At 41.8% G+C, this 219,451-nt stretch overlaps 1 protein-coding gene and 1 long non-coding RNA gene across 6 annotated transcripts; one reads left to right on the forward strand and one right to left on the reverse strand.

Annotated features, from left to right (window-relative positions):
• Positions 1–5,087: 5,087 nt before the first annotated feature.
• On the reverse strand, positions 5,088–213,097 carry DCLK1 (doublecortin like kinase 1). 5 transcript variants are annotated; one of them, XM_081860336.1, is made up of 18 exons: positions 212,691–213,095; positions 204,434–204,823; positions 192,473–192,819; positions 113,410–113,509; positions 83,262–83,378; positions 75,553–75,647; positions 51,192–51,276; positions 49,339–49,447; positions 44,447–44,504; positions 43,169–43,288; positions 36,178–36,324; positions 30,109–30,242; positions 29,543–29,620; positions 28,890–28,986; positions 27,490–27,570; positions 26,065–26,178; positions 16,164–16,237; positions 5,088–5,314 (listed from the first exon to the last, which is right to left on the reverse strand). In XM_081860336.1, the coding sequence occupies exons 2-18, from the start codon at positions 204,807–204,809 to the stop codon at positions 5,257–5,259; spliced, it is 2,190 nt and encodes a 729-aa protein (XP_081716462.1). In that variant the 5' UTR covers positions 204,810–204,823; positions 212,691–213,095; the 3' UTR covers positions 5,088–5,256. The 5 variants fall into 5 exon arrangements, with proteins under 5 accessions (XP_081716462.1, XP_081716461.1, XP_081716460.1 ...); XM_081860335.1 differs by lacking the exon at positions 16,164–16,237 and having other exon boundaries at positions 49,339–49,444; positions 212,691–213,096; XM_081860334.1 differs by lacking the exon at positions 16,164–16,237.
• LOC309341380 lies at positions 142,073–154,045 on the forward strand. The gene is made up of 3 exons (XR_014156283.1): positions 142,073–142,236; positions 142,665–142,710; positions 150,410–154,045. It is a non-coding gene; the product is annotated as an uncharacterized lncRNA (long non-coding RNA).
• Positions 213,098–219,451: the final 6,354 nt, after the last annotated feature.

Raw genomic sequence — 219,451 nt, forward strand, 5'->3', positions numbered from 1 at the left:
TGTTAAGGGTGCTGAAAATTGTTAGGAGACCCCTATTCACTCCCATAGTTGCCATTCCCAGAGTGCCTTGTGAAGAGTCATTGCTAAATCACTCTGGGAACTGTGGCTCTGGGAAGGGACTGGGGTCACCTCTCAGCACCCTCAGAACATAAAAGAGCCTGCTGGATCAGGCCAATGGACCATCTTGTCCAGCATCCTGTTCTCACAATGCCTGTAGGAAACCAGCAAGCAGGATTGGAGCACAAGAGCATTTCCTCCTCCTGTGGTTTCCTTAACAAGCAACAGTTTGCAGAATTCTTAGGAGGAAGCCATGATTGGTCAAAGTGGCATCACAGTGCTTTACAAGTATGGTGTGAATGCGGCCTTAGTTGGATACAACTTGTGTTTGGCAGAACTGGGATACTGAGACCATCAGCTTCAAAGATGAAACTCATCGCCAACACTGATGCTGCAATTTAAGAAGGATCCTTTTCCTGTTTCCATCTCACCACTCTAGATTAAAACAAGGCTTTTGTCTCATTTGAATAAAAGCATATGCTGATATCTCAATGCAAAACATAAAAGGGACAGAACCAGAACACAGATCCTGCCCCCGCTTCTGTGTTTGAAACCAGCCTCCTTTAAGTGGGGAGCAAAGAGGAAAGGCCAATGAAATTGACAAGTGTGTACACTACCCTGAAATTATGATATTTTTTTCTTGGACCAATTATTTGCTGGTGAGTGAGGAAAGTTTCAAGCTTTTCATAGCTGCTGGTTTCTCATTTCTCACAAGAACTTGTATAAAGTGCACACTGCATACGGAATTCTCCTATTTTAGGAAAGGTTTCACCATCTCTTTTTTAATAGCTATATAGAAAGAACCCTGATGATAATTATTTGCAAGATTGTGCAAGAAGGTTAATAAACTGGTGCTGGATGCATTTTAAACATGCATTTAGGTACTTCCATGTACCTGGCTTTAGTTTATAATAGCTTGTAAAGAGGTAATGTGACATGGAAATCCCAATCAATCCATTATGGGCATACCCACCACTTTTTAAACTGCTACACATCCTCATTATGTGCAACGTAATAGTGCAACATCAGTTGTTTATGGATCTTTGAGCTATGCCATCCCTGTTTAATCTCAGATTCACCTTTTATAGCCAGTTGCTATGAGCCACTGTGGCAATCTAAAACAGGGGTCGGCAACCTAAGGCCCATGGGCCACAAGCAGCCCATGGGGGTTGTTTAACCGGCCCATGGACCCCTGCCGCCCGCTCGGTCGGCTCCTGTGCACCGTGCTAAACTGGCATGGAGTAGAGCGGGGACCGCCTTCCACGACGCTGGCCGGCTTCCCATTGGCTGCAGGAAGCTCCTCCAGCCAATGGGAAGCTGTGCACGCCTCCTCCGCGCTGGAAGGAGCACCAGAAACAGCGTTTGCACATGTGTATGTGCATGCACGCACCCTCCGGCCCACCGCAGCGTCTGCGGGACCGTGAACTGGCCCAAGCCACAAAAACTTTGCCGACCCCTGATCTAGAAGATCACAGGATCTGCTACAGTGGACCATCACAAGAGTCCATCAGATAGGCTTATGGGCAGTACTACCCTGTATCATCCTCTTTATACTTGCCTCCTCCGTGAGGATTTCCAGATTCCCACAAGGAGCAGAATTTCCTTTGCCTTGCCTTAGGGCTCAGAGGAGTCATGGAGACTGGCACAAAGCTGTGCCATTCTTTACAGTAGGACTGGGGATTACCAGTATAGTGTAGGGTTGCCATATTTCAAAAAGTGAAAAGCAGGACCGGAATTTTTAAGGAAAATCGCCATATGTCTGGATTTTTCCGGACATTTTTTCGATTTCCGCCCAGACACTTCTTCTGATTGCAGTATTCTGAATATGTCTGGGAAATTCCGGAAGTATGGCAACCCTATTATAGTGGCGGCTGAGGAGCTTTGAATTGGCTCAACAGTGTGGATTGTTGCAGCCAAATATGGTGAGTGGGATTATGCTGTCCACCCATCAAAATTATGGGGGAAATTCTACTTGTTGAAAACACACGAAGCCCAGTTAAAATAATAATTAAAAAAATACAGATCTCCAAAAAGATGAGAGCATCCTAGATGGCTGGTTTGTAGCTGTCCAAATGAGTAATCACCTCCCATCAAGAGTTCTGTAGTTTGTTCAGTGCTTGATAATGTGAACAAGTGTAATAAAGACGTAATATAAGCAAGACATCAGAGTGGCTTTTTCCATACATTATCGAAACAATAATGTTTTTGCTATAACGACTGCCCTATGGGGAAAATGTATAAGCTACAGAACTTGGGGCTGGTCCTGGCACAAAGGTGAGCCATGCATTGAGGAAGGAGATGAACCTCAGTCCATTCACAAAAATGATAGTGAATGAATACTGAGCTTATATGCCTTTGTGATTGGCCCTGCTTATTGGCCCTTCATTGGTTTTGTTGGATGTCTAGCATTGGCACTTATTCTGAAAAGCACTGAATCTTATTAGAGGTCATGCAATGGAGGACCAGGCAAGTACTGTCCTGAGGCTAAATTATATATCGGTACCCTACCAGGTACATAACCTATGTGCTCAGGCCATGAATAAATTGCTATCAGTGATGATACTAAGAAGCAACTTGGCAGAGATGGCTCCAGTTGGTTTTATATCAATTATGCTTTTATAATGAACAAAATGTGTTCAGTCAAGTACCTTTTATTCCACTGGTTGAAATCCTTTCTCCACTTAAGCTGCTTAAATGACATTACCTTTGTCAGTATTTAAATAGCCCAAGTGAACAGGATTGCTGATCTCCCCATCTCAGGTGTTTTGTATCTCAAAGCAAAATTTCTATAACCTCTAGATATGAATTTTACCATCTTGCATTTCTTCTAAAGCCTCCTCAATAACACTTTGAGAATCATGCCTTAAAAACCAAGGTTTTTTTAAATTCAACTAGAGTGACTGGTGAATGAACAGAGACCATTTTTACAAACATTATTACATTTTGGAACCAACGTTATTTTAAAAACCAAATGATTCTTGTAGGTTAATTATGTTTTCAAAGCACTGATGAAACATTTACTTTTTGGATGATTGGCAAAGAATATGGAATGAAAACCTGAAGTTTACAGCATGTGTCACATTGAAAGAAAATGTTATGAAGATGGTATATAGGTGGTATATGACACCAGTAAAATTAGCAAAAATGTACAAAACTTGTAACAAATGTTGGAGATGTAAGGAGAAAGAAGGTACATTCATGCATATGTGGTGGGATTGTAAGAAAGTAAGGGGGTTCTGGGAGATGATATATAATGAACTAAAGAAAATGCTAAAATATAGCTTTGTTAAGAAACCAGAAACCTTTCTGCTGGGAATAACAAGAATGGACATAAATAGGAGAGACTGTAAACTTTTTCAGTATGCAATCACCGCAGCAAGAACACTGTTGGCCCAAAAATGGAAACAAGAAGAAGTACCGACTTTGGAAGAATGGAGGACAAAATTAACAGACTATGCAGAACTGGATAAATTAACTGGGAAAATCAGATTCCAAAAGGATCACAGGTTTTTTGAGGACTGGGGAAAATTTACGGAGTATTTGAAAACTGTATGTGAGGACTGTACAATGCTAGTGTGCTTTAAAGAAGCTTTGTGAAAATACAAGGAATATTGTTAGAAAGCAAATAAGGACAGAAATATAGTATTTAATGGCAATATTAAAATTAAGGAATGTGAAGATAGGATTTGAACTACGAATGATTGTCAGAGAAGTTGAGGGAGGTCCAATAAGCTAAAATATGTGATGTGTAAATGGATATGATTGGAGTTTTTCATGGAAAAAAATTTAATAAAAAAATTTATATATATATAAAAAGAAACATTTACTTTTGGAATTTTTGTCCCATTTGCTGTCTGTCTCCATCTCACACACTCACAGACTAAATTCTGGTAAATATATTTGTACAAAGACATTAGGTGAGTAAGTGCTAGCCACTTTATTTTTAAAACAAAGGTTATTTATGTTTGGAATTTCAAATCTCTTCTTTAATTTACATTGTCTGTAGAATAATTTCCTCTGTTAAACATCCCCCCATCCAGTCATTGTAAATAGCACCCCTCACCATATAAATAACACCACAATAACGCCCAGAGGAACAATCCATGGCATAAAAAAACCAAAACTGATTGTGTTTATTGCCTGCTCCCAAACATGCCTTCTGCATGTACCTGTGTCTTTAAAAAGAATGTACAGAAAGGAGGACTTTGTGCACAGCAGAGTATGGATGATGGGGAATTCATTCCACTATAGACTCCCATGAAACTGTGTTGCAGCCAGCAACCAGGGAACTACAAACAGCACCCTAAACAGATTGTTCTTAGACAGCTCTACTGCCTGTGACGTTATTTCAACAAGTAATCATGGCAGAACACACCTAGAAATGGTTAGAATTTCTAGGTTCAATGTACTAAAAGGAGGGTGCTTTGTTCAGCAAAACACGAGAACAAACAAAACTATCATTGATCTCTCCAACAACTCAGATGCCCAGTGGTTTGCTTTGTAAAGATCCCAGTAGCTGCTGGGTGACTATTTGTACCCCTGGCATAAGAGCATAAAAACCAGACTCTACAAAAATCACAATCCAGATCCTGTAATTACGTAGCACTTCGGCTAAACCACCAATTTGAGTGCTGCAGGAAAATGTGTTGATGATAAAGCCCTCTTTGGGGCAAATCAAGATTATTTAGGATTATGCACTCAGAGGGTTAACATATAGTTAAGTCATATACTGTAGCTTGACTGATGAAAACATTCATTGCTTCTATCCCCTTTGAAAATTATATATATATATATTTATATATATATATGTATTAGAAAAAAGCAAAATAGTCTTAACCCTTTGAGGATCATATTTAGCAGCAAGTCACAATCTAGACAGAGAACAAAGATGATTTCAGTCATTTAGGAAATTATTATTACAAAGATACTGTAAGCACCCTTTCTGTGGTTCCTTCTTTAAGCAACTGATACAGACAAAAAAAGAAGGAGAAGAAATCAAATGAAACAGTTGCACACAGGTTTGGAGGATATTTGTTTGTTTGTTTTCAGAATCTCAAAGGGTTAAGCCAAGACTTTCAGCAAAAGTGTTTTATTAAAAGGGTGAATTAGGTGAGCGAACAGTCTCAGATGAACTGGGTGAATAGTCTTCCGATTCGGAGTTGAGATCAGGTGGTGCTTGTTGTGCCTTGCAGCGCCCCCTCACATCCGGGTTGCGTCTTCGTCGGAAAACCTGCCCCTCCTTATCAAGAGCGGTGGTCTGGCAGGGGCATAAAATGAGAATAAATGAAATTAGGCTGTGTATGAAATGCCATATCTGGCTACCATATGTTCTCCATCCCACCCTTTCTTTTCCCCAGGACTGGGGCTAAAATCAGTCCGGGTCAAATCAAAAACTCTTCCTCCATCCACCCTTCTGTTTCAGCCAGTTTTTGCTGGATTTAACTCATAACACAGATAAATTCACACAAAAGGGCATGACCCAAACTATTAAGAGGCAGCGTGACATCGTCAAGCATATACAGTGTGTGTGTGTGTGTGTGTGTGTGTGTGCACATGCCATATGTTAAACTTCTGGATGCTATTAATTTCTTGGAGTAAAGGGTTCAGGTTTCAAGGAGAATGTGGACTGACCCTACAATTATTCCTTTTCCAAAGTAAGCCTCTATCCTGACAGGAAAGGTTAAAAGGTGATTTGATTTGTACAAAGGGGGCAAATATTTGCCAACATTAAAAAACAGTGAAGGTGTCAAAAAAAAACCCCAGTCAAACCCAACCCTACATTCTTACAAAACTGTCAGACTAAAGTCAAAGAAAGGGAGAGGAAAGCCAACTTCTAAACAGAATAACCACACACTCTTTAGCAAGAAGAGATGTTATTCTACACGTCCAGGGAGCTGGTGTTACCTATATTTATAGTATGTACATCTGTGTCTATATTGCATATTCCCAAATATATCTATATGCAAAGCTGGATTTCCCCTAAACTATGAAGGGCAGAATAGTCAGTGCTCTGCCCAGTTGTTATTAATCCTTAGATCAACCTGTGGGTCCCCAGATGTTGTTGAACTACAACTCCCATCACCCCTAGCCAGCAAGGCCAGAGCTCAGGGATGATGGGAGTTGTAGTCCAACAACATCTGGGGACCCACAGGTTGAGAACCGCTGCCTTAGATGAAAACGAGAACACCACAACCAGAAGAAGTATGAGGTATACATGGAGACAGAACCTAGCCTGGGGAGAACCATCCTGCAGATTGGTTTGATCTATTGCTAAAGAGAGAAACAATGTTCACAAAGTGACAAAGTGGTTTGTCTCTTTGGCAACAGGGAAGGCTGCAAGAGAAGTGTCAAGCCAACCCTGAAAGCCATGCACATTTATTGCCACCAGCTCCGCAAATACATTTTGGGTGTATTTATCCAACTAAACAGTTCCTCTAGCACAAATACTTTTGGCTCCCTCTCCCCATCCCTCCCCCCCATAAGTCTGGGGCTTCCTCCAACTACCCAGAAGAGATTTAGGTGGCACACAGGGAGAGGAAGTTGTGCAGCCCAAAGTGCTTGAGCTGGTGGAACTGTTTTCTTGGATGCCACCCACTGCTTCTGGGATTTCCAAGTTGGCATTAATTGTCCAATTTAACACAAAACATAAATATGGTGCTTAATTTTCAGAGAGCCTCTAAGTTTTGTTGATTTGGGACGAACTGTCTACGGTGAATTGGCTGCACATGCCAAAAGGATAAAAACTTGGCCTCTAAACTGCAGATATATCCCCTTGGGAGCACGGGAGGCTAAAAACTACCGGATTGTCTAGAAACCAAATGAATGCAAGTGTTAAGTAGGAAATGTTGGAACGACTTCTCTTTATCATGATGGGCTCTTTTAAAAAATAATGCAATCAAGAGGTTATTCTACTTCAAAGGATGTATCATTTTCTCTTGGGACGTGCATAACTGTTTTTCTTCTGGAAAATTTACCAGTTAACTGTAATCCTGGTTAGAGAACGGAGATATATTTATAGACTGGGCATTTCTGAGAACAAGATGAAAACTAAATCCATCAGGTTAGGGCAGAATAGCATTATAGCAATCCATGCTCTAAAATAATGCAATCAGGGCTTGAAAATGATGTAATAAAGGCAGAAGACCGAGAAGGTTTCTATAGCAAATGGATTCAGTTAGGCTGAATTGTTCCACTAATAGTTTCATAGTTAGAATCTTTAGAGCAGTAATACAAAGTGGAGGAAAAATCATATTTGGGTTTTAAACAACAGCAATAATTTTAAATAAGAATGCTAAAATTCAATTGCGATGGTTTGCCAAAGGTTCTTTGTTTACTGCTGATCCTTTGGTAAAGGTCTGACCAGTTTTCAAGGCCCTGTGAGATGCTTGGCCTTAAAACCAACTTTATTATTATATTTTAATATGAAGCAGAAGACAATCCAGATCATATTCATGTTACAAATATAGCATTTACAGTATATAGTTCTCCGAAAGCAATGGAGGGAATGGCATATATTACCATTCAATGACATACAGATTTGCATTTTAAAGTATTTTTTATGCTCCAAAGACGTTTATTTAAAGGTTTGACCCACATCACATAATTTTTATATTAATCCCAGACTCAAGATGAAATTCTTCCCTTGGTATTCAAGTCTGATTTAAAATATGAAGGCTGCAATTTAGCCTCCAGCGGCGTTCTGCAAGTCTTACTAAAGTCAGTTGCCCTGATCTAGGTAGGGCCATGCAGAAAAACAGATGCAGACTTCTGCAGATGTATCTAGCTGTCTGTCGAAGTTAGGAAGTTGTCTTATACTGAATTATAGCATTCATTCATCTAGCTCATCTAGTCTACACTGACTGTCAGTCACTCTCCAGTGTTCGATCCTAACCTTGCCTATCGCTGCCAGGAAGTGAACCTGGGACTTACCGGAATACAACGCATGTGCTCTGCAACTGAGCTATGGCCCTTTCCTATAGTATAGCACAAATAGGCGCTCTGTTTGTAGCCTCCAAACAGCTACATCTACCCAAACCACACCACCTCTCAGAGGTCACGTGCATTATGCACACAAGTTTAAATGTGCCTAAGTTGTGGGCTTACTGTATATAAGCGTTTGGAACAATACAATAAACCTCAGGCGTTCATGAGCACACTATGATGGGAATGACATTTCTCAGCTGGAGGGAAGTAGCATTCTGAGTTCCAAGGGAAAAGTCTATATTGGTAGCAACCTAGTAAAACTGCATGATTCTTACAGAGGATAGATAGGCAGCTACCTACTGCGTATTTGATTAGCAGATTGTCTTTAACAGGTCGGTGCTAATGAACTCTGAAGCATCCTTCAGGAAGCACCAAGGTCTGCAACACCATGCAGACATTATGCTGGCCATGGTAGACTTTGCCATAACCAACGTCATTCTGAAAGTTTCCATTGGAGCCCACAACTTGGCCTGCTGCCCTGGCTCTGGAAGACACACCCTCCACCCCCAATTGTAGCAACTGTGAAATACATGGCACATTTTAGCTGTTGCGTAATTATTTGTCTTGGGGACACGGGTGGCGCTGTGGGTAAAACCTCAGTGCCTAGGACTTGCAGATCGCAAGGTCAGCGGTTCGAATCCCCGCGGCGGGGTGAGCTCCCGTCGTTCGGTCCCTGCTCCTGCCCACCTAGCAGTTCGAAAGCACCCCTAAGTGCAAGTAGATAAATAGGTACCGCTTTATAGCGGGAAGGTAAATGGCGTTTCCATGTGCTGCGCTGGTGTTGGCCTTTACCTTTAATGATTTGTCTACTAGCTCAGTAATCACTGGAGGGAAAATACTCACTTTTTATGGGCACGGTGACTCCCCCCCCTACCTTTCCGTTGCTTTTGTTTTACTGCTAGCCATGCACATACAAACATATTCGTTTCATTAATAAAAGAATACGTGCGTATGTTTTCCCTCTTAGTGCATGCATTATTCATATTAGCTACAGGGCTGCAGTGAGGGCAGTGCCAGCGAGATATGCAGCTGTTCGTGCATTAATCTAAGAAAGGTTCCCCTGCCACTTCTCTCCCTCTTTTATTCTGTAGGATGCCTTTACAGTTTGCTTGCCATTTTGGATATGTTCTGTTCACTTTGCCGAACTAGGCCTATATTATGTACTGTTGCAACATTTGCTCAGAATACTTTAAAAGCTCCCACAATCACACCATTCTATTCCACTTCCATTAGCACCCAATGGACAATGCTTAACAGTAAAGGTAAAGGTAAAGGACCCCTGACCATTAGGTCCAGTCGTGACCGACTCTGGGGTTGCGGCGCTCATCTCGCTTTATTGGCCGAGGGAGCCGGCGTACAGCTTCCAGGTCATGTGGTCAGCATGACTAAGCCACTTCTGGTGAACCAGAAACGGAAACGCCGTTTACCTTCCTGCCGGAGTGGTTCCTATTTATCTACCTGCACTTTGACGTGCTTTCGAACTGCTAGGTGGGCAGGAGCTGGGACAGAGCAATGGGAGCTCACCCCGTCATGGGGATTTGAACCGCTGACCTTCTGATCGGCAAGTCCTAGGGAGAGTAGGCAGAGACTTGGTGTCAAAGAGCTTCTTTGCTGGAAGAAGTTCAAGAAACGCCCACTGACGGATTCTGCCAGTGACTGAGACAGCCACGGGTGAGTGGCTGTCTGGACAGAAAAGGTTCACTCAGGCAACCCAGCCAGGTGTGGCGCCGATTTACGCACGGGCAACCCCTAGAACCATTACACCGTCTGACCTGTGTGAAGAGCAAGTAGCTCTCCCAAGAGATGCCTTGTGGGTGGCAATGAGAGAATGGGGAAAGGCAGGTTTTATTCCTAGCATCTTTAGGTAGGGCTGGGAAGTGTAGACAATACTGAGCTAGATGGATCAATGATCTGATTCAGCATAAGGCACATTCCCCACATTCCTAGTGGTCCTTTTCTGTGGTTGTCCTCCAACTATAGACTATTCGCTCACCAACACTGCCATCTTTTTTGGCTCCAGGAGATGTGTTTCTTTCTTCAGGCATTTGGAACATGGCCTGGCTATGGGTGAATATTAAGTACTCATTCTTTTTTGAAATGGTGGCAGGTCTTTTATGCTTTGGGATTATTATTATTATGAAAACATACTGCGGTATATTTGCATTATATTCTTTTAATTGATATTGCTTCCCCACCCGCCTTCCACTTTTTGCACTCCATCCGATACCGGATGGCAGGGTTGAGCGGCTATGCTGCTTACCTGACCTCCTGGCAAGTGCGTCATTCCTGATTAGTGAGAGGGAGAGTGGGAGGAATAAGGTAATAGGGAGGTTGGTGCTGTACAAAGATGACAGCTGGAGCACCGTAATGCCTCTGTCAGTGCCCGCCACCTTGCCCCTTCCACTCTTCCTCCTGGTAAGCAGCAGTGACCCATCTTCTGGGAGGTCAGGTAAGGGCTGCCATCTCACTCCATTGTCCACTACTGACTCCGTCTTAAGACTGTTACATAAAGCAGACTTTGGAACATCATAGAGAGTCTCTTCTCCCTCTCCATAACTCAGTTTGGCAAACCATTCTGTCCCAAAAAGAGTTATGAAGAACTCAAAATGTTGTTCACGGCTTTGTGATATTTTAGTAAGTTCTACAGTGGTACCTCGGGTTACATATGCTTCCGGTTACATATGCTTCAGGTTACAGACTTCGCTAACCCAGAAATAGTACCTCGGGTTAAGAACTTTGCTTCAGGATGAGAACAGAAATCGTGCGCCGGCGGCGCAGCGGTAGCGGGAGGCCCCATTAGATAAAGTGGTGCTTCAGGTTAAGAATAGTTTCAGGTTAAGAATGGACCTCCGGGACAAATTAAGTACGTAACCAGAGGTACCACTGTATTATTATTAACATTGTTATTAATATATCCCACCTTTTCCTCTAACAGGACCAGTGCTATTTTTCTAGAAAAAGAGGTGCCAGAACTCAGTATGAACTCTTCCCTCATTCTCTTCGAATGGCAATGGCGCCCATCTGAGAGGTGCCAGAACTGAGTTCCAGTGAGTTCTGACTGAAAAAAAGGCCTGAACAGGACTCAAGGAACCACTAAATTCTGTGTCATCTAGGCCCTTCTCTTGGTCCTGCCACCTTCACAGGCACACTTGGTGGGGATGTAGGAGAGGGCCTTCTCGGTGGCTGCTCCCAGACTCTGGAACTACCTCCATGGAGAAGCTAGACTGACTCCCTCCTTGTTGTCCTTCCACCAGCAAGTGAAAACTTTATCGTTTCAGCATGCTTTTGGGAATGGACAGCTTTTAATGAAAGAGCTGGTGCCATGCTGTTTTTATTGTAATTATTTGTATGGCTTTAATAGATTTTATAGGTTTTATATTGTTTTACTCCTAACAATGCTTAATTGTTTTTAAATTATTGTTTTTCCTATGCTTTTAGCACTTTTATATGTAAGCTGCCTTGAGTCCCATCAGGGGAAAACACGGCGGTATAAATAAATACATAATCATTAATATTACATTCCCTTGCTGACAAAATCACTTAGACTTTGCCAAACCTGCCCACTTCTGCCTTAGCAGATTGTGAGCCAGAACTGTCAGAAGTTCCAACTTGACCCAATTGCATTGGATCACTTTTGCCTTGGATCATATGAAGATGCAGCAATATCCTGTAATATTTGAATAAGGCAGTCGTCAGGTTTCTCCTCAACAGCCCCTCAGAGCAGGAATGACCTGGCAAACTTTAGAAAGTCTAAATACACAATGTCTACTGGAGAACTCTTATCCATATGCTTGTTGACACTCTCAAAGAACTCCAAAAGATTAGGTAGGGCTTACCCTTGTGGGAAACAGTGCCTCTTCAGCCAGACTTGTTCTTCTATATGCTTGATTATTAAAAAAAAATCTATCCACTAGTTCTCCTGGAACAGATATTGCTATAACTGGCTTGTATTTTCCTGGATCTCCCTGGGATCCCTGTTTAAAAATTGTTACTACTTTGGCCACTTTCAAGTTCTCAGGTACAGAAGTTGATCTTATGGGATAAGTTACATATTTTTGTCTGAAGGCCAGCAAATTCCACTTGGAAACTTGCTCTATGTGGGGATGCCCTAGAAGAGAACTCAGAAGCTCCTGTTGGTCTAATATTTAATTCCAGCTGCATAGGAGCATATACTACTATTTCCACATAAGAAGCTGCCTTATATTGAGTCAAGGCCATTGGTCCATCTGGCTCAGGAATGTCTAAACTCACTGGCTGTGGCTCTCGAGGATTCCAGACAGGGAGTTTCCCCCCAGTCCTACCTGCAGAATGAACCTGGGACCTCCTGCATGCAAAGCATCTGCCTGAACTGACTAATTAGCTTCAGAGCTCAATTAAAGGTGCTGTATCCTTAAGCTCTTGACAACCTGGGACCTGCATAATTACAGGACTGTCTTTCTTCATATGCACTCCCCAGCTAATTAACATTAGGCGACCTGCTCCACATTTCATCACTCTGCCAGGCCAAGTTGATCTCAGCAATATCCCCCCCCCCCTTTTTTTTGCAATGCAATGCGGCTAAAGTCATGGAATACCTTTGCTGAAACACATCCCTGTAGGACCTTCTTATTTAGAAAGGATATGGGGAACGGTTGTTATTATTTTATTCTTACATCCCCACCCTCCCCCGCTCCCCCCCAAAAGGAGCCCAGTTGAGCTAGACATTTAACTACAGAAATTTGGGTTGCTGAGGTGGCCTCTTGTGCCTTCAAACCATACCATGGAATGGATATGAGCTGTAGCCCAAAACATCAGGAGGGCAGCAAGCTGGGGAAAGCTGGTATAAATGATAAGCTTTCCTGAGTCAACTTAGCACCAACCCCATCGCCATTATTCACACGTGATGGGGGAACTCCAAAATACTGTTTAATGTTTAATTATGTTTTTGTAAATGCTGGAAGCTGTCCAGAGTGGCTGGGGCAACCTAGTTGGATGGGCAGGGTACAGATTATTATTATTATTATTATTATTATTATTATTATTATTATTATTAGTTGTAGTAGTAGTAATTTGAATAAGTTGTTTTTGGATTTCACAGGCCACATGCCATCCACTCAACAACTCTGGCTCCCATGAAAAGAATCTGCCGTAATTACCATTTGCAGTCTCAACGAAGGATTCATTATGAATTAATCAATGCAACTGCCATTGTCATTACAGGATGGAGATAGCTTTCTATACATTGCTTCCCATATTACGTTCATTAGACTTTAAGCAAGGTCAGTGAGCAGGACATACTGCAAGCTATCCAATCTTAAAGGGAAAAGTCACGGCTAGCCTGCAGTTGCCTCTCTTATTCTTGTCCACCAAAATCAAATCACTAGAAGGAGGCTATCGGAACCAGGTCAAAGTGTTTTTTAAAATTCAGATGTTAAATATGTTAAGAGTAAGGTTGTTCAAGGCTGGCTAAATATTGATAGAACTTGCTCAGTGAGGTGTGGGAAATACGATGGAAATGTGAAGGGTTACAAAAACCCTGTCAGTTCTTTCTCTCAAGAGGACAATGTTTTCCCTTTGTTGTCTCTCTTATTTTTCTTCGTGTTTAAGCTTTCTTACTTTTATCTTTCTGCATCCTGAAAAGGGCAATTGGGTGTCCCAGCAGAAAATCATTTCCACACCTGATAAAGTGTTACAAACACATGGTATGGCTCTCCCAACATTGAATCAGTTTAGACTGACATACCATGTTTAAATTCTCTCCACATTGAAAAACAACAAGAAATCAAGCACACAGGGGCAGGAGGAGGACATTAGCCAGGGGTAGCAAATGTAGTGCTCTCCATGTATTATGGAATACAAATCCCATTATCCCTTGGCTGGGGGGGGGGGTGCTAGTCCACAACATCTATGAAGAGTAGGGAATTTTTAATTCCTCCACCTGTATTCTGGTGTAATCCCGAGAGAGCATTTCTAGATGTGCAATTTAGCTTTGATTTTGATCTTCCAAGCAGTAGATGTGTATACATTCTGGTGCATATATCTAATTCCCCCTGGCACAGAGAACCATTTAAACAGGGGGAGTCACTCAAAATAAATAGGGGGAGGCCCTTAAGGCAGGAAATATTTTGCACCCAAAGCGGGTCACTGGACTGTAATGTGGGTTATGTTTGGGACTTAAGGGGTCCTTATAGCAGGATGTCAACAACATTTTTTAAATATTAACTATCAAGCACTTTGCCCATTTTATAGATGGACAATGTTTTGTTTGCACTACTTGAAAAGCAGCTATCACAGTCGTGTGCTGTAATCTTACCATGTCCTGTTTAACATATATTCACTGGTGTTTAATGCCCTGTTTAATATATACTTGTATGCAGAATGTGTATTTGCCTTTGTGTATTTGCACAGTTATGTCTTCCAGAATCCTAGGGGTAAAATGTTGCATTAATTATCAATATAGCTCCTACCTTCTTAAGTACTAGAATCTTTCCAAAATTTTATCCACTCTTAAAATGAGCTTATACCGATGCCTTATTAAGTCTTCATTTACTCTTTGACTTCATGCAAAAATTCAACCATGTTGTCCTTCATACTATAAAGCAGAGGTAAATCTGTCCATATAATACGAAGACATTTCGATGCTTATATTAGGATGTCATAGCAGTAGCCTGCATAGACAATGCTGGTATATACCTAATAATTTTATCTGGTATTAGCAGCAGTTCCTTGTAAACATGTGAACATTTGTTAGTCTTGGGTCGTCAGGAAAATGCGCATTATTTGTTTCTAACATTGTCCATCGGAAAGGTTAAAATACTGATCAAAGGCTTAGAATACTTAAACAAATATGCCATTTTAAACATCAATGGAATGGCTTTCAGTAAGAAAGACAACTGCGCATCTCCTCTACTGCAAAGTACCCACTCTGATGATTATTTAAGAAACAACATCTGTATATATATATTGAGAGAATACTATTTCTTCTGGCCCGGTCTGCTGTACTTTGATCCATGCATTTTAGTTAAATTCTAGAAAGGGGGATACTGAATGTATTGTAAATGCTTGCGATGACTGCCGCCACCATTATGATAATGAAGGTAAAATATCACACACACACACACACACACACGTGTGTGTGTGTGTAATATACAGTTTTGAAATCCTAGTCTTTTGAGGTAAAATGCATTTGACAATCCTCTGGCAATCCGCCACTGCATCTTAAAAAAAATAAATAAATAAAAATAATAATCACAAGCAGACCTGAGGAATATAAATATTAAAATCTAATAAACAGCCGCTGGATAGATGAAGAAGTGATTAATTTAGGAAAGGCATAGCATCTGTTTCTGTAGCAAGATTAGACGTTTTAAAAAGAAAACACATCGCAAGTAACTACCCCGTTCTCCATAGACATAATCACAATCCTATCAACTTTGTACATCACAGGATAGTACCGAAGAGGAGGGGGATCCATGCAGTATACTCTTTTTTTTAATCTGTTGTTTAAAAAAAAGTATAACAAAATGTGCATACTTTAAAACACAAGCTTACCAGCACATATACAATGCATTTTATTTCGTTGAACTGGGGGAAAAGCTTCTAAATACTATGTTATGTCAATGCATTGTTCAATCTATAAGGAAAAGGTAGTGGTTGGGGGTGGGTGGGTGGGATTTAAAATGACAGTATATAATTTCACATCTCATAGAGAAAAGGAATATAAATCTATACACGTAGGTACTGGTGTCCTGTTGCCATATCGTGGGTCTAAAACAGAAAGGAGCACAGGACAGTAGATGCCTTAAAACCATAAATGTGAAAGAAAACATCGCTTGAGCATATCCATTTTATTTTATTTTTTCTGTATACACTGTCCTTTTAACTATAGGGATAACTTGAATACTGAGCATGTGCAATGAAGAAAAAGCTTGCAATGTCAGTGTGAATAATGGGGTGAGGAAGGGGAATGAGGGGTGTGGCATCTCAATCAAAGGTTAAAATGAAACTGATAAAAGCAGCATATGGACTGGATAACGAATTAAAAATAAAATATAAAATGTTTATCCACTGAAGGAACTGGTTAATGGAGACTGCCAGCACGTTGCCATGGAAACACTGACTGTTGGAGCTGTACCATCTCATACCTTATCCAATACATTCCTGGTTGTTGGTAGTAGTCCAAAGAACCTGATCTCTTGATGGTAAAACCGTGGTCCAGCTGAGCAGAGAAAAACGGGGCAACTCAGTGGGTCGACATTGTGCTAGAGCATTAAGACCTCCAGACCAACACTGTCCCTTACTTAGTGCATATTTAATGTTCACTTTCACAAGATAGTACTCTAACATCCTTTAAAAAAATAAAAATCTATGCACTGGAAATGGGAAAATAAGAAAATGAAAAAAGAAATAAATGAAAGAAAGAAAAAAAGAAAAAAAGAAAAAAAGAAAAAAAATTAGCCCTAAAAAATCTACCTGGCTGACTTAAGACTCTCGTTTAAAGTGAGATAGGAGAATGCATTTATTTCAACTTCTGACAATTAGTCTGTTTATATAGCAACAAAAGTAGGCTGCCCCTTGGGTTTCACATACGTATATATCCCTCTCCCCACCCCCTGTCTGATGGCAAAGGGTGTGTGGTGTTGCTGCTTTTTAAAAAATAATAATAATAGCAAATCGTAGCCATTCCTAGCATCAGAAGAGACCAGACTACACAATGACCAAGTTATGCTTCTTCATATTTGTCGAAATGTGCAAAGATAAAAAAAACACATTTTGACATTCCCATCAATCTTTGTATGTCAGGCTTTTGTTTTGTTTTGTTTTTAAAAAAAGATCTTGTAGACAAGGGATACTCAGGAGTCCTGAATAACTGTATATTCCTGTACCATACACATGAGGCAAAAGGAGTAAATAAATGGTTGCACTGTCAAATCTTTACTAACTTGTACTGAAATCAAAGTTGTAAGCTTAATTTAATATTTTTGTAGGGCGAAGTATATTGGTACATGTGTAGGGGGTGGGGGGGAAGCACATGTTCCATTTATTTCTTCAGTTGTACAGAGGCTGGGTTAGCAAAAAAAAATAGAGGTGTTATTTTTCTAACTTTTCCACAGCGAATTGACACGTAAGTGGGTCACTACTTAACAGGTAATTAAATGTTATTTTAGTCCTTCAGAGAGAGAGATAAAGGCAGTTTAATACTGGAGAATGCTATAATGCTAGAATTGTTACATGGAAATCTATTAAATCTATATTTATTTTTGTTTCCCTCATTAGACGTATAATGTGGTGACATAATGCTGAATGTTTAGAATTCATATTACAAGAGGCAGTTTGAAACATTTCCAGATTTTTACTTACTTATTGAAGCACACACCCTGACTCTGAATCCACACAAGGCATAAATTAATATGTTGCTTTGTTTATTTTGTTTCATTAACCCATGCTTAGACTTATGCAAAATATTTTAAAACATCCAAAATGATTGAACATTTCCTGCTGAAAATAGGAGGCCCTTATTATGCGTGCGTTATATCCTAGACTGATCTATGATTGCCACCTACTGGCATACTTGTGTGATGCATTTGCCATACACAATAGCCAACCTTCCAGCGGGTTTCAAATCAAAATATTGCATTACTATTTGAATTTCTGAATTATTGTCATGGGGAGACACATTTGACCACACATCTCTTTCTCTCACTCACACACCCCTTTTCTCTGTTTGCTAAATACAGTGCTGCTGTTACTTTAAATAAAATAGGCTAAAGGAACAGATTGCAAATAGGAGCTGGAGGAAAGCTGAAAACCAAATAATATTTGAGGAGTGACACCTAAACAACAGCTTGTTCTCCATGCTGACCCCAGCTTCTAATGAGTGGTGCACCTACAAGCTGCCTCCACCCCCCCCCCCCATTTTATCTCTCTCAGCTGAACCCATGGAAATATATTTGCACAGAGAAATTTAAGGCAAATGGCCAGTGAACAGCTGGAAACACAAGGAAGTCCTGCAGATCCATCCACAATTAGAGACATTGGGATTTCTAAGCCAACCTTTGCTCGTCTGGAGACTTCCAGGCGTTTTGGACTACAATATCCATGAGCCTGACTGGTTGCCAAAGGCTGTTTTAAGCTGCCAAACTATCTACTTGCTCTCAGGTAATCATCTCGGAGGGAGTGCACCTGGGTAAAGCTGGTAAGAGGGTTTAACCTTCCAAGATTACTTGCAGGCCTCAGAAGAAGCCATGAAAAATGAAGAAGGACTGACAGTGCCTTTTGTCATTGGTGACTATGCCCTCGTGAATCCTGGCAACACATGATGCTGTCAGCATAGCTTTACTTACTTCTGTCCTAGTAGGAGAAGGGAGCCACCCACCACATGTGGCATCAACCTAATCCAAAAAATGAGGGTCCCACACCTTTTGCAGAGGTCATCGCAGGCACTGGGCCATTTAGCAATTTTTGGGTGGTGAAAAGAAACACTCAAAGGGCCCCCCCTGATTATCAGGGTAAAGGCTTGTACTCTTTGCCCATCACTAATATGCACAGCATCATTCTCTGCACAATTCTCTAGATGGGATTTTTTTTGGGGAACAGAGGTGGAATGTTATTTTTGTCTGCCGTTTTGACTAATGCACACTTTGTGCAAGCAATTTCTCCCAATATAATGCATGCTTGGACATTATTTTCACTAATATATTCATTTTTATCTACACTTTTCCCCTATTCATGCATTTTTTGTAAACATTCTTTGGCTGGATAAGCAGATTGCATAATCTGGATAAGTGTGAATTTCATAGGACGGCTGTGTTTTGGTTCTCACATTGTTTTGCATAGAATATGTGGATATGCTTGATTCAGCTTTAAATGTAAACTGAGTCAGATTCCTCCCCTATCCCTAGCTGGGATGGGCTGGGTGGACTGCTGAGGCTGGCTTTCATGTGTGCACTGGCTTAAGTGCCTGCAGGCTGATGTACACGTTAGAAAGCTCCAAAATAAATGGTTCTTGAAACACATTGATTTCATTTTGAGAATGAAGGATTGTAAGCTTTAATGGGTGAATTAATCAACTCAAGCTTGTTTGGCTAATTAACTAGAGAGGGTTAATTTAAATCAGCAGGGGCTCAGGGGATGTGTGTGCTCATTTTGGAGACCATGTTGGTTTTGGCAAATAGGAAAGAAATATTAAAGATAGCCTTTCTTTCCAAGAATGAATGAGTCTTAGTCCTTGCTTGTAACATTGTATGTTACTTTGGGCTACAATATCTCAGAAAAGAAAAAGAGAGCAACCTTTGAGGTTTCTGTAACATGTAAACTATTTAAATGTGATGAATTAATCAGTTAAAAGACAAATAGTCCACTAAAAATTCTTCACTTGCTGACAGCTGCACTAACAATTCATTAAGGCTGCAGACATGCCTCACTTAGACACAAGAACTTTTACTGAAGCTACTAAGTTGTTTCTGCATTGGTATATTTTAAGACTGACTTATAGCTTAAGATGAGGGAAGAGGGTGACACAGCAGCAAAACAAGCTAATGCTCTTCTACGCTGCATCAACAGAAATAGTGTCACAGTCAAGGGAAGGAATAGCAATAGAACCACTCCACTCTGCCTTGGTCAGACCACACCTGGAGTACTGTGTCCACAATTTAAGAAGGATGTTAACAAGATGGAACATGTGCAGAGGAGGGCAACCAGGATGATTAAGGGTCTGGAAACCAAACCTTATGAGGAACGGTTGAAGGAGCTGGGTATGTTTAGCCTTGAAAAGAGACTGAGAAGAGAGATGATAGCCATCTTCAAATATCTCAAGGGCTGTCACATGGAAGAGGGAACAAGCTTGTTTTCTCCTGCTCTGGAGGCTAGGACCCAAACCAATGGCTTCAACTACAATAAAGGAGAGTCTGATTAAACAACAGGAATAACTTTCTGAGAGCAGAAGCTCTCTGACAGTGGAACGGACTCCCTTGGAAGTTAGGGGACTCTCCTTCCTTGGAGGTTTTGAAGAAGAGGTTGGATGGCCATCTGCCATGGATGCTTTAGCTAGGATTCCTGCATTGCAGGGAGTTGGATTATATGAGCCCCCAGGGTCCCTTCCAACTCTACAATTCTATGATTCTATAGCATTCTCCTAAACATACTTGCCTCAAGCCACACTCAAGCCACAAACTCTCACAAGAGCCAGCAATAGGCATCAACTTGGATAGCTTTAAACCACGGAGCATGTCGATCATTGACTACTACCCATGATAGATATGCACTGCCCTTAGTATCAGAGGTGGCAGTTTTCTCAATATCAGTGCAAGAAATCACAGCTGTTTGCCCTTAGGTTCTGCTTATGGGTTTCCCACGGGCTTCTGGTTGACCACAGTGAGAAGAGGATGCTGAACGACATGGACCTTTGGTCTGATCCTGCAGGTTCTTCTGGTGCTCTTAGAGCTCTACACACTAAGAGGCTTCCTCATTCATGTCATACTAACTGATGTACCATGGGAGTATGTGTATGTGTAAAAACATTCATAGAGTAAGAGAAGGACATGCCCAATTTATGAAGATCTGCACATATCAGAGGCTGCCAGGGAACTAAGAATTCTTGGATCTTTGCACTGTTGCCTTGTGTGGCGAGCCACCACATGTGCAAACAGGTTGAAGGGTTCTCTGAGGAGGCTCCTGGAGGTGACTAGGCCCACCTGTCCATTGGCTTTCCCTAACCCTCTAATCATTTCAGGTCTGGCTGGAAATTTGTGGCTAGCTGAAGTACAAGGTATGGTTCCTGGGGCTTCCAATTCTTGGCATCTCTGGGCCTAGAACTGGCAGAACTTCCTCGGTGTTTCCACCAGGGGCTCTTGCAATGGGATTTAAATATGTCTAATGTAGTAGGTCCTATGGAACAAGCCTGTGTATCTTTACTGAGAAGGAAATACCCCCAAGTTCAAATAAGTGTACATAGGATTGCAGCCTTAGTCAAACAACAGGTTTTTTTTGAGAGGGGTGGTTCATAGTAGCATGATGCAACTTAAATATGGAAAGACAAATTCATGCAGTTTGCAGCTCATGCTCTGCAGAGAGTTCGGCCTTTCCAATTAGCCACTGTCAAAATGTCATTTACATTTTATTTGGTGTTCCTGGTAATACATTTGAAGCCATAATCCCCTCATACTTCCAATTTTACTGAATCAGTCTGCAGTCAGAGTAATTTTCCAGGCAGGACGCCATTTTTTTCACCCTACTTTCACCTTTCTCCCTCAGCACTGCTATATGCCTCTTGCAAAGCTCAAGCTGAGATTTGCTTCCACGGCTAAACCTAGGAGCTTTGTTAAACTAAGCAGAATGTTATCATTAGCCTATTTTCTTCTGCTTACTCAAGGATGACAACACACACACATACACACACACACACACACACACAACTGTGTCTCCACACACATACACACACGACTCAACATGTTAGCATTCATAACTTTAACTCAAATTGAATTATACTTGGCCAGTACATTAAATTGTGTGTTTATCTATTTAAAAATTAAAAATCACTTGTGTGTATTAATTTGCAAATGGAAAAGTGTTGCTAGTCAAATCTGTGGGGCAACACGATTTTACCACAACTTCTTCAAGACATCTGTATTCAGTTAAGCCATAATTGTCGGCTCTCCTCAGTGAACGGAGACTCTGGCAGGCAGCAGTGAAGCCACTAGTTTGAAACACTCAAAGAAAACAGTGACAAGTTGATAGAAAGCCTATTTATAGTCCTGAAGCAATTACTTGTATTTTTAAAAGCATTTTTCAGGCTTAGAAGGGTAAACAACATAGAGAAGAAAGGAGCATTCATTGACATAGCTTACTCTCTTGTGTAGCTATAAAATCACAACTACAACCCGCAGAGAGAATACTATATGTTTGTTTTACATAACGCTATCAATAACAAAAGATTAGCACTGCCGTGGCTGCAGGCCTCTTGTACAAAATTCATACTTCTCAGGTCTGAAAGACACTATTTGGCAACATATTTTATTTATAGGAGATTTTCTAACCAGACCTTCATCATACGATCCCAGGGCTGGCTACAACACACCAAATTAGGAAAACACTACAGTAAAACCAATTCAACACAACTTATGGAAGCAGACAAAAGGGCAGCATCATTTAAAAATGCATTCTAAAACTACCACTGATACCAAACATTTATTTGCACGAAAAAGCTAAGTGCCCTGCATATTAACACCGCAAGTTATCATCAGAGTTCATTGCCCTTTTTTTCTTTCAATGTTTCAAATGACAAATGGTAAAGATTGGGAACCTGTGGTCCTTCAGAGTTTGCTGGACTCCAGCTCCCACCAGTCCCAGCCATTGATCATGGAGGATGGGAGCTGTAATCCAGTTACATCTGGATGCCCCCTGGTTCATTAACCCTTGCGTATGGGTACAAGAGATACGTGACTACCACCACTTTGCAAGAAATATCAATTACCTCTCATTTTCAATGAGTTACTCTCACTGGGCAAAATGATTCTTGTTCTTCAAGGGGGAATTGAGAGTCATGATCAAAATGTGTCTTTACTAAAGCCACAAGGAAAGGCAGATTTAAACACTGTAACTAATATCCTTCATCGTGAACACCTGTTCACTTCTAGCTTATTTATTCTGGTTCACTGCAAGCAGTGCTGGCTGATGCCCATTGGGACTGATAGGGTTGAAGGCAGGAAGACCAACAGTAGGAGGTGCCCAAGCCAATATCAAATCCTGCTAATTCTAGTTTTGTCTCCATCATCTACCTCCTTGCCAAGCTCTCCAAGGGCAACTCTTGAATCCGACAGCCTGGGCCACACCCTTGACTGCATGAGTAAGAAGAAAAGGCTGGACCAGCCTCAACTGGTTTCAAGAGGAGCCCTCCTTTCAATAAGAGCAGAGGTGGGTTCTGTGCTACATATGCATCCAGCGCACAAGGATGATCCAATGTAAGCTACAGCCCTTCCCTGTAATCATATTCAGTTGCTTCACAAACCTTCCTGGTTTCCCCATTTAAAAGCCATCTAAGTCTGTGACATCACCACTTTCTGTATGCTTCACTGCAGCCAGTGCCTGTAAGGCTAAACTGGACACACGCGTACACAAACCTTGTAAGCATTTTCATGCTGTATTCATCCACTCATGTTTACTCTACATTCAAACTATTTTAACAAAAAAGGGAGTCAATTAACTTAAGATTTCTCAACACTAAATTCTGGTACTTGTAGAGTATCTAAGTTAAGAATTATACCAAATGCTATCTTATAATTGATTTAAAGCTTATCTGCCACTGCATTTTAATTTGAGCAGCTGGCCTTGCAAAAACTGGATTTAGGCAGCATGCCTGTACTTAGTTTCCTGGGAGGAAAGGTGACCTCAATGGGACTTACTTTTGAGTTGCAGGCAACTCTGATTTTATTGCTGCTGAGACTGTGCACTGGAACGTGTGGGTTTATTAGCATTATCTTGCCGGTTAGCTTTTAGAGGTGCCTCACACCACAGAAATCAAATCTCTCTATATTCAGAAGAGAGCATTCCACGAAGGACCCCCTATATTATGAAATACACTCCCAGAAGAGGCAAAGCACACAGTGTGCTGTGAAAACCTTTCTTATTCTGCAAGCATTTCTGGAATGTTGATTGTACCAGGTCACTTTTAACATTCTACTGTTTTATTTATGGTGTGTGTTATTCTGTATTTTATTTTGTTGCAAATTCTTTAGAGGTCTACTATTACAGGGGGAATCATAAATATTTTTAAAGAAGCAAACAAGCACACATTTATATATGCATGGTGGAAATTTGTTCTCTGCGTTTTTGGAAAAGTTAGATGAAGTGGCAGGGCTTGTGTGCACATTCATGATAAATCACAGTGGTGAATTACTAGCAGGAAAACACCAGTCTCCAGTACTAAACAGGCAGGGTGCCAATATTCAGATAATATAGCGCTAAAAACCGAAACAAAGATCTACATGTCATTCTATTTCTATGCCATTTTTGTTTTTCAGTGAGAAGCTGCACTGCAGTGTCTTTCCTCAATTAAAATATCAAAACTACTTAAAGCAATCAGTTTCCAGTGCAATTGGTGCAAATTAAACAAAAAATAAACATAAGCATAATAAAGGCGGCGAAGGATGGGTGAAAAAGGAGCTGGCAAAGCATTTTGAAAGAGCTTTTGAAAAGCTATGAAATCCCTCGTGTAGAGGACCTGAGCAAGTGCTTCTCATGGACAAGCGTGCTGGCAGCCCAATTGAAAAGGTTTTCAGCTGGGCAGTTGAGAACATACCTGATATTTCATATGATGAATGCACATAATGGGATGTTTTAGTTGTGGGAAACAGCTACTGTAGCTTTTGTTTTAATGGAACATTTAAAAAAAGCAAATGCTGACTGTATTTTTAGCCAATGAGATGAATAAAAACAGTGACCAAACCTAAGGAAAGCATGAGGGAAAGATTACCTTCCATTTTTGAGGCAGGGATTATTTATTCAATTTTAACAGCTAAAGAAATAAAATCATTGGTGGGGTGGGAGGCGATGAGGGGAAGGACAAACACTTGCAAAACCGAATAACTCTGGAGCAAGCATCCAGAAAAGATGGGCTGAGCCAAACGAGCTGAATTTAATTCATGCCGACTTAAAATCCACCCCAAAAGGGCCAAGCCAAAAAAAAACCTCCCCAAAACCATGAAAGTGGGAGAGCTACACAAAAAGGGGCTCCACCTGCACTTTATCCAAGCTGGGAACAAATGTCAATTAATCTGATATGGTCAATGGTTATTATGTTCGATGCATCATTCTGATGGCTCTTTCTGGAGCATGATTAGTAGGCACATTTATGAAAGGAAGCTTAAAAAGCACAAGCAGACGAAAAGAAAGAAGATGGGCATGTTAAAAAACAAACAAACCCAGTGACCGCTCAGTGATATTAATTTATGGAAACCCAATGACTTCTGTGCATGTTTGTGGGAAATAGATAAATGATAACCCTGTTAGCTACTGTTGGCCTTTCTGTATTTATGGTTGGAAGAAGAGGAAGCGAGGAAGCCTGGTACACTTTCATCTGTGCTATTATGTGCAATTGAGATTTTAAGAGGGCTTCTGCAGAGAATTGCAAAAAACCAAAACAAAAAAACCATGTGTGCTACTAGAAGCTTTGTACGGAGTTCTGTTTAAATCTCCAGCCAGTTTGATTCCTGTCTGGAGGGAAGCAGCTAGCCAGCTTGTGTCCAAAAAGTGATATGTACACTGAATAAAATCTATGGGCACATAGATTTGTATCTTATAATGAAAATGGAAGTTTCTTCTCTTGGGTGTCTTTAAAAAAATGAGAGATTCATTTAGGTTATTAAAATGCTCCTATAATTCTATCAGACTGTGATGGAAAAATTAGGGCCTAGTCCTAAAACCATATTAGGCATTCCAGTATCAGTATCTTGAGTTTTGGGGGTGCGGACATTGTACGGCTGCCAATCATGCACATAGAATGCTCCATGGATCAGCTGTATACATGCCACAGCATGCAGGGCTTTAGGAGCCAATGCAGTGGGCTGCATATTGCTAATCCGTGCAGTATTTCAGTGTCAGCTGGTGTAGGCAAAAATTGCTACTCCGGAAGCAGTTGTATTTCTGGACACTTAATGATTTCTATGTGCTTGGTGTAAGGAATTCCTGCTTCGAATCCGGGTTTTTTTGCTCTTGCTACAGGTAAGTATTATAACAGTCCAATCCAGGAAACAATTTTAAAGTAAATGATCACAAGCTTAAATGCCACATTTGTGAATGCACATTGGATTTTCTCCATCGAGGGATTGATTTTCAGAAATATATAGGATAGTGTGTGCTGCCTACTATTCTTGGGTGATGATATGGCTCTCAAGATGAAGAAATTGGAAGAAGATGGAATAATTGAAGTTTTATTTTATACTGCATTAAAGGCATAACTATCTGCTGAGTTTTGGGTGCCATCTCCTCAGCACAGACCCAATATACAGACGCTGAGGGAGAAAAGTTAAGCATTGTATTGCAGATGCTTACTGCTATAACGGAAACTCCAGCAGCTGTGCTGTTGGGCTTGGGGCCTGTGTTGAAATGCTTTTTGATCTTTCCAGCTACAGACAACTGGTGCTCATTCTCTGGAAGGCCATCATCCTGCAAAGCGAAAACAAGCATTTGTGAATTATGATCTACAAGGAGCTGAAGGACAATTGAGGAGACATTTTCTAGACCACTATCATATTGTATTTAACAATATATTAATTATTAGGACCTATTAATTTTAACTGTTTTATTTGGGAATCTGCAATTTACAAGATCTAAAAGTGCTTGGAGGCAGCTGATTAACTTTCTAATATCATGAAGTTATGTGCTGAAGGTTGCTCATTGTTACACCATTCTAGTTTTGTATGGTATTCATGGATTACCCAGTTGGCTAATTCAACATGCCTGAAGTTGACACAATAACAGTCTACATAGACTAGAGTTGGCCTAGAAGTAAGGCCTTAAAAGACCAACTTGCTGGGTACTTCCATGCACTAGTAAAATAGTTCTTAAGAATCCCCCAAAAGAATAATTTCAGGGTACAAAGACAGATTGCTCATGGTGGATTGCCATAGTCACTCTTCCAAATGGGTTGTATTTTTTTTGTCATCCACAAGTCAGTAATATTCATCCTTCCCCCTCAGTGTGCTATATGAAACATAGTCTCATATTCTCGTAAATAATGGCTGAAGTCTTTAAAAAAGCCCTTTAAAATAGATTTGCCCCACTCTTTCAGGTATTTTGGACATATGTACATCAACAACTGACCAGCATCTTGATACTTAAAGCTTTGCGCCAGTATCTCTGCAACATAGGAGTAACATCCTGTTTTGTAATCCGAAGAAGTTTGTGTGTCCTATGCTAAACAATAGCGTACTGATGCACTGAACTAGTTAAGGGTCATAAAGCACATCTCTAGCTTTTTTTTGGGGGGGGGGGGTAAATGGTTTGGGGGGGTAAGGGGGGAAAAGAGGGAGGGGAGGTCCTTGTGCTAATGGGACAACTTTGTTGTATAAAACCCTAGGTCTAGAGTAAAAGGTAAAGGACCCCTGGATGGTTAAGTCCAGTCAAAGGCGACTATGGGGTTGCGACACTCATCTCCCTTTCAGGCCGAGGGAGCCGGTGTTTGTCCACAGACAGCTTTCCGCGTTATGTGGCCAGCATGACTAAACCGCTCCTGGCACAACAGAACACCGTGACAGAAACCAGAGTGCCCAGAAGCACCATTTACCTTCCTGCCGCAGTAGTACCTATTTATCTACTTGCACTGGCGTGCTTTCGAACTGCGAGGTTGGCAGCTACTTGTGGCATGTGTCATATTTCTAAAACAGCAATTCAAAAGACTTCACAAGAAAATGATTTTTTTTTTAAAAAAAAGATAGCAATGTTAAAATAAAGCTGTTAGCCTTTAGATTTACTTACATTAACCCATGGGTGTTCAAGGACTTGCAAAGCCGAAAATCGCTGGTCTATATCTACCTGTAGCATCATAGTAATAAGTTCCTGTGAAATAGAAAGTTCCATAGTTTAACTATATGCTGTATGAAGAAGCACTCCTTTTACCTGTCCTATATATTTCAATATTCAGCTTTGTTGGGTGTGCATGGGTTCTAATGCTAGGAGACAGGGGAGGAAATTTTCTCCATGCCATGCATAATGCTATAAACTACTATCATGCTACCTCTCACTTGCCTTTTCTCTAAACTAAAACATTGCAAATACTGAAACCTTTCTTCATAGGGGAGTCAGTCTTTTCCCTCAATCATTTTGGTTGGCCATTTCTGAATGTTTTCCAAGTCTACGATACCCTTTTTGAGGTGAGGTGTACACAGTATTCCAAATGCGGCAGCACCATAGATTTGTATATTGTGTCCTCCCTAAAAGAGGGCACGTGTTACGGTGAGACCTGGAGACTGACCCCCTGTGTTGTGGGTGGGTTTGATTGGTCAGCCACAACACCCGATTGGTAGGTTCAATTTGACCAATGGAGCGCAGTCCAAATGGATTGCAGGACCTATATTTACCCATGCACGTGACCCAGAGCTTCCTCTTTCGGCTCATGCATTCGGAACACCCGCCCACCTCTCCCTATTTTTAGGGCATTGTGCTTTGACCTTGCTATGCTGTTGTGTGTTGTCTGTCGCTGGGACAGGGGCACGGCAGGAATTTCCCCACTTGGCTGATTGGCTGTTGCCATTTGGGTTTTGCCTGCCGCGTAGCAAATCATCACAACGGTTGTGGATAGGCTCTGGTTCAGGTGATAGGGATGGGAGAATGCTCTCGCCATCCCTATGTGAAGGGTATTCCATTAAAGGAATCCAGGGACTCGATGGTTTGGTCAACCCCTGAGAGGGGGTTGTGCCCATGCCTGAGTCCAGGGGGGCATCTGGGTGGTGAACAGTGTCTGTACCCGGCTTTTCACCTTCCCAGGTGTTCACCCTTGGCTGACCTATGCTGGTGCCCTGGGTCAGTGCTGCCTGCAAGAGTGCAGGGAACTAGCCGAACCAGAGCCTATGCAACCACTCACCTTCTGTAATCAATAAAGTTGTGGCCTAAATTCTGCCAAAAACCAAAACTAAAATTTGTGTCATGTGTGAATTTATTTAGGGGGGAGGTCTCTGGGTCTGAACACACAAAACAGCATAATGATATCGGCAGTTTTATTTTTCATTCCTTTCTGCAGCACATTGGGTTAGCATCTTCATCTGCACTAGTTAAAACTTTTTGATCTGCACCAGTTGAAACTTTACAATAGGCTCCTTGAGAAGGCTTGTAAAGAAGGCTGTCAGTAAGATATAAAAAAGCAAAGCAGCACAATTTACCTTTGCAGAGTCAGAAACATTATCCCAGTAGGGAGATGGAAAGTCTACTTGTCCCATCAAAATCTGATCAAAAAGGACCTCCTGATCTTCTCCACTTCTACACGGTAAGGAAACAAAAGTGTTAAGTTTCCACCACATGGAAAAAGATAAATACATGAAACAGCAAGACTCTGCTCTTAAAGCCCAGTGCTTGAGGAAAAATGTGTTTCTCTCATTTTGCAGAGTCTACCAAACAGCATGTATTCAAAATGTGAAAGAAAGAAAGCTCCTAAGAAACAGTTGCCTTTGTTAATTCATCAGACTATATCTGAAAATTGCAAGGCTCTGCACTTCTACTTTTAGTAAACATATATTTGATATACATTTTATACCATTCTAAAAGGGCACAGCATAATATTTAAATTCTGGGAAGAACATCATTTTTATCTTGTTTGTTTTTTACCAGCAATGAATTGCATAAATAAAAATAAACCTATGATATCATCATCTCACCTATCATGATACTGTTTAGGTAAATTACATTGCCTCACACAGCAGGGGAGGAGAAGGATGGGGAGAGCAATGAGCATTATACTCGGAGAGAAAAAACATTTGGGTTTCCAATAGCACAGAAGTGCATTGTTAAAAGGGAAATAGAACAACATTGCCCATACCCACGGAATGGAGGAAAACCACACAGCAGGATGTAAGTAATCACACCAGCTGCCCAAATGTCCACCTTCAGGCCATATCTACAAGTGACAAGAGATGATTAATATTATAAAGAATGTGTGATCAATAGTGCAAAATAAAAGCAAAGAGAAAATGATACCATGGCAAATACCATCATTAAATTACACAGCGTTGTCTTAGTAATAGCTATATTTTACATGGCATTTTAGAAAATGAAGTGCAAGAATTAAATCTAAAATATTAAAATTCAAGTACAGTGTGATTTATATTCAAATGGACATCCACTATTCACGAGAAGAATATGGATCTCTTTCACTAGATGACAGTCGCTCTGCACACCAGGCACTAACTGAAACAGGATATAAAATGAAGGAAGAGAGATTGTAAACAGCAGTAATCAGCAACTATCATTAATACTATCTTAGAAACTTGATAAATGTTTGATTGTTGCCTTGGCCCTAACCTGTCAATGTTCTTCTCAAGATTTAATTTACAAATTACTAATACATGTAATTGTTCATACCAAATGTGTTACAAACCATCTTACCCAGTTTCTGCAATGATTTCTGGAGCTACATAAGTAGGTGTCCCACAGACGGTGTAAAGAGGTCCATCGACGATAGTGGCCAGTCCAAAATCTCCCAGCTTCAGTGACTTGCTCCCATCTTGGTGCTCATAAACCTAAACAAACAGTCTTCTGATTCAGTGTGTTCCTTCTAGCAGGAATCTCCCTTTCCCTTAACAGTCAATCTTCTATTCCATTGTGCTTGTGGCAGTGAAGGCCCCTGTCCCCAAGCATGCCTGAACACAACAGATGTGGGGAGGTGAGAGCCAGAGGTGAACAGAGAGTGATAAAGAGGTTGGAGTGAATTTAGCTTTCACTTAATAAACATGAAACAGCCAGAAGCTTTAAACTGAACAAACAGCACAGTATCCTTACTGTAGGGATGTAAGACAGGTTGCTAGAGTTGCTATAAAAGGTAAAGGGACCTCTGACCATTAGGTCCAGTCGTGGCCGACTCTGGGGTTGCGGCGCTCATCTTGCTTTATTGGCTGAGGGAGCCGGCGTGGCCAGCATGACTAAGCCGCTTCTGTCGAACCAGAGCAGCACACGGAAACGGCGTTTACCTTCCCGCCGGAGTGGTACCTATTTATCTACTTGCACTTTGATGTGCTTTTGAACTGCTAGGTTGGCAGGAGCAGGGACCGAGCAACAAGAGCTCATCCCATCACGGGGATTCGAACCGCCGACCTTCTGATCAGCAAGTCCTAGGCTCTGTGGTTTAACCCACAGCGTATAGAGACAATCTTTTGCTTTGCAGGTGGTACAGTCCTCCAGTATTCATAATTAATATTAATTTAATTAGAGCAGATTGGACAGTTTAGTTCACTCTATGAGGCAGAAGGATCTTTGAAGGTCACTTCCAGCTTGGTCATCACTTTTCTATCAGAAATTGTCCATGGCTGAAAATGAAGTGTAGGCCAAGCAGGTTTCTCCCTACTACTTATGGAGATATCTCCTTTTGGCTGAGTATTGGATTTCATGCCATTAAGCACCTCCAGATCCATTATTCTACATTTCAATAGTCATTGACCACAGAGGGAATTTGTTTTTATTAATAAAATTGCCTCCTGTCTCAAATTTTCTACAACACTTCTTTATCCTTTAAATTGTGAGCTAGGCAGCCACCAAAGCCTATTGCAAGTTGCGTGGCAAAGAGAAAGAATGTTTTTCTTATTTGTGAAATGCAAACTACGTGTAAATTGCACAGCAATAGAAACACACCATAGCATCAAATACATATTCTGATAATATGTTTTGCATTCAGAGGCGTATTCCCCCCCCTTTCAATTGGGTTTCAGTGAGCTCATGAAACTGGAATTTTGTCTTCGAAAAGGAGCAGCAAACAGAAGTTCTCAGCACACACTGGCTGTGACAAAGCCAGAATGAATATGGGTAGGGAAGAAGGATATTTAAAAATGGAATTGCTCTGTTATTAAAAACGTGAGTTGCTAGGCACATCTGTTTTATGAATCTTTAAGAAAGTGTTTGCTGAAGTGGCAGAAATAAATTATATTTCAATGACATTTTTAATTAGGGATTGTGCACTAGGCTTTGTAAAGGCTTTGTGACTAGGACATAGAATGCAGAGCTACCTCAGTGTCTGAATTTATGCTAGGCAGAATACAACATTTATTTTTAATAAACAACCCCAGGCATATTTTTTCAGTGTTTCTATTGTGGGGCAGGGCAGGGGAAGTTATTTTGCAAAGTGTTCAGGAACTTAAAACATTAAGTTTGTTGAATGTCTATTAAAAGAACCAATTTATCATTTCACCAGGATTTTTTTAACTAAAAAAAATATCCAGGGATGCATTTTAATATATATATATATATATATATATATATATATATATATATATATATATATATATATAAACTTCTCCCTGGAGCTTTTTACAAGTAAGGGTTTAGTTTCTTTTTAAAAACCCAACCCTTCAGTTCATTTCTGAAAACAAGTCAACAAGCAGTGGGCACGGGGACATGCTCCCTCTGCCCTGGTAAGTAAGATTAAAGACAAAAATAAGGCTTCAATGTAAAGCGGTAATATTTTAATTGTCTGCCCTGCAAAGAGCAAAGAATGTAGATGATCATGTAAAGCTCATCTTACTAAGAAAGTAAGCTCTTTACAAGTTCTATTTTCCTTTAAGCCCTGAAGGGCAATTAAAGAGATGTGGATTAGTGCAAATTACCCACTATGTAGTGCTTTCACTGTTTTAACTAAGCAATAAAACTGTGTAATTGTACAACACTAATTGAATCCAGCCACACATAATTGTGCGCTACCATATGTATCCCATTACTCTAAAGACTGTCCATATTTCCTAAGCTGCTCTTGTGATCACTGCAGATGGCAACAGTCAGAGAAGTTGTTCTCCTGGGCTTATTATATGGCTATAAAGCTATCCCATGATTTGACAAAATAATCATGTTAAATAGGAGCAATTATGAAAAAATGCTCCAATTAAAATGGAAAAGGCATGCCTTCCAGATGAAGGGAATGTGGAGGTGAAGTATTACAGCCTTTTCATATGACTAAGGCTTTTAGCTTGGCTTGCTAAAATGGTAAAAGAGCCAGTTGATTAATAGCACATGTATTGGAACGGGATATGAATACCATGCATGGTAAAATCAGCAAAAGAGGTGTGGCCATAATTTAGTAACCCTTTTACACCCACAAGTGTCAACCTCTGCCTTCATCCAAATCAAAATCATCCATATTATGTGCGAGCAAGATGTTCAGGCATTATGTTGTTATGAGTTTGGGGTATTAAGATGGGTGCCAGACCCTTCTAACCCCTGGGTCCACCAAGTGTTAGAATAGGCTAAATGGGATGCATGTGGCATGTGGGTTAAACCACAGAGCCTAGGACTTGCCGATCAGAAGGCCCGGCAGTTCGAATCCCTGCGACAGGGTGAGCTCCCGTTGCTCGGTCCCTGCTCCTGCCAACCTAGCAGTTCGAAAGCACCTCAAGGTGCAAGTAGATAAATAGGTACCACCCTAGTGGGAAGGTAAACAGCATTTCCGTGTGCTGCTCTGGTTCGCCAGAAGCGGCTTAGTCATGCTGGCCACATGACCCGGAAGCTGTACGCCGGCTCCCTTGGCCAATAAAGCGAGATGAGCGCTGCAACCCCAGAGTCGGCCATGACTGGACCTAATGGTCAGGGGTCCCTTTACCTTTAAAGGCCAGGCTAGCCTCCTGGTGAGGTGATAACCTAGGTAATTTGCCATTAAGAAGGATTAAGGGGCTCAGTCCAAGATGTTAAATGGGTGATGCCACCTCCCCAAGCAGAAAAGGCAGAGTTTAAAGTAGAGATTTGGGGAGTGATGTGACCTAGATGTAAAGCAACAAGCTGGAGAGTGTGAGGGCAACGTTTGAGAAGCAATACCATCTTGGGGGGTTTATTCTGTGAATTGCAATAGGACTGAACTGGTGCAGATTAGCTCAGATTAAGCTATTTTCCCCAAAACCCAGTCATGTGCCAAGGACAGAATGTGCAGCCAACAATTTTGCCCATGTTTGGTACCTACCCCAATTCAGTGAAATGGGAGGGGACACACCACCAGGCCAAGATCAAGGTGTTACTATTAATATAGTACACATTTTTTGTAGGAAGTAAAGGCTTGGGATGAGATTTCATGGACATATGCGTGAACTAGTCCTATATCTAGATATAGATATCTAAATGTGTGATCCTAAGAGAACTTCTATGGAAGTTAAGTCTTAAATCAGTGTACCCAATTTCTATGCAATGTACTTAGGACTAGTGTGTGGCCACGGATATTATTTTAGCTAGTATCCATATTGCATCTGGATAGCACAATTCAGTTAGTGCAAAAAAGCATACTGGCATTTGGTATGCAATACTAAGAACAATATGCCCCAGGCATCACATATTGAAGCTGCAAAGGCAATCTTGCCAGTGATAGCTGCTTAGAAATAATCACATCTCAACAAACTCCCATGTGCTTTTGTGCAGTTTAAACTGAAGGAAGCAACATACACAGACATGTCCTTTGAGTGCAATTGTCTTAGTAGGAAAATGTATTGACTAGTAATCAGTGCAGGACTATTGTGAGTGCTCTGGACTGCAAAATACACGATAACATGGTTATAAAAAAAATACCCAGCATAATTGCTCATGGTAGGTCAGTCAATGCTATTTTAAGAGGGAAAACAACCAAGAGGGTGAGGGAGGACTTCGGTCTACTGCTGTCAAACTTGAGAAAAGTTTGAATACAAAAGCATTGTAAGCATTTCCCCATGAGACCATCTCTGGCGTTCTCAGAAACAAGAGTCTAATGAATCTTGACATGTGATTGCACTAGCTTACATACACAGCAGTGCACCAATACTAACATTCAGACTTCGATATGGCAAAGAATACACTGCATTGTTGAAAAGTGGTGTGTGTGTGAGAGAAATATTAGTTCCACAGTGCAACTGAGCCTAACGGCAATTATTCACAAGGAACAGGCCAGCAGGGCGAGTGGATGGTTGGGTTCTATTTGTTGTTAACGTTGGATCCAATACTATTATGCTGGGCCCTACACAATCAGGACAGATCTGTGTATAAAGATCTGCCACCCACACATTTGATTTGGCCCTCAGCCTCTCTCCTAAACAGTAACACACTTTCCTATCAGCCCAGGTAAACAAGAAAGGCAGCAGCAGCGAAATTATACAAAAGATAATTGTCACACTGTGGCACTGTGGGTTAAACCACAGAGCCTAGGACTTGCCGATCAGAAGGTCGGCAGTTCGAATGAGCTCCTGTTGCTCGGTCCCTGCTCCTGCCAACCTAGCAGGTCGAAAGCACTTCAAAGTGCAAGTAGATAAATAGGTACCGCTCCGGCGGGAAGGTAAACGGTGCTTCCATGCACTGCTCTGGTTTGCCAGAAGCAGCTTAGTCATGCTGGCCACATGACCCGGAAGCTGTACGCCGGCTCCCTCGGTCAATAAAGCGAGATGAGCGCCGCAACCCCAGAGTCGGTCACGACTGGACCTAATGGTCAGGGGTCCCTTTACCTTTACCTTACTTTTAATGTGCTGTGAACTCCTATTCCTATCCCAGAGCTACAGTTCTCAGAGTGGTTTAGCAATCAATCCCTCTTTGTGGTGAACTTTGGCAACTGAAACTCTGTGAGGGGAACAGGAACCTCCAAACATCACACAGAACCCTAGAGCAGATTGGAGTGGGTGGGTGCAAGGGGCTTCAAAGGGAAGGGTGAAACAGCAAACCCTGGCAATTCTCCCTTTCTCCTGCAGAAGACTCTGCTGGATCAAAGATCAGCAGACTGGGACACAACTAGTTACAACTCACAGATTCTATAGATGCAGCAATACTTTTCTCAGTCTCCTCACCAAAGGGTTCTAGTTTTCAGGAAGGTCCTACCATAGCTATTGGTATGAGGGTAGAGGAGAGACAAAGCTGGTAGAAGCAAGATGAAGTTGGTTTGCAGCCTAGTATACCTGGGTTCAGAGCATAGCTGATGCTTAGGGAATAAGAAATGTGCTTGTTTGTGTGGGTTCTGAGGTACAATGGACCAACTGGAGACAGTACCAAGGCTACCAAAGCAGTAGATGAGTTGCAAATGATTAAACAGCATGAACCATAGCACCCACAGCACAAAAGGTAGACAGGACACTGTGGCTTTTCATGTAATTCAAAGTCAGGGGGGGACCTCTTTTGGAGTCATAGAGAGAACAGCACTGGAGCATCATAACATTTCAAAGGTTTGTCTTTAGAATAATATTAACAATGTTTGTTGGACTACTTGACAGATTCAGAAGCTCAATTCTCCAATGGCATGATCCTGGCAATATTGCATATAGCCCAATCCCTGTATCTCTAAAATAGAAATAAACTATTTGGGTTCCACAAGTAAAGCATGAATCTTCTGTAGACAGTGCAATAATTGCTAGACTTGAAATGCTTCTTAGGGTGAGCATTTTTATCTAGAGATATGTATTTCATTGAAGCTGTGAGGCAGGCTACCAACATCAGCCATGTGAACAGAAATCTCTAGAACGTACCGGAGGTTGAACTTACCAGCAGATTCTCAGGTTTGATATCCCTGTGGACGATGTTCAAGCTATGAAGATATTTAATGGCACTGGCCAGATTGTACAGCATCCCACTAGCGTCCCGTTCTGTATATTTGTTTGTGGAAGTAATGGCATCAAAAAGGTCTCCGCCCTGGAATAAAGTAATTGTCATGTTTGAACACCATTCAAGAGAGGACTGAGATTCCAGAAACATACTATAATGAAAAGCATAATCATATTCTTTGAGAACAGAACAGAGGACCCATATAAAAAGAGAGGTCTAATATCTGTGGTGGAAATTTTGTCTATCAGTCTGCACATGATGGAAGAATTCAGTCTGATTGTAGCAGTAGATCATTGTCAGGATCCTGGGACTCAGCTTCCTCCTCCCCTTTGGCCATAGATAAGCAGGACAAAGCAAAAAGAGTCCCTTACCATTTAAAGAGTCTTTAATGATCACAGCAAAAGAACAACGCATCCATTCTTGGAAGGCAGGTGTTCCCAATTAAGGATTCCACCCACTTTCCCCCTAGTCACTTCCATCTTGCAACCTGATCTCGCAACCACCCTGCTTTTTGTGTAGCCACCTTATCTGCTCTATTTGACCTTGGACACTATCCAGCGAGAGAGAGAATCTGTTAGCTCTCTCTTTTCCAGTTATTCTTCACTTTGCTGTTCACCCCCCCAGTTCTTCCCAACTTTTGTCTTCAGAGCTATGCCCCTCTACAAACCACTGTTCCAAATCTATACTGCTCCACTGCTCCTGGGCAGCTTCAGGTCAGGAGCAGGGAGAGGGGAAAGGGGAGGGTCCCACCATTCCTCATCAGAGCTGTATTCCTCAGCCTGGTCTCTGACAATCATGTGCTTCAGCTGCTCCTGCACCTGACCACTTCAGGACTCCAGGTGGGGGAGACCATTGGACTAAGTGCTCTACTGCACACAGAAAACTAGATGCCAGGGAGACACACCCCTAGTTCACCCTCCTTGATAATCAGGATTCCCCCTTTATTTAGTTCGTTCACAAAATTTTAATTATTATTTTTTTAAAAACAGTGGTTTTCTGAACCTTTTCCATCTCTGCAATATTTTTCTTGAGATGTGGTGCCCAGAACTTGCACTGTATTCCAAATGTGGTTGCACTATAGATTTTGTAGAAGGGCATTATGATATCTGCATTTTTATTTTCAGCTCCTTTCCTAATGATCCCTAATGTGGATCTTTCCGCAACTTTTTCACAGCTGACACACACTGAGCTGACATCTTCACTACAACCCCAAAGCCTCATCCCTGCTCAATCACTGACAGTCCATACCACTTGAACATATATCATACCTTGCAAGTGCCCCAGAAAAACCAAGACATCCCGTTTTTATTGCAAGAGGGCATAAGCCATTTGGGGCACCGTGATCTTGCAATTTTTTCAGGGCCACAATCTCATGTGGTGCCCCAAAATGCACCAAGCCCAAAAAAGCAGCTTTCCAGGTAGAAATCATGGTGCAAAATCGCATGAAATCAGGATGCCCAAAATGGCCACCATCCTCTTGTGAGAAAAAAGAAAACAGGAAGATGGCATCCTAGCTTTTGCCTTTGGAGGGTATGACAAAAATGTGAAATAAAGAGTTTTCACCCTAACATGCATCACTTTACACTTACACTGAATTGCATTTGGCATTTTACTACTAATTCACTCACTTTGCAGAGGTCCTTTTAGAGCTTTTTGCAATCCCTTTTTGTTTTAATGACCCTGAACAATTTAGTATCAACAGCAAACCTGCCCACCTCACTGCTCCCCCCTAACTCTAGATTGTTTCTGAATGTAAGAAAAGCTTCACTGGATCAGGCTTTGAGTCCACCTATTCCCATGTCCTGCTTTTAACCTTCCTATTCCCATTACATATCTATATTTGTTTTATAGTGATTTAACTGCTGTGCTCTACCCAGAGAACCCTGGGAATTGTAGTTCCGTGAGGCTGTTGAGAATACTCCAGCAGAGGTCATTAGCAGCCTCACAGCACTACATTTCCTAGAACTCCCTCAAGAGAGAGAATACTATGAAACAAACTTGTAGTGGGGAAGAGAGAGGCCCCCTTATTGAGCACGAAAAGGCTTCATTTCATGACAGGCATATAATAAGTAAATTAGACCCTTGTCATACGGGCTGTACAAATTTAGAATGCATGTTTTGTTCCTTCGAGGCACTTCTCATATGTATACATTAATATCCTGGTTTAATCCATGGTGTGCATCACAGTCTAAGTACCTCCCCCCCCCCCATTGGCCTTCTCCTTTCTCTCCCTACCCCCCAAACAACAAAATCCTGCCTCTGCCTTGGAAAACACCCTAATCTGCTGTTTGTATGCAGAGGAAGGTCTGGATAGCTGCCTGCAGTTAATCAAGATAGGTGCTCATAGCACTTCCATCGGTTCTCTTCCTATTTGCAGAGCTGTGGGGATGGCTTTCTGCCAAAGTAATAAATAAAGGGACTGAGTTGTGTCAGCTTACACAAGGAAAATACATTTTCACTTCTGCACTTGAAGAAAGATTAAAACAAAGGAATAGTAATAGTAGTTCAGGGAGCTATGGTGTTAAACTCTTTCCTAAAACAAGAATGTTGAGTTGTTTTAAAATAAGTCTTATTTAATGTTGGAAATCTAGACCAAAACCCAATTTTTAATCAACACTTGCAATCTTAAATTACCAGTGCTTTAATGGTTTCATTCCATCTTATTTATGAGATCCTATCAAATAAGATACATCTTGTGGGTGTTTCACAATGAAGGGATATCACATACAAATGACTTCACCAAAACTCCCCAAAACTGCTTTAAAAAACCCACCAACAACCTCATGAAAACATTTTTTTTTTACAGATTATTTCTTCGTTTGAAGAAAATTTTGTGAAAAATGACAAACATTTATTTTATAATAAAACTACCATCATTTGATTATTAGCTGTCAGGAAGTACCACAGGGAAGTGGAACAGCACACACTTTGTATCCAAATGGTCACATGTTCAAACACCAATAAAAAAATACCTATCTCTCTAAGGCCTTGTTTAGAGCGTCACTGCTATTTGCAGCAGAAAATACTGGGCAAGTTGGCTCAAGAGCAAACTTTATGTTCACTGATGGTGGGAAATTTAAACCCCTCACCACTTTCTATTCTGGCCTCAGATAACCCAAACTCAGTGGCAAGTTAGTAAGGAAAGAGAGACTGTCATGGAACCAAATGATCATACTTTCTCTTTGGTTTTCCTCTGATGTCCATTACAACATACAGTTGACTCACAACTTTCATGCATTTAACTTTATGCGCTTGGCCAGAAAAGGGGGAAGGTGTCTGGGGAAAACTGTGGCAAGAATTGGAAGAATTTGAGGACACCCCTGCTTGTATGGTTGTAAGCAGAATTTAAGATTTGTACAGTGCACCTGAAGGAGGTCCCCATTTCAATTCTGCACACATTGTGCAGTCCAGGTGTAAGTATATGATAGATGTCCTTATGGTTCCTAAGGAATAATGTTGGTTGGGGCAAATGGTTAACACTATGGATAACCTTTGGGGCATGAGGAGTCGCCATGGTGATTTGTCCCCTGCCAAAAGCAGCTTGCTCTCAAACAGTCCTTCAAATTACATCTGAAGCTGGAGAGCAAAAGTCCATCCACTCAGGAGAACTTCATGCTCCAAGAGAATGACTCATAGGATGGGCTTCGCCCCTCACTAGCAACAGTAATTTCCCCAAGAGTAACTCTTCAAAGAGGAGGGAGGATTTGCGGGGGCGGGGGGGAGGGGAAAACATTTATTTTGAACACATGCAAAATATCTCAGGTTTTGCAAGTACTTGAATGAAATGCAAATATGTAATGTTTAAACTGAATGGGCGACCATCCCCCTTTTGGATAAAGACCTTAAATAATTAGCTTTACAGTCAACTTTCTTGGACAGCACAGAATTCCACCTTTTCCTTCATGTAAGGGATCATGCCAATTTCTGCTTTACTAACTGACATAACAGATCGCCTGCTGCAGTCAAGGCACTGTAGAAGATGGGCCCAGGATGCTTAATGTTTTATCACCCAACCCCCCCCCCCCCCGCATTTTCCTGGAATCAAGACAGACTAACAGAAGCATCTGAATGTATTTTTAAAAGAAAAAAAGAAGGAAAATTCAACCCTTATCACCTATGAACATAAGGCACTGAAATCCCGAAGTACGGTAACCAATTATTTATTTACTAGCTAGCAACATAAATGCTGTAACATTCCTTTTCTCATGTGAAATTGAAATTAGATCCTTGAACAGCAGGAGGAAACCCTATAATAAATCATGCTTGTTAAAATAGCTAAACCAGTGCTGGGCTTGAATAATAATTTGGTCTCACTATGTGCAATGGCAGCTCGCCAGCGACCACGTCCTTTCTCCTTTCCACAAGCGCTGCTTGCAACATGCTTTTATTTGTATTTATGAAGTGCTTTCCTCACACTCAAGGCCTTTTACGCAGCAGTGAGTGACGTGCCTGCCATGAAATGAAAACGTGTCTGCAGCAGCAGCCACCACTTATATCAAACTTGTGGCTGCCAATTAATGCAAAATGGTAGTAGCCAGAAACTGGCGCTCCACCACATCAAGCCTTTTCCTCCCAAATATCTTTCCCATCTGTGAACTTGATTTAAACTTGGGTCTTCAAAAGCCAATCCACAGCAGATGGTTACACAATTGTAAAGGGCATGCTGTGCAAGGGATAAGGCCAGCCGTTGTTGAATCAACAGCTCACATCTTCCCAAATGCGCTTGCTTCAGTACTTAGAGAATAAATCACAGCAAGGTTTGTTCAACTGTCAAACTTAATGAATAAGAGAAGGTGTCACACCTTATTTAGAATGAACTTGTCACACACAGTTTGCGACAGCTCTCACAATATCTTATTGTAGCAAAGATCCTATTGCATGGAGAAATTTCAGTTTCGTTTGCAGCTATGAAAACCTGCTACACCTAACCCCACACAAATTATTCAGTTATGAATCCAGCTTTTTCTATAGCAGGTATGTGGGAGAACTTTGCAGGCAAAACCCCTGGCATTTACAGCCTTGGGTAGCAAGTTCGGGAAAGATCCCTGCATAATTCAGGGTCATCCAATGAAGATCAAGAGTGGGAATGTGAGAATACAAAGGAACCACATCTTCAGAAGGTGCACGGTTAAACTATGGAATTCATTATCCCAAGGTTCTTGTAACCAACTTAGACTGCTTTAAAAGGGGATTAACCTTATGCTCCCTAGATTTGTCTATTGTTGGCTACTGATCACGATGGCTGTATACTACCTCCAGGATCAGAGGATCCATGACTCTAAATACCAGTCACTGGGGAGCAACAATGGGAAGGGGTTAATGCACTCATGTCCTGCTTGTGGACTTCCCATAAGCATCTGCTGGGTCACTGTGAAAACAGGATTCTGGATCAGAAACATTGTAAAATTAATATCTGTTAGAAGGATGTTGGAATAATATTATATGATTTTAGCAGGAATGATATAAAGGATTTGGGAATAACTGACTGTTAATTGGTGAAAGGAGGAAAAGTAAAGTTACATTATACATTAAGACAATTTACAGGACAAAAATTTTAAAAGAGGGAAAGGATTTGCTGAAATGGATAATTGACCTAGAACACAAAAAAGGGAGGTGGGAGGAGGTCAAGGAAATAAGCTAATGAAAGATTAGTAATGAGGAGATTTGATGCATTTTTCTTTGTGTTTTTGTCTTTGTTTAACGGGTTTTATTTCTCTGTTTTTTTCTTTTTTTATATTGTGATGTGTTGTTTTGCTTTTGTTTAATGTGGCATTTTTATTTTTTCTTTCTGTAATTTTTGAAACTTTAATAAATATTATTTTTAAAAAAAGAAAACAGGATTCTGGATCAGATAGATCTTTAGTATCTCTCCAGAATAGCATAACTCTTATGAGACACTTTGCTTCCAGTTGACAATCCTGGGCTTGATGGACCAGAGATCTCTTGAGAACAGCCCCAAATCAGACCTAAGATCTAACTAGCTCAGCAACTTGTTTCTCGCCGTATTTATTTATTTGACTCATAGATTCATCCCATCATGATCACCAAAGCTCAGTAACAAGGCTGGTTGACACACCTCCAAAGGGAAGGAGCTGCACAAATGGGATGCCACCACAGAGGAAGCCATGTGTCAAGTTACCACACAAAGGGCTGCATCCAGAGGGCCTCCTCTGCAGATCACAAATTTCAGGAGTTGAGCAGATGTCTCTATGAAACCCATAATCAGAGCATGAAGGCCACAGACTTCTCCTGTCAATGCTGCCCTGCAACTAATATTGATTAGCTTACTGCTTTTGAACATGCAGGTTCTCCATTTTCATCATGATGGATAGCCACTTGCCTTACTCTCCATAAATGGTCTAACCCCCTTTTAAAGCCAGGGGAAAGAAGTTCCATATGATTTTCCCATGCATGTCCATAAGAAGTGGGTTAGCTCTCTGTTCTTCCACCCCACCTCATCCAGATCAATCAATAATATGGAAGCAGGGATTCACTCACTGATCCCTATCAGAATCTGATCCCCATGCTTGGATATCCCTATCTATCTGTGGCATATGTCCTGCAAGTAAGGCTAACTCACAAATCCACCAGAAGTAACAAAGTTGGAAACCTGGTTTATCATGTTTATACAGTGAAAACTATGTATATATTTCAAAAACCTTAGAACAGAATAGCAAAAAAGACAAAAACCAAAACACTACGTTGCTGTCCAGAGAGCACCTCTAGTTCATTCCTCCATTCTGCCTACCTGTCTCTACAGGGCTAAACTCTTCTATAGATTCTTCCCTTTAACAGCTGCTGTGTTCAGGGGGTAAATAAAGGCATAGACCCTTCCTGTGCATCAGCAGCTATCCAGCCCTTTAATTTGAAGCCTAGTGAATGGTTGGTAATCTGTGAAATAGCAGGTGATCTTTCTCTCCTATATACATACCTTTACAAGCTCCATGACAAGGTACAACTCAGTGGGCATATCCATTTCCTCAATCAGAAGAACAATATTGGGATGCTTGACCCTTCTTAAAATGGCCACTTCATTCTGGATCATATGCTCCTGCCACAAAACAAAAGAAAACCACATGTAGAAAGACAACGGAAGAAATCCATCCATCTGCTTCAGTTCCCCACATTGTGTTTCATGCAGAACGTGTGGGATAAATATCAGCCTTATAAAACCAGAATGCTTAGCTCAACTTAATGCATGAAGGGGTTAAGACCATAGAGTAAGCAGTCCTCCCAGACTTAGTTAGGTCACACTCCCTCACATAGAAAGGGTTACAAAAAGCCTTTGTTCACTTCCCCCCTACTCACCATGAAACCAACCACAAAGGAAATCTGGGCTGATTGCTCCAAGTCATCTTGTGTTTCTATACAAATAATTTAGAAACATTTACCAATTTTGAAACTAAGTTTTTCTGTCTGTGTGTTCTTGCTGTGTCTTGTCCCTTGGCACACCCCTTAATCTGTTCTGGGGGTCCCTTGGACAGGACAGGACAACCATCGGCAGGATCAGAAGAGGGGGAAAGTTTCACTGACCAAGTGGAAATCCTTACAATGACAGGACATTAGTTGGATGCCACCCACAACAAATATAAAAGAAAACACATTTTTTATTATTTTTATATAGATTATTGTTGTTGTTATTTGCACTGTGTGTGTTCATTTGTCGGGGAGCTTATTTGGTTGTAAGCATTGACAATTTCAATTTTAAAAGAGGCAAAAATGAATAAATACATGAAAGTAAAACACAAAACCATAATATATAGATAAAATAGATACAGAAGGCAAGTGCCAATAAGACTACCAATATGGCACCAGGAAAGATTCTCTGTTCCATAATTGGATGCCACAACGGAAAAAGCCCTCTCCCTGGCAGGTTACCCACCTCACTTCATTCAGTGGGGACACCTGGAGCAGGGCTACTAAAAAGAGGGATACAGTGGTACTTCGGGTTACATACACTTCAGGTTACAGACTCCGCTAACCCAGAAATAGTACCTCAGGTTAAGAACTTTGCTTCAGGATGAGAACAGAAATCGTGCTCTGGCGGCGTGGCAGCAGCAGGAGGCCCCATTAGCTAAAGTGGTGCTTCAGGTTAAGAACAGTTTCAGGTTAAGAACGAATTAAGTACTTAACCTGAGGTACCACTGTACTAAAGTTAGAGTAGGTGAACATGGAAGAAAGAGAAACAATGGGGAGCTTCTGTACTTACTTTTCCTCTACATTTACTTTTTTTGATGATTTTCAGAGCGTATTCTCTACCAGTTGACCTAGAGAGAGACAGAAAGAGAAAGCAACAGAGAATAGGAAGATGAAATAATGGTTTCTGTTTTCAGTTCAAACTGCCTTCAACAAGTAAAGTACCAACTACTGCTCCTTTTTGTTTCCACTGAAAGCAGTGGAGAAAGAATACAGGAAGAAAGGGTTAAGCTCCATCTCCCAGAGGCTGCTCTCCTCCACCAGATCTCTTGCATCACATCTAACTTGGCCCTAAGGCTCTGCTGCAATAGTATTGGCTCTATTTTATGGCGGTGGTTATGTGTGTGCTCATTTCTGTGATACTATGTTTATGTGGAAAACACTTTTCCTCTCTCCAGATAAAATAAAAGAAAGGAAAGGAAATTATGAAGGACCTAAAATGCACGAGGTGCTGACTGGAAGGACAGATCCTGAAGCTGAGGCTCCAATACTTTGGCCACCTCATGAGAAGAGAAGACTCCCTGGAAAAGACCCTGATGTTGGGAAAGATGGAAGGCACAAGGAGAAGGGGACGACAGAGGACGAGATGGTTGGACAGTGTTCTCGAAGCTACCAGCATGAGTAAACTGCAGGAGGCAGTGGAAGACAGGAGTGCCTGGCGTGCTCTGGTCCATGGGTTCACGAAGAGTCGGACATGACTAAACGACTAAACAACAACAAAAATGCATGAGACAAATATGCATATGTAGCAGTGAGCAAAGAAGGAATCACCACTGGGAGGCAAGCAGAGAAATGAAATGTGGTGGTGCATCTGCAGCCGCACAACCAGATGCCAATTCTATGATTCTTTGGCTCTCCCACATTGGTCTCTATAGCCACAGATATGCTGCAAGCTTCCAACAGTTTTGCTTCACCCCCAAATGCACACTCCTCCACTGTCTCCCGAGACAGATGGATGCCAAGTATCCTTTATGAAAGCAAGGTATTCCCATATGTGGGAAACCAAGTATCCCCCCTAATGTAGAGTTTACATTCTCATGTTTTGTTTTGCTGCAAAAGGGCAGATGAAGAGGACAGATTATTAATATTAGAAGAGACAGATTATAGAGACAGCATGTAAAGAATGATGAACGATGTAGTCACATTATTTTGAAGTAACAGCCATATGGTGCTTTTTAGTTTTAACAAAAAATGGTTTTATACAGCACAAATACAGAAGCTCATATAGGGTGCTTACACTATTCACCATTCCTTGAGGCCTGCCTTTCCAGAGTACCACCTGCAGTTGAGGGTTGACTGATGGTGACATGAGATGAGCTATTTCAGTGGCTTCACCAGCACTGCAGCCCAGTTAACACCACACGAGAAGCCCAAAGTTGGCCTAACAGGCTGCCAGAAAGCAATTCCCAGTCTCTGATTTCTAATTTGTTCCTCCTAAATCCTGCTGTTGCTACTCAGAAGCGAAGCTAAAGTTTGGCTTAGCGTGTCTTCCAAACTAGGACTTGTGGTTCAGCTCCCTCTCTGTCTCCATGGGACATATGTGGTGCTCTCTCTCCCTGTTTGCCTTTTGCTGGTTGGTGAAGACATAATGGGCGCCAGGGAAATTCTCCTCCTTCTCCACTCCCTGCCTGCCTGCTGTGGCCTCCCCAAATCTGCTCCTGAGGGTTGTGGGAACCTCTAGAACAGATTTAGGAGGCATGCAGGGAGAAGATGGGGGGAGGACAAGTTCTTGCACTAGCGAGCCTATTTATTTGGACACTGTCCTTTTAATCCAGCAGGTTTCCCCCCCCCCACACCTCAGTACCCAATGTTTTATTTATTATCAGTTGACTTTCAATGAATATATTGTTTCATACAATACTGAGATTTTTAAACTGCTTTAAGGCACTAGAAGGGCAAGGCCAAAATTTTCACATAAACAAACAACAAAAACAAACAAACAAACAAACAAACAAACAATTAAGCTTGCAAAGCAACCCAAAAAGGGAAATATGACGAGCGAATGTTATAAAGCTACCATTTGATTGCTGTTAGAAGCCACCTTTAGGTTTGACAAGGTGAAGCAGAACGGTTTCATTGAATAAGAAACATACAGTATTCTGCCATCTAACAGGAGTGAAATGAAAACTTCAAAGTTGAAAACCTCAAAGATGAAATTGTGGATTTAAAGCGAAGGCTTGGCAACAAGCGAACAGATGTACTTTGCCCTATTCAGGTTGTTCAAAAACTGAAGCTGTTAGAAAATAGCTCATGTGTGTGTAATTAGCCATTCTTCTGTTTTCCCCACTAGAGGGCTTCTTAGCAGAGCTAGGAGAAATAAAGAAGCATTAATAAGCCATCTTTATATGCACGAACTTATTCTGAAGAGTTTCACATAAATATATGATAAAGGCTTTATTGCTTCAAGAAACATTTAAGGCCTATGAACCAAACACTGTGGTTGCCCCCCGTTCACAAAAAAAGCAACTTATTGAGCTTGGCTGAGCGTAACTTAACTACATGCTGGAAAGATTAGCTCTTATTATGAAGGGAATTTATATGTGATCAATCCAACAAGCTTGCGACAGCTTGACTGCTTTTAGGTTTGACTCACCTTTTACAACAGAACAGGAAAATAATAATAAACTGAGAGTTATAAAGTTTTAGCTTAACATGTTTTATCACCAACAGTGATGGAAAACCTAGGAAATGCTAGGAACACCCCACAGAATCAGGTATTCAATAAATAAAGCACAACTTGTCTACCATTTACAGTGAAAAATACAAGAAAGACTACAGTAGTATCAAGGTGCCAAAAACAGAAAAAGTTCCCTGAATAAGTTAGCTTCCCTTTTCCTTTTTTTTAAAAAAAAAGACTTTCTAGGTATAAGAAATAAGAAGCAAGCAGTATTACATGCTCACTAAGCAAGAATATAGTTAAATATGTTCATAAATATATTATGCTATCTGAATTTATGTACTGCCAGTTCTGCTATGATTCCATTCCCTCTTACGTCCCTCACCACAGATATTTGACTCTAGGCCTTATCATATTTATTACTAAACTGACCTAAGAGATTCCAAGCATGGTTGCTTTTTACCAAAGCACAAAACACACAATTTCGCATTTCAGATCAGGTGCATGACAAAAAAACAAAGAGACTTTTCTCCAGATCAGGCATAGGCATTTGTTTAATCTGAAAGAAAATAATTTGAAAGAAAAAAATAAATACAAAAGAGCCCTGATCGTATTTAAATCAGATTTAACGATTTCAAATAAAATTTCTCTTTTTTTCATTTGGAATTATCTTGCTTGAACATAAAGTTTTGCATTGCAATCTGTAGTCTCCATTGACTTGCATAAGAGGAAAGGAATGCTGTCCCCTTAAAAAATGGCTGGTGGCAAGACAAAACCCACCTTATGTTAAAGACCTTTGCTGGGGCTTTCTCCACACTAGATGCTTTTATAATTTTAAAATCAAATTAACTAAATCCAGATTAACAAAATACAAATGAAGGTTTTACAAAAGAAATAAATTAAGAATCTTTTTAAAATCTCCCCCCAAAAGAGATTTTTCCAGTGTACACCCTTTGTGTATATTTAACCTATTAATTACTGTGATTCTTCAACATCAACTTCGTTGGACTGGTCATGTTGTGCGGATGCCTGATTATCGTCTTTCAAAGCAACTACTCTATTCCAAACTTAAAAATGGAAAGGGTAATGCTGGTGGTCAACAAAAGAGGTTTAAAGACTCTCTCAAGGCAAATCTAAAAAAACAGTAGTATAAACACCAACAATTGGGAAACACTTTCCTGCGAGTGCTCCAGTTGGAGAACAGCCTTTACCAAAAGTGTTGTGGGCTTTGAAGACACTCAAACTCAGGACGCAAGGGAGAAACGTGCTAAGAGGAAGGCGCACCTGGCAAATCCACACCGTGATCAGCTCCTGCCCGGAAGCCAATGTCCCCACTGTGGAAGGATGTGTGGATCCAGAATTGGCCTCCACAGTCACTTATGGACTCATTGTTAAATCCATGTTTATGGAAGACAATCTTACTCGGCTAAGAGTGATCACCAAAGAAGAAAAAGAAGAAGCTGGGCTAGGACTATGCTCAAGATCAATCTCCTCCATGAAGCTTACTGGGTGACCTTGGGTCAGTCACTTGCTCTCAGTCTACCCTACAGGACCATTGTGAGGATAAAAATGGTTTATCATGCATGTTGCCTTGAGTTCCTCTTCTGCAGCTGCCTTAGTGATGCCTATGGGAGCTGTCCACGGTCCTGTTCCCATCCTTTCTGCTTCAACTGGGCACTGCCTGATTCCCCTATGAATTTCTGTGGGCCTCCCTCATAGGCAGTCGTGTACAATGAATGTGGAACTGGATACTGCTATCCTAGAAAGTGACCACCAGGCAGAGTCAACAGTGCTGGGCTAGATGTACAAAAAAATTTGACCAAGTATAAGAAAGTATCATAAGTTCCTGTGATTTGTGTACAGAACACTCTTTTAAGTTTGGGCGGAAAGAAGAATTGAGGCCTGTGGCTCCAGATCTAAATAATAAGAAACTCTCAGCTGAGCAGTCAGAAGAGAAAGCTGCAGGCATTTGTTTTCCAACTGCAAGGAAAATGATTTCTAATGTGTTATTTTAGTACAATGGGAAAAGTTTCACAATCTCCTAGAAGGAGTGTGTTGAGCACAGTCAAGGAAAAAGCCGCAGGGATGGGATAAATCAAAGCATTAAATTTATAGATTGTGCCTGCAAAACACTTATTTCCAGGCATAGCTGGCGTAATTTTCCCATTGTGTACACATGGATCTGAGACATTCCTTTGTTCCATATGTGCTGGAAATGAAGATGTGATCCAAGAGAAGCCTGACATTAGTGACTGCTTTAACAGTAATAGGTAGGAAATCTTTCTCACCTTTCTATACACTCCTTTACAATGGCAAAATTTCCATCTCCTATAGTCCGGCCAACTTTATATCTCTCTGCTATAGAGGCTGGAACCTGGAAGCCTTCTTCCAACACTTCTGAAAAGAATCAGTACATTTTTATTGGTAGTGAAGGTAACGCAGATATGACACACAATACATATTTTACCTTATGGTTTAAGACAACTGGAAACCATTCAGAATCAGCATTCTCATTTTGCTGATCAGAGAAACCGTGCCATTGATATTGCATACACTCAACAAGTTTCACCAGGCTAAGTATGAAAACTTGTAGGCACCAGACCCAGTTTTACACATTTACAAACAATTATTTGGCATGTATGACCCCTTTTAAAAAAATTATACAAAACAGATGTTTCAGTGATCTGCTCAGAAATAGTTCAATCTCAGGTGGAGACTGCATTAGTTCAACACATCACAATTAAATCTATCTACAAAAGAAGTCTAACACTCGAGCACTTCTTTTATTACATCCTGTAATCGGAGACTGCCATAAACTTGCTCATGTGATAAGTGCTATTTTCTCCTCTGTATTAAATATTTAGTTTTTAAATAAGTGTTCTCAATAATGTCACCAACATATACAACCTGGGCACCAGATGCTTTAAAATCAAAGTAAGTCAAAACAGTGAAGGAAAGGGTTTTCTAGTTATTGTATTTTAGTAGCCATTAGAGTGCCATTACTCTTCAAACAGTACTCAAAAGCACAGTTTGCAAGTGTCTAATAACGTTTTAAAAAGCTAGAGCCATAAACCTTCACTTACATGTAAAGTGTTTGGACCAGTTAAATACTGGCAATAGTTACGTATTTCAAATACTACCACTTCAGTTTCTAGCAACTACCAGAAAGAAAGAAAGAAAGGAAGGAAGGAAGGAAGAAAGAAAAGCACTTAAATACATGCATCTTAAAGCAATGAAAGCAGAGCTGACTCCAGGTTTGAAGCAGCCCTTGGCAGTGCCTGTTTCTGAGGCCCCTCCTCCAGCAGTGGACCTTGGTGAGTTTACCTGGCATTGGTAGCCATTTTAAGTTATCACAACGCCTCAGAAGAACTCTACATCAGGGACATTGTGGGAAATGAAAAAGGCAGCTAAACATAAAAGGAAGGGCAGGGCAGGCATCAGCAATGGGCTCTGCCTGGGGACTGGGCACCAGCAGCTGCCCAAGGATGCTGAGGGCTGATACTGGCCCTGAATGAAAGTGTGAGCAGCTTGCATAGCAAACATGCCCTTTTCTATTTTGGCTTAGAACTTACAACTTTAATGCATGTGTTTTATCCATAAAAAGTTTACAATAAATACCAAAGTAAGGGACGCGGGTGGCGCTGTGGATTAAACCACAGAGCCTAGGGCTTGCCGATAAGAAGGTTGGCGGTTCAAATCCCTACGACGGGGTGAGCTCCCGTTGCTTGGTCCCTGCTCCTGCCAACCTAGCAGTTAGAAAGCACGTCAAAGTGCAAGTAGATAAATAGGTACCGCTCCAGAAGGAAGGTAAACGGCGTTTCCGTGCACTGCTCTGGTTTGCCAGAAGCAGCTTAATCATGCTGACCACTTGACCTGGAAGCTGTATGCCGGCTCCCTCAGCCAATAAAGTGAGATGAGTGCCGCAAACCCAGAGTCGGCCACGACTGGACCTAATGGTCAGGGGTCCCTTTACCTTGAACTTTAAGTAACAAAATAACTGATAAAAACAAAGTAATCAGCTAGTATAAAATGCTGACAATGACTGTAAGATGGGAGGCATATTTTGTGTGCTGGTGTGGTATATTAACACACACACACAAAAAAAAAACCACACACACATACAAACACAAAAACACATTACCTTCACCAGGTCCATCATTTTCATCCATGGAGCTGCAGACTTTGGTAGATGCTAGTGAGGTAGAGGAGCCACTGTGCTGAGAGCTCTAGAAATATAGAATTGGGTTCAAGGGGAGACACATGGGTGGGAAAGGATTGTTAAATTGTGGTTTCAATGAAGCTAGCTAATACGACAAGATATCTAGGCTGTCTACCTGCAAAAAATGATTTTTTAAAAAAATAAATGTGTACCTTTTGTATCATGTTCTTTGAAGGAACAATCTGTTTCATTATTGACCGCTGAGCTTCCAAAAAAAAAAAAAAAAAGCCTTCTACTCAGAAAGCCTAGCCTAACTTCTAAAACGCGTACATTCTTTCATTAACTATGTTGGAAACTACTGAAAGCTCATCTCCCCCTTCCTGGCCTTCCCAACCTCTTCAAATAATTTAGAATATTTCTGCTAATATAATCACTCTTCCTCGCCATTTGCCTCATGCCACACCTGTAGCTCATTAGAGGTATCTGCACGGGGAAGCTTCTCAGTGGTCCAGGAAAATTTTGCTCAAAAGAGAAATGCAACAGAATTTTGTGTTAATTTTTGGAAACCCCTATTTCTAGACTAATTTGACCATGCTGGATTAAAAAAAAAAAACAAAACCTGCTCTTCCCAAACTGCTAACTCAAGCAGAAGCCCAGAATTTGAGGTGGCATCTGAGCTGTGGTCTTCAACAAATGCTTTCTGTTTCCATGGCTGTACAGAAGCTTGAAAGAAACTAGGGGTGTCAGGTACCTATTAAATCAATGGAATACATATCAAAAGCACCCCACAATATTAAGTCATGAAAATAATGCTGCAGTCCATATAGCAGTATTAAAAGATAATGCTTTGAAACTGTCTTGTTTTGTGAAATGTTCGGATAACTGGCATCCTAGAAACACAGAGGAACCTTTTAAATATTCCATGTGACTTACAAAGTGTTGTCTCGGCTGAAAGCATATGGCTAGCAATAATTTTTTTAAAAAATATATATTCATGGGTTTCTGGGCAATCATTTGTTTCTAATGAAAGAGTGGATGCAGCGGGAAGCTGTTTTGTTGGGGAGGCTTGGGAGCCAAAAAACCATCATTAGAGGGCTACCAAGCCTTCGTGGGGAGTGTCTAGAAATAGGGAAAGGGTGGGATGTTTAAACTGTGCTTCACTCAGAGGTCACAAATTCCTGAAGGGGTGATTGGTCATGTTCCCTGGGCCATTTATGCAGTCAGCCAATGAGAGGAGAACTGCTGATGCAAAAGTCTTCAGTATTTTAGACAAGGATTCAAAGCCTAGGCATGGGGTGGTAGTGTATGGAAAACAGACCAAAATAAACAAGAACTTGTTCAGATTCCTGAGCCCTATCCCCTGTTGCTATCCTTGGATGATTATATACAGATTTGCAATTTATGCAGCAAGGGCATATTTAGATTTGCGCAATGCTAAATGTGCTGGTTGGGGAGCGGGGAAACTTACCTCAAAGTGTCAAAGTGCAAAAAGGATGGAAAACCTACAGCAAAGCTCCATGACCCCATTCAGGAAAAATAACAAGTACTACAAAACAGTCTCTCAGTTGAAAAACATGAAGTGAAATCTTTGCCAGTATTTATTTTTTGTTGCTATTGCTCCCATATTTTTAAAAAAGATACCGCAATCCAATGCTCTAATTACATAGTGATCTCTGGCTGGGGGGAAAAAATGTAATATAGCCACAGCAATAATTTATTTAGGTCACCACTTTTTTTTAAAAAAAAAAAAGGATCTCATGTATTTTAATTGGAAGTTTTAATTGGAAGATTTCAGCAGATAAGCACCTCTCCAACATTTTGAATACCATTTCAGAATGATTTAACCCAATGCTCTGCATTCTGAGTAAAACATTAACATCTAAGCAATATTTCGTATGGTACTTTTAAATAATGGAATTTAATTATAAAGCTTATTATAAAGCTGCCTTGGTTCCAAAGCTGTGGGATTCTTATTTACATAGGTGAGTGCATTAATAACATGCAGAATGAGAATCAATTAAATTTAAGAAAATGTTTGAGTTTTTGAAGCCGGTGCCTATTACAGAAGAGGCAGGAGTTTTGTGAATAGTAGGGAGGAGCAGCCAAATAATGCTGCAAATTGGGGTGATTTGGGGATTGCCCCTCCTCTGAAATGAAACATGATGTCAATAAACCTGTCCCACCCCATCCTGGTTTGGACTGGGGCACTCCCCTCTAAGCCCTGTGTTACTTGGGAACTTTGTTTTTCTGCTTTTCTGTGATCCACCCAGTTCTATTTACTTATATAATATCCTTGTTCCTAAGGGCTTTGCAAAAAGTGAGACTGTCTAAAATGTTATATGTGGCGCACCAAAGAGATTTGGATTATTTTGCTTGTTAGAGCACATCAATGGAGGTGTGGGGTGTTTTTGTTTGGTTGTTGTTGTTGTTTTGCCAAAAAAATCATTACAGGTTTGTTTGTTTTTTAAATCCTATGTTGCTCTGCTTTAACAACAACAAAAAAGTTCCCTTCAGAGAACTTAGGTCTTAGGGCCTATCAGAGATCTGTAAGGGCCTATCAGGAGACTGGCAAATCCTACTGGAGAACACAAACTAACACCATGAACAAAAGTCAGTATGAAGCTGCAATTCTTTAGCAAGAATACACACCACTCAGTTACCTTTTAATTATTTTACCACTTCCCCTTCATAAAGGACTATGTTGGAAAGTCAATGCTTTCCCCCCCTCCCCAACAAAAATCCCTTTTATTTATTTGTCTGCAATTTGGCAGGCTTAATCTACTCTGGAGAGCCTCCTGTGCCTGAGAAAAATTCATCCACTTCAGTGAAAAGAGGTTAAAATTGTAGCCATTTTTAAATTCTTGATTATAGTCCATGGAGAACACGGAAGTTCATTTTACACAGAATGACTTGTAACACAGATTGAAGTGGACAAGGGTACACAGCAACTCAGAAATAGATCATAATTTTTATAAACTCACAGAAAGATACAAGGTGAATGAATGTTAGAGGCCGAGCACATCCATAGTAAACGACAAACTTTTTTTTAACCATTTCTATTCTTACTACCAATATTACTGGTACATATCTATAATATTACTACACTCTTACATATCCAATAAAACAGTCCTCAAGTTTTTAAAAGCAACAGTATTATACTAAATTAATAAAGGAAGATATGATATTAATAAAGATTTCATTGTTATATTATTAGACAAGTTTATGCATTTTCTAATTCGTTACTTGCCTTAATTTTTTTAAAAAAATATTTCAATGATTGCCTTACTCGTCTAATTTGAAGGCTACAGACATGAAAGTTATAAATAAGCAGGAAATCCCAAATCACCCTAATTATCTGAGAATATATTTTATTCTCTTTTTTGCCCCTGGTATTTTAACATTACAAAGAATCTTTGCTATGGAAGCATGATGGCTCTTATTAACATGATATTTTAGCACATCCTATATTATTATTTTGGGGGGCGGGATTCAATAAATTAACCGAATACTGTCAAACACTTTCTCTCAGTTAAGTCAAATTTTAAACACACTGCACCTAAATACACAGAAAATCTGGATTACATCTCACAATTTAAATTGGGAAATATGATTTTCTGTCCAGCATGTAATTAATGTGTTTTTAATATATTTTTATATATCATTAACTGAAGCACAATATCCTATCTTACATAATAATGGTTTATTGAATGGCGACTAATTGATCAAGGGCATTCAATCTAGCAAGAGGTATCAGCTAATGGAAGAAGAGGGATGAAATTTTGGCTGATTCCCTTCCTCCTCCAGAACAGATTTTCCAGGGAGTGTTGGGGGCTCTTCTTCCATTAGCAGATGCCTCATTCAGAGCAAAAACACAAGGAGTACCATGATCTATTAGTGTAGAGTTTTACTTATCTGTTCTCATATCCAAATTCATCAGATTATTTTATATATTCTGTATAGCAGCCCTTTCACTTTTTAATATTTGCACAATAAGACTTAATGACGAATAATCCATGTATTTTCCTTACACACAAAAACAAACAAGCTATAGGTTATTGGTGTACACAAAGTGATCCACATTTCATTTCCTGACAGCATAAGGCAGATAATGCCAGCTAAAATCCAACAGATATAGTTCAAGATAATCAAAGATTAGTTAAGGCTTCTAGTTGGAATGCATGGTAGTATTTGTTGTTTGATGCTGTAAGACAACCTCTAACAGGAAACTCCTGCAATTTTTATCCTAGCAGGCCTTTCTCCCATATAAATGGTTGAAATTTGGCTTGCACGTCACTCAAAAGTTGAGTTGAAACTGCTATCGAATGGGAAAGGAACAAAAATAAGCAATACAGACAAAAGATACATTTTAACAATATGATACTAATCTCCCAAGTCATCATTCAGCCAGATATGACAGTATTTAAAAAAAAAATTGATGACTTCTTACAGAGAAGTCTGGTATTTATTTTTTAAAAAACATTCCTTTGAATAAGACGCCAAATATACCAGTATTTGCAATATCTTACCTTCTTCTTGTTCCCAAGTAATGGACTAATATTTGTGGCCACATTGGAAAGATAAGTGGAAGTATTTATGACTATTATTTCATATCTATGTACAGTTAATTTGCATCCAAAAACCTCAATAATATTTAGAATCAATTTAACAATTTGTGTAAAAGATTGCATTTTGTGGGTTCATGAGATAGCATCATCTGCTTCTTATATCATTTACTGTGCAAATACCATGGATATCAAGACTTGATTGTACACATACAGCCAAAATTTAAGTTGAAGGAATAAAAAGTAGTGAAGACAAAAGACACCCTTGCCTCATTCCTCTAATTTCAATGATTTTGATAAATATTATTAGAAAAAGGTAATATTTTACGTTTTCTGCTTTCAGGTGACTTTTTTCTTATTTAATTCAACTCAGAATCCCTAAATTTTGTATGTGCCACAGCCTAGTTTTGTTTATGTAACCCTGAGTTATTTTTCCTGAACTTTCTCAGCTTTTTTTCCAAACAAGAATTTATTGCGTCATCAACATGTCAGTCAAATTTCTTCTACTGATACAATCATTTACATGAGCTGCTTAGTCTTAATGTTTAGAGCCACTGCTTAATTACAGGCATTCATTATTACTTCTACTTGTCTTTGGACTACTTGTTCGACCAATAAGTCTTTCATTAAAATGCTGTTTTGTGTATAAAAATCTTTAAATAACTTGGAAACATCACACACAATGTTAGGATTCCATCCAAGCTTTTAGAGCTTTGGTGTTGGTGCTAAAAAATTCATGGTCATCCAAAATTCTGCCCAGATTTCTGCTTTTGAGAGTTGCATTCTGGAGGCACCCAGATGCTGCCAACATGGCCATTCTTAGGGCCAAAGTGGATGTTATCTTGGTATTGGTGAAATACCAAAGAATGTGGTCATAGCACGGGGAATATTTGCAGTTTGAGTAGGAAACTTGACCCTATTTGTGAACATGGATTCTTCTGCTATTCCCCCATCTCCAACACCACCCCCTTTTTTCCAACCAGGTTCTCTTTAGTTTTAACAACTGACTGGGGACTATACATTTGAAAAATGAGAGGGGGGGCACTTATACAGCGAATGTACAGTTTGGGGGAGGAGTTAAGCACCTTCTCCCTCCTTCTAATTTCCCCTGAAAAATGCAAATCCCATCCTTCCATCATGTTATGGCTTATAATCAGTTTGCCTATCAGGATATATAAAGAGGAATCTTCATAGAATCTGTTGACTGCTGCTAGTTGTGTCACTTTGAGTAGCTTTTCTTGCTTGAGCACACCAAGTGAGGATTTCCTTTTCCTTTTCCTTTTTCGCCTTTTGGATTTTATTCCTTGAATAGAAAGCCCTACATTATATTGTAAACTGCTTCTCACAGAGAAAAAGAGAAAGAGGGAGAATATTTCTCTCTATTGGGATTTTTAGGTGTGTCTGTTTGCGGATTGGTCATTACGGACCCCAAAGCTTAGGAGATGCTGAACATCTAAAAAGATTTCAGTCAATGACTATTTTGGTCGAAATGCTTAAGAATCCTAAGTGATGCAGCTGCACTGTGCACCCTATGGCCAAGCACAGCTGTAGATCACATTAGGATCACTACAAAGAGAGAATTCCATACCAAAGAACCTCTATGGAACCTAAGGCGTTTAATACAAATGGCCTGTCTTAATTTTAATTCAGTCTGCACCATGTGAAATGTCATCACCCCTAAACAAATTTTAAGAGGGAACTCTTGCCTCAGTTTCTGGCCACCTGGCTGTTTTATGGCACACCTACATTAAAAGAAAGTGGCTGCATAAAAGCAGGATTGGGTCTTTAGTGTAATAAGCACTTCACGTCCAGCTCAGGTTCGTATAACAGATGGTCAACATACCACCATTTCTCTATGATGGGAAAGGGAAGATCAGTGCTATAAAGTTTCAACCACATCTTACTGGAAGATTTGTTCGGCAGCTCATTTGTAAACATTTAAAATGGGGGCGCTCAGTGACATTCCTCAAATTCAGGGAGCAAAGTATCACAATGCATACAAATGCTCAAAGCATGTGTATTATTTCATTCTGAAGATTTCCCCCTTCTACATATATTTGGGCTTTACTTGGACTTTTTAGGGAGGCATTTACAGTGGTTCCTTAGCATCAGGTAGCCAAGGAAGAAAAGTTGTAAAAATGAGGCTCTAGGAATCTGCCTTTTGCAGATTTCTCCATGATTTTTTGTAAGCAGGGCAGTAAAAATGAATGCTAGTTGATCTTTTCCAGTCTTTGAGCCATTTTATTTGTGCTTACGTGACCTAAAAAATTATATTACAATCAAAGCTGCAGAGGAAAGATACATGTAATTGTATCTCCTCTTTATTTTTCTTCTTTACCTGTTAAAATGTGTAGTGTCAGCTCTGATAGGGCAGCTGAAATCAGGAAAAGAGGGATAAAACTCACCTATGCCTCCATGCTGCTGGGGGAGATAAACTGATTCAGTTTGCATTTAAAGGCGAAGCAACCTACTTTGCAGTTTGCAAAACAATATGCAAACCAAAACACAACCATCCTTCAAAATTTGAACTTCTCTGAATTTTGCATATTGTGTAAGTTTATCACCCAACCTCTCCCCTATACTCTTTCCCCCTACCTCTGGATACCGTATTATCTTACAGTGAACGTAACCAAAATACTTTATAATCTGAACAAACAAAAAGAGACATTGCACATTCTTTTGTAATTCATTAAAATCTTTAATAATTTTTAAGCAATTTCTCCAGCCAGTGTGTACGTACAAAAATGCATATACCAGGGTAATGTGCATTTATTATTAGAAATAACTTATCAAAGTGTTGGTGCTGACCTCTAAAGCCCTAAACAGCCTCAGCCCAGTAACCCTGAAGGAGGGTCTTCACCCCCATTGTTCAGCCTGGACACTGAGGTCCTCCTCTGAGGGTCTTCTGGTGGTTCCCTCACTGCAAGAAGTGAAGTTACAGAGAACTAAGCAGAGGACCTTCTCAGTAGTGGTGTCCTTCCTGTGGAATGCCCTCCCATCAGTTTTCAGGGAGATGAAGAACTAAACAACTATAGAAGACATCTGAGGGCAGTCCTGTATTGGGAAGTTCTTAATGTTTGGCATTTTGTTATGTTTTAAAATGTGCTGTAAGCTGCCAAGAGTGACGGTGGAAACCCAGCCAGATGGGCAAGGTATAAACAAAAAAAAAAATATTATTATTCTTTCATTAAAGTTATAATTAGGCGAAATTGCTTTGCAAAAGTATGTATATTAGGCAAACTAGCATACAAAAATATGCATATTAGCAGAAATAAACCCTAAAATGCTAACAAGTCCTTATGACTTGGATGGTGCTTTAAAATGCACACTGATGTGGGCATGTGGAGAACTGAACTTAAGATGGGGGGGGGGGATGAGAAACTGAGAGAAACTGAAATTGCTAGATTTGCCAATCCCAACCTGTGTGTTCTTTGAAGTTAAAAATCATCATTATAATGAGACTCCTGTTTCACATCTCTTTTCCTCCCTCTTCAACATTTTAAGATGCATGCATATGACTAATGAGCTAAACTTTATTCTCATATATTGTCAGTGAGCCCCAGCAGCTATTGGTTGAGTTTCTTTGAACATTCTAAATGCTCAGGATGAAAAGGATCATCAACAGAATGCTAATAACAGTGCATTTCTGTGAAGGCAGTGGAATACCACTGAGGATGGCGGGGGGTGGGGCTTCATGAAGGCATGGGACAAGAAAACTGTTAAAGAGAGACAGAATGGGCAAGGGAAATGTAGACTAGGGAGCAATGAAGCTGAAGAAGTGGAGGGGCTGAATTTTATATTGAATTTAAAAAACTAGGCAAAGCTTTGGTTGAAAGTCTCTAACGCAGTTTTAGTTTGACAAAAGCACCCAGTACATGAATGAGCATGAAATAATTGCTATCCTATTACCAAACCTGGTCTGCACAAAGCAGAGACAACTCTAACTAGCAAGGGTTGATGATCGGCTGCTATGTTTTTACTGGAAAAACTAGGAAGTGCATGCAGCTCAAGTTATTCTGAAGAAGCATGTTGCCCATCACCACGAAATGCCTTTTTCAGATTTCAGTCTTTTTAGACTCAACAAGCATGTGAAAGGTAAAATAAAAAGAGAGCTTCTAAAGGCAAGCTGATTAGAGGGCTAGAACCTTTAAGTGTATACCAAACCAATTTCTCATTCCATACTTCCAAGTCCATACATTCCAAGTCTATTCATTGTCACATCTAAAAAATACATAGCTATGGCTTGGTGAATTTACTATCCAGGTAATCCATTAGAATTTTTCTCTTCTCTCAGCACCCACAATTTACATTTTTAAAAAGCCACTGCCTGCATTTATGTTTAGACGAACCCATTAAGCTCTATGGTTCCCACAGTTCAGTGACAACCGCCCCCCCCCCAATGTGTATGTTATAGCAGAGATTCTTTGTCTGGTTTCCCCATTTTCAAAAGAAGCTCACTGGATATTTAGAATAGATTTTCCCATTTATTTATTACATGACTTACAGCTTAAAATCCAGCAAAGGCAATCTGTATGGCAAGGTCAAATACAAAAACACACATACAATGCACTGCATTGATGGTACAAAATGAAGGCAGTTTACTTGATTTATTAGAAAACGAAAACTATTTTCTGCTGCAGCTACTTTAAAAACGTTTTACTGGTTTTGCTGATTATCAGGTACTTTGGAGAAAACAGAGGAAAAACAAACGAAACCAGAAAAGTATTTCCAAGAAAATAGTATAAAATTGTAAACTTATTTCATCAACTAGCATTTACAATACAGCAGTTTTCTTTCATTGGACAATATAAACCAAATAGAGATTATTATACAAGGTAAAGAACAATTATCCCTATATAATATCACAACACACCAGATGAGATGAGTACAGAATTGGTTCAGTACTTGCTTGTCCATACCTTGCTGCACAGCGATTATTTGCAAACAAAAATGCACAAATACATACACCAAAAGGCATACAAATATGCACATGCACAGTGTGTGTGTGTGTGTGTGTCTGTGTGCATGTGCAGAAAGAAAGAATACAATCCTGGATCACAAAGGGCTAGTTCTCATTAGTAAAGCCTTCCACATGATCATACACACAGGTATGCAACCACACTGAAAAAAAGAAATCATGAACCAGCTGTACACGTGGTAAACTGGCAGCCAACTCCTCAATTTCAGCAGCTGGGTAGGGGGAAGTATAGCTTAGATCATAAGGTTCATTATGGGCAATGCATGGTTCAGACTAATCTTTCTCCATGTAGTCAGATACCTGCTTTTGTTACTGTACATAAATCTGGCATATTTGGCATGTGAACCATACCACAGAAAGCACCAGTGTCGTGCACCCACTTTTTCTCATATGAGGCTGGATCTACAAGTGGCAAAGGTCTCTGGAAAGTACAGGCTTTGTATTGTAAACTGGGAGTCATCATTAAGATTCAGTATTACATGCACACATATATACAAGGCTTATTTATATTACCATTCATCTCTGTATTTGGTTTACAACTGTATATGCCATACCATACCAATAACAGAGGGTTGAAGTAATTTAAACTTTGAGATGCAACTTTTGACATTGTGATGTGGAATATAAGCTCACAGATCTATAATTCAATTATGTAGAATGTGATTTTAATTACAATGTGAACACTGCTGCCTTAGTATTGCTACTTGCTCATCCGTTGGTAGAAGGGGGTCTCTGGAAGTGGCTCCAATGTTCTCTCATACATACAAGCCCTTGAATGATTAGCTTAAACAAGGAAAAACAGTTGCCTGGCAGTTCAAAGCTTCTGTCCACATGCAGGAATGGAACAATAGATCTTCAGCTATTTATTTCCCAAAGCCAAAAGCCTATCATCTATTTTAACTATTCATCTTAAACACGGATTTTATTATATATATATAAAAAAACAGGAGTAAAGGCTTTCAAAAATAATTTGACTTAACTTTAATGTTTGAACTTCCTGTTCCCCATAAAACCTAAACTGAGAGATGGAGGAAATTTTGGGAAAACTAGCAAAACAAACCTCCAGTATCTGTGAAATATCCAGCTTAATTAATTGTTAGCATGTTACATTAACACACTTAACAATCTTGTGGTTTTGTAAAACAAACTACCAGATTCTGGTCATTGGAGCTGCAGCATGTGGACAGGACAGCCTTCCCTCCTTAGCCATGATCTTGGTAAAAACTGTGCCCCACATCCTGCAGGGCAAATAATATAATTGTTTCTGCATTTGCATTTTGGAATTTCTACCCACAGAAAACTGGACTTACAGGACTACTGTTAAATGGTAATACTTTCCAGGCACTGAGGAACTTTCATGTTACAAGTGAATAGAATCTCCCATGAACAATACTCAAATTACAATGTTGTGTGAAACTGGTAAGGTGAGGCCTGTCACATCCCTTAGAAGAGCTCATACAGGAAAACCTGCTATGGTACACACCGTCTAATAATTTTAAGAACATGTATCTGCCTCCACAGCCCAAACAAAGCTATGCAATATAAGGCTTGTGGCAATATTTTACAGTAATAGGAGAAACAATATTGAAATATTTCAAACACTCAACCCCCGAAAAAAACCCCCAGACTTATGTCATTACATTTCCTTCCTTCTAGATAAGTGGTGCCAACACATTAGGAACCTATTCTGATCTCCCATGAATTAAAGTACTAGAATATAACTGGAAAAGGAAACATACCCAGCTGATCTTATTCCCTTTGCCTGTTTCAGGTACAATATCTAATGGTTTGGAAAGTAGCTGACATTATAGGTTTCTTTTGAAATGAACAGACTCTAATACCCCCCCCCCCCCGTAAATATCAATATGTATCCCAAGTTTTCAGGGTGAAATGACTCCAATAGCACAAAGAAAGTACCTGTAGTACATCTTTTCCCCATAACCACATACTTAACATGTGATAGTGTTGCACTGTCCTTTGCATTGTGACATACAAAAACACAACTCATAGGGTTTTAACCACTGAAGTTGTTGCACTAATGCAAAAACTTCCACTTGCTCAATGGAACTTCCCCTCCCCCTGTCCATGAGCCCTCAATCTGCCCAAGGGGGGATCTCCAGAAAAGATTTGTGAGGGAGCTACGGGGAGAAGAGTGAAGAGAAATTCCATTGCACAATTCTAAGAGCTTGCACTGATGGAACAACTTTGGTGCACACAACCAATAATACCATACATCAGCATTGTTTGGTCATTTTTGTTGCATGTTTGAATAAAAAACCACTTAAGATATTTAAATGAAAAGACAGAAGCATGGCCCTTAAAACTTGAGCCTGCCTTCCTGTGTGTAGTACTAATGCATTTCCTTATGGTGCCCAGTGATTTGTAAGGTGATGCTGACTATGTTTCTAGAGGAATTAAAAAGCCAACATTAAATCATAAATTATTATGTGAAATGTTAAAGGTAGATGCCTCATTTAAAACGTTACCCAGTGTGTAAGCTACAGAATCTAGACGTAACAATCAGTAAATTAAAAGCAAGAAATCAGTGTCGCAAGACCATAATGATTTGCAATAAAAGCACTGAGTTCTTGCTCTCAAAACAAGGCAGTAGAGCATAAACAGTGTTGTAAATATCTGCTTAAGGGCCAATCCAGAAGAAATTTATCCTAAGAAATTTCAGGATCCCCTGCTAAAAGAGAGATAACACAAGCACAAAGGAACGCTTGTACTTCTCCCATTCTAATCAATGAGGCTTACATAGAAAAAACATCCCACTGGATCATGCCCATCATCATAATTAGTTTAACACATACATACATTCACACATACCATACATAATTTCACTGCTCTGAGTTCAGCATATGCATTTTTTTAACAAGTCCCCATAAAAAGGAAAATGAGAAATGGCTGATTAGACCCAAATACTTCAATAACCATAGAGATTTCTATTTTTAACTGAGGGGGGGAAAGCTGTGCTCACTTTTGTTAAGTGTCTTAAGCCTGCAAAACACGTTCCTATATTTACACCTAACAAACAGGCAAAAAGTCCAAAGCAAAAACAAAAACACATTTCCTAGTGAAAAAACTAAATTTGCAAAAAAGTTTGTGTAGTGTAAATGATATTATAAGCTGCTTAATCTCAAAGGTGGACTTATAGAAGATTGAGTGGAACTCTGTTTGGGTGCCCAAAATGCCACTCCTGAGGGCCAATGGACACCCCTGGAATGGTGTGGAATGGGGTCAGGGGTTTGGAGCAGGGCAAGGAAATGAAAGGAATTCAACAGGGCTCCCTTGCGCAGGATTCAACAAGTGAACGTTCCAAGCTATGACAACTCTTTCTTCTTCTTATACAGCACACATTTTTTTATAATGAGGGCGGATTTATTACAGAGCTACGAAAGCTGAAAAAGGACAAGCAGTATGAGCAAAGTGCATCTGGACTGCACTTTATTTTCATAACAATTTCTACCAGTTGCCGACAGCTCTACAGGCAAGGGCTCCTTTTCCAATAAAAACAGGAAACAAAGTTTTGAGCAGTAGTAAAGATAGGGGCTCGTATCTAGTGCTAATGTGAATGGAAAGGATGTGCATAAAAGTTCTTCTACTGATATCCGCTCCTCCAGCAACCCTCTTACCCACATCATAGGCATTTATTTACTGAGGGTTTCTTCAGCCTCAGGAGAAACTTTTCAGTGAGGAAGGAAGATGTATGTAGCAGTGAGAAGATGCTCAGGCTGCCCCTTGCATACGTATCCCTTCTGCTCTCTATCATGGTGAGTGTTTTGGAAAATAATAGCACCTTTGGACATTATATTTACCCTATCCAAGTTTCATCTCAAAATGTTTACACAATTTGTTATCACCTAGCCTAAGAGCCCTTGTACAGAAATCAAGTCGCACAAGCACATAACACCATTAAAGTTAATATATTATATATGTATATAGGGACAAACGCCGGTGTTTTAATATTAAAATACGCAAAACGCTTTTGTGCAATTCACTAATGTCGGTTAGCAGCTAACTACATTCTCAGGAAAGTGTTAAACCTTCACCCAATCACAAACCATTATGCACTGTTCCATTTTCTGGGGATTTTTTACACAGAGTCTCCTACTGAATCCAAATCATCCGAAGAGAGAGGGCGATACAGGTCCTGTAAGATGAAGTGCAGTATAGATTTGTTTACTGTGCTTGATTTGCTGCACTGCAACTTTACTTCTTAATTTTTTAAACTAGCGCCAGAGAGGAAGACCAAAATAAATAAATAAATAAATAAATAAATAAAATTCAGCATTCCTGTGATTTAAAACAGGCTTAAAAACAAACAAACTACAGCAGTAGATATATATATATATGTATATGTGTGTGTATATGTATATATATATATATATATATATATACACACACACACACACATATACATATATATATATGTATATGTATATGTATATGTATATGTATATGTATATGTATATGTATATGTATATGTATATATATATGAGAGATAATTTATATTCTGACATTTTACCCTTTGATAATTTTGACATCTACTTAGTGATGGTTTCTTTAAAGCATGACAGTATGCTGAGAATCCTGATAATGCCATCATGAATGCCTTTACATTCCTATTGTTTGTTTCATCTCGCAGTATGTGAGAGAACGGAAGCAGTTTGGTAGAATGGCAGCATAAGGGGGGCGGGGAATAGCTGTGCTTTTACTGACAGTCACCAAGCAACCAGTTCATATGAGCAAAGAGAAACAGAGCATGTGTATAAGTGAGCCTGTGTGCGTGTTAAGACTATCTCCATTCGTTTTCTACTCCTACTGCTAGGATCCTCTGACTGATCAAATAATCTACAAATGCCAGAGATGTGGGAGTATAATAGATGGCCTCGTTCAATCTACACAGCACAACACATGTCTCACAGATATACAGTACAGAAAAATAAAGAGAGGATGTTCAGGAAGAAGAAAGGGATAGAATGGTAGCAGCTTTGTTTCAAGGTGAATTACATGGAGGCGTTTGTTTAGTGGAGATGGAGATAATACAGTGTTAATATGACATGCCATGCCTCCCATGCAACACTGTAGATTGAACAACACTAGAGTGTGATAAAAGGCAATGTGCCAGTGGCATTGGAATGGGCACAAAGGAAGACTCCACAGGAAAATGACGAGAGAAAACTTAACACAACAGGTACAATACTGTAGAAGGACACATGAGGAAGCCTTAGACCAACTCTTGCCAACCTGGTGTCCTCCAGTTGTTGGACAACAGTGCTCATTAGCCCCAGCCAGAACGATGGGAGAGCACCAGGTTGGAAAAGGCTTCCTTAGACCAAGGGCTCACCAAGTCAAACATCCTGTTTCCACTGGTGGCCTGTTAGGGGACATTGCCAGTCTTACAATAAACAAGCACAAACAAACAGCAACAAATATAAAATGGTATAAAACTGATTCTGACTTCATCGATGAGGTTATATACAGGGGTAGCCAATATGTTGCTGGGCTGTAATTCCCATCAATCCTGCCCACTAGCAATGGTATCTGGGGCTGATGGGATTTGGAGTTCAACAACAACTGGAGAGCACAGTGGCATAGCACAGTTTGCTGGTGCCCAGGGTGGGGCAAGTTTTGTGCTGCCCTGGTAGACTGGGCAGCCTGGCAGGGGTGGGCCGTCACTGAGGAAGCTGCCTTTGCAGATCACTCATGCACCAGAGCCCAGGGGAGGAGAGGCGCAGTAATGCTGTTACTGCAGCTCCTCCTCTCTGCAGCTTCCGCCTCCAGGTCCGGACCCACAGTCTGGTGGTGATGGGCCAATGCCGAGCAAGCGGCCTCCACAATTCCCTAATGTGTGTTACACCCTTTCCCTCCCCCTTCAACTTGGCTGGCATGTGGGCGTCCCTTCAATGGCCATGAAGAGAAGGAGCTGCCGCCACCCCAGCCCCGAAGGTCTGGGCTGAGCACAGCGTACCTCCCTGCAGCTCTGGCCTCAATAAGGGAGCCTGTTAGGGGCACCTTGCTGTGCCCCCTCAAAACTTTGTGCCTTGGGCCACGGTCCTTCTGCTCCCCTTCTGCCCCTGAGAGAGCACCACACTGGCTATCCCTGGGAGATATATAAAGGAATGACTAACAACTTACCAAGGAAAAGGTTTGTGCTTATCTTCTTTCACTTTCTTTCCTATTTTCCTCTCACACCCTTTTATCATTTGATATCTTAATTTTTTTAGCCTGCACCAACTCTCCAGACAATGTTTTAAAACTATCATCCATAAAATTCTACTGCAAACTGCCACAGGCGATTAAAGAAGCAGATATGGGAAGGGGAAATAGAGGACAAAAGAAACTCCATACAAGATAACAGAGAATAAAAGGCCAAATCATGAAATAAGCTGAAGGCGCTGCCTCATGACATCAACATGAAGAAAGCTTTAGACAACCAGAGGAAAGAGCTAAGGTAATAAATCCCAGGGGGATGTGGACAAGTCCTGTAATCTTGTCATCTTGTCATATTCTTCCCCATGTCCCAAAGACTTATTTCGTTTTGATTGTTCTGGCAACAAATACTGGAGAGGGGAAATATTTTGGTGTAACAGCTGAAAATTTTCCTCAGGAATCTCTTTTATAACTTCCTCAGCCTCTCTGCTGTTTGGCTTTGTGAGCCTAACTTTATTCATTTATTATTTAATGTAAGCTGCTCAGAGAACTTTGTTACAGTGTGGGAGCATCTAATGCTCATGCACACATAGCAACTTATTGGAGAGCCATATTATGTATAAAGGGAAAGGTAAAGGGACCCCTGACCATTAGGTTCAGTCGTGGCCGACTCTGGGGTTGCGGCGCTCATCTCGCTATATTGGCCGAGGGAGCCGGCATAAAGCTTCCAGGTCATGTGGCCAGCATGACTAAGCCGCTTCTGGCGAACCAGAGCAGCACACGGAAACGCCGTTTACCTTCCCGCCAGAGCAGTACATATTTATCTACTTGCACTTTGACGTGCTTTCAAACTGCTAGGTGGGCAGGAGCAGGGACCGAGCAACGGGAGCTCACCCCATCACAGGGATTCGAACCGCCGACCTTCTGACCAACAAGTCCTACGCTCTGCGGTTTAACCCATAGCGCCACCCGCATCCCATAGTGCCACCCACGTCCCACTCAGCATTTCCCCCGATTAAGCAGTCTATAAATTTATCTTAATAAATAACTTGGCACCCTGTTACACTGCCCCACACTTCAAACTATTTAACTTCTGTGCCATAAGTTGATACCACACAAATAACTTATCTGGAAGGGATTGTTTCTCTACACAGCAGGTGCAAGCAAACTTAATTTATTTTAAGACTGAGCTTTGGAGTGGAATTTAGACAACAACAGAGGAGATGATAATGGAAGCTGCACAACACAGTAATAGTACTCCATTGTTATCTGCACTCCATCTGTACTCAGGGTCACCTTAAATTAGAGGAATTCATGGAAACCCAAGCTATATATAGGTCCCAGATCCCTCTTGAAGCTGGTCCAACCACTAGTTCATAATATAATTAGAATAGGTTCTTAAATCTAGTTGTGCTGGAGCCATCTCCTTCCTGATTCATTGAATTGACATAATGCAAGCCCAGACCAAGCAGAAGGAGTTGTCCTCACCACAGCTCTTCCAGACATCAGCACAAAGAAGCCACCACGTGAGCTTCTTATGTTACCTTGTAGTACAGGAAGGAGCAGAACTGCTGTGGCTTGCTGCCATGGTGATGATCAAGTGACCCCACGATGTCAAGTGCCTCACCCATAAATCACTGCAAACTTCATTTACCAGCAAGCACTTCCTGAACCCTAGGTCTGCCTGTACACATGCTCTACCTGCTATCTTGGACTGGCTAGATGCAGAGGAGTGGTGGGAGGCGCTAGCTGGGGAACCCCCAGGGCAAGAAGGCTCAGAGCCAGGGCATTGGTGGTTGGACGATGATGAGTGGTCAGAGGGAGATGAGGGAGCAGACAGGGAGGAGGAAGCTAAAAAGGCACCAGGGTTTAGTGAGCAGGAAGAGGTTGGGGCAGAGAACAGTCCATGCTCAGAGGCAGAAGAGGATGTTGGAGAGGAGGGGAGGCAGGAGGCAATGATGAGGCAGGCTGTTGAAGAAACCGGGGAGCCTCCCCCTCCTGCTGCTACCTGTTCCCTTCCCCCTAGTCTCCCTAAACACACAGAGAAATGAAGAGCAATGAGATACAAGGCGACAGGGCTGCTGGAGAAGGACCCAGGGGAGGAGCCTTAGAGACCTGTGGGAAGGCAAGGACCTTCAGTCCTTGCAACTGCCTCGTTGGGACAAGGCATACTGGGAAGAATTGCTGTGATCACTAGGCCTGCCCTGTTTTGGTTTCTTGAATAAAGAGTTAACTTCACTGACACTGGTGTTCTTATTGCCCTGCACTCTTCTAGAGCAAATCGCATGCCTTAAGAATTTTACTGTAATGCTTAATAAAAAATGGGGTATGGACCAAACGGAATGAAAAAAGAATGGAAGGCAAGTATGCTGACAATGGAATATTACAGATCTTTAAAAAATAATTTCAAATTGTTGCTAATGCCTCATACACTGAGTTGTATTTTGTTCATCGTTACAATACATTCATATTAGCCATATTAGCCACACACACAAAGTACCAAGGGCCCAATCCAATACCACCACACCCAGTGCTTCATCAGAAAAACAAAAGCTGTGTTCAGATGACAACAGTATAACATCAGTGGGCGGAAGGGAGAGTAGAATTGCACTTACAAGCTCCAGCCCTTCACACTGACCATGCCTTCTGAACAGAGCTGACATACATACAACCTGCATAAACACAAGCTCTGTTCAGGATCAATGTTTGAACACCAGAGATCAGATGCACTGGGAGCGATCTCCTTAAATTATCCTGATGCACACTGAATTGTCATTTGAAGATAGAAATGTGTGCCAAGTTTGCATCTACTCTGGTACTATTGCCTACATTAAATGGTTTAAAATAGGTGCATCATTGATGTGCACTTATCTAAAGATCTCTATTGTTAACAGCATTTTATTAGGTGCCTGGAGGTCACATCAATAAAAGAGATCCATCCAGTAAAACAGGGTGGGGATACTTTATTCTGTCAAGGACCACATTCCCCCAGGTGTAGTCAGCTAGCTCTGGACAGGGCCAGAGCCAAAAGTTGGCAGACACCCACTTTTCTGTCACTCTTTCTGATACCACCATTCCCCATTTCCCCCTCCTCGCCGCCCACGTGAAATTAGGCTGAGAGTCTCATGCAATAAAAGGGCAAATCAGTGTGCCTGAATTATATCAAGCAGCCCTTCTGGAAGTTCATAGGAAAAGAGAGAGTTCTCTAAAATTTAACTAGTTATCTTTTCCTTAGGCAATCAGACATGGATATCATTTATAGGAATAAAACCAATGTGGGGATGTTGGTGCTTTTGTTTTGGTTATGGATGGTACTCACTGGTCACCTCTTTATTTTTGCTGCCTGTGGCAGCCATTTTGTATTTGCACCCATGACATTTTTGTCAATATATAACTACCGGCACCTCATTCCCACCACAAAAAGTGAAAAAAAAACAACCCTATAGATCTGTGAGGATATAAGCAGGCTTTATTCATTCTAACAATATTTATGCCATTAATGATGAAAGTGCTTTACAAAGTAAGAACAAAAAGACAAGACCCTGCTCTGAAGACCATGTCACCTAAAATTCAACACAAAACGGGGGGCAGAAGGCGTGAAGAAAGAAAAGTTTAAAAGTGCATAACTTTGTGTTAATCATAGAATCATAGAGTTGGAAGAGACCACAAGGGCCATCGAGTCCAACCCCCTGCCAAGCAGCTACTCATACTTAGGTTTAGTTTCAGTATTGAATGAGGACTACGAGATCATGCTCTTTGGGACTGAAAGGAATATAGAAAGGGAGATAGAAAGGATAAATGTTTATGACAAGAAGTTTCAGATTTACCTCCACCTATCTGCCCAGCCACCAAATGTATCAAAGAGTTCCACCATCCATGTCCTGAAGCCAAAAAGGCCAGTTCAAATTTAAGGAAGGCGGTTAAAAAAACACCACTATCACAAAATGTTCATGTGAGCAGATGGGGGAAAGAACAAAAAGTTAGTTGAAGTCATTTCTGCTTTTATAATGGTACTTTATTGAACTCATTCTGATTCATTCTCTCTGATTCACTCTGATGTTTCTTTACGCTCCCCAGACTGTACAGAGAAGAAAGAGATAAAAGGGTGCTTCCATTTATGAGCTGGTCCAAAGATACCGCAAAGAGATTTACCCCTCCCGTTCACGAATAGCTAATTAATCAGTAATTGTCTTTAATTTTAGAGTGACAGCACCTTCCATCTTCTTTGAAAGAAGGAGTGCATCAAATATAAACATGTTGAAGAGGCAGGTCTAAAAGGAACAGCATAATTATTATACTAACTGTATCATTCCCCTCAAAATCATGGTAAATTTATTAGGTACTTCATCAAAAGCTAGAGTCTAGGAGATAAGTTGAAGCCAGTTCCCTGACTGAAAAGCCACAAACTATGATTGCAAACATTGAAGTCTATAAGATTATGGCCTCATTCAGATGTAATGGCTTAGTGATGTGTGAATCAGCCACAGACATCAGCTCCACTCCTCTCCTCTTGGCATCCCAATGAGGTGGAGATAAGAACATAAGAGGCGGCTTGCTGGATCCAACCAAAAGCTTATCTAGCCTAGCATTGTGTTCTCACATTCTGTTCTCCTTTTGGAGGTCTACATGCAGGGCATGAGATCAACAGCACATGACTTTTGTGATTCCCGGCAGTTGCTAATTCAGAGGCATATTGCCTTTGATACTCAAGGTGATATAGCCATTATGATTAGTAGCCTCCATGAATTATCCTCTATGAATCTATCTTACCCTCTTTTAAATCTATCCAAGTTGGTGGCCATTACTACCTCTTGGGGTGAAAAATTCCATTCTTTAAGTATGTGCTGTGTACTGCCTTTTGTCTGCCCTTAAACTGTTTTTTAATCAACAAGTTTGATTGTGGACAAGTTGTGGTTAGACTTAACTATTGTTAGGGAAGCAAACCAACATGAAACCGTGGTTCCCTAAACAATAGTTAAAATTAACAAACCCTGCATTGCAAGGGGCAGGGTTTGTTAATTTTAACTATTGTTTAGGGAACCACGGTTTCATGTTGGTTTGCTTCCCTAACAATAGTTAAGTCTAACCACAACTTGTCCACAATCAAACTTGTCAACTTGAATAAAATATTGTGGGGTCCCAGGTAAGCCCTGCCCCACATAATCGATCCCATGAAACAGTGTACACACACCATTTGAATGGGAATGCTCATCAACTTTGTGCAGGCCCAGACCCACAGCCCCTAAGAGTTGGCTCCTATGCCAAGGAATTGAACTGGATGACCCTCTTGGTCCCTTTCCAACTCTACGGTTCTATGATTCTATGATCCCACTTGCCATGGGTAGGCAAACTAAAGCCCGGGGGCCAGATCCGGCCCAATCGCCTTCTAAATCTGGCCTGCGGACGGTCCGGGAATCAACGTGTTTTTACATGACTAGAATGTGTCCTTTTATTTAGAATGCACCTCTGGGTTATTTTGGGGGCTTGCCTGGTGTTTTTACATGAGTAGAATGTGTGCTTTTATTTAAAATGCATCTCTGGGTTATTTGTGGGGCATAGGAATTCATTCATCCCCCCCCCCCCCGCAATATAGTCCAGCCCTCCAAAAGGTCTGAGGGACAGTGGACCAGCCCCCTGCTGAAAAAGTTTGCTGACCCCTGCTCTAGTCTATACTGTAGTTGAGTGCTGGTACCAGGCTCTTAGTGGGTTTTTTTATCTGAGAGTGCCCATTTTCTTTATCCTTGCCACAACTGCCACTGTCCATTCATTTGCCTCTTCTCCTGGCCCAATTCACATCACTTCCCAGAGGCTGCTGCTCCTTATTCCTCCCCCAGCGTATTTGTTCAACATTGATAAGTAAGTAGGCAGCAAGAAGACCGGCAAGGGACATGTTCATGAGGTTCCAAGGACTGGAACTGAGGCCCCCTACTGATGAACAGGCCTCAACAGGTGCCTGATTAAACCCCGATGCCTTCTCCAGCAGTTACTAATCATAGCTATATCATTCTCTCACAACCAACCTATAAGCTAAGCTATTTATTATATTTATTTCTCACCTTTTTGTCTAGGGAGCTCAAGGTGACCCACACAACATTGCCAAGTGATGTCCCATCTAGATATTGACCAGACCCAATCCTACTTAGCTTCAGCAAGATTTCTATATCATGTGCCTTCAAGACCATGCCCTGGATTATTAAATTAGTTCAGCCAAAACACAGAGAAATGATGGGCCTAACCATATTAGTAAACAGAAATGAGAGACATGAGTGTGCTGTCTTAAGGAATACTTTTTTAGGATTCAGAAAAGTAAAGGAGATACCTCTTCCAACTAGTTAGCGTCAATCGTTGAGATGCCCACAACTTTGACCTGCCCTATAATAATCAATATAATCAAAGGTGTTTTGTACTAATATGTTACAAGCATGAAAATAACTGCTACAATGATTTCAGAATGATTATTGGTTTATGCACATTGACATAGGAGACTAAATAGATTCTTCTAACGTCTAATAATGGTGATGTTCTCATGAGAAACATGGGAATGAGTATAAGCAAGCCTTGGGCTCAAATGCTCTCCCTCCTCTTTGTGACCAGGATAAGGGCTATGACCAGTGGTTCTCAATTAGCTAATTGCTGAGGAGCCCTTATTTTTCAGAAGCCAAACCACAGACCCCCTACTTTTGAAATTTTTGATAACTCTATGGTAGTTACCTCTGCAAAGCAATTTTTTGAACAAAATGTGGGGTAGACCCTAGTAAGCAAAGGATTTCAGGTATATTAAAGTATATTAAAAACAAAAAGACCATAAATTTGTGATATTACCATGCAAAAATGACAAAAAATAAGTCGGGGGCAGGAAAGGGATGAGGCCACAGACCCTCTGGGTGCGTTCAGCAGACCCCCAATTGGGAACCACTGGCTTTGACAGTAATAACTTTCTGTTTCTCTTGAACTCAGTTTCTCATTGAGTATGAAAGTTAGATTGTAGTTAATACTCCCTATGGTTAAGTTAAACAAGCCAGTTTCATAACCTGTGGTTTGAGGATGGCTAATTTTGAATCTGAGAAGAATTAGTGATTTAGGATAGTATTCAGCTTAGTCCTATTTAGAGTAGATGCCTTGAAATTAATGAACCCAAGTTAGTTGTGTCCAGGAACATCAATGGATCTACTCTGAGCAGAACAAGCACTGAATATCACCCTTAACAATGATCCTCACTTTGCATGCAAAGACAGACGAAGTTTAAGGGAGATGCTGCCAATTTTCCTCCTGACCAGATGAAAGGAAGTGAGGGAAGGGGAGAGCATGTAAGTCCAAGGCTCACTTGGGCTTGTTCCATTTCAGGTATGGTGTGCTAAACCATTGTTTAGTGTGTTGTGCAAATGCAACCAGAGTGTGCAGGTGTATTTTTTCGAATACTTTTTGTGCATTGATAAATTGTTCTTTCATTATTTTTCACTACTCTTGGCTTGAGGGGGACATACTTTTGTCTCTTTTTGCACCATAGAGTTCATTGTTTTGAAAGAAGGGTGGAAAGGGCATTATTCTTTCAACAGAGAAACGCTTTGCAATATATCATTAAAAATGTAACATCACAAAAGGAGTACATTTCCTTAGAGAGAGCTCTTCCACAAATGCCAGGAAGGGCAGTCGTTTCAGTTCAACTGTTGTTCCAGTTTATACAACAGCTTCTAAACAAGAACTGTAGACAAGCTATTTTAACCAGGCATGTTACACCTGTAAGAACAGTGGTTTTCAAACAGTCTTCCCACGAGCCCTGGTGTATCTTCTAAGCTTATCAGGGGAGGAGTAATGGACTGCCAAACACCCAAAAGACAGATTGCCCTTCATTACCCTGCAAAATTCAGCTACAAGAAACTGCTGGGTGTTTTCCAGATTGAATTCAGTTCACATGGGACAGCAGAGAGGCCCAACAGATTTGGCCAGAACACTGCAGAAACATGTTTTTCTGCAATGTCCCATGTATCTGTGATTTACCTGCAGGGGTTTCTGGGATGCTTACAAAATTTCACCTCCCCAAATTTCTCTCTAAGGTTCCAGGTCTTGGGTGTGTTTGTGATACCAATGCATTAGTTATCTGCGATTACTTAGGATTAGATTTCTGGACCTTGTAAAGACAACCACACATGTACAGCTCTTGCCCCAGCTTTCAGTTCCTTCCATTTTCCCCACAATACTGTTTTTTCTTACTGTTATGCTATGCACATGAACAATTGTACAAACTGAAATGATACTCTCAGAGTTCTGGGCAAGCATTCATATATATATGAGAGCATATGCTCAAAAATATTGCACCCAGTGTTTCAACGCACACAATTGTTTCTGCTTATCAGTGCAGGGTGGAGGAACAGTATTAATGGGAACAAATGGGAGGCTCCAAAATGAACAAGCTGTGTGTACATCAGGTCCTGAGACAATTAATGAAATTTTCCAGAGGATGGGATATGGAAATAGGGCAGAGCAGAAGGCCAAGCAAAGCATTGGGTTGGGGTGGGGAATTCCCTATCCCAAGGGATATCTCAGCAGATCCCTAAATGAATAAAGTTTGAAAACCACCGCAACAGATTAAGCTATTTAGTATCAAGGTATTCTCTTGGACCCTCTTAATAACCACAAGTTTCCTTACCCTCTGTTTCCGCAGGCTTCCTGGGCTGGTGGGAGAAGGGCTTGGAGACTTCCCAGAGCGGGGAGTAGAAAGCTGGCTACCAGGAGTTCCATTAACTAGAAGGACAAACAAATAGATAAGATATGTGCATCGTTGGAACAAAAAACTATGCAACGTGCAACAAACATGATTCATATTAACCAGTTATTTCTTATATTATAAGCATTAAATAAAGTAGCTCTCAAGCAAGCACTCTCCACATTACGATTCAATACTACATTGATACTGCCTTACATTGTGCTTAGACGAGTGATCAACTAATTGGTATTCATTGTGTGGCCTCAACACCGATGAAATTAAAATTATTGTACTCAACTGTGGAGTGCTTGAACATGCAAAAAGATGCAGAGCCATATGCTTTCCCCACCCTGCTGCTGCCTGCATAAAATCTCTTCCACTCCTTGCTTTATATATGTTTCTTAATCTATTAGAAATTTAAGATCACTGCTATATTATAGACAATATAAAAACAGTGTTGGTACTAACAGGTCACTACCTTGCAGAAGTGTCTACATAGCACCTTTGACCCAAGCAATATGGGTTCTGCCATTTCTAACAATGTTGCCCAATACACCTCAGCTACTCTCCTCTAAATATGAATGGCTCTTTTAAACGGTGGAAACACTTGTTACGAGTAGCCTTTTCTATTTCCATAAAATCTGCTGTAAAACGAAGAGCAAAAACTAGCAGAGACAGAAGGCACAGTACAGAGCACCTAAGCAAAGGATGCTAACGATGTAGTGAAAAATCACATAGAAAGAGAAATGCTACGGAATAAAATGTCTCCTCAGACACACCACTGCTAGGTTACAATCCATATTCATCAGCAACAGGAAAGGGGTTGGGTAGCGGCAACTACCAGACATCCGAACTCTCCACCTTGTATTAATATTTACATGTCAGGATAGTAATAAGGCATTTAACTTACCTTCTATGAGTTCTAACATGGACACAGACTTAGTGTTTAATCAGATAATGCCAAGCAGGAAAACGTTTGCCTTTGTACTACACCCAAGCAGCAGCAGAAATGGGAAGTGCTGGGATTAGTTAAGGATAGCCAAAGCTGCTCACAGTGAGAGCTGAATGAGATGCAGGATTCATAAGCCGAAGCCTTTTCTGCGTAAGGCTGACGTCTTCCGAGCAGCAGTGGGAGGTGCAGGTGCTGTCTTAGGGGCTACATCAAAGGTGTCAATTAAGCACAATGCCGCGACTTCAGAATGCTGAGCAACTGCAGCCCCCACTCTGATCGGCGAAGCCCCAAAGCCTTAACCATCTTACATGCTGCACACTGAATCATAATGAGGTGCCTTTGGGGGCAATATACTAAATGACTCATGCGAAAATCACAATGACAATAACTCTTGTAAAGCCACAGCTGACTGGCAGTCTTGCAACTGCTAAACCCATCAGAGAAAACTGGATTTTTAGAGGTTTGTGGGATGGAGAAGGTGTTCCCGCCCCCATCTGCCATATATTCAGAGTGATAAACACTGGTCCCGAGATGCTTGTGCGCGATGCGTTATTTCTTCAGCTGAGACAAGAAAAGGGATTGGCATGGTAACTAATGGTTACAAATTCTGCTATATGTTAGCGCTCATCCTTGAAAGCCTATTTCTTCCCATGCATTGGCTGTGGTATGGGAAAGGCAGGTAGTTAACAGACAATGTCAGCTAGAATGATGAGGAAAGGTTTAACCTGTGCTTTGGGAAGTCTCTTGTTTTTCACAAGCATGAAAACAGGATTTTGAGTGAATGGATGCCAAGGACAAAGGATTGTGAATCAGCACTCATTCATCAGTGGTATTAAATGGAGTGGAGGAGTACACCTACACGTGGATTTTTAAGAGGCAGGCTAGTCTAGTAAAGGATGAAAGATAGAAGCATTCCAGCCAGCAAAACATTACTACCAAGATTATAAACATCCTGGGCTCATACATAATTTCTCTTTCTTTAAGTTCATCTGGTGCCACACATACATGTGGCACATAGAAAACCTCTAACACTCCTTTGAGGATCCTGAATGAGACTACAATATGGCTTTGAAAACAGTTACAGTATCATGCCACCCAGGGTGCAACATAAGACCAATTCATACTATTACAGGTTCTTTCTTCATCATCTCCAGTTTCAAATATTCTCAGGTAGCAAGACTGGGAAACATCTTAGTGCCCAGAGAGTGTCACCAAATAACAATTTGGGGCTAGGTGGACTAAAGGTACCCATGTAGTATACTCCAGATTATATGGTGGATTCCCCTGCTTTCTCACTCAGGCTGATATCACCACTTTACTAAAAACCGATGGAAAGAGGTATTGGAAAATGAGTTTTATGGTCATCATTCCATCAGGAAAACTGGCACAGAGACCAATCCCTCATCTCCAGTTTTCAAGGACCTGTATGCTAAGGAAAGCCATATTTATTAGGTAATGCCAACACTCTCAGTGGTGCTCTGAGACAACTAAGAACTAGTACATGTCTTTTTCAAGAAGTATTTTAGCACTGCATCCTACAGAACCTTGTAGTTCCATAGTAGTTTGTAGGTGCAAAATGCACACAGATTTTGCATTCTGACAATGTTTTTGCATTCAGTTTCCTTCACAGATATTCCACTTGGATTAAAAGGTAGGGGTGTGTGTGTGTGTGTGTGTGTGTGTGTGTGTTGGAAGCAGGCATCAGCAATGGTCAGCCTTCAGGCGAAACACCCCACCGACTCCTCCACTATCAGATACTGATTGCCACTCCAGTTTCCAAACTGCAGGCAAAGAGAAGTGTAGAGAAAGTGGCATTTGTTGGAACTGAATTTGTTGGTAGTACACTTTCCCCAGCCTGGTGCCCCTAGATGTTATGGACTACAATCCAAGCCAGCATGGCACGATATGAAGGCTGCTTTAGGGGTGCATGTGAGGCCACATATCCACACTGACTTCTCAATGTAGTTATTTGGGATAGGTAGTTACTAGCCAGGAGACAAGGCCTTCTTGCTTGCCTTACCAGTTATGTTGAAGTCTTACTCACTGAGGATGACAGTAAATACTTAAAGCCAAAATAAAATCCTTTGTATTGATTTATGCTCATTCTGGGTCTCTGACATTTTCAGACCAAAGAGCAACTTAAATGGAGGATGTAGGAACATGACAGTCTGCTTACTAAATTTCCTTGTATTGTAGGGTTTTAATTTAAAGTTGTAACCATTTATGTCACAACACACTAAGTTGGAAACTATGGCTCTAAAACAGTGACACCTCAACCTTCACAGCAGGGCCCAACAATACATATTTAAAAGCACATATTTATTTTCTAGGATAATCTGCCAGTTTTCTTAGAAAAAAAGCAGCGGCAGCACATTGTACTAAAATTATATTGCTTTTTAACAACTGCTAGTTAGAGGGGAGAACATTTTGTACTTCTGCTAAAACATGCCTGTTCAGTTGCTGTTGCTTATTTACTAAAATGGGTTGCCAGACACAATAGAGACAAAAGGTGGGGGCCAAGATGCTAAGGGAAATAAAGTGAAATGTGTTTAAGCAAAATAATAATAATAATAATTCAAGAATTGTTTTTTTTTAAAAGTATAATAATGAAAGCGAAGTGCACAACAAGTGTTTACCACACCTATCAGCCAATGACCCATTCCCACCACCCTTCTGAGTAATACCCCTCCCCACCCTCTCACTATATGTAAGGGTCTGGTGGCTTCTATTTCAGTGTATCTGAAGAAGTGTGCATGCACACGAAAGCTCATACCAAGAACGAATTTAGTTGGTCTCTAAGGTGCTACTGGAAGGTTTTTTTTTATTTTGCACAACAACCATTACCTTAAATGACACAGACGACATCCTTGTACCTAGCTATGTATGCCAAGAGTATTCTGCAACATGTTTTGTTTTGTGTGTGATGTTACAGCAAAAGAACCACAAGACAGCTTGTGTAGCTCACAGCTAAGCCTATGTTCTGAGCTGATCAGGACCAATCTAGACATTCAGATTTTGTAACATGGCAGACAGGCTATGCATAGGCAGATTTAAGGGTGTCTGAATGGTTTGGTCACACTGTGCTCTGAGCCTCGGGGGGCACCACAGGAGATGCCGCAACTATGATTTAGAATGGAGCGTGAGAAGTGGGGGGGGGGCCTCTGAACTTTGGCATTGCACAGGGTGCCATTGAAATCTGAGACCCCCCAAGGTCCACCACTAGGTTATGGGAATGTACCATCTCAGAATACAGGTGATGGTGGAGGATGAATGTTTGAATGGTCCCCAACCGTAAAGTGCCCCTGATTTTAGAAAGCCGATATCTGGGCTCAGATCCATATAAAAATTGGGGAACCTGAGATGTCTCCATAGCCAGGGGTTGGTACAAAGTAGAGAATGTATGACGAGCTCGATGGACACACTGGTCTGACTCAGCCAGGAAGCTTCCTCTGCCGCAGATCAGACTAAATACCCATCTAATGCAGTATTGTTTACTGTCACTGGGAGTTGCCCTCAGAAGTCTTAGAAAAGGTGTTCACCATCACCTGCTAAGTCACCCTTTTAACTGGATATTATTATTTATTAAATTTGTTGTCACTTTTAACCCAGAGTGACTTTCAACAAACTAACCAAACAAAACCCGCACAGGTACATTTAAACCAAGGGGATTAAAAGGTAAAAGTACCCTAGAGTCGTGTCCGACTCTAGGGTTGCGTGCTCATCTCACTCTAGAGGCCGTGAGCTGGCGCCGTCCGAAGACAGTTCCAGGTCACGTGGCCAGCGTGACGAAGCTGCTCCAGCGAACCGGCACCAGAGCAGCACACGGAACGCCGTTTACCTTCCCGCTATAAAGCGGTACCTATTTATCTACTTGCACTTAGGGGTGCTTCGAACTGCTAGGTGGGCAGGAGCTGGGACCGAACGATGGGAGCTCACCCCGCCGCAGGGATTCGAACCGCCGACCATACGATCGGCAAGTCCTAGGCACTGAGGTTTTACCCACAGCGCCACCTGCGTCCCTTTTAAACCAAGGGGATAGGGAATACATTAAAAACATCCTGGCCACTTCTAAAAGGCCACAGATAGTTAAAGGGCAAAAGAGATGGTGGTGGTGATAATGCCTAGAACTGCAAAGCATGCATTCTTTCACTGAATAACGGTCTCTTCTTGGGGGACAGGCATCTGACAAACTCCCTCAGTAGAGATGGGAGTGGGCAACATGACTGATGCTGAGGAGATACAGCCTTGATCATTCCCTGTATAAATCAGATGTGAATTCAGGGATTCTTTATGAGGGGTAGCATATATCATGAATCTGCAGTGAGGATTCTTGATGTTGGGGTTCCTGAAGCAACTTATTCCCAGTTCTGGGTATAAATTAAAGCTGAGGCACAACTGGAAACAAAACTGTACTTTATTTAACTTTATCCCACTTAGTGAGGGGTAATCCCTTCACTAGCAAAGGCACAATACCATGGTGAAAAAAAATATATGGGTCCAGGTACAGCTCATGACAAAATTCAATTAAAAGCACCGGGATTGATTAGTTTATGTCATTGGTTTCACTGGGACTTGGCCATGATGATTTTTTGTGGGATCAAGGACAGAACGTGGAAACTGGTGGAAACAAACCACTATCAGGAGAAACAGCTGGAGATTCTGTTTTACAGATCAGCCAATCCACTGCAGCAGAAGGAAATCAACTGAGCAAACTAATAGTAGTTTTATAACCCTGTTTAAAATCTATGCTATACACTTGTTGTTGTTGTTTAGTCGTTTAGTCGTCTCCGACTCTTCGTGACCCCATGGACCAGAGTATGCCAGGCACTCCTGTCTTTCACTGCCTCCCACAGTTTGGTCAAAGCTATACACTTAGCCATATTTAAATTTAATCATCCACCCACATTAAAAATATGAAAACTATTGCAATCAGTTCAAGGTATTCCATGACAACTCACATCTTGCAATCATATAAACTAATGGCTATATGTTGTTATATACTGTAATAAATATTTCACAGTGATTACTTTTAAGACAATGCAGGATACCATTTAGAAATAAATCCATTTGGTTCTGGACTTACCATGAAGCTATCACACAAAGCAGTTGCTTTGCACAGAATTTCTTTCATATATCCCCTCCCTCTTTATACCATTAAAAATGGTCTCTAGTCCAGAGCCAGGAGGGAGAGAAGAGTACACCGTTTATTTATGGTATTTATATATCACCCAATTAATTATGTCCTCTAGACACAGTTCAAATTTTGACATGGTTCAGTTTTGACTGACGTGAAAATGTCCAAAAACAGCAGTGGTGAAAATTAATTTTGACATCTCTAGGACAGCTACTAGTATTGTATCAAGTGTCAGGGGACTACATTCCAGCCTATTCAAATATACAAGGAAGGTGTGGAAAGCTTTGTGATTTGTAGACCATTTGGCAACAAAACTGTAGTCAAGTAAATCGCTCAGCTTCCCAAGGAACTGCAGCCAATTGAACCTTGACTAATGAATTTGGCTCTACCTAGTGCCGTTTTTTTAAAAAAATAAATAAATAGAAAAATAGGTGCCGGAGCTCACCATGAACTTCTCCCTTGTTCTCTTAGAATGGCAATGGTGCCCCACCTGCAGGAAGACTTATACTAGGCTAAGGGAAGAGTCTGAATGGGAAGTTGATCTTAAGGCAATGGTGCACAGTTAACTCACTGTCCCAACCTATACACAAACACAAGCAGTGTATAAGGAGAAAATGGGGAAAACAGAGGGCTTTTTTTCTAGACTGTGTTTTGAGAAATGTGTTTAGCATGGCATGAAAATAAATGTATGCTTTTAAAAGAATAATCACAACTTAAATGCGAGGAGTGCCAGTTCTATGAAGATGTATATTTTGTTCATTTCTGTTTTCATGGTTACACACAGTTTTAAAACTGGTATGGCCAATAATAAAACATAAGAACATAAGAAGAGCTTGATGGATCATGCCAGTGGCCCATTTAGTCCAGCATCTTGTCAGTGCATAAAAATGACAGGTAAACAACAATAATCGTAACAAGCCCAGAAATCAATTACACAACAGAAATGACAGTCCATATAGCAGCAACAAAAATATATTATATTATGTAATATTCTGAATATGCAAGGAAATTACCTTCCCACACCAAAACCAGTCATATGTTAACAAAAATAGAGACACTGGTCTGGTTTGAGTGATGTTTTATGGCCTACATAGCCAGCAATGGGCAGCAGGACCAAGTACTTCCTTTTTGTCTTGCATTAAGCCTGAGTTCTCAGTTAGGTCCAAACCAGGGAACTCTAGTTAAATGCAGTTAAATACAAACAACCAACATAAAAACAATTCAGAAGTAAAACCTACATAACCAAAATAATTTGTTACAACTGAATAAAAAGTACATATAAATGAACACTGATATGAAATCCTTAACAGGCTGATTCTGATATTTTAAGTTACATTATTCCAGTTTTTAATATCAGTTAAATCCAAGTTCCCCACTTCAGATGTAACAAGAAACTGTGGTTTAATACAACCCAGAAATGAAGCGGTGTTCAAGGTGAGAAGGCGCACTGCCAATTCCCAGCTTTATGAACCACAGTTTATGAAGCCTGGAGCAACTATGCTAAGCAGGCCCTTGAAAGTTTGCCTTCAATAGTGTATTTATGTAAAGTTACATAGATTTCTTTACCTGAGCTGGTGGATGCTGGAGATTTGCTGCGTCTAGACGGACCAGGACTCTTGGTAGTGCTCCTACGTGGTGTTGAAGCTATTTTGGTATAGGAAGTGGATTTCACTACCCGACATTCTGAAAGACAAAGAAACACCATTCAATTAGCAAATTGTGGACAGAATGTGCATGCTTATTTGCCTTTAAATTCCTTCATAAAGAAATATACACAAGTATCCTAGTCTCCAGTGGATAATTAACTGTTAAATCAAGAATCGACAACAGGGTGACCTCCACATGTTCATGGACTCCAACTCCCTTCATTCTTGAACGCTGGCTATATTGGCTGGGTCTGATAGGAGTTGTAGTCCAGCGACTACTGGAGGGCAACATGATGGCTACCCATGTTAAACAATGACCACTTGTGCATCATATCATGGTGCAGCTTGCTTTTAAAATATACTCCCCCATTGCCAACACTCTGCATTGTAATCTTGTGTCAGTGGATGATACTAAATGTCTGTCATACCTAGATAATGTTGGGAATCTGAGGTGAGATACCCATGCAGTGGAAGTTGTCCCCAGTTCCAGTCACTACACCGAGGCAGCTTAAGTCCAAAAGGGCCTTATCTTCTGCTGCAGAAGATAAGGCTCAATAAAACAGTTCCTGATATTGTTACATCCAACTTGTAGACTTTTGCAGATATAAACATGCAAGTACAAAGTATCTCTGTTGTTCTGGCAATTCAAGATGGAACACAGACAGACTCACTCACTTCACAAGACTGACGCCGACATACACAGCACAAGACCCCAGACAGATGAGCTGACATGCCTTCATCACTTATATAGTCGGCACTGGGCCATTACCATAACAACTGGATCAGCTGACACTACACCTGTTGGCTTTGCTCATTCATGGAGTGATTTATGCTCATGAAGAAAATCATTTCCCTATGATGCCACTTTAAACAGTCATGGATTCCCCCAAAGAATTCATGGAACTGTGGTTTGTTAAAGGTGCTGAGAGTTGTTAGGAGACCCCTCTTCCACTCAGAGAGCTACAATTCCCAGCAGTCAGCTCTGATTTTTGAGAAAGTGTTTAGGCCACATAAGATGATGCAGGTTCCTATCTGCAAATCAGTCATGAGTGGCTTGAAGAAAAGTGAAACAGGTTTGCTGCCCTTACATAATTCTCTGGTGAACTGCAGCTTACAGCAAAGCACACAGAATTTATCACGGGCAGAAGGAAACACTCTAGTTCTTCCTAAGAGAAATCAGTAAAATCAATGTGTCTATGAAACTGCCATCCCATGCGAGACTAAGATGTTCAGGTTAGAATTTACGTATGCATACACAGCTCTGTGTTATGCCTGAAAATGGCTCTTGGACTGAGAATTTGAGAAATGAAGTGTCCATTAAGGCCAACATATTGCAGTCATGATGAAAATTAAAAATAAATCAGCAGACAAATCAGGTAAAACAGCAAGAAGAAAATGAAATATGGGTATTTGGCAAGATGGTATTTAAATGAAACGTTGTGTACTGCCAAGGGAACCTTAGGTTTGAAGGGTGGGTTTTAATAATACTGATGATGATGATATGGAAATATATATGTATGCTAGCCTTCAGGGGAGGATCTACCGGTCTGGGCTTACTAGGCACTCTGGTTGAAGTTTCACAAGTTCAATTTTTGAAAGCTCAACTCCATCTTGGAGGGCATCTCCAGCTTAACCACTGAAGGTTGCTGCTATGACTTATCATCTCCAACTGACCAGCACTCTCTGCTTTGATCAGGACACCTCCTGGATGAGAAAACCATCAAAGCTATCCACTCCTGGTGCTGAATCAAGGACCGCTTTATCTGTGACCTGTGCTCTGACTGACTGAAAGAGTGCCAGCCATTGCTCAGTCCAACATGGGTAGGAACCCCTTAAAAATGGGCTCTGGTATGAAGCCCTGTCTCCGTCACACCGCGGATTCCTTCACCTCAGGGTCCATCGTCCATCAACAATCATAAAACCCCCCTGCAATTTAGTAGCTATGCTATATTACTCATGAGGAGACCAGAAGACTGCCTGTAAGTAATTAAAGCAGCTAAAGAGCTCCTTTATTTTCCAGTCTGCTTTGTCCATTTGTGATACTCATATACTCTTCACCTGGATAAATCAGCACACAGCGGTCATGATCAGACCAAGATAGAGCTTTATTCCTATCCACAATTGCAGGCAACTGTATTATGACTTGATTGTGCAAAGCTGTATTTAAGTTGCACCTCAGCTCATGGAGAAATGGAGTTCCCTTTATGTATCAGAAGCACTAAATTCCGTACTGATTAGGAGACCCAGGCCTGTGTTCTAGAATCTAGATAATAAACAGATGCTGGCCTAAAATAATTGTGTGGCTTCCTGTCTCACCTACTCTTCTCTGCTCCTGTGGGGTGTACTTTGACACCACGCATGTGGTAGCTAGATCTCAAAGGCTCCAGAATGCCTTTGTTTTGCTAAGTGGCTTGTTAAACAAAATTACCTATAAAATTATGAGCAGATGGTGCGTCACTCCAGTGCATACTTGATGCATCTGCAAAAAGGATAAGTAGTTCTGTTTGAAAGGCATAACTTTGCTTGTAGAAGGGTCCTAACATTCCTCTGTTTGAGATACTGTTAATAAGGTGGATGGAAAGAAATAGGTTTCTGCAGTTGTGAATATATTTCAATTAGCATGTTATATTAGTAGCAAAGCTATCTGTGGCCAAAAACTAGAAAAACGCACAATAGCATATTGGACAAATAAACACTATGAGTCACAGAAATCAAGCAAACTATAGCTGAACAGCTCCAAAAAGTGTTTGGAAAGCTGACTTCCCTTTTTAAACTTTCTGACCAGTTATCTGTCAGTTTGCATTTTTTGGTGAAGAAAGTATTGCTCTGATGTGTAGAGATCTTTCCTATTCTAATTTATTCAAGAGGGTTCTGGAAGCTTCTTTGTGTGATGTAAGCTAGTGCAAGCTGGAAGTTTCCAGCCCACAAATTAAATTTCTATTCTGCCTAGAAAACAGGCAGGAGGTTCCTGATGTTTGGGTTATTCCTTCAGAGAAGCTGAACAGCTGGTTTGGACTGGTTCTGTTATCTTTTTCACTTAAGCTCATGCTGACTATAACAGGCCATAAGGAGCCTGAGTTTCACTTTCTGTCTTTCTTTCCTTCTGGTGTGGTGTTCTGTACAAAGTATACTTAGTGTTCAGGTTTTAGTCTTATTATAAGTTATTGTAAGTTTAGGTTAAGTCAGCTACAACTGGATTTCTTATGGGCAGTGCCAATTTGTGACCATTATGCTCATTTACCTTCAGTAACGGTAGTAAACTCTGCTGGAAGAAATACAATTGCCTCTGGCCTATTTTGGAGGGAATCCTGCAATGTGCTAAGTCTTTTACTCTGCAAACTATATGTTGGAGTTCTGCTCTGGATCAATATTGAGTAGAATTCTTAACATTATTTACTATATATTTTTGATAGTTGTTTGTCTTTTCACTATGCATTTGAACACCATGTGCATTTGGATATCATGACCAATTTTTGCATGATGGCTCCTGAAATCAAGGAACAGGCTTTCATCTACGTTTATTTAGATAAAGTGGCAATTTTTTTGATGAAGGTGGTGGACTGACCCTTTCAAAGCTGCACTGATTTCCTTGAGCTCCCAAGCAATGTTGGGCATGAAAGTGGTAGCAGACAATCAAGGTCAAGACTGGATAAACATTAAATAAGATATATGCTTAGATCCAATTTCTTGAGACTGCATAGCAAGTACAGTTATTATTGTGGGGAATTATACGCAGTGTTGTCAGGTGGTCTGTTTGGGAATCTGAACCTCAAGCAATAGTTCAGATAGCAGTTGTATCAGAGGAAAAGAAACTCTAACCTTAACTTCCTGCAGTCACCAACCAATCAGTTGGCCCTCACACATAAAATACGTTAAAAGGATGCAGGGTCCCCTCCTCTTCTCCTGAACCTCTTTTTTCAATAAACCACAGTTTCCAGTCTACTGCCCACCTGCCCCAGCAGCATTGCTGACAACGATGCATATAGACAAATTGAAGAGAGAAGGAAGTCTCCACCCCCACACTCTGATAAGGTGCACAGTGGTCAGGAATAGGGGAATGAGTAGAACACCCTTCCGCTCCAGATTGGAGCAACAATAGTTGAGCAAAGTTTAGACTGAAGGGGACAGGAAGTTTCATAGTAGTTGAAGAGCAAGATTTAATTACATGCTAGCGAAATTTACAATACAAAGGACTTACAGAAAAACTTGAAATAATACAGATGCTAAATAATAATCAGTCTATTGATTCAACCGCATGAAATAAAAAACAAATGAATCAGGCTGCAAAACAGTAATTTCCTGCATTATCTCATAATGCTAACCTTGTAAAGGACACAAGTTCAAACGTGTTAGATCACGGAAGGCTTTTCCCTATAAAATAAAGATGATAAAAAATACATAGCAAAGGCAACAGACAGAAAATATGTCAATATGGTGTCAGTGCTAGCAAAAAAATAATGAAAACAGAAGAAAAAGGAGAATGCACTCCAACACTGCAAAGTTTTTGAAAAAGCTTTAAAATGCAGAGTAATTTCTAAAATGCTTAAAATCCAACTAACCTTGCTCTCTGAATTGCCCTCATCTGAAATCTTTCAGTCCTGTAGTATCATCTGTCTAACAGACTATATAATGTAAAGTAAGCAGAATCAAACTATGGTGGAGGAAGTTAGAAGTGAACAGCCCTAGCAGATTTAGATCCCCCACCTTTCTAGAAGTGTTATCTGAGTTACCAGTGGAACCGAATGCTTATTTGTAAACCAGATCATACCTTGTCACAGAACATTTGCTCTGCTAAAGCCTAATCCTCAACCATCTTTTTTTCTTTCCTTTTTCTGTTTTGTGAAGTTGTTTGTGTGGCAGGGATTAATTTTTGGAATCTCCCCAAGGTTATTAAAAACCTATTTCTGAAAGATGGAGACTTTCTCTTGGTTCTGAAAATGTCTGTAGTACAAAGATAAGCCATACAGAGGATCAAAAATGTCTCTGGTTGCTGGAAAGTCATTTTATTCAAAGTATTGGGATGCCATCTCTGATATTGTTGAGATGGCATCAATATCAATTTTGCAGCATTTGCAGACCCTGAAGGGCAATAAAAATAAACTATTATGGCAACAACTTTTTACTTTTTAATTGTGAAGAGTAATTGGTTGGGAACAAAAGAGATCCCCACCATTCTAGGTTTTTTGTTTGTTTTTTAAGCATGCTTTTAATTAAAATAGGGTTTCTTAGCAAACTGTTGTTTAATTCTTTGTAATAAGGCTGTCAGCTTTTGACATAAAATATTCTTGGACATGAGAAAGGACCTGGAAGTCAAGGATGCCGGGTTAAAATTTGGAGCTCAGAACACTTCCAGGCTAGAATCCAACGTTAAAGTTCTTTACCCACCCATATTGTCCTGCTTTAAAACAACAACAACAACAACCTAAAGGGTGGGGGCGCTGGCCTTGTTCCTTGCTTTTCTGGGCATTGATCCACAAGCAAGAAAAAAAATCAGGCTGGTTTGCACTCCCCCCCCCCCCGCCTCAACTGTTGACGCCATACTATTGTTGTCCTTACTACCAACTTTCCAAAAGCAACATAAGACTTGAAAGAACACATTTTATTGACCTGCAAGAGGAACGGAAGCCATAAATGACTCACAGCCCAATTCTGTTCCTTTATTTCTGCAAATATTGCATTGAGGTTGGACTGCTGAGAGTAGAGAGGAAGCAGGGTCACTGCCACTTCACTTATATGAACCCTGTGTGCCATTTCCATGGGGGTTATCACTCAAATCAGGCCAACTCGGCTTCACTTGTCTCTCAAAGGATGCTGGCTTCCCCCCATTTAGCCAAACACACAACATTATGAGCCTGAATTCAGCAGTGTTTGTTTATTCCTATGGGCTTCAAATTATCTATCAGTGCTAGTGGAAGTGGTCAGTTCATGCACACATCTGTTCAGCTCATACTTGTTTCATTTTGTGGGTTCATTTTCTCTCTCCCACCCCCTCATAATGTAAGCCAGTAAGGTGAGGGAGAAAGCAGCAATTGCTACTTTACCTTGGCTGGATAGGGAGTCGGAAGTTCAGGCAAACAGAGCAAGGAAAAACCTAGGCAAGGCAGGGATTGAAGGACGACAAGGCTATCCATGGCTACTATACATAAAATGACTATACAGGAACCACCTGTAACATCGGGGCCCAGTACGGGCCACATGTTCTCCTGCAATGATTTTGCAAATTTTTTTGCAGATAAAATCGCTCAGATTCGGGAAGAAGTAGACTCCACCGTGGGAGCAGGGCCGGGGCGGGAGAGTGCTAGAGTCCTGTCTGGTCAAGTTGTGTGGGATCAATTTCAATCTGTTACCTCCGAGGATGTGGACAGGCTGCTTGGACGAGTGAAGCCAACCACCTGTCTCCTGGATCCTTGCCCATCCTGGCTTATAAAAGCTAGCCGGGAAGGACTGGGCGATGGGCTTCGTGGGGTGGTGAATGCTTCCCTCCGTGAGGGAGCCTTCCCAGACCCGCTGAAAGAGGCGGTTATTAAACCGTTTCTTAAAAAACCATCTTTAGATGCGGCCACGATGGCCAATTATCGCCCAGTCTCAAACCTCCCATTCTTGGGCAAGGTGATTGAGCGAGTGGTTGCTGAACAACTCCAGGCATGCCTGGAAGAAGCGGACCATTTGGATCCCTTCCAGTCGGGATTCAGGCCTCATCATGGGACTGAAACTGCCTTGGTCGCACTGGTGGATGATCTCCGGCGGGCTAGGGACAAAGGTGAGAGCTGTTTCCTAGTTCTGCTGGATCTCTCAGCGGCGTTTGATACCATCGACCATGACATCCTTCTGGACCGTCTTGAGGGGCTGGGAGCTGGGGGCACTGTCATACAGTGGTTCCGCTCCTTCCTCCTGGGCCGTGTTCAGAAAGTGGTGGTGGGGGATGAGTGTTCAGACCCCTGGCCGCTCACTTGTGGGGTGCCTCAGGGTTCTGTCCTCTCCCCCATGCTTTTCAACATCTACATGCAGCCGCTGGGAGGGATCATCAGGAGGTTTGGGCTGGGTGTTCATCAGTATGCAGATGATACCCAGCTCTACCTCTCTTTTAAATCAGAACCAGTGAAGGCGGTAAAGGTCCTGTGTGAGTGTCTGGAAGCGGTTGGAGGATGGATGGCGGCTAACAGATTGAGGTTGAATCCTGACAAGACAGAAGTACTGTTTTTGGGGGACAGGAGGCGGGCAGGTGTGGAGGATTCCCTGGTCCTGAATGGGGTAACTGTGCCCCTGAAGGACCAGGTGCGCAGCCTGGGAGTCTTTTTGGACTCACAGCTGTCCATGGAGGCACAGGTCAAATCTGTATCCAGGGCAGCTGTTTACCAGCTCCATCTGGTACGTAGGCTGAGACCCTATCTGCCTGCGGACTGTCTCGCCAGAGTGGTACATGCTCTGGTTATCTCCCGCTTGGACTACTGCAATGCGCTCTACGTGGGGCTACCTTTGAAGGTGACCCGGAAACTACAACTAATACAGAATGCGGCAGCTAGACTGGTGACTGGGAGCGGCCGCCGAGACCATATAACACCGGTCTTGAAAGACCTACATTGGCTCCCAGTACGTTTCCGAGCACAATTCAAAGTGTTGGTGCTGACCTTTAAAGCCCTAAATGGCCTCGGTCCAGTATATCTGAAGGAGCGTCTCCTCCCCCATCGTTCTGCCCGGACACTGAGGTCCAGCTCCGAGGGCCTTCTGGCGGTTCCCTCACTGCGAGAGGCCAAGTTGCAGGGAACCAGGCAGAGGGCCTTCTCGGTGGTGGCGCCCGCCCTGTGGAATGCCCTCCCATCGGATGTCAAGGCGATGGACAACTACCTGACATTCAGAAGACATCTGAAGGCAGCCCTGTTCAGGGAAGTTTTTAATATGTGACATTTTAGTGTATTTTTTATCTCTGCTGGAAGCCGCCCAGAGTGGCTGGGGAAACCCAGCCAGATGGGCGGGGTACAAATAATAAATTATTATTATTATTATTATTATTATTATTATTATTATTATTATTATACTAGCCAAAATAGCTATAGTCTACTTGGTGTTTCTGGGCGCTCTGGCTTCCATCACAGTGTCCTGTTGCGCTAGAAGCAGTTTAGTTATGCTGGCCACATGACCTGGAAAGCTGCATGTGGACAAACGCCAGCTCCCTTGGCCTGAAAGCGAGATGAGCACCACACGCCACAGTCACCTTTCACTGGACTTAACCATCCAGGGGTCTTTTACTTTTAAAAAACCCAAAAACCTTTAGTCTACCTTCATTGTCAGAGACATCATTTCCCCGAATATCAGTTGCTGGGAATCGCAGATGGGGAGAGTGCTGTTGCACTCATGTTCAGCGTGCAGACTTCCCACATGCATCTGGTCAGCCACTATGAGAACAGAATGCTCAACCTAGCTATATGAGTTTGGATTTGATATCCCGCCTTTCACTCCCCTTCAGGAGTCTCAAAGTGGCTTTAACATTCTCCTTTCCCTTCCTCCCCAACAACAAACACTCTGTGAGGTGAGTGGGGCTGAGAGACTTCAAAGAAGTGTGACTGGCCCAAGGTCACCCAGCAGCTGCATGTGGAGGAGCGGAGACGCAAACCCGGTTCCCCAGATTACGAGACTACCGCTCTTAACCACTACACCACACTGCCTATGCCAGTTACAGCAGGCTTGTCCTATGTTCTTAAGGATTTGGGATTCAAACAGCACCCTGGACAGCTGTGTAGAACTTGAGTGTTCTTTCAGCACCAGGCAGACTGAGTCCTAAATACAGTGGTACCTCTGGTTGTGAAAGGGATCCGTTCCGGAATGCAACCGGTGTCTGCGCATCTGCAGGCCGTGATTCACCGCTTCTGCGCATGCGCATGACATCCTTTTGCGTGTCTGCACATGCGTGAACAGCGAAACCCGGAAGTAACCCTTTTCGGTACTTCCGGGTTGCCACAGGACACAACCTGAAAACGCTCAACCTGAAGCAAATGTAACATGAGGTATGACTGTACAAGCGCAGTACCATTTTAGGGAGCTAGCTAGGTGTCTGTAGTTAAAGAGGCCTAGTTTTGACATTACTGACTCTGGAGGATATGGGGAGACTGTAATTCTGCTAGGGATGGAGATCTCCGTGTTGGAGGAGGGCAATGTGATCTTCTTGGGCTGAAAAGGTACTGGCAGAATGGATTCCTTGCACGCATGCATTCCTGGAGCTGGCTCTGCAGACAGCCCTCTATCCCAGTGCAGTCCCTGTTATGAATCCCTGGTCTCACCCCCTAAAAAGGTGGGGAGGCATGACAACTACTGAAGTAATCACAAGCAGCGCTCAGTTTAGGTTAGTGATGTCATTGGCCCACATCCACAAGTTGCACTGCTACCCACTCCCCAACAGGGCACCTAAAAGGTAAAGGTACCCTTGACTGTTAGGTCCAGTCGTGGAAGACTCTGGGGTTGCGGTGCTCATCTCGCTTTATTGGCCAAGTACAGCTTCCGGGTCATGTGGCCAGCATGACTAAGCCACTTCTGATGAACCAGAGCAGTGCACGGAAATGCCGTTTACCTTCCCCTATTTATTTACTTGCACTGCGTGCTTTTGAACTGCTAGGTTGGCAGGAGCAGCGGGAGCTCACCCCATCGCGGGGATTCGAACTGCCAACCTTCTGATCAGCAAGCCCCGTGGTTTAACCCACAGTGCCACCCGCGTCCCACACAGGGCACCTGCACAAATGCTATATGTATTCTTCCTTAATAAGTGCCAGGTCACACTGCACAGCAGCAGTGGCTATTTACGTATTATGGGTAAGCAAACACACACAAACAGTTATCAAATTCAGGAACAAAGGCTGGACATGATTCCTGATAACATGAGAACTACAACTATTTTATATACTGTGTTTGTGAAGGATCATGACTGCACAGCTCTATTGCATGTTAGTATGACCTGATGCGTAACAATGTGGATTTGTGCTATGGCAGGGAGCCATGCTACACACAGAAACCCACAGAGCCTCTGGGAAGGTGAACATCATAGCACTCAGCAAATAACACCCTGTGAATAGCTCAGTCAGTCAAGCATGAGACTCTCAATCTCAGGGTCATGGGTCCAAGCCAAATGATTCCTGCATTGCAGGGGGTTGGACTAGATGATCCTCAGGATTCCCTTCCAACTCTATGATGCTAGGATCTTGTGGATAGCAGTGCATAGTACTTGACAACAGGTGCTCCCTGCCCCACAGGGCTCCTGCAGTAACAGGCATTTCTTTCCTGAAGCTACGGCATAGCAGCAGGGAACCATGAGCAATCGTATATTATTATGTTATATATACGAAGTGCAACAATTAGTCATCGCACTAAAACATTTTTAGTCAGAAAGAACCTTACGTCCCAGTGTCTGCTTAATAGCTGCATGCTTCATACTTTAAGGATGATGAGAGGGGAAATGGCATGTCAAAATCCTAAACATACTCGTTAGGGTAAGTAATGAGGGTAAGAGTGCTTTCTATTGGATTATTTCAAATAGTTGTGCCTCATGTGTGTAGCCCATTTATTTCCATGGGTGTTTTCAGGAGAAGCTACTAAAGCAGGTTTCAGCAAACCACTCATCAATGCCAGACAGAAGATGCATTAGGTGAAAGCTTGTTCATATATCCCATCTGTGCTAATCAGCTAGAGCAAGCAGAAAAGTCCATGTTAAAACAAGGTTGAGGGAATGGATGGTGGAGACTGAGTTTCTCATTTGATCTGCAACCCTTGCAGGAACTGATAAATGTTAGAATGGAAAGTGTTTTTGCTATCACAAGGGACTAAATTCAAATAAAGATTTTTTTATTTTATTTTTAACAAAGAGGGACTGAGAAAATGAAACAGAGAGGAAGGATATTTCTCTTCTTTGCTTGCATGGGCTTCGTATTTCAGGCCACCAGTTTAACGAATAAAGTTTCTTTGTAAAACTGTTTGTATTGCGAACAGTCAGTGAACTATTGTTACTTTAAGCAACAGTAGGGTCTGCATAGTTGTGTTCACAATGCAGAACACCTTCTAATGCAGGAAGAGTCATAAGTTACAATATCAGCCATGATACTGAATGAGAAGACTCGCTTTTAAACAGTTGATGTCTTTCTGTAAGAAAAACTGGAGCTAAGCTTCAGGGGGGAAAGTTGGCAAAAGTCAGTGTTCCCTTTGAAGCTGGCGACCTTCCACAAAATGAGTCACTGCCATCAGCAAAGCATGTTATGCCTGGCAGAGTAGTTCACAAATTTACTAGCTACGCAAGATGTCTTTTTGTGAATTAAATGGATACTTTTGCAGCAAGAAGTGATGCTTGACCAAGAAAACTCTTGGCTCAATCCTTTTATTGTACTTTAAAGCTTAAAAAAAATCATAGGAATTATACTTAGGTTTCTATCCTTTATATTAAATGAGAGCAAGACTGTACTTTGGAAAGATAATATGAGTATGGATTTATGTTAGGTGAACTAATGAAAATTGTGATATTCCCCATCCTTTTTGCTATTCCAATGCCCTTGCCACAAGCATTATTCTAGAACTGAAACTAATTTGGGGGAATTCATTTCAAGCTTAATGCCCCCATGCCCACCTAGCCTTTTTAGTTACTCATATTGTTTGATGGATATTGTATGCTTTTGAACAGTTGCAGAATAATAAATAAGACAATGTCCCAAAATTCTACCAAGCTTAATTTCCCCTCTTCCTCCAAATAACAAAGGAAATTATGGGTTGTATCCAATTAAGTTCTACCCAAAGTAGATCCATTGACATTAATACACCTAAATGAGTCACGTTCCTTTATTTCAGTGGGTCTACTCTGAGCATAACTAGCACTGGATATATCTAGCTAGCTAGTGATATATCTGTTTTGCTACAGAATAACACTCCTTATTTTCCTTCTGTTTCTTTTTCCTTTCTATTTGTCCTTTAGTCATCATTCGTTCTTAAGCATTTCATTTTTGGTTCCTTTTCATTAGTGTGGCTTACTGGTATTAGATTAAATAATACAAATTGGCTTTGCCTACTTTATTTTTCTTTTGTCACAACTTTGGCAGAAGTAACAGTGTGAATCTGGAAAATGAAACCGTTAATTTGTGAGGATGGGAAGGTGTCCAGAAAGTTCATATCAGGTGAGCTTGGGGACAGTATGACACTCTTGGGGAAGCGTACACCCTACAGAGCCATAGATGCCTAAAATTTAGCTGGCCATTTCATGCCTGCCTCTTCAAGAAGAAAAAGTTATCTGCATCCATCAATTCCAGTTCTGATTTAACCTTGATGGTGCCAGGTGTGCCCTGAGGCTGGCAATCAGTTTCCCTTTCAGCTTTTTAATTCTTCAGTAGGTAGATTCAGGTAGCCATTTTTAACCCACTATGCAGGAATGGTCCATCGGTCCAAGGTGTTGCACTGCCTTAGGTGAAGGACAAGATGGTGCCCACTTCCCATTCCACGTACAAAAGCCAACATAACTGGAAGTTGAATCTCACTTCAACAGTAGTGATGGAAGAGCAACCTTCATTGCACCTAAGGCAGCAAACTAGTTTAGGAAGTTAGGACAGGCCGCATAACATACACAATTCTGTCCTCCAACTGAGAGGAAGAGCCTGGGGGATTAGGAAGAAAAGTGCAGAGGTTGCTACTGCTGCCCCTTAGCATCTGATGCCTGAGGCAGTTGCTTCACTTAGACAAACGGTTAGACAAACGGTAGGGTCAGCTCTGCCAGTATAAGGTGACTTTATTCAGTCCATTTGTATGCCGGTCTTCCAAAATGGTTCAATAAATAGTGATGGTGACTTCACCAGCATGAGCCTGGAATACTCAAATTAGATGTCTTCTTTTGAAATGGCATACCTTATAATTTGCATTGAGTGGTAATAATTTCCTTTTCAATATATGGTTCTTTTAAGTAGTTGTGGTTATAGTTAAGTATCTCACTAAAAGGGATAGATGTGATGTACATGTATTCAATTGTGAATGTATTGAAGAAGAAGAGGAGGAGGAGGAGGAGGAGGAGGAGGAGTTTGGATTTGATATCCCACTTTATCACTGCCCTTAAGGAGTCTCAAAGCAGCTCACAATCTCCTTTCCCTTCCTCCCCCACAACAAACACTTTGTGAGGTGAGTGGGGCTGAAAGACTTCAAAGAAGTGTGACTAGCCCAAGGTCACCCAGCAGCTGCATGTGGAGGAGCGGAGATGTGAACCCGGTTCACCAGATTACGAGTCTACCGCTCATAACCACTACACCACACTGCTGTTTATTATAATTATTATTACTATTAAAATTAAAATTTGTATACCACCATTCATCCATACATCTCGGGGTGGTTCACAGCATAAAAATGCAAGATTAAAAAAAAATACAAGAAAAACAAGAACAAAACAAAACAATAACAACCCTGCCATACTGTTAAAAGGCCATAGATTGTTTAATCAACCAAGGCCTTGTTGAAGAGGAACGTTTTCGCCTGGTGCCTAAAGGTGTGTGATGAAGGCGCCAGGAAAACCTTCCCTTGTGAGAGCATTCCACAAATGAGGAGCCACTACAGAAAGGCCCGTTCTTGTGTTGCCACCTGATGGACCTCCCATGGGGGAGACATGCGAAGAAGAGCCTCAGAGGATGATCACAGGGTCCAGGTAGGTTCATATGGAAAGAGGTACTCCTTGAGGTATTGCAGTCCTGTGCCATTTAAGGCTTTATAGATCAAAACCAGCACTTGGAACTGGGCTTGGATACTAATTGTCAGCCAGTGCAACTGGGTCAGGATTGGTGTAATATGCTTAAAACATCTTGCCCCAATAAGCAACCTGGCTGCCTAATTCTACACCAGCTGAAGTTTCCGAACTCTCTTCAGAGGCAGCCCTATGTATAACGCGTTGCAGTGATCTAACCTAGAGGTTACCAGGGCATAGACAACAATAGTTAGGCTGTCCCTGTCCAGATCGGGGCGCAATTGGGCCACCAGTGGAAGTTGATGGAAGGCACTCCACACCACTGAGGCCACCTGAAGCCTCAAGTGACAGCAAAGGATCTGACTTCTCAAACAGAAATGGAAACAAGAACAGCTCTAATGGCAAAATGTAATTATGCAACTACTTAACTCCAAAAGCAAAATTGATTCATATTAATTAAAATTAATTAATTAATTAATTAATGTTCAAAATGCAGCCAAACCTAGGGACAGCCACTGCTAAATGATTTTAGAAGACCTACATCTTTTTAAGAGTGTACAAGTTGTCTTTGTCTTGCTGCCAACAAATAGCCAGCGGGAAATTCCAGCCAGAAAGCTTCCACAGCTAATAACAGGCAGCCTAAAAGTAAGACATCACCACAATCCACAGTTTCCTCTAATCAATGCTTTAATATGATGGAAGATTGCTGCTTTGTTATCAGATGATGTTTTCATTTATTCGTTTTAATTACTTCATACCATAACTATCTCAAATTTTGCTGCAGTGCAGGAGGAAAGGAAGGAAAGGAACAAAGCTATAAAACAGACTGCTAATACATCTGTTTCCAGATGGGACTCATTGTGCTTCGGCACATAGTAAAAGTGGAGAAAGGCTTCTTCTGCAAATGAGTGACAAAAAATCCCCATGATCAAGGCAGCTTTGGGGGGGGGGGGGGTAAGCAGCAGGTCTTTAAAAAAAATCCATATTGTGAATACAAGGAGTTTGATTTATCTTCATTACATGCTGCAAATTTTTCAATCCAAAATCCTCATACGAGATGAGCTGCATGTACAGTGATGGAAGGGGGGGAAAGGAACTTGACAAATTAATGTAATCCAAAGCTCCCACCCCCAACCTCCAGGCCCCCCATGGGAAGGGAAGCCACAGGCCAAAAGGGTAAATTAATCTCCTTGTACCCCCATGGCTGCAATCTTACTCAGAATCAATCACAACATCCACAGGAGCAAAGGAGAGGCTTGGGTGCACAGAATGGATAGAGCAGGCGGTTGGGTTTTTGTTTTGCTTTGAAAGGAAGGACTTCACTTCGCCATAAAGGTGACATAACTCCATTTTCTCCTTAGTATGGAGGTTCGTGTTGATGTCGGAAATGTGTCCAGACTTCATCACGCTATACCTGGCTGCCACCCATTCCCAGCAGCGTTTTAAAGAAGAAGAAGAAGAGGAGGAGGAGTTTGGATTTGATATCCCGCTTTATCACTACCTGAAGGAGTCTCAAAGTGGCTAACATTCTCCTTTCCCTTCCTCCCCCACAACAAACACTCTGTGAGGTGAGTGGGGCTGAGAGACTTCAAAGAAGTGTGACCAGCCCAAGGTCACCCAGCAGCTGCATGTGGAGGAGTGGGGAAGCAAACCCGGTTCACCAGATTACGATTCTACCGCTCTTAACCACTACACCACACTGTTTTAGAGTAATTCAATAGAACATGCCTGCAGCTCATTCGCCCAACATTACAAATGAACAGACATAGTCAAGCTTCTGAAGATCTTGATGCAGTGTTTCAGAACTCTGGATCATAGTTACTGCTGTGACTTAAGATAACAGAAGTTATTTTTCTAAGGCCCCTAGACTGGCAGTTTTTCACTTGGTTGCTATGGGAGACAAAAAGCTTGAAGACTGTTGTTGTTGTTGTTTAGTCGTTTAGTCGTGTCCGACTCTTCGTGACCCCATGGACCAGAGCACGCCAGGCACTTCTGTCCTCCACTGCCTCCCGCAGTTTGATCAAACTCATGCTGGTATCTTCGAGAACACCATCCAACCATCTCATCCTCTGTTGTCCCCTTCTCCTTATGCCCTCCATCTTTCCCAACATCAGGGTCTTTTCCAGGGAGTCTTCTCTTCTCATGAGGTGGCCAAAGTATTGGAGCCTCAGCTTCATGATCTGTCCTTCCAGTGAGCACTCAGGGCTGATTTCCTTAAGAATAGATACATTTGATCTTCTTGCAGTCCATGGGACTCTCAAGAGTCTCCTCCAGCACCATAATTCAAAAGCATCAATTCTTCGGCGATCAGCCTTCTTTATGGTCCAGCTCTCACTTCCATACATCACTACTGGGAAAACCATAGCTTTTACTATACGGACCTTTGTTGGTAAGGTGATGTCTCAGCTTTTTAAGATGCTGTCTAGGTTTGTCGTTGCTTTTCTCCCAAGAAGCAGGCATCTTTTAATTTCGTGACTGCTGTCACTGTCTGCAGTGATCATGGAGCCCAAGAAAGTAAAATCTCTTACTGCCTCCATATCTTCCCCTTCTATTTGCCAGGAGGTGATGGGACCAGTGGCCATGATCTTCGTTTTTTTGATGTTGAGCTTCAGACCATATTTTGCGCTCTCCTCTTTCACCCTCAATAAAAGGTTCTTTAATTCCTCCTCACTTTCTGCCATCAAGGTTGTGTCATCTGCATATCTGAGGTTGTTGATATTTCTTCTGGCAATCTTAATTCCAGCTTCGGATTCATCCAGCCCAGCCTTCCGCATGATGAATTCTGCATATACGTTAAATAAGCAGGAAGACAATATACAGCCTTGCCGTACTCCTTTCCCAATTTTGAACCAATCAGTTGTTCCATATCCAGTTCTAACTGTAGCTTCTTGTCCCACATAGAGATTTCTCAGGAGACAGATGAGGCGATCAGGCACTCCCATTTCTTTAAGAACTTGCCATAGTTTGCTGTGGTCGACACAGTCAAAGGCTTTTGCATAGTCAATGAAGCAGAAGTAGATGTCTTTCTGGAACTCTCTAGCTTTCTCCATAATCCAGCGCATGTTTACAATTTGGTCTCTGGTTCCTCTGCCTCTTCTAAATCCAGCTTGCACTTCTGGGAGTTCTCGGTCCACATACTGCTTGAGCCTTCCTTGTAGAATTTTAAGCATAACCTTGCTAGCGTGTGAAATGAGTGCAATTGTGCGGTAGTTGGAGCATTCTTTGGCACTGCCCTTCTTTGGGATTGGGATGTAGACTGATCTTCTCCAATCCTCTGGCCACTGCTGAGTTTTCCAAACTTGCTGGCATATTGACTGTAGCACCTTAACAGCATCATCTTTTAAAATTTTAAATAGTTCAGCTGGAATACCATTACTTCCACTGGCCTTGTTATTTGCAGTGCTTTCTAAGGCCCATTTGACTTCACTCTCCAGGATGTCTGGCTCAAGGTCAGCAACCACACTACCTGGGGTGTACGAGACATCCATATCTTTCTGGTATAATTCCTCTGTGTATTCTTGCCACCTCTTCTTGATGTCTTCTGCTTCTGTTAGGTCCTTACCACTTTTGTCCTTTATTATGGTAATCTTTGTACGAAATGTTCCTTTCATATTTCTGATTTTCTTGAACAGATCTCTGGTTCTTCCCATTCTGTTGTTTTCCTCTATTTCTTTGCATTGCTCGTTTAAGAAGGCCTTCTTGTCTCTCCTTACTATTCTTTGGAAATCTGCATTCAATTTCCTGTATCTTTCACTATCTCCCTCGCATTTTGCTTGCCTTCTCTCCCCCGCTATTTCTAAGGCCTCGTTGGACAGCCACTTTGCTTTCTTGCATTTCTTTTTCATTGGGATGGTTTTAGTTGCTGCCTCCTGTATAATGTTGCGAGCCTCCATCCATAGTTCTTCAGGCACTCTGTCCAACAAATCTAAATCCTTGAACCTGTTCCTCACTTCCACTGTGTATTCATAAAGGATTTGGCTTAGATTGTATCTTACCAGCTCAGTGGTTTTTCCTACTTTCTTCAGTTTAAGCTTGAATTTTGCTATAAGAAGCTGATGATCTGAGCCACAGTCTGCTCCAGGTCTTGTTTTTGCTGACTGTATAGAGCTTCTCCATCTTTGGCTGCAGAGAATATAATCAATCTGATTTCGATGTTGCCCATCTGGTGATGTCCATGTGTAGAGTCGTCTCTTGCGTTGTTGGAAAAGCGTGTTTGTGATGACCAGCTTGTTCTCTTGACAGAACTCTATTAGCCTTTGCCCTGCTTCATTTTGATCTCCAAGGCCAAACTTGCCAGTTGTTCCTTTTATCTCTTGATTCCCTACTTTAGCATTCCAATCCCCTATAATGAGAAGAACATCCTTCTTTGGTGTCACTTCTATAAGGTCTTGTAAGTCTTCATAGAATTGGTCAATTTCAGTTTCTTCAGCACCAGTAGTTGGTGCATAAACTTGGATTATTGTGATGTTAAAAGGTCTGCCTTGGATTCGTATTGAGATCATTCTATCATTTTTGAGATTGCATCCCAGTACAGCTTTCGCCACTCTTTTGTTGACTATGAGGGCCACTCCATTTCTTTTACGGGTTTCTTGCCCACAGTAGTAGATATGATAGTCATCCAAACTGAATTCGCCCATTCCCGTCCATTTTAGTTCACTGATGCCCAGGATGTCAAAATTTATTCTTGCCATCTCATTTTTGACCACATCCAACTTACCCAGGTTCATGGTTCTTACATTCCAGGTTCCTATGCAATATTTTTCTTTACAACATTGGACTTTCCTTTCGCTTCCATGCATATCCGCAACTGAGCATCCTTTCGGCTTTGGCCCAGCCACTTCATCAGCTCTGGATCTACTTGTACTTGTCCTCCGCTCTTCCCCAGTAGCATGTTGGACACCTTCCGACCTGAGGGGCTCATCTTCCAGCATCATAACTTTTATATGCCAGTTGTCTTTGTCCATGGAGTTTTCTTGGCAGGAATACTGGAGTGGCTTGCCGGTTCCTCCTCCAGGTGGATCACGTTTGGTCAAAACTCTCCACTATGACCTGTTCATCTTGGGTGCCCTGCTCGGCATAGTTCATAGCTTCTCTGAGTTATTCAAGCCTCTTCACCACGGCAAGGCAGTGATCCATGAAGGGGGCTTGAAGATCAGCAACTGAATTAAAAGTGTTATAGTATCCAACCTTGTCTCCCCAACCCCTTTGCTGAGTTCAGCACAAAGAAAGCAAAAATGAAGTAAAAAATGTGTGTGAATTTAACCCAAGAACCCCCAATATGGCACCCATGGGTGCACCTGCACCTGCAAATGTCTTCACTGGTGCCCACAAGGTCCCTTTCCCTCTGTGAAAATAGCAATGAAAGAAGCAGTCTATTGAAGCCAATAGGACAGTGATATGAGCCGTTCCCATGACAGTTTCTCCAGTTTGAAAATGGAAGGGTCCCAATAGGCAGACAGAGATGCCTGGAGGGTCACATGTTGGAGCCCAGGCTTCAGGTCCACCAATTAGGACACAAAACGCTCTATATACCTCTTTCAGAATTTCAATCTTAAGTGGCAAAAAAGTGGTTTCTTCCTTTTCCTGGTGCCCTATGAGCAACAGGATAGTGCACACTTCAAAATCTAGAACAAGAAACATTCCAACCAAGTCTGAAAGCCAAGATCTTAGCCGAGGTAGGCAATGTTCAATTAACAAAATTGCTCTGCATGAGAAAAAAAAAAAAAGAACAGCATTGAGTTTATTTAATTCTAGCTTCATTAAGGAGAAAGGAGGCAAAAATCAATATAATTCTGATTTAAGAAGCATTTTTTTTTCTTGCAGAGTAGCACACATAAATTCTCAGGTGCAAGTCCTTGTCTTTTCTTAACTGCGGAAGAGTCATTCCTATTTAAGAGCATAAAACCTTTTAAAATATTCAGTGCTTTTGTTAATGGGAGCAGGGACTAGATTAGTACCGTAAAGGTTAACCTTTCCAATAAAATAAGCTGCAATACATAGTTTTAATTCTTCATTTTATTCACTTTTGAAACTGGGGTGGATAACCTGCAACTCCAGATGTTGTTAACCCCTGTCCGCATCACCATATTTTTTCAGAAATGATGGAGTAAAAGAACAGGGACATAAGACCTTAAGAGGAGCCTTCTGGATCAGGCCAAGGACCTATCTAGCTGAGCATTGTGTTCTCACAGTCACTGCCATTCAGGTGCATTCTGTCTCTGACAGTGGAGGCAGAGCACAGCCATAATGGCTAATAGCCATTGATAACCCTCTCCTCCACTAATTTTTCTATTCCTCCTTAACAGTCACCTTTTAAGTTGGAGCCATCATTGCTTCTTGTGAGAGCAAATTCCATAGTTTAGCTATGCATGTACAATTACTTTCCTTCGTCCTGAATCTTCCACAAGTTCTAGTGTTATGCGAGAGGGATGAAATCTTTACTTTCTTCACCTTCTTCACATCCTGCATATTTTTATACACCTCTATTATGTCTCCTCTTACTTGCCTTTTCTCTAAACTAAAAAGTCCCAAAAGTTGTAACCTTTCCTCATAGCGGAGTTGCTCCTTCTCCTTGATCATTCCGGCTGCCCTTTTCTGAACCTTTTCCGGCCCTAAAATATCCTTTTATGAGGTGAAGCAACCAGAACTGTTGTCCAAATGTGGTCACACTATAGATTAGTATAATGGCATTATGACATCTAGAACGCAAAAGTTTAGCCATCACCGGTTTAAAAGCATTCAAACCGTCACCCCAATCCATCAAGACAGGTGACATGCAAAAGTAGGCTTGATCATTCATATCGCCACTTAGGTCAGGAACTGAGCGCAAAAATGTTTCTGGAGTGGGATATGCACATTTAGCTTGACAGCACTGACGTCATGCACAGCATCAAACAAATAGTCAAGAAGGAAGTCCAGGGTCCTACTCAGCTGACAGAACAGGAGCAGGGCTGGCAAACCACATTTTGAAGTAAAGGGAAGGAATACACATTACCATCTAGAATAAGACTGTTATAGCCAGTGTCTAAAATTACGTAACTGCAGCACTCTTAGATGGTCTAATTTTTGACAATGATAGTCTGTGCCCAGAATGAGGAACTCCATTCTGGTCTTAGAAAGACAACGGGAGAAGCCTCTGTCAGATGAAGAATGTTCTATAAAACTCTATCTATGCAACACAAGATCATCACCCTCTGGTATGCATTTTGTCTCCAAATGTAATCCTTTGGTCAATTTTTTTTTTAAATAATTTTTATTAATTTTACAACATAAACAAAAAACAGACAAAACATAACACGACTTCCCCAAACCTCCCCTTCACTGCATCCTTATTTTAAAATTTTTTAGCAATCCTTCATCCCTTTTTATATTTAATTCTCTTTAAAGCTTTTTTTTAAATTTCAATTTTTACAGCTGTAATTCTTTATATCCAATCCCTTGACATCTTAACATTCCGAGATTTTACAACAATTTTTAAGATAGATTTTAAATTTTTTCCAGTCTTCTTCCACTGTCTCTCTCCTCTGGTCACGGATTCTGCCGGTCATCTCTGCCAGTCCCATAAATTCAGTCACCTTGGTCTGCCATTCTTCCAGAGTAGGTAATTCTTTAGTCTTCCAATACTTCGCCAAAAGAATTCTTGCTGCTGTTGTTGCGTACATAAAGAATGTTCTATCTTTCTTTGGAACCATTTGGCCTACCATGCCCAAGAGAAAAGCCTCTGGTTTCTTTACAAATGTCCACTTAAGGATTTTCTTAATTTCATTATAGATCATTTCCCAGTAGGGAAATCCTTTGGTCAATTGCTAACCTGGAAGATTATGCCCTTGGACTCCTGCTAGGGAAGGAGCTGACAGGAATTGCCTTCAGATGCACATTTTTATTTTTTATTTTTTGCTTTAAAAGTTAGGTAAAGTTCTTCCTAGTGCTTTGTTGAAATCCCCTTTCTTTAATTTGAACTTGTTGATTCTGGCCTTACCCTTAGTAAAGGTAAAGGGACCCCTGGCCATTAGATCCAGTCGTGGCCGACTCTGGGGTTTCGGTACTCATCTCGCTTTATTGGCCAAGGGAGCCGGCGTGCAGCTTCCGGGTCATGTGGCTAGCATGACTAAGCCGCTTCTGGCGAACCAGAGCAGTGCACAGAAACGCTGTTTACCTTCCTGCTGGAGCAGTACCTATTTATCTACTTGCACTTTGACATGCTTTTGAACTGCTAGGTTGGCAGGAGCAGGGACCGAGTAACGGGAGCTCACCCCGTTGCGGGGATGCAAACCGCCGACCTTCTGATCGGCAAGTCCTAGGATCTGTGGTTTAACCCACAGCGCCACCTGCTTTAAAAGTTAAACATGCATAATAACAGAACTATTACTGAAGAATGTTTAATCTTGTTGTACTGTTAGAATGTGGTAACATTATTATTGACAAGCACTGGGCTTTGAAAACATTCAGTGCGTTTTTTGTGCAGAGTGCCGGATGTTGTCATTCAAGTTCATCCAGTAAGTTGTGGGGTTTAATCTGCTGCAGGCTGAAGCTGGGACATTTAAGTTACCCAGTTAAGAATGATTACAGATTATCTGTTTAGTTTAATGCTAAACTGTAGTTAGTTAAAAATGGAAGCGAAAGCTTCCAACCCCTTTGCAGCTGCACCAGAGGAGGGGAGGAATGAGGGATAGCTGACGAGTCTCAGGCTCATTCACATAACTCTAAACCACAGTTTACTGTTACATTTGAATGAGGCCAGTGTGTGTGGTTACAGCGTTTCAGTTTTGAAAACCCTATTGCAGATGAAACCCAAGTTTCTTTTGGAAACAGCATTTTGAGGCCAGGGTGAGCTAAGGGTTCCTCTAGCGGCAGATTTCTGAAAAACATGTGTTTCTATTTCTAAATGTTATCACTGACTTTGAGCCAAATAAATATACAGCAATCAAAATGACTATAAAATTAAATTAGAGCCACATTAATTCTTGCCTAGGGAAGCCAACTTGTCAAGATATTACAGAGAAATGAAGTGGGTATAAAGTAGCCATAAAAGGTGGTTTCCCCTTAAATTCCATTGCTGATTAGTCAGCTACTAAAAGGAGTATCTGCTGTTTCTGCTTCACCTTCCCCAACTTTAAAGAACAGCTTTATGTATTATATATCTATATATTAGGATAATGCCTATTCTGTTCTGGCATAGGGAACCTTTTTCCCAGCTCAAGGGCCACATTCTGTCATAGACAAAATTCTGGGAGTCACATGTCAGTGGTGGGTGGAGCAAAAATGAGTGTCTTAGCTTACTGCATTCTGACCAACAAAAGTCAGATGTGCAACATATTTCATCCTCCATCTAGGCCTGAGGAATGGGAAGTGGCCTGAGGAGAGTCCTGGGGACTGGAGAGAGAACCCATGAACCAAATGAACCAAAGCTTGATCCATGAGCCTGAACCAGACTCATGCTCTTACCAGACCTGGGATGGTTGGCATACTAAGTATAAACATAAAAGAATACAACCAGTTATACTCATAGCAAAAGCCAATCAAATAGTGTGGTGCCCTTGGCCTCATCTCAACCCAAAAGTGTTGACCCCAAAGGGACCAATCTATTTGGCATCTCTTTCAGCTGGCCTTATAAAGTCTTTGGGCTGATCAAGGCACCACCCACCCAGCTCTTGGAACAGCCTCCTCTAAGCTACAGTTCTTATGAGTCAATGACTCAGCAACAAAGAGCTGAGAACAACTCCCCCAGTCCTGCAAGCAGCTACATCTACAAGTCCAACTGGGAAGGACTCATAGAGATATAGGGGCAGTCTATTTTATAAAAATTATATAAGTGTCCCTGCTTGCTCTTGTCCTCCATACTGAGATGTGTTAGTATTTTCTTGACAACAGGAGTTCAGGAATAAGGCAGGACTCCTTAACAAATTCAATCTAACAAATTATTATTATTATTATTATTATTATTATTATTATTATCTATTTTAATAGTCTTGCACGCCACCCTAATCTCTGAGCAGGGTGAGATTCCAGGGATTCCTGGTGTTGACCCAGGGTTCAGTTTCAATGGAATGAGGGACAGCGGAAACTGTGGTGTCTTTATTGTATATGGCTTATCTACACATATATACAACCTGAGCCTACAATGGAGTCCAGAAGAAATCAGGCATGGCTCTGCCGCATAGGCTTCAGTCTGCAGCCTGTGTCCAGCTTCTACCTGTCACACACCAACTCTGCCATTTTCTTTCTAAGTACCAACAAGTTCAGGGAGGTGGGCCCATCCATTTGCCATCTGGCACAGAGCCATACTTAAAGGGTCATTACATCAACAAGAAGCTAGTCTGGCTATTCCACAAATTGAATCCATGCTGGATCCAGAAATTAGAAAGGGGCTCAGCCATATAGCCTACCGCCGCCGCCCCCAACTCATAGCAATAGTTTTGGCAATGTTTTTCACTGTTTTACTGATCTTTTAAAACTAATTAATGTTGTTAGCTGCTTCAGGCATGATTCACAGACAGATGGAATATGAATTATTTTCTAAATACTGTCTTCAGGATATTTTTAAGAAACAAAAAACAAACCTGAAGTGTTTGCGGTTTTGCAAAATAGTAACAAGCGTGTCCTCAACCAAGCCAGCTCAGGCCGCCTTCAGAATCAGGTACATCATGTTTCCCCCTAGTGTGGTTTCCAGCTCATGAAATTAAGTACTTTTCTTATTACCAGCGCAGTGAGAGATTAGTCATCCTGGCAAAAGGTCAAGACAAAGATGGCATCCCAAGTGCCATTTCAAAACTAAAATGAGTACAATAAATCAAAATGAAGCATCGGGGTGGGGTGGAGTCGATGTGTTCAATTGGTAGTATGAAATTTTAATATGGTTGTGGTTTGTAAGTTATCCCAAGAATGACAGTCTTTCAATCCTGCCTCACAGTAAGGATCTTTTTCATTCTGTTATGCACAGATGTACAGTATGAGGCACACTGAAAGAGGCCTGCCAGGCATGAGGATGTCATCATTGGCAAAGGTTAAAAATATAAGTATCCCAAACACAAAGCAACTGCCAATTGCCTGCAGCAAGAGCCCAAGAAACAGCAAAACTATTGGGTAGCCATTCCAATTCACTTTGTTTTAAGGAAGATGCCAGGCCTCATAATTCAACTTGCTTCACACCAAAATCTCATCAGTGTGAACCATATAGGTAACTATGCAGTCCTTAAGAAGGGCTTGGGCGATTCAGAAAAGCCTTCCAGACTGAAAAGCTCTTAAGAATTATGGTGAGAGAAGATGACAGGGTGGGATCAGAAATATCTTCAGCACAGCTACATCATGAACTGCAATAAATCCACATTGTCTAGTTATTAAAAGTGCATGATTTGGCAGAGCATGGTGCAAAAATATAAGCCACAAGTGACATGACCGAAATGCAGTAGAGTAGACAGTGATAACAGGGGTGACCTTGTTTGTTTTGCAACCTGAGGTGAAATGCGAAGGTGCTGTTTCCCTCCCCAACCAAGCACCCCACACTCCCACTTCTACTGCCGCTGGAATGCCCCCCTCTCGCCAAACCTGGAGAGAGCCAGGGTGATCCACAAGGCATTGCTACTTGTCTTCTGCCCCGGGGCCTATCTAGTCTAGCTCTCCTCTTACTCAGTAGCCAATCAGATGCATATGGAAAGTCCTCCAGTAGGGCATGAAGGCATTCTTTTCCTTTGAGATTCCCACCAGCTGGTTTTCAGAGGCATACTGCCTCCAGCCTTGAAGATGGTATACATCTATCACTATCAGTCATTGATGGCCTTGTCCTCCGTCAAGGATCTAATAAGGAAGCCCTTAACAAAAGGAAAAATACTAACTACCTAATGGTGAGAATATTCAATAAAAGAGGTTAGAGATTTTAAACTTAGTTTAACCCCAGTTTTCTTCAGGCCACCTGGCATGTAAATGGGTACCTGACTTAGTGAGCTGGGGAGGGATGGGAAATCAGATACAGCTACATAGCCTCCACCTTGGGCATCTTGAATTAAAAAGGAGAGGTTTGGTCTGTCAAGTAACTTATTTTTACACCACACTTGAAGAAAGCCCATCCATTCAAAGGCTGTAGAGTACAGAACAGGTTTAGGAACAAGGTGGAGATGCACCGCAAGCTGTTCCCTCGTCTCTCAAAAGTAATTTAAGTGCCAATGTGGTGAGAGCATTCTGTCACAGGTTCCAGCTGTCTCATGTGGCCACTTCCATGTGGAAACATTTCCAGTAACTGCCACACAGCAGCTGCAATGTAAGAATTGTCCTTCAGCTTCCCTTTTCAAAGTGAGTAGTGGGGAAGAGAGTCTATAAGGTCAAACAAAGCTTAGCTGTATGATTGGAGTGATTCAGCACCTTTCTTTGTCTCCAAAACCCAGGCACCCCCAAACTCGGCCCTCCAGTTGTTTTGGGACTACAACTCCCATCATCCCTAGCTAACAGTGGTCAGGGATGATGGGAATTGTAGTCCCAAAACAGCTAGAGGGCCGAGTTTGGGGGTGCCTGCCCCAACCCCTTCTAAGTGGTCAAGACTCCTAAACTTCTTATCCTGACAGAATAGACAATAATGCTTTGAATTAAAAATAATAATTTTACCAAGTATGGACACCAAGAAAATGAACTGCTTTCCAATTACCCCCCCACTTTTTTGTCTCCTAACAAGCCTCCAGTAGATTTTCCTAGGACTAACTGCCACCTCTCTCATGTTAGCTGAAAGTCCACAGATATCGTTGAAGTTTTCTCTTTCTGCACAAAGGAGGTATTATACCTCATAACAAACTCACTAAGATCTAAGATATTGTTTTAATCACCACCCTATGACCTCATCCTCTTAGCACCATGGTAACAGGAAAAAATTACCAGTAATTAGTCAGCCTTAGATTATTCAAAGCATAATATCTGCTTTAAGAGTATCATGCAGTAAGCAGTTCCATGTAGGAAGGCTTTAGCTCATGGGCGGGGTGCAGATGTTGCCAGACTACAGCTTCCATAATCTCTGACCATCGGCTAAACTGTTTGGGGCTGATGGGATTAGCAGCCCAACAACACCTTGAGGGCCACTGGTTCCAAATCACTGCTCTAGATGGTTGCTAGAGACTCTTATTCTCCAGTGGTGACATGTTCCTGTATTTCTTAAGAGTTATTCTTAGCTGAACAGGGTACTAACTAAAGGGGTCCCCCCGTCCCCAGTTTCAGAGGTGGATGTGATTTTGGAGCCATGTAACCTGAAGCCTCCAGTACATTGTGTCAAGCTTTCCACCCTCTGAGCATTTTGCAGCAACATTAACATGTCCTTTCCTAACTTACTGATCTTCCTTTGTAGCCACTGGTATTCCTAGGCTCTAGGTACCAAGGGTGAAAGGTTTCCTTTTAACAGAGAAATCCAAGAGATTGTTGAGTGTTAGTGCTGTGGTCTGTGTCTATGGCAGAGCATTCAAGTTGGAATGAGACCCTTGTCCAACCCCCTACAACGCATTGTCTGTGGCCTCTGCAGTTCACAGCATTGTTTTTGCCTGATTTCTGTCTTTATCTGTTTTTACACTGCTTTGTTTAATTTTGAAACTGCAATTGTATTTTAATTGTTTTAAATCTGTGAACCAGAGGACATTGCTGATTGAGCAGGATACAAACTAAAGACAGGCAAAGCACAGCCATGCCACAAAACAGGGTAAAGATTTATCAGTAGTTTGATTGTACGCCATTGCATTGGAACACAATGCCATATCTTAGTTCAGAAAACAAAATCCTCTAGGTTCCACTCTTCCCTCCCTAAACCAATTCCATTAGTTCCTGGCTTTATGAAATGTTCATCAATTTATTTCAGGTTATTACACTATTTCAGAACTAATCAGTTTTGAAACATTTTTCCAATGAGGTTTTCTTCTCTCCTCTCAGCTGGCAGACTGTGACTTTTTTTTAATAAGATTTTTCCCCTTTTTAAAAAAGAACTTAATGAATATTAAGGGTGAATATATTATCCTCAAATGCCCCCAGGAAAGTTTGGCACTTTCTGAAAGCTAATGAATTATGGATTTTGAATAATTAGGTTTTATTTAGAAGAGATACCACCATTGTAACAAGATGTATGTGGACACTTTCAGGAAGAATAATATGTGCTTATCCAGAGCTTCTGGAACATAAAATGTATGTCTAAGTAAGTAGTAGGCTGAGCCACTTGCTTTTACATGACACACAAACACAAAAGGGGAGCCTCTTATTCAGGACAAAATTTCATTCATTTAATGGATTGCCCTATACACCCACATTTCAAACGAAAGACTGAAGCTGAGAGACGAGCTATTCATTTTCACAATAGAGTTCATAAACTCATGACAAGGACAAGATGGAATTTCAGTGAATGGGATCACTGAGACATGTCCCCATATGCAACTTGTTTGAACCCTGTTTTACCTCCAATGAAATCTGACAGCTCTTAATCACGGGGAGCACAATAAAGCAAAATATGATTAAGAAGAGACACGGAAAATGACCATAGCTCAGGAATAAAGCAAAAGGCTCCAGGTTCAGTCCCTGGCATCTCTAAGGTATGGCTGAGAAGGACCCCAGTTTGATACCCTCGAAAGTCACTGCCAGGGAAGAGGCAATTGCCGCCCCTCCCACACTGCTGCACTGTAATTCCCATCATTCCCAACCATTGGCTGTGCTGCGTTGGGCGGATGGCATTGGGAGTCAATCATCCCGTGGAGAGCCCAGGTTCGCCAGCACTGATGTAGACGACACAGAACAATAAGATTTATGTTCTTGTTGAGCAACAATAGCGTATTAAAAACTAAATTGTAACAACTGTTACAATACAGAAACCAGAAAAAGGAAACCTCCAACCATGCAAATTTCCAACAAAGCAAAAGGCAATTGATAAGAGTTCTTGGAACCTAAATGTTTCATTATGCCACCTTTGGGAGACGAATAGATATTTTCGTTTTGGATAGGTATCGCTATAGGTTGGGTGGGTCCCATCCAGGCCTGCAATCCTGTATCTGTGAGACAAAACCTGTGGAATGAGCCAAACCAATACTGCCATTTATATGTCTAAAGAGGTTGCACTGTTGCAGCAGAAACAAATGGATGGGCCTTTTCCTACCACACCTGGCTGGATGCCACTTAATTCTAGGAGGGAAAACAACAGGCCAAGGGGGAGACTGTGTGTGTGTGTGTGTGTGTGTGAGAGAGAGAGAGAGAGAGAGAGAGAGGGAGGGGTGGGGGTGTTTTGGCTCCTGCCAGAAGCTGGAAACACAGAGGCTTGCTTTGCTTTGTGCTAGACCCAAAGCTGTGGCTTGGGGTTTCCCTTGAAACCTAGTGGGGAGGCCAGATCTGTTGGAGTGTTAACGCCGAAAGCCTCTCCAGCCTAAGTTCAGGTTGTGTATATGTGTAAACAATACTATATGTCCAAGAGACACCACAGTTTCCATTGACCTCCAGCCCAAGGAAAGCAGACTCTGGTTAAGGGCTGGAACCCCTGGAATCTCTCTCCACTCAGAGACTGGGGGCATGTGCAGCAATACTAAGGGACTCATAGGCATCTGCCTGGCCAATGTGAGCAAATGGATGCTGCGCTAGATAAGCTTTTGGTCTGATCCAGCAAATCTTATAAGATACCAGTGTTTAGCTAACTTCCAGTGATGCTGTGAGGAAATGTTTTTCAGTCTAATACCTTCCCTCAGAATCTTTCAGAGCAGGAATTAACCACCCTCAGCACATCCCACCACCAAATTTCTATATGAGCTTCTACCCTTGATGTGTCTTGAGATGGGCGGGGGAGTATTGAGCAGTGACTCATGCCTAAGCTTATTCAGCATCAGCCTCTTCCTGGTTCATCATGTTCTCATTTGTTACACTCCACTCAGAACACAAGTTTTTGACACCTGAGATTATGACAGAACTCTTCAGACCTACTCCTTGAGGACAGGCACAATCTGAGAGATTTCCCAGATGCCCCACCACAGAAATTTCTCCACTGTGAAAGTGTCTTCTCCTGATGTGGGGAGAAGAACAAGCCAGCTGGCAGTGTCTGCTACTCAGAGCCCAGCCAAAAAGCTGCTTAACACATTGGCCAGTGTTCCATAAATCACAACAGATGGGAACTGTTACCATTTTCCCGTTCTCTGCCTCACTATTCAAGGTTACAGAAACCTGACAGTTAAACGTGACATTTCTAGCCTTAATAGGTTATATTTTGCAAAAGGAAAGGATTTTGAAAACATGAAGTGACTGCTTTTGTATCAAACTCTGGGTTAACAGTTTCATTTAGCCCACTTGGCCTAGATAATAAAAACCATTCACAAATGCACAACTTGGAAATTTAAAACATTTCTTAATTTTTTAAAAAATATAGATAGTGATGCATCTGTGAAAAATATTGTTTTCTTACCGCTTTCATCTAGCAAGAAGTCATCCTGATAACGAAACTTTTCAGGGCCACATGCAATGAATATGTCATCTTCGCCAAAAAAATCCTGAAGGCACATCACCTGCAATAAGAAAAAAGAAGAACAAAATTGACACCAGATATCTCACAAATGAGAACATCTAGTAAAATGGTTTAAATGCAGAAGAGATTTCATTGCGGGAGTACTCCAAATTATTGGCTAGGGGAACTTTTTAAAATATGAAAATTTTTATGGAAAACACTGGTATACTTTACCACGTTGCATGAAAATTTTGCCGTATAACTTTCATGTTTTGGCAATCTGTATACAGTATCTCTGGTAGGTTTCAGTTTACTTTGCTTTGCTGTTGGCAAAGATTATTGTGATAATTTTAACAAGATCTATTAGATAACCAGTAACTGGAGTTATGGGAAGCTTGTAGGACCCAAGCAAACAAACAGAAACAAAACCTGCTGTTTTTAGAAACAAGCTACCACTGCCACCTGACAAGCTTCTCCTCAAAATGTGCAGCTGAATAACTGTAATGTGCTTTTTGTGTGGCTACCTTGTGAAAAATGCAGCTACCTGGATGTTAACGTGAAACCGAAAGTCAGAATGTTTAACACTGTTACACTATTACTCCAAGCCAGGGGTCAGCAACCTTTTTCAGCCGTGGGCCGGCCCACCGTCCCTCAGACCATGTGGTGGGCCGGACTATATTTGGGGGCGGGCGGGGGAAATGAACAAATTCCTATGCCCCACAAATAACCCAGAGATGCATTCTAAATAAAAGCACACATTCTACTCATGTAAAAACACACTGATTCCCAGACCGTCCGTGGGCCGGATTTAGAATGCGATTGGGCCGCAACTGGTCCCCTAGCCTTAGGTTGCCTACCCCTGCTTCAGGCCCAATTCAAAATGCTGGGGCTGACCTTTGAAATTATTATTATTTTAATAAGGGACCTGGATACTACATAAGTCACATGCTCCTACCATAATGCCCAATGTGGAAAGATAGTTTCCTAAGGCACAACCTTGCCCATCCAAAATGGAAACAAATGGCTTGGTGAGTGCAGTTATATGCGACTGTGTCTGTTGTGATGGCTTCCCACCCCCCAATTGCTAAGTTTCTTTCCCTCTTTTTCTAATACTAATAGTAATGTTAATGTTTCTTTCGTATGGTATTTCACAACTGCCAGGTACGCAGAAGACAAGATCTCCTTTGGGCTTTTGATTCTGCTTTGACAGTTTGCCACAACAGATTAGAAATATGCTTCTGCTGAAACCAAAAATAACGAGAACACCTGAGTATGAAATGCAGATAAGATGTGCCATATGCAAACATGGAACAACCACAACCAGCAATTGTTTTATTTGATTCCCTTGCAAGCTACAACTATTTTCCCCTCATCATCTCCTCATTAGAGCAGTTAAACATTTATTTATTCATTTATTTAAAGCATATAGGAACTGCTCAATATTTCAAAAATGTAAGCGGTGTACAGTGCAACAACGCTAAATAATATAATTACAATAAAAATACAATGTAAAAAAACAGTAAAAGAGTAGTAGGTAAAGTCAGTGAACACAGAGCTTCGGGTTGTGGTCACTGGCTGATACACAAATAATAATGGCATTTGATTTTATTGATTTATAATATTTATAATATTTATCTTTTCCCTGAAGAGCTTAAGGTGCCATATATAGTCTCCACCCCCTTATTAATCTCACAAAAAACCCACTGTGGTAGGTTCGGCTGAGAATGAGTGACTAGCCCAGGGTCATGCAGAAGGCTGGAACAGACTATATCCTGTCCCTGCAGTCATTTAGCCTGTTCTGATAATCAAAAACGAAACCTTAGTTATTCAGAAGTATTTCCCCCTCATTTTAACTACTTCAACTTCAATATTTCTCACTGATTATGAACAGGCAGAAAATCGGAATGGATAAAAGGCTATACTAGGTCAGATTATTGTTACTGAAGCCCAGATTTGGGGGAAAGAATCTCTGTACAAAAAGCACCATGCGGACAGAATAACAAGTAGTAACCTGTTTCCACATCTTTCCCTGACATCCAATTTAAATGCTAAAGCAAGAATATTTAAGAATATCTCTCTATATGAGTGGTGTGCAAGTCAACAGTGATGATTTAAACACTGTTCAGTTGCATGCATTAAACTACATGGCGGGGGACAAACAGTCACAGCGTCCAGAAACACAGTATTTTACAGTCAACATAAGAGGAAAAAGAGCTAGTTTAATCTGGAATGTTAATGACTGCCTAAATGTGTGTGTGTGTGTGTGTGTGTGTGTGTGTGTAGGTTGGGGGGAGGGGTAATAAGTAAATCAATCTCACAGCAAAGCTTGCAAATCAAGTATTGCACTTGGGCAAAAAAAATGAGAGGCACAAATACAAGATGGGCGACACCTGGCTTGAGAGCAGTACATGTGAAAAGGATCTAGGAGTCTTGGTTGACCACAAACTTGACATGAGCCAACAGTGTGACGCGGCAGCTAAAAAAGCCAATGCAATTCTGGGCTGCATCAATAGGAGTATAGCATCTAGATCAAGGGAAGTAATAGTGCCACTGTATTCTGCTCTGGTCAGACCTCACCTGGAGTACTGTGTCCAGTTCTGGGCACCACAGTTCAAGAAGGACACTGACAAACTGGAACGTGTCCAGAGGAGGGCAACCAAAATGGTCAAAGCCCTGGAAACGATGCCTTATGAGGAACGGCTAAGGGAGCTGGGCACGTTTAGCCTGGAGAAGAGGAGGTTAAGGGGTGATATGATAGCCATGTTCAAATATATAAAAGGATGTCACATAGAGGAGGGAGAAAGGTTGTTTTCTGCTGCTCCAGAGAAGCGGACACGGAGCAATGGTTCCAAACTACAAGAAAGAAGATTCCACCTAAACATTAGGAAGAACTTCCTGACAGTAAGAGCTGTTCGACAGTGGAATTTGCTGCCAAGGAGTGTGGTGGAGTCTCCTTCTTTGGAGGTCTTTAAGCAGAGGCTTGACAACCATATGTCAGGAGTGCTCTGATGGTGTTTCCTGCTTGGCAGGGGGTTGGACTCGATGGCCCTTGGGGTCTCTTCCAACTCTATGATTCTATGATTCTATGATTCTATGAAATCTGTTATCTGGACTCAGTGTGAGTCCCCAATCCTCTTGAGCAGATTTGGAAGGTGTGCAGAAGGATGCAGGGAAAAGGGGAGGAGGAGTTCCTTTACACAAGTCTCTTGTGTGAGTGGAACAGTAGCACTGGATAATAATGCAGAATCAGCAAGAGCAGCCGTCACATCTACCAGTAGTATAGGAGTGCTTCTTCGGCCTCTTACCACTGGTGCTGAACAACTTTTGACTGGCAACTTCAAGCCGCCTCCTGCTCTCTCTTCTTAATGGTCCCTTATTAGCTTCCTCTTCCTCCGACAACAGAAACCCCAATCTCAGCAGAGGTCTTGGAGGAACAGGAGGCTGCGTAGCCTGCCTGCTATTTCAGGGCAGGCCTGTCATCTCCCCCAATTCCACAAACTTCTCTGGTCTGTGCCAGAATGCATGTTAGGCCACATACATCAATAGTTTTGACTTCACTTATAGTGACTGTTAAGTTGTGGGTGAACATATCGGACGACACAGCGATTCTTCAGACAGCTCTTGTTTATTCACAGGCCAGAACAGAACTGAACTGAAGGGTTCAGCCAACCTGCTTAAATAGTGCTCAACTACAATGCAACAGTAACCACTTTCTGTAACTATCCAATCACTGAACGTCACTTTCAATTCCTTATTTGCATATGCGGACCTGAGTGAAAACTATCTACAGTATCCCCCTGCTGGCCCAGGGTGAGAACTTCAGTATATAACAATGACTCTCTTCTTTTCATGGAAATGACTGATAAAAAGTTCCACAACTTCCTCTGATCTAGATCTCCTACTACATCTCCTGCTATATTCTTGAACATTTGCCAGCCTCTTAAAAGACCTAGGACAGAAACATCACCTACACTTGGATTAGCTTCAATATATATTTCGTAGCAATTTGTTTAATTCAGCCACAAGCAATATCATTTCATTGTGGAGCACCATCCTGCACAAAAGCCCTGGTGGCAACTGGGTTTTTTTTTTACATATCCAGAATGGTTTCTTATTCCTGAAGCTTTTCATTGAATATGACTCAAGGCAGCCAGATGTATTGACAGTGTCTTCAAAATGGAGTGCATGTTGTTTTTGAAACATTTCAAATGCACTTTTTAAAAACAATAGCTGGTTTAACTTTGATGGCAACAACCTTAAGATGAGCTGTGTGACGGTAAAAGTGATTAGCAAAATATTAACACTTGAAAAATTACAGAGTCAAGGGTTTGAATCATTCCCTCAAATTCAGCTAATTACACATCCCTCTCTTTATTGTCTTTGGCTCGAAGTCTTTCACTCACACCCATTTTGTTAATCTGTCATTACGCACACTGCATTCCATGGGGATTACAGAACATTTACAAGAATAAAATTAATGTGCCACAGACAAATATGTATGTCCTCTTTTCGTTTCCGGTCCAAGTTATGAGACAGGGATTTAATCAAAGGCATTAAAAGTTATCTGCTGTTTATACTTTTTTTGTTTGTTTGTTAAAAAATAATAATTCTGCAGAGAACTCATCCTTTTTTGTTGTTGGCAGGACATCTCCATGGTGACAGCTGCATCATCAAGCTAGGAGAGGTCTTTCATCAAAGCAAAGGTTTTTCATTTATAAAGGAGGGGAGGAAATGAGATTGTATTTACAAGAGTGCACTCTGCAAACGAACTGGAGGCTCCGTGCAGTTAAAAATTGACAGAAGCCCCATTGCACTTGTGGGCTCAATCAGATCCATGTGTCACTTCTGGGCCTAACCTCCCAGAAACAGCACACAGTTGTATAGCATGCACAATTCCGTTGCAGCATGAGGCAGACTCCAGCCAGCACTCTCCAAAGGCACGCTGTGAAGTGTGCTGGGCAGAGGGCAAACAAAATGGGGAATATAATGATGAACATCTAAAAGGCTTCCCTTGCTTCAGCTCAGCCTTCATAGCAGAGTGATCCCAGGCCAGGGTGCAATTGCATCAGGATTATTAAAAACAAAAAGCAAGGGCAGATTAAAGGATACAGACAATAAGCACCAAACCAAATGGGTACAGTGGCCTAGTTGCAATAATATATGTACCCTAAAAGGCATCTGAAGACCAGGTGTGTTCATGTGCGTTGCTGTATTTGTGCACTGTGTATTCATCTTGTTTATTGGTCTATGACTGCTTTTTATTAATATTTTGGAAGGGGTCCTAACATTTGCTACCTCTCTGAAAAACACGCATGATAGCCAAGCACTTCGGAAATGGAGAGGAAAATCTGTTCAGAAAGAGAACAAAACAGTTGCTACTGTAATTGGCTTCCTCCCCTCCCTAAAATGATGCCTATTAATGTAAATAGCACCATGCCAAATTATTAAAAAGAATGTAACTGTTGCATCAAAAAGTATTTACCAGCTATGCAAGGGAGGGGGGTGTTAAGGAAGGAAACCCCCAAATTCCCCAGAAAATTTCAGCTCCAACAAAGAACCATTCTTATTATTTTAATGTAATGTTACATACAAATTAAATTTGCATTTGAGTCCTGTGGATGAATTCAAGAGTTTGCAAATTCAGAGTTTGCTTGGTTCTTACGTTGGCTCATTGGCCTGTTCTTCAAGGAAAGGCAGGGCTACATAGCTGAACAGAAAATGCAAAGAAGAAGTCGTCTTGCTTTGTTTTAGAACAGGAAATGCATAACACGGGAGAATCAGAAGGTTTACAGAATCAAGAGTGGGAGTCAGAGAGGTCTATGCAATGCTGTGTGGATGGCTTTTCACTTATGCAACAGGAGTTTCCCTTCCTTACCTCACTTTCCCTGTGTGTTCCCAAAATCTGCTCCAGATGGTCCCCCAATCCTCTGGGGCAGATTTTGAGGGTGTCTGAGGGAAATTCTATGGCACAAGCAGAAGCCTGTTTCTCAAGCAGAACGGCAGTGTTGGGTACAATCTGGTGGTTCAGAAGCAGGACAATTATCTCTCTGCACAAGATACATATTGCAATCAAGTCTTCTCTTGTTTCCCTTTATTGCTGTTTTTTCTTCCTTTCTCCATCCTCCCTCTGTACCTTAGTTTGCAAGGGTCCCAAGGCAATTGCACCAATTCATCACACTCTTGGATAGTTTTTGTTTCATTTTAAAGTTCCTATGTTAGGTTTCCATCATTAATTTTTATTTATACATCCATGGTGCAAGCTTCTTGGGACCAGCACTGGTCCGTTTTGCATGTCTAGATTTTTCTTTGCCAGTATTACAAAGAGCAATGTGTTGCTGATGCTGGATGAGAACCAATACTTGCCTGGGACCACCTATTGAGTTTATGTCTGAGAGAAGATCTGAGCCAATGATTTCCCAGTGTACAGCTCACATTCCTAACCGCATCTTAAGCAATGTCATACTGCCAAATTCATTGTTTCGTTCGGCTAATTGTTTTGGCATGCGAAAAGACTAGATGTCATGTATCTAGGGATAACAGAGGGCCTAAAAGATCACACAGGGAGGATCATGCTAATGTCCCACTTCTCTGAAGGACGGATAAGTTATTTCTAGCACGTTCCAGCACAACTGGAACACACAGCGCACAGGCACAAATACTCTGTATGGGATAGGTCCACTTCATGAATGGAATTCTAATGTTTTCTCAGCTGTGATGTCTCGACTAACACAAATGATTTTGGGAGGTAGCCACAGAGCTAAGGCCTCATCTGCACTATATATTTAAAGCTGTATCATACCACTTTAAACAGTCATGGCTTTCCCCCAAAGAATCCTGGGAAGTGTAGTCCGTTAAGGGTGTCCAGCGTGGTTTCACAATCAATCCCTTTTCCTAAGGAACTCTGTGAATTGTAGCTATGTGAGGGGAACAGCAGTCTCCTATCACTTCTCAACATCCTTAACAAACTACACTTCCTATGATCCTTTGGGGGAAGCTGTTTAAAGTAGTATGATATTGCTTTAATTGTATAGTGCAGATGGGGGTCTAAGGGTTTTTAGGATATTAATTTATGCTTTAGTATATCCATACAGCAGAGACCTTTCTTTTCTCGTTCTCCTCTACCCTCAATAAATATTTTGCTAAGCCTAGGAGATACTGTTGACCCACAACCCCTATTCATTTCAACAGAATTGTACAAATTCTAGTGTGAACAGCAATAAAATAAATAAAGGCATGCTGCAAGAGAGGCACTTTGAGGATTGCTCCCACAAAAGATACTTCCTTTTATAATCCCACAGACATTGCTTAGGCTCTTTCTATCATCATTAAAGGGAAAGGCAAATAACCATCATAAAAATCTTACAATTAAACCGCTAAATGCTTCCTCCCAATTGCGAGCCATTTGGTCATGTCCATCACAAAGTTCCTCTGCATGATGGGGAAACTGAAACCAGGCTAAACACTATAAAGTATGCTCATTTTATTGCAATCCAATACCCAAGCAACCTGGCAATTCATCAGCATATGGCTGTGTGACTGAGATTTCACACACCTAAACAATAAAAGGGGAAGGAAGAACACAATACCGCACTGCTATGAGATGGTATTTCAATGCAATCTGTTCTTAAGAAGGGATTAGTTATAAGAGAGCAAAGCATCCTAGGCTGGGCTAGACTAATGTTTCTGAATAGGTGACATCAATAGTCTCTTGCATTTAGAAGGGTTTTCCTCTGCCAGATTTGCACTTTGCTTTGCTTTGAAGTACAGTGCAAGACTGCCATTTGGTGGCCAGACATTCAAAGTGATAAGGTATAGTAGTCTATTCAGAACATCAAATGTATCAGTAACTCTTAATAAAACAACTTCTATTCTCAGAATTGTGATGAACTAACAAAATACTTAAGCTAATATTTCAAAATAACCCTCATCCATAAGGTTTACATAAGACCCGCTTATTTGATGCCCTATAATAGTGTAGAAGTTCAAAAACATAATTACATCCACTCTCATTTGAAAAAGTATGAGAAGATCACACTAATTTCCGAGAACCACGGTCTTTTGCTTTTTTTTGTTTTGTAATGGCATTCCTAGAAACTTCCATTTTTTAGAAAAACAGTATTTAATCATTATAGCAACAAACACTACATCTTTTTGATGTACGCTATGGCTCAGTTTGCGCATAATGCTAAGCCAAATGATGGCTTAGCATAAACACATGTTTGTGCATGTTTTCCCAAAAGGAGATGGTAGCCATTTTGTTTGTTCTCCAGGATCCTGATCCTGCCACAGGACTGTGAACAACACTATAGTTTTGTTAACATGTCATCCAAACACAGGGTTGTGGTTGTCTCCACCAGAAAACCACGACTTGTAAACAAAGAACAAATCTTGATTAGAGCTCTTGGTTTGTATGGAGGAAGACAAACCATGAGCCCAGGTTCAGATGACACACTAACCCAAACCATGGCTTAGTATTGAGTAGTGTGGCGGCATCAACACAGTGCCCACACTGTCCTCTCCAGGAACCCATGCATTTACATTAAGGCATGATTTGGCTTAGCATTACAGTGGTACCTCAGGTTAAGTACTTAATTTGTTCTGGAGGTCTGTACTTAACCTGAAACTGTTCTTAACCTGAAGCACCACTTTAGCCAATGGGGCCTCCTGCTGCTGTCGTCGGAGCACGATTTCTGTTCTCATCCTGAAGCAAAGTTCTTAACCCAAGGTAATATTTCTGGGTTAGCGGAGTCTGTAACCTGAAGCGTATGTAACCCGAGGTACCACTGTACATGCAAATTGGATAGTCACATCAGTTAAGAGGCTCCATTTTGGAAGCAGATTCTTTTTTGTGTTTTTTTTACAAATGTTTATTGTAATCCAGATAGCTTGAGACAGTAGCCATTTTTCAGTTGTTAAAAGCATGTATGGGAAGCATTGGGGCAACAGGCTGTATCCAGAAAGAGACATGTTTCAAAGTCTGAAGTAATCAGACAAAAAGGAGGAGGAGGGAAGAAGAAGAAGAAGAAGAAGAAGAAGAAGAAGAAGAAGAAGAAGAAGAGAACTTCTGTCACAATTCCACTGAACTTGCATGTGTCATCTGCACTTCATGGTGGATGTGTGTATTTTAGTATTATTCCTCCTTATAGCAGAAACGCACTGAAATATTCAGCAAGGTGGCCTCCACAACATTTAATGGCAACTGATTATACAAAAGCTAGATTTCAGGCAAAAGCAGTTTCAAACATGGCCACCACTAGGTAGAAAACTCATGTGATATCTTAGATGCATGCAAATGCATTTCGAACGAAAATTAATCTTCTTCCCCTGAAATAAAATGTTAATTGCATAATATGAACCTCACTGCAAAAGCCAGGATCTGACATTTCAATATTAGTTAATTTTTAGGGAGAATATTATATTGCTAACGCTTTTGTAAATTTCATCTCTTTAAAGCTCAGGCAATAATGAAGAGTCTAACACACTGTCTGGAATTCTAACCATTCCAAAGTCTCTCTGTCCAAGTTCAGAATCAGAATACAACAATACCAAAGAGAAACGTGGGTGCATTAACAGAAATTGGGCAAGAAAACGGAACACAGATGTCAAGTTTCAACAAGTCATTCCACACCATCTACAGCTGGAACTAGTACAAAAGCAACACACATGTGGTGATAATGTAAGCATTTCATGGAATGATAAGGGCAGTAAAAGCAGCTTAAAGTGTAAACCCCTGAACCTTGAGACACCTTCAAATTCCAAAAGTGAATGTATAATAATAATTCAGGCCTTTTGTACTTTAGGAAAATGAAAACGGAGACATCTGCAATCTTGGGAAGGGTGAGGAAGGGAGAGGTCAGACATACTCCTTTACTGCTCTGTTTCCTGATCTAAACTGAGGCTGTGCTGCCCCCTTGTCAAAATGTCCAGCAGGAAGAAAAAAGCATAAAAACTCTCAGAGCTAACTGCACACTGCAAAATCTGACAGGGATTTCTCCAATGTTATATTCCACCTACATTTTCCTCAAGGCACCAAGAGTCATTTTACTTTATAAAATTTAGCAAGCCAAATCAGGTTTGCACACAATTGTACATCTCCCTCTTCCTTGATAGTAATAAAAAAAGTTATTTAAAACACACCATTTGAAGGCTCTGTTTACTATAAGTGCTGGAGTAGTTTGTCCCCACCCCCACCCCCAAAATGCACCCCAATGACAGCTTCAATAGTTGTTTTAGTTTTATAATGGATTCTGGATTCAATGGTGTCTCTATCCACCAATATTAAATAGATCTGCGAAAGGCTCTTGGTTGAGGTGCCAATAAATACAATGGGAGATGATGAGGGTGGCAGACAAGGCCCATTCAGGAGCAATGCAGTAATACCAGAGGCATCTCAGCTCTAATGAGTCCACTGGGCACCACTGAAGATGTGCAATGGCACCCTGAGTATTCTGATTGCAAGAAAGCAGATAATAAATCTTGAGAAATAAATACATTAAGGCTTTCCAAATTTGACATTATTAGTTTTATTAATACTGCTTGCATTCATCATCTTTGAAACTGTGAAGAGTGATAAGGTCCTGCTAACCTACAAGAGGGGGAGAAAAGGAGAGCTTCAGCGGTGTAAGTTACAAATGAAACATGTCTGCAACTGATACTTGATGTAATTACTTACAAAGCTTGAAGGCTGTTTTAGGAACAAGTTTGGTCAGACAGAAGCAATTTTATTTTTTTTACTTCTCTGTTGTAAAAATGGAGGGGGATACTACCACAAATTAACAGAAATTGAGTTTCAGTGATTCATTAATGTTCTCCCTATTGCTATAATGATGGAGACAGGGACAACCAGCACAATTTTAAAGAATTTGTCATTGCCTGGGCATGTTGTACTCAAAGAATACAAGAGGGATAAGAAAAATAAAATAACGGGGAGCGGGGGGAGCGGGAGAAAATAAATAATAATATTTGGATACAGTATATGTATGTTGAATGTAATGTTAAATTGCTAAAAGATGTTTATTTATTTTTGAACACATCATTGTAGTATTGTTGCACTGTAAGAACTAAATAAAATAAAATAAAAAGGCACATCCACAAAAAGAAGAGAGAGAGAGAGAAAATAACGGGAGGTTTAACATGGTGTCAACCTTGACCCAGAATTAAATTCAGTGGTGTTTTCAGCATCATTTTTATGGATTATTGTTTGAACAAGCCAGAATGAAAAGCATTACATGAGACTGCATCATGATCCAGAGATCATGAGATGCAATGGTACCACTCTATTCTTCTTTGGTCAGACATCACCTGAAGTACTTACTGTGCCCAGTTCTGGATATCACAGTTTAAAGAGCATATCAGTAAACTGGGGCATGTCCAAAAAAATAATAATGGCAAGAGTGGGAAAGGACCTGAAGATCAGGTCCTCTGGGGAAAGTTTCAATCAACTGAGCATTTTTAGCCTAGAGAAGAGATGATATGATGGCCATCTTCAAATTTTTGTTGCATAGATAGATTCTGTTTTATGCTGTTCCTAAGGGTAAGGCCTAAGGGACGCGGGTGGCGCTGTGGGTTAAACCACAGAGCCTCGGACTTGCCGATCAGAAGGTCAGGGGTTCGATTCCCCGCGACGGGGTGAGCTCCCGTTGCACGGTCCCTGCTCCTGCCCACCTAGCAGTTTGAAAGCACATCCAAGTGCAAGTAGATAAATAGGTACCGCTCCGGCGGGAAGGTAAACAGTGTTTCCGTGCGCTGCTCTGGTTCACCAGAAGCAGCTTAGTCATGCTGGCCACATGACCCGGAAGCTGAACGCCGGCTCCCTCGGCCAGTAAAGCGAGATGAGTGCCGCAACCCCAGAGTCGGCCACGACTGGACCTAATGGTCAGGGGTCCCTTTACCTTTACTAAGGGTAAGGCCAGAATCAACAAGTTCAAATTAGGAGATTTCAGCAAAGCACTAGGAAGAACTTCCTGCTGCCATGAGCTGTGAAATTTAGAAGGCGTGTCAAGGTGTTGGCAGTCTGACCAGAAGTGATGTCATGAGGACTGAGTGCTGAGGAAATAGCATCACAAGCCTGATAGGGGACAAAGATGATGTGTGGGTCTCAGTCACCAAGAAAGAGAAAGGTAAACAGGAGCTGATAAACTGACATACGGGAAAGGAAATGGGAGTGAACGAGGCAACAGCAGAGAGGATGAGGGTGAATGGAAGACTGTTAGAGATTATGGTGAAAGAAAGTAGGCCAGGAGCCTGGCATGAAGGACAGAGTGAACATGGGGGAAGCTGTAATGGAGGGCAGAAAGGGAGTATGACTCTGTATGAAGCAGAAGAGGAGGAGGAACAAGCAAACAACCAAGTAGCAACATGCAGAACCTGGTAAAGTAACAAGGTAAAGGTAAATGACCCTGGATGGTTAAGTCCTGTCAAAGGAGACTATGCGGTGTGGTGCTCATCTCGCTTTTCAGGTAGGGGTTGTCAGCATCGCCCTTGAGCCAGTGCACCAACTGGACTCATGCACTACAACCCCGACTGGGCTAGGCGAGCTGGGTAGCACTGCCAGCGACCACCTTTCTCACAGGGACAGGTCACCGTGCTGTGGACTCACAGCTTAGAGCTGAGAGCACCGGACCAATAATACAGTTGTTGCGCAGCAGAGTTTTGCAGAGTCTTGCAGAGTATAAACCACTCGGAGAGCAGCTCTGTAGAATATCTTCCTTTTATTCTATAGCTACAACTATGATACAAAACTATATACAGAGCTAAAAGATCTAAGCATAAATCAGTGCTACACTGAGAGTCTGCAGCTGCTCTTAGCAGCAACCTTATCTCTAGACATGATCTCTAACACTCTCTCTCTCTCCGATACACTGACTGACTCACTCGCTGACTGATTCACTCACTGACTAAGTAGAAAGCAGAACATTGCTCCTCCTCTCTGTAGAATCAGCAGGCTCCTCAGGAGATTCTTGGATATGGGAGGGGTGAAATCTCCTCAGGGGGAGCCGGCGTTTGTCCATAGACAACTTTCCTGGTCATGTGACTAAACCACTTCTGGTGCAATGGAGCACTGTGATAGAAGCCAGAGCGCACAGAAACGCTGTTTGCCTTCCTGCCACAGTGGCACCAATTTATCTACTTGCACTGGTATGCTTTCAAACTGCTAGGTCAGCAGAAGCTGGGACAGAGCAACAGGAGCTGACTCTGTCGTGCATATGAGACATTGTGGAGCTCTGAAGGCACTTGGGACTTGCACGGAAATAAGGTAGAATTATAAACCTGCTTTACTCTTATTTTCCTTTGGCCAGGGTAATGGAGAAAACTCTCCAAAGGTTAGCTCGACATTTATGCAACTCTTTGGAGATTTGTTCATCAGTATCTGTCAGGAAAGCACAAGTTTGGCACAAATACTGCAAAAAAATAAAATAAAAAATAAAAAATTAAACCCTATGACTGAACGTTTTCCTCTGTCATGTCACAGTATTCCACATATTACCTTTTTGGTGTTACAGTTTTGAAACTTTGTTAATTGCCAGGAAGAGAATAAGTGTGTATTGGGCGAGTGTCTGGCTGTACCTATATTCAATGCTGTCTTATGTAGCAAGGTGTAGGGATAGGTGAATCTGTCAAATCTCAGTTTCTTATTTTTTCAGTCATAAGTTCAGTTCTTCACATTTACATTAGTGTGATGTTCCCCGCCCCCAGTCATCCTGAAGATTCATCAGCATTCTAGTGTGAATTTCTCCTAATATATAAGTCTCTGGATGCATGTGGGCCTAATAGACACATTTTTGCAAAGCAACTTTCCCTGATATAATGCATTTTGTTATTTTCACTAACACATGCATTTTTAGACACCTTTTGCTTTGGCATGTACATTTTGTAGCCATTACTAGGCTAAAGGACCATACTGCAAAATTCAAAGAAGCGTGAAATTTGAAGTGTGGCTGTGTTTTAAGCTCATATATTGTTTCAGAAAGCAGAGATTCTGTTCGTGTGCCTTTAAATGCAAACCCAATCTAATTTTATCCCCCATCCTTAGTAAGGTGTCATGGTAAGCTTCAAAAGATAAGACAGGCACTGCCTCTGTGATATGATCTCATCGGCTCTTGGATGGTTTCCGAATCCCTTCCTTTAATCACAGTGTTATCAGTGCTCAAGTGGGAAGGCATAAATTTCTTGATGTGAATTTATTTTATGCCTAAAGAAGTCAATTTCATTTAGGACAGCTAATATTTTGTTTTATGCAAATCTGTTGTCACACAATTCCATGGAGAAATCTCAGCAGTGGTTATTTCAGGAGGCGGAGGCACGCCTATGAATGGCATTTCTGGCAAGTTGTGATATTCTATTTGCACACACGGTGGAGCTGCAAGCCAACAAAACAAAACCTGCTTTTAGCCAGCTACATGCAAGCAGAGAAATATTTTATCTCTCAAACGGAATACTTCTGCAAATGGGCAGTGCATTCCATTAAAATGTCCTCATACACCATTATTATTCATCTTTGACAGCAATGAAGCAAGAAGTCCAAGAATATTAACATCTACCAATACAATGCATACCGTCCACTATACATTTCAGGAAGTTGTTTGTCCTTTATGTGTTTGGACACTTGTTAGAATACTGTAATCAAATGTTGCACGATGGCTCCTGAGATGAAGCGGCAGGTTTTTGCCTATGTTTGGATATGACTGGATGCCATTTTGAATCAAGAAGCTGGACTGAACCTTTCAAAACTGCACAGATTTTAACCATGGATTTCAAAACTACATGCTAGGTACAAGGTAGCTAGTAAAATATATCTTTATCTAGATTGAGATTGATATAGATAGATGATAGATAAATAGATGATAGATAGATAGATAGATAGATGATAGCAATAGATGATAGATAGATAGATAGATAAATGATAGATAGATATAAAGATATAAATTCATTCACTAGCAAATAGAAAGGTATATAATCTGCAAGCATTTTACTGTCAAGGAATGGCACAAGAGTCCTCTAACTTTATCCTCCAGGGGAGAGCTAAACCTTTCTGTCAGCAATCTGCAGACTGCTGCTGATAACTGCTAAAACTATTTACGGTTTGCTATTAAACAGTGTACTGACAGGTTTTTGTATGAAGGCACACACAACCTCAGACGTGAGATGATGTTCAGGGCTGGCAAATGGAAATGGGTGAAATTCAAGCAAACTCCACAAACCAACAGAGTCAACTACTGTTGCATTTCTGCTTTCACTCTATGCTTCAGTCTTGTGTTGGGGTTCCCAACGTGGCATCTGTGGGCACCATGGCACCCTCAGACATACTCCTAAGCACATGCAAAGGCCTCTTGCCCCTCCATATTGGCTGATGGTTATTTTTTTGGTTGCTTGGTTGGGAGATAGTTGCCTGTTTGGAAGGGAGGGTTGCCTGCCTCTTTTACCTGTTTTCATCAGTTTTGGGAGGTGTAAGTGTAGGTTGTTGGTTGGGGAAGATTCTGAGCATCCCTTTTCCTCTGCAAAACCTGTGTTTTGAGGTATTTCCTAAACTTCTAATTGCATCCCTGCGCCCACAAAGATTATGGATCCCTTACATATTATAATAATAATGTCTAATCAAAACTAGACTCCATTTTTATTTATAAGAAATATGACTGCTTTGCAATTCAAGCGACACTACACGGTGCATATGCAATGTATTTAACACAGGAGTGCACAACCCCAATTACGAGAAGCCTACTTTGATGTTTTTTTACTAATTCAAGAAGGCTGTTGCTATGTTAATCACATATAAGTGCTGCCTTCCAGTTAACCCCTTTCTCTGTTATCAACCTTTATCTCTGTCCACTCCACCATATGCTCTCTTGCTCCTCTCTGCATCGTAAGAGCTCTCTCTGAAGCCCTGTTTTCTCTTTCCTCCAAGTGCACACTCTCTTCTCCATGAGCACTCCCACCTCTATTTGCCACCCTCTTTTTTGTTTCCTCGCCCGCTCTTCTTTCCACAGCCTTGCCTCTTTATCCCCCTTTGTCAACTCTGCATCCCACAATAACTTTTGGAGCATTTTGTGCTTATATGCTGCTCCTGTTTTGACCGCTCTTCTCAAAAACTGTCGTTGCTGTTGGGTTTCTTTTTAAAAAATTAAAAAAATAGTAACATTTAGGGTTGCTGCCGTTAATAAAGGCGGATGCAGCATATATTGCTTTTTAATATTGCATGTTGTTTTCTATCTCGAGTTCATTTTGAGGAAATAAAGGGCAGGGTATCATTAAAAATAAAGTAGTACCGCAAGGCGGTACTCAATATAGATGGGGTGTGATGCTTAGAGTTGCTCTGAATGGATGTCAAATCTTAAACAACAACAACAACAACAACAACATGGAACTGCTTGCCATCACTTCTCGACATCTAGCTCTTCCTCCCAAATGGACATGTCCCAAACTGACCAACCTATCTGGAACATCTCATCCCTTGCTTTTTCCTGTAAGACTAATTGCAGTCGTTAACAGTCGTCAACTGGTTTACCACACCTATCAGCCAATCACCCATTCCCACCACGCTTCTGAGTAATACCCCTCCCCACCCTCTCACTATATATAAGGGTCTGGTGACTTCTGTTTCAGTGTATCTGAAGAAGTGTGCATGCACACGAAAGCTCATACTGATAACAAACTTAGTTGGTCTCTAAGGTGCTACTGGAAGGAATTTTTTTATTTTGTTTTGACTATCTGGAACAGTGTAGTGTAGTGTTTAGAATGTCTGACTAGGACATGAGAGACCAGGGTTCAAATTCCCACTTGGCTATGAAGCTCATTGAGCGACCTTGAGCTAGGCATTGCCTCTTAGCCTAACCTACCTCACAGGGTTGCTGTGGGGATTAAATGAGAAGAGGGTGGACCATGTATGCCACCTTGAGCCCCTTGGAGAAAAAGGTAGGCTGTAAATGCAATCAGTCCATCAGCAATGAACTGCCTCACTTCTCCAGTTGGCAAGCCATTTCTCTCTTCACAAATCCCTTCTCCAAATCTATTATCTTCTTTAGCAGTGCCTTTTCTGGACCATCTGCCACTTTGTCTGCAACTGTGCTGCTTCCTGATCCTCCCTCATCCCATCTTTTACTGCTTCTTTATCAATCCTTGTTGTTCCTATCAAGTCAGGCAAATCTCATGTGGTCTGAAAGCCCAGTGGCAGGGAGACCGTTAGTCCTATGGACTTACAGTTGAGGCCAACACACAGTTGCTGCTGAATATCTAGTGTTTATTCACTACATTTCTATCCCTCTGCCCAAAGCTCTTAAAGAAGCTCGCAAAAATAGCAGATAAACTTTAGCAAATGCAGTTCCTTCAGTCAATAAAACCTATGCATGTTGTTGTTTAGTCGTGGCCGACTCTTCGTGACCCCATGGACCAGAGCATGCCAGGCACTCCTGTCTTCCACTGCCTCCCGCAGTTTGGTCAGACTAAAGCTGGTAGCTTCGAGAACACTGTTCAACCATCTCGTCCTCTGTCGTCCCCTTCTCCTTGTGCCCTCCATCTTTCCCAACATCAGGGTCTTTTCCAGGGAGTCTTCTCTTCTCATGAGGTGGCCAAAGTATTGGAGCCTCAGCTTCACGATCTGCTCTTCCAGTGAGCACTCAGGGCTCATAGCTTTATGTTATACAAAAATGGACTTGTCCGGGTCATGGCTTTAAAGGTAAAGGGTAAAGGGACCCCTGACCATTAGGTCCAGTCGTGGCCGACTCTGGGGTTGCGGCACTCATCTCGCTTTATTGGCCGAGGGAGCCGGCGTACAGCTTCTGGGTCATGTGACCAGCATGACTAAGCCGCTTCTGGCGAACCAGAGCAGTGCACGGAAACACTGTTTACCTTCCCGCCGGAACGGTACCTATTTATCTACTTGCACTTTGACGTGCTTTCGAACTGCTAGGTTGGCAGGAGCAGGGACCCAACAACAGGAGCTCACCCCATTGCAGGGATTCAAACCGCTGACCTTCTGATTGGCAAGTCCTAGGCTCTGTGGTTTAACCCACAGCGCTAGAGAGATTCTATTTTTCTGGTTTTCAATCCATGTTTCTGTTGTTTGATAGGCTTAAAGCAAAACATTAAGATGTGGGGAAACCCAATTCAAATCACTACTCAGCTATGAAGTCCACTGAAGCAGTATGGGGCAGCGAGGCTTGTGTACATCTCCCTCTTTCAGCCTAATTCCCCCTTTTCAAGACTCCTACAAGGCTAAATAGTTGGTGTGGGCTCCGTAGAGGAAGGATATTATAGGAATATGAAACTGTTATCTTCTGATATAGATATCTCTGTTTAAACTGTGGCTTGGGAATAACAATGCCATATATATATATATATATATATATGCAGGTTTTGGTGTCCTCGGGTGTCTTCCCGTGTAAAAGTTGGGGTGTCTAGGCGACGTTTCGACGAGGTCTCACTCGTCATCTTCAGGCTGGTGCTTTCGGCTTCTTGTTACTGGAACAGAGCAGGATCTCAGTGTTTGAGTTCCTATAAATACTGTAGAGGGGGTGTGGTGTATAGCATCCAATGTTCTGGGCAGAGAGGAAGTTCCCAGGCTAGTGTGCCTTTTCTTCTTTTGTTCCTTAATTACTTGAGAGATATCTTCCTCTCTGCCCAGAACATTGGAGGCTATACACCACACCCCCTCTACAGTATTTATAGGAACTCAAACACTGAGATCCTGCTCTGTTCCAGTAACAAGAAGCCGAAAGCACCAGCCTGAAGATGACGAGTGAGACCTCGTCGAAACGTCGCCTAGACACCCCAACTTTTACACGGGAAGACACCCGAGGACACCAAAACCTGCATTCCTGTACCCGTGAAAATCTACGAAAGCAAATATATATATATGTATATATATGTATATGTATATTACCTCAAAGCCATAATAATATTGTGTATTAGACAGAGATGCATTATTTGCATTTTAATACATTTTTATTTGCATTTTAATTTTAAAGTGTTGTAGCGTGTGTGGTGCATGGGCAGTAGAAGGATGGGAAAGAAATGTTTATGTGCATAAAAACACACACAAATAAATTAAGCTAACAGCTAAAATAAGAGAATCTAATGATAATTGGTTGTTTTGGGGGGTTTTTTTTTGAAGAATGGGAGCCTTTTTCAGATTATTTGAAGAAATATGATAATCCTCAAGCATGTTTTGAACTATGAGCAGCAGAACAATTAAAGATTATTGCGTTGTGACTATGTTAAGAAAGAAGGAGGGCAGAGTGTAGCAAAGGGGGGATAAGAAAAACATCATGGAAAATGGGAAGTTGGTAATATCAAAGCATGTTTTTAAATATGTATTGGAATTTTATGTGGAACTTTTGGAAACTTAATAAAAATGTGGGTTGGGGGGGGGGTTTAAACCCAAATAAATTAAAGAACCAGCCATCTCTAACCAATTGGGGAAAATATGAATTCTTCGTGTGCTTGTATGCCCATAAAACATTTAGTGCTGTAATTATTAATGTGTTACAGCTTTCCGTAACCAGATGCCCTCCAGATGTTGTTGGACGGGAACTTTTGTCATTGCTGATCACTGGCCATGCTAATTGTAGACCAAACAACATCTGAAGGGCAACAGGTTGAAGAAGACTGGCATATTGGATTATATTGATCAGGCCCTATTCAGTATCCTGCTCCATAGTTGCCTTCAGAATGCCTGGAAGAGTCAGCTGTTTCTTGATTACATGGGAAGGAAATATTTATGAGGGGTATGGAGTTATTTTGCACCCTCTTTCAAGTTGTAGAGAGAACACACACTCAGCCATCATCATCATCTTAGATTTATTAATTGCCTTCTAAACCTCTGTTTCAATGTGATTTCCAATGTGGCTTGCAAACCCACCTACTCCAACTCCAAAACAAACAATAATCAAATATAAATTTACTACACATTTGAATATGAAAGCCTAAATAAAGTACAAGCCACACCCATCTCCCATCATCCTTGCAAACTGATGTTGCTTTATCCATGACAAGTCTGTTGTTGTTGTTTAGTCATTTAGTCATGTCCGACTCTTCATGACCCCATGGACCAGAGCATGCCAGGCACTCCTGTCTTCCACTGCCTCTCGCAGTTTGGTCAGACTCATGTTTGTAGCTTCGAGAACACTGTCCAACCATCTCACCCTCGGCCGTTCCCTTCTCCTTGTGCCCTCAATCTTTCCCAACATCAGGGTCTTTTCCGGGGAGTCTTCTCTTCTCATGAGGTGGCCAAAGTACTGGAGCCTCAGCTTCACAATCTGTCCTTCCAGTGAGCACTCAGGGCTGATTTCCTTCAGAATGGATAGGTTTGATCTTCTTGCAGTCCATGGGACTCTCAAGAGTCTCCTCCAGCACCATAATTCAAAAGCATCAATTCTTCAGCAATCAGCCTTCTTTATGGTCCAGCTCTCACTTCCATACATCACTGCTGGGAAAACCATAGCTTCAACTATACGGACCTTTGTCGGCAAGATGCTGTCTAGGTTTGTCATAGAATCATAGAATCATAGAGTTGGAAGAGACCACAAGGGCCATCGAGTCCAAGCCCCTGCCAAGCAGGAAACACCATCAGAGCACTCCTGACATATGGTTGTCAAGCCTCTGCTTAAAGACCTCCAAAGAAGGAGACTCCACCACACTCCTTGGCAGCAAATTCCACTGTCAAACAGCTCTTACTGTCAGGAAGTTCTTCCTAATGTTTAGGTGGAATCTTCTTTCTTGTAGTTTGGAACCATTGCTCCGTGTCCGCTTCTCTGGAGCAGCAGAAAACAACCTTTCTCCCTCCTCTGTGTGACATCCTTTTATATATTTGAACATGGCTATCATATCACCCCTTAACCTCCTCTTCTCCAGGCTAAACATGCCCAGCTCCTTTAGCCGTTCCTCATAAGGCATCGTTTCCAGGGCTTTGACCATTTTGGTTGCCCTCCTCTGGACACGTTCCAGTTTGTCAGTGTCCTTCTTGAACTGTGGTGCCCAGAACTGGACACAGTACTCCAGGTGAGGTCTGACCAGAACAGAATACAGTGGCACTATTACTTCCCTTGATCTAGATGCTATACTCCTATTGATGCAGCCCAGAATTGCATTGGCTTTTTTAGCTGCCGCGTCACACTGTTGGCTCATGTCAAGTTTGTGGTCAACCAAGACTCCTAGATCCTTTTCACATGTACTGCTCTCAAGCCAGGTGTCACCCATCTTGTATTTGTGCCTCTCATTTTTTTTGCCCAAGTGCAATACTTTACATTTCTCCCTGTTAAAATTCATCTTGTTTGTTTTGGCCCAGTTCTCTAATCTGTCAAGGTCGTTTTGAAGTGTGATCCTGTCCTCTGGGGTGTTAGCCACCCCTCCCAGTTTGGTGTCATCTGCAAATTTGATCAGGATGCCCTTGAGTCCATCATCCAAGTCGTTGATAAAGATGTTGAATAAGACCGGGCCCAAGACAGAACCCTGTGGCACCCCACTAGTCACTCTTCTCCAGGATGAAGAGGAACCATTGATGAGCACCCTTTGGGTTTGGTCAGTCAGCCAGTTACAAATCCACTGAGTGGTAGCATAGTCAAGACCGCATTTTACCAGCTTCTTTACAAGAATATCATGGGGCACCTTGTCAAATGCCTTGCTGAAATCGAGGTAGGCTACATCCACTGCGTTCCCTTCATCTACCATTGTCATCGTTTTTCTCCCAAGAACCAGATGTCTTTTCATTTCGTGACTGCTGTCACCATCTGCAGTGATCATGGAGCCCAAGAAAGTAAAACCTCTCACTGCCTCCATTTCTTCCCCTTCTGTTTGCCTTCCCCTTCTATGACAAGTCTATGTTTGCTTAATTCTTTCTCCTATACTGAAGAGCCAAAAGGCACAGCAATTGGTTGCTTTCTTGCTACTGTGTTAAACTGCAGTATCTTAACAAATAGCTGTTTCCATGGAGATGGCAAACCCATGCTGCAATGAGCTACTGATTTCATCTTTAACCATTAGCTGTCAAGCCACAGCTCATTCATTATTCATTTGCTGTAAGGAAATGGCTAAAACCCAGAACACTGGAGCAGATTAAAATCTGTTCATGCAGGCTTGCAAGGGATGGGGGGTGGAACACACCACAAGTTAACTACTACGCAAGAGTCACCGAGTCTGAGTAATCCTTCTTTTTGAAGATTTTTCTAAGCCTCTTGTGCATCATCCGTTCAGTTTAAGGAAAGCGCACACAATGTTAAGTTGAACTGATCTGGATAGGCTGATTCTAAAAGAGCCTGTTTCTGAATGTCAATGTTCTTATACCACAATTAAAATTGGATGCATTTTAAAGGGTTTGGCACAATACAGGAACACAGTATATTTCTGACCTGTGAACAAGCCTCTAAGTATGTATCTTCACTTTGACTTCTTATTTTCAATATAAAATACCTATGGAACAGAAGTGTTCATCTGACAGGTGCTTTGGGACATGCTACAGATTTGGAAACAGAAACGCAGCAACAGAACATGTATTCAAAATGAATATGTCTACAAGTATTATCAGAACAGAAATGAATATATCCATTGATTTGTTTGTTTTATTTTTATTTATTTATTTGTAAAATTCCACTTCAGTTCTCTTCTGTCAAGTGAATAACTTCTGCCTCTCAGGTAAATCACCAGTTTTTAAGGCTTCAGAGTTTCATTTCCTGATACAGGTTTTAGTAAAACATCTCAATCTTGGGTTATGATATGTGTGTGATGTGCAAGAGAAGTCTTGTTTTGACTAAACTGACAGATTCTCATTTACCACTCATGTGTAGGTGGTGATAAGTTTAGTAAAGTGTCCAATTCCCTCCCCCCTGTTGGGATTTATAGTGCTTTCTTTTGGGAGTTACCATAGCCCTGGAAACTTTCACATCACCAAAGGGAACAGAAGGAACTTTATCAAAATGTTTTTGCATTTGGAAGAACCTATAAAAGTGGGAAGGGCAGCATGGATCCAATGAAGCAGTGGCCCTTGGGGGTTTGCAAGTCTCCCTTCCTCTCTCACTATGACAGTGAACTTCTGCAATGGAGAGCCTTTGCATTTGTGAAGGCTCCTTGCACAACTGAGAGCCCTGATCTTGCAAGGTTCTGAATGACTTGGGATTCATAAGGCTCTCTGCTGCAGATGTTAACTCTAATCATTTGATCTTAGGATGAAGGGCAGTATATAAATTTAAAAATCATGATGAGCCAGGAGAGTCATGTGACCTTGGGGTGGAGCTAAACGTATAGCTTCACAGCCCATGTTGCCTCTTCCCCTTTTCAAATGCCTGAATGAAGCTTTCTTCTCATTTGAAATAAATGTGTGCTCAGCCTTTATTTCTGCTAGGCTACACACCCAGACACACACCATTGCCACCACTAAATGAGATCATATTATGTACCTTCATTTGAATTATTGCCAATTAAGAAATGATCTGTGACACGCTTAATTGGTTCAATGCCGAGGTGGAAGGTTTTTGTCAGGTAATGAGGAGAAGAGGAATTACATAAGGTGACAACACAGTGGAGAATCATCTTGCCCTTCTCAGAAGCAGAAGCAATTTTATAGATTAAATTAAAGATTTCACGTATTTTGTACTTTCGTGGGAATTATTAGGAATGATTTGCCTTATGCTACGTAGCCTAAACACAGCCATTTATTCTTTAACTGAAGGATTTAAAGCCTTATAACCCAATGTCTAAGAGATCAAGGAAAGAGTGGGAGGTTTTTTGTGAATTACAATTCTTTTTTGTGAATTACAATTCTTTGCCAGCTCCCAGCTCCCTAGCCATCACAACACCTGTGATGCAATTATTGGCAAGTGAGATATTTATGCACCCTTGCCTTCCTTATGATTCAGTGCTTGACGCTGCACCTTATGCCCCTCTTGGTTATTAAAGGGAAGTAGCTATTACCTTTTCAGTCATTGTGATGACTGTAAAAGATGAAACAGCCAGCTTTGAATGAAGAAATGTGCAGCTGTTCCCAACAAAACCAATGCTACATATGCTACAATGATTACACTAGTTCAAGTACCGTTAGCTATTCTGCTCATGCAAGAACTCTGCCCATTGACCCCAAAGCACTAGGCTTAATAAAAATGGCAAGGAGCACAATGGGAAATACAGCCAGGACATATTGAAATTTCACTGCTACAATGGGTTCAGCTGCCCAAAGGTTTTCTATGCAATACCTACAAACAGAGGCCAGGGGTCCCCCTTCTTCCTCCTAGCTGTGGAATTAAGCTTAGCTTCTTTCCAAATTCACTCCTCAAATGACACACACATGCCCTTTGAATTCAGGACCAAATTCCTCTTCTACTTTCTTATTTAAAGCACCTTGAAGCTGAATTTGATTAAACATTTGTTTGGTACTTAAAAAAAAACTGTTTCAAGGGTGGGGAGGAGGTGGCTTCATGGTGGTTGCAAGACTTTAGGTGCCAACAGGATGGAAGGATTCAGAATTCAGTATTAAAAGACTACACTGATCAAAATAAGGCGAGTGCATTTCTACACTTGCCACTCAAATTATGAATATCTGAGCATGCCCTCGAGTACATTGTATTCTTTATATTTAACATTCAAAAAATCAAAGTCTTCCCACACGTACTTTCTCTGCCACTGCACTAAATATAATGAACTGGATCTCACTGCTTCAGTTGACTTCCCTGTGTAGAATGCTTCTATACCAGCCTTTACTTACCTGGTGTCCTCCTGAAGCTTTGAGTTATAGCTCTCATCATCCCTCACCATTGACTGTGCTGGCTGGGACTGATGGGGAGTTGCAGTCCAAGACTTCTGAAGGCTTACCAGGTTGGTGAAAGCTATATGATACCATCACTTCTTACAGTATGGAATAGCTTATGTATAAGATAGCTTGGAAACAGTCCTGGAATTTGTTGAAGAGAGATGAATGCATGTGAGTTCTTACTACTCTGACCAGGTGAGTGACAAGCGAGACATACTGCCTTGTGCTCATGATGCCCTTCAATGCATGATAAACTGCCTGTTCTCAAAACCATTAGTGATCACCATCCTGAAACATATCTGGTTACCAGAGAAGTGAATAAAAGGTTAGAGTAATGCCCAAAAACTGTTGACATTTTTTCAGTAATTCTTGTGAGCTCTGGGTGTTCCAACAGGAAGCTTTTCTTTTTTAAAAATAAATAAATCATTTTTATTAATTTTCCAATAAAAAACATCCAATTAATATATCCAATCATAATCGGCTGGGGTCTGATCGTATGGGAGCCAGCCATTTCCCACCGCCAGAAACAGGAAGCACTTTTCAAAACATTTTACACAATCAATATCTTTCACCATGGTGGAAATGCAGGATAAAGTTTGGGGTTCACTGGTAATTATCAAAAATTTCTAAGTACAGTGGTAGCTCGGGTTACATACGCTTCAGGTTACATACGCTTCAGGTTACAGACTCCACTAACCCACAAATAGTACCTTGGGTTAAGAACTTTGCTTCAGGATACAAACAGAAATTGTGCTCCGGGGGCGCAGCGGCAGCAGGAGGCCCCATTAGCTAAAGTGGTGCTTCAGGTTAAGAACAGTTTCAGGTTAAGAACAGACCTCCGGAACGAATTAAGTACTTAACCCGAGGTACCACTGTATAACATGATGTTATGCACAGGGGATTCGTGTGAAGAAAATGGTGTGTGAAGGATAGTCTATTATATGATCGTGAGAAAAATGAAGTACCTTAACGCCTTGGAGAAGAAATGGAAGGACTTTCAGAGTATGTAAACTGCTGCATACCCTAACCTGCCAAGTTAAAAATAAAGGCTATTGCATATTCCTGTCTAATAGAATCCTATTAGACAGGAAATGCCACGGATGTCCTGAACAGTGTGTCAGCAACTAAGAGTTTCCCAGATTGCCCCCTCCCTTACACCACCAAGTGAAAGAAGCAACTGTGGTTAAGCATACAGAAGGTGGGGTGGGAATCAACCAAGTGCAGCTGACAGCACTCAGCACAATCCCTGCAGAGTATGGCTCAGCAAGGGAGACATTAACAGCAGAGTGCATCCTGTCACTGGCAAGACTTTGCCAGTTCTTCAGCCGCAGCAAAGCAAAATTTGCCAAAGCATTGCTTTTACAGGCCTTGCAACCAGGGTTCCTTGGTTTAAAGAACTGAGGACAGAGAGAAACTTTTTAAATTATGGACTGAGTCACACATTTGGGCCCCGTGAGAGCCAAGGATGGTGTGCAGCATCATAAAAATGCAATAATCACAGAACATTAATTGAAACCTTTTCAAAATTACATTTCTGAAAACCTTAACGTACTGACACTGCCGATCCCCAGGGCATTCACATCCCAATGCCCTGTGTAAATAAATATATCCCATTTGTGTCCCTTTTGTGAGATTTACCCTATTTCTGGATTACTTTGTGAATAGCTTCCCCACAAAACCCATGCAGAAATTGGCAGTTAAATTAGCATTCTCCCTCAAAATTAGCGGTGGGGAGAAATTCAACTCAGTTCACATTTAAAGGTCAGCTTATCTGATTCACACTTCTACGTGGCAGGAGCTGAATCCCTAGTGTTTTCTCTCTTCGGTCACAAGACCAGCACATCAATATTATTTCATTCTTATGTCATGAGCCGATAGAAAAGGAAGAATAAACAGATATTGGGGGGGGGGGCTAAATTGTGGGAGCCTGGGTTGGAGGAGGTGGGGGGAATCTTCTCTTTCCACCAGCTGTTGTGGAAGGGGAAGCAGAGCTTTGATCAGTTGGGATGGGAGGCTGACCAGGAGATGGTCGAGACTGAACAGGATGGTCTTGTCACCTATAATCAGGTGCTGCCTTCATTGATGGGAGCAGAGCCACCTGTACCAAAGGAGTGAGGACTTGCAATCTCAATATTCCCAAAAAGCTATGACGTCTCATGAATGAGCGTACCATGCCTTATCTTTAAAAGTTTGGTGGGAGATGTGTTGAAACTGGCTGGGGCATCTTCACAATTTCCATCCAGTTCTGAACTTCTTGCCCTACTCCTGAATCGTAACTCCTGAGTGCTGTGTCTGCCGCTGCTGAGCCTGTATGGTTACTTGTGGTGAATAAAGATCTATTCTTCACTTCCAAGTAAGAAGAGCCTCTATCTGCATGTGCTGGGAGGGAGCTAGGACATTAGGTTTTAAACATATACATCCAGCCAGGGCTGGATTTAGGTTTGATGAGGCCCTAAACTACTGAAGCTAATGGGGCTCATTATATGGCCAGCTGTCCTTTGTCAACAACAAACTGTTCTTGTTTTTTGTGTTGAATACATGCTATATGGTAATTTATGGACCTAATTGGTATCTAAAGCCATTAGTACATAACAAAATGTATATTTTATCAAAGTAATTGTTGAACTGAAATACAATTAAGAAGAAGTATGTTAAAAACACTTATCTGAAGAATAATCTGAAGAGTTATCTGAAGAAGTGTGCATGCACACGAAAGCTCATACCAAGAACTGACTTAGTTGGTCTTTAAGGTGCTACTGGAAGGAATTTGTTTTGTTAAAAACACTGTTGCTGTATGTAGGTTTTATTTTATTTGTTTCTTATCTTATATTTTGGAAATGTACATCCCCTTTTTTTCTTTTAAATACGTAAATCTGGCACTGCATCCAGCCACTGCATAAACACTGTCGGGTAAAACAAGGAAAGGCCAAGATAGGTCCTGTCAAGAAGATGTCTAACATTACCAAACTATACAGACTAATAATAAATAATAATTAAATGATGGCATTTGGTGGAGGGAGGAAATTCAGAGATTATGAGAATCCACTGTTTCGGACCAAAACTCCAGATGTAGTATTAATAGCTGGCCAAAAGCACAACTCAACAGAGGTTGTTGTTGGAATAAGGCGTTCATTGTTTCTCAAACTGCATTGTTTTTCAAACCCACCCTACAACATTTCCCAGAAGCTAACAGGTTGTAAATGGAAGAACAAAACATACTGCCTGTTATTGGCTGATGTCACACCAGGAGCAGAACCACTGAGTAAAGTGGATTTTCGTGATGGGCCCATTCCTTCAAGGTCACCACATGAATTTACTTTAAAGAGTACTGGACTAGGATCAGGGACTGCATTCAAATCCCCACTCAGTCACGAAGCTCACTGGGTGATCTTGGGTCAATCAACAAAACCTACCTCACAGGGCTGTTGTCTGGATAAAAATGACGAAGAGGAGAACTGTGTGCACTGGCCTTGAGCTCCTTACAGGCAGGATTACAAACAATGTAATAAATAAATAAAATGCATCCCACTGTAAGCCACTTAATCAATTTTAGTCCTATAGTAAGTTTAAACACATGGGACAAAGATGAAAGTCCTCCATAATAGCATGATATCATGGTTTTATTTTTGTATTTTTATTTCATTGAGAACTGACAGACTCCATGTTCTTTCATTCTGCCACATCTCCTCCTCAGCGCCCAGTATCTGCTGTCATTTAAAAAGAGGTGCAGAGAGGCAGAAGACCTGCTGTTCGTTGTCTTGCAGCAGTGCATTTTCTTGGACTGTCACAGGACCCACTTTATCAGTGGTTTATATATAGCCCACCCTCCCCATTCCATTCCTCCCCTCCTTCCCACATATCCTCCTTGTCAGAAAGACAGTTGGAAGCAACAGTCTGCAACAATGGCAGGTGTTCTTCCCACACATTCTCTCCAGAAAAGATTTCCCTGACTACTGCAGCAGCCTTCATTAGCGATTTATAAGTAGTAACTGCATATAGGAGATAGTTATCTGAGTCTGATTAAAGCAGGCAGGACGTCATGTCTTCCGAGGCAGCACAGGGTAAGATTAGGGGAGCTTATTTCAAACAGGAGCTTATTTCACTTCAGTTCTGAGCAATCTTCTGTGCTTCTGTTCTGAGGTGAAGGCTCTTGAACCGTGTCTCCCAATTAGCTAAGTACTCCAGAACCCCTCTTTTTCAAATGCCAATCTATGGACTCCCTACTTTTGAAAATTTTGATCTCTATATGGTAGTTTTTGTTATGTGTGTGGTGCCACAGACCCCCAATTGGGGACCACTGCTCTGGAACATAAAGCCAAGGAATATTTCAGATATTATGAGGAGTGAGTAAAAAGAAATGTGAATGTCGCTTCCGATCTTGCAACATGCATACATACAGGAACATAGGAAGCTGCCTTATACAGAGCTTTGATCCATCTAGCTCAGTATTGTCTACACTGACTGACAAAGGCTCTCTCCAGGATTTCAGAGAGGAATCATTCCCAGCCTTCCTCATCGAAGGGGAGAATACAAAGGTCAGTAAGAGCACCTCTGTACATTGTTACTCCTACATTCAAAACTGCCGTACAAAATCAGATCATTGGGTCTGCCTTACCAAGGATTCTGGATCATAGCTGTCAACTTTTCCCTTTTCTTGCAAGGAAGCCTATTCGGAATAAGGGGATTTCCCTTAAAAAAAGGGAAACATTGACAGCTATGTTCTGGATAGGCAGCAACTCTTGCACACACAGGCAATGTTCTCCAGCCCATGACTTGTGGTCCTTTTAAACCAAAGGTGAAAGATAGGAGTTCCTGAAGTAAAGCATGTGCTCAGTTCATTATCATAAACCTGTAACCTTCTCCTTAAAAGCGTGTTTTTGCTCTCCAGTACTTATACGGGGTGCTACTGAATCATGGGATTCTATTGGTTAGTGGGTGAACTGATTCAAATAAAGCTTAGCAAAAATGGCAAGAAGAAATCTTTGTTGGAGTCAGCTGTTTCTTTCCCATGCTACATCCCAAAACAGATATGCCCAATTCCAGGAATGAACTCAACTATGCGAAAGTTGCCTTCCACTCTGCAGTTGTTCCAGAAATTCTTGAGGCTTAAAGAGCAACTGGGGGGAAATTATCTACCAGGTAGAACAATTTGTGTGTGTACGTGTGAAAGAGAGACTATTAGCAAGATTAAATAAGTATCTCTAGATTAACTGCTAACTGTGTATTGATGAGAGTGGGAAACCTCATTGTAGTCATGCAGAGTAGCTGTCATCACCCACAGCTGGGGACATAATTATAAGAGAATTTCCAATATGAAAACAAAATGCAAGTACAACATAAAAGGAAAGCATACAACTGAACACAAAAGGCCAATCCAGTTGGTCCCTTATGTAATATGCAGCTGTCTCTTGGGAGTGCAACTCTCTGCTCACAGGAGGGTTGCTGACAGAGAGAGGGGGGTCAACAACAGGGAATTTGTCTAAGCAAAGAAGTTCCTCTAAGCACAGTTCGAAAAGAAATAATGCAAAGTATGGCTGGGTCAGGAGGGACGCGGGTGGTGCTGTGGGTTAAACCACAGAGTCTAGGACTTGCCAATCAGAAGGTCGGCGGTTCGAATCCCCGTTATGGGGTGAGCTCCCGTTGCTCGGTCCCTGCTCCTGCCAACCTAGCAGTTCAAAAGCACGTTAAAGTGCAAGTAGATAAATAGGTACCGCTCTGGCGGGAAGGTAAACGGTGTTTCTGTGCGCTGCTCTGGTTTGCCAGAAGCAGCTTAGTCATGCTGGCCACATGACCCGGAAGCTATACGCCGGCTTCCTTGGCTAATAAAGTGAGATGAGCGCCGCAACCCTGGAATCAGCCACGACTGGACCTAATGTTCAGGGGTCCCTTTATGTATGGCTGGGTCAGGGTGCCAGCAAATGTAAAAATTGTTGCAGTATAGGTTTATTTTCCAAGTTCAGCCTGCAACTTTATTCTTATGAAGCACTTAGTTTCTAAAGCATTGTACATAGGAATATTTTATTTATTGTAACAGTCTGTTGATGGGCACAAAAGCTTTAGATCACAATCAAGTCAAATGGAGGCAGCTATCTGCAGCTTCCAAGTTTCCTACATCATGTCACATTCAATTACACTCCGCCATCAAGGGAAAACCATTATAGAACAAGCTCAGCAGGCAAAAGAAGCTCACTCTGATGATAATTGGGATAGAACTTTGCAGGCATTTTCTTTTCAAAACTTCCCCAGGTTCCAGCAGTGCCAATTACTATGCAGAGAAAGTTTCCAGTGGCAATTAGAAGTGTCATATGAAAGTGCCTTGTATTGAGGTCAGGCCATTGGCTCTCCTGGCCTTGTGCTGTGTGCTCTGAAATAGCCACTGCCAGCAAGGTCTTCCTGGTGTTTTGCATTTCCTCCTAGCTGGTCCTTTGGCCTGAGAGAGTGGATTGAACGTGGGTCCTTCTACATGCCAGGTCTGTGTTCTACCACTAAGCTGTGGCCCCTCACATGAAAGGATAGCCTCTTGGCTCTCCCCCATGCAGAGGAGGCCTTGGACAGCTAAGCACGTCCAGAGGCAGCTGCCACATCCACATGAAGCATTTTGAACTCTTAAAAAAGTACTATTTAAATGTGAATTATTATTGTCCCATGATAAGCTGTAATATGGCCTTCTTGGCCAATCAAGTGCCAGCATAACAGAACCCTAGACTGGTTCCCAAATACAGAAGTACCTCCACAGCTGGGATTCTTAGCACCTTCTGCACAAAAGGCATTTAAACCAATACTCCTCTTTGACCCTGTGCTTGCTTCTGGACCTTACAAAGAGGTAGCTGAGATCCCTGAACAACGAAATGGGAAAAGGGTGATTGCACGCATTTCAACAGCCATCACGTCTACTTTTGTAATGGAAAGTGTACAAAAAAGGGACAAATCAACAAAGAAAGAGTCACCACATAAAGAAAGAGTCTGATTAAAAAATGGTGTAGCATCTGCAACACAGAGAAGTATGTTACCTGCTTGGTAATAAAATGGGTAGGGGGAGAACCATCTATGCCACATTAAGGAGGAAAAGGGGGGTGATAATGCTAGACCTCATTTAAAATAAAAATAAAAATGAATGGTATTACAGTGGTACCTCGGGTTACATACGCTTCAGGTTACATATGCTTCAGGTTACAGAGTCCGCTAACCCAGAAATAGTACCTCAGGTTAAGAACTTTGCTTCAGGATGAGAACAGAAATCGCGCGGTGGCAGCAGGAGGCCCCATTAGCTAAAGTGGTGCTTCAGGTTAAGAACAGTTGCAGGTTAAGAACGGACCTCCGGAACGAATTAAGTTCTTAACCTGAGGTACCACTGTAGTAGCATTCTGTTCTATAGAAGATGTGTTTGCAACTGTTATATATTTGTAGTTCCCCACCTATGATAGCCATCAAAGTGGATGGCTTTAAAAGAGGGCTAAACAAATGCATGGAGGGAGAGTTATTATGGCTATGTAGCATCTCCAGGACTGAAGGCAGGATGTCTCTGAAAAGCAGGTGCTGGGAACCACAAGTGAGGAGAGTGTTGTTTTGCCTGTGAGCTTCCCATAGGCATCTGTTGACCTTTGGTCTTATCCAGCAGACTCTTCTGACATTAAGGAGAGGGTGAAAAATAATAATCCAAAAACAGAATACCGTACTAATTGTCTTCACATAAGCAGCATTCCTCTACCCACTTACTCAGGAGCAAAGCCCCATTGAACTCAATGGGACTTGCTTCTGAATACACATGTATAGGATCATGCTATCTGGAAGTGAATGTTTACATGGCTCTCCCCTGCCTGAATGTAGTCTGGGCAGTGATCAGGGAGAGAGTTTTTCCCAAGCAAGTGAAATCACTTTTTAAGGTGATGCCTTATTTCATTGTTAACTGCTAGAGGCAGACACATAAAAAGCAGATGATCAAAAATGTGGAAAATGTGAGATGAATTAATTAGACACTATGAACACTCATCCAAGAGCTTTTTTGAGAATCTGTTTCCTTCTCATTCCTTATCCTGCTTCCACCATTTCATTCAGACTACAGCAAATGAAATGCATTTATTTTTAGACCAGCATTTTCATGATGGCTGTGACATTTCAGCGTGCATTGCACTCGTTTGCCCTTTTGGTTGTCTGGCTTGCCAGTCACCTCAGAGCACAGACTCCTTGGGGAATCTCTTCAGAATCAGGCCATGTCTCAACTGCTATTTTTTTCAAATCCCACCTTCCACTACACTGAACAATGTTCTCTTCCATCCTCTCCCAAGGACTCAGCTTCTACTTTCTTTGCTTGACTAAGTTCCTGAAAGAATTTTTGGGCCAGTGAACACATAGCTAAGCAGCTAACATCCAAAAAGAGATGAACCATGCATGGAAGGAAATTGAGCTCTGAACGCAACTCATTTTAATCTCTAATCCCCTATCACTGAGCATCATGTTCAACTGTTGCATTATGAGGAAACATTTTATCTGGTTTTTTTAGCACTATGGATTCTTCCATTGTTGCAGGCCATGATTCCTCTGTGTGCCCCACACTGTGCCCCCTTGGAAGACTGATTAAATACAATATTTCAGAATAAAAAAGTGGGTTTTTTTTTTTTAGTTTAGAGAAAGATGTCATATATCATAATGCATGATGTGAATATATACAAATCATAAAATGCATCTATAGTTTTGAAAAAAAAAACAATGAAAATTATCAAGTGGATGGAGCAACTCCCTTATGAAGAAAGGTTTGGGGCATTTTAGTTTAGAAAAAAAGTCAAGTAAACAGTTGTATAAAACTATGCAGTGTGTGGAGAAAGTTTTCCTCCCTCCCTCTACTGAAACTCACAAACATTCAATGTAGCTGAATGTTAAAAGATTCAGGACAAACAAAAGTACTTCTTCACGTGGTACATCACAGCCACTAACTTGGGTGGCTTTAAAAGAGACTTAGATCATTTCTTGGACAATAAGGCTTTCAATGGCTATTTGCTGCAATACCTATATTCCACCTCCACCTCCCTATATTCAGAAGTAATGCAGTTCAAATGCAGGAGGGGCTTGCTTACTTGCTGACTTCCCATACGAATTTGGTTGGCCACTGTGAAAACAGGGTGCTGGACTGGATGGACCACTGTTCTGACCTAGAAGGCTCTTATGTTCTTAAAACAACTTGGGCTTTTAGATAATACAATTTCTCCCTTTTCCTCCACATTTGCTTGTGCCTCAGTAGAGGCAATCATATGGTCCAAGCGTCTGAACCTTTCCATCTTTGTTGCTCAATAATACAACATTCAAGCAAGTGTTTATGTGGAACTCTTAGTTTAATTCTCCTGTGCTTGGGGGCTGTTGTGTGGAAACAACAACAGCTTGCTTTGCAAATCTGCTATGCAAGAGCTATAATTCAATATATATTCTCTCTCTTTCCTCTCATCCTCCCACAACCGTACTATCTGTGGAGGAAGTCCTGCTCAGAGACCCATCTGGAAAAGAACAATAGATGGAGTCTGCAGAATGATCGGCCAGTGGAGGGTCACCAAGTGAGCATTGCTTGTAGCTTTTCACAAGCGACACAAGGCACATCTGCTCTGCCACGTATTTTGAAACAGAGGTTTTTTATGGCAGATGGTTTATGTGTCCTGTGCCATTTTCACTGCCAGGATTTACAACTGCGTTAGTGTTTTTAGACTTTTATGTAAAGCTCTATGTCTCTTGAACTTGGAAAGGGAAAGGCGGGATTAAAAAATTAAGCACAATATTAAATAATGTTTGCTCAGTCGCTTCCCCATCTTACACTTTAATAATCATTGTGAAGGAGGAGTTGTGGAGGAGGAAGTGTTGCCTCTAACATTCAAGCAATGGCATGCTTCTCTGCAACTGCAGCCACATAAGCTTTCTATTTAAGGATTGTACAGTTGCCCTTGTGGGAGACCCAAACTCGTACACTATGGCCAGAATACTTATACACATCTATTAGCAAGAAAGAGCTTATGCACCCATTGCATATTTCAGCTCTGACTCTGAAGTCAAAACTAGTAGACCCCCTGAGGTCAAGTGGAATAAGAGTAGGTTTGTCTGCAAAACAGCCAGCAATCTTGTCACAGTGGGCAGACAGAGCCTCATAACATCAAAGCAAAGATTAGCCTGGATCCACCTGGCTAGTTGCCAGACAGAATACTTCTCCCAAATTGCAATTTGCAGAGGCATCAGCTGGGCGGGGGGAGGGGAGATATATATATATTTTCTCCCACCTGCGGTCATGGTAAAAAAAAAAAAAAGATGACATTTTTTAAAAAGATAAACCATCCAACACTTTGATTCAGCATCTTAGTTAAAGGCCAGAAATAAAAGTTGCCGTGTAGGAAGCACATTCCTTGGCTGCTTATATCTTCCCATTACCCATTCCATCGTATTCTCATGGTCATTCTGTAGACAGCTTCTGCTAAAGACAGGAACATAGGAAGATGCCTTACGCCGGGTCAAACCATTGTTCTATCTAGATCTCTATTGATGCGTGTCTGATTCCTGCCACTGTTTGTACCATCAAGAGAACTGTATGTGTGATATTAGGTAGCTTAAATACTTTTAAGGGCTGTGTACACAGGCTAAAAAAAATTAGCAAAGTTCTCCGTAAGTGATCCGTTCATATCTCTGGCAAGAGTAATCTGTCCCTTCCTAACTCAGCCTGCTGTGTAGGGAGGGAGAAGAGAGGGAGGCAGGCCATTGCTGTCATATGGGCCCCGACAGATTCCTCAAAGGGGATGCAGCCCCCAACATTAAAAACATCCCCACTCCTGCACTGAACGATAGTCTTGTTGTTTGAATGAGTCAGACCAAGCCATTCACAGTGAATCATGATTTCAAGTTGGCTTACCATTTGGACAACACAACAAGCTGGAGTTAGGCAAACACTTCTTAACTTATCCTAATAGCCTCACAAGGTGTGGGGGGAGGAATTTCACAAGCCCAACATTTTCTGAGGCTTACTAGATTTGTTCCCACTATACAATGGTTAAATATAGGGCTGCCATACATCTGGAATTTCCTGGACATACCCTGAATACTGCAGTCAGAAGCAGTGTCTGGGTGGAAATCAGCATAATGTCCGGGAAAATCTGGACATATGACAACAACTTTGCCAAAAAGGCATAACAACTTATGTGTTTGGATTTTCACTTATTGAAATATGGCAACCCTAGTTAGCTGTGACATTTGAACATGGCCACAAAATTCTTTTCAACCTTAGTATTTTGAGAGACTGCATTTTATCTTCCAGTACTGAGTTTAATTTGGTATTTTACCACTAGAATTATGTATTTAAGAAAGCAGGTGTTAAAAGGCTAGCCACTGTACTACCTGGATGTGGTAGGGACCTGTATCTTGTGTCTCATGTCTTCTTTTAATTTAATTGCTGCATCTTGTTTTATCTTTTATCCAGCTTTGACAACAAAACCCCAACAACTATATTCATAGATCCATTATGCCTCTTCATTAGGTGATAGCACAAAATCATCAAACACAGCAGCTGCAGGCAGCAGCTAGAATTCAGGAACTAATATAATTATATTGCCATCATTAAACATTTTGCTGCGGTCAACACCATGTAGCTAATACAACATTACAGCTGGCTTCATGCTGCCATGACACTTCAACTAAACTAATACCCTCTAATCTTTGACAACTTCCTAATCTACCATCTTACTTATCTGTATAATTTGGAAAGCTGTCTGTCCACCCATCTGCTCTCTCTGTGTTTGGATGCCACTTGAAATATTGTTGCCCCATTTGGCATGAAGGTTCCTGAGATTGAGGAACAAGTGTTTTTGTCTATGTTTGAATGCTGGACATTTTTTTTAGAACACAGATGGCAAACCAAACCACACCAAACTGTGCCGATTTGGACGCCTCTGAAGATCTTATCACCCAGTCTGGTACGACGGTTCCAAATTGCACTGATTTGGACAAATATCCTCATTCCAGTTTGGTGTGATGGTTCTTGAGATTGAGAAATAGGTTTTGGTCTTTGTTTGGATCCTATCAGATGCCATTTTTAATTAAGATGGTGGGCTTGAACTTTCAAAACTATCTTGGAAGGAAATTAATAAGTCTGTGCAGTGCTTTTTTCAGGGAGTACTCAAGGGTACACAGTACCAGCACCTCATTATTTTTTGTTTAAAAGTGTGGCACTTACTGTAACAACTTCATGGTGAGTACTGGCACCTATTTTTCTAGGGGGAAAAGCACTGGGTCTGTACAACATATTGGGCCAAAGCTGAAACTGCAGAAGTCCCATTGTGGGAAGAGTAAAGTGAACTCTAGGACCAGCAGAGAGAAGAGAGAAGCAGCAGCTTCTGCACCTGTGTCAGGCCAGCACTGATCTATTACTCCTGCTTATCGTGTCCATGGTTATAGCATCTTTTGATGCTGGAGTTTGCTCATTAATAACTGGGGGGGGGGGGGGTAGGGGGCACAGTCCCACATGTGGTGGTGATGGTGTCTGGAGATTAGCTGAGGAGGTAGGTAAAACTCCACTCCCAGGTCCTCAACCTAGGGCAAAGCTGCTATCGTCCCATTCACTTATACCCATGAGTGGCAACTTATGTCAATGGAAACTTATTCTCTGTACTAAGTGCATTGTTTACATTTGTGGAAATCCTTAAGTTGGCTCTGGGAAGTCCCAATGTTATTAGTATATCCCATATTTGTATTTCCCACCACCATCTATTACAGCTCTTTTGTGCCTGCTTCTTCATATCTATCACTTCTAAGAATAGCTGTAAACTCAAAGGGATGCATTGCCCTGGTGGTGAATCACATAAAATGCTACGGTTTAGATTCTCGGGTAATGACAAGACACAGCTCTACAACACCATAGGACATTCAGTGAAATGATTCAGTATAAATGCACTCAAGTTCTTCCAGCTAAATTGGAATTTACACACACACACACACACACACACACACACACACACACATGATTGCTCACCAAGTCAACATAAAACCCTTCTTGGGATCTAGATATAATGTTTCCCTTCCATATATATTTCTTTTCTTATGTATAATTATTTGTCACTCTTTTTTAACATCTGGGGAAAACCTGCAACTCAGAAAAACAACAATCAAGAATTGGTATGTCTTTCAAGGCCTTTGGTATATTTCAGCACACACAAACACACAAATTATTCTGACAGCGCTGCAAGCCATTTCTTTGAAATGAAATGTAGAAGCATTTTATTTGAGTAGAACCTTTAAATTAAGGTGACCTTCAAAACAGAAACAAAAAGAAATGGGGGATGCCTAGTGAATGAACTATTGAGAAGACTCTTTAGTATCCCTCAAGACTATGACCTCCCATCCTTATGGGTAGAACTTTTTACTTGTGCCACTCTTGTTTAGTGCATACTTCAGATGCTACATCACTTATGCCCATGAAAGAACTGCAAGTGCACCATGAAAACACCACCACCAAATGATTCTAATAACTTAAGTCTCTTTGCCAGTCCAGGGAAATCTAAGGAGGATGCCTCTTGGGTGTCTGCATGACTAACTGTTCTGGCACTGCTGTCCCCTTCCAGTCTCAGCTGTGGTTGAAATATTCATTTGACCACTCTCAAATGGAGGGACAAGAAAATTACCCACCTTCTAATAAGTCCACCTGTTGCTGGGTCCATGTGCAGTTACACAGCATGGTCAACCACTACATTTCAAGCAGCAGCTTGTCAGTGAAGTACCATCAGGTCATGGACTGACTCCACCCATTCAGAGGGATTTTCCTGGACAGGAAGGAGTATAAAGGGCTTCCTGTTCCAGCGAAGCCTTGCATGAGCTCCACACGTGTTAATGTGATCTTGTATCATTGATTATTGTTCGCGTCTCACTTCTGGCTTGTGCCTCAGCCCTATCTTCTCTACTTTGATCCTGACTACCAGCTAGTCCCATGACTTCTGGCTCCCGGCTCCCACTAGACTGCTGCCTATGGTTCAGCCCTGACAATGAGTCACTGGGCAGAGTGTCAAGGCTATAAGAGGTAGGAGGCATGCTGAGATCAAGTGACTCATGAACATGACTTGGATCCTCCAAGCGTGTCATGGACTGATTGGATGCAAAGGAATGGTGCGAGGAACCAGCTGGGGAACCCCCAAGAGGAGAAGGCTCAGGGCACAGGGATTGGTGGTAGGACAAGGATGAGTGAGAAGGAGGGAGAAGATTGGGAAGAGATGTTGGAAGCTGAGGAGGCAGCAGAGCTTAGTGAGCTGGGGGGAGTCTGTGGCAGAGAGAAGTCCAGAGGCAGAGGCTGAAGAAGGAGAGTGGGAGGCCAAGAGGCAGAGATGAGTCAGGCTGGTGCAGAGTCATGGGTGCCTCAACTTCCTGCTGTGACAAACTCCCCTTCCCGCTTATCTCCCAGATCCAGAAGAGGCATAAAAAGGGTGTAGGAGAGGTTGGCTTCATGCAGGCACAGTCTCTGATTGCTTGTAAAAAGCCCTGGAGAGGACGGAACTGCCTCTGTGGGGAGGCAGGAACTTTGAGTCTCAGCAAATGATCCATGGGGCCAGACCTACCGAGGATGAGCTGCTTTGCTCATTAGGCCTGACACTCCACCAAGTCAGTGCAGATTATGTTCTTGCTAATAAGAGTTAACAGTGCTGGCTCACTCCTGTCAAAGAGTTGCTTTTGCAATGCAAACATTGGGCTGGATTGGAAGTTGCACTGCCTTAGTCCACTTTCCTGTGTATGGTGAAGAGAGCCCTCTTCTTCCCACCTTCTGCGCTATCAGAACATGTGGGCTTAATGGTATGTGCCTTTAAAGTCCACCCCAGAACTTAGAAGCCTGGCTGGGATGAACAGAGGTGCCCTGGGCCTTAAAGTAGTCTTTGGACATCACAAGATAAACATAAACCAATCTGGCACTGAGAAACATGCAATGACACTTGTGGGTAACACTTACAAAGTGTTAATCCTTGCCAGTAAACACAACATAAGTTTGATCAAGGTGCTTTACTCCCACGGAATATTTAAAAACACTCAGAAGGGGACAGAAAACTCCCAGATGTATTAGTTGGTCAAGAGAAAACACATCACACAACCTCTATAGGCTAAGAGATGGTTTATCTGCATTATCACATACAAAACTCATTTGCAGAGCTACTCTTGCCTCCATTCAAATTAGCCTGATAGATGATTTCGAGCCCTTTCAGCAGCGATGCAGACAAGCAATTATTCTAGAGGCACTCTCTCTTCTCAGTTTGCACAAAGTGTAATTAACTAGCCTACAGAAGAAAGCAACAGGTCATAAAGATCAATATCCCTAGGTAGATGCCAGTGGAGGAAAAGGCACACCTAGCTGAGAATTAGAAACTAGCAAGAGCAATAAATGGGAACAGGATTCTCATTCTAAAGAGCAGCTCTAAAAATAATTAGAATAAATACTACTGTCTAGACATGCAAGGAGCACACAGAAAAGACTATGAAAAATATGCACATATTCTGAAGCATGCTAAGTACACTTTTTTTTACCCAAGTTTTGGGAATTCTGATTGACCGATTGTTTTGATGCTTTTTTTACTTATAAATTATGACATTCTTCTTAAATGACCAGTGGTGTCCATTTCAGCAATGGGTCGACTTAATGTGGGATAACTAGCCTCATATAACCAACACGCTTAAGTCTAATTAATGCATGAAGGGGTTAAGACCACAGAATAAGCTGTTCTGCCAGCCTTAGCCTTTGTTCCCCTTCAGCCTACCTGATGAACTCAGTGTGTGAGGAGGCTAAGCTGGTTGCTCCAGCTTAGCCGCATGGCTCTAACAAGCCTCTCTTAAGTTTCTATAACAATAATTTAGGAACTTTCACCACCAAAACCAAGCCAATTTTTACTGCCTGAATGCTGTACAGGAAATCATATGAATCTGACCTTTGGAGAGTTTGTAAGTAAACCATTTTTAACTTAACAAATGTGTGTTCTTTTTCCATGCTAGGGTAAGAAGGGAGTACAGTGGTGCCTCGCAAGACGAAATTAATCCATTCCGCGAGTTTCTTCGTCTTGCGGTTTTTTCGTCTAGCGAAGCACGGCTATTAGTGGCTTAGTGGCTTTAAGAAAAAGGAAACAAACTCACAAGAACTCGCAAGACGTTTCGTCTTGCGAAGCAAGCCCATAGGGAAATTCGTCTTGTGAAGCACCTCAAAAAACGGAAAACTCTTTCGTCTAGCGAGTTTTTCGTCTTGCAAGGCATTCGTCTTGCGGGGCACCACTGTATTCCACTTTTTACTTTGCTACATATTTTGTGGTTTTAAATCTCTGCTGGGGTTCTCTCACCAAAGAGTACTTGCCCTAACCTTGGATCTTGGAATCCAGAGAATTCTCATTTTTATACCTATATTTTTCCTTGCCAACAACACGTAGAAGGTTTTGTAACCCTTAAAAATATTATTTTAAATTGTCTGGAGTGCAATGGACCATTGTGGTGATCTCTGGGATGGGTAGAGAATAGAAGTGGCACAACTGCCCAGGTTTACATTGGGAGGCATTGCCAGAGTCTGGATTTTAACACTGCATCCCCCAGGGTACTCAATGTGGTGCTTTCCATATTCTGTTGGACAGGAACTTCCATCAGCACCAGCAAGCATGGCCAATGATCAGGGATGAAGGGAGTTTTTGTGCAACAACTTTTAGTAAGCACCATACTGACTACAGGGGAAAGGGGGCCATGGCTCAATGGCAAAGCATCTGCTTGGCATGCAGAACACACCAGGATCAGTCCCCAACAGCTCCAGGTAAGACTGGGAGAGACCCCTGTCTGAAGCCTTTATGAGGAGAAGCACACATTTGTTGGGCTGGCTTGAATGTCATGATAAACCATGGTTTATAGTGATGGGTATGAGCCACAAAAGCATCATTGCCGCATACCTCCTTCCATCTCCTCTCCTCTCCTCTTCTGATGCTGGCAAAAGAGAAGCATGGATGCTTTCACTTTAAGTTTTTTTTAAAATTAACTGCAGTTTGTCATTTCTTCCAAACCCAACTACGGTGAAGCTTAGCTATGGTTTGTTTGAAATGGGCCAAGTGCAAATCATGGTTTGCATCACTTCTCCAGCAGAGGCCACTCTGATCAGCTGGTACTTGGATGTTTTATCTGGAAATTCTGATGACTAGACCTGGTAACAGCTATGTGCAAAGTACGTGCTCTACCTCCCTGTATGTTCAAGGCCTCTGCTCTTTCCAGCAGGACAATCAACCATCACAGGTTAATTGTTGTAATGCATGCGAGGCAAAAGAACCAAAATCTCTGAATCAATGTCACTGAATCAATGCCACTTGAAAATGTTGACTATTCAGAGGTATGGCAACCCTGGAATCCTGAGCCTGTTTGTTTCCATGGTGACACACTTCTATTTCAGTGAAACGGCACAATGGTGCTTGGCAATTAAAAGGGCATCTGTAAATAGGATGTTTTCTGATCTGGCACTTAAAACATTTCATAATGGGTGGGGACAAAGCAAAGTCACCTATGAAAAATGATTGCAGATTAAACAACTCTGATACACATTAATTTTGGAAGAGGAAGTAAGCAATCAAAGAGAAAGAATTACTTTTCTTCCCCACTGATAGTTCACCTTCAAAATGTTAATGGGAGCTGGGGAGGGGGAAATGTGTGACTGACTCATATCTCCCTGGAAGCATGAAAGACTCTTCAGTCTGTTATTAGTGATGCGCAATCTGTAACATTCTGAAAACACCCTGGCATGGCGCATGGGGGGGAAACAGTCTTTCCTTATCAAAAAGGATATATGCTGCAGCAGATTCAGAAGAAAAGAATGATTGCGACTGGTGAACAGACAGAGATTGCATCGGTAACTCATCCAATATTGATTTTATGAACTCTTCTCACTTTCATTACATACTGATAAAACCATGAGGCAGCTATTCCATTCACGGATTCTGTATTAAATCAGCTACTATTCCAATGGAAAAAGCCTTCCATTCCATTCCATTCCATTCCTTTTTTTTGTTTTTTTGGCTTTCCTTCCCATTTTGAAATCAAATGGCGTTTATGTGCGCTGTTCTGTCTGTCACGGTGTCTGTTGCACTAGAAGCAGTTTAATCATGCTGGCCACATGACCTGGAAAACTGTCTGCGGACAAACGCTGGCTCCCTCTGCCTGAAAGCACAGAGGAAAACACAGCCCAGAATAACTAAGGAGATAGTACAAGAATACTTGGCTAGTTTAGATGTATTCAAGTCTCCAGGGCCAGATGAACTGCATCCAAGAGTATTAAAAGAACTGGCAGATGTGATGTCAGAACCACTGGCAGTCATCTTTGAGAATTCCTAGAGAACAGGCGAAGTCCCGGCAGACTGGAAGAGGGCAAATGTTGTCTCTATTTTCAAAAAGGGGGAAAGAGAGGACCCAAATAATTACCGCCCAGTCAGTCTGACATCAATACCAGGGAAGATTCTGGAGCAGATCATTAAGCAAACAGTCTGTGAGCACCTAGAAAGGAATACTGTGATCACCAATAGTCAGCATGGATTTCTGAAAAATAAGTCATGTCAGACTAACCTGATCTCGTTTTTTGACAGAATTACAAGCCTGGTAGATGAAGGGAACGCAGTGGATGTAGCCTACCTCGATTTCAGCAAGGCATTTGACAAGGTGCCCCATGATATTCTTGTAAAGAAGCTGGTAAAATGCGGACTTGACTATGCTACCACTCAGTGGATTTGTAACTGGCTGACTGACCAAACCCAAAGGGTGCTCATCAATGGTTCCTCTTCATCCTGGAGAAGAGTGACTAGTGGGGTGCCACAGGGTTCTGTCTTGGGCCCGGTCTTATTCAACATCTTTATCAACGACTTGGATGATGGACTCAAGGGCATCCTGATCAAATTTGCAGATGACACCAAACTGGGAGGGGTGGCTAACACCCCAGAGGACAGGATCACACTTCAAAACGACCTTGGCAGATTAGAGAACTGGGCCCAAACAAGCAAGATGAATTTTAACAGGGAGAAATGTAAAGTATTGCACTTGGGCAAAAAAAATGAGAGGCACAAATACAAGATGGGTGACACCTGGCTTGAGAGCAGTACATGTGAAAAGGATCTAGGAGTCTTGGTTGACCACAAACTTGACATGAGCCAACAGTGTGACGCGGCAGCTAAAAAAGCCAATGCAATTCTGGGCTGCATCAATAGGAGTATAGCATCTAGATCAAGGGAAGTAATAGTGCCACTGTATTCTGCTCTGGTCAGACCTCACCTGGAGTACTGTGTCCAGTTCTGGGCACCACAGTTCAAGAAGGACACTGACAAACTTGAACGTGTCCAGAAGAGGGCAACCAAAATGGTCAAAGGCCTGGAAACGATGCCTTACGAGGAACGGCTAAGGGAGCTGGGCATGTTTAGCCTGGAGAAGAGGAGGTTAAGGGGTGATATGATAGCCATGTTCAAATATATAAAAGGATGTCACATAGAGGAGGGAGAAAGGTTGTTTTCTGCTGCTCCAGAGAAGCGGACACGGAGCAATGGTTCCAAACTACAAGAAAGAAGATTCCACCTAAACATTAGGAAGAACTTCCTGACAGTAAGAGCTGTTCGACAGTGGAATTTGCTGCCAAGGAGTGTGGTGGAGTCTCCTTCTTTGGAGGTCTTTAAGCAGAGGCTTGACAACCATATGTCAGGAGTGCTCTGATGGTGTTTCCTGCTTGGCAGGGGGTTGGACTTGATGGCCCTTGTGGTCTCTTCCAACTCTATGATTCTATGATATGCCGCACCCCATAGTCAAATTCAACTGGACTCAACCATCCAGGGGTCCTTTACCTTTACCTTTTACAGTATGAATAGTACAGTTCCCTTGAACACACTAATACCTCAAGAAGTTCAAGACTGGAAGACTATGGAAAAGATCACCAGCTTTGATCCTAATCATCGGGTTATTCTTATAACACTTGGATATAACACTGCAGAGTTTCCAAACTTTACGATCCCAGCCTAGATACTCTCCCATGGATTAAAAACTCCCTTCACACACTGAAAGTTAATACAAGAAAAGTTTAAGCTGAACCCTTCTCCCTGTCAAACTAGCTTTCTATGGTATAAGGAAACCTTCCCCACCCCCACTCCAATATGAAAGGCAGCACTCAGTCATGCATCCACAATCTGAAATTGTAACATCAAGGTCAATACTAGGAGGCACCTTAATACTTAATTCTGCTGAATGTATAAAATGGTACTTAGAATGCAGAAAAATGGGGATTGGGAAGATTAAAAATCAATGGCCACAATTCAACACAGAATTTTGGTGCACTGAGACAAACAGATTTAAAGAACACTCAGCTATGTTTTGGATTGTGGCCCTGAATGTTTTACAGAAAAGAAAAATCACACTAACTCAGTCTTGACGCTTATAGGAAGCAAGTGGTATCAGATTATTCATATAAATCACAGTGGGGAACCACTGAATTTTTTATCCCTGAATGTTACTTTCTCAAATTGTGTAAATATAGAAAACTATACAGTAAAATCTGCTTGTCGCTCAAATACATCTCCCTCTACAATATGGATCAAAAAGAATATTATTTATTGTTCATTACTTCACTAGCTTGAATACTGACGCCGACACTGCCTAAAGAAGAATTCATCTGCAGAGACAGCAAGAGTAGCTGAAAGGAATATTAAACACCAGATATTATCCAAAGACCTTCAATACTGCTAGCTCTCAGCATATTCCACAGGCTTCTTATTTTATCTGAAATGCAGGGCTGTGTTATGAAACAACTGCTCATTCTAGTTTATATTTCTCCTGTTCATTATCCACATAGCATTATAATTTTCACACTGGGAAATAATCTGAGAAGACTCTTTGCTCTGATAATGTTACCTTGGTGTTGCTTCCCTTGACCTATTTTTTGAGCATTTATCTTGATTCATCCTGTTTTGTTTTCTGGGGGTTAATACATCTTTTCCATGTTCATCCCACACTTACTTTCTGATCTACAAAATGTTAGTTTCTTTTTTTTCTTTTTCATTTTTTTTTTGAAAATTCAAATTTTTTTGCACTGCGGCAAAAGAGTGCTCTAATCATTTTAACTGCACAGACCTAAATTTCTTCCTTTAAAATACAGACAGTCAGAAGTTCTCCTGAGTAAAAACTTCTACCCTAAGCCAAGTGATAAGGGCCAAAGCACATAATAAGCCTTTTCTAATCCTTACAGATGGGCAAAATCATATTATCTGTTTGTTAAACTTGCATCCTGCAATTTCACCAAATGGTTCCCAGCAAAGCTAACTTCAGTAATAGTACAAAATCTAAATGTTGCCTGGTACATATCTAACCCATGCAGAAAAAGTTATGCATAGATTAGAACACAGAGTAGAAAACTGTGTGTGTTTGTGGGAGGGAAGAGAGCTGTAATCACATCTAGTTATCCATCTGGCCAAGGAACTTATGTACTTCTTGTTGTTTAGTCGTTTAGTCGTGTCTGACTCTTCGTGACCCCATGGACCAGAGCACGCCAGGCACTCGTCTTCCATTGTCTCCCAGTTTGGTCAAACTCATGCTGGTAGCTTTGAGAACATCTCATCCTCTGTCGTCCCCTTCTCCTTGTGCCCTCCATCTTTCCCAAAATCAGGGTCTTTTCCAGAGAATCTTCTCTTCTCATGAGGTGGCCAAAGTACTGGAGCCTCAGCTTCAGGATCTGTCCTTCCAGTGAGCACTCAGGGCTGATTTCCTTCAGAATGGATAGGTTTGATCTTCTTGCAGTCCATGGGACTCTCAAGAGTCTCCTCCAGCACCATAATTCAAAAGCATCAATTCTTCGGCGATCAGCCTTCTTTATGGTCCAGCTCTCACTTCCATACATCACTACTGGGAAAACCATAGCTTTAACTATATGGACCTTTGTTGGCAAGGTGATGTCTCTGCCATGGTCAGTATAGACAATATTGGACCAGTAGTCTGACTTACTATAAAGGCACCTTCCTTTGTTCCTAAATTTTTCTAGCAGCGGTATTTCTAGGAAAAGGCTAAAGGGAAACTAGGGTTTTTTTAAAAAAGAGCAAGCTGGTAACATGATGTACAAGACCTCTCTCTCTTAGTATAAAGAACAAGACCTCTGTGGGTGAATTCAAAAGTTAGTCTGAAATGGAGACTGACATGATGAAGCGTACCTCAGGGGGATTTCTTTTTTGGGTGCAGTCTAAAACTTCAACAGTCACGTGGCAAGATAACAAGTCTGCCAGGTGCAGCCTGCTTTTAGAAGGTAAGGTGATGTACCTATTGGCATGCCAGAACATTCAAAATAATGGTCATCCTGCCAGCTGGACCCAAAGAGCCTCAGGCTTCTTTACATCAATCACTACCACAGCAGCTGGGCTGCTGTTGGTAGAAAGTAGCATCAGTAGCATCACCATTTGTTCTTCCCCCTCCATCTTCCACTACCATCCCAGCCTTCTCTGCTGTCATCATCCTCCCACTACTGCCTCTCAGGAGGCTATTCATTTGGAGGTGGCTTCAAAGACCACCTCACCACCACCACTTTGCCACAACAATGGCAAACGCCGTCTAATGTTTAACAGTCTCTGTTAAAAGCACTGTAGGAAAGCATCAGCAGCTCAGGTGCTCTTTCAAGGTCATTTCAACCACAATGCCTTAGTCTGAGGAAGGGTCCCGTCTTCAGAGGAAGGAGTGGGGAGCCCCTAGATCTCTGGCAGTGGTCCAAGAGAACCCTGAATTGCTTCTCTGAAGCATAGTGGGCATGCAGGCTAGCAGCAACAGCCACAACCACAGCAGCAGCAGTTCACTAGCAGATGATAGCTGTGGCAAGCACTCTTCTGCCTCTCTCGATTCCCTGCCAGAGTAATGCGGCTCACCATGGCTCATTGCAAAGCTCATTACTTGGTCAACCCCGACAAACAGAAATGGGAATCCACTCTGCTTCCCAGCTATACAACATTAGATACCAAGAGTTCTAGAATGATGCAACATTTGTCATAATAAGAATAAGAAACTCACCAGGGCAGGTGGGTACTTGTCAAATCAGAGGCCAAATTTAGCCAGAATGCAGCATTACATTTGGAGGTCAAGACTGAATGTTATCAAGATCCTGGGTCACATCCAGTGCCGCAGTTGCTTGATAGCGCCACAGACTTCCACTCATGCAATGGAACTTCCCTTTCCTTTCCTTTCCTTTCCGGAGCCCTCCACACACCCTCAAAATCTACTCCAGTGTTGGAGGAACCCCTGGACAGATTTGGGGGGCACACACAGGAAAGGGGACTTTGTATCTGCAGCATTGGATACAACCCACCTTACAGCAGCTCAACACCTTACGTGGCAAGACCTTTTACTTTCCAGAGATGACTCAAGACATTTTGCCGCCTAATGCAAATGACCAAGTGGCATCCAGCCCTTTCACATGCATAGACTGACCCAGCAGCCTGTTGCATCTTATTCCAAAATGGCTGAAAGGACAGCATCCTCCACTGCAGCTAAAGGTAGCCAATTAGCTGAAGGGTCTCTAGGCAGGTTGAATAGCACACTTGCTGTCCTCAGATGTCCATCTCACTCTGTCTAATGATATGGCATGTCAGGTGTGTTTCCTGCAGATGCACTCTTAATTCTATGTGGATGATATACCTGACAATACATGCATTTAGGAATCATGTCTGAGCTACTTCATACAGATATGCATACTTACATATGAAGACCACATTTTTACACATTTGCTGCAGGAAACACTATAGCAAGCATGTCTAGAGCTGCTAGGAGATGTTTTCAGAGATGCTTCAGAAAAACAATGTCAACAGATAGCAGGAATGGGGGGTTTTCATCATGGAATCTGCGCAACATGTTGCTGAAGGAATAATCACTGGTCCTGACAGTCAAGAAAGTCAAGGAAGCAAATACTTTAGAGAAGCCCTTTATTCCTTTTCCATGCTGAACTACAACTGCTGCAGGAGGTCATGCGTTCATTTATGTACATGCATGTATAAAATCTGACATAGTCCCCACAACCTCCTACCTGTTATATGCCTTCAGAATGCAAGGATGCCCTAAATGGGTCCTTTTCGTTGCCATTTCATAACCCCACCCGCCTTTGTACTGAATTAGGTAAAAGCTCAGCATTTCCAGAGCTGATGCCACAGCAAGTCAATGATGATAAAGGTTGATATGATTCCATGAATCTTTAAGCAACTGCCTGGAACTAGTCTTCCATGCTTGATGCACTCTGCCTACCTTTTGTAAGATGCCAGATAATTTTAGCTCATGTTGTTTGACCCTTTTTGTTTTTCCTGGAGGCAAAGAATGCACACGTGTTCTCACTACATTATGAATCTGCTCTTTTTAATTATGTAAACTTGGCGGGAGGTTAAGACTCCTCATTTGTTTCAATTTACAGCTCACCTATCACAGAGGAAGTTGATTCACAGGAAAGAAATCAAAGCTCTTCTTCTTGAAAGCTGATGATCTCCGGCGGGCTAGGGAAAAAGGTGAGAGCTGTTTCCTAGTTCTGCTGGATCTCTCAGCAGCTGTTGATACAATCGACCATAACATCCTTCTGGACCATCTAGAGGAGCTGTTATGCGGTGGTTCCACTCCTTCCTCCTGGGCCGTATCCAGAAAGTGGGGGGGGGATGAGTGTTCAGACCCCTGGGCCCTCACTTGTGGGGTGCCTCAGGGTTTTGTCCTCTCCCCATGCTTTTTAACATCTACATGAAGCCACTGGGAGAGATCATCAGGGGGTTTGGGCTGGGTGTCCATCAATATGCGGATGATACCCAGCTCTACCTCTGTTTTAAATCAGAACCAGTGAAGGTCCTGTGTGAGTGCCTGGAGGCGATTGGAGGATGGATGGCGGCTAATGGATTGAGGTTGAATCCTGAAAAGACAGAAGTACTATTCTTGGGGGACAGGGGGTGGGGCTGGTGTGGAGGACTCCCTGGTCCTGAATGGGGTAACTGTGCCCCTGAAGGACCAGGTGTGCAGCCTGGGAGTCATTTTGGACTCACAGCTGTCCATGGAGGCACAGGTCAATTCTGTATCCAGGGCAGCTGTCTACTAGCTCCATCTGGTATGCAGGCTGAGACCCTACCTGCCTGTGGACTGTCTTGCCAGAGTGGTGCATGCTCTAGTTATCTCCCGCTTGGACTACTGCAATGCACTCTACGTGGGGCTACCTTTGAAGGTGACCCAGAAACTACAACCAATTCAGAATGCAGCAGCTATACTGGTGACTGGGGGCAGCCACCAAGACCATATAGCTCCGGATCTGAAAGACCTACATTGGCTCCCAGTACATTTCCGAGCACAATTCAAAGTGTTGGTGTTGACCTTTAAAGTCCTAAATGGCCTTGGCCCAGTATAGATGAAGGAGCATCTCCACCCCCATCGTTCTGCCCGGACACTGAGGTCCAGCGCTGAGGGCCTTCTGGCGGTTCCCTCACTACGAGAAGCAAAGCTGCAGGGAATGAGGCAGAGTGCCTTCTCAGTAGTGGTGCCCACCCTGTGGAATGCCCTCCCATCAGATGTCAAAGATATAAACAACTACCTGACATTTAGAAGACATCTGAATGGATTGCTCTTATATCAGAGGAGCTTTCAGTCACGAATTCTCACCTGCATATTAAAGTGACACAGCCAAGGCACAGATTTACTATCTCATCTGTTGCTTGTGAAACTTGGCCTTAGCCACCGAGACTTGAAATATCTCCAATCATTGTGGAAAATTAACACTCAAATGCCTGAAAAGAAAAATATATCTGCCAGATGTCAAAGGGATAACAGTTTCAGCACCAGACAAGCTTCCCTGGAGATGAGACGCCACTGGTGAAAATCGAAACCAGGTATTCCAAATCATAAGACTAAACAACATTACAATAATAAGTAGAAAAGAACATTATTTTTAAGCTCATGCTTCTATTATGCAATGGATACCAATTTCCGCTGGCTTTAAAAGCACTTCTATATGATGGCAGGAGACGTTGCCTTGGAAACTAGTGTGATCATAAAGCAATAGGCCACAGCTTCTCAAATGTTACCATGTGTGGTGGTGGCGGCAGGGGAATTGCACATCTCTTGTCACAAAAATATCTCCTAAATATTTCCATATAAAGTGTTCTGACCACATATGTTCAAATTAAATTCTTAAGTGAGTGTTGCCAGACGTGTGTGTGTGTGTAATATGATATGTGTGTTTTCTGTTTTTTAGCATTATCCATCTGAATTGTTGCAGACACACTGCCAAATGACAGGCTTAAAAGAGAGCGGGGAGGTTATTTTAAAAAACAGTGAAAGAGGAAATTAGGTGCTTTTGTCTTTTCTTTCTATAAAGATAAAGGGCTGTGCAGGACTTCCCCTTCTCCTCCCACTGTGTGGCTCCAAAATATGTTCTAGGGGCTCTCCCAGACCTCCGAAACAGTTTTTGAGGATGTGGAGGGGCTGTAGGGGAGAGGAGAGGAGGGGGAAGTTGCATTCTGTGAGGAAGTCTGCTGCACAAGGAAAATGGCTGTGTTGGCCATTTTACCAATTTGCAGCTTGCTCTAAAAAGATTCAGCTAGATTACAGTAAGGACAACAAGTGTCAAATACTGAAGGGTTGAAATAAGAGATTTTGCACAGTGTAGCAAATGTATATGCCGTTAGAAAGGTGTTCTGCAAAGAACAGGTTGGATCTATATTTTGTCATTTTTTTTGACAAAATCAGTGGACCTACCCCAAGAATGGCTAAGTACTTCCTAAACACCCTGTACATGTTTGCTATAGTGTTTGCAAACACTTTTATGCTATGTATTCCAGTTCAGGACTGGGGTAGTGAAAAGATCTTTGTCAAAGGAATATAACCTCAGCATTGGTTTCCGATAATGCATTTGAGGCTGGAGTTGAAATTAAAGCTGGTGCAGCAAACCAGGTTGCTGAGTGGAACACCTGGATGAATACATATTACACCTGTGTGCTGATAGAACTATACTGGCTGTCCATCAGTCTTATTAGTTCCATATAAAGCCTTGAACAACTTGGGATAAAATAACCTGAAAGAGCACATGCACCTGTATAGACCTATAAAGATCACTTGATCATCAGGGAAATTTTACTCACAGCATCACACCCTACAGAATATCAAGGGGCAGTGACCAAGGCATTTTCTGACATTGCCCCTGCATTCTGCTATGCCCCTTTCCCCTTGCCATATGTGAAGAATCATCCATCTGTTGCTTCAGACATCTTGTAAAGAGATAGCCTTTTGCCCAGGCTTTCCCTGACCCATAAGATTAGAATCTGTTATTACTAAATTCCTGTTTGTATCTGTTTTCAGAATACTGTTTTACTGGTTCTTGTGCTGTGTCTGTTTTCAGGATACTGCTTCACTGTTTTTATGGTGTATTTTTGTATATACTTATATGATACTTTAAAGCAGCTTTGAAATGTTTTAAATGATTAAATAATGTACAAATGGAAGAAGAAAATTCATAGATGGAAAGTTTTCAATCTTTTCTTTTCCCCGTACCCCTAAAAAAAAAGTCTCCAGAGACTGAACAATGTGGATTGGGCACAGGAGGCCTCTTGGGGAAGCACATCCCACCCTAACGTGCCCAAAAGTGTTCAGACAAAAAACCTGTATCAAGAGCAAGAGTCTGCCAGACATAACCATCTTTCCAGTTGATACTGTAGTTGAGTGAGCCTGAAACAGGAGACTGCCTCTTCTTATGAAGCAATGCAAAGAGTAGTCTAGGTGAAGACTAAAGTACCTGCTAAAGACATAGATTTTGAAAGAGGGCTCTAGAAACATTAAAGCCATACAGCATGGGTAGGCAAACTAAGGTCCAGTGGCCGGATCCAGCCCAATCGCCTTCTAAATCCAGCCTGCAGACGGTCCAGGAATCAGCGTGTTTTTACATGAGTAGAAGGTGTCCTTTTCTTTAAAATGCATCTCTGGGTGATTTGTGGGGCCTGCCTGGTGTTTTTACATGAGTAGAATGTGTGCTTTTATTTAAAATGCATCTCTGGGTTATTTATGGGGATAGGAATTCATTCATATCCCCCCCCCAAAAAAATATATAGTCCGGCCCCCCACAAGGTCTGAGGGACAGTAGACTGGCCCCCTGCTGAAAAAGTTTGCTGACCCCTGCCATACAGGATTTGCCAAGACGACACCTTTGAAAGGAATATAGAATAAATATATTTCAAATAAATATATTTGAAAATGGCAAAGTTTTGCAAGAGGCTAATGATTACTGTGAGCTACTTTGACAGCTGACCCAGAGGAAGCAGAGTGGGCCCAGTCAGAGAGTAATCAGCAGGCATTTGAGAAGATTAGGATATAAGATAAGATAAGGACACAACAATCCAGAGCCTTCAACTGAAGCACTCAAGTATGGGGACCAGCTGGCATTGCAGTGTGACACATCAGAGACAAAGGTAGCAGCTGCCTGGTTAGAGGAGTCTCAGCAGCTGCCTAGTTAGAGGAGTCTCAGAAACAGAAAGGGAAGATGCACCAATTGAGGGTGAATCATTGGTCACCCTCTTTGGGATGGGACCATTCAGTCAATTCACCAGACTGAGCAACATGCCAAAGCCATTACTGTTGGCTCAAGTCAGCAACTTGTGATTGTTCCCTCCATCTGTGTCTTCGCCAGTATCATTGAGTTGTCTCCCATCTGCTTCCATAGTTCTCCCACTCAGTTCAATCTGCACTAATGGTGAAGCTTTACCTTGCGACACATTTACTTTCCTGGTAAAGGTCCTCTGGAAGCACATTTTGCCATCTGGGATTTTTGGAATATAAAGATGTGAGGTGTTTTCAAAATGAATCAAATAATTTTGCAGCACCAGTCCAAGACACTTTGTTGTCTGAGATGTCTTGGGCCCGGTCTTATTCAACATCTTTATCAACGACTTGGATGATGGACTCAAGGGCATCCTGATCAAATTTGCAGATGACACCAAACTGGGAGGGGTGGCTAACACCCCAGAGGACAGGATCACACTTCAAAACGACCTTGACAGATTAGAGAACTGGGCCAAAACAAACAAGATGAATTTTAACAGGGAGAAATGTAAAGTATTGCACTTGGGCAAAAAAAATGAGAGGCACAAATACAAGATGGGTGACACCTGGCTTAAGAGCAGTACATGTGAAAAGGATCTAGGAGTCTTGGTTGACCACAAACTTGACATGAGCCAACAGTGTGGCGCGGCAGCTAAAAAAGCCAATGCAATTCTGGGCTGCATCAATAGGAGTATAGCATCTAGATCAAGGGAAGTAATAGTGCCACTGTATTCTGCTCTGGTCAGACCTCACCTGGAGTACTGTGTCCAGTTCTGGGCACCACAGTTCAAGAAGGACACTGACAAACTGGAACGTGTCCAGAGGAGGGCAACCAAAATGGTCAAAGGCCTGGAAACGATGCCTTATGAGGAACGGCTAAGGGAGCTGGGCATGTTTAGCCTGGAGAAGAGGAGGTTAAGGGGTGATACGATAGCCATGTTCAAATATATAAAAGGATGTCACATAGAGGAAGGAGAAAGGTTGTTTTCTGATGCTCCAGAGAAGCGAACACGGAGCAATGGATCCAAACTACAAGAAAGAAGATTCCACCTAAACATTAGGAAGAACTTCCTGACAGTAAGAGCTGTTCGACAGTGGAATTTGCTGCCAAGGAGTGTGGTGGAGTCTCCTTCTTTGGAGGTCTTTAAGCAGAGGCTTGACAACCATATGTCAGGAGTGCTCTGATGGTGTTTCCTGCTTGGCAGGAGGTTGGACTCGATGGCCCTTGTGGTCTCTTCCAACTCTATGATTCTATGATTCTATTATTCTAATAGGAAATGGTGTTCGTAGCACCCTAGGCCGGTCTAGTTAATTTTGCACCTGAGCCAGGAAATCCCACAAGACAAAAGATACAATGTTAATAAAGAAATAAAATTATTTACAATTTGCTACCCTTGGATGCAAGAAGATCAAACCTCTCCATTCTTAAGGAAATCAGCCCTGAGTGCTCACTGGAAGGACAGATTGTGAAGCTGAGGTTCCAATACTTTGGCCACCTCATGAGAAGAGAAGACTGGAAAAGACCCTGATGTTGGGAAAGATGGAGGGCACAAGGAGAGGAGGACAACAGAGGATGAGATGGTTGGACAGTGTTCTCAAAGCTACGAACATGAGTTTGACCAAACTGCGGGAGGCAGTGGAAGACAGGAGTGCCTGGCGTGCTCTGGTCCATGGAGGTCACGAAAAGTCGGAGATGACTAAACAACTAAACAACAACAACAACCCTTTCATGACACCCCAAAGCAGCTGCCCGAGGTGGCTGCCTCACTCTACCTAACGGTAGGTCTGCACATCTGGTGGTTTATAATCTTCCTTTTAACTAATTTTCTCAAAGAAGTTTATGGCGCCAGGATCACCCTCTCCCAAGAAATGGGTGTTGCCAAGGTTCTTGAAGATTGAGACACAGTAAAGCAAGAAAACTGTAGCAAGCAGCTGACATCATTGGCAGTAATGTATTATTAAAATATCAGTAAATGCAAGAGCAGCAACAAATGTTCACTGGCTGATCTCACTCTGTTGGGCTGCTAGTCAAATGCAGGAAATTTTCAAAGCTTTCAGTTCCTAATGAGTCTCTAGGGTTCTCTATGAATGAGTTTTCAAAAGTATGTGCAGGAGGTGCAAAGAAGAGGGAATCAAGGGAGTTTTAAAGGACCGGTGGTGATATCAAGCAGTCTCGACCATCTAGGGAATACGGTAATGCCTTAATAATACACAACTCAGAAGTACTTTACTGGTAACAAAGAAGGTCTCACTTCTTGGCCTTTCCACTCTATGTTCACCCAGAACTGGACAATGGCTGCTATGGAGGAATGTGTTTGCATTTTGCATTTTCTGTTTTTTATATTGTGATTTTATGTTGGGAACTGCCCTGAGATCTATGGGTATAGGGTGGTACACAAATTTTAAAAATAAATAAATAAATAAATATGTTCACACAGCAATTACATGAGGAAGAGTATCTTAATAGGTCAAGTTCTGGAATTGCTTCCAATACCTGTTTTGTTGTTTTGGAGTTGCTTCTGATACCTGTTTTGTTGTTTCTCTGGGAAAAAGCACTACAGATAAAAGCACTACAGCTTAAGAACAGTAGTTTCATGTGTACAATTTAAGAGCAGAATTTCTACCCTTTTGTTTTCACATCTCTGTGCTTGACAATCAGAATGTGGGAGGGAATCTATGGATTGTCAGTTTAGAAACAAGTTATTCTGGAACCTGATCTTAGAAATAATGAGTTCTACTTAACCACTTCTTCCATTACATAAATAAAATGCTAGCATAGTATTAATTGAATGCTTTTCCAGGTGTCCAGTTGTTTTAAGGATGTGCTTTCATTTTACTGTGCAGCATTTTAAAACTCGATGCTGCCCAAAGCCTTAATAGTAGAATATGCTAGAAATCTAAATAAAAAAATACTCTTCCATTACTCAATATTTAAAAATAAAATTGTCTAAAATGAATATAAACCAGATTGTTCTAATAGACGTTCAAGTCGGATCAAATAGGATTTGGATGATTTTTCTAGCACCACCACATATAAGATTTCATTAAAAATGACACCGCATTAGACTAGCATAATGCAACTTGAATCTTTGCAATCATTTATAGGTTATTTGATGCCACTGGAAATTTCTCCTTCTTCCCAGGCAAGGGATTCTTAAAGCAGGTTGTGGAAACAAGTCATGCACACAAGTGGTTGACTCATCTCAAAATTTATATTCCCGACTGCCACTGCAAATCCTCCTTCCCCAAATCCAAGATTGGATTACTGTGCCTTCTCATCCCTCTGCATGCAATCAGCCCTCCAAGGAAATACCTCCATGATCTGCCCAGTTCACATGTTTGCACATTTCCCAGAGGATGGAGAACTTGTGGCTTTCCTGTTTAGGGAAGTTTTTAATGTTTGAAGTTTTATTCTGTTTTTAATGTTCCGTTGAATGCCGCCCAGAGTGGCCAGGGAAACCCAGCCAGATGGGCGGGGTGGAAATAATAAATTATAATATTATTATTATTCCAGATGTTGTGGACTACAAATCCCATCATCCCTGACCATGCTGGTCAGGACGGATGGGTACTGAAGTTCAACATCATCTTGGAGGGCCACAAGTTCTAGCAATAGAGGATCTACCACTGAAAGTCACAGGAAGATCACTCCTTCTTCAATGTTCAAATCACTCCAAGATCCCCACCTCAAAACAGAACAATTCTTTCCTTTTCTTTTTTTAAGCTTGCTGAAATGTGCAGTTATCCTTTTTCTAGGATGACTGATGAAAGGGGAGGAATATTCAGTACCCATATAAAATAAAGTCTACAGAATTATCCTCAAAGCCTGGGCAGCCAGTTTTGCTCCAAGAGAAAAGGGGAATAGTATTTTCCATTCTCAGCCTCCACCTCCTTCTCTACCATATTGCAAAGCAACAGACTTTGAGGGTCATACCATGTCCATCTACTGAAACAGACAAACCTCACTAACACCACTTAATCCCTCAAAGCTCGTTTCCCAAAATCTTTATTAAGGGATACACCAAGGCCATCTGAATGCATGTCACGATAAAATGCACTGTCTAACTTAATTCTTCTATCTTACGGGAAAAGCCAGATCATTGAATAATCAGATTTAGCTATCAGTACAGCAGAGGATCTAAGGTTTTAAACCAATTTAAAGCCTGCAAATACCATATGCCAGCTGACAAAATAAAGCAGTATAATTGATTCTAATACTCACCCGCTATAAACACCAGCATGACAAAGAGAAATGGTTGTATCAAGTCTTAACACAATGGCAACAGGTCGCCTGCGCTCCAGGCCCTATGCCTGGAATGACAAATAACAGTCAGCGCAGCCATCCTGCTATCAAATCCTTCCTAAAGGATTTTCACTCATTTAAGTCCCCCACACAGCCTTTTTAAAAATGACACAAAATGTTTTATTAATTTCACTTTCAACTACAGGGCAATATATTGCTCTTGAGAATGACTATGAGGCATACCTGTTGAATACTATGTAGTAGTCCCATCAGTTACAAATCTGCTGATGAGAGACTGGTACTATTTTACAAGGCCTGGCTCAAGTAAAATTGCCGCCACCTTCCTTCATTCTACTTGCACATGAGCAGGTTGTTGTGTTTAAAAAAGAACACCTATAAGCAACCTAAATACAAAGGCAACCTGAACGCCATACAGGTTTTGGTGTCCAATGCATTTTTGCATTGCTTGTTGACGATGCGTTTATCTATATGCACTCCATTGCCATAATTTTCCATATATACAATGACTGTAGCTACCTTCTATTTACCTCTTCTCTTAGGGCAACCCCCTCAAAAAAAAGGCAGGTCCAGTTTGCACATAACGCTTGACATCAACAAATCATTGTGCATACTCTGGAGAGAAGAGCACTGTCATTTTGCTTCTCCTCCAGTCCTGCTGTTACTGCTTTACTGTAGGTTAAGCTATGGTTTGGCTTACAATTAAACCGCAATCCCAGGTTCAGATACAGCTCCCCCAGACAAACCACAAGTGGTAAACCACAAAACAAACCTTGACTACAGGGTCACAGCCAAGACAGGGTCATAGAGACATAGCTCAGTGGTAGAACATGTGCTTTGCATGCAAAAGGTTCCAAGTTCAATCCCTGGCATCTTCAAGTGGGGCTGGAAAATAACCATTGTCTGAAATCCTGGAGGGCCATTACCAGTCAATGAAAAGTACACTGAACTAGATGGATGAACTGTCTGACTTGGCACAAAGCAGCTTCCTATAATGATTATAATTCTGACCACATGCACATTAGCTAGCCTGACACTGAACTACTGTACACATGGCTATTTTGTTAAGCTACTGGATGATAGCAATATATGTGTGTGTGTTTTGTTGAGAAGACCGCAGGACACAAAGATTTAGACCACACAGGAAACCTGGCATAGATTCAGCAGAGATTACTTAAAAAACCCCAAAAACCCATTGCTGGTTAATTACAGTGAAACCTGGAACCAGAAGATGAAGAAAGAGCAAATGGTTACATTTTCAGTTCAATGAGCTTTACAGTTTGTTTCATTATACAGTCATACCTCAGGATAAATGTGCTTTAAGTTAAGTATTTTCGGGTTGCACTCCACGGCGACCCGGAAGTAAAGGAGCGCGTTACTTCCAGGTTTCACCGTGTGTGCATGCGCAGACGGTCAAAATGACGTCATGCGCATGCGCGGAAGCAGCAAAATGCAACCCACGGATGCAGGTTGCGTTCGCTTCAGGATGTGAACGGGGCTCCGGAAAGGATCCTGTTCACATCCCAAGGTACCACTGTATTTGAGATGCTACCTCAAGGGATTCCTCCCATTTTTTGGCTGGCTGAAGGTGGGGGATTACAAAATGAATACCAAAAAGTATATTGAGAATATGGCTTAGCACATGCATAAAACCATTTTCATGCCTACTACTCTATGAGTTAAGCAATACAGGACTCTTGATACAGTACTCTGCTTTATGCTGTCCATCTCTAAAACTACTGGATGCATGTATGTTCCCTAGATTTCATGCCAAATATTTGGGAGAAGCTGTATAGCTCAATAGCAGCTTTCAGGTTTTGTAATGCACAGTAGATTTAATCCTAGGCCTTCCCAGATGTAAGAACTCAGGGAACAAGGCTGGAAAGACCATGAGAAACCATCAGAGTCAGCCATCCAGGGCTAGATGGTTGGTTCAAAGTAGTACAATGCAGCTCCTTCTAAAACCTTGCTTTCCACAAGCAGCCTTGAATTCAGTGACTTAGTAAACCTATCAGATGCTTACCAAATGCATCAACATACAAAACTATCCTGGGAGACATGACACAGGTACAAGCGTGTCAAGAACATTTTTGGTATTCATTTTTAAAAACCCAGCCATCCCCATCTTAATTCAAATCTCTCTGAATCTACACAATTAAAGCCTTTAATTAGGAGACAGTTTTCGCAGGAGAGAGAAGTAGCTTTTTATAGAACTAAATAACTTTACGATGAGCACATCTGCATTGGAAAGGTCAGCTATTAATTTTGTGGGAGCTGCTTGTCATTCTATCACCTGGAAGAATAGCTTTAAAGAATCCAAGACTTAATTATAGCAACAATTCAGTCTCCCTCCTTTTGTGGGCTCGTAAATTTAGGCAAGTGCAACAGTCTACAGAGCATATTGTTTGAAGATGTCTATTGGCTAACTCAATGAAACACTCCATCAGTGCTTCCAATATGCTTTTTTGATGAGCACGAAGCACTTCCAGTGTTTACAGATTAGACATCCTTAACAGGAATTTTGTTTGATTTAAATTGATTTCGCTGTGTCCATTCACAATGAGCACGGTCTGAAGAGAAGATAATGACATTAGCATGACTTGGGCATTGACAATTATATTAGTCAGCGTGAACAGAAACTAAATATTCAGAGAACAGAAAAGGCTTCAAGGGAATTTATTCTCTCCTTATGAGTAAGCCTTCATAGACCATTTCCAGGAGAACACATCATTTATTTAGGAGGCATAAGGTCACATTGACACAAACAGCAAAAAAAAAAAAAAGAAAAGAAAAGAAAAAGAAAAAGAAAGAAAGAAGAAGAAGAAGAAGAAGAAGTGGAGGGGGAGAATTCTCTCTATGAAAGCCAGATATATAAAATGGAATGTTTACCCATTCACTACTAGGACAGATGAAACTGCCTTATACCAGGCCACGCTACCTATCTAGCCAGTGTTTCTGTTTTGAATAACAGAAGTTCTCAAGGGTCTCAGGTAGAGGAAATAACAAATGGAGAGAGTGTTCTTGCATCTGGGTCCTGCTTATGGGCTTCTGATAGACATCTGGCTAATCAGGATGCAGAAGAGGATGCGGATGGGGCTTCTGACCTGGTCCAGCAGGACTTTTTTTAGGTATCCTCATCATCAAGTAGTTTGTGAGTACCTGATGCTAAAGTGAAGCTAAGCAGGTGTGGATCTGGGTCAATCCCTTGGATGGAAAATAATTGCAATCCTCATATAAAGAGTAGAACAGACATAAAATAAAACCATTTTAAAGGCATGCAGATCAGCAGCAGTCACACAAGAATTGTGATGCAGTCAAATGGTGGCTGGTAATTCAGAAGCAGAAACCTCATTTTCAAACTGACTGTACATTACTGATATTTTATGGCACTCTTCAGAGTATTTTCTTTTCAAAGTGGGAGTACACACTTGTAGCAATCAAAAATACATCTAAGAATTTCATTGATTCCATTTATGTGCTGGCAGATTTACAAATGCATATTTAACAGAATCACGTTAAACACACTATGCTCTAAATAATGCATACTGAGTCAGTGATCAAAGTCTTTTTATTATAAAAGTTGGAGAAATATATGTAATTTTAGTATTACACTGAATTCAATTTTACGCTAATAGATTCTGCCTTATTTTTATTTATTTAGCTCATTTATATACCACTCCATGTATCAAAGAAATCTCTGAGAATCCACATTTTAAAACAGCACCAACCATTTAGATATGAATTCACTAACAGTAAGCAGCATATACAAATACCAGCACTATATATTCACATTGTTGCAGGAGTTAGAAAAGCACAGAGTCTAGGTCTTTAACGCAGTAAGTCAAATAAGATGAGCAAATGAATTGGCCTTCTACCAGATGGTACTCAGTTTTAGAGAAAACCCTTTCTTGAATACATTGCTCTTGAATAAATGAAAATAATTGTTCTAATGTGCTGCCTACTTCCACAGCTTTAACCACCATTAGGCACATTTCAGTGGAAGAATTTCCCACAAGGGAGTTCTGAAAAGATCATAACACACACACATTTTGCCCTTGCTCATCACAACTGCACCATTCAGAGCTTAGCATTTGAGATAGTTTTGCTATTCCCTTATTCCAACCTCTCCTCTCTACCCACTTAAAAAGCAACAACTTGAATTCTGTTCATCGACTTCTGAAGTGAAAAGTTTTCAGCCATAGGTTCTTCCATGCAGGTCTTTATCAGTGGGATTGCTGTTGTTCATGCATGTATGCTTCTTCTTTTTTTGGCAGTGTCCAATATCATTGGCATCAAAATGACATTTCACATTTTTTCACCATTTAATATGAATTTTCCCTATTCCCACTCACAGAGCTACAGTTCCCACAGTTCCCTTTGAAGAAAGACTGTTAACTCATTCTGAGAAATGGAGCTCTGTGAGGGGAATGGGCGGGGGGGTCTCCAAACAACTCTCAGCACCATTAAATGGCAGTTCCTGAGATTCTTTAACTGTTTAAAGTGCTATGGCACTGCTTTAAAAGTATAGTGCAGGTGAAGACTATGAAGATTCCTCCCCTTGTTCCCTGCTTATGTGTAGGGCTGCTCCAAGCTCTCCTAGTTAGTCTCAGCAATATGAAAATACAGACACCCATCCAATATGGCAGTGCTGCTAAAAAAAATTTAAAAAAATTATTTTGAGAGTTATAATAGCATCAGTAGGGTATGATCCCTTTTATCAACCTACAGAGAAACCAGGGCTTCAAGTAAAGTCTCCATGCCAAACCTAGATCCAATACCAGACTGAAATACACCTGAATCATACTGCTGGCAAACTCATTCCCCTGGGTGCCAATTCTTATGTAGCCAAATCTGTTTCTGAAATTGCTTAACGCCATTCAATCTACAACTTCGACAGTGCCATGCCTGAAAGATGCCATGCCTAAAAAGAAAGAAGCTATTCAATAGGGATGGGAGAGGAAAAATAAGTCTAGGTTGGGACTCTGTGCACAAGAAACATTTTGTTAAGGCAGCCTGGCTCTTTCCCATTCACTAATCTTGAATATAAATGTGCACAATAAAACATAGCTGCTGTCTTAGCCAATTACTTTGAAAATCTGAACGCCGCTTAAGCATATGATGCTTAAGTGTATACTTTAGCATTTCCTCTTCAAAGGACTCCAATTATGCTCTCCACAGAGAATTTCCCCCTTTTACTGTAGTTAACAGGGGCAAGTCAGTGCTAAGTCAGCTTCCAGGAAAGATACAGGTTCACAGATATGGTAGATTAAAAATTTTCTTAATCGAGGAAAGGGCTGCCAGGGCCGGCCCAGCAACAAGTCACAGTGAAATATGTGCTTCTGGTGGCAGACCAGGAGAGGTGGCAAATTGCACACATAGTGGGGCCCACTGAGGTCACAACTATTGGGCCTGCTCAACTGTTGGTCAACTCTCAGCTACAGCTGCGACTGCTACTGGTGTGCCAGTGTGGCATAGCAGTTAAGAGTGTTGGACTGTGAGACCAGGGTTCAAATCCCATGAAACTGCCTAGGTGACGTTGGACCAGTCATAATCTCTCAGTCTAACCTACCTCACTGGGCTGTTGTGAGTATAAAATGGGAAGGAAGAGAACGACATGCGCCACCTTGAGCTTCTTGGAGGAAATGTGGGATACAGAGGGACTAAATATATAAATCCCACTAGTGCAGCCAGGCCACCCACCTCAAAGTATAACACTGCAGGGTGAGAATGGCCCCCCAAATCCTGGGAAGTGGTGGAAGGGAAGGGAAGGAGGGGGCTGCCGAGGAGATAGCAAGGGAGCTGCAACAGAAGGTGGCAGCGCAATATATAATCATAGAATTATATAGTTGGAAGGGACCAAGGGGGTTGTCTAGTCCAACCCCCTGCAATGCAGAAATCTTCTGCCCAACACGGGGCTCAAACCCATAAGCCTAAGATTAAGAGACTTATGCTTTACCAACTGAGCTATCCCAGCTGTAGTGTTGTACTAGGACAGGGACAGGCTTTGTGACCAGTGCATCACTTTCCATTTTATGTTAGTGTAAAATCAATTATAAAATTCTTAATTTTTTTAAAAAATATCACTTAAGCTGTTTGCACTATAAAACAAACAAAATCATTAAAATGAAACAGCGGTGTCAAAACAGGTAAACACGCATAAAAAAATAATGAAACAAAAATGCAAGGGAGCCAAACATATAACAGGAACCAGGCTTATAGGTCAGTGGAAGCATGGGCAAAAAGATAAGTCTTAACAGAACATCTGAGGCAATTGGTGGCAGTCGCATGAGGCAGGTTGAAGGAGTATTATGGGAAACAGAAGTGGGGACACACTAAAAGAGGTGGGGTGGCAACACATGCCACGGCCACAGATGCCAATGAAATTCAGAGCAACATGGCAATATACCCATCAAGAAGCCACAGTTCTGTAATGCAGTATAAAAGGAACTTTAGAAACCAGGATTGAAGTGCTAGCATCTGGGAGTCAGAAGAGGGGGGATATTGGTTTGTTCTTGTTCTTTTTTATTATGTATTTTGTGTATTTTTATGTTGTGAACTGCCCTGAGATCTACAGATGAAGGGTGGTATACAAATATAAAAAATAATAATTATAAATAATAATTATAATCAGGTAGATTAACACAATTCCCACATCTAAATATGCCCAAGTATTTACATAATGCAGTTTTTGACTAAATGTTGTTTTCTTTTAAGTTGCCGCAAGTAACAAGTTTTCTGCACGAACTCTAGAACCTCTGGCATGAGCATTCTTGACCTCCTCTGTTGCTTTTCCAGGAGATTTTCCCACAACTGTTGCAGTGTACATTTCCTTATAAAGAAATGATGACTAAGCAAGCGCTGGATTACTTGACTGGCATAGTACAATGGACCCTTGTATGCTTCTTTCTTGGTTGTGAAAGGGAAAAACCAATGCCACCACAGTCCAGTAACTCACTTAACATCTCTTCAACTACATTCTATAATGTTTCACAGTGATTACCCTGCCCTTCTCTCAGCAGTCCACTGAGGCACAAACCAGCATTGCCTAATTCATAAAGGCCAAATTAAAAGAACTAAGATAGAAGTTATGAGAAGATACAGTCAAGATCACATAGAGTTGTGTTTTTTCATGTTAGTAAATGGTGACAGAGAGGGGGATGAATCTATTTTGAAATGTTTAATTCTTACCCGTTGCCCCATTTTTTCAGATTAAAATCTCCCTGTGAAGTTGGCAATCTCTGGAAGCTACCTTTCTACAAAAGCTGTAAGTGCTCTGGATGCAGACAGGGATATGACACCCATCTAGGGATTCAAGGAAGCACATCACAGGATGCAGGAGACAAGAAAAGTAAATGATTTTTGTGAGAAGTCTCACAAACTGTACGAGAAAGGTTGGAAGGAACAATCAGAAATACAGTGGTACCTCAGGTTACAGATGCTTCAGGTTACAGACTCCGCTAACCCAGAAATAGTACCTTGGGTTAAGAACTTTGGTTCAGGATGAGAACAGAAATTGTGCGGCGGCAGAGGGAGGCCCCATTAGGTAAAGTGGTACCTCAGGTTAAGAACAGTTTCAGGTTAAGAACGGACCTCTGGAACGAATTAAGTTCTTAACCCGAGGTACCACTGTATATTAGAAGAGAAGAGATATTGGTATACGTATAGAGGGGGAATAAACCAACCTTGAATTAACAATAGAAGGACAACAGTACAAATGACATCAAAATTCTGTCAGTTAAACTGTTGGGACAGAGGTGAGAGGAAATTACCAAAAAGGAGAGAGGGGGCAACACAGAAATTTGCAGTAACCAAGGCATGATCTGGCTATAGCAGAGAGGATGAAAACTGAATCTATCTATATATTCTTCTCTATATAATAAAAATCTAAGGCTGTCATCATGCAGCTCCCATCTGGTACCATGTGCTGTCTTCAACATGAAGTTCCAGATTTATTGTAGTAATTTAGAATAGCTATTTTATTAACAAGCCCACCCTCATATATGTATGACATGCATCAACTGAACTTAGCCTTCTCCAGCTGAACAAACCAACTGGCAGACCTGTTCTTAAATTTCCACTCTTCTCAAAGTTACATATTGTCACAGGTATCTGTACAAAAAAAGGCTGCTGAATAGGAGGCAGGAGGAGACACAGAATGGGGGGGGGGGAGTCCATGTGCAAGGGGGAGGTGAAAAAGGGAGGAGGAGGAGGGTGGAGAAAAGGGTTGAAGGTAAGAATTGGTGGTGGTTACCAAAAAAGAGAGGAAGTAATAGGAGGCCTGAGAATGGGGGTAAAGATGAGAGTGGAGATACAAAAGGGGTTACGCAATAGGAGGAGATGATGGCATAATGCAGAGCTGCAGACCAGAAGACAGAAGTAGCTCCAGAAATGGGGTTAGGAAGGAGAAATGGGAGCTTAGTAATTGCATGGGTTAGGAAGGGGAGCCTCTAGGGCAGCCTTTCTCAACTGGGTTGTCAGATGTTGTTGGACCACAGCTCCCATCATCTCTGACCACTGATTAGGAATGAAGGGGGTTGCAGTCCAATAGCATCTGATGCCCCAGGGTTGAGAAAGGCTGCTCTAGGGTGTTAATGCGGAGTGATGGGGCGAGCAGATCAAGTGCAGCCCCTAGTCTAACAAAGTCCTCAGGACATGACTGCAGGACATCAGTACAGATAGTGTACAAAGACAGATATGTACGCATACCAAAAGATTTATTCTTCTCCAAAGAAAGACAGCTTCATCCTCATTGTTTTTTATTTTATTATTAAAATTTCCAACATACATTTATAGTATCCAATCTAAATTTATCACATATTTTCTCTTTTAGACTTCCTTCAACCTCTCTGACAATCATCCATTATTCAAATTTTTTAAATACGCATTTCCTAATTTTATATTGCATTTTATAAACCTTCACACACTTAGTTTTCATCAATACAATAGTCCTCTATCATTTGCAGAACTTCTTGAAATCCCACTAGCGTTATTTGCTCATCACATACACATTTCAGATAGTCTGAAAATTTCCCCCAGTCTTCAATGAACTTTTGATCTCGTATATATCTGATCTTTCCTGTTAGTTTGTCCAGTTCAGCATACTCCATCAGTTTCATTCTCCATTCTTCGAGCGTCGGCAGTTGTTCCTGTTTCCATCTTTGGGCCAATAATATTCTCGCTGCTGTTACTGCATATTGGAAAAGTTTACAGTCCGTTCTATTTATTTCATTTCCTACTATTCCTAAAAGAAAAGCCTCTGGTTTCTTAACAAACGTATATTTCAACATCTTTTTCATCTCATTATATATCATTTCCCAGAAGCCCTTCACCTTCTTACAATCCCACCACATATGATAAAATGTTCCTTCTTTTTCTTTACATTTCCAACACTTATTACATGTTTTATACATTTTTGCCAGTTTCACAGGTGTGATGTACCATCTATAAATCATTTTCATAACATTTTCCTTTAATGCAGTACATGCCGTAAATTTTATACTTTCATTCCACAGTTTTATCCAATCATTAAACTGTATATTATAACCCAAATCTCTGGCCCAGTGTATCATAACCGATTTAACTTCCTCATCTTTTGCATACCATTCTAGCAAGATTTTATACATCTTGGACAAAATTTTATTTTCATTGTTTATTACTTCTATTTGAAATTTCGATTCTTTTTCCTCATAACCTCTTTCTTTTAAGTCCTTTTTAAACATTTCGTTAACCTGATAATAATGCAACCAATCATACACATACTCTTTCACTTCTTCATCCTCATTGTTTCACATAGATGGACACCCATTCAAAATGGCTTCTTCAGCTAAACTGCTTCAGTAGCAATAAAATACTGACATTTTATTTCAGCCCGTCAACTGAAAACACACACACACACCTGCTCTTCATGAGTTATACTCTCATATAGGTTCATTTTTATTATTCCAATACAAAATGGCAGAAATTGATTTTAAATTTTGACTTCCTTTGCCAGAAGTACACTAGAATTAAGTTAAATCACTGAAAATACATAGTGACATGCATGGCCCACAGCTGCTAATTTTACATTTCTGTTTACTAAAATGACCCGGATTATAGCTTCTCCTTCCAACCCCCTGCAAGTTTATTATAAGGAATATGTCAATGAGAAAGAGGTAAATTTCATGGTAATCCCAAATGATGTAAGCAAGCCAACATTTTATTCCAAGATAGCCCATTATACTTGATACATGCTACTTATTTATTTTAAATATCACATTTTGTTTATTTTCAGGCTGCCAAATACAGGAACCTCATCTGAAAGGAACGTGGAAAAACCTTCCACTGTTATTTTTGTAAAGCGTCAACTGGCAATGCTTAATCAGCCCCAAGTAATTTTGCCTCGTTTAGAGCAACAATGCTTTCCTCTGCTTACTTCCAAAATAAAACAGGCCAATTAATTCAATGGCTAGGAAGCATGCTAGCTTTGACACCATCTCACAGTAAAATCTGAGCTATGCTTGTTATAAGCTATGTATTAACACTGCAAAATAAAAATAAAAATGCTATACCACTTCAGCATTGTCTCAGAAATGAGATTCTCTCAAGCACCACCAACCTCCTCTTCTGCATATACACAGCCATTTTTGGCCGCAAAATTTATTTCTATTGTATAACTACTGCTTATTATGCAAGTTATATAGATTTGCAGCGTGATTAATTTGTGGCACCTTACATTTTTTAAGGAAGGGTGGTGATTTGGAAGCAGTTTTTAAAAAATAAAAAAATAAGGTTTGTTAATATGAGGACCTCATCCGAAGCAATATGAAAATCTTCCACTGTCTACCAGTGCCAGGAATCAAATCCTTGGGTAGCAGCAGCAACCTTGCAGTTCTTTGTGCTAAAGAAGCTAGTTCCTTAGCAACCAATGAAGACAACTGTGTTGCCAAGGAAATGTGAAAGACATTTATAAAAAGTATGAAAGAAAGCAACAGCAGAAGCCACACACACACCCTTCTAGTCATTTTTGTACCACACACGACAAAATATTTCTCTTCTTAAATGGGGCTAATGCTGGGTCTATGGAAAGTTGCTTTACCTTACTGTGGGTTTCTTTGTTTTGACAAATGTCTATACAAATACAGAACTTTCGGCCTATGCCACCATCTCTCAAGTAGTAGTGGAATTCCCAAAAGTACTTTAGGCAAAAGGTTATGTCTCAGTAGTAAATCACATGCTTTGTGTACAAGAGGTACAAGATTTCCTTTCTGGGCAGCCAATATTGAGTACAGTGGTGCCTTGGTTCTCGAACTTAATCCGTTCCGGGAGTCTGTTTGACTCCCAACACCATTCGAAAACCAAGGCACGGATTATGATTGGTTGCAGGAGCTTCCTGCACTCAACTGGAAACCACAGAAGCCATGTCGGATGTTCGGCTTCCCAAAAACGTTCGCAAACTGGAACACTCACTTCTAGGTTTATGGCGTTCGGGAGCCAATTTGTTTGGAACTAAGCCGTTCAACTACCAAGGTACCACTGTATTGGCCCTCTTCCATGTGATAGCCCCTCTGATGTTTGAAGAAAGCAATCACACACACTCTCTAGTCTTCTATTCTTCAGGCTAGAAATACCAGTTCCTCCAATCTTTCCTCGCTGGAATTATTTTCAATATCCCTGGTAATTTCCCCAGTCCTCCTAAACCTGTTCCAATTTATCAACATCCACCTTAAAGTGCTGTACCCAGAACAGGACACAATACACCCGATTAGATCTGGCTACTTGGAAACTACTATTATTTTATTGCAGCCTATATAATGCTAGCCATGTTTGCAAGCTGGCCACAACCTCCTCCCCCCAGCTGGCTGTTGCCATTTACTCTATAATCATCACAATAGCTGGTATGGCAAAAGAAACAGTTGATATAATTGTGCTGTTCCTTCCTGGAGATGTCCAAGATGAAACAAAACAGCCACAATGGTAAGGGATTCCCGAAGCACTCTAAAGTTCAGACTTCAGGCAAGTTGGTAAAAGCAGCAATATCAAGCTGACAAAGTAAAATTGTCTTTTAATTGACCTCCATCTCTTAGCAATTACCATGTCAGATTGCTTTCAACAAGCATGTCCAAGCCATAAACTCCTGCTGACGCTGGGAATATAACCCTCCAGGGGAGAACAAATCACATACATTTGAGTTTTCATGCTTTGGAGCTGACTAAACATTTCTACCATTGTTGAGAAATGGGAACATAGGACCGTGCTGCCTTAGTCTGCAGCTCTGTATTGTTTGCACTGACTGACAATAGCTTTCTGGGGTTTCAGACAGGGCTCTCTCCCAGCCTTACCTGGGGGTGCAAGGGTCCAAAACTTCTACATGCAAACCAGATGCTCTACCACTGGGCTACAATGTTTCTCCTGAAATTCTTCTGCCTGAAGATAATAGGCATTTCCTAGATTAAGTAGCCTTTATTATAGTTCAAGGTCCAGATAAGACAGTGTTGATTACAGCTATACAACATGGAACAAAACCTCCATTGTGGACAATATTGCATTTGTCAAGATGAGATTTACAGTTTAGGGGTGCTATAGGACGCAAGATTGATAACATGAAAATAGATTTGGGAGTGGGACACCATTACAACATCTCCAAAGGCCTCGTCCACAAACCCCTCTGCCTCTCCTAGCTTTTCTAGGTCTGTTATCTTGGTCTCAAGGGAACAAACTTGTTTTCAGAGAGACAGGAGCTCGTTGCATTGAGGACACACCCATGACTTCTGTCCAAAAGGCAGCTAGTCGTACATGGGACAAGAAGAGTAAAACACTGGGAAGTCCCATTATTCCTGGATGCCCATGCTGCAGCTGTTATTGGATTCAACTGCTCTGCAGCAACACCCACTACTGGAAGAGTGAGACCCGGACACTGTCATTTATGCACTGGTGATGTGTGTAGTCATATCTGAAAATGCTTCAGAAACTTCAGCTGGTACAAAATCCTACTGCTTACACCTTGGTGGGATCATGTCCACACAAGTATTGCCTGTTCTGAACCAGCTACATCAGCTGACAGTTCATTTCTGAGCCCATTCAAAGCCTTAAATGGCCAGGGAGGCCTTGATTTAGGTGCCATGTGTCATAGAGGTTAGGTTTAGAAGGAAGGCCTTTTTCATCACAGTCCCAGTATTATGGCATACACCCATGCCTGCTTTTTCTAATTAATCAAGACTCTTGTTGCAAAGGACTATTGATTCAATTCTGTAGCTGTTCTGTCAAGTTTAAGGTCTATTTTGACTGGTTTTCTACAGAGACCCCTTTAGCCAAAAGGCAGGCTGCATGTTTTCTATTTATTTATTTTTTAAAAAGAAAACTTACATGTATTATACATCACTTGGAAAAAATCATTCCCCCTCCAAAAGTGGCATTATTTCTTTTTTTAAAAGAATAAATTGCTCTGAAAACTATGGGCTATTAAAAAGCTGCAAACATGATTAAGAACAGTATCTTACAGTCTCTGTGCCAATTAACATTACATTTTCCAGTCAGATGCTGGCTCCTGTGATTGATCCCGAGAGACACATAAAATATTACAAGCGTATTTCTTCCCCAGCAAGTGAACTGTAATACTCTAGCTACACAGGACAGTAAGCTCAAAAGAATACTTACCTAGCTGACAGAAAGTCTGCATACTAAACTTCAAGGAATGGAAGTAACAGCTATGGCTACAGCTATAGATTTGCTTCTAAAAGGAGTAGACTCCTGGCAAATACACTAGTCATCCGGTGCTGTGTTCTAAAGCAACTGTCCACTTACTGTTGCTGGAGACCTGCTGAATATGTCCTGAATATGGCTGCCATGTGCTGATACAATGCTGCACCTGACAAGGAAGCTGCAGAACCATGGACAGCTCCAAGTGAGCCATTTGCTCAAAGGAAGGTTGGGAGCATTTTATCCTCTGCGTCCAGACTACTTCCTCCAGGCTCTACTCCCTCGAGAGAACTTCAGAGCCTTAAAGGTCCAACCCTCTGCCCTGAAGGCAGGTTCTCCTCCTTGTTCCATAGCCTCCCTTTTGGTGCACTCCCAGCACTGCTGGACTAGTGATGTGCAGTGGGAGGTATTTTGTTCTTCAGACTCAGGGAAAGGTGTCCACGAGGGTTCAGGCTGCGGGCCCATAGGGCCTGGTAGGTTCTTCTGGAAGTTCTTGTCCAAGCTCCTCAGGCACAATGGTCTCCCTGTCTTCTGCATTCAGCTCTCAGCCCTGACCCCGACCTGGCTTCCCACTGGATACTCCTGCAGCTGCCAACTCTGCATTCAGATCACTGCTGGATCCTGGGTTGCAGCAAGGGACAGAGTTTCCCATGCCTCGTAACTTCTTAATTGGACCACTGCAATACATTTACATGACACTGTCCCTGAAGATTTCTCAGAACCCTCTGTTAGTAACCTAGCAACTGTATTTTCAGTTGGAATAAGGAGCACATTTCACCAGTATTCCCTGCAAGTAAATCAGACAAGATTGTTTTAAATGTGCTGGTTGTAATCTACAAAGACCTGAATGGCTTACGACAAGGGTGGGGAACCTCAGGTCCAGGGGTTAAATGTGGTCTTTCAGGGCTCTTTCTCACACCATCAGGACTCTTGCTGGGCCATGCCCTGTGCCAGGTCATTTCTGCTCCACACTCTTTTTCAGGACTTTTATCTGGCTGGAATGTGGCATGCTTAACTAGGAGCATGCCACTGGCTTGCCTGAGTCGAGAGTGGTGTGTGTATAAACCTCTGGTTTATATTAAAGTCACATCCACTTATCCACTCACTTGTCTCTAGCCCTATCAACCACTAGCATGTAGCTCCTGAAAGATTCCCCCGAAAGGAAGTGAGACTCTCCATCTGAAAAAGGTTCCACTACTGTCCTAGGACTTAGTTATTTTCATTTATTTGGCTATGTAGGCCCACCACCACCCTTCAATGAATCATGAAGGCTGCTACTATCGCAGCCTACTTGTACACTGCATTGTTCAGCAGCTTTCCTGTGTGTCACCCTACCACCTGAAGTTAGAGAGCAAAGAAGGGTCTTACATATCACCCTACCATCTGAAGGACAGCAATCAGGAAGAGGGCTCTCAATCACAATATGTCACATACAGAATGATCTCTGTGGAAAAACTCCTCTGGCACCAGCATCACTGTCCTTCTGAAGCTGGGTAGAAATTTTGGGTTGTATCCAGAGTAGGACTAAGATAGTGTCACTTAGTGGTCTTCTTGTTCCACTGGTGAATTATTTTGCTCCAGTGGAACATTGATAATTTGTTTGGAAAAAATTTTTAACGATGTAAATGGGAGCGGGAGACGTGAGGGAGTCCAAAGAAGTGATGAAATTGTTGTGATAGAAGTAAGATCGTTTATTATGTGTGCATTTATATTTAAAAACTTTAATAAATATTTATATATATAAAAAAACATTATGGAACAAGAGAACACATAATCAGGTTGCTGATAACTTCTTTGTGCAAAAGACTGCACAGTCTGTTGCACAATGAGTTTCTGCTAGCACAAATGTTGTGTTGGATTCTTCTGTTGCGCATCCAGTAGTACAAGAGCACTTGCGCCAGCTGTCAGTGAACAATAGACACAGCCCTTTATTTGATCAGACATTCCATTACGTTTTGCAGCTGGTTTAAATTTATCATCTGATGGCTCTCTGCTGGATGTTGTCAATGCTACTGATTTTATGGCTGATGCTTTTACGATTTTTGTACCGTGTTTATTCTGAGTTTTATTTCTTATATTGATCTCCAGTTATATGCTACCCTGGCCCTGAAGGACAGCCAATAACTTGAATGATTGACTGGTGACAGAAAGAAATAAGGACATTGCTATTGCACCTGGAGATCACATAAATGGAATGAGCCCACATTTAAGAGAGGCCTGCTATTTCTGCGGTGAGGATCCGGGCCAGATGTGTTTGTAAAGTGATCAATGGTGCCTTCTATCCTTTTAATCAAAGACTTGACTTACTGGTCCATTATTTTCCTCTGGGTCCTTCCAGTCTATCAGCTTTAAGAAAAATGATTGCTTAACCCAAGTCAAAAGATAATTAAGAATAGTTCAAACTGAGGTTTGACTCTCACTTGATGAGTAAATATCCTTATATCGTTAAGCCCTAAAGCCTTAAAGGAATTTTGAATACTTGAAGCTTCCAAGATGCAGCACTTAACAGAGAAAGAGCAAATCCTCCATATCGAGAGAGAGAGTTGGGAAGGCCAACTCACTCTAAGGAGTTTATACTGAACTCTGCTTTCAAAGTCTTATCCTCCTCCACCAGTCTTGAAAATGCTGTGACCTTCTGCCACATTCTCCATAGTTGTGAACTTCCCCCTCCCTGCCAATTTCATACTCCCTCTTTATGCCCTTTTTCCTGTGCATGAAGGACTGTGGGCTACTGTAAAACCACAGTCCTCAAGGAATATTTCCTCCAGTATCTGAACTTCAAGGACTTGTTCCCGCTGAAAATCCTGATTAAAAGTCTCAGAAGCCAAAATTTCATCAAGGAGGAAAAATATCCCTGTAGCAAATGCATTAACCTTCAAAGAGGCTTTGTGGGGTTCTGTAGTAGAAGCAAACGGGGTGGGGGTGGGGAATGTGTACCATATGTAAAAAAAAATAATCATAATAAATTCAATCAATCAATAAGTTTAGCCAAAGGCCAGGACAATGAGAATAAATTATGTAGGTGGGGGGGAGGGGAATACACAGATACAAAAGATCTCATACCACACATTAGTTTTAGAGCAAATATGAAAAAGTGTAATTTAGAACTCATCTCCTTTTACTAATATTGGAGCAGGCCCGTTTTAAGGGGAAGTACAGTGGTACCTCAGGTTAAGTACTTAATTCGTTCCGGAGGTCCGTTCTTAACCTGAAGCTGTTCTTAAGCTGAAGCACCACTTTAGCTAATGGGGCCTCCTGCTGCCGCCGCACCGCCAGAGAACGATTTCTGTTCTCATCCTGAAGCAAAGTTCTTAACCTGAAGCACTATTTCTGGGTTAGCGGAGTCTGTAACCTGAAGTATATGTAACCTGAGGTACCACTGTACTGGGGGCAAATGCACCAGGGCTCACAAATGGAAGGGGCCCATCACCACTGACACTGCTGCCAATGTTTTTCCCCTCAGAGTCTCCCTAACATGGGCTCCATAGACCTAACTAGAGAATATAAAACATACAGCAAATCAGAAGAAATGCTAGTTGCATCCTGTTGACCCAATATATCCATGACTACTACTTACAGGTATGGTTGTTGTTTGTTTGGTTTGATTTATTAACCACCCTTCACCATGTGGTGAAATCCCAGTTAGGGGAAAAGATTGGATATGATAAATATAAGGAGGTCCCAGGGCAGGTTACTGCCAGCCAGCCCCAAAGATTCAATTCCAGTTGTGGATCTTTTAGGTACAGTATTTTTTATCTGGATTGGAGAGAGAGTAGCAGAGAGGACATTTACTTTATTTTCACTTACGTGATTTTTACTTATACACACAGGATGCCAAAACATAACCCCTCACATAAGTGGGAAGTTGTGTGTGTTTGTTTTGTGTGTGTGTGTGTGGTATCAGGCCAGGTAAAGAGGTGTGTCTTCAGCATATGATGACATATAACAAAGGTGCCACGAAACACACCTCCACAGGGATTGTGGAAGCCATTGATGGTGTGTTTATTCACATAATCTTACCAACTACTCCTGAACCCTTAGATTCCATCAAGATAGCCTAGTGGAATCTCATGAGCACATGAGAGAGGCACAGGACAAGGTCAAACACAGGTTAGCCAATAACATTTCAGCAAAGTTGGAAAATTTAAGAATATCATACTGTTGAAAGTATTGCCTGGGGAGAGAGGTGGGGTGAGTATATTGTTCTCAGTAAGATTTGAACCGAGCAATAAAAGGTTACATTGACTTCCATGTGACCTGCAGCAAAGGGGGTGGCAATATTTCAATACTTAAACTGAAAAGTTTTCACTCAAATCTCTGTTTCACAAGGAGATTGACTGTACTAGAAGAGCTTTATCCTCTGATCCTCAAAAAACAAAATTACATTTTCCAGTCAATAAGGCATTAAGGTTTTTAAAGTCCGATCTAAGAAATCTCCAATTAAGGCTTAGCCACTCAGAGCAGGGAATCTGGAATTTTCTGGATGCCCTGCAAGAGCCACAGATGGGAATTTATCCACAGGCACAAGTGGAACAAACTTTTGGATTTACCATGGATTTCCTCCCTTTAATCACACTCAGCAAGGAACTTAGTAAGCGACAAAAAAGTAAATAAATCCATCCTTCTACTTCAAATGCCACCAAGAAGAAAAGGGCTCTGGCAATGTAAATGGAACATCAATTGCTTAAGTCAGATGGAAATCAATGGCTTCCCTTATACACACATACACACACGCAGAGCTGACCAACAGGTTATTCCCGCTGAGTGCAAAATCGCTGAGTGATGTTTCTGCTTGCTAAGCAGCTTTGTTTACTCACCAGACATAGTGGTCTCTGTTCAAGACAAAGGGGTGCAACACTCCCACCTCCCTTGCCTGCTAAGGTTAGGCAGCAGACCCAGCCACTTCAACAGAATACAATTAGCAAGAGAGGAAGACATGCATCAGGAGAATTGTCTTGCAGCAGCTCAAGTAGACACAAAGTTTCCAAAGCTCTTACAGATCAAATGCAGTCACCACATTGATCCAAAGTCATCCCTTTGGAATTACTGAAGCCTGCTGTCTTGTCTGCAAATAAACTCTGGTTAGTTCTCCCTCGGTGAGAAATGAGAAAATGCAGACTACTTCCAATGCACGGTCATTAGGCAATTGGGGCCATAATCACTGTGCTTACGCTGGAGTTGATGGGAAATGCTGCAGAAATCCCAGTGCAGGTTATGGAGAACATTGCAGGAAGCTCTTGGAGTTCCCTTCTGGTTTAGCGCAAACCACTGACCATCATAGAATCATAGAGTTGTAGAGTTGGAAGGGACCAGCATGGGAAGCATCCACGTGGGTGAAAAGTTGTGTTTGAACTTTTGAGGTAGAAAATAGATGTGTGTCAATTTTATTTATAGACATTTAGTAAGTCAGTTGCTAAAGGTAAAGGTAAAGGTACCCCTGCCCGTAGGGGCCAGTCGTGGCCGACTCTAGGGTTGCGTGCTCATCTCGCTCTAGAGGCCGTGAGCCGGCGCTGTCCGAAGACACTTCCGGGTCACGTGGCCAGCGTGACGAAGCTGCAGCTGGCGAGCCAGCACCAGTGCAGCACACGGAACGCCGTTTACCTTCCCGCTATAAAGTGGTCCCTATTTATCTACTTGCACCTAAGAGTGCTTTCGAACTGCTAGGTGGGCAGGAGCAGGGACCAAACGACAGGAGCTCACCCCACCGCGGGGATTCGAACTGCCGACCATACGATCGGCAAGTCCTAGGCACTGAGGTTTTACCCACAGCGCCACCCGCGTTCCTAAGTCAGTTGCTGCAGCTATCTAAATCTCAATTAAGTTAGGGTAATAAAGAACTGGAATTTGCCATTTCAGTTGAGTGGAGTCCTGGAATCCATATCAGAAGCAAATCAGCACAACCCCTTCACCTATGAAACTCTTGCGGGTGGGGTTGCTTCTAGGTCAAAGACCTCTGATAGCAATTTCTCCTGAGAGTTTCATGCTTTGGTCATGTTGTTGATTGTTGCCACTTCACAAGACTAGGCTCTTCTGGGGCACTACCATGCAGAATTGTTATTTTTTTTGTGGTCTCCACATTGGGGGCAGGCAATGTGCTTGGATTGGTCCTCAGCCCCCATGCCAGTTATTCATAATATATTTGACAAACCAAACCAATAGCAGATGGGACAAAGACAACCCTCACACAACAGTCATAATTATCATATTATTACATATGGAATTTCCAACTCATATTAGCCAGAGAGCTTTTCAGTAACCTGCAACTCATTAATGCTCAATGAGGAGAGAGAAAACCTTATAAATCCAGCACTGCATATACTAGCAAGTGAAGGTCTAAAGCGAGGAACTGACATTTGTTCTGATATCAGCAAACTATTAAATTTGTATCCCACCCTTTCAGCCAAAGATCCAACTAAATTTTACTCAGAGTAGACCCACTGAAATCAATGAACATGACTGAGTTAGGTTTATTAATTGCAATGGATCTATTCTGAGTTAAACGTAGTTGAATTCCACCCTAGAGTGGCTAATATGTTTCATGACACTGTGTCTGCCCTGGCATTAATCTGAGAAACCATCAGTACCACTGCTGGAGATCAGTGATGCATCAGCTCTTATGACAATGCTTACATCATCATCACCACCACCACTACCACCATTATAAAATATTATTAAATTTGTACACTCTAGGAGGGAATATAAGGAGCCGCCATCACTGTAATTGGTTTGATTGGACTATGTGTGATCCAGAGGTGCTAGCCAGTTGCCAAAGTGATTTGATAAAAATAACTTATGGGGTGGGGGACACAGAAGGGTTAGATCTGTGTTCCCCACAGATGGTTCTTGACATATCTAAAATCTTGGTACAAGCCCAAAACAAAAAAGGCAGGGGGAACCATTCCCTACCAACAGTCTACATTTCCTGTTATCCCAAGTGAAAAGTCTGTTGTGAACTGAAGCATGGAGCCCCAACCAATCAAAGAGACAATGCTCAGCAGTTGATTAAGTCTTTACTCCCAAGTCTGCCTCTAGAATCTGTCTGTACTACAGGAATATTTGTGTGTGTGTGTGTGTGTGTGTGTGTGTGTGTGTGTGAGAGAGAGAGAGAGAGAGAGAGAGAGAGAGAGAGAGAACACACACTACATTTTTCCCTACCTGGGAAAATGGCACAGCTGGAGAAAGGAAAGGCAAACGTGTTCAGAACTGTAGAATGAAAAGGAGCCCAGTACAAGAGGTAGCAGGGGGACTTTCCCCCAAATAGCAGTAACGTTCATACTGGTGATAATGTCTACACTGGCCGTTGTCTTATAGATGACATAATACAGCATAAAACACTTGAGAAAATATTTTATGGTTGCTGCTTAAGCAGTTGTTGAAATATGTTGAGCTTTTCTTGCATTGTATAACACACACACACAAACACACACACATATTAAAATAGTAATTCAGTAATTAAATTCAGCTGAGTATTGCTATTTTTTTATTGTTTTAAACTTAAAAACACATCAACATGTTTTATAACTTGATTTTTTATAACAAGGTATGAAATTGTATGCTTTAGAAATGCAATATTTAGTTATTTATGTATCTGAATTCTGAAAATAACTAACTAAATTTAAAGACTAAAGTTAAAAATAACTACTTTGTGAGGTGTAGAATTTTGCAAGGTGTTAAGTATGGCTTAGGTCCTTATTACATCAAGGCTGCAAGATCTTTGGCCAGAGAAAAGGGAGTTTTCATCAAAAGAGCCACCAGATCTAGCTAGACTTTTGTGAGGTTGTTGTTGTTTAATAAGGTAGCTTAAGCTATTCTCTTACCTGTTTCCCATCCAGTGTGTACAGGCGCTTAACTACTCCGGAATCCAGTTTGATGGCATCAGTGATATCAGTGAGAACCTGCTCAAATGAATGTGCTGTCTTCTTGTTAAGCAGAATCCGGACTGCTTTACGGGGCTTCACACCACTCCTGATGATTGTGACCAGTTTAGGCCTAATGAAATCCTTGTTCTCCTTCTGGTCTGAAGGGCTTCCTTTGGCCGAGGCAAGAGAGGCCACTGTGCGGGCAGCGGAGGTGGTTTTCACATTCACTGACCAATTGGGATTTACATTCTTTGTGTACTCCAGCTTCTTGAAGGGCTCTATCGAACCACACACATAGCTCTCTCCTAAGAAAAAGAAGGTGCAGATCATTAGCTCAAATGTCATTTCCTATTGCAACATATATGTCTTTTAGAGTGAGTACTCTCCATTTTACTTCTGACAACCTAAGCAGAAAATGTAGGCATACAACTGTTGCAGAGGGTGGGGTGATTAATAAAATCAATCCTCCTGCCAGACTGGGAATATCCCCTCACTCACACAGTTTAGGATATTCCACCATTCTTCAGCAGAGTTTCTTTTCTTTCAGCAAAGTAAGCAGCTCACATATATGTCAAACAAAGCTTTAATAATAAAGAAAACTGTAACACAATAACATACTGTCTGAGAGAAACTAAAACAACTTGAGGTAAGAAACAAAAATGACAGTTGGTCTCTCTAATGGAACTTAACTGAACACACAAAGGGAGGGGCCGATTCCGGAGCACAACACAAAAGCTACCAGATGCCAGACATTCTACTATTCAAATTAGGCCCCCGTTTTTCCCCTAACAACTACTACTACCTATGTCTCAGAGGCATTTCCTTTTTATAATAAATAAATAAACTACCCTGATTGTTCTGTGCATTTATCAGTCATTGCTTTGGGGCAGGGGGGTCTTTGGGCCAAAAAGTAGTATACAAAACAATAACATAAACCACAGCTTATCATGCTGTGTGAATGCAGCCAATGTTATCTGAGAAGCCATAATTGGTTCCTTTAATTGTTACTCTTAAAATTTAAAACTGATTTTAAAGGAGAAAAAGGAAAGCACTGCAAGCCAAGTCTTAAGCTAAATAAAGACTAGTATGAACAAACAGAAGGCACTGCTGCCTTGGGCTTGTTTGTTTTTTAGTGTCTGTCCTAATATATGCAAAGATAAACAATAATACATATTTTATAACGGTAACATACACTTGCACACCTTCCTGTTGAAACAATGGTGTAAGTTGTTAATGTTTAGGAGCTGGCTCCCATGAAGAATTTTTTAATTATTAGTTATTATTTATTTGCTGCATTTCTATCCCACCTTTTTCTTCAAGGAGCTCAAGGTGGCATACATGATTCTCTCCCTTCTCATTTAAACCCCACAACAATCCTGTGAGGTAGTTTAGGCAGGAACTGGCCCAAGTCCACCCAGTGAGCCTTTCTACACCACACTAGATCCAAGAGTTTCAATATTGCAGTGCGATATGAGAAGAAAAGCAACAGCATGGGTATCTCTTCCAAACCCTACCAAAGAAATACGGCAGGCAAAATAAACCTTACGAGCGGGAAATACTTTTCTAATTAATATAGGATTGACAGAAAACTTTCCCCCTAAATTTTTTAGTTCTAATAGAGAGCTCTATTTTTGGAAGGCAATGTTAAGCTCCTTTTAATATCCAGTTTATTCTGGTGAAAGCCTTGCACAACATGAAGGCCAAGTGATGAACTGTAGTAATGATCCAAGAATGATCAAACGGGACATATTCTCTTTTATCTGTGTCTCTATCCAGCATTTTTAGCCCCAACAATTCAATTGCCACAAGGTCAAAAACCACATAAGTGTTCCCTTCTTTGTATGCAAAATGAGTCATCCACAGATTTTATTGATTTGGAAATACCATTTCTTGTTTTTGTCAGTAGTGCTTTCTTAAAAGTGCTTTACCAATACTTTTAGTGTACTGATGCAGGGGAGGAGAACTCATTTTGACCCATTGTATTTTATGTACCATTAGACAGTTCTTTCTTTCTTTTTCTTTCTTTTTACTGGTCACTGACAAATACAGTGGTACCTCTGGTTATGAACTTAATTCAATCTGGAGGTCCGTTCTTAACCTGAAACCGTTCTTAACCTGAGGTATCAGTTTAGCTAATGGGGCCTCCTGCTGCCGCCATGCCACTGGTGTGCGATTTCTGTTCTCATCCTGAGGTAAAGTTCTTAACCCGAGGTACTACTTCCGGGTTAGTGGAGTCTGTAACCCGAAGTGTGTGAAACCCGAGGTTTGTAACCCGAGGTACCACTGTAGGTCTGAAAGACGGAAATACTTTTTGCAACAGCCTAGTTAGCATTGTTGAAGTGACCCAACGGCAGTATTCAAAAGCCACTAAAAAAGGAGTGCCAATATATTTTGAATCAACAAATTACCCCCATTAGGTTTGTGCAGTTATTTAAACTAGTGAGGGTTCTTACAGTCTAATTCTACTGTGGTTCCACTGGTACCAAGTGCTGGTTTGGTCCCCTATGCTGAGGCAGCCACCACCTCTAAAGCAAACAAATAAAAGCCACACCAGAAACTGAGTCTAACTGGAAGCTAGTCCTTCTGTAAAGCATTGGATAAAAGACAGTCAATGGGTCTCCCTTGGGAAGAACTTCCATAATTTTTAGAGCCATCACTAAGAATGCTTCATTGCACACCCCTTCCTGATCTTAACTGACACATGGATGATGTTTCCAGTAGGCCATCCCCTGTCAGTTTTAAAGGGCTCACGTAAGTAGTGTTTTCCCCTAAGGTATGCAGGACCCAAGTTGTTTAGGGCATTCAGAAATCATCAATGTCACTTTGAATTGTGCCTAGGAGCAAACTATACGAGTCATATTTTGCAGCATGTAAATGCTTCACTTCCAAGCAAGGTCTGCTAGATATCAAAGCAAAAATATCCTGTCATCTAAATGACAACGCAGGAGAAGAAAAATCTCAATTGATAAGAAAAGTCTGGCAAGAAAGTAGGCTGAATAATTGTACTACTAGTCAACTGTTGCACAGAAGATTCTCCCAAGGTGGGAGGAAACAAACAAACCATTTAACAGTTGCTAATCAAGTGTCATGTTTTGATTAGAATATTAATAGCTCGTAGAGATTTAGAAGACTCTATCTACCTTTCACTCACAAGAGACATACAAATAAGATAAAGATACATCACAGCAGAAAATTCACCCAATAGAGAACTGGCCGCCACGGCAAAGGCGGGGACCCACCAAAAATCACAGGCGGGAGAAGCCTGTGAACATGGGATTCGGCTGGCACCTTTTGCGCCTCCCCTACTCGCAGGGAAACCCGGTTTCGGGGATCCGGAGCGACATGGGGTGAGCGGCGCGGTGCTTTGAATTGACTGCTTCTTTCACGGAGTGAAGCCGCATAGCTGTTGTCAGAGAGCGCTGACTTTTTCCTGTGGACAATTTGATCTTAAAACAACTACCCGTGAGTAGAATGGAAAATTGGATTTTTAAACGTCTTAATTTGGCACCAAAACGGGGAGGTTTAAAACAGGAAGTCCGCCTTCCCCTTTTGTAAATAGACTGAAGCAAAGAGGCTGCAAGCTAAAGTCCTGGAAAGTCTTCTGTAAAGGATTAAACCTCCATCGGTTAAAATCATTAAAGCCCCCCCCCCCCTTGGAAGCAGGAGAAGGGGGGGGGGATTTTGGATCGTGTAAGCCTGCAGGAGAGAGAGTGAAGAAAGATAAATTACCACCGCTTCGAACCTGGAAAAGGGCTGCTAGTAAGACTGACGTTTTGGGAAAGTTCATTGACTGTGAATAAAACGTATGTGGACAGATAGCTAAATAAGAGAAATATATTGTTTCCATTGTTTCCTTCTGTGTTTAAAAAGGAGTAAAAGTAACCGAAAATTGAAACTAATTTTGTTGCTTGAACTGTGTTTAAAAGGATTGATACAAATAGAAATTGTTTCCCTCTAGAGGGAGCCTTTGAAACTGTTACAGGAGTGGAGCTGGGGTGATTACCAGCTGCAGAGATAAAAAACTGTGAGAACCAGGGATTGACCTTGGATTGGTAAGAATGTCGACAGAAGAAGCCTTGGTGATTGAATTATGCAAGATAAGTGCCTCATTGGAACAGCTTCATAAGAAGATGGATGTGATGACTATCAAAATTGACAATTTGGGACAAAAAGTGACTGATTTGGGACAAAAAGTGAACATCTATACAGAAACTATTCAGGAATTGTTTCAGGAATCTACTTTGACATGGCAAATTGTTGAGAAGGCAAGGGAGGAAGTTGTTGTTGAACCTAAAGTAATACAAGTGGAGAGAGTCCCAGTCTTACAGAGGCAATTTGATGAATATAAGTTGTTGCCTTCTATGACTGAATTTAGAGAAAGTCAGATTTTGAGGATTGGAACCCTGCTTGGATTTGAGAAGGAAAGTTGGATAGATTCCCTCATGCAGGGATGTACTGACCTTTGGGATTTGGACTTGGGCCAGGAGGAGATTGGAGTTGTGGGGACTTTCAGTTTTGGAGGGATTTTGAAACATGTCCTGAAACATCTTTTGGACTTTAGTGCTAACTACGGAGATTTGGCTGACCTGTCGAGAAAGAATAAAAATATTGCTAGGTTGGAGCCTCCCCGAGATCTACTCCTTGGCATCAAAGGAAGGAAATTAAGAACAAGATCAACAGAAGACAAAGTAAAGTGCATGTATAAATATGAAGAAGATCCGCAGAAGGGACTTGGAAAAGAGTTTAGAGCCTCGGACAGAAGATCACCAGGTTGATGAACCATATGGAATAGACGGAAAGGACTGGCAGAATCCGAGACCAGGGAGAAGAGATGGTGGAAGAAGATTGGAAAAAGTTTAAAGTTTATTTATAGAAATATTGTAAAATTAATGAGTGTTAGAAAAATGTTGGAATGAAATTATATGGCTTTAGTAGAAATGTTATAAGGAGTTAAGTATAAATAAGTATTATGGTATTAATGGAAGATAAGGTTAAAATAAGTTAAGTTAATTATATGACAGAAAATAGAGAAAGAGGGAAAGGAATTGCTGAAATAATTAATAGAAGTGGAATACAAAAAGGGAGGTGAGAGGAGGTCGATGAAACGAGGGAATGAAAGATAGGGCATTGAAACGGTATGATGCATGTTTAACTTTTTTATGTTTAGTTTAATGTGTTAATGTTGTGTTGTGTATTGTATATTGTATTGTATTGTATTGTATTCCTTTTGCCTTTTTTCTCCTTTTTTCTTTTCTTCTTTTTTTTGGTAAGATTTAAAAGTAATAAATATTATTTAAAAAAAGAAAAAGAAAATTCACCCAACAGAAAGAATGAGCTTACAAATTTTGTTCAGACACAAGCTGTAGCTTCAGAACATACTGGGCTTGCTATTTTTCATGTTTTCATGTTTGAGATCAAATTATTAATGGTGAAATCCAATGGCATCTGCTTCCTGGCAGAATAGACAGCATTGGTGGAGCGGATTCTCCTTCCCCTTGCAGTCCTGCAGACCAGATTTTGGGTGGAGAGAAGGGAAAGTCCATTCATGCAGCATTAAGATCTCCCGCTAAGTGTATTCACTCCCTTAAATTTGGTATTCATTTGACTGACAAGTTCAATTGTCTTTTTAAAGTTGGAATTCTTATTCTTCAGGGAGCAGAGATTGGAATTTTATTACAAGAGGTTGCTTTTCCCCCACACACAGTGGGTTGCCATTAGCATAGAGTGCAGCCATCAAGAGATGCTGCTTATTGTTTCCGACTCAACATTCAGCCAGTCTGTCTAGGTTAAAGGAAAAAATAACTCTGAACACCTGCAACAGCACTCTCCCGAGAACCATTAATTAATAATTACATCTATGGGACTAACAGTGGGGCATGCTCACCAACCATGGAAGAGCACACACTTCCAAACCGTTTCAGCGGTATCTCTAAGTAGCTGTCCAATAGGTTCACTCTTGTTTGGAAGGAATCGGATACCATTAGAAAGATTTCAGTGGTCTCTTGTGCTTTTTATACAGCAATGATGTGGCGGCCCTTAGAATGCTCCATTGATCAATATTTAATGGAACATCACTCCTTTCTGCTCTCTAAAGAAGTGTTTTTTGTTTTTTTTTTGTCCTCTTTGCTTCGCATCTATTATATTTTCTGTCAATCAAAAGGTTTCCTTGGGGAACAAGCAAGGAGGATAGTTCCCACCCAAGTAAGAGCAGCAACTGGAACATGTCTAATACAAGAGTTTGGCTGCCCAGAATAAGAAGCTCTCTCTTAACCTAAGAAGTCAACCAGATCAAATAATGCGCTAGACCTCGTTATAACAGCCAGAAAAATATAAAGGACCTTTCAAAATTTACAAATGAATAGCTATTTCACATTTGTTGCATGGGATCCAGATTATCCTTCTTTAAAATCAATGTCAAAGATGGCACAGTTTCCCAGCATTCAACCTATCAAAATATTATAACAGCTGGGAAAATTTAGAATACGGTTATACACTTCCTGGATAATGCCTATAACATCACTTATGACAAATCCTCTAATGCCAGTACCTATTATCTTAAACAACACTGCTCAGCCTGCAAAATGGGAACTTGCAAAACCAAATAGTTTCAAGGCACAATAAAAGGGTCCTCTTTTTAGCTTCACTTCAGCATAGCATTCACATATTGGCCTAATGCATATGTTACTTGAACTGGTGCAGCCAGGGCTGGCCCACCCATGAGGCAAGGTGTGGTGACAAGTGGCAGAACCCATAGGAGCAACCATAGATCCTGATTTTATTTATTTCATAAAATTTATACCCCACTTGATTGGAAAAGGGGGGAAAAGAGAAACCCTTAAAGCAGTTTACAAAAAATGCAGATCTTAATTCCCTCTTGTTCCTGATATAGATCTTCATTTACCCCTTCTTCCCAAGCAGGCAGGAGGACACCATTTTGTGGTTTGTCTCAGGCTCCAAAATGTCTTGGGAAGCACTAAAATGTCTTGGGTACAGCTGCCATTCCAATTGTGGCTATTTCTGCACACTCCAGGAATATACCATCATAGGATTCTTTATTGGGGGGGGGGTGTAATCTGGAGATCATCTGTGGGTCCCTTTCAAACATGTGTTTTTATATCAGTAAAGTGGGGTTCTTCAGAAAGAGGAGCTGCTAAAGGGGTCACATTAGCCTCAGTTTAGTTAGTATCTCTAGCCAAATATGTGAAGTATCTCTTACATGACTAAGGAGTACAGGGAACTGATAACCACAGAAGCTACGAGCTGGAGATGCTTCCAGAAGGCAGGCACCTTCTCCAGCTGGAGGAGATGTTATCAGCAAGTGCAAGAGAAGAACAGACCTGAGCCAGTCTCATCTGGGGCTGGGAAGAAAGAGAGGCTTGGCCTGCTCTCTGTCCCGAAACCAAAGCTTATGGCATTTGCAGGGGGCTTTCTAGAAATTCAATTGGGGAGCAAGATCAGTTGGGAGCATTAAGACTGCGAAGCCTTTTATCATATGCTCTGTTCATGCTATCTGTGTAAATAAAACCGTATTATCACAAAGACACCAATGTCTACAGTGACCTTCATTCCAAGGAACTCAAGCCTGAGGTACATGCTGGCACTCCTGAAATCTATCACTGCTCAAAGACCAGGTTGCACATAACAATATAAAAACCTTAACACTCCAGTGTTGCCCAGAATCAGTGCTGGAGGGTACTTGCAATCTCTCGCCATGGCAGGATTCTCTAGCCTAAAATCATTCCTAAAGGTTGGTCCAGTGTCAAAACAATAATACAGTAAAAGCTCAGAAAGAGGAGGAAGAGAGAGAGAGAGAGAGAGAAACATTCTCCACTACCTAATATTTCTGAAGGGTTTCGGCCCAGAGACAACTTTACCACAGTCAAAGAAGCACTGGTAAGATGAGATTGTGTGTATTGCTTTAGGTAACAGAGGAAGCATCTTAAAAAGCAGAGACATCACCTTGCCGACAAAGGTCTGTATAGTTAAAGCTATGGTTTTCCCAGTAGTGATGTATGGAAGTAAGAGCTGGACCATAAAGAAGGCTGATCGCCGAAGAATTGATGCTTTTGAATTATGATTGTTGGAGGAGACTCTTGTGAGTCCCACGGACTGCAAGAAGATCAAACCTATCCATTCTGAAGGAAATCAGCCCTGAGTGCTCACTGGAAGGACAGTTCCTGAAGCTGAGGCTCCAATACTTTGGCCACCTCATGAGAACAGAAGACTCCCTGGAAAAGACCCTGATGTTGGGAAAGATGCAGGGTAGGAGAAGGGGACAACAGAGGACGAGATGGTTGGACAGTGTTCCCAAAGCTACCAGCATGAGTTTGACCAAACTGTGGGAGGCAGTGGAAGATAGGAGTGCCTGGCATGCTCTGGTCCATGGGGTCACAAAGAGTCAGACACAACTAAATGACTAAACAACAACATTTCTGAAGGGTTTCGGCCCAGAGACAACCACCACAGTCAAAGAAGCACTGGTCAGAACCAGCGTTCGGGTTATATGGGCTGGATACCTAACATCCCATTCAGACAGGTAAATCATTCCTCTCACCTCCAGGCAGAGCTTGGGGCGAAGAAAAGAGAGACTGAGTGTACTGCTTTAGGTAACAGGGGAAGAGAGCCACTAATGAAAAGCTAGAATCAGAGTTGTTGAGTTGGAAGAGACCCCAAAGGTCATCTAAGTCCAAACCCCTGCAATGCAGGAATCACAGCTGACATTGCTGAAGGAGGCTTGGCCATTTCAAAAAGCCAGGCTCTTCTCCCTGTTCTTTGAAAACTGTCAGCTTCAGCAGAAATGTAACTGGAGGAGTGGGACACCACCAAGTGATTTTCCCAACTGTTTAGATGCTACACACAGCTGCAAGCTAATTGTATCTATAATAAACTTGCAGCATCAGTTTAAAAAAGAGAGAGAGAGAATGTAGGAGGAGAACACTGCCATGAACTGTCAGTTTGTGAAATATATTCAGGGGGGAAATATTAATTTATTCTAAATATGTGTTCCTTTCGGGTAGGCCAGGAGATTGATTTCCAGTAAACAGAACTCACTCCTTCAAATTCCAGTAGACAACTGGCAAATGGGGCTAAAGCTAACTCTTTAGGACAGTTTCTCTTTGCAAATGCAGAACGAAACACAGAGTTGACAGCTGGCCACGGCTCAGTGTAAGAGCTCTGTATGTACAAGGTCCCAGGCGTCTCCTGTTAAGGTAGTCTTAGGATGTAACTAGGAAAATAAGCCCTTGCTGTAAACCTTGCAAAGTAGACAATCCTGGACAAAGATAGGAAGAACAGTCTGAAACAGTATAAGGCAACTTTATTATTTGCTAATTCTCAACATTAGTTACAGATGAATAAATGTGTTTTCAGAGCTGGCTTGTTTATGGCACACTTATTTTTCAAGGTGATGGCTGACCAAGCATTGCTGCGGATCAGTTTCACATTATATTCTAATTTGATTACCATACCCTGTTGCACTCAGTTCTCTCCTCTGAACACCAAGATTTTTAATAGATTTTGGCAGCCAGTCAGTACTAACAGAAAAAATTCCATAGCAGGCGATATTAATTTCAAAAATTAATTTAATTTTTTAAAAAGCAACTATGAGGTCTAGTCCCATTAAATCTAATTGCATGATTAAATGTTAGAAGGTTGAAACTCCACTGAACTTTTGATATTTTAAAAATAATAATTAAAAGGACAATCTGCAATATCCAAACAATTTTCTACGACCAGTTGCATGTTTAATTATTTTGCAGCAGTTTTTCTTCACTTTCTTCATTATTTATAATCCCCCCTTGGGTCTAACAGGGTTCTTCAAGACAGCTTACAATAAAAAATTGTATGCCATATTATTAAAAAAACTAGAATGTTCAGTAATTTCGGTGAGTTACTGAAGTTACGGACAGTCTGTTACACCATTCAGCTGACTGTGCTTGTTTCAGTTAATCCATGCATGAAATACCTGAATGTTTCAGCATCTTGAGAGTGAAGGACTTATGTTTGGCTTTCAGTGCTACACAAGTCAGACTTGAGGTGTTTGATCATTGGCTAAGTATAGAAAACACCTTAAGAATAACCAAAATAAATTGAAGCCTGCGAAAGAGAAACACGAGGGGTAGAAACGTAGATAAGAATGATGTTGATATAGGATTTTCCCTGAAGCCCATTTGATTGTGTCCAGAGATGCAGGCATAATAATCAGCAAGAGGAACTGTTACATGTTCTTTGAATTTTAGAGAGAATCATAAGATCGATGCAAGTTTTCAGACATTGGTTTTGCTTTGTGACTTTAAGTATAACTATTGGTTTTATCACATTGTAAGAAGCCTGTAGCTTAAATTGAATAAGGTTCTATCAAAGGGAAAGGGTCAAGACAGCAGGATCTTTGAGTGGAATCTATTTACAAAAACCACTGTCAACTGCTTGTTCCAGAAAACTTGATAATCTAATTTGCTGCTTGACAGTTGCTACTGCATTTCTTACCCTACAAATAAACCACTGTACACACATTGCCCTTTTGGGGGAAAAGCCTGTATTTGTACAATTAGCATTCTGCCACTTTCTATAGCAACTTGGAAAGTTGACTCGCACTTGAAGATCGATGCCAAGGAGTTGTCCAGCAACATCTTGGCAGTAGTTCTCCATGGGGGAAATGCCAATTATGCCCCGCCTATAACTGCTAAATCTAAATCTCAACTTTTAAGTACTCATTTGAGATATTCTAAAGCACACAAGCTTTAGAATAAAGCCTATGCATACCCCCTGCATTTCAGCAGTCTAGTGCAAAAGACAGGACAATGTATTAGGCTGCCGGCAGATCTTAACCAATAAGAGAATATTTTAGGACACTTCCAAGATAAAGCAGTTTGCAGGTAAACATCATACCAGACATACACACACACACACACACACACACACACACACCAGCTCTTTCTTCTGTCTTTTCATTTCAATTTCTCCTCTGATCAGAATTAAGAGACAGTTTTGTTCCCACTTGTTCTCTCTATTGCTTATTTTCAGACATGAGTAGATTTTCAGGCATGAGTGTGGAGAGAGTAACTTGGAGAAACCTCAAGATTTGCAAAAAAGTGGGGGTGGGACCATTATGAAAACAAAACTCCTAACTGGAGGAAACCTACAAATCAACTCAAGGAGGATTGAGCAAACGCAGAGGCCACAGACTTTTGCAATGGGTATGTGGAAGTGGAAAAATCATAGTGCAGTGTACGGTTAGCTGACTGGCACAGAGAAAAGGCATATACTATACTGCAACAGGGTTTACTTATTGGTCCCACTTATTGGACTGTCTTGCCAGCATGGTGCATGCTCTAGTTATCTCCTGCTTGGACTACTGCAATGCGCTCTACGTGGGGCTACCTTTGAAGGTGACCCGGAAACTCCAACGAATCCAGAATGCAGCAGCTAGACTGGTGATGGGGAGCTTCCACGGAGACCATATAACACCAGTCCTGAAAGACCTACAGTACGTTTCAGAGCACAATTCAAAGTGTTGGTGCTGACCTTTAATGCCCTAAATGGCCTCGGCCCAGTATACTTGAAGGAGTGTCTCCACCCCCATCGTTCAGCCTAGACACTGAGTTCCAGCGCAGAGGGCCTTCTGGCAGTTCCCTCACTGCAAGAAGCGAGGTTACAGGGAACCAGGCAGAGGGCTTTCTCGGTGGTGGTGTCTGCCCTGTGGAACGCCCTCCCATCAGATGTCAAGGAAATAAACAACTATCTGACTTTTGAAAGACATCTGAAGGCAGCCCTGTTTAGGGACGTTATTAGTGTTTGAGGTTTTATTCTGTTTTTAGTGTCCTGTTGGGAGCCACCCTGAGTGGGCAGGGTATAAATAATAAATTAATTTATTATTATTATTATTATTATTATTATTATTATTATTATTATTATACTGACCTTCCACCAGCTGGTCTAAGGTGGTAATCTTCCTGACTCCATCAATGGTATAGATTGTTCTCACACCCTGGGGCAGATTGACATTATCAGAGAGAGTCCGAGTCAGATCAGCCAGCAGGGCCTCGAAAGATCTAAACCGGTCAGGAGAGATGGCATATACAATCCCTTTGAAATAGCGGTCCCCGTTGCGATAGAAGCGGACTTTCTTGGCTTTCTTCTCGGAGCTGAGGGTCTGTAGGGTGCGGGTGCGGTAGAAGCTGCAGTGGGCACTGTGGGTCGGGCTAGGCAGGCCGTTCACCCGCGACCCTCGGCTGTAGCGCTGTGCTTTGTCGCGCTCGTCAAAGTGTTCCAGCTCCATATCTCTCCCAAAGGACATCTTGGAAAGTTAATCTGGAAGGGGCGAGAGAGCAGACGTGGCAGAGACTGATCAATATGCACTGTAATTATGCAGCAACCATATTAAAACACCGAGGATTTAGGGCTCTGCTACAACCAACCTGAATTTGGCCAACTCTTCCCGCACTGCAAGAATATTTATACACTGCTTAATGGCAATTAAAGAAAAACTCTGAAAGTGGCTTGTAGAAAATGTTATAAAATATTCATTAAAAGCAGCCATAAAAAACAGACTTTTTAAAAAGTAGACATAATAAAATTATCAGAATATAGATAAAAGCCAATTGATTAAAAAAAAAAGATAAAATAAATGCATATAATTAAAATTCATGTCTGAGTAGGCTTGCCTAATCAAAAAATGTTTTTAGCAGGCATCAGAAACAATAAGTGCATAATATCAATGGGCAGGGAGTTCCAGAGACTGCCACGTTATTATTACCACTAATATTATTATTATAACTGAAATTATATACTGCCTTCCACTTCAAGACGTAATACCAAGCCAATAGCAAAATAATAAGAATAAAACCAATTGAAAAAATACAGCTACCCATAATTAAGATACACAGTAAAATTATAGTCTTCTCGCAAGTAAGGAACGGACATTATGTGTGGCCCTTGTAAGAGGATTTAGCTTACTATAGAAAGGCATGGGCTACCAGGCACCAGCTAAGCAAGGGAATGGAACAGGCTATTTTACATTAGATAGCACATAAAAACAGGGTGGAGGGTCATTCTTTATTCATTATTGGCTTAACAACCAATCTTGCATTTTTATTAAAATAAATAAAATGTTTGCTCTGTCTCCCAAGCACATACACACAAAAAAGGTGCCTGTCTGCACCTCAGTGAGCCTTGAGTTACTTTCTGTTGTATTACCAGCAGTAGCTGAGATTCTTGCTAAATGAGACTCTATCAAGCCTACTAGAAAGGACTTAAGCACAACTCTGCTCAGCACAATCAAGATACAGATTTTACTCAGGTGCTGCTGCGATTCCAGACTTATTCTCCAATTTAATGGACTTGTGGATTTGCCACAATTTCCCCAGACTTTAATGGAGAACCTAATCACCAAGAAAGTGAGTCTTTCAAGATCTAGCGCATTCAATTCAGGACTGGGGCATAATCCAGCAGTGCGGTTTTGCAGTAAAACATATGCAGGACCAATGAAAGCATGCTCAAGAGTAGATAGCTGGCAGTGCAGTCCTATGCATGTCTACTCAGAAGGAAACTCTGTCGAGACTTACTCCCAGGGAACTATGTAAAGAAAGGGGACCCTTTGGCCCTCCAGATGTTCATTTGCCCTGGACATTGGCCATTTCTGCTAAGGCTGATAAGAGCTGTGGTTCTGTAACCTCCGGAGAGCCAAAAATTTCCCACTCCTGCTCTAGATTTTGTTGGCCAGTATGGCCACTGATCAGGTATGATGGGAGTTGTAGTCCAGCGATATCTGAAAGGCCATAGGTTCCCCACCCCAGTATACAGAATTGCAGCCTTATCTGGAAATCTATAGGCTGAGGTTAATTATTATTTTTAAAGTTGTCTTAGGGCAGACTTTGCCAACTTGGTGCCCTCCAGATGTTTTGGACTACAGCTCCCATCAGCCCTAGCCTGCGCATAAATTTAGCAAAGGCTGTCTTAGATCAAGGGTTGCTTCTGTTTGTTGCCATCTAGGTTCACTGACAGTTCAAACTGTTTTCATGGCAAACAGCCTGTGGGTCAGAGACAACTCTGCCTAGACCAGTTCACAGTTGCCATGCATTTGCAGATCCCAAGCCTGTTAGCTATCTCCATTCTTATCTCACTAAATGAAAATTTACTCCCATCTCAACCTGCATGTATACTGAGGTCATCTTTGAAGGTACTCCTACAGGTGTCCCTTTTATCTGGAGCGAGGTGGGTAGTGACTGTCTTCTCAATTGTGATGCCCCACTTATAAACTCCCTTCATTGCTCTGCCCAATTTTGCCTCCACCTCCATCAGGCCAGGGACCCATCTAGTCAAGCATCCTGTTCTCAGTGGCCAACCAGATGCCTACAGGAAACCACATCAGGAGGGCCTCGGTGCAACAGCTCTCTCTCTCGCCACCTGTGACTCCCAGCAATTGGTATTGAGAAGCATCCTGCCTCCAACCATGGTAGGAGAACATAGCCATCATGGTTGGAAGCCGGTGACAGCCTTACCCTTCATGAATCTGCATAATCATCTTTCACAGCTCTGCCCACCACTGGTATATGGTTCCTAGAAGGGTGCCAAGTAAGGAATGTTGCCTTTGGCCTTTGAAAATGGTTCCCCATCCCTGATTTAAAGCAAAGACAGTCATAGAAGAATGGTAGCCTATATAAGGCTCACAGTATATAAAGCCCCCGCCCCATTTCCTTGAAAATGCAGGCAAACATATGAAGGGAGTGGAGACTACCCCAAAAAAGCATTGTTATCCTATACCAAGTTAGGTTATTGGGCTACCTCATTCATCATTATCTAGATCAGAGGTTTTCCCCCTGGGACCACTTGAAAATGGCCTTGGCAGACCACTTAACCATTTTTCTGCCTGTTGTACTGACTGTAATGTGCTGTGCAAGAAGCAGTATGATTTTTAATTATACTTTTATTGCTTCTTTTATTTCTCATATTGTATTTTATTACCATTTGAGTTCTGTGGACTTCAACCTCTAATGCAACAAAATACAATATAAGAAATAAAAGAAGCAATAAAAATGCATTCAAAATCAATATGAATAGTTAATGCAGACATGCCAGAGACCACCTGAATGAATCTTGCAGACCACTGGCAGTCCATGGGCCACAGTCCGAGAACACTTGTAATAGATGCTGTCCAGATCAGTGCAATCTAACTGGCAGCAGCTCCCTAGGATTTCAGACAGGGATCTTTCCCGCTCCTACATGGAGATACCAGGGATTAAACCTGGGAACTTTTGCATGGAAGGTTGGTGCTCCAGCACTGAGCTGCAGCTCTTCTCCATAGGGAGGTACAGGCCCCAGGGTAAAGCCCTGGCAAAGCAAATGTATGTCCTACAGGGTTTCACTTGCCTATTCCTCCCAGGGTACAGAAATAATACTAGAGTAATGCTTCAGTCTTCAGAAGGGAGAGCCATAGGGACAAATTCCCACTCAGCCATGAATGAGCCTCATTTGAGGGTTTATCCAAAGCAGTGCTACATGAATAAACACCGTCCAACTTTTTCAGACCCAAAACCTGAACGTGCATCTTCCAGGATGCATTCCTGGGTGCGTGACGTGACCAGTGCCTCGCTCTCAGTCCAAAAAAGGCACCTTTTCAGGACAAGAGAACAATATGAGAATATGTGAGATCATGGTGCCCAAAATGGCCACCATGACCTCACAAGAAAAAACAGGATGTCCTGTTTTTTCCGGGGCACTTGGCAATTATGTGAACGTTTCTACTTGCACAGGAGAACATTCTCCACCTTTCCTTCTCAGGAGTGCCCCCTAAATCTGTCCTGGGCTCTTCCACAATCCCTTGGAGAAAATTTAGGAAGGGTGTGGGGTATATGCAGGAAGAAAGTTCTATTGTGTAAGCAGAAAGACTTGTACCAACAGGACACATTGGTGAACCCCACCCTTGACAACCTTGGGCCAGTCACTATCTCTCAACCTAACCTACTCCACAAGGGTTTATGAGGACAAAATGGGGAAGCAGGAGAACCATGCACTTTGAGCAGGACATGTAAATGTAATAAATAAATAAATAAATAAGCCTAACATACTAGGATGTAAGGTCCAACTACATATGCAACAGTATCAGGTGATAAACTTTTCCTGGACTGTACCAATTCAGACAGCAGGTGGGAACGCTGTGTCACCTTTATGGAAAAATAATAGCACCATCTAAAAATATACCATACGAGGGTAAAGCCTGGGATTGGGGGAATTTTTGACTTTGATTCTCCCAGTTTCTCATTGTTCCACTCATAAATTCTGTTCTCCATATTTCCACATCAGTCTGTGAAAATCCCATAAGAATCCACCAGTATTTCAGGGCTAATTTCTCCTAGCATACATATTTTGTACGCATTTTTGCCTAATGTACACATTTTTGCTAATCAATTTATCCTGATCTAATGCATTTTGTATGTTATTTCCATTCAAATATGCATTTTCATGCATACCTTACCCTAAAATATACATCTTTGTATACATTACTTGTTGGGAGAACTGTACTGCAAAATTCAGAGAAGTGCAAATTTCAAAGTATGGCTGTGTTTCATTTTCATATATTGTTTTTAAAAGTGCAAATGTAGGCAGGTTTGCTTTAAGTGCAAACTGAACTGAATTTCTTGCCCATCCCTAGCAAAGCCTAAGTTAAATCCTTCTCGCTGGTGCACTGCATTTTTTACATATAAGGAGGGCTCATTGTCATTGGGGGGTGGGGGATGCATTCAGAAAGGTTCCTCATTTGCAGCCTGAAGTTGTATAATCCATAAAAATCTTAGCATTTGATTCTACTGCATGAGTACATTGGGCCTATGCATCATGGGATTTACTTCTGAGTAGGCAAGCGCAGGATTAAGCTGGAGGATACAAAAAGAAGAACCAGAAGTCCCTATCTATAATAAAAGGGCTATAAATGAGCTAATCTTTTATGTTTAAACCTTCAAAAGTACTAGCCACCACTGGTATTTTTCCCCTTGAAATGAGAAGGAATTATAAGAATTTGGATTAGCATAAACTGCTGCCCAGTTGACAGCTTCAGAATCATAAAATGAATTGACTGATGTCAAAACATACAGGACAATTAAAAATGATGTCAGGATTCTGTCCAAAATGAAACAAACATGTTCCTAATACAGTACATATATTAAAACATTGCAATCATTTTATTATACAACCGTCTTTCCCCCAGGATCTATTTAAGGCATTTTGAGAATGCCATCTTCCCAGCTATGTAAAGCCTTGCTTGTTAAATAAATAAATCCAGGAATCAATCATTTTGTTTACAGCTGTAGCCTACACTTGCAGCTCTTTTAAAAAGTTGCAAAAATAAAGCACAGCAAAATGTATTTATAGCACAAATATACAAACCTAATTTAAAAGTGTCTTATCCATCACATTGATTTCCCATAAAGAAAGGAAAATAGCAGAACCAGGCAGGCTATATCACTAATCATTAGGTGACAGCTATTTATTGGGGGTGGGAGTGGTAGGGAGAGGAGAAAAGCTATCAGTAGTTTGGGAAACTTAATGTGTTTCTTTGAAAGACCCTCAGATTTCAACAGGACCTGGTTCCACATCATTGTGCTCAAGGCTACAGGTTTCGATGTACCAAAGACATACCAGTAGTGCCCTGGGCCCACGTTTAAAACTAGATTGGCATGCATCCCACCTCAACTTTTAGCATACAGGTAAATAAGGAACACAGGTGTAGGGCTGCTAGATCAAATCAGAGCCCTGTCCAAGCCACATTGATTCATTATTCACAAGAGTGGGGGCTCTACATGCTGAAGGAGGGGGTCCCACTGGTCCTACTCCACCCCAACATCCATGGATGTTTCCATTAGGAATGGAAGCCTATACATGCAAGGATCTATGAAAGCAGGCTTGCCAACTACAGACAACCACACTCAATGTGTGGACACTGAGGAGTGGGACTGGAGAGCTGAACGGGGTTAAAGGTGAGGCTGGTAGTGTGGCCCCATTGCCCTTTCAATGCATGGAAACCCCTTCTTGCATTCAAGAGTGGCTAGCCAGGTGCTTCTGAGAAACTCAGAAGCAAAGTATGAAGGCAGTAATCCTCCTCTGCTGGTGGTCTCTAGCATGTTGCAATCACAGGTGCAGTGCCCCTGAACATGGAGGTTCTATTTTGCCATCATTGCTAATAGCTACCGATAGGCCTGTTCTCCATGAATTTGTCTAAATACTTTTTAAAACTAGCAATCTCTGCATCTCAGAGTGATCCTTAAACGTGTGCTGGTGGGCTTCAAAGTTGAACATATGCCTCCTGAACAGGTGGTGCTCTTATTCCAGACTTCTTATAGCTCACAGTTCACATCTACTTAGCATGAACATCCCATGTTATGGAGATTATCCACCTTAGAATTTGCAAGTTATGGAACACATTTGTTTACCAAAAAAAATAGAGCTACAAGTTTGAAATCCTGTCTAATCACAGATGATGATAACATCTAATCACAGCCACGATGTGGCATTTGAAAGCATGATAGAGGACCAGTTTAGGCCCAAGATCAGACACCAGCATTTTCAAAGCAAACTCCAAATTTTAAACTCCAAAGTGCAGATTTATACAAAACAGCCTGGTACCGTCCTAGTATTATACATGAAAGGCCACAGAAGAATAGCCTTGCATCTGAACGTGTGAGCCTGACTGCATAGGGGAAACACAGTGGTGGGAACTAGCAGAATCCTGCAGAAGATTAAACGCAAATTTTTAAAAATTACAGAAAAAAATTGAAGAATGTTTAGGAGATGCTCTGACCCAGCATGAATAATTTTACTTCAATAGGAAGCTTTAAAGAGGAAATGTGATGCCTTTCAATCACAGCATGGCCATGTCACACCAACTACTGCCACCCCCGCCCCAAATTCTGTGTGTCCATCATGAGGAATAGGCCACAGCTCTCAAGCCACTTAATCCAGAGAAGGTCCATAGACACACACACACACAGCTCAGAATAAACAGTTTAAGGGCGACAGCCTAACAATTAAAATTTGTAGGCAATAAATCACTTTGCAGACCCTAATTGCAAGCTGCTGTATAATGGAACACGCCCAGCTAAGACCTTCATGCCCCTACCATGCACACCACATTCATCGAATGCAGGAAGGCGGCACTGCAAATGCGGGTGGAGAGTTCCACAAAGCAATCAAACACAGCCCCAAATACATGCCACAAATCAATATACAAATCATTCAGAGAAGACTGAACAATAGGCTCCGTTTGGCCAGTCATTAGGAAAAGCTACCATCCTCAGTTACATAATGGGCTTTTAAAAAAAAAATAAAAAGGCATCCTTTAAAATGTGGCTCAAGTGATTAATATAGAATAATAAGCCACGTGGAACACCTCAATGCACAGATGATAATGGACTTCAAAAGAGAATCACCCTGCCCATATATTTGTCTATTTCCTTTCTTCATTTTCTCTCTCTCTCCAAAAGAAAAGAGGTGACACCATCTGCCCCCATGTTAGCAGATGGGGCACGTTGTCCCTGTCTCCGCCTGCACGTTTTCCAAAAAAACCACACCACTGTAGCTATCAATGCATGAAATAAAGGTGTCTCCCCGGCATGCTCAAAGCAAGTGGACTGGATATCAGGATTCTTTTTTTTTTAAAAAAAAATGTAGAATACAGAATTTCCCTAGTGCCTGTGGCCAAATGAGGCAAGAGAAAGCCCAAAGGAGCCGGTTAAAGGGGAGGGAAGGGGGGGGGGCGTTTTGCCTCTGCTTCCACACAATGACAGGCGCCTTCTCCCCTAGACAGAGAGGGAACCTCCTCCTCCCCATCTCAGCTGTAGCCAAGCAGCCCAAAATGGTGCAAAAAAAATCGCAGAGCTCCCCAATTTGGCAAAGCAGGAAAGGGGTTGCTTAGGGGAAAGAGAAAGAGAGAGCGAGCCCCGGAGCAGCCCCCTACCTAACCCAACCCGCATCCTTCCAAGATGCTCATCCCAAGACAATGGGGAGAGGTGTGTGCTGGGGAGGGGGAGGCACACACGCTTTTGACAGCCAGGACCTTTCTTTTTTTGCATTACAGGGACAGAGTCGGCGGGGGCGGGGGGAGGCAAGCGAAAATGCGTCCCCCTCCCCGAGAAAGGCGGGCGGGCGGGCGGGCGGGCGAGGAGCTTCTCCTTTGCGCAGCGCTTACCTGTGCCTTGCAAATCGCGCAGCGTCCCTTCTCGCCTTCCCCACAAGCTCAGGCAGTTGCGCGGGCTGGCAGGCTGGCTGGCTGGCTTGGCGCAAAGGGGGTGGGTACCACCGGCGTCTCTCAGCAGACAAAGCCCAGCTCGGCGGCCACGAGCAGCAGCAGCAGCAGCAGCGCCGTCCTGCTCTCGCACGGAGCTTGGCGGCTGCGGCTGCCTGAGGGAAGGGCTCGGCTGGCTGGCTTTGTGGCGGCTCCCCTCCCGGGCACCCTTCCTGCTGCCTCGCGGGCGGGCTGGCGGGCGGGCTGGCTGGCTGGCTGGCTAACGCGGCGGCTGAGTCGCTCCTGCAACCGCTTCGCCTTTCTTCTCCCTTCAGCCGCTTACGGGGCTCATTTGCATTCTTAGCCCGGCCCTCCTGGAAATGCGGCTCTTCGGGCTGGGCGAAGCGCGAGCGCGGCCTCTGCCCAGAGGGCGGCGCTGTTCCCGCCGACACCGCCCTGCCCCGCCCTCCGCTGCTGGGGATGGTAGCGGCCCGGAGGCTGCAGAAGGCGCCGGAAGGGAGGGAGCCCGCCTCTGTCTTACAGGCTCAAAGAGGAAGTTATAATCCGTCTGGAACGTGGGAAGCATAGAAGTCACCTCCTAGGGGCCAAGGTCCCTCCCCCCCCCAGCAAAATATTTGAGGGGGCTGGTCCCCCCAAAGTTGATGGGCTATTCAAATAGTGTGGGTGCGCCCCATTATGTGATCAGTTATGTGGGGTGGGGCTTACCTGCCCCCTAGTGTCTTATTCATTGGGACGAGACACTAAATAGTGCCTCTGGGCAGGGGTGCCCACTTGAATAAAATGGTTTTTTGTGGAGGGGGGGACTTGCCCCACAAAATCACAATACGCGGCACACACACCATTTGAACGGCAATGCCCATCAATTTGGAGAGAGGGTGACCCTCTCCAGTATTTTATGGGGAGTGGGGCGAAGGGCTCTAGGAGTTGGCACCTATGCCTCTTGAGCATGCGAAGAGAGGCAACGGCTTTTTTAAAAGTGTGGAGGCCAAAGCCTGACTTTGAGAAAAGTTTTTTCCCCCTCCCTCTCTCTTCTATGGAGAAGTTTTGTTTCCCTCTCTCCCTATCTCTTTTCAAAAGTGATCCTGCAATATTAGGAATGGTGTGTGGGAACAAATGCAGCACACTTTTTCCTGACCAACCCACAGAATCTGCCAGGGTGGTGTAGGAGCACCCTATAGGGAAGAACAGGATACTGCCTACAGGCAAGAACAGGATGCTGCTGGACTAGATGGGGCCTTTGGTGCAGCAGGGCTCTGCTTACGCTCTTAGGGATACCAGCTTCTAGGCAGGCGGACTGCAGTCTGGCATCCCTGTAGAAACAGATATGCACATGCTAATAATGAATACAAGCGCTGCTTCAGATTAATGTTTCTATGTGCACATAGTCCACTGGTTTAGTTCTTTTGCTCTGGATTAAATACTGTCACCTTCCCATGCTAATTAGCCTCTCATAAATGGCGTTTCGGTGCACTGCTCTGGTTCTCCAGAAGAGGCTTAGTCATGCTGGCCACATGACCCGGAAGCTGTACGCCGGCTCCCTCAGCCAATAAAGCGGGATGAGCGCCACAACCCCAGAGTCGGTCATGACTGGACCTAATGGTCAGGGGTCCCTTTACCTTTTTATCTCCTAACAGCACAGTCGGCCAAAAACATATTCTTGCCTGAGGCAATGTACAAGATGGCATCCTCCCTCTCTGCTCCACATACAGAAACTGGCCAAACGGAGTCCTGCTTCACGGGTGTCAAGAGGGTGCCTTCCACAGCAGGTTACACAGGAAAGACTATGGGCAACAGGCTGTGTGGCTGGTAGAGGGTGGTAGGGGTTATTTGCTAGTTGAACAGCTGCCTTACTGGTTAAATCAGTGGTGGTGTGGATGACCACCCCATGACAAATTCCACCTACTCTACAGAGGAGTCTTTTTATATCATTGTTAGATGGTCAGCCGACTCACAAACTATAGAGCGCCATCAATGGGATTGGCTAGTGGATGAATGAGTGAATGATGGAAATGATTCAGCTCCTCTGGATTGTACAAAACAAGTGGGGCCTGCAACAAATAGTTGTGGTGCAAGCTCCTTTCTAAAAGTGCTATCTAGTCAGTCGTTGCTCCCAGCAGACATGAATTCCTCTCCTCCTACACCCCACATGTCACGGTTTTCTGTTCCAACTGACACACTACATTCCACTGCTCACTCCTCATTGGGCTATTTTTCAAGGGGTTGCCCAACTGGGTGTGTTTTTTGTTTGTTTGTTTTTCACTTATACAAATCACAGGGTTTTCACAAGCATGGGACCTTCTGGATGCAAAACGTGCTTTCCCTGAGCCAGGGCCCTTTCCAAACCACACCCCCATGCCACCAGGAGGAAATGGTTCCTACCCCTTTATCCCAGAATTCAAGTGGTGGCGCTGTGGGTTAAACCACAGAGCCTAGGGCTTGCTGATTGGAAGGTGGGCAGTTCGAATCCCTGCGACGGGGTGAGCTTCCGTTGCTCGGTCCTTGCTCCTGCCAACCTAGCAGTTTGAAAGCATGTTAAAGTGCAAGTAGATAAATAGGTACTGCTCCGGCGGGAAGGTAAACAGCGTTTACATGCGCTGCTCTGGTTTGCCAGAAGCGGCTTAGTCATGCTGGCCACATGACCTGGAAACTGTACGCTGGCTCCTTCGGCCAATAAAGCGAGATGAGAGCCGCAACCCCAGAGTCAGTCACGACTGGACCTAATGGTCAGGGGCCCCTTTAAAAAAACCAAAACCAAACCTGATATTTGTAGCACAAAGGAGGGACTTGTTCAGCCTACAATCTTCTAACAAAGTGTACAAGCTGACCTCATGGCAACAACATCCAGCCTAATATATGTCCTTGTTTTGGTTTTTATTCTTCCTCATGTGCACCCCCTATCTTGTTGCAGCACCTACACTGATGAAGAGTTCTTTGGAACCTGGAAGCTTGCCACAATTTTGTGACATTTTAGTAGGTCCTGAATCTGATAAAGGTATTGGTCAACTGTGGATTTTGGAGGCCCCCCCCCCTTATAGCTACCTTTGCTTTTTATATAATAAACATTTTCTGTAATGTGTATCTAAGGTATTTCATACCAGGCATAGCTACAGTCTAAATTTATATCAGTTGTGTGATACCCAGTATCAGTGCCGGATGTACGTATAAGCTAAACAAGCTACAGCTTAGGACCCCACTCTCTTGCCCCACCCCCAAATTTCACTATTAATATACTTCTTCTTAATTGTATTTCAGTTCAATAATTACTTTGATAAAATACATATTTTGTTATGTGCAAATGGCTTTAGATACCTATTAGGTCCATGAATATATGCTATATATATATAAAACAAACAGTGACATAAACACAAAAAACAGTGACCATTTTTTGTTGACAAAGGACAGCTGGACCTTCATTACCTTCAGTAGCTTAGGGCCTCATCAAACCTAAATCCGGCCCTGCACAGTATCACGTCTTTCCCAAAGAATCTTGGTAATTCTAGTCTGACACAGTACAGAAACTCATCTATTAGAGGGTCTCAGCCTTCTTGCAGAAATACAATTTCCAAGTGTCCCCAGGGAAGAGGAAATGACCACTGAACTACTTGGTGTCTATCTTGTAGATATGCTTCTTTATCAGTGTGTGCCTGAACCATCTTTTTGGGAGAGTTAGGCCTTAGCTAAATGGTAAACCACATGCAAAAGACCCCTGGTTCAACTGACATCTGGTTGGGCTCAGAAGGCTGTTTGAAACCATGAAGATCTGCTGCCAGCTGAATGAGTTGCGATACAGAAAAGCAGGTCTTTTCAGCTCATACTGGTCTGTTTGCATGGGAAATGGCCACAGTAACTGAACCAGTCTCCACATAAGAGGGATTAGTATTTGTACAAGTTATCCACACTGTTCCAGTTTCCAAAGATGAACACCAGCCAGGCAAGCAAGGAGTAAGGATTTAACACACCAATGTGTATGGATGGCAGGGGACAGATGTTCATAGCATGTGAACTTGTCTGTCAAAAGTGGCTGGATTTATCTTTGATTATAACCATTTTAAAAAATAAAAATAAAGACCACATTAAGGCTAAGGCTTTGATCTTATGGGAGGTCTGATAGCACGGCGGTAGACCACAAGCTTTGCACACAGCAGGTCCCAGGTCCAACCTTGAGCATCACCAGTTAAAAGGATCAGGTAGCAGATGATGTGAATGAGCCTCCACCTAGGACCCCAGGAAGCCACTTCTGGTCAGACACAAGACGAGCTGGAGAAATAGACTGATCTCTTACAAGGCAGTTTCCCCTGTTCACATTTGCAGGTTTATAACTTGATTTTTTGACAACAGATGACTGGCAATTGAACATGTGAACCCTGGAAAACACGGGTGATGCAAATAAGCCCTACATGTTACCCGGGTTTGCTCAGGGCCAAGAACATTTCTTATTTGTGTTCTGACTATAGGTAGACCTTAAATGTGCATAGCTGGTGGCTTTCTGCATTAAAATGCATCCAAGCATAAGTGCTTGAAGGATCAAGACTTTGCTTGTAAGGATTTTGAGAGAAAACACCATGAATTATATATGTGGGCGTGCTCTCCATAAGTGATGCAGTACACGTCTGTTTGTACTTGGGTGCTGAAAATGCAGCTAAAATTTGTATGTGTGGCTGGCTAGCAGGGCCTGTACCACCTTTGTTTTGGCTGTCTGCTCTTTTAACAGCTGCTGAATAAGTGAGCATTGTTTTATGCAGCAGACAGCTACTCTGTGTCCAAAACATGGTTCTAAAGCTTTGTCAGCATCGCTCCCCCCCCCCCCAGTTCTGCTGGCAGTGTTTGGGCTTGTCTGTCATCCTTATAGATTGTTCTTTTTCTCTCTCCCTCTCTTTCTTTTCATTGTAACAGTCTAAAAGAAGAATTACAGCATTATAAAAGGACAGCCTAAGTAACCCGCATTCCCTGAGAACTGGGAAGATTATTGGCTTGCTTTTGGAGGCAATGTTTTTGAGTGTCAGGAAGAATGAGCAATAGTTGCAGAAGAAGAAGAAGGAAAGAATGAAGGAACATGGATAGCCAACCTGGGGGGAAATTCAGCAACTCTTAGCTAACTTGTATGGTCAGATCTACGTATTCATATATGGTCAGGCTTAAAAACAGCGCTCTGTGCATGGTGGAGGGGGGGATGCAGACCCCAGGCTAAAAGGAATCTCCCACCCTTAAGGTAAATGCTTCCTCCAGCACCACTGAGAACATTTCCAAACATTTCCTGCAAATGCTGGTCACCTGTTAGGTGGCTGAAAAAGAGAAGAAAGTCACCAACACACGAGTGTTCTCTCTCTCATATGCCCACAGGTGGTTAGTGCTGTTAGTAAGGGAAGCGGGTGGTGTTGTGGTCTAACCACTGAGCCTCCTGGGCTTGCTGATCAGAAGGTCAGCGGTTTGAATCTGCATGATGGAGTGAGCTCCTGTTGCTCTGTCCTGCCAACCTAGCAGTTTGAAAGCATGCCAGTGCAAGAAGATAAATAGGTACCACTGTGGTGGGAAGGTAAACGGCGTTTCCATGCGCTCTGGCACTCATCGTGGTTCTCCATGGGTCAGTAGCTGGAAAGCTGTCTGTGGACAAATGCCAGCTCCCTCGGCTGGAAAAGCGAGATGAGTGCCGCACCCCATAGTTGCCTTTGACTGGACTTAACCATCCAGGGGTCTTTTACCTTTTACCTTGACTAAACATCTCATAAGATCTCATAACATCTCAATGTATGAACAGTGCATGCATATCCTCTACTCAACTGCACCTGCCTTTTGCCTTCACTTGGGGAGATTTGCCTTCTGAAATCAGTTTTTACTTGAGGATCTTCCTTGCTTTATCTAGGTGTCAGTGCAAGAGGTGTGCCCCCATGTCCACCCAAGAGTCAGTTCGCATATGATGAAATTTGCTCCGACGTGCACAGATAACACCTCACACAAATGACTTGCTTGCAAGAGTATTGTAGGCTGCTGTGAAGCATCTCTACAGAAGACATAAACGCAGTTTCACCACCCAAAGTTTCACCACCCACCATGGGACACAGTGAAAGCTACCAAAATGGTCTCTTTTTTGCTTTCCCAAAGCTGTGCAGCTCACACAAAGCATCCATTCATCTAAGTGGCATGTTTGAACATCTCAGAGACAAGCCATATTGCATACAAAAACTTACAGGCTGTGAATATCTTCATTGGCAAATAACTGATCTGTTCTGAGATCTCTGGGGGTTTGTTGCTCGGATATCAGAAGTTTGTGCCAAAGGGAAATAGACCTTGAATTGCGTATTCTAAGGTCTGTGAACATTAGTTAAATGTAGCTATTTCTATTCTTAGAGGCTACAGACCATACATTTTCAAAGGGCATCCCTTTTTTTATTGTTCAAATTGGGACCGTAGGGTGTTTTCAGAGTCTTTGATGAAAATGGACACATGACACGCTGTGACTCAGTCACATAGCTCAGCCATCTTCCACTAAACCACATAAGGAGGAGTATACAGTTCTTCTATGATAAATCAGATATGCAAACAATGGCAGTAGTTGTCTCCCAGAAACTGAACTGTTGCTTTTGCCTGGCATGTGTCTTACAGGTCATATACAGTATGGGAGAGGCCCAGTGTCTATGAAACAAGCCCTCTATTGATATACTGTCCACGTTAGGACAGAAACAAATGGGAGGAGGTTAACACTTCTG

Source organism: Podarcis erhardii (assembly GCF_964252035.2).
Source record: "Podarcis erhardii genome assembly, chromosome: 4".
In the NCBI taxonomy this organism is placed as follows: domain Eukaryota; kingdom Metazoa; phylum Chordata; class Lepidosauria; order Squamata; family Lacertidae; genus Podarcis; species Podarcis erhardii.

Bases quoted from the DNA above. Each gene is read 5' to 3' on its own strand.
- DCLK1 (XM_081860334.1), bottom strand. From the start codon at position 204,809: ATGTCCTTTGGGAGAGATATGGAGCTGGAACACTTTGACGAGCGCGAC. The intron at 36,325-43,168 runs GTATGTATATAG...ACTTTATTCCAG, and splicing joins TTGTCATGGAGCTTGTAAAG to GGCGGAGACCTTTTTGATGC. The intron at 29,621-30,108 runs GTAAGATGGTTT...TGTCACTTGTAG, and splicing joins GAAATCATTGCAGAAACTGG to ATATGGCCTGAAGGTGGACA.